The 243,793-nt window shown below is 41.6% G+C and overlaps 8 protein-coding genes across 18 annotated transcripts in view; 6 read left to right on the top strand and 2 right to left on the bottom strand.

The window, feature by feature from the left end:
* The first annotated feature begins 546 nt into the window (after nucleotides 1-546).
* Nucleotides 547-16,620, top strand: SUPV3L1 (Suv3 like RNA helicase). Its single transcript, XM_075841450.1, has 15 exons — nucleotides 547-898; nucleotides 3,006-3,083; nucleotides 4,337-4,444; nucleotides 6,789-6,903; nucleotides 7,554-7,722; nucleotides 7,946-8,057; nucleotides 8,166-8,243; nucleotides 8,400-8,491; nucleotides 9,315-9,495; nucleotides 10,204-10,297; nucleotides 11,972-12,191; nucleotides 12,831-12,911; nucleotides 13,468-13,644; nucleotides 13,847-13,995; nucleotides 16,149-16,620. Exons 1-15 carry the CDS (start codon nucleotides 640-642, stop codon nucleotides 16,552-16,554), a joined length of 2,319 nt encoding a protein of 772 aa, XP_075697565.1. The 5' UTR covers nucleotides 547-639; the 3' UTR covers nucleotides 16,555-16,620.
* Nucleotides 16,621-21,624: 5,004 nt separating this feature from the next.
* On the top strand, nucleotides 21,625-61,082 carry LOC142663862 (hexokinase HKDC1-like). The gene is made up of 18 exons (XM_075842695.1): nucleotides 21,625-21,701; nucleotides 27,026-27,188; nucleotides 28,491-28,639; nucleotides 28,822-28,938; nucleotides 32,359-32,454; nucleotides 36,508-36,607; nucleotides 37,601-37,784; nucleotides 42,588-42,743; nucleotides 42,850-43,083; nucleotides 45,202-45,506; nucleotides 46,958-47,106; nucleotides 51,587-51,706; nucleotides 54,204-54,299; nucleotides 55,384-55,483; nucleotides 56,291-56,474; nucleotides 58,442-58,597; nucleotides 59,216-59,449; nucleotides 60,778-61,082. The coding sequence occupies exons 1-18, from the start codon at nucleotides 21,639-21,641 to the stop codon at nucleotides 60,929-60,931; spliced, it is 2,760 nt and encodes a 919-aa protein (XP_075698810.1). The 5' UTR covers nucleotides 21,625-21,638; the 3' UTR covers nucleotides 60,932-61,082.
* Nucleotides 61,083-74,811: 13,729 nt separating this feature from the next.
* Nucleotides 74,812-121,179, top strand: HK1 (hexokinase 1). The gene is made up of 18 exons (XM_075841449.1): nucleotides 74,812-75,321; nucleotides 83,692-83,854; nucleotides 93,072-93,220; nucleotides 99,747-99,866; nucleotides 100,631-100,726; nucleotides 101,471-101,570; nucleotides 101,652-101,835; nucleotides 103,744-103,899; nucleotides 104,425-104,658; nucleotides 105,069-105,373; nucleotides 110,978-111,126; nucleotides 112,178-112,297; nucleotides 114,063-114,158; nucleotides 116,606-116,705; nucleotides 117,548-117,731; nucleotides 117,824-117,979; nucleotides 118,942-119,175; nucleotides 120,193-121,179. The coding sequence occupies exons 1-18, from the start codon at nucleotides 75,259-75,261 to the stop codon at nucleotides 120,335-120,337; spliced, it is 2,754 nt and encodes a 917-aa protein (XP_075697564.1). The 5' UTR covers nucleotides 74,812-75,258; the 3' UTR covers nucleotides 120,338-121,179.
* A 6,903-nt stretch (nucleotides 121,180-128,082) lies between these two features.
* RUFY2 (RUN and FYVE domain containing 2) lies at nucleotides 128,083-161,928 on the top strand. 3 transcript variants are annotated; one of them, XM_075841446.1, is made up of 14 exons: nucleotides 128,083-128,165; nucleotides 130,598-130,712; nucleotides 133,582-133,752; nucleotides 134,782-134,899; nucleotides 134,993-135,094; nucleotides 136,381-136,504; nucleotides 146,463-146,527; nucleotides 147,143-147,208; nucleotides 150,766-150,835; nucleotides 154,655-154,753; nucleotides 155,273-155,386; nucleotides 155,883-156,047; nucleotides 159,645-159,739; nucleotides 161,623-161,928. In XM_075841446.1, exons 2-14 carry the CDS (start codon nucleotides 130,637-130,639, stop codon nucleotides 161,729-161,731), a joined length of 1,374 nt encoding a protein of 457 aa, XP_075697561.1. In that variant the 5' UTR covers nucleotides 128,083-128,165; nucleotides 130,598-130,636; the 3' UTR covers nucleotides 161,732-161,928. The 3 variants fall into 3 exon arrangements, with proteins under 3 accessions (XP_075697561.1, XP_075697563.1, XP_075697562.1); XM_075841448.1 differs by lacking the exon at nucleotides 133,582-133,752; XM_075841447.1 differs by lacking the exon at nucleotides 155,883-156,047.
* A 3,202-nt stretch (nucleotides 161,929-165,130) lies between these two features.
* On the bottom strand, nucleotides 165,131-176,140 carry HNRNPH3 (heterogeneous nuclear ribonucleoprotein H3). Of its 4 annotated transcripts, XM_075841444.1 has the most exons (12): nucleotides 176,033-176,140; nucleotides 173,142-173,228; nucleotides 171,243-171,398; nucleotides 170,979-171,122; nucleotides 170,343-170,481; nucleotides 169,813-169,994; nucleotides 169,398-169,484; nucleotides 168,178-168,293; nucleotides 167,664-167,799; nucleotides 167,376-167,552; nucleotides 167,178-167,267; nucleotides 165,131-165,406 (listed from the first exon to the last, which is right to left on the bottom strand). In XM_075841444.1, exons 2-12 carry the CDS (start codon nucleotides 173,218-173,220, stop codon nucleotides 165,321-165,323), a joined length of 1,392 nt encoding a protein of 463 aa, XP_075697559.1. In that variant the 5' UTR covers nucleotides 173,221-173,228; nucleotides 176,033-176,140; the 3' UTR covers nucleotides 165,131-165,320. The 4 variants fall into 4 exon arrangements, with proteins under 4 accessions (XP_075697559.1, XP_075697558.1, XP_075697556.1 ...); XM_075841443.1 differs by lacking the exon at nucleotides 176,033-176,140 and having other exon boundaries at nucleotides 167,173-167,267; XM_075841441.1 differs by lacking the exon at nucleotides 176,033-176,140 and having other exon boundaries at nucleotides 169,404-169,484.
* Nucleotides 176,141-190,647: 14,507 nt separating this feature from the next.
* On the bottom strand, nucleotides 190,648-204,822 carry BLOC1S2 (biogenesis of lysosomal organelles complex 1 subunit 2). Of its 3 annotated transcripts, none has more exons than XM_075841439.1 (6): nucleotides 204,750-204,822; nucleotides 197,396-197,517; nucleotides 196,816-196,932; nucleotides 195,391-195,510; nucleotides 194,048-194,152; nucleotides 190,648-191,169 (listed from the first exon to the last, which is right to left on the bottom strand). In XM_075841439.1, exons 2-6 carry the CDS (start codon nucleotides 197,478-197,480, stop codon nucleotides 191,138-191,140), a joined length of 459 nt encoding a protein of 152 aa, XP_075697554.1. In that variant the 5' UTR covers nucleotides 197,481-197,517; nucleotides 204,750-204,822; the 3' UTR covers nucleotides 190,648-191,137. The 3 variants fall into 3 exon arrangements, with proteins under 3 accessions (XP_075697554.1, XP_075697555.1, XP_075697553.1); XM_075841440.1 differs by having other exon boundaries at nucleotides 197,396-197,491; nucleotides 204,750-204,804; XM_075841438.1 differs by having other exon boundaries at nucleotides 204,733-204,765.
* Nucleotides 204,823-204,929: 107 nt separating this feature from the next.
* On the top strand, nucleotides 204,930-225,516 carry SLC25A16 (solute carrier family 25 member 16). 3 transcript variants are annotated; one of them, XM_075841435.1, is made up of 10 exons: nucleotides 204,930-205,132; nucleotides 207,389-207,530; nucleotides 210,478-210,570; nucleotides 210,736-210,869; nucleotides 215,583-215,646; nucleotides 216,295-216,416; nucleotides 216,821-216,887; nucleotides 219,561-219,723; nucleotides 220,546-220,614; nucleotides 221,747-225,516. In XM_075841435.1, the coding sequence occupies exons 2-10, from the start codon at nucleotides 207,437-207,439 to the stop codon at nucleotides 221,910-221,912; spliced, it is 972 nt and encodes a 323-aa protein (XP_075697550.1). In that variant the 5' UTR covers nucleotides 204,930-205,132; nucleotides 207,389-207,436; the 3' UTR covers nucleotides 221,913-225,516. The 3 variants fall into 3 exon arrangements, with proteins under 3 accessions (XP_075697550.1, XP_075697551.1, XP_075697552.1); XM_075841436.1 differs by lacking the exon at nucleotides 204,930-205,132 and adding an exon at nucleotides 205,186-205,282; XM_075841437.1 differs by lacking the exons at nucleotides 204,930-205,132; nucleotides 207,389-207,530; nucleotides 210,478-210,570 and adding an exon at nucleotides 213,906-213,983 and having other exon boundaries at nucleotides 210,791-210,869.
* Nucleotides 225,517-228,914: 3,398 nt separating this feature from the next.
* Nucleotides 228,915-243,793, top strand: part of DNA2 (DNA replication helicase/nuclease 2) — a 42,669-nt gene continuing 27,790 nt past the window's right edge. For both annotated transcript variants that reach the window (XM_075841433.1, XM_075841434.1), the window contains exons 1-7: nucleotides 228,915-229,145; nucleotides 230,579-230,746; nucleotides 234,398-234,584; nucleotides 234,694-234,839; nucleotides 235,981-236,103; nucleotides 236,977-237,193; nucleotides 241,454-241,571. In XM_075841433.1, coding sequence (XP_075697548.1) covers nucleotides 229,045-229,145; nucleotides 230,579-230,746; nucleotides 234,398-234,584; nucleotides 234,694-234,839; nucleotides 235,981-236,103; nucleotides 236,977-237,193; nucleotides 241,454-241,571 — 1,060 coding nt within the window. In that variant the 5' untranslated portion in view covers nucleotides 228,915-229,044. The remainder of the gene's footprint in view (nucleotides 229,146-230,578; nucleotides 230,747-234,397; nucleotides 234,585-234,693; nucleotides 234,840-235,980; nucleotides 236,104-236,976; nucleotides 237,194-241,453; nucleotides 241,572-243,793) is intronic.

Raw genomic sequence — 243,793 nt, 5'->3', positions numbered from 1 at the left:
TTAAAAATCTCAGTAAGGAGAAACCAGATAAATGTGAAATCTCATAACATCAATAGTATTTAAGTGGGATCTTGATCTTCTCTTTTTGACTGACATATACAGACTTCTGTTATACCATTCCAGTGGTATATCCGAGTCCCTGACCTGTCGATGTCACTTAGATTTTGGGCCCTTTCATGTTACGTCACCAAGCCGTGCCACTACTTTCTGGGTTTCCCGTGACGTCATCAGGTTGCGCCGCTTGTTGTCATGCTCTACTTGCTGGGTTCTTTCACGTGACGTCACCAGGCCGCGCCGCTGGTTGTTATGCTGTCCTCTACTTGCTGGGTCCTTTCACGTGACGTCATTAGTCTGTGCCGCTCGTTGTCATGCTCTACTTGCTGGGTCCTTTCACGTGACGTCATCAGGCCGCGCCGCTGGTTGTCATGCTGTCCTCTACTTGCTGGGTCCTTTCACGTGACGTCATTAGTCTGTGCCGCTCGTTGTCATGCTCTACTTGCTGGGTCCTTTCACGTGACGTCATCAGGCCGCGCCGCTGGTTGTCATGCTGCTCTTGCTGGGGACTTATGAGCTGGAATGCTAGCGAGTGCAGACAGCGGCCGACGGCTTATATAGTCCTGTCTATGTGGCCTCCTCGCAATGTACATGAAGAGAGTATCGTCCTTGGCTAGATGCTGCTTCCAGGCATCCACACGGAGCTTGCAGTCTCCAGCGCACCGAGGGAATGGTGTCTTTAGTTCGGTGACCGGATGGTCGAGGACGCGGTCTCTGTACAGTTCTTTTTCTAGTGATAACAGCAAGCGCCTGGATACATCATTATTCGTCCCTGTGGAACTTAAAAATACAGATGGACCGGACTCAGACATTGGGGCTGAACTAACCCAGCCTCTTAATAAGAGTAAGTCTGGGGGCTGGGGATGTTGTGTAGTGGGCAGCATATGCCTCAACTAGACTCATTCCTGTAGCAGGGGTCAGTAACCTTAGGCAATCCAGCTGTTGTGAAACTACAACACCCAGCATGCACTCAGCCAAAGGCTTTATTATTTCCATCCAAAGACTGTCCGGGTATGCTGGGAATAGTAGTTTTTCAACAGCTGGAGTTCTGAAGGATGCTGACCCCATCTGTAGGGGATTATGGTGCTGGGTATTAGTCCCAAGTTGTACCCGGCATTGTTCACTGCCGCTCCATGAGCGGTGTCTGGTATTGCAGATCAATCAACATAATGGGGATGAGCTGCAAAACTAGACACAGCCTATGGACATGACCCTTTTATATAATCCCCTTATTGATGGATTTCATTTGTTAATAAATATGTGATCATCGTTGTTTCAATGAAACTACACACGAAAAATGTTGTTTTTGCATTGACAATGCGCCATACTGGTACCTTATACTTATACTTTGCATGTTATGTTTGAGATTTAGTAAAGTTGATTTAGTCATAAAGTAATAAATATAATGGACAGCAGGGTGACCTGATACCTATGGAAAAAAATGACAATACTCAGGACTGTAACTATAACAAGGGGGCTTCCTCTAGTCTAGATCAGGGGTGCACAACCTGCAACCCACAAAGCTGTTCTGTGTGGCTGCTATTGTTATGGGGGTATAAACTGCTAGGGTATGTTCACACGCTTAACAAAAAACGGCTGTAAAATACGGAGCTGTTTTCAAGGGAAAACAGCCTCTGATTTACAGCAGTTTTTTATGCATCAATGAAATGCCATTTTTCCCATTGAAATCAATGGGCAGATGTTTGGAGGCGTTCAGCCCCCGTGTTTTCAGCTATTTTTCGTGGCGTTTACGGCCAGAAAAACTGCAGAAAATAGACCGGTGAACATACCCTTACTGTGTTATGCCTAGCACAGGCGTGCGGGGCGGTGCATGACTGGTGTTCTCTCTTTGGTCCCCTTTGAATTCATCTGTCATTCACTGCCACTTCAGGCCTTGCACTAGGCATAATGCGTTGTGCTGTTTTACCTAGAGTGATCCTTTAAAGGCGTATTCCAGTCTGAGAGATTTGTGGCATATCCCCTGATCAGCACTCCAGAGAGAATGGGATGAGGGGGAGACGTGGCCACACATACGTTTTGCTCTCTCTATAATAGTTTATGGGAGTTGCGAAGCGACCATAAAATTGGAACTCACCTGCCGAACATTTATGGCATATACTGGCGATATGAGAGAGCAGGGGTCCCCTGTCACCCATTGTGCATTAGAATTTCACCTGCAGCAAGTCTTAAAGGGAAGGGGAAGAGCTGGCTCTGACTCCATTATAGAGTATGTAGTCAAGAAAACAGCCCAGCATGCTTCTCTTTTTTTTTAATTTTTTTTATGACGGGTGGGGGTGCCACAAAACAATTTTGTACAGGGTGCCATCTAACCTGAGGCCGGCCCTGGTCACAGACAGGTGTCTAAGCAATTTATGGATTCATCAGCTGTGCGACCAAATTTTAACAGTAAGTTATCCTTTATTCATAGTGAGGAGACCCAGGCACAGCCCATGGTCAGAAGTGGCACTGTTTCTGGAGAAAATTAACAGCAAACCATTTTTTCTAATCTAAAAACATTTCCTTTGTGACACAACGGGAAAAAAAAAAAGCTAGGAATCCCGATTTTGCTAGGACCGAAGGCGCTCACCCCACCCCCATATTTACCGATATTCTGGGGATCCTTGGAGGTCTTCACATAGGCTGCTCCTCCACTGCAGTTGCCCGGGACTCTCTGAAGGTAATAATTCCCCAGGCAGCTCATGACAACTACTTCTCGGGACCTTCAACCTTGGTGGAGGAGTCGCCAGTATGAAGACCCCCCATTAATCTTTGGAACAGCAGGGGTCAGGGAGTGGGGTGAGTGGCTTACCTCCAGGTCAATTGGGGCATTTTTAGTTTTTCCCCGGAAGTTCACTTTAGGATCTAAAAAACTGAGTGTGTCTTTTTACCCATAGATATTGAACTGCTATCTGGTATATATTCCTTTATAATAAAGTATATTTGGTTTTTAGGTGAAGTATTGAACGTTTTAAACAAGTTTTACAGAAGAAAAGAAATCCAAAAACTGGCCACAGAGAATGGGTTGGATGGTAAGAAATGACTGTATATTCGCTTAGCTTCCAGCTCAACATAGATGAGCAATGATCCTTCCTACTGGACACTACTGTATGTGAAGGAGTTATTACTAGACCGCTGTGGACAGATCCCAGGAGCCACGTAGCCAATGCTTTCCTGCTGGAAGATATCTTTTTTTTTTTTTTTTTCCTATTGATATTTATGGAGGTTCTTATTGCCTGGCTACTAAAATATCCAGATTCCTGGTATGGCCGAACAGGCTCCTAAATTCTACAGTAATTTGTCCACAACTGACATAACCTAGAACTAAATAATCAACTGCTTGGTGACGTGCTCAGTATTTCTTTAGCATGGTCATCTGATATCTAATGGTGGTCCGCTTTGTTTTATTTCTATATTTAGAGCTTTGGTCAGCCTTCTATCTTTGTTGTTAATGTATAAGACTACATTGCATCTAAAGTGTACTTAAAGGGATATCTGAAGAATTGGGGTCCCACGACCTCCTTCCTGCCCGGTGAGTGAGCCGCAACATCCAGGCGGAGGGTGAATGGAGAGTTGGCTGTTCATATCGGAGGACCCCCATCCTCCAGACAGGTCCTGTGTATATGCTATCAATGTCTGAGATCAGAATACCCCCTTAATTTGAACTGACCGTGACCTGTTACTGTCCACATTCAGAGCTGCATGCAAAATTTATCTCGACAGCTTCTTGGCTCTGATCTCGCATCTCTAGGTGAACCCCTTCCGGTTTACTTTCTGTACGGAGCATGTTCTACTTTTAGGATTTTATCTGTTGTCCCAGAATTGATTGATTTCAAGCAGAATTTAAGATGCATCACTGAATGTAAATGTAGTAAAGACATGATGTAACTTAAGATAAGCAAAGAACAAATTACCCTTTTTTTTTTTTTCCATACTTTTTTCTCAGTTAGGCCCCATGCACAGGACTATAGTTTCCATTTGTAATTACGGATGAAATTACGGACCCATTTATTTCTATTGGCCACTGACACCTTTCCGTATGTTTACGAATGTGTATTCGTGCCGTGGAAATTATCCGCATAATATAGAACATATCTGTTTCTTGTCTGCACTTCTATGGGCGCTTCTGTAATTGCGGTCGGCTATGGATGTGTATCCGTAACCATCGGATCTGTATTTGTGGACAATAAAATCTCTTACGGTCATGTGCATTAGTCCTTACTGTTTCTTGTTTCTGTCCATGATTAGCTATAATGTTGACGTGTATTATTCGGCTTGCTTACAGCTCGTCTTTTTCATCAAGCTTTTATAAGCTTCAGAAGATATGTTATGGAAAGTGACACTCTGCAAGTGGATCTACACATTGTCTTGAATGATATTTGCTGTGGCGTTGGTATGTGTACTGCAAATCATAACTTTCTTATTAACATCTGTACAAATAATCTCTGCTGCCGGTCACATTACAACATACCGGGATGTCAGAAGTTACAATGAATCCTGTTAGCTGAGAGATCTCGAAGGTAAATGTTGGCTGCTCTCTTACAGACATAAATAGGGCAATAATGATCATGTGCACTGCAAACCCATGGGAGTGCTGTCAACATTTAATTAAAGGGATCACTAAGCTAACATCCAAAAAGAGGGGATTCCCGCCCGCCCGCTTCTCCGCGCGTAGTCCGGCCTCCTGGGATGACGTAGCAGGCCATGTGACCACTTCAGATTGTGATTGGCTGCAGCGGTCACATGGGATGCAACGTCATCCCAGGAGGCTGGACTGCAGGAAGGAGAGACTTATGGGTAAGTATGATTTATTTCTTTTTTCCCAGAGTTGCGATTTTTGCGGCGTAATCGCTACGAATCCATCGCAAAACTTGGCTTTCTGTTGCAGGATTTGCATCCCCATTGAATTCAATGGGGAAAAACGCGCAACAGAAAAAAACGAAACGCAGCATAAATTGACATGCTGCGGAATTAAATTCTGCACTGCAGGTCAATTTATTAACGTTTACGCTGTGGTTTTTCCCCGCAGCGTGGGCATTAGATTTTCGAAATCTCATCCACTGTGCTGCTACTTTAAATGCTGCGGAATTTCCGCACACATTTCCGTTGTGGAAATTCTGCACGGTTTACGCTTCCATTGTAGTGTAAACGCTGCAGAATTTTCGCAACGGAAATGTGTGCGGAAATTCCGCAGCATTTACAGTAGCAGCAAAGTGGATGAGACTTGAACAATTGTCATGCATACATTGCAGAGAAAATCGACATATGCGGTGCGTTTTTTTAAAATCTGCAGTATGTCAATTTATGCTGCTTATTCTTTGCTTTTATGTTGTCGGTTTTTCCCATTTAATTCAATAGGGAGGTAAAACCCACAACAAATAACAGATGTGGCAAAATTGCAAATCAAATTTCACTGTCTAGTTAGATAGAAGATTAAATTGTGCTCCCACAATATGAGTAAATTATATTATATGGTTCACTGAAGTAACAATAAAGTAAAAAATACCTTTTTATTTAGTAACTAGTTAAAAACAGGGGTACACACCACTGTAAACATAAGCCCCACCGTGATTGTTAAAAAACGTATTAAACAGAAAACACTGAGTCATTATAATACATCTAACTCGGTGTTTTTGGATATTTTGTCTGAAACCAGCATATATCTAGGGCACATCAATAGTACACTCCCCAAATGAAGCACAGGTGTCCGAAATAATCGGGTCTCCTAGTGCTGGGTGTAACTCAATATGACTATCCCCAATGCAAACATTCCATAAACAATACAACGACCCTACGCGTTTCAGGTACTCATCCTCAGGGGTCCGTATAATGGTAACTCTGGCCTTCACACCAGCGATAGAATCCTTTGAACAGCAGGTATTCTGCTGTAAGTCACGGCAAAGATGCGCGTATCGATGTCAACGGCATATTGAGTTACACCCAGCACTAGGAGACCCGATTATTTCGGACACCTGTGCTTCATTTGGGGAGTGTACTATTGATGTGCCCTAGATATATGCTGGTTTCAGACAAAATATCCAAAAACACCGAGTTAGATGTATTATAATGACTCAGTGTTTTCTGTTTAATACGTTTTTTAACAATCACGGTGGGGCTTATGTTTACAGTGGTGTGTACCCCTGTTTTTAACTAGTTACTAAATAAAAAAATTGCAAATCAGAAAAAAAACTAAAAAAACTTAATTTGTTTTAAAATTATTACCCAAAAAAAAAGTTAACAGTTGCATTGTCATAAAGAGACGTTCCCCTGTTCTCCGTGCAGCCCGGCCTCCTGGGATGACGTTTCATCCCACATGACTGCTGCAGCGGTCACATCGGTTCTTTCATCATCCCAGGAGGCCGGGCTGCACGGAGAACAGAGGGATGTGTCGCTTGGACACCAACTGAGGGTAAGTAATAGCTTTTTATATATTTTTTTCCTTCAACCACTGCTTTCTGTAGTGGAAATTCCGTCCAAAAATCTGCACCGCGATTTAGTGCGTTTTTTTCGGGCTGAATTTTCTTACGTTTCTTGGTCTGATATGCGGCAGCATATCTGACCCGTGGGAACCCAGCCCTAAGGTGATATTTCCACTTTTCATTCATCGTTTTTCAAAAAATGCCCCTTTTAAACATCAGAGCAATGTGTCGGCCCTGACTTACCCGCTAAGTTTCCTAAAGCTGCTGTCCTGGAGGAAGAAAGTATGTTCTTTAGTAATGGCTTTCTTCTTTGTTTAGGCCACATGGATGATATTTTCCCATTCTTCATGAGGCACGCCAGACAGGTCTTCCCGATGCTGGATTGTATCGATGATCTTCGGAAAATAAGTGACTTAAGATTACCTCCTAATTGGTATGGTTGTTTCTCCTCCGTTTGGCTACCATTACTATAAATACCTAGCATGTAAATAGTGATGTGGTGTATAATGGGTCAAATGGAAAAACCAGTCATGTTAAATAAATGAAAGCTTTGTCGCTTTCATCTATCTTTTTAATACCGTAAAACTCTCGAACTTCCAGTCTGGATCGCTTTATCTTAAGGGGCTTATGTGGGCACCGAAAAGTATTAGCAGTATACTCACTGCAGTATGTGGGTACACTCGCTGATATACATGCTGGTCCCCCGTCACGCGGATCGTGAAATTTTAATAGATTTCTATAGAGTTGTCGGGGGATCGGAAGTCTAGTGGCACAGTCTTCCTTCATAACGACATGACTCTTCATCATGTGACCGGCCCCGCTGTACTCCATGTACGAGCAGGAGCAGTAGTACAGCGATTACATAGAGTGCAGCGGGCCGGTCACATGACGAAGAGTCGTGTCGTCATCAAGGAAGACTGTGCAACTAGATTTCAGGGACCGGAATGTATATTCGCGCTTGCAGTGAGTACTTTCCGGCCCCTGTAACCTATGTATGTATGAATGAATATATGATTTCAGTATGGAAATAAGATGCTCTGGTTTCCATCGGTATGAACATTTCTTTCTCTGGTTTTCCTATAGGTATCCTGAAGCAAGAGCCATTCAGCGCAAGATTATTTTTCACGCTGGACCTACTAACAGTGGCAAAACATATCATGCGATTCAGAGATACCTGAGTGCCAAGTCTGGGATATATTGTGGTCCGTTAAAGCTGCTTGCCCATGAGATCTACAGGAAGAGCAATGACGCGGTGAGGATGGCTTTATATTGTGACTGCATCGTATATTATTTTACTAGCTCTACATACGTCATCCAGTGAGAAAAATTATACTATTATTATCCAGATCCATTATGATGTATTGCTTCTAGCAAAATGCACTACATCCTTGGTTAAAGCCTTGTGACGTGGAAAACGCTGCTGATAACAGGTGGATAATATATATTTATTTTCCACTTTTCTTTTCTTGCTGTAGGGCGTTTCTTGTGATCTGATCACTGGGGAGGAGCTGATCTATGTTGATCCAGAAGGAAAGCCATCGGCACATGCAGCATGCACAGTAGAGATGTGCAATGTGAACACCCCTTGTATGTAATGCCGTGCATGCGTCATACATTCCGCACGCCACGTCATTATTTTCTAGGTGTTATGATATTAATTTTGTACCTTTTTTTTTTTTTCTTTTTTTTAAATAGATGAGGTAGCTGTAATAGATGAAATTCAGATGATCAGAGATCCTGGTAGGGGTTGGGCTTGGACAAGAGCACTCTTGGGTAACTGTATTTTTGTACTGCTTTTTTTTATTCATTTTTTTTCCACCTTTATTTACTCTTGTTTTTTTGTTTTGTTTTTACTCTGTGCCCCCCCCCCCCCATCCCCATTGCTTTATCGCCCTTACTCTTCAATTGATGTTCGAACTTCCTTTCCAGGACTTTGTGCACAAGAAGTCCATCTATGTGGGGAAGCGGCTGCTATTAATTTAGTGACGGAGCTGATGTACACAACTGGTGAAGAAGTAGAGGTAACGTTGCTTTGATCTTATGTCCATTATTTTTATTAGATTTTTTCAGAGGGGTGCTATATAGAGGTCAGCAATATAAATAGCTGCAGTTCTCATCCCTACTGGATTATTCAAGTGCTTCAGAGCAGATTTACCAAGTCAAAGGATGGGGGATTCTCACGTGGGATTAAACTTTCACCTCACTTAAGTCAATAAAAATACATTCAAGAAGGAGTTTTCTAATATAGACCTTATCTGAAAAACACTTCCAGCGCTGACCAATGTAAATATGCATGAGACAGTTTTTTTGTGGTTATTTTTGTATTTCTGTTCAAGGACTAATGCAGTTCTTAGTTGGAGGATAATTAAGCGTACAGCAGATAAGTTAGGTCTCATGCGTTCTCCGGATGGGGGTGCATGGACTTCACTACTGATGTGTAATACATAGACTTAGGCGTGCCATGTGCTGCCATATGGTGCCCCTGTGAGGAACTGTGTTCTCCCTTTTAGAAGTAATGGCTCTTGGAGAGAATACCTCTATAATTTGGCACGTGATGCTGTATTCAATAACTTTTGTTTCTATCAGAATCCACAGGGGGGGGGGAAATAACCTCTGTGTGACTTCATGTGAAATTTAAGGCTCGCAGAGGTACAGAATGGGCCAATAGATTTGTATTCTGGATACATGTGACGCAGATCCTTAATAAGGCTGTGTGCATGAGGCCTTAGGTTAAATAAGAGAGCGAGTAAAGGGAGCAAAACGGTTAATAATTTTTTAAAGGACTGCGGGAGCGGTTATTATAAATAAAAAATAAAAAAACTTTTTTTTTTTTTTGTTCTTGAGGTACGGAATTATGAAAGACTGACAGCTCTCAAGACTTTGGATCATGCACTTCAGTCATTGAATAATCTCAGGCCTGGCGACTGTATCGTTTGTTTCAATAAGAATGACATCTTTTCTGTGAGCCGGCAGATTGAGGCGCGGGGCTTAGAATGTGCTGTCATTTATGGTAGCCTACCTCCGGGTGAGTCATTCTATCCTTGGCATGAAAATGATAAACCTTCATTGTAACGTATTACAGTATTTTTAAAGGACTACTGGCATGAGATGGTGACACTCTGATAAAAGTGCAATTAGAATAGCTCCCATAGATCTGTCCTGTAAGCCGATTGCTCTAGAATGGACATGCAGGCATCACTTCTGTAGACGAGCACTGTTAGTCAGCAGATCTCTTCCAATGAGTGGTGCCAACCCATTCTAATGTTTTTAGAGCTTTTTCAGAGAACTGAGTAGGCAGCGTACAGAACCCTGAACTGTAGTTCTGGAGCTGAACAGAGAGAGCGCTCTGCACCCACTATTCTAACTACCTTCAGTATCTTATAGATGCATATATCTAAAGTGCCACTATCTCATGACCATGTTAAAGTGTAGCTAAACGTTTAACAAACTTCTGACATGTCGTAGTGACATGTCAGAAGTTTTGATTGGTGAGGGTCCGAGCACTGAGCCCCCACGAATCGCTAAAACAAAGCAGCTAATGCTCTCGTGTGACCGCTCACCCGCTTAGTTTCTGTTCGGATTTTTCCTGAAATGGATGTATCGGAGAACGGACTCAATAGAAAGTCTATGAGCCCGTACTCCGATACATCGGATTTATGGAAAAAGCCGAACAGACATGAAGTACTTTAAGCATAAACTACTCTACTCTATTAACATTTTATTTTTCTTTTAGGGACAAAAATAGCTCAAGCCAACAAATTTAATGACCCAGATGATCCGTGCAAAATCCTGGTGGCCACAGATGCTATTGGAATGGGACTGAACTTGTATGTGTACATTTTTGCTTTGTTTTTTTATCTGCACAGTCAGGAATTTGTTATAATTTACAGATAAATATTCTAAATGTATATTTATCTAACGAAAGGCTTTGTTCACATCTGCGTTGGAGGTTTCGGTTGGAGTCTCCGTTGCAGATTACGACACAAATGCTCCAAAAAAAGCATGCAGCACAATTTTGACCGACACCATTACGGAAACCCAACGAAACACATTAAATTCAATGGGGCCTGTCGGGCGCCATTGGTGTTCATCATAGGACTGATCCATCACAGCAGTGAGTTCTGTTTTTTTTTTTTGCTCCTATGACAAAACAGATAAATGGAATACCTAGCGCAGATGTGAACACCTAAGGGTATGTGCACACACACTAATTACGTCCGTAATTGACGGACGTATTTCGGCCGCAAGTCCCGGACCGAACACAGTGCAGGGAGCCGGGCTCCTAGCGTCGCACTTATGTACGATGCTAGGAGTCCCTGCCTCTCCGTGGAACTACTGTCCTGTACTGAAAACATGATTACAGTACGGGACAGTTGTCCTGCAGAGAGGCAGGGACTCCTAGCGTCGTATATAACTATGATGCTAGGAGCCCGGCTCCCTGCACTGTGTTCGGTCCGGGACTTGCGGCCGAAATACGTCCGTCAATTACGGACGTAATTAGTGTGTGTGTGCACATACCCTAAGACTTCATTCACATTCGTGTATAAGATCAGTATTTTGCATCCATTTTTTTTTTTAAAGCCAAAACCAGTGGTAAATCCTAAGCACAGAAAAAGGATTATGGAAATCTGTATTTATTTATTGTTATCCACTCTTAATTTCCTCTTTAAAGAGAATGCATAATACTGAATAAATACGCAAGTGTGAATAAGGCTTATTACGGTAAGTTGACTAGTGATATCACAGAATGGCATTGTTAGAACATTTTGAAGCCGCGGTATATACAAGGATTTGTCCCATTCATCTAATGTATTAGACATGTAAAATTGCACGGAATGTGGTTTCATTTGCTTTATTAGAGTATGCAAAGCTGCCGCATCATGAGTATTCTGAATTGTATGTAACTAGTTCTATTTTGTCTAATACGTGGGTCACTTGATAAAAATGTATCTACTACAATGGAACTATTAGCCAGGCAGTCACAATGACTTGTGATAAGATTTCAGATTAAGGTAAAGGGAGAGCTGGCATGAACCAGTGCTTTAGGGTAAAGGTTGTTTGGTGTTTTACAAGTTTATATTCTTTGTTCTGCTACTGAAAAATCATGTATACTTGTCCACCTAAAGCAATTTAACATATCAAGGTCAATTCTTTAGCTGTTTGTATCTCTGAGAATGGCCGTGACATTTGAATCATCCCTTTTAGTGAGGTGAACCTACACTTATGTATTAGGAAAAAGGTGTTAATACAATTTCCTAATGTATACAGTGAAATTCACTTCATCCAGTATCCGGTAATCCAGAAATCTCAGCACTTGTTCATGGTCTTGGGAAATTCCAGATGACGCAGCCGGGTCCTGGAATACATGTATTTTTTGTACTTGGTCTTCAGGTCACAGACTTGTATACTGAATGTCACTATAGCTCGGGGATTACTAACCGTCTTGGTCTGTGGTATAGGTATCATGACTGACTTTGGCTTTTCTCATTTTTGGTTATTAGGAGCATAAAGAGAATCGTTTTCAATTCCTTATTGAAACCAACAGTGAATGAGAAGGGGGAGAAAGAGATTGATACTATAACCACTTCCCAGGCGCTGCAAATAGCCGGCAGAGCGGGCAGGTTCAGCTCCATGTTTAAAGAAGGTGAAGTGACCACCATGGTCCAGGACGATCTACCTCTGCTGAAGGAAATTCTGGACAAACCGGTCCATGATATACAGGTGAGGGACAATACAAGCTGTAATTGGGACTCGTAGTTTCTGTCCATAGTGCTGGCACTAATCTGCCGAATATTTAGATGACCGATGCTTTAGTAAAAAGTTCTTGGTAGGCTTCGTTCACATATGCGTCGGGGTTCGCGTCAGACTTTTCCGTCAGAACAGAAACCATAGCTTTCCGTTTGCATTACCATTAATTCACTGGTAAAGCTTCCATTGCTGATTGTTTCAGTTTGTCTCCGTTCTGTAAGGCTTTAGTTTTTTCAGTGGAATGAATAGCATAATCGACTACGCTATTCCGACAAAAACACTGAAAACTTACGGAACGTAGACAAATGGAAGCCATTCGCAACAAAAGCGTTACCACTGAAATCAATGGTAATGCACATGGAAAGCTGACGGAACCGTGACATAGATGTGAACGAAGACGTATTTGGTAGCAGAATCTCTAGCTTGGTGCCATTGCGAAAGTGGTAACTTTCCAGCTTCAGGATCAGCCAGATCTCACTATTGCCTTGTTTTTATAGTGTGACCGTACATTTGGTTATTGAAATGAACCATATAATGCCATACAAATTGTGTAGCCGCTGCTTTTGTGTCGAAGATTGCTAATGTAACAAAATCCTTTTATTTTTTTATTAGGCGGCAGGATTGCATCCCACAGCAGAGCAGATTGAAATGTTTGCTTACCATTTGCCTGACGCTACTCTCGCGAACCTCATAGTAAGTATGCTGCTATGTTATATTGTGTTTTGTGTGATTTAAAAAAAAAATAAAATACTATAATTTTTTCCCATACGTTAGCGAATTCTTACCACTTTCTGGGATTGGCTGTAGTAGAGCAATCGGCATTCAACTTTCAAACGAATCCTTCTCTTGGGACGCTGCTGAACTTCAGTAGAATTATAATTGGTATTTGAAACAGCTGATCGCAGTGCTGCCAAGAGTTGGACCCGCACCAATCAGATATTGATGGCCTATCCTTTATCTCACCGATTAACCCCTTCAACAGCCTGCCTGGAGCTGGCCCTACACATTACATTGTCAGAATCTGCTGACAACGTAATGATTATGGGGGTCTTACGACTGCATTTGACCTCACATTGAAACATGCACGTGGGCATATCCGAAATAGAAGTATATCCTTTACAACAGAAGCTTTATATGTGGAAGGGGCAATACAAGTGTATTTGTGTTTATCGGCTGCGATGCAAGCAGCATTTGTGTTTTAAATACAAGTCACTTACCATATTTTTTTCTACTTCTCTCCGAATTTTAGGACATATTTGTCAGTCTCTCTCAAGTGGATGGACTTTATTTTGTGTGCAATATCGATGATTTTAAATTTGTTGCTGACATGATCCAGCATATACCCTTAAACTTAAGAGCGCGTTACGTGTTTTGCACCGCTCCCATAAACCGGAATTTGCCATTTGTTTGCACATCACTACTAAAGGTGAGGATGACTTTCTTGGATCACAAATGGTTAACCTCTTAACCATTTGTTTTTTATTCAGTATTTTATAAAGCAACTGTTCCATAAGTATGCCTATACTGTGGATCTACACATTATTACCATAGTTCTTAAACCTGTATTCACTGTTTTTCTGTTCACTCTTATTGGCGGTTCTAATAAAATTCTGTCTTGGCTTCTTTAGTTTGCCCGTCAGTTCAGCAGGAATGAGCCCCTTACCTTCCAGTGGGTTTGTAAGCATGTCAGCTGGCCTGTTACCTCTCCAAAAACCATCAAAGATCTAATGCATCTAGAAGCTGTACATGACATCCTTGACCTTTATCTGTGGTTCAGGTAAGTTTGAACTTTATCCTTACCCCTATCACAGACAGATGTTAGGAAAAATAGCCGGCTTTTCTAATACTTGCAGTGTATAAGATAGCTGTCGGTTGAAGGAGTGTTTAGCCGACCGCTAGCTCTTATGACCGCCCCATAAATCTGTACCCGTGGCTCAGATGAGTATCCATTTTTATTTCAATAGGAGAGTATCTTTTGGCATTTGATTTTTTGCCAGATCCTGCTGACATTAATAAAATGTGTATGTGCAGCTTAAGGCCACATGCACGCGTTGCGTATCTTGCTGCGAAAAATACACGCCAAAACCACAGCAACACACAGGAAATTCTCAGGTAAAAACTGCAGCTAATCGTGTGTTTTTCGGTGCGTTTTTTTAAGTTTTGGTGCGTTTTTATGCTGCGGGTTTTGAAGCGGTTTTTCACAGTACTAGGCAGATACAATAAACAAGCGGAAGCGCAAGATAAATTGACATGCTGCAGATTCTAAGATCCGCACCGCAGGTCAATTTATGTGCAAAAAAAATACTGCAGTGTTCCCTGCAGATTTCCTGGAATCTCATTGACTATGCTGGTACTGTATTACGCTGCGCTTTTGCCGCACGCTAATACGCACGGCAAAACGTATCGTGTGCATTAACCCTAAAGGCCTTTTTACATGGGCCAATGAACGGGCAAACGATTGTTGATAAGAACACTCATTCCGATCATTTCCCTGTGTAAACAGGACAACGATCCAGCAAACACTTATTCATCGGCTGATCGTATATTTTATGCAGCAATAAATATTATCGTTGTCGTCAGCACATCTCCCTGCGTAAACAGGAAGATGTGCTGCCGACCGAATGGAAACGAACGATTGTAGTGATCATTGCTCGTCCCCATACATAACCAAGCATTGCTCCTTGTGAAAGCAATATCAGGCCATGTAAACAGAGCGCAAGTCCGGTCATAGACTTAAGATAACGGCCTACTCTACTTCTCCATTAAGAAATGGACTTGCATGGCAGAGTATGAATGTTTATTTTTGTAAGGACAAGGTGATAAGAAACCGCCATTCTCATGCATCTGATGGGGACAAAGGTTCGGGAAGATTGAAATCCAACCCAATTACCTTTTTTCCTGGCGGTGAGAAAGATGTTGGGGAACCATCAGACATGAGATTATCAGATGTCTAAGTTCACAGCTATTGCTGGATAAATCCTGGTAACTAGAAAATCAGTCCTGGCGACCGGGTTGTGCTCCCTGCCCTTTACACATTAGGTAGTTTGGTTCTTACATCCTCAGGGTGCAGATACAATTGTATCCTGCTGCCTATAAGATCCCATAGGATCCCTGTGCATACCGGCGCGATGATGACGTCACTAGATCTCGACGGCCTACTTGTGGATCCTGTCTCGCCGCCTCAGGCTGCAGGACTAAGGAGGCTGTGGAGCTCCATTCTTCGCAAGAATTTGACTTGTGCGTATATAGTTTTTATTTGTTTGGGGGGCACCTGGGCACTATTTAAAATGGCGGGGCTGAGGGTGGCACCATCTACAAGGGGCACGGAGTGCTGCACTATCCACGCTGGTTTTTACACTACCAGTAGTGGTCAGCACGTATCGTCTAGCCCTTTTTTTTATTTTTTTATTAGAACGTGAATTTAAGGGCTCGGCTGGTGGATACGTGCAGACCAATTCTCGCAGCATAAAAACCAGAAGGTAAATGGGGGCATGACGAAAATAACTTGGTTTGAAAAGTATACGTTTGGAAACCCCCCCTTTTTAAAAGTCCTATCGGCGTCCCAATGCTATGTGTGCCGCGCATGACATTGTGACGTTGAATGACGTGAGGACCCGCAATGGATACAGGGCCCAGCAGAGAGTATCACACGTGTCAGATGGCAACAAAGTGAACTTTTGTACCAGGTCCCATGAGCCTTTAGCTAAGCCCTTGCTTGTGGATGATGGTTGGCTGCTGTGAAAGTAGGATTAGAACTACTGGATAAGTAGTGGGCCTGCTCTTATGATGCGGAGGAGTGGTACATCCTGCTGATGTACAGTGCAGCTGTCTAAAACGTACCTGTCTTTGTTTGCACTGCAGTGTGTTTTATACATACTATTGGGTGTAGTAAATTCTGCATATTAATTTGAACTCTTATTTCTTTATCAGTTACCGCTTCATGGATATGTTTCCGGATGCTGGGCTTGTCAGGGCTATTCAGAAAGAGCTGGATTCTATCATTCAGATAGGAGTTCATAGCATCACCAAACTCATCAGAGCCTCCGAGAGCAGGACAGCACTTCAAATCGTCGACGAAACTTCTGCGGACTCAGAAAATGTTCTGGATGACACTCAAACACCTGGACCTAGAAAAGTCCGGGGAACTAAGACACTTCCAGCTAAATCTGAACCACAGAAAGTATCTCTCACATCTAGACTGGTTCAGGACGGACTCCTTACACCGGACATGCTAAAACAGCTGGAGAAAGAATGGATGTCTCGTCAGCACAGTCGCAGTAACCAAACCAGATTACATGAACTGGACATTTTAAAAAAGACCAGAAAGAAGAAATAGCAAAATAGCATATATACACTTTTATATTTTATTATTGTAAAATAAAAAAAACACTGTATAGTAAAACATTCTTTTTTTGTGTAATATTAAAGGGGTTGTTTCACTACAGAGATCCCCTTTTATTTATCCATACCTGAAATTATTCATCTTAAATATAACTAATTTCAGAAAATGCATGGCTATAGAGATATTTGTAAATTGAATGTCCATGGGGAACTCGCACTGTTAGTTCCTGTAGTCGTTAGTTTCGTACTCCAGGTGAATTCTTTTTTTTAAAGAGGACGTGCATGCGCAGATAGCACAGCACTATCCTCTGCGTCTACAGGTCCTTCTCAATTAATTAGAATATCATCAAAAAGTTAATTTATTTCAGTAATTCAATTCAAAAAGTGAAACTCCTGTTATATAGATTCATTACACCGAGTGATCTATTTCAAGCATTGTTTTCTTTTAATTTTGATGATTATGGTAACCGTTAATGAAAACCCAAAATTTAGTCTCTCAGAAAATTAGAATATTGGGTAAAAGTTGAAGATTGTCGTCTCATGGTGTCACACTGTAATCAGCTAATCAACACAAAACACCTGCAAAGGTTTCCTAAGTCTTTAAATGGTCCAACAGTCTGGTTCAGTAGGCTACATGATCATGGGGAAGACGGCTGATTTGACAGTTATCCAGAAGATAGTCATTGAGACCCTCCACAAGGAGGGTAAGCCACAAATGGACATTGCTAAAGAAGCTGCTGTTCACAGAGTGCTGTATTCAAGGATATTAATGGAGAGTTGAGAGGAAGGAAAAGGTGCACAAGCAACAGGGATAACCGCAGCCTTGAAAGGATTGTCAAGAAAAGGCCATTCAAGAAAGTGGGGGAGATTCACAAGGAGTGGACTGCGGCTGGAGTTAGTACTTCAAGAGAGACCACACACAAACTTATCCAGGGCATGGGCTACAACTGTCACATTCCTCTAGACGTCAGAAGCGTCTTACCCGGGCTAAGGAGAAAAAGCACTGGTCTTCTGCTCAGTGGTCCAAAGTCCTGTTTTCAGATGAAAGTAAATTTTGCATTTCATTTGGAAATCGTGGTCCCAGAGTCTGGAGGAAGAGTGGAGAGGCGTCAATCCAAGTTGCTTGCAGTTCAGTGTGAAGTTTCCACAGTCAGTGATGGTTTGGGGAGCCATGTCATCTGCTGGTGTTGGTCCACTGTGTTATATCAAGTCCCAGAGTCAATGCAGCGTCTAGCAGGAAATTTTAGAGCACTTCATGCTTCATAAAGCTTGTCAGGGAGATTCTGATTTCATTTTCCAGCAGGTCTTGGCACCTGCCCATACTCCCAGATTACCAATACCTGGTGTAATAACCACAGTATCACTGCGCTTTATTGGCCAGCAAACTCACCTGACCTAAACCCCATAGAGAATCTATAGGATATTGTCAAGAGGAAGATGAGAGACACCAGACCCAACAATGCAGACGAGCTGAAGGCCACTATCAAAGCAACCTGGGCTTCCATAACACCTCAGCAGTGCCACAAGCTGATCACCTCCATGCCACGCCGCATTGATAACACCTCAGTAGTGCCACAGGCTGATCGCCTCCATGCCACGCCGCATTGATGCAGTAAGTCATGCAAAAGGAGCCCCGACCAAGTATTGAGGGCATATACTGCACATACTTTTCAGTAGGACAACATTTCGGTGTTAAATCATTTTTGAAATTGAGCTTATAAAATATTCTAATTTTCTTAGAGACTAAATTTTGAGTTTTCGTTAACTGTTCGCCGCAATCATCAACATTAAAAGAAAAAAAATGCTGGAAATAGATCGTTTTGTGTGTAATGAATCTATATAATATGAGTTTCACTGTTTGAATTGAATTACTGAAATAAATTAACTTTTTGACTTTATTCTAATTCATGGAGAAGGACCTGTATAAGCAGATCGTAGTGATCTCACTCACTGTGACACTCCCCCCTTCACCTGCACTGAGGCTCCATGCACACGACCGTGCTAGTAACTACAGGCACGAACGACCGCGGACAGCCGTCTGTATTTACAGGCCGTGCTCCCATTGTAAAGTATGGGAGCACGGTCCGTAAAATGAAAAAAAAATAGGACATGTCCTACTTTTTCGGCAAGTTTCTACGGCACGGATACCTTCCTGTAAATATAACGGGAACTAATGGGCGTGTAAGTTACGGGTGATTTTACAGTCGTGTGCATGGGGCCTGAGAGCACGGCTCTGTAACCATGTGGATCAGATTTGAACAATTCGGATCTACGTGCTGCAGCATTTTTCCATGCAGAAATCGACCTGCAGATTTTAAAATCTGAAGGATGTTCATTTCTGCTGATGATTTCCACCGCGGATTACATCCCTTTCATTGTAGAGGGACAAAATACACACTACACTCGGATTTGTGGCAGATTTTTCCACCGTGTTTGAAACCAGCAGAAAAACAAAAATACAAAAGTAACTGATGACAGAAGCCGTCCTCCTCGTATTCACCTCACTCCTCTTACCCTAGACTCGCTGCACTAACCAAGGGAAGATGAGAAGGAAAAATATCAAATCTTTCTTTCTGGCAGGGCAGAGAGCTGGAATCCTGCTCCCAAAGTCCTGAATACTTTTTCATATATTCCTATCGGTTTATTTTATGTAATAAAGAAATGTCTTGTATTATGTTTATATATTTAAAGCAATTGTGTGTGTGTGTGTGTGTATAAATATATATTTTCAGGGATCCGCTCCAACTCAAAATAGGAGTAGTGCATGATAATATATGGGCTTTATTTTTATATTTAGTGCCTAATACATATTATATATATATTTTTTTTTATTGTTAAATAATGCCGCTATACAATATATTTGTGATAAGCAGCAAAACATTCAATAACATGTTATAGAGACACACGAAGCTGGAAAAGGTTACAAAACATTGCTAAAGACCTAGGTTTACAAGCCACTGTTAGACAAATTGTCTACAAATGGAGGAGATTCACGACTGTTAGGGTATGTTCACACACTAATTACGGACATAATTCTGGCGTTTTTGCCCCGAATTACGTCTGAAAAATGCGGCTTGAAAGCGTTGACAAACATCTGCCCATTGAAAGCAATGGGCTGACGTTTGTCTGTTCACACGAGGCGTATATTTACGCGCCGCTGTCAAATGATGGCGCGTAAATCGACGCACGCGTCAAAGAAGTGACCTGTCACTTCTTGGGGCGTAATTGGAGCCGTTATTCATTGACTCCAATGAAAAGCAGCGCCAATTATGTCCGTAATGGACGCGGCGTTCAAGCGCCTGCACATGCCGTTACGGCTGAAATTACGGGTATGTTTTCTCCTGAAAACATCCCCGTAATTTCAGCCGTTACGGATGCTGTCGTGTGAATATACCCTCAGGCTGGATTCACACGAGCGCGTTCGGTCCGTAATGGACGGAACGTATTTCGGCCGCATGTCCCAGACCGAACACACTGCAGGGAGCCGGGCTCCTAGCATCATAGTTATGTACGACGCTAGGAGTCCCCGCCTCGCTGCGGGACAACTGTCCCGTACTGTAATCATGTTTTCAGTATGGGACAGTAGTTCCACGGAGAGGCAGGGACTCCTAGGTCCCCTGCAGTGTGTTTGGTCCAGGACTTGTGGCCGAAATACGTTCTGTCGTTTACGGACCGAACATGCTCGTGTGAATCCAGCCTAACTGCTCTCCCTAGGAGTGGGCGTTCTGTTAAGATCACTCCAAGAGCACAATGGGAAATCCAACTGCGATGCACTGTGTTCTGACACCTTTTTATCATAGCCGGCATTTTCAGTAATTTGGGCTTCAGTGGCTCTTCTGTGGGTCTGGACTAGACGGGTTACCCCTATAATAAGCCTTGGGCGCCAATGACCCTACTGCCGGTTATCCTCCCTTGGACCACTTTTGGTAGGTACTAACCACTGCATATTGGAAACACCCCACAAGACCTGCTATTTTGGAGATGTGTCTAGTTATTACAATTTGGCTCTTGTCAAAGTTGCTCAGATCCCAACACTTGCCAAACACATGTCCCTCTTCTCTCCCCTACTGTTAAGATTCTACCTAAAACTCTAGCGTGTTAAGGGTGAGAGTTTCTGACAAAGTGGGTGACTAGTTCTAAGACGCTATCATCCTACCTTTGCATCCAAAAGTCTCGCTTCAAAGGGAGGGATGCGCTTGTTTAATGGTGGTACTCTGCAGGCTGCAACCTCTCCTCAGCGCTAAGGTGGGCTGTCTGGGCCCCTGGGTTGCTCCCCTTGCAGGAGCGGTGCTGCGGTGGCACTGGTAGCAATGCGGTGAAGTGGCAAGTGGGCTTATACAGTTTGATCAAAATGTTAACAAAGAACCTCTTGTTCGGGTTTTTAAATTATGCCTAGTGAAAATCACGTGCGTCGCACGGACCTATGTTAGTCAATGGGGCCGTTCAGACAGTCCGTGATTTTCACGCAGCGTATGTCCGCTGTGTAAAACTCACGACATGTCCTATACTTGGCCATTTTTCACGCATTGAAGTCAATGGGTGTGTGAAAATTGCACACGCCACACGGAAGCACTTCCGTGTGTCACGCGTGATTCGCGCAACAGTAGATAAAGAAATGAAGGAAAAAATAAAAGCACTTCCTTCATTTATTTTTCTAAAGCGCAAAAGCGTGTGTCATAAGGATGGCATATGCGTGAAAATCACGCAGCCACGCACCATTCATTGATGACACACGGAACTGCAACGCGCGCAAAACCCTGCATTTTTTGCACACGCTCGTGTAAATCCGGCCTTAAAAGAAGTCTCAGAACTTACACTCCATGCACTTGTATCTTCTATATAATCCATAAAAAGGTATCTGTGCAAATGACTCATTCCCCGCAGCTTAATCAATATCTAGTCCCAGCAATAAACCCAGAAAAGTGTTAATGATTGAACCAGTATAGTGAATCACTGCAGCCTTTGTCTTCACATTTTTCTCAGCGCTCTGGTAATAGTTGCATGTGGACCTTTCTCCTATATGAACTTCATTAGAACTTTTTTTCCGCAGACTATAATTTTTTTACACTTTGGTCTAAAATGTTTGCTGTACATTTGATATCGTTTTGGTTCACAAAACTAAAAGAAGATCAGATAAAGAAGGTAAGCGGCGGCGTTCCTTTTTGTTAATGTGTAAATGTACTGATCAGTTATTAAGGTAAAACGGGGATTAGTGAATACCTGAGTTTTTAATGAGTAAAGATTACAGAATGTTTATTCAAATAGTCATGCTTTGATCTCACATATGAATTACGTATATAGTATTTTCTATAGGGTCTCTTTACGGAACATGCCCTATACAGTCCTTCATCTGACTTCATAGAACTTCACTCAGCACATCATTTCTCTGTGAGCACATACAGTACACGGTTCATTTATAATATTTGCCTATCCATCGCCAAACAATAAATGACAACTATAATAAGTCTGTGAATACCTAAGCTGGTAGAACGAGTTCCAGACATATCAATATATTTTATTGAGATTTTCCTGGTAAACGGAAGTCAGAAATTGTCACGCCAACTCAATGTGGAAGAGAATTCTGGGTAACGAATACAATTTTTTTTTTTTTAGTAGTGTATACTGTTCAATTTTTACAAATCCAAGAGATATGATTTCTGGTGTCGGTCACTAGCCGGAATGTGTGCACTCGTCACTAGTTTATTGACTCCAATAGGGACAGACTGTTGTATCTGTGGTTGAACTCCATCTGCAGCTTTGTACCTGCAGTCATTCTTCACTGAAACATTTGAACAGGAGTTACAGTTACCTGTGTTCACTCATTTCAGGTTCAGTCAATACTGTGCTACTACTTTAGTGTAACTATGGGGGTGGGGGGGGGGGGACATATATAATTTATGGAAAAGTATTTGTTTAATGTATGTTTTGATTGGTCATTTTAGAATTACTCCTTTGTCCACTGTGTCCAAAATATTCAAAGTAGAACTATAGATATATGTAAATTATGCCTATCGTTCTAACTACTTGTACAATTATAGACATATACGTTTTAAAACGATAGGATACAACATATTTAGGAATTTACATTCAGTGGTCGCTGTATTAGGGACATCTCTTTTTCTACTGGTTAGGACTCTCTTACCACTTCTTGACTTGGCTATATAGAGTAGGAATGCAGCACAGCAAAATGGTAAATGGGTGCCAGACGTCAGACTCTCGACCCCAAACCATTCAAACAATACCCAAAAACAAAAGAGACAGCAGCACTACAATAATTACATGAAAAAGTGTAGGATTTATTCACACAACGTTTCTGTCTGCATCTTGGGGCCTTTCTCAAACATTAGAAGCTAGACAGACTGGGGCCATAAAAACTTGTAAATGGTCAATAACAATACTCAGGTAGTCTGTAGGAAAACATTCCCCCACACCAGGGTTGTAATGAATGGTGTTTGGAGTTACTTTTATGTTCTTGTAAGGGTATGTTCACACGGCTTATTTTCGGCCGTTTTTCAGGCCATAAACGGCCGAAAAATTGGAAGCAGAACGCCTCCAAACGGCTGCGTAAAAAAACGGCCGTGAAAAAGAAGTGCATGTCACTTCTTCAGCCGTTTTTGGAGCCGTTTTTCTTTGACTCTATAGAAAAACAGCTACAAAAACGGCCATAAAAAACGCAGCGAAAATCGCGAGTGGCTTAAAAAAAAGTCTGATAATCAGAAGCTGTTTTCCCTTGAAAACCGCTCCGTATTTTGAGACGTTTTTGAGTTTGTGTGTGCACATACCCTAAGAAGTCTTTCGAGATCACATTTCTTGTCTACATTGTGTTGCCAAGACATGATTTGCTGATTAGATATTTGCACTACGATTATATTTTGTTCACTGAGTATATATCATTGTGATAGACCTAAGTATATTACTCCTAAATGATAGAATAAAGGCCCTTATACACTGGCCGATAAGCGACCGATGCAGCGAGCGCCGATCATCGAGACATCGGTGATCGGCGCTCATTTGCTCCAGTCACACGGATCTATGGATGGGGACTAACAGTCGTTACTCCGATCGCTCGTCCCAATATTATCATGTCTGCAGCGTGTCTCCCTGTTTACACAGGGAGATGTGCTGCCGACAACTATAATATTTCACTTTTTTAAAACGATACGACCAGCAGATTATCGAGCGTTTACACAAGGCAATTATCGGAAACCCTTGTCTGCACGATAATCGTGCAGTGTAAAACCCCCTTATTTCAGGGGTTGAAGTAAAGTTAAAGTTGTTTTTTTTTTCCCAAATACTTTTGTGGCATATACTCTGAGGGTCTGACTGTTGTGAATTTCAAGAGCGGGGTGCCTTGTCTCCTGTATATATAATTGGAAACCCACTTAGGAACACAATGCTAGAGAATCACCCAAGTACAAGATGTCTTATGTACTACCTGCACCTCATCGCCCAGTTGTCTTCCATACGCTCAGGATCACACACAGTTTTGGCTCCGTTTTTTTTAGCCAAAGTCAGAAGTGGAAGAATGGAAAGGTATAAAGAAAAGAGTCATGCATCGCCTTTCTTTTGAGTCCACTTTAGTGTTTCACTAAAAATGCTAAACCAAAAACTGCATTAAAACTTTGTGTGTGATCCTGCCCTAAAGCTTCATGTCCAAAGGGCTTCAGCTAGAGCTTAAACGCAACCTGTCCCATCGGGCATGCTATCCAAGGTACAGGTAGCATTTTATAGAGCAGAAGGTGCTAAGTAGTAGGGCTGGGCGATTATGATTTACATAAAAATCACGATTAATTGAACGTCTAGCGTCGATTGTGATTAATGAATGATTATTTAGACCACACACCTTTTTGCATGCCATTCCCCCTATTTGCATGCTACGCTATTGATTATTTACCCCCTGAGCCTGCTGTATACTACTGTATATAATATACCCCCTGACACTACCCCTAGATAGTATATTGCCCCCATATTTCTCTCCACACAGTATAATGCCCCTACAACTGCCCTCACCGCAGTATATTGCCCCATAACTGCCCTCCACACAGTATAATGCCCCCCATAACTGCCCTTCATACAGTATAATGCCCCCATAACTGCCATCCACACAGGTTAATGCCGCCATAACTGCCTTTCACACAGTATAATGCCCTACAGCTGCCCCATACACTATAATGCCCCTATAACTGCCCTCCACACAGTATAATGCCCTCTATAGCTGCCCTCCACACAGTATAATGCACCCAATAGCTGCCGCCACACAGTATAATGCCTCGTATTGCTGCCCTCCACACAGTATAATGAACCCTATAGCTTCTCCACATAGTATAAAGCCCCACACTGTATAATACCCAACAGCTGCCCCCATGCTGTATAATGCCCCACAGTTGCCCCCACGCTGTGTAATGCCACACAGCTGCCCCCACGCTGTGTAATGCCACACAGCTGCCCCCACACAGTATAATGCCCCAATAGTGCCTAATAAAATACATACTTGCCTAACCCCGTTCCAACGATGAGTGGAGGAGATCCCTCTGCTTCTCCAGTCTCTGTGGCTCGGTACAGACAGATGCAATGACATGACTACCCTGCGCCTGCCTGCGTCAAGCCGTGAGCGTCTGCGATACATAGTGAGTGGTAGAGCAGGGACCTTGCGGCTCCCTGCTCTACCATTGGATTCAACTGTATCTGAATCTTGAGAATGCAGATACAGTTGAAACTGGGAATTTTTAAAAAAAAAACTGATAGTTGCAAAATGACATCTGTTAATTGCGCTGAATTTTGATTATGTTTTTTTTCCGATTAATTGCCTAGCCCTACTAGTAGATTGATTGGTTATTCCTGCTCACTGTGAGCTAAAGAGTCTAGTTGGCGGTCTTAACCATTGATTGACAGCCTGCCCTGCATTAGTGTGCATAAAGAAATAGCTGCCAGTGAGACCGTCCACTGGACTCTTTAGCACACGGTGAGCAGGAATATGTATCAATAAATTAGAAGTTATCCTGAACCTTTTCCCCAAAAAACTATATATGAATCTGCTCAGCTCCTCCTGCTCTATAACACGCTGTCTGCAGATGGGACAGCAAGTTTCACGTAACAAGTTCAGTTTAATAATTAAAGCAAATTTCATGTCAATGTTTTTATTTTTCAATTTTAGATCATTTTTGGTTATGATTCCCCGCTGTAATTTGTTTCTGGATGTACTGGTCACTAGTGTGTATGAATTATAGGCGTACAAGCACTCAAATCAATCATCCTGATACTTTTCGCAATGATTTTTCTCAAAACAAGATAGGATCAATTTTTTTTTAACAAACAGCCAATTAGAAATTAGTCTGAATGATCTTGAGCACTTATTATCATTTGAGCTTATAAAAAAATCTGGTAGCGTAATGTACGCCTATACAGAAAAATGTGGCGAGCATAAGTACACGTTGCTGTGCCCAACTCCACATGCACACATTGTCACTCACTTCTCTAAGTCTAACTTCACACCTGCCTTGTATTCGTAACCCTCATTCATTTTTAGATCAGAATAGATCCGTTAGCGTCCTTTATGTCAGTCATCCGTTTTTTTGAAGGAGTGCAAGACTTTTTTCTCCATTCAAAAAAACTGATGTCTAACGTATGGGTTATAATTATCATTGGTGTCAATGCACAACTGATACAAATGCATTGTAATTCGTTTGCATCCATTATTTTAATACCATCCGCTGATCTAAAAACTGATTAGAGTAACGCATTACACAACCCAGGTGTAAACTTAGCCTAAGGCCTTATTCACACGAACGTGTTTAACGTTCATGATACGCGCGTGAAAATCATGCGCGTCGCACGGACCTATGTTAGTCAATGGGGCCGTTCAGACAGTCCGTGATTTTCACATAGCGTGTGTCCGCTGCGTAAAACTCACATGTCCTATACTTGGCTGTTTTTTGTGCAACACGCACCCATTGAAGTCAATGGGTACAGGAAAATCACGCACGGCACACGGAGGCACTTCCGTGTGTCGCGCATAATTCGCGCAACAGTAGATAAAGAAATAAAGGAAAAAATAAAAGCACTTCCTTCATTTCTTTTTCGAAACATCAAAACCGCGTGTCATAAGGATGGCATATGCGTGAAAATCACGTAGCCACGCACCATTCACTGATGACACACGGAACTGCAACGCGCGCAAAACGCTGCATTTTTTTGCGTGCGCAAAATGCACACGTTCGTGTGAATAAGGCCTAAGAATTTCTGTGACAAGCTATCAGGCGGGAAATTCACTTCTTTGCTCCAACTGCAAATCTATGCAAGCACATTGCAAAGCATGTAAGTAGGCCTGTCGTAAACTTTTTGAAAAGTGGGAACCTGCAGATATTGCAGCCCTGATAAGTGACCAATCCATAGGCTCTAACAAAAAAATGGAACCTACTGATTAAGTGAATTAGGTGAACGATTATTTTTTAACTGTGCACATACAGGTGGACCGATTCTTGTACCATATGCGTCTGTCAGATGAAACTTTGATGGATATTATGACACGTTTCCAAGCAGAGATGGAGAAAGGGTTAAAGAAAGATACAAATCCAACTGCCTCTGTCAAGATGTTACCAACATATGTCCGGTCAACTCCTGACGGATCTGGTAAGTGGTTCACCGTACAGAAATCATCTGTGATGGGATTGGAAGTCACGTTACATCAAAGCAATCTTAAGAAATTTGCAGCTTTATTATTTACACTGGAGTCGGTCCTGAGTATTTTATTGACGTTCTAGGTTTAAATATCTGACCATAGGCAACATCTTTATAGAGTTTGTAAGCCCCCCCCCCCCCCCGTGGGGGTCCGAGCACTGAGAACCCCGCCTATAGCCGATGTAGTGGTGTACGGGCTCAATAGAAAGTCTATGAGCCTGTACACCGCTACATCGGCTTTCCGGAGAAAGCCGAACAGAAACAAAGCGGCTAAGCGCTCACACGAGTGCTTCTGCCGCTTCGTTTTAGCGGTTGGTGGGGGTCTCACTACTCTGACCTCCACCAATCAAAACTTCTGACATGTCACTATGACATGTCAGAAGTTTGTTGAACATTTAGTTACCCTTTAGGGCTAGTTTACATAGGCAGATATGTGCCCATAAAAAGCGCAGATTGCCGATAATTACAGATCAATCAGTGCTCGTTTAAAGGCCCTGTACATGGGCCGATGTAAACTGTATGGCGACGAATGATTGTTAATACAATCATCCAGTCCCCCATATAGTTTACATAATGTCAGCAGCACATCCCCTGTTTACACGGAGGGATGTGCTGCCGACATCAATGATTTTCAAGGCAGCATAAAAGATTAAATCAGCTGACAAACACGCAGTTGCTCATTTGTCGGCTCATTGCTGCCCTGTTTACACAGGGAAATGATCGGGAACAAGCGTGTGCAAGAACGCTCGTTCGCCCGATCATTGGACCATTTCAATTGGTCTATAGAGTAAACTGTAATTAACAATATTATTTCCTTGTCTTTTTTGTTTACTTAAAATGATTGTACTCTCTTCCTTGTATTTAAATGGTGCAGACCAGTTTCAGCATGTTTTTTGAAAGCCCACTTTGACCTGAACTATTGCTGCTTGCCTGCGCTGAATGCTCTAAGGCCTTGTTCACACAGAGCAGATTTGCTGCAGATTTTGCATGCATTTTTTTAAAGCCAGAAATAGATCTAGGAGTGCAGACCTACAAGGCCTTCCTTTATATATTTTTTGTGTTTTGGCTATGCTCCTGGTTTTGGCTTAAAAAATACATGCAGCACTGTGTGAACAAGGCCTAACACGAAAAGTGAGTAGTTGTTTTACAGCCACCGTTGTGCATCCTTCAACCTCTACAAACATATTTCTTCTTTCTAACTCTTTCCCAAACTATATATTTAGCAATAATCTCTCTCTATCCCTTGCTGTACAGAGAAGGGGGACTTTCTTGCTCTCGATCTTGGGGGTTCAAAATTCAAAGTTCTTAGGGTGAAAGTATCTGAAGATGGAAAACAGAATGTGCAAATGGAAAGTCAGTTTTATCCTACTTCCAGCGAAATAATAAATGGAAGCAAAGCTGAAGTAAGTCTCTCCACATGCAATATTTAATTTTCAGAATACGATTCGTCATTTACAAAGCACAATGAATAACTGGTGAAATATATATATATTTATTTTTATTTTTTTTTATTTTTTTTTAACATAACAATTACCATTATTAATATTAAAAAAAGTGCAGTGCTGACCATTTAATTGCATTTCAGCTCTTTGATTATGTTGCCGACTGTCTGGGTGATTTCATGAAAAAGAGACAGATAACGGAGAAGCTTCCCCTTGGTTTCACCTTCTCGTTTCCTTGCAAGCAGACAAGACTTGATGAGGTAAAATATTTATTGAATTTTAAGCTGAAATTTACATTAATTGGTTAACCAATACTAATTTCTAAATAGCAGAAAAGTACAAATAGCTAAAACAGTATGACTAGTCTTCCATAGGCAGTTGAGTAGCCATCAGTACAATGTGCACAAGACAGAACAGGCGTTCCTGACTATTGCTCATTTTTTAATGTTAGATCAAATTGCAGCATTTTACGACTTTAAAGGGGTATTCCCATCTTAAGCATTTATGACATATCCACCTAATAGATGCAGGTACCACATCTGGGATCCTCATCTATCAAGAGAATGGGATCTGGCTAACCCCATTTGCCAATTGGTGGCCTCTGCAGTCTCAATTAATGGGGTTTTCCGAGACCTGATAATTTTTTAACTTATTTGCCTTCATTTTCCCAACAATAAACCTCCCTCAGACATCTTTTTTATTTTATTTTCATTTTTCAAGTCCTTTCCATCCTAAAAACGTCTGCTGTTGTCACGTAGCACTTTGTTTACATCCTTTCTTTCATTCTATGATTGCTTCCGGCTCTGATCCCAGCATGCTGTACGCTGGGATCCCAGGCCGCATCAAACCCACTGTACTGAGCATGCGTGGTTCAAAGAGACATTCTTTGAACCGCACATGCGCCCAGATGATGCCTGAACCCACTAAACCGGAATACTTGATGACGCGATGTTCAGTGAGCTGGCCGGAAGAAGTATTTGTCCTGAAGAAGAGAAGAGCACTGAACGGTCGGGACGTCATCAGAAGTCCTGAATTCCGATGGGACGGCGTCACATGAACGAAGTTGCAATCAGGAGAAATCAAGATCTTTAAAAAGGTAAGTATATTAGGAACTTTGATTAAAAGGTATTTGTTATGTGTATGTAAATAGTTTTTGGAAAGTGGAAAACCCCTTTAATGCAAATTAGCCTCTCTTGCCTCTTGATTTAAGCCTCTGGGAGTTATAGAACGAGCCAGAGAAAGCACCGTTCTCCCGATAGGTGAGGGTGCCAGAAGTGAATATTTCATAAATGCTTAAGCTAGGAAAACCAGTTTTAGGCCCCATGCACACGACGGTAGATTTCATCCGTATTACGGAACCAGTAATTTCTACTGACCACGGACACCTTCCCGTATATTTGCAGGAAGGTGTCCGGGCCATAGAAAGCCTCTGCAAAAGATAGGACATGTCCTATCTTTTGCTTTTTACGGACTGTGCTCCCATACTTTATAATGGGCGCACTGGCCGAATAGGAGGATGGTTGTCTGCCGGCACCAGAGGCTGACCATGCCCGTATTCACGGACCGTGATTACGGGCACGGCCACATGCATGAGGCCTTAAGTGGTATTCCAGTTTTAGTAAATAAATGTTACTATTTGTTAATGAAAAGTTATGACATTTTCCAATATATTTTCTCTTCATCACGTGACCGACCCCACTTTACTCTATGTACTCCTTGTACTACTGCTTGCACATAGATTACAGCGGGCTGGTCACATGAAAAAGAGTCGTATCGTCATCAAAGAAGGCTGTGCAACTAGACTTCCGGTCCCCAGCAGCGCTATAAAAATCTATGAAAATTTCAGAATCAGGCCCCATGCAAACGACCGTGCCCGTAATGATGGTCCATGATTTTGGGCACGGCTGACTGCGGATGGCTGCGGATAGTTATCCGTATTTGCGGACCGTGCTCCCATTATAAAGTATAAAATAAAAAATTAGGACATTTTGTCCTATTTTTTATGGACGCTTTCTACGGCACGGACACCTTCCCATAAATATATGGGAAGGTGTCTGTCGGCCATATAAATAAATGGGTCTGTAAGTACGGATGGAATCTACGGTCGTGTGCATGGGGCCTTAGATTGTATACAGAAATCTATATTAGCGAATATACTCACATACTGCAGTAAGTACACTGCTTATAATTTTTGGTCCCCACATTGCCCCTTTAATGGAGACATTTGTGTTAGCATGGTAAGATTGTGCAAGATAAGGCCCCCTGCAAAAGGCCGAAATCACGATGAGAGATTACGGGCACGGATGGCCGCGGACAGTCACCCGCATTTGCAAGCTGTGCTTCCATCATAAAGTATGGGATCACGGCCGGCAAAATAAAAAAATAGGACATGTCCTATCTTTTGCGGATGCCTTCTACGGCCTGGACACCTTCCCGTAAATATACGGGAAGGTGTCCGTGAGCAGTAGAAATGAATGATTCCGTATTTTGATCTGCCAATACGGATCCGTAATGGCAGATCAAAATTAGGGTCATGTGCATGGGGCCTAACCCTTTGCAAAGCTACTATGAACGAACCAAGAGGAGAAAGATTGAACTGTAGATTTATACTTTTAAATGATTCTGGGCCTCTGGTTCATTCACAAGTACTTACAGTTACCATTCCTTCACTCTTATGCAGTATCAGGAGATGTAAACAATGTTTTTGCCTGGTGTCCAAGGGAGATTTCCATGAACGTCATCGGATATAGGCTTCATTATAAAGGTCTCCTTGGTTGAACTTGATGGACATGTGTCTTTTTTCAGCCGTACTAACTATGTAACTATGTACTATGTAACTATGGTGCTTTTGCGAACTTCACACACATCTGAGGAGATTTATCAAAACTAGTAAAAAGCCAGATAGATGCGGGTCCCACCTCTCACCCGATAGATGCGGGTCCCATCCGATCTCAAGATAGGTTCAGGTCCCGGAGCTGGCATGTATGCCAATTCCTATGGATATGCCAAAAATCTATGAGATGGGAATACCCCTTTAATAAATTAGGAGCATCTTACTCCAGCTCTCTTTAGATTAAGACTGGTGTCTGAAACACCAGTCTTAATAAATTGCTTCCATTGTTTTCACCCCAAATGCTCAGTTCTCCTTCTTCTTTTAATTTAGAAGAACATAATACTTTCCTGTAACATACTTACTTTTTTCTCAGTGTAGTTTCTGAACACAGGTCAATGGGAGGCGGACAAAGTAAGAACTGCTCATTTCCGAACATGTCTCACGATAGTCTCCGTAAAAAACAAACAAGAAAAAAACAAACCCTTTCATTACTATCCAGTGGGATTTGAGATAAAACTTAAACGGTCAACTTTTAGCAAAGAATGTTCACGATACATGAGAAAAGATATTTAATGTCTAAAGAACATTGAAATAGTAAATCATGGTGTTATGTATAATTTATACTATAGGCTTTTATATCCATGGACTTAAGAATCTCTATCTTGCCAAGATTTCTTTGCACTATGGGTAGGATATAAAGAATAATGTGGGCATGCCTTAATTACACGCATACTCATTGTCCATACATTTATTTAAAGATTGTTGGTGATTTTGAGTCTTCGATGTGTGTATAATGGGGGCAGGTTTTCTAATCTAAAACTAATTTCCTCCTATATGGTTTTTGTAGGGGGTTTTGATATCATGGACAAAAGACTATAAAGTAAGGGGGGTTCACCAAACTGATGTGGTAAATACACTGAGGAAAACACTGAAGAAGAAAAAGGTATGTTCTCAATCCCCTTTGCTATGTATAGTAACCAAGATCTCAATATTCTCAAAAGGTTTTGAAAAGTGAAAGAATATTTTTTTGGAAAAATATTCGATCTGACACCCAGTTCTCTAGTCTCCTATAAAGACACATGGGTATATATATATATATATATATATATATATATATACACACACACTACCGTTCAAAAGTTTGGGGTCACCCAGACAATTTTGTGTTTTCCATGAAAACTCACACTTATATTTTGCGGGTACTATTTAATGAAGCTGCCAGTTGAGGACCTGTGAGGCGTCTATTTCTCAAACTAGAGACTCTAATGTACTTGTCTTGTTGCTCAGTTGTGCAGCGGGGCCTCCCACTTCTCTTTCTACTCTGGTTAGAGCCTGTTTGTGCTGTCCTCTGAAGGGAGTAGTACACACCGTTGTAGGAAATCTTCAGTTTCTTGGCAATTTCTCGCATGGAATAGCCTTCATTTCTAAGAACAAGAATAGACTGTCGAGTTTCACATGAAAGCTCTCTTTTTCTAGCAATTTTGAGACTTTAATCTAACCCACAAATGTAATGCTCCAGATTCTCAACTAGCTCAAAGGAAGGTCAGTTTTATAGCTCCTCTAAACAGCAAAACTGTTTACAGCGGTGTTAACATAATTGCACAAGGGTTTTCAAGTGTTTTCTAATCATCCATTAGCCTTCTAACACAGTTAGCAAACACAATGTACCATTAGAACACTGGAGTGATGGTTGCTGGAAATGGGCCTCTATACACCTATGTAGATATTGCATTAAAAAACAGATGTTTGCAGCTAGAATAGTCATTTAGCACATTAACAATGTATAGAGTGTATTTCTGATTAATTTAATGTTATCTTCATTGAAAAAAAACTGTGCTTTTCATTCAAAAATAAGGAAATTTCTAAGTGACCCTAAACTTTTGAACGGTAGTGTGTATATATATATATATATATATATATACATACATACTTACACACACTAGTCCTTCTCAATGAATTGCAATATCATCAAAAAATTTATTTATTTCAGTAATTCAATTCAAAAAGTGAAACTCATATTATATAGATTCATTACACACAGAGTGATCTATTTCCAGCGTTTTTTTCTTTTAATGTTGATGATTATGGTAACAGTTAATGAAAACCCAAAATTTTGTGTCAGAAAATTTGAATATTATAGAAGCCCAATTTCAAAAATGATTTTTAATACGGTTATATATACATACAGCACACAAGAAAATGGCGACCGCACACTGCGTACACTAAGGCCACCTAAGCCACTAAATATAAATAAATATGCATTACTGCTAAATCTACTTACAATAGGGAGGTTCTTAGCGCACATTTTGATCAAATTGTGTGAGCCCACCTGCCACGACAAGGCGACTTCTATGATGTGGGAACCTACGCTGCACATACACCCAGAAATAGGACTAAACCTACATATTCTTCGGGATTGTAGGAACCAGCATTAAACTAATTAAAATCAGAGGGCAGAATGGGAGGAGTGGAAGATCAAAAAATTAAGGCAGTCACTAACCCCATATATATGAATCACATAAACAACAAAAAAGTTTGAACAGCATATTTCAACAAAATAAAACAAAACATGCATATAGGTGCAAGAACGCCTGTGACTGCAAATGTATACAGCACGCAAGAAAATGGCGACAGCACACGCCGAACACTAATGCCACCTAAGCCAATAAATATAAATAAATATACATTACTGCTTAATATACTTACAATAGGGAAGTTCTTAGTGTACATTTTGATCAAATTGTGTGAACCCATCTGCCACGACAAGGCGAGCTCTATGAGGTGGGAACCTATGCTGCACATACACCCAGAACCTTGACTAAACTAACTCCTTGATGATATTCTAATTCATTGAGAAGGACTAGTATATGTCTATATATATATATATATATATATATATATATATATATATATATATATATATATATATATATATATATATACAGTGAAGGAAATAAGTACTTGATCCCTTGCTGATTTTGTAAGTTTGACCACTGTCAAAGTCATGAACAGTCTAGAATTTTTAGGCTAGGTTAATTTTACCAGTGAGAGATAGATTATATTTAAAAAAAAACAGAAAATCACATTGTCAAAATTATATATATTTATTTGCATTGTGCACAGAGAAATAAGTATTTGATCCCCTACCAACCATTAAGAGTTCAGCCTCCTCCAGACCAGTTACACGCTCCAAATCAACTTGGTGCCTGCATTAAAGACAGCTGTCTTACATGGTCACCTGTATAAAAGACTCCTGTCCACAGACTCAATTAATCAGTCTGACTCTAACCTCTACAACATGGGCAAGACCAAAGAGCTTTCTAAGGATGTCAGGGACAATATCATAGACCTGCACAAGGCTGGAATGGGCTACAAAACCATAAGTAAGACGCTGGGTGAGAAGGAGACAACTGTTGGTGCAATAGTAAGAAAATGGAAGACATACAAAATGACGGTCAATCGACATCGATCTGGGGCTCCTTGCAAAATCTCACCTCGTGGGGTATCCTCGATCCTGAGGAAGGTGAGAGCTCAGCCGAAAACTACACGGGGGGAACTTGTTAATGATCTCAAGGCAGCTGGGACCACAGTCACCAAGAAAATCATTGGTAACACATTATGCCGTAATGGATTAAAATACTGCAGTGCCCGCAAGGTACCCCTGCTCAAGAAGGCACATGTACAGGCCCGTCTGAAGTTTGCAAATGAACATCTGGATGATTCTGAGAGTGATTGGGAGAAGGTGCTGTGGTCAGATGAGACTAAAATTGAGCTCTTTGGCATTAACTCAACTCGCCGTGTTTGGAGGAAGAGAAATGCTGCCTATGACCCAAAGAACACAGTCTCCACTGTCAAGCATGGAGGTGGAAACATTATGTTTTGGGGGTGTTTCTCTGCTAAGGGCACATGACTACATCACCGCATCAATGGGAGAATGGATGGAGCCATGTACCGTCAAATCCTGAGTGACAACCTCCTTCCCTCCACCAGGACATTAAAAATGGCTCGTGGCTGGGTCTCCCAGCACGACAATGACCCGAAACATACAGCCAAGGCAACAAAGGAGTGGCTCAAAAAGAAGCACATTAAGGTCATGGAGTGGCCTAGCCAGTCTCCAGACCTTAATCCCATCGAAAACTTATGGAGGGAGCTGAAGATCCGAGTTGCCAAGCGACAGCCTCGAAATCTTAATGATTTACAGATGATCTGCAAAGAGGAGTGGGCCAAAATTCCATCTAACATGTGTGCAAGCATCAGCATCAACTACAAAAAATGTCTGACTGCTGTGCTTGCCAACAAGGGTTTTACCACCAAGTATTAACTCTTGTTTGCCAAAGGGATCAAATACTTATTTCTCTGTGCACAATGCAAATAAATATATATAATTTTGACAATGTGATTTTCTGTTGTTTTTTTTATATAATCTATATTCTCACTGGTAAAATTAACCTAGCCTAAAAATTCTAGACTGTTCATGTCTTTGACGGTGGGAAAACTTACAAAATCAGCAAGGGATCAAATACTTATTTCCTTCACTGTATATAGACATATACAAAAATAGAATCCAGCAGCACAGTAAATGAAAGGGGGTGTAAGCTTTAGGGAAATGACCACTGTCCCTCTAGACAGAAAGCAGTAAATAGGCAGCACTCACAAAGGCTTAAAGTGAAAAAAGAGGGTGCTTTATTGACCCCAAAAGTGCAACGTTTCAGCTCACACAACCTGAGCGTTTCTCAAGCCAAGGCTTTTTTTTTTTAAATATATAAATATATATATATATATATATATATATATATATATATATATATATAAAAAGTTGTTGTCCTTGACAACAAATTAGACAGCATATTATATAGTCTCACCTTCAATGTAAAAGTCACAGATTGTTTGGTTTCTATACACATTAGTGCTGTATATTTGTTATACATATATATTTTTAGAGAATTTTTTTGTCAAGTGTTGATTTAATTGTGGAATATACATTTCCTTTTGTTAGCGAACAAATGTGGATGTCCTGGCTTTAGTTAATGACACAGTGGGCACCATGATGACCTGCGGATATGATGACCACTTGTGTGAAGTTGGCGTTATTGTAGGTAAGAGAATTTAACCAATGTGTGAATCAAGGTTTACAAAGAATGAATTATGCAGTTACTTTATAATGTTACAGCCCTTTGTCCCGCTGTACATGACTTTGAAGTCTTTGCCTATGGATGCAGTGACGATTATCAATCACTGGTAAAAAGTGGATTTATTCAGAAGATTGGACGGTATTCCTATATCTCGACTTTAATGGTTCTTTCTTGAAAAGATTGTAAGAGCATAGATATTGGTGGCAAATCACTAGGATATGCCACCAATGTCCAATCAGTGGTGGTTCGACGATTTCTAGAATAAAGTAGCCGCAACACCAAGAAAGCGTGATGCTACATGGTCTCTTGTTTCTACTCAGCTTTCCCTGGGATGGCCGCATGGTTGGCCAATAACTACTGTATAATGGGCTAACCTCTGAAGAAAGCCGTGTAGAGTCATTAGGAGATTAAGAGAAACAGTGCTTTCTTACCGCCACCTTATTTTAGTGATTAGCACGGGTTACTGTGGCCGGACACCTGCCAAGCGGATATTGCCATCAAAGTCTATTCTATGACAACCCCTTAAATTGATGTCCAAATTTTAGGAAATAGCTTTGGTCATAAACATTTGTGAATTTAAGGGTGGATGTACATGAACATGTAAAATGTACCGATACCGACTTTGTGTGCCGCTGTAAAGCATCAGTTCACGCAACATTGCTGTTTGCATGATTGGAGAGGGCGAAATTCACTCAATTCATTGTGGCAGCTCTTCCAGCACCATCAACAGGATATAGGTGATATCTATAGCTACTGTACTGTGAACGGAGAGAGAAGAGATATTATAATGTGCTTTCTCCATTGATTGTGCCGATCAACTTATAAATTTCCCGCTGCTACTCTCCTCTATTACCTGAATTGTCCTCCCTTTTACATGCTGGAGCATCGGGTAATCAATGTATATTAGGAAATCAGTAATTGGTATATTACTAACATCTCTGTTTTCTTGCTGTGTAGGGACTGGTACAAATGCCTGCTACATGGAGAACCTGAGTAATATTGACCTGGTGGAAGGCGATGAGGGGAGGATGTGCATTAATACAGAGTGGGGAGCTTTTGGAGAGGACGGTGCCTTAGATGACATCAGAACAAATTTTGATAATGAAATAGATTTAGGATCACTGAACCCTGGCAAGCAACTGTAAGTATTTTTTACATTTAGACTTATTTACTGTAATATGGACACAAGGGAAACAATTTGATTTAAAATAAGCTGTAAAAGACATACAACATGTGCAACTTATGCAGCTACACAAAGACCCCATTGGCAAGGTGGTATGCCACCTTGAAGAAAATTACAGTGCATCCTACAGTTTACTAATCTCATTAATAAAAACTTCCCTAGGCAAAAATGGCTGCTGCCAGGTATCAATGGATAGAATTTGGCACAGTAGATAGTGATAAGATAGACTGAGGGCTCCTTTAAGCATATTCTGTAAATGTACGTCAAAGTCTTTGGATGGGGGTGTATGTGGTATATACCTCTGGAACCCCCTTCTGTCACCCCATGCCCACCCCCGGGACGTAAACGCAGGGCGCCAATAGTTGTCATGAAACCCTGGGGGCCTAATGAAGGCCCCCAGGTCTGCCATCTTGGTCAGGGCTTAAAAGCACAATACACTGCAATATACTGTATAAGGCCTCATTCACACAACAGGTTTTCCCGGCCGGGTGCCGGCCGTTCATAACTCGGCCGGCACCCGGCTGCATTAGGAATAATAGACCCCTAATGGGGCTATTCACACGACCGATTTTTTGACGGCCGGGAAAACCGGCCGTCAAAAAATAGGACATGCTCTATTTTCGCCCGGGTACCCGGCCGCCCGGCTCCCATAGAAGTCTATGGGGCCGGGTAATACACGGCCATCACCGACTTGCGCTCTGTCTCCTCCTCCTCCTCCTCACAGCGCAGAGTGCATGTGAGGAGAAGGAGTTGAGGAGGAGTTGATGCCATTCGGACGAATGGCTACGCTGTACACTGTGTGGCAGGGCCGGAGTGTACAGCAGGTGGAAGGGAGCACTGCGCTGGCTCCCTTCCCCTGCTTGTTTTAAAAGCGCCCTGGCCCGGCGACACCTTCGATGGCGCCGCTGCGGCTGCTACTACTGTAGCGATGCCACTATAGCAGAGCGGGGAGGTATCTCCCCGCTCTGCTATGTGCTAGCCCCCTTGAAGGAGCGGAATCCCCGTGTTTTCGGGGATTCCGCTCCTGGACAGAGCGCTTGATGTCTCTGTCCATATCTGGGCAGTGACATCAGGGGAAACTCCTGAAGCGGAATCCCCGAACACATGGGGATTCCCCTTCAGGAGTTGCCGCTGATGTCACTGTCCAGATCTGCCCGGCCCGGAACGGATGCATAACTTTATGCAAACCGGCCGGGCAAAATGGCCAATTTTACCGGCCGGCACTCGGGCTCGGGCGGGACCCGGTCGTGTGAATCCCGCCTTAGTCTAACGATTGTTCAGATCTCCTAGTAGGACAAAAAAAAGTTACAAATGTAAAAAAAAGCTTTCAGTAATAGACAAAAAAAATATATTGATAGTTAAAAAAAATGCTAATTTTTTCCCTTATTGTAAAAAAAATACAAAAATAAACATAATTGGTATAGCCACGTCCGGAACTATTACAATAGAACATTATTTAACCTGCAGGGTCAACGCTGTGAAAAAACCAAAAACACCAGATTAGCCGTTTTTGGGTTACCTTCCAAAAAATGGAATAAAAAGGGTAAAAAAACTGTATATATTCCAAAAAGGTACATAAATCCAGAGCGAGAACCAGGCGCATACATAAATACAGCACCAGATCCAAGCTCAGTGCGTAAATCCAGCACAAGAACCAGACTCATACATAAATACAACTACTCCCGGCCACGAGCCATTTCTCAGATGCCTTCGGCTTCTCCCTTTTCCAACACTTCTGTACCTATAACCTAAGATAAAATTCTCATGGTGACACACACTATGCACCTAAATATAATAGCGCAATACACTGCAACCCTGAAAAAAATAATAGTACCACACACGGTGACCCTTAATGTAATTGTGTCAAGCACTGTAAAGTAAAGCACCACACACACACACACACACACACGCAAACACCCCTCTAGATAGTGCCCATTGTATAAAGTACTACTCACCTTGTCCCCTGTTGAAAGTGTCATACACAATGCCCCCTGTAGATAGGCCGCCTGTAGATAGTACTGTTCACAAAGCCCCCTCTGGATAGTGCCACATATAGAGCCCCTTATAGATAGTGCCCCTCATAGAGCCCCCTGTAGATAGTGTCATTTACAATGCCCCCTGCAGATAGAGCACCCTGTAGATAGAGCCACATATAGAGCCCCCTTTAGATAGTGCCATTTACAATGCCCCCTGCAGATAGAGCCCCCTGTAGATCGTGCCAATCATAGAGCCCCCTGTAGATAGTGCCCCACATAGAGCCCCCTGTAGATAGTGCCATTCATAAAGCCCCCTGTAGATAGTGCCACATATACAGCCCCCTGTAGATAGTACCATTTACAATGCCCCTGTAGATAGAGACCCCTGTAGATGGTGTCAATCACAGAGCCCCCTGTAAATGGTGCCAATCACAGAGCCCCCTGTAGATGGTGCCAATCATAGAGCCCCCTTTAGTGCCCCACATAGAGCCCCCTGTAGATAGTACCATCCACAAAGCCCCCTGTAGATCATGCTACATATAGAGCCCCCTGTAGATAGGACCATTTACAATGCCCGCTGCAGATAGAGCCCCCTGTAGATAGTGCCCCACATAGCACCCCCTGTAGATAATTCTTCCATAGAGCCCCCTGTAGATAGTGCCATTCACAATGCCCCCTGTAGATAGTGCCATTTTCAAAGCCCCCTATAGATAGTGCCATATATAGAGCCCCCTGTAGATAGTACCATTCACAAAGTCCCCTGTAGATAGTGCCCCACATGGAGCCCCCTGTAGATAGTACCATTTTCAAAGCCCCCTATAGATAGTGCCACATATAGAGCCCCCTGTAGATAGTACCATTCACAAAGCCCCCTGTAGATAGTTCCACACATAGAGCCCCCTGTAGATAGTGCCATTTACAATGCCCCCTGCAGATAGAGCCCCCTGTAGATAGTGCCAATCCTAGAGCCCCCTGTTGACAGTGCCCCACATAGAGCCACCTGAGGACAGTACCATTCACAAAGCCCCCTGTAGATAGTGCCCCCTGTAGATCGTGCCACACATAGAGCCCCCTGTAGTTTGTGTCATTCACAATGCCCCTTGTAGATAGTATCATTCACAATGCCCCATGTAGATAGTTCCACTCATAGAGCTTCCTGTAGATGGTGCCATTCACAATGCCCCCTGTAGAAAGTACCATTCACAATGCCCCCTGTAGAAAGTACCATTCACAATGCCCCCCTGTAGAAAGTACCATTCACAATGCCCCCTGTAGATCATTCCACTCAGAGCTCCCTGTAGATAGTACCACTCACACTGCCCACTGAAAGAAATATTTTTTTACATACTCACCTGTCCTGAGCCGTCCTTCAGCGATGCAGGCCTGGTCTCTTCTGACCAGGACTACTCCATCGGAATGACGCAGGCAGAACGGTGATGTCATCGCGCCACCTACATCACAGGTAAAGCGCCGAAGGGCGAAGCAGGGAACAGACAGTTCCCTTGCCTCGCCAACGCTAGGAAGACCTTTCACATGTATCCACGGCCTAATAGACAACTGGGCATGTTTTTACTTTTTACCAACTGGGCGTTGTACAGAGGAGTGTATGACACTGACCAATCAGTGACCAATCAGCGTCATACGCTTCTCATTGTTCCAGCCCAGCTTCTTTCACTGCACAATCACACTTTAACAATGGGCTGGAACAATAAGAAGTGTATGATGCTGATTGGTCACTGATTGGTCAGCGTCATACACTCCTCTGAGAGATGCTTGCCCATCAACCACCGATGCTCCAGACGTACTCACGCTTAGGGTTTTCACTCATGACGCTCGGCCCCACTCAGCAGCTTGGAGCACAGCAGCTTGTTGTTGTCATCACCACTCTGGGCATAGCCTGTGCACTACGCCCCATTCAGTGGGAACAGACACTTTTTAAAATCTCAGCACTGCCCCCAGCGTTAGGACGCAGCGTAGTCACACTGGTTTCGTCCTCTCCACTGTTATGGCACAGTAAAATTCCAAATAAGATGGCGTCAGATGTTTATGCCGGTGCTTAGCAATTTAAAGAAACAGTAGCCAATCATCATTGCCTGAACCTGCCAAAGCAGACCACATTGTGTGAACATAGAGTATAACATAACATATTTATATATGTCGCTTCCACTTATATAAACGCTCCTTGGGAGCGAAAAACAAGTAGATACATTTTGCATGGCATTTCTTAAAGAGACAGTATAAAATAAAGTACACCATAATCAGGTACAATATGTACAATGAAAAAGAAATACTCTCGGTGACCGCTTAAGGCTGGGGGTCACTCCAGGAGTCTTACAAAGGAACACCACTATAAAGTGCGAGGCACAATTTGAATATTGGCAACAATGTTGCACATGTAACATAGACCAATATAGGTCACCTATTTAATGTTATTAAGCAGGAGGGCAATCAATTTTAAAAACATTTCTAAAAAATCTCTAATGTGGATATTTCCTCAAATGAAAATTTCAGCAGTAGATTTTAAGACCATGTTTCCACGTTCAGGATTCTGTCAGGATTTAGGCCCTAGTCTAGTGAATACAAAGCAATGAAATTGCAAAATGCAATATATTTACACTGTAATATATTGTAGCATTTAGACACATATATGTTATTTTCCTAGTGCAGCCCCGCACTGTATAATCTAAGACTCAGAGCCTCAAGTCTATAATTTGAGAATTTTAAAATTAGTTATATTTTTAAAAAATAAATTAAAAAAATTGCCATTGTCTTGTTTTTATGATAGATTTGAGAAGATGATCAGTGGTTTGTACATGGGAGAACTGGTCAGACTCATTCTGCTAAAGATGGCAAAAAAAGGCCTTCTGTTCGGTGGTAAGGTCTCTAATGCCCTCCGTACCAAGGGAAAGATAGAAACAAGTCATGTGGCTGCCATGGAAAAGTAAGGACTGCTTAATATATGCATCTACAACTTATTTAGAAACTGCATGGTAACAGTACCAGAAATTCCCTTCTAAACTTTTTTTCTTATTAACTTTCTATTGCAGGTATAATGAAGGGCTCTATAACACTAGACAAATATTACTTGACCTTGGCCTGGAACCATCAGAGGATGACTGCATCGCTGTTCAACATGTGGCCACTATAGTATCATTCCGATCGGCCAACCTGTGTGCCGCTGCTCTTGCTGCTATTCTGACACGGCTTCGGGAGAATAAGAAGTTGGATAGGATGAGGACAACAATTGGAATGGACGGCACAGTTTATAGAACACATCCCGAGTAAGTAACAAATCATATATGTGATAACTTTATAAATATATCAAGACAAATAAATACACGAGATTCATTTCTCCTGATTGTGATTGGACTAATGAAAATGCCATTATAAAATTATATTGCATCCAAAATTGTGTACATTATTCTCCAATCCATTTTATCTTTTTCAAAAAGCTCTACTAAAGAGCCGATGCCTTTTATATGATATAATAATTGATGTGTATAAAGGAACACTTTTTAGTGTTTTTAATTCCTCATTCAGACCCAAAAAACTGTGATTTCGTCCTAATTTGGCATTTGGATCATTTGTGCCGAATGAACAATATTTTATATAATATGTTGAGTGTAATAAATTTACTTTAATATGTCAGAAATACATAATGAGAACATAATACTTTATAATTACGCTAATACTAAAGTACACTAAATACTATTAAGATTTGTAACCCTTTGATTTTGATCCATTTATAATAGATCCGTCATGGATTTGTCAAAACAAGAAGCCTTGATGTCCTTATGAACAGAGTCTAAACTATTCCTAAGTGATGGCATATATCGCTAGGTTATGCCATCACTTCCTGATCGGTGGTTGTCTGTCTGACCCCACAATCCGCAGAGTGAAGGGGCCATGCACAAGTTAAGCGACGTGGCTCCTTCACAGTTTTACCTGCATGATCCATCTGCTGTGGAAAAAATACAACGCATCCTCATTTACTTGAATAGAACGGTGCTGCATTTCTCTGCACGGCAAGTTGATGGTACCTGGTGAACTTTAATCCCAGAGGTCGGATCGTAACTGATCTTACAGTGATTGCATTTGCTTACAATATGTCAACACTTCTTTAAATGGGAACTTCCCTTTTAATATTGTTTTAAAGAACGAATTAGGTACGGCCATCATTGCAGCTGCAGAGAATTGGCGCTCTAGTGTCAGCAACAGGCAACCACAGTTTGTACAGTAAAATCTTTCCAAAAGACCACCTCTTTGAGGAGACCACCCCGTTATCCATACCAGATTTTCTTTGACAGATTTTCAGTTCCACCATAGATTATGCATACCGTCCATCTTCTTTCAGAATACCACCCCCTAGAAGACCACTTTTCAATGCAGTTTTGGTAGTACGTTTCAAAGAGCTTTCACTGGTATATGGGGAAATGGTGCTACATACTAAAGAAACAGGGCACTGTCTTCTTATCAAGTATACAAGGAAAAGACTATTGGTTTCTTGGAGAAAAAAAAACGACAACAAAAATTATAGTTGAAATGTAATAACTGGTCTTGTGATATTTAAGTGACACTAAATGCATAAATTTGTTTAAAGAGGATCTGTCACTAGTTTATTAATTCCCTATCTCATAACTAATCTAATAGGCGCTATGATCCTGATAACTACAATATCATTTGATTTAAAAAAACGTTTATTATTTCTAAAGTTATGTACTTTTTTCTAAATATGCTAATTTGGCTATACTTGCCAAATGGGAGGTAACTCTTTCTTTTCACTCTAAGCGGTGTAATGTTTACTGTATGTTGCTGTCCAATCAGTATACAGTTCTCCTCTTCACAGCTCAGCAACACAGCGTGATCATATAGTATACAGCTTCCATTCCCGACTGTATTTTCAACTGGTGATACCTTCGTTTATTTCACAGCTAGAACTGCGATCCTGGTGCCATATGAAAGATTAGAATCTCATCTCTCATATGCCAGCAGAACCGCTGTTCTAGGTGGTCCACAGATATGGCTATTTGAAATGATCCCCCTTCCCTCCAGCCTCAGTCTCTCGCACTGTGTGAAGCAGCTTCATGCTGATAGGACAGCGTCAGAGGCTGTCAGGAGAATCGCTGGTGTTAACACCCACTTGTCTAGTATAGCCTAATTTGCATATTTCCAAAAAAGCTCATAACTTTTAAAATAATAAACTTTTTGGGACACAATTTTCACTAGCATTATCCGTGTGACAGCGCCTATTAGATTAGATAGGAGATATGGCATTACTAAACTAGTGACCGATCCTCTTAAAAATATATATATGGGAATTAACTGTATTGTATTCAAGTGTCAAAAGACATAATAAGGGCATACCATGAAAAATAACTCCAGAATCCTTCCTTTTTTAGGTATGCTAAACGACTACACAAGGTTGTGAGGAGATTGGTTCCTAATTGTGATGTGCGTTTCCTTCTCTCAGAAAGCGGCAGTGGTAAAGGAGCAGCTATGGTAACAGCAGTGGCTTGTCGATTGCTCTCAAATCACAAGCAGATTGATGAGGTTCTAGATTTGCTACATATTTCAGATGAGAAACTTGCAGATATTAAATTAAGGATGATGAAGGAGTTAAAAGATGGACTTAAGAAGGAAACACACGACTCTGCAACTGTAAAAATGTTACCAACTTATGTTTATGGGACACCAAATGGTACAGGTAAATTTCGTAGTTTTTTTTACCTTCACTCTTTAAAATTGGGAATCTTTACATTATGAACACATTGGAGGCGAATCATCAGTAACTATGCACCATGCGATCGCTGCACCAATCTCTCGCCACACGCAGCATGCAACAGATTTATTAGCAGGATGCACACCTTGTTGATAAGTCTATCGCAGGGGGGAAAACAATGCCACCCCAGACCTGGCATTGTTTTCAAACACTTTTCTAAACAGAAAAGTAGCACAAAAGCTTGATAAATGAGTGGCACAGAGTTTGACTTTGAAGCCCTGCCCACTTTTCCCAACAAAACTGAGACAGAGACTTCGTAAATATGGATTTCAGCCAGAAAACCATGGGGGGAATTTATTAAGACTGGCGTTTCATACTCGAGTCTTAATAGAAAAAAAATTAGCATAAAATGTGACAAATTTATTAGGAGGCGAAAGCCCCTTAAATAATGTGTCGCATCTTTTGGCCCAGCCATTCGCAACAACCGCGGCCATGCGCCATACATTCTCCTTACATTGCCTTTAAAATAAAAGAAAAAACATTTACTCACCTAACCGCTCCTCTTCTCCCATCCGGCTCCTTTATCACTCCAGCGCCGCTCATACAAGGTCCTAAGGCCGAGTAGCTTCAATATCATCAGTGCTGTGTCACATACAACATCCTGACTCTTCCCAGCGTCATTATGGTGTATGAGTAGGGCTGTAGTGATGAGGGAGGCGGAGAAGAGAGGTGAGTATAATTTTTTTTTATTTCATTTTTTTTCTATTTCAACTGTCCAATGGGGGGCATTGTATGTCTGAAAAGATATAACTAAGTAATTAAAGTTTTCTTATCCAATTTTGAGAAAAAATAAACTGTTTCAGGGACAGACGGAGAATCCCCCCTTACCACCTTCACCCGTTTCTTTTAACACAGCCATAGCGTTAAATGATAACATTCTGGACCCCGGCAGCCACCACAAGGGGGGATCACACTACATATGGATTTATATATAGGAGCTGTAGAAATCGGTAGTAGTGGCTACAGGCAGCGAGAATTTTATTCATTTAACTCTGATAGGAAGCAGGGGATTTGGATCTCCATACAAGAAAAACTGAAGCGCCTTCCTCTTAAAAAGTAATAAGGTCCAGTTTCTGGGTATAAGTTGTAGACCCCTTTAATGCTCTAGTCCCTCGGGTAGTGCACGATTGACCAAACTGCCAATCCATCAATGTCATCGCTCTTAATTTAGAAAGACCTATATAAACTTGTAAAAACCTATTGTGGTGTTACCCTTTCTGCTGCATCACTGGTGTCAAGTTAAAATTACATTTCTGCATCAATATCTTGAATGAGGCTTTCCCAAGATTATGCACCATCAGTGGTGGTTGGGGCCAGTATAAATATAATATGGGGAGGATATGTTGATCATTTTACATTTCCAATCTCTATTATAGAGCATGGAAAGTTTTTAGCTCTGGATCTTGGAGGAACAAACTTCAGGGTTTTGCTAGTCAAAATCAGGAGTGGAAGAAGACGGTATGTGAGGATGTACAACAAGATCTTTGCTATACCTCTAGAAATAATGCAAGGCACTGGAGAAGAGGTAAGAGTACACATATCTAAGAAATTGCATTGTTGTCCTTAAAATAGGTGTACATTCATATGGTTCCCTAATCCAATAATAAAATTATATCAAAGACCATACACCTTAAATAATGGTGGACCAACAGCTATTTCTCCCAACTTCCCCATAAACATGCACTATCGGCTCGGCTGAAATCCAACAGGCACGATCCTTCTTTCCCCCAACATCTGCTGTCAATAGAGAGCCGAGTGACCCTGCATCGGCCAATACCTCCTAAATCAGCGGATGCAGCTACATTTCATCTAAGAAATTATTAGAGTAGAGCCTCCAATTTTATTTCATATTATTGATTAAATTTATTGTCCTTCCATGCTCTGGTGTACACCACCTATTGATTCATAGAAATTGTAGGTATGGGGAAAGAAGGAAGAGTAGAGCACGGTGGGTCAAATGTCGCCTTCAATTATTTATATTGATACCGACTAGTATAATAGGAGAAAGATTTTGCTGTGCAATGTCCCCTTTTATTGCCACATTTTTTTATTTTTTTTATTATTATATATATAAAGTGTGTTAGTACTATTAGGCTATGTTCACACGGAGTATTTTGGGGGAGGAATATCTGCCTCAAAGCTCCAAACGGAATTTTGAGGCAGATATTCCTCCCCCAAAATACTCCGTGTGAATAGCAATTATCGCGCCGTTTTTCGCCCGCGGCCATTGAGCGCCGCGGGCAGAAAACACGCTTTCTCCTGCCTCCCATTGAAGTCAATGGGAGGTCGGAGGCGGAAGCGCCCGAAGATAGGGCATGTCGCTTCTTTTTCCCGCGAGGCAGTTTTACTGCTCGCGGGAAAAAGATGCCGACGCCTCCCATTGAAATCAATGGGAGACGTTCTCGGGCCGTTTCTGCCGAGTTTTGCGACGCGGTTTCCGCGTCAAAAAACTCGGCAAAAGACCCCGTGTGAACATAGCCTAATACTTTTACAACTTTATTATAGGTTTCTTAATTGTATTATTTTCAAATTCCATTGGTTAGGAGGCCTGTTGGTGGCTTTTCTCCTTCAATGGAAATAAGAGAGGGAGTGCTCCGAGGGTTTGTATTGTGACTGTGATATCCCCTACGTGTGCACACCGCAAATGGTTATAGCCTGTCTCAGTGAACAGCTGATTGGTCACCGAGTGCGTCTTTGTTATATATGTTCCCAGCGTTGCCGCTCCGATCTCTAGTTGAGCAGCAGCGCTAGGATAACAGCTTTCGCTGCGTTTAGACAGACAGACAGACTGCCCGTTGGTAGTCAACACTACTAACTGGTGGGGTTTATAGATTGCTGGCTGTATTACGCCTGCATTATTCGGAGTATCAGCCGTGAGTGCCGCGACGTCATCAGCACTCGATGGCTAAGTGGCGTGTAGTGATATCGCCACTACTCTCGTTCGTTCCCACTATGTCAGGAGCGAACCTCTAGATGCGGTAGGATTCGTTTTTTATTTATCATTGAACTAATCTCTCCCTCATTTATCTTTCCCTACTATCAGGGTCGGTATAGTCCCGACGTACGTTTCACTGAACTGAGTCAGCTTCTTCCGGGGAACGAACGAGAGTAGTGGCGATATCACTACACACCACTTAGCCGTCGAGTGCGGATGACGTCGCGGCACTCACGGCTGATACTCCGAATAATGCAGGCGTAATACAGCCAGCAATCTTTAAACCCCACCAGTTAGTAGTGTTGACTACCAACGGGCAGTCTGTCTGTCTAAACGCAGCGAAAGCTGTTATCCTAGCGCTGCTGCTCAACTAGAGATCGGAGCGGCAACGCTGGGAACATATATAACAAAGACGGACTCGGTGACCAATCAGCTGTTCACTGAGACAGGCTATAACCATTTGCGGTGTGCACACGTAGGGGATATCACAGTCACAATACAAACCCTCGGAGCACTCCCTCTCTTATTTCCATTGAAGGAGAAAAGCCACCAACAGGCCTCCTAACCAATGGAATTTGAAAATAATACAATTAAGAAACCTATAATAAAGTTGTAAAAGTATTATAGTACTAACACACTTTATATATATATAATAATAAAAATAATTTAAAAATGTGGCAATAAAAGGGGACATTGCACAGCAAAATCTTTCTCCTATTATACTAGTCGGTATCAATATAAATAATTGAAGGCGACATTTGACCCACCGTGCTCTACTCTTCCTTCTTTCCCCATACCTACAATTTCTACATTTCATCTAATGTATATGGGCACCTTAACTTCAAACCTGAAAGGTTAATCCAATATCCCACTATGCCCATGTCACACTATCTGAGGTCCAGGAAGCGAACATATGAGGCCCAGTGAATTGATTTCACCATCAACTTTCTGTTGATTCTCTAAAATGTGAGTCACTGATTTGCTGTAAATCTTGAATCTGTTGGGATTGATGATATCATCGCTAATGCTCATGGAACTAGTGATCAGCGGTGATCAAAATAGAAATCAATGAATATTAAAAGCTCTTCAGTTTCAGCAGAGATGCCATGGGGCCCCATGGGGTTACCATGGGGCTCCATACTAAAACTTAAAATGAGGCCACATTCAATTATCCATGCCCTTTCTATCTTCCATAGTCATCAATAATGCACCTTACCTCTATGTGGAGATAGGCCTCCTTCGTTGTTGGGTCCCATAGCAGCTGCAGTATGAAAAACATTCTGTACATAGTATCTGCAGTATATACTTCCTAGGTATATACTACCTTGGCTGTCACACCAATGAGTGAGGGGACCATACCAAACATAGCCTTTTGGACCCCTTTAAATCTGATTTTTACATGATTTTTTTAGGTTTTGAGTGGAATTAAGTTTTAATGTTAATAAAAGTTAAACATCCTCAAATATTCAATGTGACATACAGTGGATATAAAAAGTCTACACACCCCCGTTAAAATGCCAGGTTTTTGCGATGTTACAAAATCAGTCCAAGATGAATAATTTCTGAACTTTTTCCACCTTTAAGGTCACCTATAATCTGTACAATTGTATTGAAAAATAAACTGAAATCTTTTAGGGTTGAAAAATAAAGAACAAAAATAATGTGGTTGCATAAATATGCCCACCCTTAAACTAATACTTTGTTGAATTACCCTTTGACTTTATGACCAGCATTCAGTCTTTTTGAGTAGACGTCGATCAGCATGGCACATCTTGACTTGTTCCACTCTTCCTTGCAAAAGCGCTCCAAATCTGTCAGATTGCGAGGGCATCTCCTGTGTACAGCCCTCTTCAGGTCACCCCACGTATTTTCAATGGGATTCAGTTCTGGGCTCTGGCCGAGCCATTCCAAAGCTTTGATCTTCTTCTGGTGAAGCCGTTCTTTTGTTGATTTGGAGGTATGCTTTGGGTTGTTGTCGTGCTGAAAGATGAAATTCCTCTTCATCTTCAGCTTTTTAGCAGAGGCCTGCAGGTTTTATGCCAATATTGACTGATATTTGGTACATTTCATAATTCCCTTCACCTTGACTAAAGCCACAGTTCCAGCTGCAGAAAAACAGCCCCAAAGCATAATGCTGCCCACACCATGCTCCATAATGCTGCCTCCACCATGCTTCACTGTGGGTTCTTTTGGTGATGTGCAGTGTTGGCTTTGCACCAAACATACCTTTCGGAATTATGGACAAAAAGTTCAACCTTGGTCTCATCAGGCCATAACCCGTTTTCCCACATGCTTTTGGCAGACTTGATGTAGGTCTTTGCAAAACATAGCATTGCTTGGATGTTCTTCTTTGTTAGAAAAGGCTTCCGACTTGCCATCCTACCCCACAGCCCATATAAAGAATACGGGAGGTTGTTGTCACATGCACTACATAACCAGTACCTGCCAGAAAGTCCTGCAGCTTCTTTAATGTTGCTGTAGGCCTCTTGGTAGCCTCCCAGACCAATTTTCGTCTTGTCTTTTCATCAAGTTTTGAGGGACATTCAGTTCTTGGTAATGTCGCTGTTGTGCCAAATGTAATCCATTTCTTGATGACAGCCTTCACTGTGTTCCATGGTATATCTAATGCCTTGGAAATTCTTTGGTACCCTTCTCCTGACTGAAGTAAAATCCTAATAGAACAGCTGAACTTTATATGGGGTTACTCAGAATCACTTTAAATAACGGCAGCGGTGTACTGACTACTATTTAACAGGAGTTTAAATGTGATTGGCTAGTTCTGAACACAACCACATCCCCAAATATAAGAGGGTGTTCACATTTATGCAACCACATTATTGTAGTTTTGTTATTTTTATTTTTCCCCTCTAAATGATTTCAGTTTGTTTTTCAATGGAATTGTACAGATTATAGGTCACATTAAAGGTGGGAAAAGTTCTGAAATGATTCATCTTGTACAGATTATTTGACATGACAAAAACCTGGCATTTTAACAGGGGTGTGTAGATTTTTTATATCCACTGTATACCTTATAAATGTCTTATTAATAACAGATTATTTTATATTCTAGTTGTTTGACCACATTGTGGAATGTATCGCAGAATTCTTGGATTATATGGGAATTAAAGGCGCTCCATTACCCCTGGGATTTACATTTTCCTTCCCATGTAAACAAGATCGAATTGACAAGGTATGGTTATCTAGTTCTACTGTATCTTAAATGCTCTGTTAGTAAATTATGGTACTATTTTAGTAAAATCAGTCACAATGTATACACAAAAGGGGAACCACGCCTTGATATTTACAGTAAATATAGAGCTAGGGCACCAAACTGAATTTGCCCAGGGTGGAGAAAACCGTATGGTGCCAAAAGTCTGTCATTCATATGAATTTTGCAGGAGAAGCTTTTGGAGTCATACGGTTGGATTTGTTTCAGGCATCTGGTAACTTATATACAAATTCAGGATCCACCAATAATATCTAACGTTTATTGCCAGCTTTCAACCAAGTGGTCACACTGCCGAGTCTGTGACTGCCCTTTCATCTAAAAGCTCCCAAAAAATAAATAAATTACAAATACCAGCTTTCCAAGTAAGAAATAAATATGTATGAAGATAAAAAACACCAATTCTCTTTATTAGAGAAATAATTATTTCAGAAATGTTGTTGGTTAACTATGTTTTCTGGTTTATTTACCATAAAGCATAGAATATCCAATTAATAAGACATCAGGTGCCCAGTGAACATTCTCCAGGATCAGCCATACAACCCCTCTCTATTCCCCTCAGTCAGTTAGTGGAGAATGATGACACAAGGCCCACCCTACACCCCGGACAATCAAATGCTCCTTCAAGGTACCATGTGTTTAGACTCTGCAATGTGCCTATGAGGCAATGAGACACAGAAAAAGGAGCTGGTTTATAACACTTGTAATGCCATATTAAGATTGCGGTTCTTTAACAGTACTAAATATGTGTAGCCTACTAGGATGTGTTACGAATATATACAGAATTATATAGTCTCCTTTAAAAGACATCCTTAAAGGATAGTCACTGAAAAAAAATCTGATGTTCTAAAAGTTAGTGTGTCATTGTAATATGCCCATTCACATCTAATGTGCTGTAGAAGAATATGCCTCTTTTTTTTTTTTTAAATAATTGCAATATTCCAACTCCTTCCCCTTGGATGTGGTACTCGACAGGGGTGTCCGTTATCCCCTTTTTCATTTGCCCTTGCCATAGAACTCCTTGCTCTAGCTATTCGTCAGTCCTCCACTATACAGGTAATCTCTAGAGGTCCCATTACTGAAATGGTGTCTCTGTATGCTGATGACTCTAGTGTATCTGGCGGATGACGTTCCTTCCCTGGCTTCTCTTTTTAATCTGATTGGGGAGTTTGGCTCTTTGTCGAGACTACTGGTAAACTGGTCTTAGTCTGTTCCGTTTCCCCTTTCTTCTCTGTATCGCTCTCGGCAGAGGCTCCCCGCTTCCCTACAGGTCGCCACCCAATTTAAATACCTTGGGTTATAGTTTCTCTTAACTTACTATAATACTCTGCACTTAATTTAGATCCCTTGATAGCAACTACTGAGAGACCGCTAAACTCATGGCGCACTCTTTCTCTTTCCCTGTATGGCAGGATTAACCTGTTTAAAATGGTTTACCTCCCTAAATTTCTTTACTTATTTCATGCTATATTATTGGCCAAAATGTTTTTTAGATACCTAGATGGCATTTTATATTGGTAGGGTGGTACTCCTAGATTTAGCCTAATCTTTTACAAGCCCCTTGACATTTGGGTGGAATTGCAGCGCTTAATCTTTATTTCTACTACTTGGCCTCTGTTAGTATTTGTTATACATATATAAATCTTCTTGCGCAGCGGGGCTTCCACTCCAAACAGTAGCCCGGATCTGGAAGATTGCACAGGTCATACTCATGGATAGCTTTGCCTTTGGTCTAATTCATGTTTGTCCACCTGGCGTCTCTGCCGGTGAAGGATGTGGGCGGGGGCCTGGATCAAGTTTCTGGGTCAACTTTAGTTTGCAGATTCTGGTTTTGTGCATTTTTTTGTGCTAGAGGAACGTCATGCGATCCTGAGAAGGTCCTTTATCCTCTACCTTTAACTGTGTCACGCCTTTGTGGCACAATTTGGCTCCTTAGCCCCTGTGTTGTGCTTCTCTAAATTAGAGGGAGTACTTGGTTCCCCGAACCTTCCCAAACCCCTTACACAGGCATACACCCTGCTTCAGACCTCGAGGCTTAGACCTTTTGACAAGGTTGTCTCTGGATGGCATGGACAGATTCCTGACCTGGCGGGGGGAGTGGAGGAAATTGGAGCTTTCCTTTTTTGACTCTGTAGTGAGTACAGGAGATTCTTTAATATTTTATTGGTTGTCACAGGGGTTGGGGGATTGTAAGGTCAGGTGGTGCACATGTTTGAATGAAGTGTGAAGGTGATGTAGTTATTGTCGGATGGCGATGATCACACCTTTATGTACTACGTCATTTCTACATCTGATATCTCTGCAGCACATATCCTGAAACTATATCATACTTGTCTTGCCATTAATTCCCATGTTTTGGTGCTCCATTCACCGCCATTCTGTACAATGTTAACTGTTATTTTGTTGTTAAAAGCAAAAATAAAAACTTTTTAAATAATTGCAATTTAATTGTATTTGATAGGGAACATTGGTTGGATGGACAAAAGGTTTTAAAGCCACGGACTGTGAAGGACACGATGTAGTAGATATGTTGAGAGAAGCCATCAAGAGAAGGAATGTAAGTATGCCTCAAGATGCTACAGTATATGTTTTTGTGATACAAGATGATTTGAGATGCTGCATGTGCTACTTTGTGGTTAGTGAGGAAACATCATGACGGACATCTAGACCCCAATGTCGGTAAAGATGGTAAGACTCATAAGAAATAGAAGTAGAATAGAACACTAAAAATGGCAACATATAGAAATAAAATAAGTAAATAAACAGTTATCATGTTTCTGTCCTCTACTTACCCTGTGTTGCCTGTAGTTTACCTAAATAAGAAATAAAAGATTTGAAGGTTTAATACTATTTTATAGAGGGTACAAAATGAGGGTAGTCCATGAAATGGATGCGAGGGTATAGAGTGATGAAGACGGAAGGAGGTTTGGGAGTAATACCTCTTGCACCACGGTACAGGTGAACAGAAATCCTGGCATCATAGACATTTTTTGATGCTAGGAGTCCCTGCCTTCCCGCGGAACTACTGTTCCGTACTGTATCATTTTGTCCAGTACGGAACAGCAGTTCCTTGGGAAGGCAGGAACTCCTAGCATCATAAAATGTCTATGATGCCAGGAGTCCCTGACACCTGTACCGTGGTCGGGCCGGGAAATCCAGCCGACACTCGGACCGTTTTTCACGTCCCGATCTCTGTCGTGTGCAAGAGCACGAAGGGTATTGTGAAGGAGGGACAAGGTATCCCTAATAGTAAAATAGGGATCGAGATGTCTCCACACGGGATAAAGTCCCTGGTAGCAGTAAACAGTGGTAGGGATATGTATTGCTGAGTGGATAAGTTGCTATAACAAAAGAAGAAAAAAAAAACTATCATTATGTAACTCCAAAGGACTACATGAGTTGTATTGCCACAATATTGCAGGGGAGTAATGTGTAGAATTTGCAGCCAAGCAGAATCTAGATCTACAGGAAGAAAATAGGGTTGCTCAGGACTGGGTTGCCAGATAAGAGGCAAATAATATCTGCAGCATTGACACAGGAGGGCTGGAGCAGTAGTGCCTGTGGTTTCATGTGTTGGCTTCAAATTCATGTGTTATCTTGTGTACACTAACATCTGTATTCTATTTCATCCTACTTTGAAGGAGTTTGACTTAGACATTGTGGCAATTGTCAATGACACAGTGGGAACCATGATGACCTGTGGGTATGAAGATCCAGACTGTGAGATTGGGCTCATTGCAGGTAATTATTTGAATAAAATATTAGAAGAACTATTTGCAAAGTAACTACAAGTGAGAAATGTCCTGAAGTTCTACAAAGTTGTGAAATGTTATTAAGATTTCTATTAGAGAATCAAGATCAATTTGTAAAATTGGTTGAGCGTTTCCATCAGTCTTGTACCAGAGAGGCTCATTGGTCAAGTGTTCTGCTGGGTAATGGGGCAGCCTTAGCAGGCTTTAATTCTGCATGGCATGCCACCATACAATCCAAAAATTATTTTACATTTATTTTGAATAAAATTGCGCCCATGCCTGTTGCGAAGTGGTGCCCTAGGTGGTCACCTACTCCTCATCCCTGCCCTGTGTAGTGTAATCAAGCCACCAAGAGCCAAACTCGATTTAGTGGCTCCTATGCCCGTGACAAGGTGGTGCATAGAATTAAAGCCTCTCATCGCCCATCATAGAAAAGGCATCAAGTAGTCATTACTATTCACACCACCCAAACTACTCAAACGGTTACTCTGTTTTCAGATTGTACCATTTCTTCACCTTGGGCCTGTATTGTACTTCCCTTTGCCTCTGATTTTATAATGAGATACATGGAGGTTTCTATTGCATGCGTATAGGGGTGGATACAGTATTTCATGGGGGCATCATACAGTGGCACAGTTCCTACAACTTTTTGTAATGTGTAACAGTAGGAACTCAGTGTGTCATCATAAATACCTAAATATTACATAGTAAAACAAAGGTCATGGGGGGGGGTAATTTTTACAAGCGCGAACCACATGTTTTTCTATATACTCTGAGGTATGCCTTTCATCCCCAGGTACTGGGAGCAATGTGTGTTATATGGAAGAAATGAAGAACATTGAATTAGTAAATGGAGAAAATGGCAAAATGTGTATTAACACAGAATGGGGAGGATTTGGGGATAATGGCTGTCTTTCTGATATCCAGACACAATACGACATACATGTGGATGAAAACTCATTAAATTCTGGAAAACAAAGGTAAAATTGCTTTAAACTTATAGAGTAAGATTTATCAAAACTAGTACAAGTAAAACGCCCATATAAACCAATCAGATTCCATGTCTCATTTTCAGAAGCTTTTTGGGAAAATTAAAGCTGCAACATAATTACTTACCACGGGCATCTCCTGCTTTATATATTTAATCTTATACTTTAAGTATATACAGCGGTGGTCACCAACCAGTGACCTGGGAGCCACATGTGGCGCGTGGTCCCCAACTTTGTAGCTCTCTATAGGAGCCCTTAGATATGACCATATGCACTGGTTACAATGTGACATACTCTATGACAATATTGCTGATACATCCTAAACCCCTAAAGAGTGCCAGTGTTCCACATTTCACACTCAAATTTCTTAAAATATTTGCAATTTTAGAATTTCTTATTTACTCACGTATATATAATGTCTATCCTCCATTTATTGCATTTGAATGTGGCTCCCGACCACCACTCAAAGCTAGATGTGGCTTACATGGTACAACTAGTTGGAGACCTCTGATCTAAAGTTGACATACTTTAAAAAGTGAAGGTTTATATAAATGGAATATATCTGATGTTACTGTTACTAGTTGTACAACCCGACCCCCCCCCCCCCCAGTATTATTTTGCAGAAGCACCTTACACTATTTTAAGAGCCCGGCATGATATAGAATGCCAGACAGACAGCTAGACACTCCTACGCCAATCAAATGACATCTTCCTCTATTTTGTTTCAGCTCTGGCACCTGTGCCAGTTATAGTAATGTCCTGTTATTTTTTTTTAACTGCTGAGTGCTCCTTTTTTGTACCGCTACGTGCTCCCTTTGTGAGAGACCTCTGATCTTAATGTTCTGACCAGGCCTGTTCCTTCGACTCTTGTGTTCTAACTCTTTTCTGGTTCCTGCACCCTTGTGTGAACTATGTTTAGGCCCCTACCTGGTGATTTGGTGCCATGCTGCTGTCTATCTTTTGGCCAGACTACTAACTAGGACTTTAGTGGCTTTTTCTTGTAACTTGAGACCCGATAGTTGTATGGGCAACTGCTTCTGAACTTTTGCTCAGGATCTCTGTACTTGTGTAGTCAGGAAATAAAGTTGTGGAAAACCAGTTTATGCTGAAGCCCTACAGAGACAAATGTAAGTGGGAAATGGGGATAGTAAAGGTGAATAGCACGATCCACTGGGATTTTCCGTGAGTCATTACATCTATTCTGCCATTTGTTTTTACAGCAAGTTGGGAGACAACCAAAGAGTTCACCATTATAGCTTCCAAAGGGGTTGTCACCCAACATTCCTAGGGACCTGCATAGTAAGACCCAGTTCACACAGTTTTTTATACACTGATTTTGGAGGCAAAAAAACGTCAGAATCAGCACCAAAAAATGTCCGAAACCGCCTCCCACTTATTTCAGTGGGAGACTGAGGCGTGAGTCATGCTCTTTCTTGCCACGGTTCTGCCTCTGACCTCCCATTAAAATCAATGGGAGTCAAATGAAAAGCGTTTTTCGCAGCGTTTTTTGCCTGCGGCGCTCAATGGCCGCAGGCAATTTGCGGCAAAAATTTGCAGGCAGGTCAAAATCTGCCTCAAAATTCCTGAAGGAATTTTTAGGTAGATTTTTCTGCCTGCAAAAAAAGTGTGTGAATAGGGCCTAAGGCTACCTAACTATCTATTCCCAAGCACCCCTGAAACTATTAGGAAAATATCTGTTATTAAGTGTATGATCCTGAGTAGTTTAACAAATAGGGCTTGTTAGATATTTTGGGGAAATGATCTCTTATTGGTCTCTTCACATCCTGTTGCTTAAAATTATTAAAATAAAGACAAGAAAATTATTCATGTGAATGTTGTACATGTGAAATACGTGATTTGATAATTGTAAAAAATACCATGTACCAAATATTTCCAATTTACTTGTACCGTATTTTGCAAATAATTTGTCTTCCTATCTATGAATATGTTGTACACAGATATGAAAAGATGACCAGTGGAATGTACCTCGGAGAAATCGTGAGACAGATCCTGATTGACTTAACCAAACGAAACCTCTTATTCCGAGGACAGATTTCTGAACGGCTGAGGACTAAAGGAATATTTGAAACAAAATTTTTGTCCCAAATAGAAAGGTTATATGTTCTGAGATCCCTTATACTCATTTTAGCATATAAATTAAGTAAAGCTGCACCTTAAAAATACATTAGGATTATATATTAAGAGTGCATTATGTTTTTATTTCCCAAAACTCTCAAATAGTCTTATTCCCCCTAGCTGCCCTCTCAACACCAAGAATTTTCTGACAATAATTCCTCAGGGAAACAACTGTTCCCCACATCCCTACAGGGTTGGCATCAGATCGCCCTTGATTTTATAGGGAGCAATCCCAAATCATAAGAACATTATATTAAATAATTGGTAGTTATTTAATATCATAATATAATACTTTCCATCTCTGTAAATAATATTTGTATGAACATCAAACAGCTGCTGCAGATTTTCTTTATGAAAAAGATTTGGGCGTTTCACATTCATCAATTAATATATAATGGACAAGAAGCTCTTTTTTTCTTCAAAAAGTTGTTCTGCAGCAACTGGGTTGTGAATTCTAGGGAATAATGTACCCTCTCCTATAACTTACTCAGCATGTTGCGCATACTTTATAGGGTCTCAGCACTCCTCTACGCATTTATAAAGACGGTCATTTTTGTATATATTTATCACTGCTCACTACGGTTTTGTTTTCACAGTGATCGTCTAGCTCTCCTCCAGGTCCGAAAGATCCTTCAACAGCTTGGTTTAGATAGTACATGTGATGACAGTATCATTGTGAAGGGAGTTTGTGGTGCAGTGTCAACGAGAGCGGCAAAGTTATGTGGAGCCGGCTTGGCTGGAGTTGTAGACAAAATCAGAGAAAACCGTGGTTTGGACAATCTTAAAACTACAGTTGGTGTAGATGGGACCTTGTATAAGTTACATCCGCAGTACGTATTACTATATGGATCAAATAAACTACAAAGGGATAGAAATCAACATACACAATATATTGCTCCAGAATTGCTCTGGACAGTTTTTCTACAGTTCTCTACTTTACCTATTCTGCAAAATACTGTAACTTACATGGTTCAGTGGTTAGTACTAGTTAGCACTGAATGGTTCCTTTGCAAACTACAGATATAATTGGACACAAATGTACTTACATATATCAAGTAACACGCACATAGATACCATATCTGCTAAGCAGAGCTAAACATGCCTGTTACTGGGTAATTCAGGGCCAATAGCCGTCAGCTAACCGACTGTTCATAAAACAGCTATTATACCATTTAGGGTGGTGGTGGCGCATTCTGGCACAATATATCAACAAAAAGTATACAGACCTGGTAAGGATGTACCACAACCTCAGGCTGCCCGATTGGATGATATTGTCACAAAGATCAAGGCTCCAGATAGTGTTAATGGTGGCAAATATGTTGTTTATTCGTGTTAAGATACCAACATCTAACCTAAGAAAATACTGATATTTTACTTTTTAATGTTCACACGGAGTATTTTGGGAGAGGAATATCTGCCTCAAAATTCCGTTTGGAACTTTGAGGCAGATTTTCCTCTCCCTGCACGCCGATTTTCGCGGCGATTTTCGCGCCGTTTTTCGCCCGCGGCCATTGAGCGCCGCGGGCATAAAACAGCGCGAAATACGCTTTCTCTGCCTCCCATTGAAGTCAATGGGAGGTCAGAGGCGGAAGCGCCCGAAGATAGGGCATGTCGCTTCTTTTTCCCGCGAGGCAGTTTTACTGCTCGCGGGAAAAAGACGCCGACGCCTCCCATTGAAATCAATGGGAGGCGTTCTCGGGCCGTTTTTGCCGAGTTTTGCGACGCGGTTTCCGCGTCAAAAAACTCTGCAAAATACTCCGTGTGAACATAGCCTTAGTTGGTTTCACACAGAGCAGTTTTTGATCCAGTTTGTTGTTTTTTTTAACCAAAACACAGGAATAGGTCCAAAAGGTAAAAAAAAAACTATAAATGAAAGCCTTACACTTCTCTCTTTTGGATCCATTCCAGTGTTTGGCTCAAAAAAACTGCATCAAAAACTGCATGTGGGACTCTAGCCTTTAACTGCCAAGTCCAAGATGTGCCCTGCTAACTACATAAGTTTAGCAAGTTTGGTGTAAATAACTTTTTTAAATAGTACACACAATAATATACATGAATTCTGCCTACCAAGGATACCTATGCTTCCCTTATCACCAACAGATTCACAAGCTCACAATTGACAGCTTTCAGATACGTTCATTCTTTCTTGTTTTCTTAGTTTCTCTAGAATCTTGCAAGAAACTGTGAAGAAGTTGTCACCACAATGTGATGTGACATTTATCCTCTCTGAAGACGGCAGTGGGAAGGGAGCTGCGCTGATCACTGCTGTGGCCAAACGATTTCACAGTCCAGAGGAAGAGAACAAGAGTTAAAAACTTCCTGCCAAGAGAGTTTTTCACAGAATTTCTGCAAAACATCCAATACCCAACAATTACCATAGGACATTGTACAAGACGAAAAAAAGTTTTAAATTAGTTTTCTGTGTATTCATAACAGCCATCTTTTACTATTAAATGAAATTTTTGAAGAGCAGTGCCTAAAATAAACTGCACTCAGATATTTAAAGATGTCAGACTTAATGGATGGATTAAATTCATAAGTTTTTGTGTGAATTATTTAATTTTTACAAGTGTTTCCATTTCCTTTTAAAATGTTATATAAAATTCTCAGTGTCCACCTGTGAAATAGATTTTTCATTTTTTTTCTTTACTTAAAAAAAGAAAACAACTGCTATATTTTTGGTCTATTACCTTTGAATTTAACCCGTAAGTGACCACCAACATGCCTTTTCACGGTGGTCACCAACGGGCCTTAGGCTAGGCCGTGGCCTTTTTCCGCGGCCTAGTCTAAATCCGGAAGCAGGTGCTTAACTCTCTTATTACAGCTGGGCTCCTGCTTTAATAATCGCAATCAAAGTTTAGATCGCGGCTGTTTAACCCAAATGCGATTGCGGGCCGCTGATGGATTACCATGGCAGCCGGGGACCTAACAAGCGCTCTCAGGCCTGCCATGGCTATTAGCCAGTGGCAGAGGCATGGCCTAATAGATTGCCTGTCAGTTTTACACTGACAGGCAATAATGATTTGGTATACGAAGTATACCACAGCATTATATAAGCGATCAAAAGATCGTATGTGAATTAGTAAAGAAGGTGTGCAGTAAAACAAATCAAACCATTTTTTTCCATAAAAGGTGGTTGTTTTGTAAAAGTGTAAAAAATAAATAAAAATACACGTTTGGTATTGCTGCGATCACAATGACCTGAGCAATAAAGTTAATGTTATTTAAACCGCAATACCATAAAAAAAAACATGCAAAACACAACCATTTCCATTGCTCCCCCAAAAAATAATAATCAAAGTTAATCAATAAGTCCCATGTACCCGAAAATGGTACCAGTGAAAACTACATCTCGTCCAGGAAAAAAAAAAGCCCCCATATTGCATGGTTACATTGACGGAAAAATACAAAAGCTATAGCTCTCGGAAAGCGGCGATGCAAAAACAAATAAATGTAGTTCAAAAGTATTTTTTATTGTGCAAAAGTAGTAAAATATAAAAAAACTATACATATGTGGTATCGCCGTAATCGTACCGACCCAACGGTGAACGGCGTAAAATTAAAATGCATAGAACACTGGCAGAATTGCTGTTTTTTTTCTATCCCCACCAAGAAAAAGTTAATAAAAAGTTAAATCAAAAAATTATATGTACCCCAAAATGGCTCCATCGAATGATATCACTCATTCCGCAAAAAAATAAGTCCTCCTACAGCTATGTCAAAGTTATAGCTCTTTGAATGCGACGATGGAAAAATGAAAAAAATTGCTTGGTCATTAAGACCTAAAATAGGCTGGTCAGTGAAGGGTTAAAAGAAAATTATTTCTGTTGAGAAATGGCATGCCTAGTTCATCACTATGAATTTTAAAAATAAAAGTAAAACTACCTCAAAGCCACAGCGGTCACTTACATTATGTAATTTGACAACCAGACTCCGCTATGATTTGATAATAATTATCACATTTTTGTAGGTATAATTGTAAGTAAAGAAGCTCTTACCAATGCTAGTTAAGCAAGCTCTTATAATGTTATTTCCATTATCTCCACACTGGAGTTTCACTTTTTCATCTCCTGTGTCACCATTAGATTGATCCCTTTACCATGAGAAATCTAATCGTAAAATAGGTGATCTGTATTTTCAATATGTACAACAGTGCGTAGTTCAGTATATTGACACTGGAGTTCCCGCGATCTGATCTGCTTCTGAGGTGGACCTTCTCTGCGCTTTACAAGGTATATATGTGTATGTGGCCCTGTTATTAATCCTGTGGCTAAGACTCGCACACGTGACTAAATAGAAGTTAGTCGGAAGAGGTGTATACTGCAGAGCAGTGATCTCCAAACCTGTGCCTCTCCAGCTGTTGCAAAACTACAACTCCCAGCATCCCCTATGAAAGCATGCTGAGAGTTGTAATTTTCGAACACTTGGAAACCACTGCTGTAGGGGAAGGACCACACAGCAAGAGCTCTTAATCCAGACGCCAACTACCCCACCCATTCCTGGATCGGCTAAACACAGTCACCAACTGTTAGGGATCTGCCAGGTACTACGTCTAGGTATACTCCTGGGATTAATCAATCCACACCTGAGGCCAGACCTGTTAGACTGACACCGTCTCCCACCAACCAGGGTGGCAGGCTCAGGAGTGGGAGAGCCTATCGCGGCCTGGTCAATCGGAGTTAGCTCCGCCCCCTGTCCTTTATTACCTGCCGTGTTCTCTTCCTCAGTGCTTGTAATTCTTCTGGATTCCTGGCCCCACTGCTGCTTGCTCCAGCCTGCTTCTGCCGTGCTTCTGCCTTGCTGCAGTTCCGCTTAACCTGCTTCGCTTTGCCCCTGGCTTGCTTCTTTCTCCGTGCTCACGTTGGTATACTCCACTTCATCCTGGTCCTGACTATTCATTCACCGCTCCGTTTCCTCGCGGCGTTCCGTGGGCTACTGCCCCTTCCCTTGCGTGTTCCCTGTTTGTTCTCCCGTGCACTTAGACAGCGTAGGGACCGCCGCCCAGTTGTACTCCGTCGCCTAGGGCGGGTCGTTGCAAGTAGGCAGGGACAGGGCGGTGGGTAGATTAGGGCTCACTTTCCCTTCACCTCCTTCCTGCCATTACATAATTACAAGCCCCCATCCCGAAACTAATGGCCAAACGGAAAGGACTAACCAATCCCTGGAACAATATTTAAGGTGTTTCATCTCTGACTGTCAATTCGATTGGGTCTCATTCCTTCCCCTTGCTGAATTTTCCCTGAATAACCGGGTCAGTAACTCGTCAGGGGTCTCCCCGTTTTTCTGTAATTTCGGGTTTAACCCAAGGTTCTCCTCCGTTTCCCCTGGTTGTTCCAATAATCCTGAGGTAGAGGATGTTCATCGGGAACTGTGCACAGTCTGGGCCCAGGTTCAGAAGAACCTAGAGGCGTCCCAGAGCACACAAAAGATTCAGGCTGATAGTAGACGTTCTGCTAACCCCCGGTTTGTCGTCGGGGATTTGGTCTGGTTGTCGTCCAGGAACTTGCGCCTTAAGGTCCCGTCCAGGAAGTTTGCTCCCCGATTTATTGGACCTTATAAGATCATTGAAGTCCTCAACCCTGTATCCTTCCGTCTGGAGCTGCGCCCATCCTTTCGCATACATGACGTCTTCCATGCCTCCCTCCTCAAACGCTGCTCCCCGTCCTGGTCCCCCTCGAGGAAACCTCCTGTTCCCGTTCTCACCCCTGAGGGGGTGGAATTCGAGGTGGCCAAGATTATGGACAGTAGGATGGTCCAGGGCTCCCTCCAGTACCTGGTCCATTGGAGAGGATACGGGCCGGAGGAGAGGACTTGGGTACCTGCCCGTGATGTTCACGCTGGGGTATTGATCAGGAGGTTCCACCTTCTCTTCCCTACTAAACCGGGTCCTCTTAGTAAGGGTCCGGTGGCCCCTCATAAAAGGGGGAGTACTGTTAGGGATCTGCCAGGTACTACGTCTAGGTATACTCCTGGGATTAATCAATCCACACCTGAGGCCAGACCTGTTAGACTGACACCGTCTCCCACCAACCAGGGTGGCAGGCTCAGGAGTGGGAGAGCCTATCGCGGCCTGGTCAGTCGGAGTTAGCTCCGCCCCCTGTCCTTTATTACCTGCCGTGTTCTCTTCCTCAGTGCTTGTAATTCTTCTGGATTCCTGGCCCCACTGCTGCTTGCTCCAGCCTGCTTCTGCCGTGCTTCTGCCTTGCTGCAGTTCCGCTTAACCTGCTTCGCTTTGCCCCTGGCTTGCTTCTTTCTCCGTGCTCACGTTGGTATACTCCACTTCATCCTGGTCCTGACTATTCATTCACCGCTCCGTTTCCTCGCGGCGTTCCGTGGGCTACTGCCCCTTCCCTTGCGTGTTCCCTGTTTGTTCTCCCGTGCACTTAGACAGCGTAGGGACCGCCGCCCAGTTGTACCCCGTCGCCTAGGGCGGGTCATTGCAAGTAGGCAGGGACAGGGCGGTGGGTAGATTAGGGCTCACTTTCCCTTCACCTCCTTCCTGCCATTACACCAACCCCTATTTCCTCCCCAGAGGTAACCTGGATCAGAAAATCCCTTCAACGCTGTCCAGCATACCCTGGCTCTAAGATGGTTACATTACTGCTGAGAGGGTCATCTCCTGGCTAAATTTTGCACCATGCATGACTAGGGTAATGAATATGGGTTAGGACACTTTAAAATATGCCCCAATACCCACAAGAGAAATACCAATACGGATATGCAGCTCTAGGTTAGAATATGTTGGACACTGTAGCCTTTTTATTAACAAAAACACCATTATAAAATACAGTTATAAATACATTTATCAAACTTTAGCACTTATCATGGTTTATGTCATATACATGGAGATCTATCAAATTTACCGGTACCTGAGAGCATCCCCAGTCGAACCTCAGCGACTGACAAATGTCAGTGTACTGCAACCACCCGTTCTTTTTTTAACCTGTTCCGTGTGTCCTCCCCTGCGAGAATTGAATGCAGTGACTATCATTTCAATCTTTTTTAGATGACAATTAGAAGGAACATGTGCGTTGGATGCAGCAGAACAGAATAATTTATCAGTATTAATTCAGAGAACTCTATTAATGGGATAAGCAAACAGAAAACTAAATGCAGTGATAATAACACAGACTCTTCCTCGCTGCAGCAATAACAAAAACATTTATTGATTCCGCTGTATTGTCTCTGCGTTACTTACCTCCATTAAGAAGGTAATCATAGACCGGATACAATAAGGCATACTACATGCTGCAACCATACATTTCATCTGATAAACATCATTTCAGATCTTCTGACATGTCTGTTGTAGTAAAAGATGAGCTCTTAGAACTCTGCATTGTGCCATTCCTGTTATTCCTCCGGGAAATGTATAAATAAATTGACAACTGGGCGTTCCCATTCCACTTTGTTCCAAACTGTGTAGGGACACATCCTATTGACGAGAGTTATGGTAACACCCAGTTGTCAATTTAGGTTTTATTCACATCAGCGTTGTGGCTTCCATTTATAACGAAAGTCATAACGCTGTGAACCGTCGCACAATGGACACCGGCGACGCCTGATAGGACGCCATTGACTTCAATTGTATATACAGTATTGTCGCTGTACACATATACATAAGTAGGTTCGATAAGCAGCCAGATGAAAATGATCCAGTCTATAAAGGCAATAAGACCAAAAGTGGTGTAGCTAATGGGGTGGCCGAGGCAGCAGTGACAACCAGTCCCATACTCCTGGACTGCCAGAGAGTGCCGATGATATATATTACCAGCGCCATATATAGGTTGTGTGGGGGCAATATGACTAAGTCGCTTTCTAGTACACACTTTAGGCACAAATCTTCGTTTTCTTCAGTGAAGGTCAGGCTTAAAAAGATAACAGGTTAGGTTAATATAACCACAAAACAGATTTGCCATTGAGTGCCAGTGTTGTCATTGAGGAGGAAAGTAATGTGCAGGACTTGGCAGTGCTGATCATGGATGTGACCCAGCTGGCACAGATTAATAATAAACTCCATCATCCTTAATGTAATAGCATATATAGTATATACAATAGATACTGTATATCCAATCATGCATACCCCTATGTGTGTTTGGCCACCAGAAATTTTTAATTATTTAATCGCAAACTAATACATAGGTCGAAAAACAAAAAACACAAATCGAGTTCCTCAGCACTGGGCATGAATCTTGTTGTTATAAAATGTATTCACAGCGAGGATGAAATTTGGATAATTTGCAAGGTCATTTATTTTATACAAAAAGCAAAATGCCATTGCAAGCAGAGGGCTGAACAGTGGAATTGTTAAAGAATGAACTCTGCTTATTCAATAAGGTCACTTCAAGGCAGCTCACGGGGTCACAACAAAATATTAGTTCCAGTAGACTACAGAAGCAAGAAAGTAAGGAGTCCCTGATCTGGATGTGAGCAGCTCTGACCACTAAAGGGTACCACATGACAGAAGAGGTAAGTGCCCCACCGTGCGTTATTAATAATCGTTAATATGAGACCCTCAGTGAATACCATAGTAGAAACCGTGATTAGACAGGTTTCTCCTATGGAGTTAACCCCCCACCAGTGGTGTCTGCAGGGATTAACTCCCTCAATAGAAATTACATCCTTTTTTGGTCAAGGAGGGGAGACTCACTGGAAGAGTTGGGGAAGATACCTGACGGCTGTACAATCCTTTGGCTAATGACTATTAAACGCTGATTTCTCACAAAATATTAATGACAGAGGCTATTAAAATATAATTGCTACCTTTTCCAAAGGTTTTGTTTTCTGTAGGATTCCATACAAATCCGACAGAAAAAAAATCGTGGCTATAGCGGCTATGTTCTATTGGATTTCATAAGTATGGAGGTATTTTCCACTAGAAAGAATGCTTGAGAATATATCCGTATATACCGTGGCTGTCAGAGCATGAACGGCAGTGCACGGAGGCCATGTAGCTCCATACCAAGGAGCTTTACAGCCTCCATGCACTGCCATACAATCTCTGTGCATGAGCCAAGAAGATCTATCCAATACTAATTAAAGGGGTTGTCCGGTTTCAGCAAATTAATGTTATTTTCTGTATAATTTAAAGTCCTACAACTTTCCAATATACTTTCTGAATTAATTTCTCATGATTTTCAAGATCTGTGCTTATTGTTATTCGGTAGGGAACATTCATCGTTTACTTCAGGTGGACACATTTCTGTCCATGGTCATGTGATGGACACACAGGTGCTGGGATCGTTACAAGACACAGCTCTAATACACATACTGTAACGAGCCGTGCACCTGTGTGTCCATCACTTGACCATGGACAGAAATGTGTCCACCTGAAGTAAACGATGAATGTTCCCTACCGAATAACAATAAGCACAGATCTTGAAAATCATGAGAAATTAATTCAGAAAGTATATTGGAAAGTTGTAGAACTTTCAATTATACAGAAAATAACATTAATTTGCTGAAACCGGACAACCCCTTTAAACCTACAACCCTCACATTTACATAATTACATATGATAAATACAGATCAAATGGAAGCACAAATCTCCAAACGTAAAACCACACCAAAATAATGCTGGATATTTGTACAGCATTGATAAGGAATCGTTACAGCATATTAGGTTCCATTGAACCATATAAAAAGAAAAAAGTAAAAAAAACTGGGCTTAATTTATCAAAACTCTCTAACAGAAAAACTATCCTGCCCATCGCAACCAATGACATTTCAGCTTTAATTTTTCTAAAGCAGTTTAATAAATGAAAGGTGTGCTCTGATTGGTTGCAATGGGCAACAAGGCCATTTTCTCTGTCAAACAGTTTTAATGCATGAGAGTCATGAAAACAATACCATCCTCTCTGAGTCAGGAACATCCAAATGGTAGGAGCCCAATGCACATTTCAGATCTCGCTAATATATCAGTAAGGCTAAGTTCACACTAGCGTTAGTATACGTTTACCTCCTTCCGTCAGAGGGGATCGAAAGATTAAACAGGACACAACGGTCTTGTTAGAATTATCATTGATTTCAATAGTAATTAGTTTCAGTTGCTTTCCGTTTGTCTCCATTCGCTAGGCTTCTGTTTTTTTCACAGAAACAAAAGTTCTACAGACTGCACTCTTGCTTCCGTGAAACAAAAAACGGAAACCTAGTGAACGGAGACAAATGGACAGCAACTAAAACAAAAGAATTACCATTTAAATCAATGATAAATCTAACGGAACCGTTGGTTTCCATTTAATCTGTGGATCCTCTCTTCATCTGACGGAAGAAAGGTAAATGTATACTAACGGTAGTGTGAAAGAAGCCTAAGGCTGAGTTCACACTGAGTTTCTTGCCGTGTTTTTTGCCGCGTTTTTCACTCGCGGCCATTGAGCGCCACGGGCAATAACGCTGTGAAATACGCTTTCTCTGCCTCCCATTGATGTCAATAGGAGGTCAGAGGCGTAAATGCCCGAAGACAGGGCATATCGCTTCTTTGTCCCTCGAGCGTTTTTTACTGCTCGCGGGAAAAAACCGCCTCCGCCTCCCATTGAAATCAATGGGAGGCATTTTCAGACATTTTTTGGCGCATTTTCCGACGCGGTTTCCGCGTCAAAAAAACTCAGTGTGAACAGAGCCTAACAGTAAACTTTTCAACATCTTTTAAATCTGGTAGTCATTCACATTAGACGAGAAGTACCAGAAAAATATATGAAAGGTCCAAAAGTGTACATGGAAAATGTGAATAGACGTATACTAAAAAGGACACTCTTGGCGTATACGGTGAAAGTGTCCAGTGTGAACATTGCCCTTGCTCTAGTAGTGTCACACAACTTCAAAGGGAGCCCAACAATGTGCATATAAATCTGATCTCAGCCTGAGTCTGACTGTATGTAGTTAAAGTGGTTCATACAGTTACTGTAACATCTTCTATAATTTAAAACTTTTATGTGATCACACTATATCATTTTTTTAAATTAATTTTGACAAGTGTCACTAAATCGATATCCAATTCATGCATAATGTAGTAACCAACAATTACTAGTAGAGATAGCTCTGTGACATTGGCAGTTATAAATGGAGTAATTGTAATATTTTCAGTTGTCATAAATGGCCTACAAAATTATATGTTAGGGTGCGTTCACATATATCAATTGTATCAGCATCAGTTTTTTTGTCTCTCAAGTGATTACAACTGATGCAAAAATGTATCCGTTGCCATCAGGCTTTTGCACAATTTTTACTACAAAACCATCAGTTGTCGTTAGTTGTCATCGGTTTTTACCATCCGTTTTTAACATCAGTTTTTACCACAATGGTCCACCAAAAAGGTCGTCTAGGGTCTGAAAATGTGCGATTTTTATCAGAGTGGTGCACAGCTTTTGATAGATTGGATACATGATAGATTAGATACTTGTTGTGTACCATGTCAAGGCTCTCCTTCCCTGCTCCGTCCTCAGTGCTACACTGAAGACTGACATGCACATTGTAATGTCACGTGTGTCATATTCAGTGCAGCGCCAAGGCCGGCGCCAAGAGAGAGAGCCCAGAAGGCATCTGCTGTCCATTAAGTTCAGATCTTCAATGCAACCTTGTGAGCCTGCAAAGACGCCAAACACTTGTCCTAACTTCAGTGAGTAGCTGGTTATTGGCGCCTTTACAGCTACCCAATACCACCCCTCATCTCCTACCCACACCACACAGGGATTGCGGTTTCTATTCACACAACAGGGTTCGGGTGTCGGCCATTAAAAACAGCTGTCTAGGTCCGTTTTTGACAGCCGTTTTGCATCTGTTTTGTATCCGTTCCGTGTCCGTGTTTTCCATTTTTGACACATTTTTAAAAACAGATGAATTTCATGTGTAGATAATGAAACAGTGGCATCTGTAGATAATGCCGCAGTGCCCTCTGTATATAATGCCACAGTACCCTGTAAATAATGTCACACAGCCCCCCTGTAGATAGCGCCACACAGCGCCCAATGTAGATGGCACCACACAGCACCCCCTGTAGATTGTGCCACACAGCACCCCCTGTAGATAGCGCCACCCCCACTGTATATAGCGCTACCTCCTTCCCCTGTATAGTGCCAAACCCCCCGCAGATAATGCCGCAGTGCCCTCTGTAGATTTGTCACATAGCCCCCTTGTAGATAGCGCCACATAGCGCCCACTGTAGATGGCACCACTCAGTGCCCCCTGTAGATAGCGCCACCCACAATGTTTATAGCACCCCCCTTCCCCTGTAGATAGCGCCATGTAGCTCCCTCTAGAAAATAAATCTCCGACCACAGCATTGCCGATGCTGCGGCCGGAGATTCCCTCCAGGAGGTGCCACTGATGCCACTGTCCATATATGGACAGTGACATCAGAGGTTACTCCCTGAACTGAATCCCTGGCCACAGCATTGCCACCGCTGTGGCTGGGGATTCCCTCAAGGAGGACTCCCTGACGCCACTATACAGTGACGTCAGTGGCTACTCCTTGAGCGGAATCCCGTTGCCGACTCTGGCTGGGGATTCCACTCCAGGAGTCCCTGACGTCAATGTCCATATATGGACAGTGACCTCAGGGGTTTTCTTCTAGGAGCGGAATCCCCGACCAGATCATCGTCAATGGGGATTCCGCTCAATCACTAGCCACTGACATCACTGTCCATATATGGACAGTGACTTAAAGGGCTTGCCCGAGCATATCGCTTAAAGTACCGCTGTGCCCGGGGAATCATCGGCGAATGGAGGAGAACCTGATGGTTCCCTGCTTCAGTATTAGCTCAGCTGTTGACAGCGGGACATACCCCCGGCCGCCCGGGACAACGGGACACTGCCCGGAAGTTGGGAGGTAGTCAGGGGCTCCACTTGGAGCAGAATCCCCGGCAATGCTTTGACCGGTGATTCCGTTCCCAGCTCACATACACCTTCCCCCTGGTGCTGCCGGAAGGTGGATGCAACAGCACCCGGTGTTCATACAGCTACAATGCACTAAGATAGGATACGGCGCCGGACATTCCTAGGAGCCGGACCTAGAAACGCTGCAGGTAACGCTGGAGGTCCCGCGCCGCAACACAACTGATGACCCCTGTGCCAGAACAGATCCCATAGAAAGCTATGTGATCCGTTCTAGCATTTTTTCAACACGCCGGAGGTAAACTGAAGTGGACGCCGGACATATGTGAACAGCCCCGAAGTGATTTTGCAATATTGTACTTTCTACACAGTACAATATTTGCGGCACTACGGGGCGCTCAATATCCCTTAAAGTACATTCAATTCAATAAACACATTCATCAGTAACTGGTACAATGCAGAACTTACATTTTTAAAGGGTAACTAAAGTTTCAAAAAGCTTTTGACATGTCATAGTGACAGGTCAGAAGTTTTGATTGTTGGGGGACCGAGCATTGAGACCCTCACTGATCGCTAAAAGGAAGAGGCAGAAGCGCTCTGCTCAGTGCTGTGCTGCTACGTTTCTGATCGAAGACGTTTCTTTTGAGCTTATACACCACTTGTTCGACTTTCCGAGAAAAGGCGATCAGAAACCGAGTAGTAGAGCACTCACTCTAGCGCTCCTGCCGCTTCGTTTTAGCAATCGGTGGGGGTCTCAGTGCTCGGAACCTCACCGATCGAAACTTCTGGCACGTCACTATGACATGTCAAAAGTTTTTTGAAAGTTTAGTTAACATTTACATATTTATAATGGAGAATGAAGAAAAGGAAAGACATTCCTCCCAAAATGGGCTTCTAACATGAATGCAGAGCCCCATCAAGAAAGATGACAGGCTACTTTCTTTGCTTTGTTACTGAAAGAATAGTTCCAGAAATTTGGACACCGAATACAGAGGGTCCCTGTGCAAGAGCAATATATGGCCTCCCTTATTTCAAACTACTAATATTATGCAATTTTCACCCCCCCCACCCCAAAAAAAGTTAATCAATAAATTGTATCTACCCCAAAAGAATGCCATTGAAAAATACAACTCATGTGGACTCCATCATGTATGTCCCCACTCAGCTGACTACACCAGACCTGAAGATCTCTGGCAACATTGACAGCTGCAATGGATAACTAACATAGAGCAAGAGAAAGAGTCAGCCTTACGGTCCATCACATGTTTTAGAAACTGTGGGGCCCCCAGCGATCATACATTTATCACTTATCCTGTTCTTAGTGGGAAAACCTCAAACCCCTTAACGACATGGCATTTACGCATGCCCTTACATACATGTGGACATAGCATCACGAGGACACCATGGGGAGGAACAGTCACGAGTGGAATTGTGATGAAGGATACGTGGGTATTTCACCTGAGTCTTTAAAAAACTAAAAAACCTCGCCCTTAAGCGTTTTCTATACTAAAACTAGGATTCAAGTATGAGCTCTAATGCACGCGGGGCTGTAATACTCAATATGCCCCCCCCCCCTTTAGGAGCATGACAGGTTTTTTCATATTAATAGAGAAATAACCTCTGTATGTCTCTTTGTGAAATCACAGCATCTGGAGGCACAGTAGGGCCTCATAGAGGTCTCCAGGGTGTTATTAATGCTCCATACAACTTGGAGGTTGTACAAAGCCATGATAAGTTGGCGTGAATGAGCCCTTGTTGGCAGGATATGCGGTTAATCTAATGTGTTTGTTGGCAGCTCGTCTGTCACCCAACATCATCTGTCGGGGGAAACAATTGGGAATGTTGGATTTTAACATTTCTGATCCTTTGTTCCTCTGGGACAATCACTGTCAGAGGTTTCCAGTAGTCCCGTCTTCTCCCTTTCCTCATGGCCTATGGTGGAACTCATTGTTTGTCTGACAGTTATCCAATGTGTATAAACTGCTTTACTCCACTTGCAATCTGGAGAACTGAATGTGTCACCCTCATTCAGGTAAAATACCTTCTGTCCAGGGCCAGAAAGGGAGCAGGATAGCGGTTGTTCCCCAGGGCTCTCAGTAGGTATATGCAATTTTTTTCTCCCCTACTGGAGTTCTCATGATAGTGATAGGATTGACTGCTAAGACTGTGTTCACATGGCAAATGTTCATGCTGAAAATATTTCAAGAGAAAACAGCCTTTGAAATCCAAGCGTTTTTCAAAGCGTTTTTGATTTTTACGAGCGTTTTTGAAACATATTTTTAGGCGTAATTTCAAAAGATTTTTGAAGTGTCAATGGGTAAAATTAGCTTAGAAAATGCTTTAAAAAAGTGACATGTTGCTTCTCTTTTGCAAATCGTATTTTTTTTTAAATTCAGTATCTTGAATATACTCCTCGATCAAGCTACACAGCATATTTCCTATTAAAATAGGAAGCTGTTTGAAGGTGTACTTCAAGTATATTGTGTAGCGTAATATGACCAAAATACACCTGAAAATATACTGCGTGAACATGGCATTAGGTGCCCACACTGTCGGCCAACAACTTGTACTCCCCACTGCGCCATTAACATGCATGCGCTTCTCGGTTGAGCGTGCATGTTTAATTCAATGGGGAGTGGGGTCTGCCTTATCTCCCGCAAGAAAACAGAAGGATCATGCATGTTATAATCCCCCGACAAGTATTTCTAATCAATTAGAAACGTCTCACATTCTCACAAATAGTATATTTTTCCACAATTCTATCAGTTACATAAAATATTAATATTTATTATCATTTTCTCCATGACTTTTTATAGATTGATACTGTACTACGGAGCTTTACATTGTAATACATATAAGCAATGTTTAGTTTATTGTGTCTATTCTTCTGCCATCAACCGCACCTAGTGCATGATGAATAAAATGTTAGTAGCCTTTCAAATATTTGGGGGAAGGGTCGCTCTGTCATCACAAGCTGCGAAACGTCTCCATGACTTCCTAATAGATAAGGAATGCCGTCCCCTCTCCCCCTGTGATCCCTATACTGAATACAGTTCATACCGTCCTGAACTCTGTATATAATACCATAGCCTTTCAATGTCATCAGGGTCACATGACATAAAGTACTTATGTATACTATAAAGCTCATATAGTACTGGTAGCTTTATAAGGGCTGTATGTAGTAGCAGGAAGTGATGGGGAGTAGGCGGTGGGCATCACAGTGGCAGTACGTGATGAACGTGCCATAATTACATATTTAGTAGATGAGTGGACCTCCCCTCCTCACAAGAGGTTGCATCCTCCTCCTCCTCCTCTCACCCTTTCCTACTATGCAAGATCTTGTTCCTCCGTCCCTAGTGCCTTGCACACCCTTCCCCCTACACATGATTGTGTGCACATCCTAAACACCATCACATAGGTGCCTTGCACACATCCAGGAGAGAAAACAGTTTGGCAAGATTTTGGATTTATAAGACTATCATTTCCAGAGCGCACAGTTTAGGGGAAACAGTTCTTAGGCCCCCATCTCTACACAGTCAGCCCCCTATTGAGGATCATCAAGCTGCACTCTCTTCAATGCAGCAAGTCCACATGTTTCAGCCAATCCCAGGGCAGGAAGTGGGTTGGATCTAACATGTCACTGTAGGAGAGAAAAGGAAAAAACCCACATCTACATCTGTGATCTTGTAGGGCAGTGAGAAGGAGAGAGCTCTGCTGCTGTCTGTGAATTTCTATACAACACACTGCGACTACAAGTTTGGGACATTTCGCAGCACAACAGGGGCCCAAGACTCAACTGAAGCCAGTCTGCAGGATGATAGCTGCCCAGCTCCTGGCCTATTACTTCACAGAGCTCAAAGATGATCAGGTCAAAAAGGTGAGACCTCCCCCACTATAGCCCCATCCCATGTAACAACTACCATTTATATATCGCCACCCGTGCATATTTATCAATTAATTAGCATGTACGTAATTATGACTATACTGTTCAATAGAATACAGGTACAGGATGTATGGGGAGAAGAACATGGTGTAGGCTGCGGTGTCCTTGAAAGCAGGATGTGAATGACATTTCAGGTCTGTTCAGCTCTGATCAGGCCTTTCTGTAGATCCTGAGCACCATGGCAATGACTGATGTATTGTACTGAGAAAATGGCTTATAGTAACGCCACCTGCAACAACACCTTGTGTAACTGTGCGACGTGACTGTGATGACTGGTCGACAACCTTTTCAACTGTATTAGAAAAGCATGATGTTACCTTCAATGTAATGATATCGGACACTGGATTAATTGTATCATTACATATTACTTTTCATTCGTAGTCTTGTAACTTGAGTTACTAATCTAATTCTATCTATCCATCCCATATCTATCTATATCTTTCTATCGATATCTGTATCTTTCTATTTATATCTGTATCCAAAATAGAAAATAGAAAAGGAGAGCAGCACTTACAGGCTCATAGCCTTACTTATAATTCATAGGGTGCAAGCCCTTGGACCCCGACCTCCGGTTCCGTATATATAGATATATCTGTATCCATCTAATTTTATCTATCTATCTATCTATCTATCTATCTATCTATCGTCATAGGCTCATAAGGCAATATTCTATAGCGCAGTACAATGCTTATCATCATTTCGATGATATTAATAATGGATATGATGCTTGTATGAGCTGCTGATGGTAACAAGTCAGTCTAATGGCAGCTGGTGATTCCCTCAGTTGACTGTGTTCCTGCTAATCCTCACCCTGACTATACACAGAAGGCTGGATTTATCTATGAGGACACACCTTAGTGTGGATGTCTTTATTACATGGCGCGTCACCTCTCTTCCTTCAGCATCACTCGCTACTATTAAACCAACCCATACCCCTATACGCTATGGTGTCCCCAGCACCTAGGAAATGACGTGGATCAGGCAAGTGACCTCTGCTGCCTTGTACATGTCCTAGGAGTATCCTGAGGGGAGGTCAAACCACAAGGATCGTTTAACAGAAGTCTGATATTACTGGAATATTTGCATTAATGGCTTCTGTTCCAGTTTTACACATTATCTAGTTCTAGTGTGGGCCGCCTGATCGCGTGCGTGTGAATTACAGCCAATAAAATGTCAGTTTACTGTGTGGTTAATGTCTCTGCCTGTTCCTAAAACGATTCTGGATGAATATTGTAGATGGAGGTTATGTAATGCGTTTTATTACCAGGCCGCTTATACTGCGATGTAGACCTCCTGTTGCATGAAACCTTTATGTATGCTTTTGGATGGATGCACATCACCGGGATAGGTATGGAATTTAAAGTGGCTGAGTGCATCTTATACAAGGTCACCAGCAGAACGGATATGTCAATTTATATATACTCACTAATCAGGGAAGACGCAGACAGCTGAGGGACCTTGTACAAGATTAGTATATGGGCCCCGTAGCAGTCATCATTCAATCATTCATTCATTCATTCACATGCACTCTAACAGACAGAAGACGGCTGCTTTAAGGTAATAGTGGGCCCTCTTATCTACCCGGCCCCTGTGCAGCTGCACAGGTTGCACCAATGGTATGTACGCCCCTGCTCACTAAAGGACTGTGTCCTCTAAAAAGGAAACACCAGAATAAGAAATCCAATATATTAGATGATATAGCATAAACATTATTTTTGGAAAAGATTTAATGACATAGGGCCACCGACTTTCAGTAATTAAAAAGAGGGCACAGAAATGATATGTGATGTAGGGTGTTATTAGTGTTCATCCATATAGGTTTCAAATCCTAATAGATATTTGTAGAAATACAAAAATCTGTGCAGCATGACCACTAATATATATATATATATATATATATATATATATATATATATATATATATATTTAAAAAAAATCACTCAAAAAAGTCCTTCATACTATGGACACCTTTTTCCAGCCATTTCAAGGTTATATCACTATTTGCAACTGATCGGTGATAATCATATGATAAATAAGGTCTTTATAGCATCCTCATGTGTTACAACCCTACTTTCCTAGAGTCCTTGACAGAGGTGTAAACTGTGTAACAGGGTCCCAACAATTAAGGACCATTTATAGTTCTGATATCCTCTTATGTGGCAGAAGAGTCTCTTGGCCCCTACGGAACCCGGGCCTAGATATCACTGCAACCTTGGCACCCCCTCTGGTCATGCCCTCGGTCCCCATTGGAAAATGTGCCTTATTATATACTAATAGCCATATTGGCGCAGAAGATTAGTCAAACGGCTGTAATTTGGGATCAGTGTTGTATGGTTCCGCAATATGGCACCATAGACTGCTCCGGGCCCTTACTGTACGTCCACGCGCCTCTGATTTTATACAGAGGAGCAGGGTTCTTTCTCATACTGAATGATGAAAAAGCAATCATGGCATGCCCTATGATTGCCCATGGGCCTGTAATAATGGCTAAATAGAAAAATTTGGGACTGGAATTTACCAGTTTTTTTAATTTTTTTAGGAATGCTCTTGTGTACTCTTTGAGCTCACTTATTGTTGTGCTCTTATGTTAATATGACATTAGCATCGAAATGATCTCAAGAGTCCCTGTCAAATTAGAGCTTTCTTCCATATTTACATTACAAAAAAAAGAATTCCATGAATTAGAAATGCTATGTATATATATATGTATATATTTATTTATACTAATTATATAAATATATAGATATTTGTTTGTGTCAGTAAAAGAAGGCATGATCCTTGTAATCGCTAGGAAGGACTGTACTTCTGTATGACTGGCAGTCCATGAGCAATATATCACATATTTTTTCAATTCTAAGCTGGTCATAGACTGGAGGATTTGTGCCTGATCCTACTAGTGTTCCCATATTTTTCACTATTGTTTAAGGGAGACGTACATTAAAAGATATCTGCAATGATGAGAGGGATTTTTCACGTTCATTGCTGTACATGTATTTTCTAGTCCTATAACTGAACAGATTGTTTTGGTTCCATAGAGGTAACAATTATTTAACAATCCTCTTTTACATTGTGATTGTTAACACATTGCTATCTGGATGATCGGCTTCATAGAACACTACAGCTCGCTGGAGCGCTTCCTGAACTGTGCTGTAACCATGGCAATACCCAGAAGGTGTGACATATACAACGTATGCGGGAGCGTACATATAATGCCTCATTGTATGTCAGCAGACCAACACTGCTGTGCTCTTACAGGGGCAATGAAAAAAAGAAACATTTTATAAATACAATGATTTCTTGAAAAGAACAAAAGCAAAGGATGAAACGTGACAGAAAATCACTTGTACGGTCTATTGTAATACTGGCTGAATGTTTCGAATGCTCTATTTTATCATGGAGCCTTCGAGTAATAGTCTTATGTAAATAAAGGGGGTCTTCCCCCATAAGCATTGATGATCTACTAAATATACCTTAAATGTCTAAACAAAGGGGGTGTGAAAGATGTGATTGCCACCAATGCCCACGACAGAGCGGTCTGTGATACTCCGCAAAGCACGAGGCAAATCTCAGCAAAACTCAACCCATTCTAAGGGCTTATTCAGACGAATGTATAATACGTCCGTGCAACGCGCGTGATTTTCACGAGCCTCGCACGGACCTATGTTAGTCAATGGGGCCGTTCAGACTGTCCATGATTTTCAAGTAGAGTTATTTGTAAAAGTAGACTTCAGAAATAGACCTAATTTTATTTAACACAGTCATTGATACTTCTTCACGTAATCACATTGAAGTATACTCAGGAAAATGTATTCAACTGTATAAAATATGTATTTAAAGAAGATAAATGATAGAGGTGTTGTGGCTGTAACCCATTATAAATAGATATGTAGCATAAGATATCATCAGAGTTTACAGATTTCTCATTATTCTTGTTCAGAAAATATATTATCAGACATTGCACACTATAGATTACATAGCAAAAAAAGTCTATGCAAAAACTGCTTACCAGTTTGACAACATTCTTTTCTGTAGTTCACAGGAATTTTTACATGGAGGTTTCAAAATCATGAGTTTCATATTACAGGCCTACCCCAGTGGTTTTTTTCTGAATTTCTTCAGCCACTTTATCTATGGCAATATCTAAATTAGTACCAATTAGGCTTTATTGAGAAATTTACAATTAAATGTTAGTCTGATGAAATTTTACAGTCATAATGTTATTACACCATAGAAAGCCATTAAATACTTTGTAATAAAATTCAGAGGACAGCATTGTTTTCAGTATGTCCATGATGAGATGTATGTAGAGTTGGATAAAAACCGTGTCCATGGATATATGTAAATATACAGCGCTGTCCTGGTAGCCATGGTCCCCATTATCTGCTCTCACGGCCACATTAGTATGAATATGTCCATAAAAAACGAACAAAAATAAATAAATACTATAGTGTTGTATGGAAGTTGATGAAGATATGAAATGGCACCATGGCGTGTGCATAATGGACTTCCGACATGCAGTACAAATCCTACAAGGGAACACGAGGATACAATTTTTGCAAAAGTTATCAGTCATTAGCAACCCATTTCGCCTATGCATGACTATACTAAATTCAGCCAGCTAATGCGCTCTAGTTTTAGACTTCTTTGGGGAACCACTTGAAGAAGTAGTGATGTCTAGTAAATTCGCAAGAAAATTACAGAAAGAGTTTTCATATGCAAATCCCACGTTTTATGCCAAGAACCCAGTCAAGGAGGGGACAATTCCCTAAATTTTCCTTTGGAAATGTTTCTCCTCTTCCCTCTGCTACAATTTGATGACCAACTGTGGGACGGTTGTCACAAATGCATTTGAGGATTGAAACTATCGTGTATATGTGGATTAAAGACTAGTTGTTTCAATTCAAGGATTTATTTATTGGCTTGTATGGACACAGGAAAGATAGTGGAATAAAATAAAATGCAGCATAGGTGATCAATATCAGATCGATGGGGTTCCAACTCCCGACACCCCCACCAATCAGCTGATTGATTAAAGCGAATACGGATATGTAAAGCACTGTGCCTGGTAAAGATTATAGCAGCTGCGGCGATGAACGTCGTGGCCTCTTCAGTCAGCTGATTGGCAGGGGTTCCCGGAGTCGGGCCCCAATGATCTGATATTGACGGCCTATCATAAGGATAGGCCATCAATATAAAATGGCAGAACTCCTTAACTGGAAGATTTGCACCATTTTTGCACACAGGAAGGATTTGTTCACATCTGCATTACGTGGTCTCGCCGTCAGGGGCTCTGTTATTTTTGATGGCAAGTATTACATAGTCTGCGGTAGGGTCTGCCAGGATTTGTTGGGATCTGTTCCAAAACGGACATGGCATGTCATGGCTCTGGTATGAACGGAAGCCATGATGTTAATGTGAACAGAGCTAAAGGGCTCCTGCACGTGCAATGCCCTGTACAGGGAGCTTACATGGCAGTAAATTCTTCGTAGCAATTCTTCTAGGATAAAATACCACCGTACGGAATTCTCCAGAAAAAAAACTCTGTTTACATCTGTATGAAATCGGAGGTAAACGGAGGCACAGTAGAAGCCAAATGCACCACTACGGAAGCCCTAAACAGAGTTGCAATACGGCAGTTTGCATGAGCTCGAATCCTCAGTTTATTAATATTACTCTACCGCAATTTATTAATTCATTCATTTAAAGAAGATTTCCACCCAAAAGGTACATTTTGCCCATGTATTAGTAAATCAAAAATTAGAGCACTTACAACATTTCAGGTATTCAGTTGAGGCAGCCATTTTTGTAAACTTGACATCAAGAAGTAGTTATATTAGCTGTAACTTTTGATTTAGCTTCTCAGAAACTAGTGGTAACATTGTTACATGCTGAGAAGCTAATTCAAAAGCAATAACCAATATGGCTGCCACGTTTGCAAAACAATGTCCACCACAATCAAACATTATAGCTAAACTGAATTACAAAGAAATGCCCTTTTTTTTTAAAAAAAATTGGGTGGAAATCCTCTATACGTTTTTGTTTTTGGGACCGAATGAACCATCTAAAATGACTGCAATTGGCCATGTTATATGTTGACAGTGAACACAGATTTAGCTGATCAAACTGTAGGTAAGTTAAGCTTGGTCAGGTAATTGATGGCAGGTATGAATACAAAACACTTTCTCAAAAACTTGAATCTACACTTTAGCCGCATTATAAATGTAAACACTATATAAACCAGGGGTTTCTGTTATAATATTAAATGCTGGTTCTCCTTGATCAGACCTGTTCAGTCTTGAATACTATTACAGGCATGTTACTATTCTAAAAATTCCAATGTTATCTTTAAAATATCTTAGTCGTAACCAAGTCGTTAAAATTGTGTTCAAGTACTACTATTGGGTTAACACTGCATTCAATTATTAAGGCTACACACACACGTTGCGTAATTTGGAGTAGAAAATCTGCATAAAAAACACAGGTAAAAATGCAGTAAAAATCCGCACCTAACCATATCCGTAACCATAGTATGTTTTTTTTAAGCGTTTTTAGGTGTATTTATTACATTTTGTGATGCGGATATAGGTTTTATTTTTTTTCTGCAGATTTTGGTGCTTTTTTTTTTAGAAACTTGTCAGATACAATTCGCAGGCGGAAACGTAAGATAAATTGACATGCTGTGGATATTAAAATATGCACCTAAGGTCAATTTACTTGTGGAAAAATTCTACAACGTGTAGATGAGATTACTTGAAATCTCATTTACTTTGCTGGTATTGTATTACGCTGCCGGAAAATACACACGGTAAATCTGCACATAATACGCATCGTGTGCATTTGGCCTAAAAGTAACAGTAACAGCAAACAACTTACAATTTCTTTTTTGTAGAAAAAACGTACAATTATAACTATTCACTTTATTTTTATTTTCTAGTTTTAATAAACAAAATAAGTCATTTTTAAATAAACAAAACTGATACAATGTGTTATGCCAAGTGCAGGGCCTGCGGGGCTGGTGCATGACACAGGGATTCAAGGGACACAAAAGAAAGAATCCCTGTGTCTCATCACCACCCCCTCAGGCCCTGCACTAGGTGTACCAGTTTTGTCAAGAGTGTTCCTTTAACCCCTTAATGACCAGGCCTGAATAGGCCTTAATGACCAGATACATTTTTCAGTTTTTACCTCTGCATTTCAGCAGCCATAACTTTTTTATTTTTTCATTGACGTGCCCGGATGAGGCCTTTTTTTTGCGAAAGAAATTGTATTCTTTTTTTTGATAGTTTGAAGGTAGAAAAAAATTGTTTTTACGGCGTGAATAGAATAAAAAGCGATTCTCTGCATCGTTTTTCTTGTTTATTTTTTATCCCGTTCACGTTTCACGCTAAATAAACCATTAGAATAATTCTTCAGGTTATTACGGTCGTCTAGATACCTATTATGTGCAGGTTTTTGTTTTGTTTTTAGTGTAGGGGCAATAAAATATATTTTTTGCAAAATAATGACTACTTTTTTTTTAATAAGATTAATGGATAACTTTATTTATAGCTTTATTTTTTACTTGTAATGTATTAGCATACTCCTGTATGCTAATAAATCATACTGTGTCACTATGACACAGGCTGCTGTTAGGGCAGCACATAGTGTGCCCGAACAGCAGTCCTACTGAACACACAACCCTGGGGTCCTTTGTAGGTCCTCAGGGCTGATAGCAGAGGGATTCCCCGGTATTTGATCACGTCACCGGGTTTCCGTTGACGAGATCAAAGCGGGGAGTTCCCTTTGATCTTGCCGCGGTCACGGACTGCGGCGATCAAAGGGTTAAACAGTCGGGGTCCGAATGTTTTCCGACCCCAGCTGTATTCAGCAGACTGCTCTAAGATCAGGAGCTATAAGTTACAGCTCCTGCTTAGAGGATGAGCGCTCACAGGAGCGCTCATCAGCCTCTTCTACAGCCACTCTAAAAGATGTCGCTGTAGACTAAGCACAAAAGACGATGAGCGGTCGTTAAGGAGTTAATGCCAATCGGTTATTTATGAGATGTGTCATGCTCCACCTATTAAATGGGGGGTTTCACTTTCAAATACAAATTTGTATATGTTGTGGATAAAATAGATGGACAGGCCCCTTTCAGCACTGCTCAATATCATAAAGGTGAACTCCTAGATAGATTTTACAATACAGTATGTAATGTAATGCCCTTTATATACAATATTTAAATGTTTTCCAACCTCCAGTTTTACCAATAATGATATGCTCAGGCTGATTCTCAACCTTGCTGACTTTATTACTGTTTTCTTACAGATTGATAAGTACCTGTACTCAATGCGGCTTTCAGATGAAACATTATTGGACATTATGTCCAGGTTCAAAAAAGAAATGGAAAATGGTCTCTCAAAGGACACAAATCCAACATCAATTATCAAAATGCTTCCAACATTTGTGAGATCGATTCCTGATGGAACAGGTGAGATGAATGATATTGTTATGCTCTCCTAGGGCTGCACCAAAGGCCGCTCTCCCACACTTTAGCTCAGGTTTTGTCCAGATTATATGACTAAGCAGATTTATGGGAGATTATTTTTTTCTTTATTTGATCACTTAGGTATTGTCACATTGAGATTATTCAAAAAGGAAAATCTTTTGTCCTTAATGCTGATAAGGATACAATGTACAAATGATATGTTAGAAAATTCAACACTAAAACCATTTTTTATTATGTAATACCACTAGAAATACAGTAAAAATGACTTTAGTGTCGCTTCGATTTATGGATACTTTGCAGGAATATCAGGAATTGCAAAAACCGCAATTGCTTAATATTTTTTAGTTAAAGTGTAGCTAAACGTTTGACAAACTTCTGACATGTCCTAGTGACATGTCAGAAGTTTGGATTGGTGGGGGTCCGAGCACGGAGACCCCCACCAATCGCTAGAACGAAGCAGCTAAAGTGCTTGTGTGAGCGCTCAGCTGCTTTGTGTCTGTTTCGGCTTTTTCCGGAAATAAATGTATCATGTACGGACACAATAGAAAGTCTATGAGCCAGTACTCCGATACATCGGCTTTCCGGAAAAAGCCGAACAGAAAAGAAGCAGCTGAGCGCTCACACGAACTCTTCAGCTGCTTCGTTCTAGCGATTGGGGGGGGGGGTCTCAGTGTTCGGACCCCCACCAGTCCAAACTTCTGATATGTCACTATGACATGTCAGAAGTTTGTCAAACGTTTAGCTACGGTTTAATGGAGTCATCTTCTGTACCCTTCCTGAAGTTTTTCTAGATTTTTTCCACTGTCAACCAGATCATATTGGCTAATCACAATGTATTCTATGTACAGTTAACTCAGGGAATGCTGTCGACCACTTCTGAATTTGTCATTTGGGCTGCACAGCTTAGCGCCGGTTCACATCAGCGTTGCCCTTACGTTGAGGGGTTCCATCTGAGGTTTCCGTCGGCTTAACCTCTCAACAGAAAGGCAACGCTGATGTCAACACAGTCGTAAGTATTGTCTTGCCGATCAGAAGCTCTCGGGGATTCAGCCTCTGTTTAGGATAGGGATACACAGCGACATTATATGCGACTCACATGCATCTATCTTTCTATTATTTCCTATAAGGCTGAATGCACACTTTGCGTATTATGTGTGGATTTCCCGTCCGGATTTTCATGCTGCAAAGTCGCAGTGTAATACAGTACCAGCAAAGTAAATGAGATTTCTTGAAATCTAATCTACACGGTGCAGATTTTTTTCTGCTCGTATATTGACCTGCGGTGTATATTTTAAAATCTGCAGCATGTCAATTTTTTCTGCGTTTCCGCTTGCGAATTGTATCGGACTAGTTTTAAAGAAAAACGCTACACAATCCGCAGCATAAAACCGCACCTATATCTGCATCAAAATGTAAAAACCGCACCTAAAAATTGCATAAAAAAACGCACCATTATGTGCTCTTTTAGCTGCAGAATTACCTGCGGTTTTGGTGTGGATTTTCCTGGACTGTACGCAATGTGTGCATGTAGCCTTAGGGAAAAAGTTGTATGTGACTCACATAAAAATATTTTTAACTATCTGGCTCTTTACAAGAGAGACCAGAGATACCTGTTCTAAAACTAGCCATACACCAGTGAGAATGCCATGTGACTAGGACAGATTTTCATCTTTCAGAAGGTTTGAATAGAGTGAGGAATTGATACACAACGTAAATTAAACCGTTGCATCCAGAAGTGTAACTTTAAGCTTCTTGGCCCCCATGCAAAATCTCTAACTAGGCTCTAAACCCATTATATGCCATTAACAATACTCAAGTCTTCTTGTAAAGCAGAATCGGCAGGGGCGTAACCAGGGTGTGGCAGGTCCCATGCCGGGCTTCCGGGATCCTCCCCCCAGAACAGACACCACCCCCCATCCCCAGATCAGACACCACCCCTCACCCCCAGATCAGACATATAAAAAAAAAAAACTTTACGCACTGCTACTTCGTTTTCTCTTGTCACCAGGTCTCATCTGTGCCGCGGCGCATACGAAGTTGTGATGCCGGACAGTGTCAGGATATTGTATGCGACGCAGCACACAATGTTCATCGTCCAGAGTTGTGTGCTGCGTCGCATATGGCCTCCTGACACTGGCCAATGTCAGAAACTTCTTCGCGGCGTGGCACAGACCACCTGATGTGACAGCAGGAGGGGAACCTAGGTGGGCCCCCTGCGTGCCAGGTCACGGTCACACACCCTGCAACAGCAATCGTTCTGCTACAGGGCTGCGAGGCCTTTGGGTCGCCTCAGGCACCAGGTTCGATGGCTACCTCTGTACCACTTATAGCTATAACTTTTTATTCGGCAAGCATGAAGCTTTTTTTTTTGCTGAAACTCAGGTAACGGATTCACACTTGCATATGGTTTTGTGTGTAAAGAGATACAGTTTTGTATGTACTTACTGTAGTATAGAGTGAATAACTGCTTTCTGTTACTTACCATTATGGATTTAAATAGCCGCGTTCTCTGACCTTAACCAGCTTGGAATGACCCACTTTCTCCTTTAACTCCTAAGTAGCTAGAACAAGGGCCTTTAAAACAGCAGCTAATCTCCTTTACAAGGTGCCTGTGTTATTAGTGTATATGTTGCCTGACTACAGCTTTATAGGGCTTTGCATAGCAGATCATTCATGTTTCCATCATAGAAGGTCATTCATGTCTCTGAATTTTTAAAGATCAGATAAAAAAAAATGTTGGTAAAAAAAAAATGTTCACCTTTTAAAAATCTTTTGTAAACGGTTGTTTGACAGTTATTTTATTTATCAATGCAACTGGCATCCATGTACCTAGTATCCTGGACTGCACGCCCCATATTCCCTCCTGTTTACACATTACAATGTGGGCCAGAAAATTTTAAACCACTTCATACAATCTGTGAAAAATGTGCATGTTAAATGAACGCAGAGTTCCCATAGGTTTACTACAGAAGACAATGGGACAGATTTACTAAGGGTGGCTTTACACAACAAGATTTCATGGGCGGTAACAAGCACCAATCGTCGATAGATCATGCCGATCAGCGCTCGTTTAGCTCCATTTACATGGAGCAATGGTCGGACTGTATGGGGACGAATGATCGTTAACACGATAATTTATCCCCATACATTTGCATCTTGTCTGGATCATATCCCCTGTTTACATGGGGCGATGTGCTGCCATCAAGCAACCATCAAGATGCGATTAGCTGATGGACATTCGTCAGCCGACGGCTGCCGTGTTTACATACCTTTGGACGAGCACTCGTTCGCCCAATCATTGGCCCATGGAAAAGTGTCTTAATGCTGTCTAATATTTACACAGCGTGAACTAGAACCAGGCAGCCAGAAGATGTGCCAAATTTATCAAAGGGCACATGCTGTATGATAAATTTGGCGAATCTTGTTAGACATGTTAGACACTTTTCCTTTCCCTATACACCTCTTGGTTGGCTTAGTTTACATCGTTTTTTTTGCACCAAAATTTTGGCACACATCTGTGCATTTTAAGCCACGCCACCTTTCCACCAAGTCATGCCCCCTTTTGAAAAGCGTCTATTGAGATGCAAACATCAGTTTTTTTTATGGCATAAGTCAATAATAATTTGTCTAAATTGATTTGCACAAAAATAAAATAAAAGGTGCAACAGACCAGAATTCTGACGCAACAAAAATATTATATCTTCCCCAATATGTGTAACCTTCCTATCCTCGGCACGATTCCAGTCCTCTGGGTTCATCTCATCACTCTGGTAGCAATGCAATATCATGTGAGATCACAAGATGATGCCCAGCAAATTATTTTATTCAAGCCTTTACTTTCGTTACAATAAAAGAGCTGCTGTTTTAGACACACATCTGTTAGCCCCCAGGTTGATTTTCACAGTGAGCTGCTCCACTGTAGCGTGTCATTCGGCCTTCATGCACCTTTGTATCAGACGTTCACCTCTCACATCAATGGCACGTGGTGCTCCGCAGTTTCCACGTCGGTTATTCACAATGGTGCCATTTGTCCACTCACGATACACTGTCACCACAGCAGCACGCCAACCGTTCACAAACTGCGCTGTTTGAGAAATACTAACACCCTTGACCCGAAAGCCAATAATCATCCCTTTTTGCAACTCTGATAATCGCCTCTTTTACTCATGGCAACAACGAGTGATGTGTGTTCAGACAGCCTATCGCACACCTTATATACCCACCAAGCCAGCCCCCTACACATCACTTCCTTCAAGGGCTATGCGCTGCTTACGTCGAAAGTAGGAGGGGGTCATAATAATGTGACTCGTCTGTGTAGTTTATATGAGCAATCATATCACTACTGTCCTTTCCAAACCTGCACAAGGAAAATGGTTGCTGGAAACTGATGGGTTACCATTCACAATCCCTCCACTTTTTCTTTCAAAATGCCACTTCTTTTCACTTTCCCCCAATTATGGTGCCCCAACATGCCCAATCTTTGCTCCACCCAACGGTAGACGTCGGGGACAATCGGTCTGCCTCTATACACATCAGATTGTTAATCTAATGCATATGGCCAACTTTAGATATGAGAGCAGGATGAGACCTGATTTATCTCAGCAGGTGCCCATGTACATTAGGATTAAAAGGGTTTTGAAGACCACTGGGATCTTCACCTTTGAGCAGATACCTTTTAGCGTAGAAGTCCATAGGAAGGTCATAAACAAACAGACAGACATCTTACTATTACAGGTGGTCAGTAAAACATTCAAATGTCTTCAGTCTCCAATATTTAACTCTTACAATGTCTCATGAACTTAGCTGGTGAGTCTTGAGCAGTGAGCATTATCTTTTCCATTATAAAAAAGGAATGTAATATTTGTGGCAAGAACTACTGCATAGGACAAGCGTTTGATCGGTGAGGGTCCAACCACCTCCACTGATCCCGTGAATAGGTTTACCTGGTCCCTGTTGTTGGAAGTGAAGTGGCTGCGGCAGTAGCTACTTGATCATTCTCCAAGCTTGATCACTCTCTATGGAAGATACAGAAACACCTGACATTGCCACTCGCAACACGTGCCAAGAACTAAATGCTAGCACTTTAAATGTCTCCGTGAAGATGGACTTTGAATGGAGAGTGATGATGCATGTACAGCCGCTTGTTCCCAATTCTTAGGATCAGTTAAAATCCAACCAAGGGATTCCAACTGTTCAGACTTTTATGATATATACAGTTGATATGCCATAAAAGTGTGTTGTGTTAAATTCGCTTTACTTCCCAAAAACTTGTTTTTAACCGTTTTCTTTTTATATATCTATATACTGTAAAAGTTTTGGGAATAATGGGACAACATTCCTGCCATTCCAGTTCTTATAATGCCTAATAATCCCATAACTAATAGCCGTCCGTTTCTATTGCAAAAAAACAGACCGTACTCTTGGAGTTATGTCGTAAGACAAAGCTATGTAGACGTTTTAACCTGTTCGGGTGGTTTTCTAATTTGAGCAGTTTGATGATATTTACTCTGTGACATTTTGAAGACGGCATTACTGGCCAGTGTTGTATGTGTCTCTGGTTTCTTGTATTCCTATATTTAGTCTGGAGGCAATGACAGCTGAGCAGCAGGCTGGTTAAAAATACAGGGCGCTAACAAAATGAGAAGGACAGCATGGTTCAGATTGAAGGTCTGTCTGTGGCACCTGATCTTCTTCTCTCCTTTGTTATAGGTTACATTTGTATTTTTGCACTTTTAAGTGATTTATGGGTGCAAGTCTTGGCATAAATTATACATCTTTGTTACAACTATACATTATGCATTGATCACAATGAATATTTTTTGGCAGCCATATTGGGCTCCTCTTACACCATGTTTATGGCTATAGTTGAGGCATACATTTTCACAGCAAAAGAAAAAATGGTATCCGGACGTAAACTCAAAAGGACAGTCTTTTAGCATATGTTTTGCCCATAGGATCATGGTACGTAACATCCTGGCTGCATCACTCTCTCTGCCTTTACAAATCTTGTTCACCATATAATTCTCTTGCTGTTGGGCACCCAGTTGTCTCTTTTCACAAGCACCCTGTTAGCTTTAACCTATGACCTTGGTGATGTTTGTATTTGTATGCCAGTGCATTTTTTTTTTACTTGCAAATCCCCACCAATGGTCCTCTCATTTGCATAGCTTTCTGTGCAGTGATTGACCTTGTATAGATCAGCCTTCGAGACCTTGGGCAAGTTGTATCTTGAAGCTCCTGAGTGTTGATGGAAGACCTTTACCAGCCCCTAACCATCTCTTTCAATGTATAGGAGTTATTTTTCCGTCTAGTATCACTGCACTATAGTGTAATAATATAATATGCCATCACAGCTCTGAACTACCCGTTTAATATTGTGAGACCGAGGGCCCCCACAGACATCAAGGCCCGGGTGCAGGTGTAACCTCTGCACCCCTATAGCTAGGCGGCACCACAGCAGGGTAAGGTATATTCTTGTCATGTGGACCTGGGGATTCTCCTAGTCTTTTACCGGTCATAAACATACACAGTGCAACTATTTCACCCAAAGTAACAATCATTTATAATTGCACCATTTATATCCAGTTTTGGAGTGATAATGAATATATTGTCACACATTGCGGCTGTGTCACCATCTGACTAATGATATATGTCTCACCATACCTGAGCTTTCCCTTGGTCTACGGTCAGGTTTCATTCCAGGTGGGTCTTCTAAATGTTAAAAGTTCCAGATACAGTAGTAATGTACATAGCCCTAGCTTCACTCTGATGAACTACCACCGGTATACGGTTTCCTCTCCCTAAACTGTATATGTGGTGTCTGGATAAGATTCTTGAAACAACGTGGGAGAAGCTATGGCACCTGACCATTGACACCACCCTCATCATCTTCAGTAATTCAGCCATACGTTGATTATGGAGTATAAATATCAGAAAACTAGCGCTTGTTCTAAAATGCAATGTGCTTCTTACTATCTTGCCATTGCCATTACAGGATAATTACAGCATGTGTATGTGAGATAGCGACGGCTGCCATCGAGATTTTGGGAATAAATTATTTAATAGGCATTCCCTGGTATCTGCAAATGATCAGATTCCAGAGCTCAGTCAGAACAAGATGATCACAACCGTTTTGATCTTTTTTTTTTCTCAGATAGATTGGAAAATCTATTGAAAAACTGAATCTAATTATGTTATCACTTTTCCAGTCTTTTTCAGATCATTTGTAAAGCAAAGAAACATTCCACAAAATAAAAAAAAGACATTTGAAAACACAAAGCGTGCGTGAACCTAGCCTAATGATAAATGCTGGTAAAAACCTTCAGATTTCAACAGGATTGAACGACTATCTAATATGCATGGGGCAGAATTATGGCCCTTTTACACTGGCCAATTATCGGGAAAACGAGCGTTCACTGAACGCTCCTTCCCAATAATTGCCCACTGTAAACAGGGGCAGCGATCAGCCGATCAACGAGAAATTGCCTGTTTATCGGTTGATTGCATAGTTTTAAATGCCAAAACTTTTATCTTTGTTGACAGCATATCTCCCCGTGTAATCAGGGAGATGTGCGCCGACATGATAGAAAATGTATGGGGACGAGCGATAGGATTAACAATCCCACGTCCCTATACCAGCTCGTGTGAAAGGAGCAAATGAGCGCTGTTCAACGAGCGGTCTCGCACCTTAACTGGCATTGGGGTGAAAGAGGATTACGGCAATGTTTTCCAAATGCTGGATCCACTGTTCCCCATCAGATATGTCACTGACAGAGGTGTCTGGGGGTAACTTATTCCTTTTCCCTATTGAAATAAACATACATTCTTTGTCAATCTAAGAGTGCATATTTATGGGGATGCCAGGGGAAGATTGCAGGATGACATTAGGCCAGATCCACCCACTAAACAGCCCCAAAAGTTCTGATCGGAGAGGGACAGAAAATAGTATGCCCCATTTTTTAGTTATTATACGAGTCGGCCACTGAGCAACACCAAGAGGGATTAGATGCCCCAGTTGTCTATTCCACTTCTTGCAACATTAGCCATTACAACAGATATTCAGTCGTTGTCCATAAAGCTATTTGGATGTCGCTAGTCTGAAATAGTGATGACTGATATTACATTTATAACCATTCAAAGACAAAAAATGCTATGAAAGAGCACAAGCACACCATAAACTCACCAGAAAGTTACTACGTTGAGTGTCGATTTCCATTACAGTAAAGACAGAATGATTATAAATTACACGTATCTAATCCTTCAGTGGGGATATAAGGTAACAACCACCCATAGACTGAGACAAAGGAGCCTCAATTAGGTAATGCTCTCAGTCCAACAGAACTGTAGGTCCCTTTCATGTGATTTCCATAGACCTGCCAAGACCTCCACCACTTGAAGGCATTAATGTGGTTTTGGATAGTTCTTTCATGGATATCTTGGATAACAGACAGAACTGCTAAAAGGATTATTACTAGGGACTAAACCCATGGAGGAACTTATGCATCCCCCAGCATAGAAAGAAATACAAGTATCCCAGAAAAGATTCCGCCACCTTCTTCCCTACCTTGCTTCATGGGTTAAGAACTCCCTTCATTCCTTTGCTTGCTCTTGAAGTTAAAATAGACTCCAGTTATGGTGTCTGTCATCAAAGTCAATACAAATTACGGTATAATTGGAACCGAGTCAATTGTCAGCAGTGGGCAAGGCAGGTGGGCACTCATTTATAGAGCCCTATGATTTCGAGTTACACCCGTGTGCTAGCTACAGTATGTAGATAGGAAGTGGCATGACCATAAAAGAATATGCTCTCTGATGGAAAAAAGCCTACATACATTTTCATGGTACTTGTATAGGTATTAATAGCTGATGTTTTATGCTTTGTACTGTTTATGATCCCTATTGTTCTAGCAGGATGAGTTTACTGTTTGCATTGCTTAATTTTATTGCACTTAACATCAGATAACTTTCACCACATTAACTGCGCACTAACCATTTTTTATGTACATGTTGAATTATCCAGCGTTTAGTTAAAGTGCAGCTCTGGATTCACTCAAGCTTGACAATGGGACATCTGTTATAGTGTTTACTTTGTGATACATGTGCTGTAAAATGTCTGTAATTATAGGAAGCAGCGCTCCTATCGGAGAATGTGTAGCCATGATCAGCTAAAGATATTCACAATTTTTGTCTTGTTAAACAGAAAAGGGAGATTTCATTGCACTGGATCTTGGTGGATCATATTTCCGTATTCTGCGTGTGAAGGTGTCACATGAAAAGAAGCAGACGGTTCAGATGGAAAGTGAAATCTATGATACGCCGGAGGACATTGTTCATGGCACCGGAACACGGGTATGAGTTTTGTAGAGTTTTGAATGTATGAGGAAAGTTTCTTTCCCAAAGTAAGAAAAAAAAAAAATACCCGCAAATCTAAGACTTGGTCTTATGACAACCATTAAAGGGGTTTTCCCATCAAAGACATTTACGATATATCCACAGGATATCCCCAGAAAATGCATGATTGAACAGCAGCGCACGTCTCCTTAATATATTCTATTATTGGTCAAACATCCAGTAAAAAATGGCAACGTTTCAACCCGTGACAAGTGGAGGGTCTTTCTCAAGCCTCTGAGGATTACATTACGTCAGACTGGGTTTGTCTGATTTTACAGCGTGACGCGGTTCCTGATATCGGGATTTGTGCTGCTTCAAATACTTTATTTTTTGGATTATATCCACAGGATATGTCATAAATGTCAGATAGGTGGAGTTCCCAGAGGTGGGACCCGCATCTATCTCTAGAACGGAGCCCCCTAAACCCTGTTCTAGCTTTTTGTGCTCATGCTGCCTCCCAGCCTCTTACTGATTACATGGTCGGGAGTTACATAAACAGCGTATCTCGCTGAGCTACACTGTTTCCGTAACTCCCATAGTGGTGAATGGCAGTTACGGAAGCAATGTAGCATTAGAGTTACGCGGTTTCCGTAACTACTGTTCAGTTCTATGGGAGTTATGAAAACAGCGTAGTTCAGCGAGATACGCTGTTTATGTAACTCCCGACCATGTAATCACACATGGTTTTTGTCTGGTGTTTTAAGCTGTATTAAAAAAAAAAATACACGTAAAAACACAAACATATTTTAAATGTTATGAATATTTTATGGCGTTGTTACATGCGTTCTTGATGGATTTTTTTATTTAGTGTTATTTTGTACTTTTTTTACTGCCGTTTTTTAAAGTTCTATAGAGAAGCCTATGGAGAAAAACATCCAAAAATATTCCCTACCCAGAGGCCCCCTAAACCCCGTTCTACCACTCTCTGTTCCGGCTGAAGTGTGTGATTCCTGACCATGAACAAGAAAACGCCGTTCCGTAACTCCCATAGTAGTTAATGGCAAATTCAATATTAAAAATAATAATAATAGTAATTATTAACATATTTAAATCCCTTGTGTTTGTATGACAAATAACTCACTTAAAAGGAATGTGTCATTTCTTGTTTAGACAATAGATGAATCTCAGCTCTGGGTAGGGTTACTCTCTGTCCTAGTATACCTAAATTTATTTTAAAAATAATAAATTTGAGGGCTATATCCTGATGCTACTTAAGGTCCTCTTACACGGCCCGACATATTTTATACTGTCCCATTTTAGCTGTAACAACGAGAACTGATCAACGAGACAGCTCGTTGATCGGCGCTCGTTTGCTCCTGTCGCAAGGAGCTATGTATGGCGACTAGAGCTCGTTAATATGATCGCTCATCCTCATACATTTCTATAATGTCGGCAGCACGTCTCCCTGTTTCCACAGGGAGATGTGGTGCCAACAACTATAATATTTTCAGCTGGAAAAATATACAATCGGCTGACTGTTGCCCTGTATACAGGGCAGTGATCGGGAACCAGCATTCTGTGAATGCTCGTTTGCCTGATAATTGGCCCGTGTAAAAGGGCATTTAGATATATTTGCTTACTTTTTCCTTTTATCAGCTTGCCTGGGGAATGAGGACGTCACATAGAAGTAATGCATTTAATTGAAAGAGCAAGCAGCCAGAGACAAAGAATGAGCCATTTTATTTCCATCCTGTTAGTGTTGCACATGGTTGTTGTTGTTGTTGGTTTAGTGAACATTTAGGTTCCACCATTGTCTTGTCATAATTACTTTTCTTGGTAGTGTTTGCAGAACTACTAGCTTGAAAATAGTTCAAATGTAGATATTACGTCTGTTGAATCTGCAACTAATATACTTGGATATATCAAATATACTTGGAATGGCTTAAAGGGGTTTTACTATCAGGGACATGTATGACATATCCAGAAGATATGTCATAAATGTCAGATAGATGCAGGTCCCACCTATCTCTAGAATGGGGTCCCCTAAACCCTGTTCTACCGCTCTCTGTTCCGGCTGAAGTGAGTAATTCCCGACCATGACGAAAACAGTGTAACGGAAGCAGCGTAGCTAAGCAAGCTACGCTGTTTTCTTCTTCATGGTTGGGAATCACACGCATCAGCAGAACTAGAGCGTGATAGAACAGAGATAGGTGACGGTCCCAGAGGTGGGTCCTATCTGACATTTATGACATATCCTGTGGATATGTCATAAATGTACATAATGGGAAAACCCCTTTAAGTGTCCTGATATATACAGTGAAGGAAATAAGTATTTGATCCCTTGCTGATTTTGTAAGTTTGCCCACTGTCAAAGACATGAACAGTCTAGAATTTTTAGGCTAGGTTAATTGTACCAGTGAGAGATAGATTATATTTTTAAAAAAAAAACAGAAAATCACATTGTCAAAATTATATATATTTATTTGCATTGTGCACAGAGAAATAAGTATTTGATCCCTTTGGCAAACAAGACTTAATACTTGGTGGCAAAACCCTTGTTGGCAAGCACAGCAGTCAGACGGTTTTTGTAGTTGATGATGAGGTTTGCACACATGTTAGATGGAATTTTGGACCACTCCTCTTTGCAGATCATCTGTAAATCATTAAGATTTCAAGGCTGTCGCTTGGCAACTCGGATCTTCAGCTCCCTCCATAAGTTTTCGATGGGATTAAGGTCTGGAGACTGGCTAGGCCACTCCATGACCTTAATGTGTTTCTTTTTGAGCCACTCCTTTGTTGCCTTGGCTGTATGTTTCGGGTCATTGTCGTGCTGGAAGACCCAGCCGCGAGCCATTTTTAATGTCCTGGTGGAGGGAAGGAGGTTGTCACTCAGGATTTGACGGTACATGGCTCCATCCATTCTCCCATTGATGCGGTGAAGTAGTCCTGTGCCCTTAGCAGAGAAACACCCCCAAAACATAATGTTTCCACCTCCATGCTTGACAGTGGGGACGGTGTTCTTTGGGTCATAGGCAGCATTTCTGTTCCTCCAAACACGGCAAGTTGAGTTAATGCCAAAGAGCTCAATTTTAGTCTCATCTGACCACAGCACCTTCTCCCAATCACTCTCAGAATCATCCAGATGTTCATTTGCAAACTTCAGACGGGCCTGTACATGTGCCTTCTTGAGCAGGGGGACCTTGCGGGCACTGCAGGATTTTAATCCATTACGGCGTAATGTGTTACCAATGGTTTTCTTGGTGACTGTGGTCCCAGCTGCCTTGAGATCATTAACAAGTTCCCCCCGTGTAGTTTTCGGCTGAGCTCTCACCTTCCTCAGGATCAAGGATACCCCACGAGGTGAGATTTTGCATGGAGCCCCAGATCGATGTCGATTGACAGTCATTTTGTTTGTCTTCCATTTTCTTACTATTGCACCAACAGTTGTCTCCTTCTCACCCAGCGTCTTACTTATGGTTTTGTAGCCCATTCCAGCCTCGTGCAGGTCCATGATCTTGTCCGTGACATCCTTAGAAAGCTCTTTGGTCTTGCCCATGTTGTAGAGGTTAGAGTCAGACTGATTAATTGAGTCTGTGGACAGGAGTCTTTTATACAGGTGACCATGTAAGACAGCTGTCTTTAATGCAGGCACCAAGTTGATTTGGAGCGTGTAACTGCTCTGGAGGAGGCTGAACTCTTAATGGTTGGTAGGGGATCAAATACTTATTTCTCTGTGCACAATGCAAATAAATATATATAATTTTGAAAATGTGATTTTTCTTTTTTTTTAATATATAATCTATCTCTCACTGGTAAAATTAACCTAGCCTAAAAATTCTAGACTGTTCATGTCTTTGACAGTGGCCAAACTTACAAAATCAGCAAGGGATCAAATACTTATTTCCTTCACTGTAGTGTTAATATCTTGATCATTCAATTTAGCTGTGAATCGGTTAGCAGACAAAGGTCTCCTGTTTTTGACAGCCTGTAGCAAGACTTAACAAGTAACCACAGGGCCCTGTAGCAGAATGTAAAATGGGGGGCCACTCTATTATAATCACCATCATCAGCAAATGAGTTTACAAAATTTAAAGCTTCTGATTATGTTGGTCTCTACTGTGCCTATTATGTCCTTCTCTCTATTACTTGGCTTTTCAGGGCTCCGCATTCAATAATCCATTGCCAATCGCCTTCCTCCCCAATTCTACTTCAGATTGAATTTCTCTATCCCCCTGCATAACTGCATCTAACCTTTGAGGCTACTTTAACAGTGGGGATGGGTTTCTTTAGCTTTTAGGCCCCATAGCAGCTACTATGCATACTAGCACTAGCCTACGGCCTGAAGTCTATCAGTGATCTCCAGACTACTTGCTGCAGTCAGTCAATAGACAATGCATTAGATGCTGTTGATGGTCTTGCAGGCAACCTGAAAAAAAATTAACTTCCTTGTAGCCCTGAATATGCATACTCTTCAAATCGACAATATGTATAATATTGTCCTGGACTTGATGGAAGAGTCCTGCTATTACCTGGTTTAGACTGTCAGATCCAAGACAATCCAATCAATAATTAGTTTCTTGTCATAGCGATTAAAAAAGAATCTAATTCCACTGTATGCTTAATTTATTTTTTTTTTTAAATTGACACCTCCCTCCTTGCATCTCGTACTCCAGCTCAGCCCCCATTTACTTAAATGGGACTAAACTGCAACTGCACCCTGTTTTCTCATTCTGCACAATTATTGTCTTGTGGCTTTTGCGGTATTTGCTATGGTTTATGGTTTTTGACTGTAAGGGCTTTACTTTACATGTAAAAATTTTTAGTCTTTATTGTACTTCCCCAACTTTCTCATTTTACTGTTTTCATGAATGTTGAGACATCACGTAACAGATGTTATGGGATGCTTGGTGTAAAGGGAGCTTAGATCTAAAAAACAATGTGTTATTACGTCTGGTCAGGATGATCAATATGGAGATGTTGGGGTTCCTTAAGAATATTTAAGAAACAAAACCTTAGAAAAGAAATGACCAATACAATTAACCTTTGTGTTTATTTGTTACTATAATAAATCTTTCTGCATCTGCTACATTCATCCTGGACAATAGCTGAACTGGAATGTTCTTAAGATGGACATACATGGGGAATGTGGCCCAAGCCAAGGAGCATTTCAGTAGTACATTAAGAAAGGCCAAACAAGAAAATACATTTCACTTGATCCATATGATTTTCACCATAAATATTGCTTGTATGAAGAGAAATATTGACCACCTGCGTTGACCCATGTGAATTTTTCTTAGGCAATAGGGAAATGAAATGAAGAATACATTGTAGAATTGTTTTACTAATTACTAAGAAACAATAGCATGCACTTAGTGGGGGTAGATTTACTCAGGAGGGTGTTTTATTCCCCACTCTAAGAAGGAATGAGCATGGAGTAAGATGCAATTTATTTATTAAAAGGTGCATGCCTCTTAATAAGTTTGTCGCATCTTCGGCTGTTCCAGAAAAGAAAATCTAGTTCAATTGTTGTTGTTAATTATTGTCTTTCCATCTTATATAACTGGTGCCGCCAACATTTAGTGGCCTCATTTAGCTCTATAAACGGTCTGGTAATCACTCCTGTCTTCCGTATCCTTGGGTTAAAAGGGTTTTCTGGAATAGTATAAAGCATCTTCTTTTTTTTTTTTTTTTTCAGAAACCGATCCACATCTTTCCATGGGCTGTGTCTGGAATTGCAATATTCCAATTCATCCTCATTCAAGTGAATAGGGCTGAACTGCAATACCAGACATAGCCTATAGACAGACGCGATACTGACTCCCTTTTCTAATACCGAACAACCTATTTAAAGGCCATAGGAACCAAGACATTTAGCTTTTCCAACCCTCTTCCCCATCTTTGTAAGTGTCATCTCAGCTGCACATGAAATCCCACATATCAACTATGTGAGTTCCCCAGCACACTAATATTATAGAAATTGTTATAGAACTTCCTGGTGGATCCAAATGTGTCTGAGACTACCTGTTTGGACACGTTACTACATTTTTATTTGAGCATTTTATGGCAGTGTGATTTTGACGCAGCGTGGCACTGTTATTGGGCCAATTATTTTTGGGGGGGGGCGGAGGGCATCACAACTTAACCTCATGAATCACTCTTGAATTAGGGTGTCCTTTAAATGTCTTAAGATGACCATAGACATGGCCAACTACAATTTAGTGGTCAGGGAAATTATTATAGGTTATATTGGTCCAAAACGTTCTTTTTTCTACCTTTCTTTGTACCAATATATCTTTGCTTGTAGGGTGTTCGCAGATGAATATTACGCTATTAAACCTTATTGTACTATTGTTTGATCATCAGCAAATGATGTTTGTATTGAATTGGACGTCGGGCAAATGACCAAACACCAAAGCATCTGAACATCAATATCACAGCGTCAGTATAATTGATCATTAGAACGCATTATTAGCTAATAATTTGGAAATAGGCATCTCATCTTTTATACACTAGAATAATTTCTTTTACAATTCCTTCCCATTAGCTTTTTGATCATGTTGCGGAATGCCTTGGAGATTTCATGGAAAAGAAGCAGATCAAAGACAAGAAATTACCTGTTGGATTCACCTTCTCCTTCCCATGCGCCCAGTCAAAATTAGATGAGGTAACATAATCCAAATATGACTAGTGAGTAATTCTTACACGATGTCTGGAAAGGGTGTAGCCTGAAGATCCGGGGCATCAATTTAAATTCAGACCAGGGCTCCCGTTCAATTGTCACATGCCATTTAAACCACTTTTGTACTCTTACATAGCAAAAAGGCCTTTGGGTTCATTCCGGCACCGGAATCCAGGCTCAATAGATACCCCCCTGACAGGCGGCCATTGCTAAATTGCTTGTCTAGTTTAAAGGCCCCTTTACACTGGCTGATAAGCGGCCGGTGCAGCGACCGCTGATTAACGAGACATCGTTGATCAGCGCTCGTTTGCTCCTGTCACACGGAGCTATGGATGCGGACGAGCGGTCGTTACTCCGATCGCTCGTCCTCATACATTATCATCATGTCGGCAGCACGTGTCTCTGTTTACACAGAGAGATGTGCTGCCGACAACGATAATATTTCACTTTTGTAAAACGATACGACCAGCAGATGATCGAGCGTTTGCTCATTCATCTGTGGATCGCTCCCCTGTTTACACAGGGCAATTATCGGCAACGAGCGTTCTATAAACACTCGTCTGCCCGATAATCGTCTAGTGTAAAATCCCCTTAGCTGAATCATAATGATTATCTTTCTATAGTAGCTGACAAGATTTTTTTGTTGGGATCAGCACAGAAATTGCAAGATGTTTAGTTTTTTTTCAGCAATTAGGTAGGAATATATTTTTTTTCCTATTTGTTTATTTCACTATTTTTTTTCCCCACAGGGTGTTTTGCTCACATGGACTAAGCGATTCAAGGCAAGTGGAGTTGAGGGGATGGATGTGGTTAAATTACTGAACAAGGCCATCAAGAAACGAGGGGTGAGTTTTGATTTTGAGCAGAATTCTATTTACTGTGACAAATATATTTAAATGGAGAACTATCCACCTTGCCTTGTATCCATCAGTATAACCTATGCGTCGTTTTCTGGAGTTCTCATTTTCTAGGTACAGATGGTCCCAGCTGAGGAACATTCTGTACAATTATTACCATACATGAATCTGTGGTAAAAAGTTATGCTGATCTTGTATGCAATAATTGTATGAATTGAAGCCAGATGCCAATTTGAGCGATTTAAGGCCCTTTTACACCGGACGATAAACGGTTGGTGAAGCGAGCGCCGATCAACGAGACATCGTTGATCGGCGCTCGTTTGCTCCAGTCACACGGAGCTATGGATGGGGACGAGCTGTCGTTACTCCGATCGCTCGTCCTCATACATTATCATCATGTCGGCAGCGCGTCTCCCTGTTTACAATAATCAATAAACGATAATCTTTTACTTTTTTAAAACAATACGATCAGCAGATGATTGAGCGTTTGCTCGTTGATTTGCTAATCGTTCCCCTGTTTACACAGGGCAATTATCGTCAACGAGCGTTATATGAACGCTCGTCTGCCTGATAATCGTCCAGTGTAAAACCCCCTTTAGTCTGTGAATGAAGGATGCATTCATTATACATGGCTTATCCCCAATTAAAGGATTTTACAATTGTCGAATATAATTTTAGTGTGCTTATTAAGTTTTATTAGAAATATATGATGTACTTGTTCTTGTTCTATAGGACTATGATGCAGACATTATGGCTGTTGTGAATGACACTGTTGGAACTATGATGACTTGTGGGTTTGATGATCAGCGCTGTGAAGTTGGCATAATCATAGGTAACATGAGACAATTATGTGTGTATAGGATTCTAATTACGGATAATATGGCAATTGACTTACTGTGATTTGTCTTCTAAGGTACTGGAACTAATGCCTGCTACATGGAGGAGTTGAGGCATATTGATTTAGTAGAAGGAGATGAGGGGAGAATGTGCATTAATACTGAATGGGGAGCTTTTGGGGATGATGGATCTCTGGAAGACATTAGGACCGAATTTGATCGAGAGATTGACAGAGGTTCCCTGAATCCAGGAAAACAGCTGTAAGTAACTTCAAAAGATGAAGAACAGTTCACACTAAAACCCCAAATTTACTTTTAGATTTGCATGCCAGTAGAATGAGCTACATTTACTTTGATGGTGTACTTAAAAACTACTATATAAACAGTATCCTAAGTGGTCTGAGAAAGGTTAAGGCTAATTTCAGTCAATCGACTCAGTATTGTACGAACTCTCAACAATTTTCAGCATGGCAGACAATACATCTAAGTGACCTACTCGGTTAGTGTTGATCCTAGACCTGGAGGCTCATAAGTGCCATATACTACAGTCAATGTTTAACTAAAATTTATAATTTCCCCAATCTGGGATCATGAAGAAATAATATTTTAGCTGTCCTAACATACAAGTGCTTACTGCTTCCATGTTTAAACTTTTTGGTAGGAAATATTTTTTAAGCTAGTGTCACAACATCAGCAAAACCATGTCTATAAGATTGCCTGTCTACACTACATTATATGGGTCACACAGAGCAGATATCTAACTAAACCTGCTCTTTATTACATAATAGGGGACAATATGACATTCAGTTTAAGGGTATATTCACAAGCAGTGACCAAAAACGTCTGAAAATACGGAGCTGTTTTCGCCTGAAAACAGCTCCGGATTTTCAGACGTTTTTGTAGCAACTCGCATTTTTCGCGGCGTATTTTAACGGCCGTTATTGGAGCTGTTTTTCAATAGAGTCAATGAAAAACGGCTCCAAAAACGTCCCAAGAAGTGACATGCACTTCTTTTTCGCGGGCGTCTTTTTATGCGCCGTAAAATTACACCTCGTGGGAACAGAACACTGTAAAACCCATTGCAAGCAATGGGCAGATGTTTGGAGGCGTAATGGAGCCATTTTTTCAGGCATAATTTGAGGCGGAAAAATGCCCGAATTACGCCTGAAAACACTGCGTGTGAACATACCCTAAAGCTCATATGTATGGCCAGCTTTATGCTGCCATTTACCGCACTGTTAGCATGTACAAAGTGGTGAAAAATGGCGGAATGGAAATATTGCATTTGAGAGACAGCAAAGGAAAAGCAATGCACAGATTATTAAATAATCCTTAGATCAACACTGTATGTAATATGTGTGACTTTTTTTAGCGACTTGTGTGTTAAAGGGGTATTCCATCACAAAGATCGTTATTAAATAAATTCCTAATTTAAAAATATTCTTAGCTATCCACTGCAGTCCACCCCAGGTCCTCTTCTTTGTATTTTCTCTGTGTCCATTATTTACGGCCACCGCCGCAGTCTGGCAGCGTTGGCCACACTTGTGAAGATGCTCCTGCGGTCCTCGGGAGAGAGCATTTGTAAAGCATGCCCACTAGCTCTCGGCCTGGCCACCTCTGCACTTCTCTATTGAAGTGAATAGGACGGCACCCAGGCATGCGCCCTATTGGACTGTCCAAAGAGCTTGTGACAATGAGGGACAATTCAAAAGAGGAGGGCAAGGACAGAGATCGGGGAGACAGGGCTTACCATTGAAGGGTTAGGGAAGTGGCTAGGGTCTGTTGTTCACAAATCTGCTAGAAATGTCCTATATAGCGGCGTTGTCAACCCACATGTAGAAGCGAGCTTGTCACAAAATGTGAGGGCATTGGACCACCCACAAGCTGAAGAAGCCAGGGAACGAGAAGCAGGGGGATTGAGTGACAGGAACATATAACATGGGGGTAAGAAAGTTGAAGACATACAATAGCTACTAAAAACGTTAACTAACAGTATTGTAAAGAAACAAAAATGAAAGTGCGAGATCGGAGTAACGTGTACAACAGATAATGATGGTCAGTGGTAAATACTGATAACTTATGGGGAAAACATTGATCGTCATATTGTTCTCTCTCTAGTGAACACCTTTTCGAAATGTCAATTCAAACCGTTTTCTATTTTCCCTGCAGGTTTGAAAAGATGGTCAGTGGAATGTACATGGGGGAACTTGTGAGACTTATCTTGGTAAAAATGGCTAAAGAAGGACTCATTTTCGAAGGAAGAATCACTCCAGAGCTGTTAACTAGAGGAAAATTTGACACCAAACATGTATCTGCCATAGAGAAGTAAGTTAAATATATATAGTGTAGGAAACTTGCCAAGACGCAAAGAAAGCAAAATTTTGATGAGATATTGCTGAAGTGTAGAATGTGTGGAAATGTGTCCTGCTGGCTCTTATTATTTGTCCTTATTTAAAGTCAATTTCCAGCCACACAGTTCCATTAGAAGACAGGACCTTCCAAGTTTTCTCCCCATCATACCCCTGAGTATCAGGATATGCAAAAAGTAGGGTTACAGGATGCAAAGTGATGACTGACACCCACCCTGGGCAGCCCTTCTCAGGACTTCTAAGAACTGTATCTTACATGCAAAGGGCCAGGCCAACTGACCCTTCTCTTCACCCCCTATCCCTCAGACTTCTGAAAGGTTAGCCCAAGAGAAAGGGACATGGGAAAGAATTTGAATGCCCAATCTCCAGACAAAACTGTTTTTTTTTTAAATACCTCACTAGAACAATAAATTTCATAAGGAGTCCTGTGTATTACCTGTTCGTATTTCATAAATTCAATAAGTTTATATTTCCTTTTCAGGAGCAAAGAAGGATTAAGCAAAGCCAAAGACATATTGACTAGATTGGGGGTGGAACCATCTCATGAAGATTGTATAGCTGTGCAACATGTCTGCACAATTGTTTCCTTCCGATCTGCTAATCTGATAGCTGCTACACTGGGTGGGATCCTAACCCGTCTTCGCGACAATAAAGGTGTTCCCAGACTGCGTACCACAGTAGGCATTGATGGATCTTTGTACAAGATGCATCCACAGTAAGTAGTTAATGGGTGATGTAGCAGATAGAGGAATTTGATCTTTCTTCCCGCAACAGATTCCTCCTCTTGACATCCTACTTTAAATTTTGGGGTGCACAAAAGGGGGGGTGTAAATACAGCTGTTTACTTTAGAATCATATACCGCAGGCATACATGCAATTATTATGGTATTATTGGAATATTCCTTTAATGCATTACATTATCTTTTTACCTCACGTATAATATTTGTTAGCTTTAATATAATAGTTTGATGTGTCTTTTCATATATGCTATGAATTTATATGTATGGCATTAGCAACTTTCTCAATAAAAAAAAATATTACAGTGTCATTTAGGTCTGAAACGTATCCTGTACTCATCAGGTCTGCTAAGGATAAATGAAAGTTCCTTCTGTGTGTTTTCTGCAGATATTCCAGGCGCTTACATAAAACAGTCAGGCGATTGGTCCCGGACTCAGATGTTCGATTTCTGTTGTCCGAGAGCGGCAGTGGTAAGGGAGCGGCTATGGTGACAGCAGTGGCTTACAGGTTGGCTGAACATAGGAGACAGATCGATGAGACACTTGAGGAGTTCAGCCTCAGCCATGAACAGTTGTTGGAGGTGAAGAAAAGGATGCGGATCGAGATGGAGAATGGACTGAAGAAGAAGACTCATGAGGTTGCAAAAGTTAAAATGTTGCCAACATTTGTTCGCAGTACACCAGATGGCACTGGTAATGATCTATATTTAAATATAACATAATAAGGAGGGAGCGTAATACTTGAAGGCTATGTACATCTTTGAAATAGACATTTTTATTTTAAAAAAAACAACAAAAACTATCAGTGTGTTTTGTGCAACTTTCTAAACACTTTTTATTAAAAATTATTTTTGCTTTTTTAAATACGACTGTATAGAGAGCAGCTGTATCGTGTGCTGAGACCTGAATCCATCAGGTCAGCGGGACTGACAGGTTCAGTGTCAGCGTCACGCAGGATCCACCTGTTATCGGTCACATCTAAGTTATGAACTTAGATGTGATTGGTAACAGCTCGATCCTGCATGTCAGAGACACAGGACACCCTAACACTGAACCCCTCAGTGCCGCTGACCTGACAGATACAGGATTCAGTGCTAGATACAGCTGCTCTGTATACAGAATACAGAGCAGCTGTATCTCAAAAAGTAAAAATAATTTTTAATAAAAAGTATTTAGAAAGTTGCACAAAACACACAGATATATATATATATACGTACTCTATTTCAAAGGTGTACATAGCCTTTAATCTGCTTTGTGTACATACTTGTAGAATATACATGCATCACTACCCGCTAATGTTGGATAGTGTTCAAGGTACTAAACCTCAAGTTCCCTATTTATAAAGACAGGAAACTCATCTAGAATTGGCAGAAAAGTATGTACTAATATATACATACATATATATATATATACACACACACACACACACACACACACTGAATCCTATGAAAAACATATACCAGTCCATGGGTAAGGTATGCTACTGTATGGCATAGGCTTTTCAATAGCTTTTTATGACGTATCCGTTAATCAGGTACCATAATAGTCTATTATTGATCATGTCGAACAGTGGCATTCATCACCCATAGGCTATTATAGGTGTCTGTTTAACGGATACCACAATAGCCTATGGGCGACAGATGCCACTGTTAGGCCTCCATCACAGCCTACGCTTAACTGATACGTCGGGAGCTTTTCCCTTATACGTCAATGACAGCCACTCTGTGTAAAAAAATAACCAAGATGCTGCAGCAGGCAGACACAGGGAAAGTGGCTGAACATGCGCCTTACTGCTCCATTCCTATGGGGCTCCCAGAATCGGCAAAATAAGCCCATTCTCGTGATCGGTGGGGGTCACCAGCAGCCGGACCCCCACTGATCAGACATTTATCAACTATCCTGTGGATAGGTCATAAATAATGATTATAGGAAAACCCCTTTAAAGGCTATGTACACCTTCAAAAGAGATTTTTTTTAATTTATTTTTTCTAAAAAGGTCAATCAGTGTGTTTTGTGCAACTTTATAATTCGTTTTTTATGAAAAAAGGTTTTACTTTTTGAGATACAGCTGCTCTGTATTCTGTATAAAGAGCAGCTGTATTGTGCGCCAAGACCTGCATCTGTCAGGTCTGCGGGACTCACGGGCTCAGTGTCAGCGGGTCTTGTGTGTGTTTGACATGCAGGGTCCACCCATAATCAATCACATCTAAGTTATGAACTTAGATATAATGGATAAGAGGTGGATCCTGACCCGCTGACACTCAACCCATGAGTCCTGCGGACCTGACTGGTACAGCATACAGCTGCTCTGTTTACGGAATACAGAGCAGCTGTATCTCAAAAGTCAAAATAATTTTTAATAAAAACAAATGATAAAGTTGCACAAAACGCACTGATTGACAATTGCTTTCAAAAGGTTTACATAGCAAGTTGGACTCCGACACATCAGCTATTGATGGCCTATCCGGAGGATAGGCCATCAATTTTTATTGGGTGGAAAACCCATTTAAGCTTGAATTACATGAGCCTGTACAAGTCCTCCTTAAAGGGGTTATCCCACCACAACAACTTATCACCTATCCACAGAATAGGCTATATATACATAACTCCCAGCTTCGAAGTATCACAAAGAGGGACAACAAATGCGGCATGCGTAGCAATTTTTTCCTTTTAAGCTACGCCTCTAATCACGCCCATACACACCCGGTTCAGCCCACACAGTATTATGCACACATCGTGCCTCCCACACAGTATAATGCCCTCTATCTTCCACTATACAGTATAATGCCCGCATAGCTGCCGCCATACAGTATAATGCCCACACAGATTCTCCAAATCAGTATAATACCCACACAGATGCCCCCATGCATGATGCCTAAACAAATTCCCCCATAGATCATAATGCCCAATAGCTGCTCCCATACAGCATAATGCACCTATAGCTGCCTCTATACAGCATAATGCCCCCATACAGTATAATGCCCCTATAGCTTCCACATACAGTATAATGCCATCTTAGCTGCCACCATACAGAATAATGTCCCCACAGCTGCCCCATATAGTACAATGCCCCTATAGCTTCCCCCATACAGTATAATGCCATCTCTGCTGCCACCATACAGTATAAATCCCCATAGCTGCCCCTATACAGTATAATGCCCCCTTAGCTGATCCTAGTGCCAGTGCCCACGTAGATAATGCCACAATGCCCATGTAGTGCCCATGTAGATAGCGCCAGTGTCCCCTGTAGATAGTGCCCCTATATAGTGCCACTGTGCCCATGTGTATAGTGCCACACCCCCCTTGAAGATAGCACCACCATCCCTGTAGATAGCGCTAACCCCCCTCCCCCTGTAGATAGTGCCATTGGTACTCCCTTTAGGAGCGGAATCCACAGCCAGGAGCATAGGCCGGGCATTCCGCTCCTAGAGGGAACCCCTGATGTCATTGTCCATATATGGACAGTGACATCAGGGACTACTCCTGGAGCGTCGGCATCGGAGATTCCGCTCCAGAGGAGCCACTGATGTCACTGTCCATATATGGACAGTGCTTAGGTATGTGGAAAAAAAAGGTGAACCTCGAAATAGCGCTGCTAACATCCAAAAGCAGAAAGTCCAATTGTATGAAAAAGAACTAAGTTTAATGAACAGACTACGCGTTTCTATGCCGAACCGGCGTCTTCATCAGGTAAAATGCCTGGGCTATTCGAGGTTCACCTTTTTTTCCACATACCTAAGCTCTGATCCAGCGGTTTCCCTGCCCAGGTGACCGGTTACTGAACCCAGCTGCAGCTTCATCCCATACATTCTGTCTTCACCATTGTTGTGCTTGTTGCAGCACAACACAAGCAGGTGAGCAGTCATTACATGCTTATTGATCTACCTGTACAATTTGTGACCTGCACCATGTGGCACCGTGTTTTTTAATTTTCTTTCAACATATATGGACAGTGACTTCAAGGGCTTCCCCGGGCACAACGCTTAAAGTAGCACTGTGCCCAGGGAGTCCTTGGCGAGCAGAGGAGCTTACGTCTGCTCCTCCGCTCTGAACTAATGCTGAAGCAGGGAGCTGACTGTTCCTTTCTTCAGCATTGGATTCAACTGTATCTGTGTCCTGACAGCGGGGCATGCCCCCGGCCGCCCGGGACAACACCCGGAATCCAGGACGGTTGAGAGGTACAGTATGTATGTACGTATGTATACACACACACATACATACATACATACAGTATGTATATATATATGTTTCACTGCAGCGGCTCCCACCTACCGATCAAAAGAACGGGTGTCCCGAGTCTCCTGAATGAACAGAGCGGCGATCGCGCATGTGATAAGTTGTTGTGGTGGGTTAACCCCTTTAAAAGGTTGTCCTCTTTGGACAATGCCTACTTGTTAGAACGATAAGCTGATCTCGGGGGGTTCTTGGGACCCCAAGCTGTCATCTGTAAACTTTAAAAGAGCCTGGCAACAAGTGTTTAATTCCTTTGTAGGGGAAATAAAGCATTACACAGTTCCCATTGAAATAAATTGCCTCTCCATGTGACACATAGAGATCCTGGCTCCTCAAGAGTAAAGGCCCTGTTACACGGCCAATGCACGAGCAAACGAGTGTTCATATGAACGCTCATTCCTGATCATTGCCCTGCTCTTATATGCAGCATTAAAAATAATCATTGTCGGTAGCTCATCTCCCTGTGTAATCAGGGAGATGAGCTGCCAACATGATGAAAATGTATGGGGACGAGCGAGTAACAATTGCTCGTCCCTATACATAAGCAATCATTGCTCCGTGTGAAAGGAGCAAACAAGCTCCCTTGTCAGGCCCTGTAATAGGACCCTTAGACAATCCACTCCCCCCTCTGGCTAATACATGAAGGTCCTGAAGGCAGGACCTCCCTCTATTAACCCTAATATACTTTTTTCAAAAATAGACAAGATTGAGAATACCATTGAAGGCTATTTGCTGGTTTAGGGTGGAATCACACGCGGCAGATTTTGTTGCAGAAATTTTCTGCGACTAAATGGAACTTCCAGACATCCATATATCTGCTGCAGAACCAACTCACGGGACAGGGATGTAATATTACCACTTTACAAAGCATTAGTGAGGCCTCATCTAGAATATGCAGTCCAGTTCTGGGCTCCAGTTCATAGAAAGGATGCCCTGGAGTTGGAAAAAATACAAAGAAGAGCAACAAAGCTAATTAGGGGCATGGAGAATCTAAGTTATGAGGAAAGATTAAAAGAACTAAACCTATTTAGCCTTGAAAAAAGACGACTAAGGGGGGACATGATTAACTTATATAAATATATTAATGGCACATACAAAAAATATGGTGAAATCCTGTTCCATGTAAAACACCCTCAAAAAACAAGGGGGCACTCCCTCCGTCTGGAGAAAAAAAGGTTCATCCTGCAGAGGCGACAAGCCTTCTTTACTGTGAGAACTGTGAATCTATGGAATAGTCACCGCAGGAGCTGGTCGCAGCAGGGACAGTAGATGGCTTTAAAAAAGGCTTAGATAATTTCCTAGAACAAAAAAATATTAGCTTCTATGTGTAGAAATTTTTCCTTCCCTTTTCCCGTCCCTTGGTTGAACTTGATGGACATGTGTCTTTTTTCAGCCGTACTAACTATGTAACTATGTAACCTAAGGCCCTGTTCACACGGTTATTTTTTCAAGCAGAAAAATCAGCCTCATAATTCCTGAAAGAATTTTGATGCAGATTTTCGACCTGCCTGCAAATTATTGCCACGATTTTGGCAGCGTTTTTCACCCGCGGCCATTGAGTGCTGTGGGCAAAAAACGCAGTGAAAAAAGTTTTTTCTGCCTCCCATTGATTTCAATGGGAGGTCAGAGGCAGAATCGCAGCTAGTGCATGCCACTTTTTTTTTTACCACGAATGGCTAATAACCGCTGTGGAAAAAAAAACGGCTCCACCTCCCATTGAAATCAATGGGAGGTGGTTTCGGACGTTTTTTGCCGCCGATTACTACGTGGTTTCCACGTCAAAATCAGCATAAAAAAAAACTCAGTTTGAACTGGGCCTTATTCAGATGAATGGAACAGAGTTTCAGTTGCAGCAATTTCTGCAACAAAACCTGCCGCATATGACTGCACCCTTATTGGTTAAGGGATCAGTATACGATCTCCTCCACAGTTTGCTTCCATTTATTTATTGATTTTTCCATGGTGGGGAAGTTAATTATTTACAGAGCAAGTAGGGTGTTTATTTTTGATAAATATTTTTTGTGTATATTTAAATAAGACAGAGTTTAATGTTAACTTTCCTAGAAAATGGTGATTTTCTGGCTTTGGACCTTGGAGGAACAAACTTTAGAGTTTTACTTGTCAAGATTCGCAGTGGCAAAAGGAGAACCGTGGAAATGCATAATAAAATCTATGCCATTCCTACAGATGTCATGCAAGGAACTGGGGATGAAGTAAGTCAAATGCATAATAAATATATTTTTTGTTTAGGTCCAGTAGAGAAAAGCTAAGGACTAACTATGACAATGTAAATGATTGCCCTGAGATACTAAGTGGTTTTGTACCACAGGCGTTTTTTGATGCTTTTTTGCTACAAATTTTGCCACTTTTTTTTACCTCTTTCTTCAACAAGGAAAAACTGCAGTCGGTCAAACGTGTCAAAAGATGCTCCGGCCGTTCGCAGTATTTTTTTCCATCTCCCATTGATTTCAATGGGGTTTTTGAGGCGGAAAACGCTTCACGATAGGGCTTGTTGCTTCTTATACCCGTGTGAACAGGGCCTAAAGGCGTGCAACTCTACCAATCTACAATCAGTAGTACATCGATTACATAGAGTACAGCGGAGCCGATCACATGGCAACGAGTCATGTCGTTATGAAGGAAGACTGTACCACCAGAATTCCGGGCCCCCGCCAGCGCTGTAAAAATATATTAAAATCTCATAATCAGCGTGACGGGGGACCGGAATATATATTAGCGAGTGTACTGACATACTGCAGTGAGTACACTGATAATACTTTTCTGTCCCCACATAACCCCTTTAACAGTGATAGATGCATATTGTTCTGGAGCTACACCTTTGACTAGAAAATATCAATTACCGAATACACATCCACAATATTCAGTTTCCGCAATGTAGGCATACTAATCACCAACATCTCTGCTGCAACTGCTGATGTGCCCGATTGCACGCTTTATAATAATATTCTCTAAGATATCAAAAATAAAAAAAACTGTAGTCAGATTATAATTAGCTACGACAATGTATACTTTTACACGAGTTACTGTCACATTGAAAATGAATCGCCGGACCAAATAGAAATAAGTAATTTTACTGAGGACGAAAGATCAGGGAGACACTGTTTGTCACTCCTGCATTTTGATCTATGATGCTTGGTCAAAAAACTGGTTCTCTTAAAAAAAATTGTGTTCTGTCAAATTATGTCTCTGATGATCCATTTTCATGTTTATTTAGTAACAAATATTGTCATTGTCTTTTCTCAGCTATTTGATCACATTGTTCACTGCATCTCCGATTTCCTGGACTACATGGGAATTAAAGGGGCACGACTTCCTCTGGGTTTCACCTTCTCATTCCCCTGCAAGCAAACAAGTTTGGATGCAGTGAGTCATGTACACGATGATGGGGGTTTTGGGCATTGTCAGAAAAGCAAACAAACAAATATATTAAGTTCACATGATCAGTAATATTTTGTTTTTGAGCGTTCACTCGAGATAAAGGTCAGACAAAATAAATCATTTTGGTCCTACAATGTTCGGGAACATAGGAATTTAAAAATGATACATATCTGTCACTTATCTACTACCGTGTTTCCCCGAAAGTAAGACAGTGTCTTACTTTCTTTTTATCCCCAAAAGCCCCACTATGTCTTACTTTCGGGGTATGTCTTATATTGGAAAAAAATTGTCGAATTTTTTGCACTTTACTTTATTATTTATTATTTTTTTATTACTATGGTCTGTCCCTCAAAGGTCAAAAAAGACCTTTGGGGAACTTTATATATATTTTTTTCTTTCTTTTACACCATCTTTTCCCCTGTAACTGGAGCTGCACAGCAGCCCCAGTTACAGGGGAAATCAGCCCTCTCATAGTGACGATTGTCACTAATAGGGCTGTGCTGGGTCTTGTTAGACCCAGCAGCAGTCTGTCACTAACGGGACCCGGCGATCATGTGACCTGTCACATGATCACCGGGAGGAATAGAGACAGCGCCGCTGCTGCTGTCTCTATTCCTATACACAGCGTTCATTGAACGCTGTGTAAAAACACATCGGAGAAGACAGAAGCAGCTAAAGCTGCTCCTATCCTCTCCTCAGGGTCCCCGGCAGTCACTGACAGCCGGAGACCCGACATTCAGCTGCCCGATCGAGCGGGCAGCAAGTTAAAACCCGAGCCGTAGAAAGTCTATGGCTCGGGTTTTAAGGAGGAGGCGGCATTGACAAGTGCTGGGGACGGCGCGGTGACGTATGGAGAGGGGGGCGGCACGGAAGTGGGCAGGAGGCGGCAATACCCCCATGTTTCCCCGAAAGTAAGACATATGTCTTACTTTCGGGGTACGGCTTATATTAGCCGACCCCCCTGAAACCCCCGATACGTCTTACAATCGGGGGTGTCTTACTATCGGGGAAACACGGTAGAACTAAGCTAATCTCTGTATTGATTCACCCCCAAAAAATGTCCCAATAATTCAATTTCAGCAAAATTATTTAGGAGCAGGTCACATGTTGCGGCATGTACCTCCATTTAGGGGTCAAAAATTCGGACTGTTCTGTAGAAATCTGAGCACTAGGTTGGTAAGCTTAAAGTATATTTATTTAATCAAAGAGTATGAAATACATAAAATTAAAAAGGGAAACGTCACCTTTAGAGAATATGTAAAGAAAATATATAAATAGCAATTTTATAATAAGCTGATTTAGTTATGGGAAACATAATATCATATCGAGGTGCGGTGACTTCATATTTAATATGGCTACCCCGCTGACAAGCCAGCTAACTGTCAAATGGTGGCTTGTAGTCTGCTGACTGGCCTTGAGGGCAACCCATAGCAGTGCAAGTTACAGCCAAAGTGCATAGTTTCTAATAAGAATATGACACTGGGGAATTTCTGTTCATCGCTAAGTAGCTCCAAGGTAAGATTTTTATAAAGGCTTCAATGATGACTACTAAGATAGATGTCGTCTCTGCAGTCCCGGTCTATGTTTATTGGGATGTACTTTCTGCCGACAATCTATTATTACATGGACGATGTTTGAAAGAAGCAAAGCTTTTAGTAAGACACGAACAGGTTTTAAGCACTGGTCAAAGTTTTGGCAGATTAGGCCTCGGACACCGATTTGTGATATAACAATTCTTGTACATATACAGGGTATCCTGCTTACCTGGACCAAAGGCTTTAAAGCAACGGACTGTGAGGGTGAAGATGTGGTTAACCTGCTAAGGGAAGGAATCAAGAGAAGAGAGGTAGGTAACCACTGTTTCACACCCTGCTGCATATAAGTAATTATGGCTTTATTCAATATATAAAATGTCACCTAAGGTCTTAACATGGTTTAGGTCGTGATTTATTCTTAATCCTGTAGCAGCTAGAAAAAACTATTTGAAGATAAATATGTGTGTATGTATATATATTTTTTTAGCTTTTCGGGGGAATTAGGTCATGAGATGGCCCTGTCTTGGCTAAGATGGTTGGCACACGAAGGAAGTTCACTACAATACAACGGGTCTCGTACAACTAGCCTTAGCCAGTTTTATTATCGTCTCCTGCAGAAAAGACAAAACACATCAATAGTTCCGAAAAATAAATGTTAGACCGTCTGGCCACTAACTAAACATATAGCGTCCCCAGCTATCAGGCTCTTGACCTCTTGCCCAGCACCTCAAAACACACTTTTGTTCTTTACCAGAATGTCTTGCACGATCGTGTGCATGGGGTCTTAATCTGCAGGTCCCCTGATCACAGGAGTAGGAAAGCACTTTTCTGTAACCATACCTACTGCATCCTGGTCAGATGGTACACGGTTAATCACAGAACAAACATGATCAACATCAATACCTTCTGTAATACCCCTTTACCCAGTCTCAGCAGAACAAACAGGACATGCAAACAAGGACAATTGTCTGGCTGTATCACACTCCATTGGCTGAGTAGTCAGGGGAGAATCGCAGCCCCGGTCCCCAACTGGAGACATTTGTCTGGACTTCAATGCCCATTTGGAACTTATTCCAGCTGTCTGCACCCCTTCAGAGCCACCTCCCTTAACCCCCTTCTCGCCGCAGCCATTTTTCAGATTTTCACTTGTGTTTTTTCCTCCCCACCTTCCAAAAGCCATAGCACACACTCTCATTCGCTCTTCAGCTCTCGGCAGACAAGGACGACAAGACTGTCTGATATCGCGAGAGAAATCACACAGCACAATCCGCTCTGATACTGTCTGTAGCTAATTGGACAGTGTCAGAGCGCTAAGTATTATGCCCCTATGCCATTTACAATAACAGAAGGGCCCCATTGACAGTTTAGGTGGTTGTTGACATATCGGGCGCCAAATATAACGGCACCGATATCTAAATAACGGAGGAGGCTAGAAACATAGCTTAAAGTGACACAAGGTTTGTGCAGCCCTGCCCATTACATGGTGCACTCACTGCATATGTATGGGCTGGTGAAACATTCTCTTTAACCCACGGCTACACCTAGACTTTTTGTAGTGCTATATAATTGATTTTAACTTGAACTACAGTCTAAATGAGTACATTGAGTTGCATTTAATCTTGGACTGCAGCAGTCACTCCAAAATTAAACTCAATTATGTAGTACTACAAAATGTCCAGGTGTAGCCCTGGGAATATATCAACAAAAAAGCACATATTATTCAAATTTTTTATTCGAAACATTTTTATACCGGTTGTGGTTGGTGTTTTTTTTTTTTTTCTTAAACATCCAACAAATCTTGAAATATATCAGTTCCCACACTGGCCACTAGAGCAGACAATAGGCTGATGCTTCCTGTTTTCTTTAGCTCACTTGCCAGCTATGCTGTGTAGCATTGGACAGAGCAGACATCTCATCTAAGAAGGTGGAAGGTTTATTGATAGCTCTACTGGTCTGCTGGAGGCCTAGAATAGTAACACTATACACCCAGATAAGGCTTTGTATGCATAGCTGCCAACAGTCCCAAATTTGCCAGGACTGTCACGAATTTACAGAGACAGTCCTGGCAAATTACTGTCCCGAATTTACAGAGACAGTCCTGGCAAATTACTGTCCCGGGCACGTGTCCCGGCAACTGCCACATTCATCACATCTGCATCCTCAGGACACAGATACAATTGAATACTATGGCAGAGCAGGAAACTATCTGCTTCCTGCTCTGCCATTCACTCCTCCTGGAGCGGAATACCCGGCCAGAGCGTCGGCAACACTCTGGCCGGGGAATCCGGTGCTCCAGGACGAGCCCCTGACTTCACTGTTCATATATGGACAGTGACTTCTTCAGGGGTTTCCTCTATAAACGGAATCCCCGGCTAGAGCATCAGCATTGCCTGACGACATCCTCCTGGAGAGCCGCGTTTCCGACGCTCTGGCCGGGGATTCCGCTACCGGAGGAGTCCCTGGCGTCACTGTCCATATACGGACAGTGACGTCAGGGGCTCCTCCAGAAGAGGAATCCCCGACCAGAGCTTATGGCTGGAGGTTCCCCTCCTAGATGGAGTCACAATGGGTCTATCTACAGGGGTGGGAGAGCCGATCAACGAGCTGTCTTGTTGACCAGCGCTCGTTGTTACGGCCAAAATGGGCCGGTGTAAAAGGACCCTTAGTTAGACATTAAAGAGACATAAAAGATAAAAGAAAATGTCTATATCTGAAAAACCACCAAAACCAGTTCTGAAGTCATTGTCTTTTAAAACAGGAATTTGACCTTGATGTAGTTGCCATTGTAAACGACACTGTTGGGACAATGATGACTTGTGCATATGAAGATCCAAACTGTGAAATTGGTCTTATTGTGGGTAAGTATTCATTCTCGGCACACATCACCTACTGAACCACCAGAATTGTTATGCTGCACACTCAAATACAGCCTACCAGCTGCAGAGAATGGAGAAAACATGAGTAAATGGAGGCGGAATTCTAAAGTAAAATTGTAAAAAAATAAATCACATAATATTAGCAGTTGCGATTATAGAAAATGTATGAATTGCATTTCACAACTATATTTGGTCCAGATGTCAGTATCCTGATAAACTGTACGTGCTCATACATGTTGCACCCATCCCTAAGGGTACGTTCACACGCTTAACAAAATACGGCTGAAAATATGGAGCCGTTTTCAAGGGAGAACAGCTCCTGATTTTCAGCCGTTTTTTACGGCCGTTTTTGGAGCTGTTTTTCTATTGAGTCAATGAAAAACGGCTCCAGAAGTGACGTGCACTTCTTTTTACAAGGCGTCTTTTTACGCGCCGTTTTTTGAAAAATGAGGCCCGTCGGAACAGAACGCCATATTTCCCATTGAAATCAATGGGCAGATGTTTGTAGGCGTTCTGCTTCCGATTTTTCTGCCATTTTTTGGGGTGTTTACGGCCCGAAAAAGGCTGAAATTAGCCCGTGTGAACATACACTCAGTGTTGACTTGCAAGAAAACGTTACCATGATGTGTTATGTAATGATTATTACCAATATTAGATGATATTAATTTATGTTATCAGATATTGTAATATGCATTACCAAAATTTTCCACTGGCTTCCTGCCATGAGCATAGTTTACACATCATTGTCTATACATTTATATCTAGGTGTACCCTACATAACACAAAACCCAGCAATACAATGAACGTGTCTTCTTATGTGTTAGGTACCGGCAGCAATGCATGCTACATGGAAGAGACAAAGAACATAGAAATGGTGGAGGGAGATGAGGGGAGAATGTGTGTCAACATGGAATGGGGAGCGTTCGGTGACAACGGATGTCTGGATGATATCCGAACACCGTATGACAAAGCTGTTGATGAACTGTCCCTAAATTCAGGAAAACAAAGGTATATAGTTCAGATAGCAGACAAAACATGTCAAATGTTATGTTTATCTGGATCCGATATATTGTCTTTTGTACTTGTTATTTTGTTTCTAGATATGAGAAAATGATCAGTGGAATGTACTTAGGAGAAATTGTAAGAAACATTTTAATTGACTTTACAAAGCGAGGATTTCTCTTCCGTGGCCAGATTTCGGAGGCATTGAAAACAAGGGGTATCTATGAAACCAAATTCCTTTCCCAGATTGAGAGGTAGGTAATAATTATAATGGGATATTTCAAGCATTGTCTTCTCATACAATTTAAAGCGTTGCACCTTTTGCGGCTGTGCAAATAACTCAGATGTGAGGGGTCACCAACCTCTCTTTTGTGCCATTGATAAACTCCTATTTCGACGCCAGTTGGATTTACAGTGAAACGTTAGCAAATGATATAACTAAGGCTGCATGCACCCTGGCGTACGGGAAATCTGTTCTTCTGTCTGTCATTACTTAAAGGGGTTTTCTCCACCAGGGACATTTATCAATACATTGTTATTGAAATGTCAACAGAATCTGATGCATTGGGTATAGGGGGGGTGGGGGGGGGGGCTGGCGTACCGTTTGTATTGTGCGCTGGTATTCATAAATCTTCCCCACAACATCTATTGGTTTTTCATCGTTTGCCTAAAAGATTGTCACCAATTAATGGCTGACAATTGGGAAAAAGTGTTGAAGTAGGCTACACTATATTCAGACACTCTGTTTTGATTGTTCTGTTTTCCTTTTGTCTTAATACCTCTGTTAAACTTGAGAAATGATTGGCCTGCGTGCCTATCAATCACTTATGCTTGTTTGAATTTCTATATTTCAATAATAAAAAAATTTAAGAGGAAAAAAGTAGAAGTTGTTCAACACCATTCCATTTTTTTCCAAACCGCGTACATCGCTATAAAGCAACAAAAGAAGTAATACTCACCTTACCAATCCCCTGCTGCTCCCGTGCCAACGCTTCCCTGGTCCTCTGCCTGGTCCTCCGCCGATCTCTGTTCTTCCGGCTTCATCGATGACGCGTCGACATCATGTGATTGCTGCAGCCAATCACTGGCTGTAGCGGTAATATGTCAGCATCACTGAGGTCAGAGACAGGCGGGGGACCAAGAAAGCGTTGACACGGGACTGGCAGGGGATTTGTAAGGTGAGTATTAATTTATTTTTGTTTCTCTTTTCTTACAGTGATAGGTTAGCATTGCTGCAAGTGCGATCGATCCTTCAGCAACTGGGTCTGAACAGCACGTGTGATGACAGTATAATCGTCAAAGAAGTCTGTGGTGCTGTATCAAGAAGAGCAGCACAGTTGTGTGGGGCTGGAATGGCAGCTGTTGTGGATAAGATACGGGAAAACAGGGGCCTAGACCATTTGGAGATCACAGTTGGCGTTGATGGAACTTTGTATAAATTACATCCACAGTAAGTAAAGAGATTTTGACAAAAAACTGTAGATTTACAATCTGTATGCAATTACAGGTACACCTCAGATGTTTCTAACCAATGTGCTTTTTCGATTTGTCTATTAAATGTCTCATAGAAATTAACAATTATACAAAAAGTTGAAAAGGAAGAGGAAAGAACAGGGTAATGGGAACAAAGTTATATGTAGGGTGAGAGTTTGGGTATGCAAGATACGCTCTGTAGGGGTCCTATACGGTGGCAGGCACAACATATGTGCACCCTATGCAACTGCACAGGGGCCCTGCAGCCAAGGGAACCAACTGCTACCAGAAGAAAAGAACAGTGGTTCATTATTTTAGATGACATGGTAGAGAGGATACGCTTCTTCCTATCTAGGTCTTACAATTACTGTTGGATTGGTACAGTGGGAGATGATTTTCTGGAGAGCCATGAATGAGGTGGTCTATGGTTAGCACCAATTTAGCAGTTGGAAATCATGGAGTCAATAGACTGGTTATGTACAGGGGCCCTCTGTTTGCTGCATTGTAACATCACAAGTTTGTTTTGGGCAGGTAAGCTGTGGTGATATCACAATGTCAGGTAAAATAATTTGATACAATGAGCTTCAGCCAGGTAAGCTGCTGTGACATCACAATGAGCTTCAGCCAGGTAAGCTGGTGTGACATCACAATAAGCTTCAGCCAGGTAAGCTGGTGTGACATCACAATAAGCTTCAGCCAGGTAAGCTGCTGTGACATCACAATGAGCTTCAGCCAGGTAAGCTGCTGTGACATCACAATGAGCTTCAGCCAGGTAAGCTGCTGTGACATCACAATGAGTTTCAGTCTGGTAAGATACTGTGATATCATTATAGTGTTTCAGTCCGGTAAGATACTGTGACATCACAATGAATTTCAGTCTGGTAAGATACTGTGATATCATTATAGTGTTTTAGTCAGGCAGGTTGCTGTGATATCACAAGTGGATTTCAGCAGAAAATTTACTAGATAATAAAACATTTTTATTTTTTTGCAGCTTCTCTAGAATAATGCACCAGACAGTAGCGGATCTTGCTCCAAAGTGTAACGTATCCTTCCTCCTCTCGGAAGATGGTAGCGGGAAGGGAGCAGCATTGATCACCGCTGTTGGATGTAGGCTCCGTGAAGCTGAACACAATTAAATATTGGATCATCTTACTTGTGTTTTCCTGCCTTTCCAGCACTTTCATTTCAAGCAGTAACTGTTACAAGGCTGGGACCCTCCAGCCCTACTGTCCATAGGAATTTAACCATGGGGAAATAGGAGACCATCATAGGAAGAGTATTATCTCTAGCATTGGCTGTTACTGGACCTATGTTTAGGCCGTTTATGTCTGTTTATAATTTATTCTGTTATTTTATACTTTATTTATCAGGTGGTTGAGATATCCATACATTTGCCCTATTCATTTCCATTATCTTTACAGTTAAATCCCTATAACTGGATCCCACCAGCGATACATGAAAGCAGCTCGAAGCCATTACTTTATTCCATTCTGTACTACATATTACCACTGGTGGCATTATACGCATAGATGTAGTTCTGGGCACAAAAGGCAGTACCAGTTTCAGCAGTCTGAGAGTTAATAGAATATACCCAACAGCACAGGACCCACCTGGCGCCTCTAGTGCCAGTGACAATTCTCATTGCTTGTATGAATAGTGTTGTGTTACTAGTATGTATCAATTCCACATGTAGGTTTTGTTTAAAATGTCAGGCAAAATTCAACCAATACCTGTTCATGGGGAGCCACTTTTGTAGCTACTAAGCTTAATGGCCCCCAAGATCTGAGAGGTTGTACACTTTTCTATGAATATTTTGTTGCACTGTGATTGGATGTGTTGAGATAGGTGTGAATTTCTGTTTTTAACGTCTGTGTTATAAAACAATGCCTGACAGATTACGTTTAGGTCAGAGAATCATATTATGCCACATAAGAATCACTAATGTTATTTATCCACTTAATAAACTTTTCCAATGTGAGTCTTGTGGTCAAGAGTATTGACTGTCTCAAGCATGGTAACTCAATTATACCAAAGCAGGGTCTCTACTCTGAAAACGGACCAAAAAGTCTGAAATCCCAAATAAAACGTATGGAAGTGATTACTTTGTGATTTTCTAGAGACAAGAATTGCTTTTAAGAGGCTCTGTCACCAGATTATAAATGCCTATTATAATCTGATTGGCGCTGTAATGTAGATGCAGTGGTTTTTATTTTGAAAAACGATCAATCTTGAGCAAGTTATGAGCAATTTTAGATTTATGCTAATTACTTTCTTAATAGACAACTGGGCGTTTTTTAACCTTTTACCAACTGGGCGTTTTAAAGAGAAGTGTATGACGCTGACCAATCAGCATCATGGAATCAGCTATCTTGAGGGTATGTTCACACAATGTGTTTTCAGACGTAATTCGGGCCGCTTATGCCTCTAATTACGCCTGAAAAAACGGCACCATTACGCCTCCAAACATCTGCCCATTGCTTGCAATGGGATTTACGCTGTTCTGTTCCCACGAGGCTTAATTTTACGCGTTGTTGTCAAAATACGGCGCGTAAAATTACGCCGCGTAAAAAGAAGTGCAGGTAATTTCTTGGGACGTTTTTGGAGCCGTTTTTCATTGACTCCATTGAAAAACAGCTCCAAAGACATCCGTAAAATACGCAGCGAAAAACGCGAGTTGCTATAAAAACTTCTGAAATTCAGAATATTTTCAGACGTTTTTGAGTTTGTGTGTGAACATACCCCTGACAGTTTGCACTATGCGTTTGGTAGAGAGCATTCCCCTGGCATCTCCCGAACCCAGATTTGCCCATTAGACTTCCAAGTGAGTGATTCATTACCCCCCAAAAAGGAAAACAATGAGATCAGCTTATCAGGGATTCACAGATTCAGCCGCAGTAGATGGAGCAGAAGAGGCCGGATAGCATGAAATGATGGTGAAGAAAGGGAACGTTCCGGCACGCAGTCTTCCAGTAAAAGCAGTATACCTGTATTGTTCACAAACTGACACAGGCAGCGGGACTGACGGACACTGGGCTTAGTGATAGTCTTATTATTCAAAGGAATACAGCGTGCTGCAAATTGATCCCCAAAAAAATATTCCACTGCTCGAGTCCAATGGTGGGAGCTTTCATACTTCTACGGCCGGTCACGAAAGTTTTGCATGCGACTTTTTGCTATTGAATCTCAATCGAAGCTTCTTATCAACACCTCTTGTTTTGCTGTTGCTTCCAGAGGTAGTTTAGAAGTGTTGCAACCCAAGACAGATGATGTTTCCACACACACTACACGTTTCCACACTTGACATCCCATTGTGTGCGCTTGTATGGCTGGGTTTATGTTGCTCATAAAAATAGCACTTAAAAAAAGGAGATCTTGCGGAGAGGATGACATCCTGTAGTAACAGCGGCATATCTTCAGTGTGACCCTTTCTACTGCTATTGCTTGTCTGCTGCATGGCTGTGTGCTTGATTGTATCCATCTGTTAGCAATGGGTATGGTCCAGATCAGTGTTTCTCAATGTTTCTAAGGCTATGTTCACACATACAAAAAGTGTCTGGAAATTATGAGGCTGTTTTCAAGGGAAAACAGCCTCTGATTTCTAGACGTTTTTTTAACCTGAAAATGAAGCTTTTTTACATTTAAGGGTATGTTCACACGGCCTATTTTCAACAGTTTTTCGGGCCGTAAACGCCCCGAAAAACGGCTGAAAATACGGGAGCTCAACGCCTCATAACATCTGCCCATTGATTTCAATGGGTAAAACGGCGTTCCGTTCCCACGGGGCATTTTTTACGCGGCCGTTTTTAAAAATTGCCGCGTAAAAATACGTCTCGTAAAAAGAAGTGCATGTCACTTCTTGAGCCGTTTTTGGAGCCGTTTTTAATTGACTCAATAGAAAACAGCTCCAAAAACTGCCGTAAAAAAAAACGCCACAAAAAACGCAAGCGGCTTAAAAAACGGCTGAAAACCAGAGGCTGCTTTGCCTTGATTTACAGATGTTTTTTGTTAAGCGTGTGAACATAGCCGTAGGGTATGTTCACACGCACGCTTTTCACACATAATTCGGGCGTTTTACGCAGCGAATTACGCCTGAAAAACGGCTCCATTACGCCTACAAACATCTGCCCATTGCTTTTAATGGGTTTTACGATGTTCTGTTCTCACGAGGTGAAATTTTACACGTCGCTGTCAAAAGACGGCGCGTAAAAAGACGCCCGTGAAAAAGAAGTGCATGTCACTTCTTGGGACGTTTTTGGAGCTGCTTTTCATTGACTCCATTGAAAAACAGCTCCAAAAACATCCGTAAAATATGCCGCGAAAAACACGAGTTGCTACAAAAACGTCTGAAAATCAGGAGCTGTTTTCGCTTGAAAACAGCTCCGTAATTTCAGACGCATTTTTCTAAGCTGTGTGAACAACTCCCTAAAGCTTATTTTGATCCTTTTTTGAGCCTTTTTTTTTTTTAGGCGTTTTTTATAGTGTCAATAGAAATTCAGCTCAAAAAATGCCTCAAGAAATGACATGCTCCTTCTTCTTACAAGGTTCCTTTTTACAAGGCATTTTTAGAATTCAGCAGCGTATAAATACACCATGTGAGCAGCACAGTGTATTTCCCATTGAAATTAGTGGGAAACTGTTTGCAGACTTTTTTCAAGTGTATTTTGGAGCGTAAAATGGGGCGTTTACGCTCCAAAATCAGCCTAATAGGCGGTGTGAACATACCCTCAGGGTGTATTCACATGTGCAGGTTTTGATCATGTTTTGTTCAGGTTTTTTTAATGCAGTTTTTAGAGCAAAAACCAGGAGCTGGTTTAAAATAAGAGGAGAAATAATATCTGTTTTTTATACTTTCTCTTCATGATCCACACCTGTTTTTTGTCTTCAAAGATTGCACAAAAAAAAAAACCTGTTAAAAAAAACCTGCATGTGTGTATACACCCTAAACCATCTACCCCATACTCAAATAAATTACACCCAAGGCTATGATCATACAATGGGCTGCACATCAACCCCTTCACAACATCCGACGTACTATTATGTAATGGTATCCAGGTCGCTCGCATAAACTGATGTACTAGTACGTCACAGTGAAGGCGCAGGCACAAGAGCTATGGCTGCACCTTCACTTGCGGGTCCTGACTGTACTATACAGCCAACACCCTACTCTAACTGCTGAGATCGGAGTTAACCACTTAGATGCCGTGATCAATGCTGACTGTGGGAACTTAGTGGTTAAACAGAGGGAGGGACAGCCAAGGGCCTATCAATGGCCACCCCGGGTCTGCCATCTTTGTACACCTATTAGGCCCCGTCAGAGACAGGGCATTATAGGCTGCCTGTCAGGTTTTTCACAGACCGGCTTAATACACTGCAATATATAAGTATTGAAGTGTATTATGTAAGGGATTGCATGGTCAAGTTCCCTTGTGGTACTAAAAATAAAGGTACACAAATGTTCAACAAAGATTTTTTTTTAAAAAATCAGAAGAAAAAATGCTTTTCTATTAAAAAAAATGTATAAAAATCTATACATAATTGGTATCACAGCATCTGGACCGACATTGTACAATAAAATGAACAAACCTAAAAATCCACCTCCAAAAAAATAAAATAAAAAGTTATGAAAAAGTCATATGTACCCCAAAATGGTACTAATGAAAACAACAAGTTTTCCACAAAAAAAACAAGCCCTCAAATAGCTCAGTTAATGGAAAAATAAAAATGCTATGGGTCTTTGAATGAACGACATATAAACAAATTTTGTAAAAAAAAAAAGTGTTTTTATTCTGTAAAAGTAGAAACACATAAAAAAAACATATAAATTTGCCATTGCCGTAATTGTACTGACCCACAGAATAAAGTTGCCATGTCATTTATACCACACGGTGAGCGCTGTAAAATATAAAAAACAATTAAGCAATTGCAAAATTTAGTTTTTCTTCCATTTGTCCCCCACAAAACGAATAAACTGTTTTCAATACATTATACATACCCCAAAAAGGTCCATTAAAGGGTATACTTTAAAAAAACATGTCAGAAGTTTTGCTCGATGGGGGTCTGAGCAATGGGAACCCCACTGATCGCCAAAACGAAGCGGCAGAAGCGCTCATGTGAGCCCTGAGCTGCTTCATTTCTGATCGGCTTTTCTCAGAAAGCCGAGCAGTTGGTGTACGAGTCCATAGACTTTCTAGTGAGCTCATAGACCAATTGCTCGAGAAAAGCCAATCAGAGTGCTTCTGCCACTTCATTTTAGCGATCGTGGGAGTCTCCGTGCACAAACTCCCACCGATCAAAACTTCTGACATGTCAAAAGTGTTTGGAAAATGTAGTTACCCTTTAAAAATTACAACTGCTGTTTTTGGAATATTGAAGTTCTCATCAAGGTGATTTACTGTGTGAGGAGAGCCTTATTGGCCCATACTACTTGGCCCCTTGGCAGATTGCACTGACTCGCTTTTGTTTGTGAGACATTTGTGAAAATTTAATAAATAAAGTTGCCTCATCCCACAATAAACAAGCTTTAAAACGGCTACGTCGATGGAAAAATAAAAAGTTATGGCTCTCGAAATGCGTGGATATAAAAAACAATAAAAATTGACATGTAGGAAAGGCCAAAACTGGCTGCGGCGGGAAGAGGTTAAAACACAACATGAGACCTGTTTGAGTACCCCCTGGAGACATGGTGTGCACCCTTATAACTTATTTATATGGTGATTAATAGGGATTATTGGCTAAACCTACATCTATACGCTGCTCACATTGATCAGAATTGAATTAGAATTTAATAGCAAAGCAAAATCTACATAAAATATCTACTTTACTATCAATAACTGGGAAATATTAAATGAGAGATATGCAGATGACTGTACTGATCCACTTATAACTTTAAAGTTCGTTTGCTCATCATTTCATGTTACTATAGCAACAAGCGCGCGTTCCGATCTTCACACCTACGCGTTTCTTTCTTATCGGGTAGCACTATAGAATCTGTGTCTCCAGGTTTTCTCACTGATTAATTTTGTGCTTCCTGTGCTTTAAATACATTTCCTATTTATAGCAGCAACTATTTATTTTATTTTATTATTTAGGTTTAATAGAAAAAAAAGAAATTTACATAAGAACTTAGGGTCTAGTAGGACATAGAGAAAAGTACTGCTATTTTTCCTAATCCACATTGATTGGCAGAACATCACCATAACTTCTTATATTATCGATCTATAGGAATAGTTATAGGGCTGAATGCTAAAATCAATCCATGATGAGCAGGGTCAGATTTTCCAGTGGGTACAGGAGGCCCTCTGCCATGACACAGAGTAGTTGGCAGGATCAATCAGCCCCTTGTCTTGCACCAATTTCCAATTCTAGAGAGAGAGAGAATGGCATTAACCTTCATTACTTTCCTTGCTCGTTTGTATGGCAGAATTTATTTTCACTATGTACGCCCACTATATGGGCACTGCCATGTGACCACAATGTAAGTAGTGTATAGCAGCATTAATTGTAAAACACTATGTGACATTATATGTGTATTACATGGACACAATATGCTGCCATTATTTGGGCTGTATATGACAGGGCTTTTATTTATACCAGTATTATCTGGGCACTGGATGGCATCATTGTTAGTGCAGTGTAATAGTTGGGCATGATCATTTCACAAGAATCTTTTTCTCCTAATTCCCCTATTGCTATGGATTTAGCGGTTGAGAGGCCCTAGGTTGTATATATTCTACGCCTATAGATATGAATCTATTACTAATGATGACTATGTGAGATAGCTGAGACTACTTTACCTTCTGATATTTTATATGGAAAGTAAGCATGGCACTGCTAGCCCAGAGACACTGGCAAGGGTTGATTCTCCAGGGCCCAAATTAAAAAGTTATGCCAGGGCAAACCCTATAATTGGCGATGATGTCACATGCTGGAATAATGGATGGCTCTAGAAGGTATATACATTACAAAGTTGAAGTATTCACTTGTATAAGGAGAGATCTCAGTTTAGTGGGCAGTTAGAATGATCTTTTCACTGCTTATTATTAGTACCTATGTTGCAGAAAAGCCCAATGGCCCCTCAAGCACAAAGGTCCAGTCCCAATTGTACTCTCTGCAACACCTATAGCTTCTCTATTGCCAAAAGGAGTTCTAATAGGCAGTCATATGAACATGCGGTGCCTATTGTATGGATATAAACTGCTCAGTGACAAATGTCAATAGTCAGCTATATAGAAATGGTATCAAAGTGGTCAACATAATCTCTACTCTATTCCCCCTAGGGGTTGTACAGAGTTAGAAAAACATTGCTGCTTTCTTTCAGAAACAGTGCCGCACCTGTCTGCAGGTTGTGTCTGGTATTGCAGTTCCATTGAAGTGAAAGGGGTAGATGCAATACCACACACAACCTGTGGCACTGTTTTTGGAAGAAAGCAGCCATGATTTTGTCATCCTGTACAACCCCTTTAAGGGGGATCTGCATCTGTAAAGGGTAAACATATCTGGGGCCCCATATCAGCGGCCCCCATTAAAAAATTCACTGATCATGTTACAATACAAACTAGGTTAGTAAATTGGTGCATTACACATGACCCCATTAGTATTTTACCTGCTATCATCTAACGTCAAATCCAAAGCAAGACCAATGTCATAATAGAAGATGAATAATACACACACCAGAAAATGAACTAATCGTTATCATATGAGCCATCAGCTTTGAAGATTGCTTATATTTCAGTACACTGGACAGCAGCTTTATCTCTTGCTCCGTCAGCGCAGCCAGGGTTCACTACAACTGCGCGTCAACCGGTCTAGTGCGCAAGTGTGCTATTCTCGAAGCTGCGCAGAAGTAACCACGTAGATGCGAGGGTAGAGAGGGATAATCTGCGCATGCGCATATGGTACAGCCGCTGGGCGGACTCCCAGTCTTCAGAGGGAAGGTGGCGGACGTCTTGCATCTTGCGGAGTCAGGTGAGGAGCATCTTTACATCGCTCCGGGGATTATGGGGCGTAGCAGGGCCGGTCATAAAGGGCCTTGGAAGTCGTTTTACTTTTTAGCCATGTTGGTTAATCCCTCAGAGTTCCTATAATCTACATAGGCGCTGGGTTGGGATTATGTTGTGTTATTACATGGTCGTCTGAAGACTGGAGCACCAATATTGTAGAAGGGCGTTTCATGGAAGACTTCAGAAGATCTAGTGATCATGACCACGATATAAATCTGTCCCTGGTGCAGGAATAAAGCAAAATGTATTTATCATATCTGCCGTTTCAAGCGATAGGGTAAACGAATCAATGGCATCAACCCTCAGAATAATAAAACGGGATTATTTCATGTAACTCTTACTTTTGTTACTATTATATAATAATTTCTAAAAATATTGAACTAGTAATCAGGTATTACGCAAACTAAGAGTTTTCATTACTTTCCCTGAGAATGTATGATTTTGCTTGTTTTTTCCTCTATAGGGGGAGCTATTTTCTGTAGTTCAGTCATTATTTAGTGACATGTGACTACATATTGGCCTCATGTATTATTGTCCTTGTCATGGGCAGCGGTCATCATGTTGTGTATTTACACGTTAGTCTGCATCTTGAAATAAAGTGATTAAAATGTAGCAATGGATAGGCACTGCTTAAATGGAGATGTAAGGCTGTGTTCACACAGAGTTTTTTGCAGGAGGAAAATTCCTCCTGCAAAAACTGCTCCAGATGGTTTTTGCACAGTGGTTTGACAAAAACTCGTCAAAACACTCGTCGATGCGTTTTTTTCCCTCTTTCTGACTAATTGAAATGGGGTTTTGGAGGCGGAAACCGCCTCAAGATGGGTCATGACGCTTCTTTTTACCACGACGCGTTTTTTTTACTCGCGCTAAAAAAACTCTTCCAACTCCCATTGAAATCAATGGGAGGCATTTTCGGGCGGTTTTTGAGGAGTTTTGCGGCGCGGTTTCCGGTATTTTTGCCCCATTACTGTTCACGGCTTGTATCCTCATATGCTCGGCCTCACAGACACGGCCTCTATCCTACTCCTATTTTAAGATGTAGGTTCACCTATCGGATTGTTCATGGATTTGTGTCTTTTTTAAACTTTACCAACGATGTTACTTTTATAGAAGGGTTGAAGTTTTTCACTGGGTTCCAAACTGTTGTAAAACAGCTTATCTGGTGACAGATCTGAAGGGCAACTGTGTTAAATATGAGCTAACTACATAAGTAGCACAATTCTCCTTGGTGTCCTGTTTGCTACAATGTATCAGGGTAGATAAAAATGTACCAGTCCAGGATGATTAGATCAGAGGATTACTTAGAACGTGTACCGTTGTGTCCACCTCTGAGCTGGGTGTAATCAATAAGGGTTTAATTCACTGACAGCAAAGAGAGATCTTGAAAATGGTGATGAATTGAAACACAAGTAGTTGCTTTCTTTATGCCGTGATGTTTACCATTGCAGTATTTGTTTTAAAATTGCTAAAACAAACAAACAAACAGCTAAAACAAAAAATGAAGCAATTTTGCAAAAAGTCAGGATTAAAATATCCTGCAATTGTGTGTATACAGCTCCTATGCAGATCTATGTGTCTCTAAGGTCACAGATTATAAACAAACTCTGTGTGTACTCAAATGCTGTAATCCAGAGGTGTAACCAGAAGATCCTGAGCTCCAATGAAAAATATATAACAGGGCCCCTCTCCACATACTATATGCCATTTATAATACTGTTGTCTTCTGATGTGGCAATGGGGCCTTTGGGCCCCTACGGGCACCAGGGCCTGTGTTTGACTGCTACCTCATTTGACTTCTGAAAAGAAAAAAAATAAATAATAGCAAGAGCATATGTTATAAAATAATAAAAAACAACAACAATACTCCTCCAATCTCCCACGGTCTAGCGCAGATGTTCGGGTGGTCCCAGCGGCTGGCAAGTGATCGCTGCAGTCAATCAGTGGCATTATCGGTCACATGCTGTAATACTGGCATCACCGCTCAGCGATGGGAGCCATGATGCCAGTAGTACTGCACATCACCGCGTCGGCCACTGATTAGTTGCAGTGGTCACGTGCTAGCCGCTTGTAAACAAAGACCACCGGAGCGTTTGCGCTGGTCCAGTAAGGGATTTGAGGGGTGAGTATTGTTTTGTTATAAAATGCTGGTAATTTTTTGTTGGATAACCCCTTTAAAGGTGGCTCACGAGGTGGAGCTTCACAGTGATCTGCCTTTCGTTTCAATTCTGGTAAATAGTTACATATGCCAAGTATAATCATTACTAAAGTTTCAAAATGATTTATTTTATCTGAAAGTTTCTTAATCATCATCACAAAGGCTCCATAATGCAATCAATACTTTTATTATTATTCAGGGCGGCAGGAATGTTTGCAATGAATTCATATTGTTTTGCACAGGTCATCGTAAAAGAAACAGAGTGACTTCTCTATCCCATCATGACCCAGTTTGGAGTACCAAGGAACCCTGTAAACTGGGTCTCCCACATCACAGCAGCTGTGGTATCCCAGCCAGGTATGTTATTTTCATTTTAATGAGTTCAAGAAAAAGGAAATCCCACTTATCGTCGCTGTTCCTCCCTAGTGATGATACTTGGCAAGTTCCGCCGGTGGATAAACACAACCTGTTTTTTTCTGCCGGATGAAGAGACCGGTCCAGTCTCGAAACGCGTAGCCTTCTATATTTTAGCCTTTAAAAAAAACACCATAAACAAACAATAAATCCACTTTGGGGTTTACCTGAGTGTATATGGGTCACCGCCAGTGACCATCCTACTTGCCAAGTATTCATCACTAGGGAGGAACAGCGCCCATAAGTGGGATTTCCTTTTCTTGAACTCTACATATCCTGTCTAACGGAACCCTACGGGTCACCGGTTGAATCCCGGGCTGCGGACCTCCAGATATAATCTACATTCACGGACGTTGTGCTCCCAGCACAACGCTATCAGGTGAGCACCATTCTACTTCCCTGACATCACACTTTCAAAACTTTGGGATGATGCACCATGTGCGCCGTGTATTTTTTTATATCTTTTTTCCTATAATTTTCATTTTAATGATATTGCACATTTCCTAACACATTAGATGAGATTCTCTCTATGCAGTGCCACACGGGGTCCCTGCCGTGGTGTGCCGGAAATGTGGCATTTATATTGTCTGCAATGTTAAAGCTGAAGGAGATTTTGTACTCGTATTATTAAAGGGGTTGTTTCATAACTACAACCCCTGTCCATATGCCCTATTATTTGGATGTCATCTAGTGGGTCCTCCAATTGGGACCATCCTCTATGAGCCAGAGGGGGAAGCCGACAAGTAAGAGCATCTCCGACTCTGGCACACATGACCCGTCCATGTATTACATGGTTGGCCATTCATTTCATAGCCGCTGATTGCCGGGAGTTCCAGGAGCCAAACCCGCAACAATAAACTAATTGCCAGGGTGGCTATCTTTATAGAAGAGATTGTCTTCCAAAATGAAGTGCCCATATACATTGTCAGCCAGGTTTTTCCAGACACTGAATGACAGATAAATCAGCATACACCCTCTCCTCTCTCTCTTACTGCTCTAACTTTGTGAGTACCACATGAGTTCTGTAGGTCCTCTTGTCCTGGTATTTTGTGCATGAACCAGGATGCTCAGGATGATCAAGCGTTCCCCTGTGCAATGCTGCATCTGTAATGTATATGTATATGGGGCTCCTAGAATAGGTTTTTAATGTATAGGTTTTTTTTGTTTAGCTGTGTATTATACATTTCTGAAACCTGGTTTATTTCCTAGTAGAAATATCTAATTTAATTTGTCTAGAAATATCTAATTTAATTTGTCTAGATGTGCACACGGCTTTATAGGGACGTTAGATTGCAGAACTCTTAAAAGACTTCAGTCTCTACCTCTTGTATTTTATATTATCTTTATATTTGTATAGGGACTGCATTCAGAACACTCCATTTTGATGTCACAACAAGCAGTGACTGTATCCACCTAAACCGATCAGGGAAAGTCATCGCTAAGTTCTAGACTTGAGGAGATTTCCGAGATACTTGTATATAGCGATAAGTGATATCAGTACCTTCATTTCGATGTACACAATCTCAGATTACCAAATTGCACTACGTGAATTTCCCGATATATGTACATAAGTCCGATCTTCAGCCAGTGAAGGACAGCTTTTGGAAAAAAAAATCCCCCTTTCCAGCTAAAGATTGCTCCTGCTTAAAGAGCAACTCCGCCTATGTAGTATATTATAGGGCTTGCTATTGCTAAAATAGGAGCTTGTGTGGTAATGATATCAAAAGTATAAGCTGGGGTCCTTTTACACCGGCCAACTTTGGCCGTAAAAACGAGCGCCGATCAACGAGACAGCTTGATGATGGGGGCGTGCTTTCTCCTTTCACAAGGAGCTCTGATCAGTAATATATGGGGACAAGCGCTCGTTACTACCAACATTCAACCCCATACATTATTATCATGTCGACAGCACAACTACCTGATTACACAAGATGTGCTGCTGACAACGATAATATTTTGTGCTGCATAAACGATACGATAGGCCGATGACCGAATGTTTGCTCATTTATTGGCTGATCGTTGCCCTGTTTACACAGAGCAATGATCGGGAACGAGCAATCATATAAACGCTTGTTTGCCTGATCATTGGCCCGTGTAAAAGGGCCTTAACTAAAGCCATTATACAAATTGAATTGTTTCTTTCATGACGTTCCTGATGACAATAAAGTAGATTTATTAAGACTGGTGTATCATACATCAGTCTTAATATACAGATCGCTGGATTAAGATGCACCTAATTTATTAAGAGCGCCAGAAAATCAAATCTACACCAGCTAGCTTTTGGCGTAAATTATAGTAAATTTGTCAGGCCACAGGTGGCCCTGCCACCTTATGCTAGGCTCTCGCAAATTGAGACTTTTGTGCCGTTTGCGACATTTCTACGCCAGAAAAAATAAATTCCTGCCTTAACTTTTCCTGCAATACACAGAACATTTTTTATATTCAATTTCACTCTGAAGAATGGTGGTGAGGCCACATGGATGGTTGTTATCTCCCATCTCCTCGTAACCTGATGTACTACTCAATAAGAGGATGTGTTCCAGCAATGAAAAAGAAATATCACAATATTGAATACTGGCAATATTCCTATATTTAAAAAAATAATAAATTGTAATGCATACCAGTAGCCTACATAAAGCTACTGGTATAGTTACCATTCTCTGTGTCTCGGACGACCACATTACAGATCAAAAAGCATGGACCTTTTACTATATTTGATATTGATTTTTAGCTATGTTTGGGATGTATGCATAATTTATACTTAGTAATATAATGGCTTTTAAATACTAATCATTATCCTGTGTACGAGCAGCAAGAGACCCGGCTGTTGTCGAGCGGACGAATTTGCTGAATATGGCTAAGCTCAGTATAAAAGGACTCATTGAATCAGCTCTGAGTTATGGCCGTACCCTGGATTCAGATTACCCTCCTCTTCAGCAATTCTTTGTTGTAATGGAACATTGCCTCAAACATGGGCTTAAAGGTACAGTACATAACTAGAACCAGCAGCATTGTCCTGCCACTGTAAGCAGTAGGATATTCATTTAACTCAAATGTACCATGCTGCACTACTGAGAAATTCGGATTCACCATCCATCAGTGTTCACATATATACAAATTACAAACATATTTGTCGATATTCATAGATGGAAATTTTAGTCCACACTAGGTCTCTATAATAACATCATTTTAGAAGTTGTCATCAGAACCTGGTAGTAGTGCAGCATTTATGAGGGTTTGGCTCTATGGCATCAATTGATCATATCGAAGCATAGAAGTAAGATATAAAAGAAATGTATGTGTTATGATGGGGTAGGGAGACAGGTGAGCCCTAATCTACCCGCCACTCAGTCCCTGCCTACTTGCAACGGCCCGTCCTAGGCGACCGCGTACAACTGGGCGACGGTCCCTACGCTCAATAAGTGCACAACAGACAAGGGTACACAGAAGCTAAGGGAAATGGGGCAGTTGACCACGGCAACACCGTGAGCAACAAGAGTAGTGAACGAGCCGAGTCAAACCAGGAGTGTACGAGGTACCAATCGCACAGCAGGAGCGTAGTGAGTAAAGCCAGGGTCAAAATGAAGCAAGGTCAATAATAATAGCAGGAGCAGCAGAGCCAGGAAACAGGAAAGAATCACAGGCAAAGGAGGAGCAGGAAATGCAGGTATAAATAGACAGAGGGCGGGAGCTAGCTCCGTCTGGCCAGGCTGTGATAGGCTCTCCCACTCCTCAGCCTCCCAGCCTGACTGGTAGAAGATCATGTCACTCTCTCAGACTTAGGAGCAGGTGCAGACTGATTACCCACGGGCGTCGACACAGAAGCTGTGTCTGGCAGATCCTTTACAGTATGATTACATTACATTAATCTGGTTCCCAATAATCCATTAATCCTGATAATCTGATTTGCAAAAAGAATAGTCACAAACAAGCAGTGTGTACAGGGCATCAGAAATATCAGGGGTGACTGTATATGGCTGAATATCACTTTTTGACATGTTCTTCTTTACAGTGAGAAAATCCTTTCTGAGTTTTAACAGAACAATATGGGGTCCTTTGGAGATGGTGGAGAAAATCTGTCCTGAAGCAGAAGAAGTTGCAGCCAGCGTGAGAGATTTACCAGGGCTCAGGTGTGCTTTTAATGTTTCTTGGCAGCCTGTTACTATTATAATCTTTATGTGCCTGGTATACAGTATTAGCTGTGTTTTTTATTTCTATCTTAGAACCCCCCTTGGTCGAGCCAGAGCTTGGCTGCGGTTATCAATGATGCAAAAGAAGCTGGCAGACTACCTGCGTTACCTGATCATGCGCAGGGATATTTTAAGGTCGGTAACTCCAGTAACTCCGTTACAGTTTCTGATATTTAGACATAAGAACTAGGCACAATTCTGAAAAAAAAATTGATTGAAATAGGATTTTAGGGTGTATAAAAAGATAGAAACCGGTGATCCAAATGTAATATTACCCCTATGTAAATCCCTTGTAAGGCCACATCTTGAATATGGAATTCAGTTTTGGGCTCCACTATGTAAAGAGGATATAGGAGAACTGGAGAGGGTTCAATGGCGGGCAACTAGATTATTAAATGGGATGGGAGGTGTCGCTTACAATGAAAGGCTAGAAAAATCGGGCCTGTTCAGTCTTAGAGGGGATCTTATTAATATGTATAAGTATATGTGGGGTCAATACAGAGAACTAGCACATGATCTGTTCTGTCCAAGGACTACAAAGGAACAGGGGACATTGATTGCGTGTGGAAGAAAGACGTTTCAGACATCAATATAGGAAAGGGTTCTTTACAGTTACAGTAGTCAAACTATGGAATGCCCTACCCCAAGAGGTAGTGATGGCAGATACAATGTCAGCATTTAAAAAAAGGCTCAATGATTATTTATTGACGAATGGCATTGAGGGTTATAATTAATCAAGCAATGAATGACGGGTAATTTATTGGGAAAGGTTGGACTTGATGGACCTGTGTTTTTTTTCAACCTATGTAACTAGGAGTTATAATTTATAATGGGTAAGGCTCTATTCATATCAGCGTTCTAAAATTTCCATCAGGGGTTCTGACACTTTTACCTGCAAGAATAGTGCAGCATGCAGCATTATTCTTGCCACCAAAACAACAGTACCTCGACACACCCCATTGTAAGTTATTGGATTCTGTTGGGCGCCATACATATCCTTCAGTGCAGCGTTATAGCCTTTTGTTATTAACAGAAACCATAGTGTGGAGCCTTAGAACAGCATTAAACGTTCACAGTTCAATGAAAATTGGGAAGCTCGTGTCATATGTAGCTTTATAACGGTTTTATACCTTTGTGCATAGGCTTATTATATGCATTACTACAGATGTAGTGGAGATGAAGCTGTTGTTTTCATATTAAGATAACTGTAAGTTAAAATAGGACTGGGGATTCCCGTTATCTAGATTACTGATCAGACATTTATGGCATATCCAATGGATATGTCATAATTGATTATAGAGCGATAACTCCTTTAAGAAACCTAAAGCTAAATTTTCACATTTATTTACAAAATTGCAGGTACAAAAATATGCCATTCTGAACTTTGTGATGTATGAATATATAAATATCTTTATATTTAGTGAATTTTATGAAAATCATGCAGTAATGATGGAGGAAGAAGGAACTGTTATTGTGGGACTTCTGGTTGGATTGAATGTAATTGATGCCAATCTCTGTGTCAAAGGGGAAGACCTGGATTCTCAAGTAGGTTACATAAATGTATAGATGGATGTCCCTCAATTTCGTACCTAATTAATTCTTAAAGAGGCTCTGTCACCAGATTTTGCAACCCCTATCTGCTATTGCAGCAGATAGGCGCTGCAATGTAGATTACAGTAACGTTTTTATTTTTAAAAAACGAGCATTTTTGGCCAAGTTATGACCATTTTTGTAGTTATGCAAATGAGGCTTGCAAAAGTCCAAGTGGGTGTGTTTAAAAGTAAAAGTCCAAGTGGGCGTGTATTATGTGCGTACATCGGGGCGTTTTTAATACTTTCACTAGCTGGGCGCTCTGAAGAGAAGTAACATCCTCTTCTCTTCAGAACGCCCAGCTTCTGACAGTGCAGATCTGTGACGTCACTCACAGGTCCTGCATCGTGACGGCCACATCGGCACCAGAGGCTACAGTTGATTCTGCAGCAGCATCAGCGTTTGCAGGTAAGTCGATCTTACCTGCAAACGCTGATGCTGCTGCAGAATCAACTGTAGCCTCTGGTGCCGATGTGGCCGTCACGATGCAGGACCTGTGAGTGACGTCACAGATCTGCACTGTCAGAAGCTGGGCGTTCTGAAGAGAAGAGGATGTTACTTCTCTTCAGAGCGCCCAGCTAGTGAAAGTATTAAAAACGCCCCGATGTACGCACATAATACACGCCCACTTGGACTTTTACTTTTAAACACACCCACTTGGACTTTTGCAAGCCTCATTTGCATAACTACAAAAATGGTCATAACTTGGCCAAAAATGCTCGTTTTTTAAAAATAAAAACGTTACTGTAATCTACATTGCAGCGCCTATCTGCTGCAATAGCAGATAGGGGTTGCAAAATCTGGTGACAGAGCCTCTTTAATTATAGTAAAATCATATTTTTCTGATTGTGTGATAAAAATAATATTTTCCTTATCGTTCTTGGCAGCACCCGAGGGTCTTCTTCTGGCCCCATTCCCTAGGACAGAACATGAACAGCATTTAAATAATTTAGCAGATAATTAGTTAATTAACCCCTTCACGACTGCCATATGGCTATATACATTCTAACTGCCGATGCCCCGTGCAGTTAGCATGTGTATAGATGTCGGCAGCCTGGAAGGGGTTTAATGAGTGCAGTGCTGCTTCAGTGTGAGCAGCGCTGCACTCTCATGTACGCCGGGGCTTTGAGAGTCCCGGAATACACCCCCTAACTGTAGATAGTGCCACCCACAACCCCCGCAAAACCCTCTGTAGATTGCGCCACCTAAGCTCCCTCCAGCATCGGAATCCCCGGCCAGCGCTCTGGAGGGGAGCTCCCTCCCTAGACGGAACCCCCACCGTCTTTCCATCCCCGATGTAGATAGTGCCACCCCCTTGCAGATAGCAAGCCCCCCCCCTGCTGTAGATAGCATCCCACCCCCACTGTAAATAGCGCCACCTGAACTAATGAGTCTAGGAGCGGAATCCCCGGTGTCAGATCGCACTGGCCTGGGATTCCGCTCCTAGACAGAGCCACTAACGTCACTGTCCAAATGGACAGTGACGTCAGGGGCTCAGTCTAGAAGCTGAAACCCCGGCAATATTTACAGTGGGGGTTGCGATGCTATCTACAGCGGGGTGTTGCTATCTAGCCAGGGATTCTGCTACTGGAGAAGCCCCTGGTGTCACTATCCATATATGGACAGTGAGGTCAGTGGCTACTCCTGGAGCGGAATCCCCGCTCTGGCAGGGGATTCCGCTTTTAGAGTTAACCCCTGACGTCACTATATGGACAGAAACATCAGGGGCTTCCTGTAGGAGCAAAATCTTCGCCAAAGGGATTCCGCCCCTACAGGGAGCTACAGTGGTGCGATTTACAGGGGATATTGCTAAATACAGGGCGGATGTTGCTATCTACAGGGGGGGGGGTGACGCTATTTACAGGGGGTATTCGCTATTTAGAGGGGGTGTGGTGCTATATACAGGGGGTATGGCACTATCTACATGATACAAAGCCACACCTGCTTTTTCTTAATTTTTTTGTGATTTGTCTGCTCATAATAAAAATTAAAAACATGGAATTAATTAAACTGATCTAGAAAATTAAAGCCTCATAAGTCTTGTAAAAAAAACAAGTAAAAATAGTTGTGATATTCAAAGCGGTTCCAAAGATATTATCGTTTAAAGAAGTGTATATCAAAAATGGAAAATTTGACCTGGACACAGGGGCATCAATGACCCTTGGTCATGAAAGGGTTAGTTAACCAAAAGCAAAAGACTATAAATACACTCTAACCTAAACACTAGATGTGTTGTTTTCCTTTCCGGTAGCCTGTCAAGTTTCGGAAAAAGGAAGAGAAAATCAAGACACAGACTTTGTAGTGAATGCATCCAGCCTCTTCCTGATGCCGCCTCCAATATTTGTGTGTGCCCGTGGGCCATCTGGGTAAAGACCTGCCATTTCAAATAAAAAACTTTTTTACGCTCCCGTTTGTGCCAAAAAAGTTATTTGGCAAACAAATAAAGAAGATCCTTGAGAGCAATAATAAGAAGAAAGGCCGCACCTTTGTTCTGCTGTGTCTATCATTCAACAGGGAGACTTCCTTCCAAACTCAATCTAAATGACTCTTACCTCCATGTTCCCATCTCTTTCAGCTGTCGCAGGTTTCTCAGGATTGCAGTTCAACATCAAGGCTTTATCGGACATCTGCAACTTGTAGCCCTTCCATTCGGCTTAGGCTTCAGGAGATATATATTATTCCCCACCTGGACGATTGGTTCCTAAAGGCACCAACGCCCTTCCAGCTCCAGTGTCCTCTTCGGATCACAAAGTGTCTGTCCGACCATGGGTTTCTTATAAACTGGAAAAAGCCAGTTCTGCAGCCCTCCATTTTCACCAATTTCCTGGGAATGATTATTCACACAGGCCTAATAAGTGTCTCTGTTTTTACCCACGGAGAAGATTCTCAAACTTCAGGAGGCGAAAAAAGCATCTCATCCTTCATCCCAGAGTCCCCATCTGAATAGTTATGAGGGCTTTGGGATACCTGACTGCATCCATAGACGCAGTACCATTAACCAAAGCAAGTTTAAGGCCTCTTCAGTCGCAAATCCTCAGAGTTTGGGGTAGAAAAATGATGTCCCTGGACAGGACATGGTTTGTCTCCAGTCAAACAAAGAGACATTTTAAGTATTGGCTCTCTCCTCACAACCTCGCCAGAGGGAAAACATTTCACCTTCTACCTCAAGTGTGTTTTACCACAGATGCCTCTCAGAAAGGATGGGGTACACTCCTGGAAGGAAGATGGTCACAGGGCAGTTGGTCTCAGTCCCCTGTCATAGAGGTTAAGGCAGTCAGATTGGCTATTTTCTCCTTCTCTCACCTGCTCCAACCCAAATCTGTCAAGATTCAGTCGGACAATGTGCCTACTGTTTATTATCTAAGCAAACAAGGGGATACCAAGAGTATTGCTCTTCAGTCCAAATGCGAGAAGATCATGTGCTGGACAGAGAAACATCTCCAGGATATATCAGCCGTCCACATACGAGGGAAATAGAACATTCAGGCGGACCGCCTCAGCCCTCAATTCTGGGGAATCGGAGCTTAACTCTCATATTTTTCAGCCCACAGATCTACCGCATGGCCTGGAAAACCAAAACCAAACTTCCCCCATTTTTATTCCATTTGCAGGCTAGGTCGCCCAGAAGCCCTGAATGCCTTTTCTCTGAAATGGGGTCGCCTGCTTATTTACATCTTTACTCCAGTTCCTCTGATTCTTCGAGTTGTCAGGAAGCAGAAGGTGCAAGCCACCTTGATAGCACCTTTTTGACCCTAAAGGGATTCGTTGCCAAAATTGTTAAATCTTTTGAAGGTAACTTTTGGCGTCTTCCATAGATTCCAGACCTCCTGTTTCAGAACATCCTTTATCATCAGCACATCTTCAAATGACATCTGATGGCATGGAGACTGACAGGATCATCCTGTCTAGTGAGGACATTTCTGAAGAAGTCATCAGTAGACTTCTTTCAGCAAGAATACCATCAACTCTAAAGATGTATAAGAAAATCTGGAGAATCTTCTCAAAATGGTGTACTTCTCACCACACTTCACCTACTTCCATTTCAGTTCCGCTGCTTCCGTTTCTTCAAGATGTTTTCCAGTCGGGTCTCAAGGTCAACACCATCAAAGTCCAGATGTCTGCAAGCAACGCCTGAAGTAGAAGCAGCGGAAGTTCCACTTTAGTTTCCACTTTACACCATCTGCAGATCTTGGTCCTCTGGAGACACCTTGTTAAGTATTAGGGTATGTGCACACACACTAATTACGTCCGTAATTGACGGACGTATTTCGGCCGCAAGTCCCGGACCGAACACAGTGCAAGGAACCGGGCTCCTAGCATCATACTTATGTACGATGCTAGAAGTCCCTGCCTCGCTGCAGGACAACTGTCCCGTACTGTAAACATGATTACACTACGGGACAGTTGTCCTGCAGCGAGGCAGGGACTCCTAGCATCGTACATAAGTATGATGCTAGGAGCCCGGCTCCTTGCACTGTGTTCGGTCCGGGACTTGCGGCCGAAATACGTCCGTCAATTACGGACGTAATTAGTGTGTGTGCACATACCCTAACAGGCTAGACTGTTTGTTGGTGGAACATTCAGCCTTTGGCACTGGAGTGCTAAGTCTTGCAGCTGCTGATAACCCACCCTCGCTAGATACTTAAACCCCTCAGGTGCTGCCAAGGACAATTAGGAAACCTTAAATCTGCTTACCTGAAATTTTTGTTTCCTTTGGTCCGAAGGCAGCACCTTTTTCCCTCCAAATAAATATATTTTTGCTTTCAGAATGGCTGGTTTAGTCCACATCTAGTGTTAAGGTTAGATTCTTCTGCTATTGGTTTAATTGTATGCTTAAAGAGTCTCTGTCACCACATTATAAGTGCTCTATCTTGTACATGATGTGATCGGCTACAGCAGTGTTTTTTATTTTGAAAAACAATCATTTTTGACTGAGTTATGACCTATAGTTTCTCAATGGACAACTAGGCGTGTTTTACTATATGACCAAGTGGGCGTTGTGGAGAGAAGTGTATGATGCTGACCAATCAGTGACCATTCAGCGTCATACACTTCTCTCCATTCATTTACACTACAGATAGCGATATAGCTATATCGCCATGTGCAGCCACATAAACACACTATAACGCTACTCATGTATCATGACAATGAATATACATTACCTCCAGCCAGGACGTGATGTCTATTCAGAATCCTGACCACTTCTGTAGCGTCTCTGTGATTTACAGCACAGCGAGATCTCGCTGTGAATGACAGCTTATAGCGTAATCTCGCGAGACTACGCCTGCTATGCTGTAACCCACAGAGACGCTACAGAAGTGGTCAGGATTCTGAATACACATCACGTCCTGGCTGGAGATAATGTATATTCATTGTCAGGACACATGAGTAGCGTTCTAGTGTGTTTATGTGGCTGCACATAGTGATGTAATAAGATCATTATATGCTGTGTAAATGAATGGAAAGGAGTGTATGACGCTGATTGGTCAGTGTCAAACACTCCTCTGTACAACACCCACTTGGTCATATAGTAAAACACGCCCAGTTGACCATTGAGAAACTCATTGGCATAAAGCTAAAATAGGTCATAACTCCGTCAAAAATGATCGTTTTTCTAAATAAAAAACACTGCTGTAATCTACATTACAGCGCCGATCACATCATGTACAATATAAGCCACTTACACTACCATTCAAAAGTTTAGGGTCACTTAGAAATTTCCTTATTTTTGAAAGAAAAGCACAGTTTTTTTCAATGAAGATAACATTAAATTAATCAGAAATACACTCTATACATTGTTAATGTGCTAAATGACTATTCTAGCTGCAAACGTCTGGTTTTTAATGCAATATCTACATAGGTGTATAGAGGCCCATTTCCAGCAACCATCACTCCAGTGTTCTAATGGTACACTGTGTTTGCTAACTGTGTTAGAAGGCTAATGGATGATTAGAAAACACTTGAAAACCCTTGTGCAATTATGTTAGCACCGCTGTAAACAGTTTTGCTGTTTAGAGGAGCTACAAAACTGACCTTCCTTTGAGCTAGTTGAGAATTTGGAGCATTACATTTGTGGGTTCGATTAAACTCTCAAAATGGCTAGAAAAAGAGAGCTTTCATGTGAAACTCGACAGTCTATTCTTGTTCTTAGAAATTAAGGCTATTCCATGCGAGAAATTGCCAAGAAACTGAAGATTTCCTACAACGGTGTGTACTACTCCCTTCAGAGGACAGCACAAACAGGCTCTAACCCAGGGGTCTCAAGCCCGCGGGCCGCATGCGGCCCCTGGGGCTGTCATCTGCGGCCCGCGGGACACAGCCGCTAGTATCGGCTCTGCTCCGAGACTCTGGAATTCCCTGACATCGCTGTCCACATATGAACAGCGATGTCTGGGGCTTCCCCAGAGCCGGAGTCCCGAGCAGAGCGCTGGTGTCGGCTCTGCTCCGGGACTCTGTGGAATTCCCTGACATCGCTGCCCATATATGGACAGTGTGTCAGGGTCTTGCCCAGAGCGGAGCAGAGCGCTGGTGTCGGCTCTGCTCCTGGACTCTGTGGAATTCCCTGACATCGCTGTCCACATATGAACAGCGATGTCTGGGGCTTCCCCAGAGCCGGAGTCCCAGTGATGTCAGGAGCACAGCTGGAGTCCCAGGAAGAGCCTACTAGCGCTCTGCCTGGGACTCCAGCTCTGGGCAAGCCCCTGAGATCACTGGGGCAGCCTCTACAGAGGGCACTGGGGCAGCCTCTACAGAGGGCACTGGGGCAGCCTCTACAGAGGGCACTTTTGCAGCCTCTACAGAGGGCACTGTGGCAGCCTCTACAGAGGGCACTGTGGTAGCCTCTACAGAGGGCACTGTGGTAGCCTCTACAGAGGGCACTGTGGTAGCCTCTACAGAGGGCACTGTGGCAGCCTCTACAGAGGGCACTGTGGCAGCCTCTACAGAGGGCACTGTGGCGTTATCTACAAGTGGGTGTGTGACAGTATCTGAAGAGGACACTGGCATTATCTAGGGGTGTGTTTCATTATCTACAGAGGGCACTGTGGCCTTATCTACAGAGGGCACTGTGGCCTTATCTACAGAGGGCACTGTGGCCTTATCTACAGAGGGCACTGTGGCCTTATCTAGGGGTGTGTTGCATTATCCACAGAGGGCATTGTGGCCTTATCTACAGAGGGCACTGTGGCCTTATCTAGGGGTGTGTTGCATTATCTACAGAGGGCACTGCGGCAGCATCCACAGAGGGCACTGCGGCACTATCTAAAAAGGGGCTGCCCAATCTTGACATGTGTGCTAACTGAGCCGCCGGACTGCATTTGGCGACACTTAAACTGGAAAGCTGGATTGTTGAAATAAGCACGTGGAGAAATATCTCAAATTTTAAACCTAGCGCTATTATTATAGTAATGTAGTATTATTATTCTAGTAATATAGTGTTATAGTAGTTCAAATAACTAATTGATTAACAATAATTTTGTATTGTATCAAATTTGAAAGTAATGCGGCCCGTCAACTTCCCATTTTTTCTATATGCGGCCCACTTACCCGGCCGAGTTTGAGACCCCTGCTCTAACCAGAGTAGAAAGAGAAGTGGGAGGCCCCGCTGCACAACTGAGCAATAAGACAAGTACATTAGAGTCTCTAGTTTGAGAAATAGACGCCTCACAGGTCCTCAACTGGCAGCTTCATTAAATAGTACCCGCAAAACGCCAGTGTCAACGTCTACAGTGAAGAGGCGACTCCGGGATGCTGGCCTTCAGGGCAGAGTGGCAAAGAAAAAGCCATATCTGAGACTGGCTAATAAAAGGAAAATATTAATATGGGCAAAAGCACACAGACATTGGACAGCGGAAGATTGGAAAAAAGTGTTATGGACAGACGGATCGAAGTTTGAGGTGTTTGGATCACACAGAAGAACATTTGTGAGACGCAGAACAACTGAAAAGATGCTGGAAGAGTGCCTGACGCCATCTGTCAAGCATGGTGGAGGTAATGTGATGGTCTGGGGTTGCTTTGGTGCTGGTAAAGTGGGAGATTTGTAAAAGGGATTTTGAATAAGGAAGGCTATCACTCCATTTTGCAATGCCATGCCATACCCTGTGGACAGCGCTTGATTGGAGCCAATTTTATCCTACAACAAGACAATGACCCAAAGCACACCTCCAAATTATGCAAGAATTATTTAGGGAAGAAGCAGGCAGCTGGTATTCTATCTGTAATGGAGTGGCCAGCGCAGTCACCAGATCTCAACCCCATAGAGCTGTTGTGGGAGCAGCTTGACCGTATGGTACGCAAGAAGTGCCCATCAAGCCAATCCAACTTGTGGGAGGGCCTTCTGGAAGCATGGGGTGAAATTTCTCCCGATTACCTCAGCAGATTAACAGCTAGAATGCCAAAGGTCTGCAATGCTGTAATTGCTGCAAATGGAGCATTCTTTGACGAAAGCAAAGTTTGAAGGAGAAAATTATTATTTCAAATAAAAATCATTATTTCTAACCTTGTCAATGTCTTGACTATATTTTCTAGTCATTCTGCAACTCATTTGATAAATATAAGTGTGAGTTTTCATGGAAAACACAAAATTGTCTGGGTAACCCCAAACTTTTGAACGGTAGTGTATAATGTGGTGACAGAGCCTCTTTAACCATTTGTATGCTGTTCATGTTCTGCCCTAGGGAATGGCATCAGAAGAAGTACCTTGGGTGCTGCCTTTGGACTCAAGGAAATGAGAATTTTAAGCAAATTTGAGGTATTTCTTTAGACGCTGCCAATTAAAAGTCCACTCCACTCTTTTGGAGGGACAGCTTCTACTTTTACAAAAAGAAAGGCTGCCTGCAAGCAGCCAAGCCCAATTTCCCAACTACCAATGTTAGTAAAATAATAAATAATCTTTATTAGGCTACGTATAGCTTCTACTTTTGACCCAAATCCCTCTGTCCTTCTTTGCTACTTAAATGTCCGTTTTATTTAACTGACAGATTTGCATAAATACATTTTGTATATTCCTCCACAATCATCTGTCTCGGCTTTAACTGCATAGTACGTCGGCCCGTGTTTTAGGACCTTTACGCAATTTGATCTCCTGACGTACCTATGACATATGAGGAGATGACAAGATGAAGATCGCTGCTGTGATAGATTCTGTTTAGTTGATAAGTACACTATATGTTTGTTATCATTTAGAGATAGTGTTTTTATATGCATATTTTACCAGACTATAGCAATATGAAAGATACTCTTAAAAAGGACCTGTCACTAGGTCCTATAAAGTGATTTAGTAGTCTCACCTAATAGCTGCTGTGTCTAAGGGTCCAGCAGTGTTTGTCCTATACTTGGGGGTCCCCTCGTTGCTGCGCTATGGACCCCTCTTTATTTAGCGACTAATATGGAAATGAGCCGCTGGCTAGCCAAATGGGTTTAGAATATGTGTTTTTCGCTGGGTCTTTCGCCCGCGGCCATTGAGCGCTGCGGGCAAAAAACTGAGTGAAAAACGCTTTCTATGCCTTCCATTGATTTCAATGGATGGTCAGAGACAGAACTGCGGGAAGAAAGAGCATGTTGCTTTTTTTTCTCGTGAGCGTTTTTTCCCTGCGCCTCCTATTGAAATCAATGGAAGGCAAATGCGGACATTTTTTTGACGCGGTTTTCGATGCGGTTTCTGCGTCAAAAACAGCACCAAAAAACTTTGTGTGAACTTGGCCCTAGTCTCCACCCACTAGCTCAGAGACAACTGAGAATTAAAGAGAAAGCCTGCAGAGGGGAAAACTGCAAAAAATGCGGAGCACAAGTCATATGGCTAGAAATAGTGTTATTCCTCATGTACACATATGACTGCTTATTATGAAAATTCACCTGAAAGGTTATGTATACATGTTTAATACATTATATTTTATTTGTATATATACTTTTGTAGGTTGGAGTGATTGATTTCTCCATATATCTAAAATCAGAAGAAGATGAGCATAACAGAGAGGGAAGGTAATAAAAGTACTAATATATTTTTTTTGCCTGTGTTAGGGCTCATCCACACGTAACGGAATTGCTGCATATTTTCCGTCCGGAATTGCGGATGCAAAATACGCAGCAGAATACAGTAGCAGCAAAGTGGGTGAGAGTTAACAAATCTCATCCACACGCTGCATAAAATTTCCGAGCAGAAATTCACCTGCGATGCGTATTTTTTGGACCGCAGCATGTCCATTCCTGCTGCGGAAAGTGTCCAGAATTGCTGCGTTTTTCAGAGGAGACGTCTCCATCTCGAAACATTTTGAAAAACACCGCAAAATACGCACCATTTTCTGCCGTAAAAACCGCAGGAAATGGTGCGTTTTTGCAGCACCGGAATGTCTGCGTTGTGTGTGGACAAGCCCTTATACACTGGTTCTCCTAGTTACAGCAGCTGCCCACGGGAGCACACAGCATCAGGAACTCTGGGGGAACCACTTTCTGAACCCCCTTAACCGTAATATTTATCCAATGTAGATATGATCTGTGGTTTTGACATTCTGTCAAATTTCTTAATAATATTTGTAATTATTGTACAAGTATACTTTATTAATCCAATGTTTAATAACTAATCTCTCTTAATTTAAGGAACGTGCACATTTCTGCAATACTGGACCAGAAGAACTATGTTGAAGAACTTAACAGACAACTGAAGTAAGTGCACAACATACATCGTTCAGTCCTGACATTAAAACCACTGACAGGTGAAGTGAATAACATTGATTTTCTCGTTATAATGGCGCCTGTCAAGAGGTGAGATATATTAGGCAGCAAGTGAGCAGTCCGTTCTTAGGCCTTATTAACACGAACGTGTATTACGTCCGTGATACGCGCGTGAAAATCACACGTGTCGCACGGACCTATGTTAGTGAATGGGGACGTTCAGACAGTCCGTGATTTTCATGCTGCGTGTGTCCGCTGCGTAAAACTCACGACATGTCCTATACTTGGGCGTTTTTCGCGCATCACACACCCATTGAAGTCTATGGGTGCGTGAAAACCACGCACGGACATGGAAGCACTTCCGTGTGACTCGCATGATTCGCGCAACAGTAGATAAATAAATGAAGGAAAAAATAAAAGCACTTCCTTCATTTTTTTTTCTAAACTTCAAAACCGCATGTCATAAGCATGGCATATGCGTGAAAATCACGCAGCACATACTGATAACACAAGCAACTGCAACGCGCAAAAAATGCAGCGTTTTTTGCGCGCGCAAAACGCACACGTTCGTGTGAATAAGGCCTTAAATTGTGATGGCTAGGTCAGAGCATCTCCAAAATGACAGGTCTTGTGGGGTGTTTGGCTTAAAAAAGTGAACCAAAAACTTCATCAATACGGTGTGTGTGATACTGGCCTTAAAAGGCCGGGTTCACATGTAGCGTAAACGGATTTCATTGCGGAAAATCTGCAGCGTAATACAGTAGCAACAAAGTGGATAAGATTTGAACAAATCTCATCCACATGCTGCGTAAAAGACCCGGCAAAAAACTGTTGATAAATTGGCCGCGGTGCGGTTATTTAATTCGCAGCATATGAATTTATGCTGCGAAATCGCTGCTTTTCCCCAATGAATTCCATGGGGAGTAAAACTCGCAACAAATAGCAAAAAAAAATAAATCTCATACTTTCCCAGATCTCTCTGCCCCTGCGTCCAGCCTGACCTCCAGGCTGCAGCGGTCACATGGTTAGGGCTGATTCAGACGAACGTGTTTTGCGTCCGTGCCGGTCGCGTGGTTTTCACGCGGCTCGCGCGGACCTAGAGAGGTCTATGGGGCAGTGCAGACAGTCCGTGAGTTTTGCGCAGAGTTAGTCCGCTGCGTAAAACTCGCGATATGTTCTATGTGTCGGCGGTTTTTGCGCATCACGCACCCATTGAAGACAATGGGTGCATGAAAATCACGCATGCCACACGGAAGCACTTCCGTGGGACAAGCGTTATTCGCACAATAACAGTAAAAGAATGAATGTAAACAGAAAAGCACCACGTGCTTATCTGTTTACAAACATCCAAACGGAGTGTCATAAAGATGGCGGCTGCGCAAAAAGCACGCAGCCGCGCATCCATATGAACAGGGCACACGGAGCTGTAAAGTGCCTTTTGAGCACGCAAAACGCCGCGGTTTTTGCGTGCGCAAAAACGTCACGTTCGTCTGAATCAGCCCTTACAGCGTACATACAGAGTATGAGACTGTGCTTAAATCCTCATGAAATCCGTGACCTATGAACAAAGCCTTAGGCTGAGTTCCCACAGTGCAGATTTGCTGAAGATTTTGCATGTGTTTTTTCAGCCAAAACCAGAAACAGAACCTAAGCAGAAGAAATATATAAAGAAAGGCCTTATAGGTCTGCTCTCCTGGATCCAATTCTGGTTTTGGCTTACAAAATTAAGTCAAAATCTGCAGCAAATCTGCACTGTGGGAACCCAGCCTTAGGCCTCATGCACACGACCGTAGCCCGACCGTAGCCGTGTGCACGCCCGTGATTTTCGTGTCGGCCGGCTGCGGACTGTCAGCGGACTGTCAGCCGCAAGCCGCCCGCACATGCACATGGCCGGGCCATTGTTTTCAATGAGCCCGGACCGCAACTCCGGACCATAATAGGACATGTCCGTACTTTCTGCGGTCCGGGTTCCCGGGCCGTGCACGGACCGCAAAAACTACGGTCGTGTGCACGGCCCCATAGAAAAGAATGGGTCCGCAATTCTCCCGTGGATTTGCGGGGGAATTGCGGACGCAAAAACACGGTCGTGTGCATGAGGCCTTAGAGTATGTTCACACAGAGTTTTTTGCAGGCAGATTTTGACCTGCCTGCACTTTCTTTGCCGCAGTTTTCACGGCGTTCTGTGCTGTGTTTTTCGGCCGCGGCCGAAGCGGCCAACGCTTTCTCTGTCTCTTATTGATTTCGGAACCGCGGGAAAAAAGAGCATGTCGCTCCTTTTTCCTGCGAGTCTTTTTTTCCTATCGCGGGAAAAAAACGCCTCTGCCTCACATTTAAATTAATGCGAGTCGATTTGTAAAGTTTTTTGGCGCAGTTTCTGCATCAAAAACAGTACTAAAAAACTTTGTGTGAACTAGGACTTAGGGCTTATTCACACGAACGTATAATACTTCCGTGCTACGCGTGTGATTTTCCCGCGCGTCGCACGGACCTATGTTACTGAATGAGGCCGTTCAGACTGTCAGTGAATTTCACGCAGCGTGTGTCCACTGCGTGAAACGCACAACATACTTGGTCGTTTTTCGCGCTGCACGCACCCATTGATGTCAATGGGTACGTTCAAATCGCGCTCGGCACACGGAAGCACTTCCGGGTGCTGCGCGTGATTCGCGCAATAGCAGTACAAACAATGAATGAAAACAGAAAAGCACCACGTGCTTTTCTGTTTGTAAACATAAAACCAGTGTCATCATGATGCCGGCTGCGCAAAAATCGCTCAGACGCGCACCATATGCTGATGACACACGGACCTTTTGCGCGCGCAAAACTGACACTCGTGTGAATCCGGCCTTACTGTCATTCCTTCACTCTTGATTCCTTCACACGTCAGTTCACACGTTGCGTAAATAGTGCGAATTTTCCGCATCGGAATTCGTTGTGGAAAATCCACAACAAATACTGTAGCAGCAGAGTGGATGAGATAAAACAAGTTTCATCCACATGTTGCGTAAATACTGAGCGGAAAAAACGCTTAGAAATTGACCTGTGGTGTGGAATTTTATTCCACAACATGTCAATTGTATTTGCGTAAATGCTGCCTATTTGTTGGGAGTTTTCCCTATTGAATTCAATGAGGAGTTGTTGCGTTTTTTTGTGGCAGGTTTGCATAGATTCCACCGCAAAAAAACGTAACTCAGAAAAATACAATTTTTTTTTACCCAGGAGTCTGTTTCTTTCTCCAGCACGGCCTTCCGGTTATGACGTTTCATCCCATATGACCGCTGCAGCCAATAACAGGCTGTAGCGGCGTTCACATGGGATGAAAGGTCATCCCGGAGGCCGGCTAAGTACTGGCGTTTGGTGCCGTTTTTTGGCCGGAATTCCCTGCGGCGCACAGGGCGTATATGCTGCGTGCTATTACGTATCGTATCCGCCCCGTGTGAATTCTGCCTAAATCTTCTGTTTAATGCTTGATTTTCTTATTGATTTTTTGTGTGCCCTAATAATATATCAATGTAACATGAGCTTTGTTGCCTCTTGATTGTTTGTAGTGGTACTGTGAGCAGTCTTCATACAAGAATTGACACAATGGAGAAGTCAAATTCAAAACTTATTGAAGAGGTAACCTAGTTAAAATAGAAACTGAAATATTTATTTTAAAAAAAAAGTTACTGTCACAAACCGTATTGGGCAGTTTGCAGCTTCCATAAGAATATAACATAAAAAACATTGTATTCTCCATCAGATGCCGTCTTACAGAGCTATTCTTACCTCGTGCTATTCTATTCAGGGTATGTTCACACGCACTGTTTTCAGAAGTTATTCGGGCGTTTTACACCTCGAATTACGCCTGAAAAAACGTCTCCATTCCGCCTACAAACATCTGCCCATTGTTTTCAATGGGTTTTACGGTGTTCTGTTCCCATGAGGTGTAATTTTACGCGTCGCTGTCAAAAGACGGCGCGTAAAAAGACGCACGCGTCAAAGAAGTGCATATCACTTCTTGGGACGTTTTTGGAGCCGTTTTTCATTGACTCCATTGAAAAACAGCTCCAATAACATCCGTAAAATACGCCGCGAAAAAAACGCGAGTAGTTACAAAACGTCTGAAAATCAGGAGCTGTTTTCAGGCGAAAACAGCTCCGTAATTTCAGACGTATTTTGCTACTGCGTGTGAACATACCCTTATAAGCATTGCTTCTAGTGGAGAATAACTCCATAAGGCCAGGATCACACATGCAGTTTTGACGCAGTTTTTGCCTTTGTTTTTGGAGCCAAACACAGAAGTGGGCACAAAAGAAAGGAGATGCATCAGTCTTTTCTTTATTCCTTTTCGTCCTTTTGGATCCACTTCTGGCTATGAATAAAAAACTGCATCAGAAACTGCGTGTGTGATCCCGGCCTAATACAGCATCGTATGGAGCATCGTATGGACACCTAGCGCCTCTATAGAGCCTCAGGGACACTGTATACACTGCACGCAGCTCCGCTATGTGCATGAGACCTAACGCTACGCTTTATTTGACACTAGTCGAAATAAGAATTTTTCCACATTTTAGTTTAATGAACTGATTTTTTTTCGTTACCAGTACAAGTGTTTTAAGACATTAGATCATGGACCCAGAAATGTTTTTGCATGTTAAGATTTTCCAATGATTAAAATTTAGTAATAATGACTAGGCCATACACAGAAATCATTAAACGGGTTTTCCGAGTCCCCCCCCCCAAAATAAAATACAATAAATATAAATTTCTCCAACTGTAACCAACTTGATGTCCATAATGCTATAAAAGAATAAAAAGTAAATTCTTAGGGTATGTTCACATACACTAATTACGGACGTAATTCGGGCATTTTTGCCCCGAATTACGTCCGAAAAATGCGGCTTGAAAGCGCTGACAAACATCTGCCCATTGAAAGCAATGGGCTGACGTTTGTCTGTTCACACGAGGCGTATATTTATGCGCCGCTGTCAAAAGACGGCGCGTAAATAGACGCCCGCGTCAAAGAAGTGACCTGTCACTTCTTGGGGCGTAATTGGAGGCGTTATTCATTGACTCCAATGAAAAGCAGCGCCAATTACGTCCGTAATGGACGCGGCGTTCAAGCGCCTGCACATGCCGTAATGGCTGAAATTACGGGGATGTTTTCTCCTGAAAACATCCCCGTAATTTCAGCCGTTACGGACGCTGTCGTGTGAACATACCCTTACTGTGATTCACATTCCCGTTGAGCGCCGTGTTGACATAGCTCTGGGGGCGTGTCCCTGTTGTAGCGATTCCTCTTCTCGCTCCGGCTTGTCACTGCCTTTCTTCTTGTGACGTTGAGAGCACAGCAGGGACCGTGCATTCGCGTTGCCCTACTGTGAAAGTACATGCCGCCTCACCAGTGACGTGCGTATACTGGGCTAAAACTATTGGCTTGGAGCCCATGTGATCAGTATACGGCTTGTACAGTGAGGGAAGCGTGACACCAGGGGTCAAGAGCAGAATAACGCAGCACTTTTGAAATTGTAAGTTAATCAAAGAGTTGATGTGGAGCAGAGCCGGAGTATAGTGACCACGTAACAGACAAACTCGCAAAACCCCTTTAAGCCTCATAGCAAAACATAAAATGGTCTGTACACCTCACTGAGAGCTCCTCCAAATGTGCTTTGCCTTTATTAAAGCGGACCTCCACTTTCAGTTGAAAACGATTATAGGGCAGGAGTGTGCACTATAAGGGTATGACATTTTACGCCTCGAATTACACCTGAAAAAACGTCCCTAATACGCCTACAAACATTTGCCTATTGCTTTCAATGGGAATCACGATGTTTTGTTCCCACGAGCCTTTATTTTACGCGTCGCTGTCAAAATACGGCGCGTAAAATGACGGCTCGTCAAAAGAAGTGCAGGTCACTTCTTGGGACGTTTTTGGAGGCGTTGTTCATTGACTCCATTGAAAAACAGCTCCAAAAAGTGCCGTAAAAAAACCCCCCCGAAAAACGCGAGTTGTTAAAAAAACGTCTGAAAATCAGGAGCTGTTTCCGCCTGAAAACAGCTCCGTATTTTCAGACGTTTTTGGTCACTGCGTGTGAACATACCCTAATCCTTTTTCCAAACCACTTGTATTAGCTATGTTGCTCCTAGAAGCAGTGCGGACTGTGTAAAGTGTGTGCTGCCGGCTGCTCATAACTCTACAGTAGGAGACAGAGCGTCCTGCGCATCTCCATGGCTCCCGTTTCCAGGACGGCCGTTAGTGCTATGGAATCAGCAGTCCGTGCTGCTGAGAGAAGCAGAATTGGTAATAAAAGTGATTTAGAAAAGCGATTATAGTTCACACCCCAGCACTATAACCGTTTTTCACTGAGTGTGGAGGTATGCTTTAACGTTAACATCCACCATTTAATTTTTAGCTCCTAAATTGTGTACTGATTAATTACATAATATATTCGTATGAGGGAGACCTGTTTTCCTGATTTAAACAATTAGGGCTTGTCCACACGTAGCGGAATTGCTGCATATTTTCCGTCCGGAATTGCGGACAGAAAATACGCAGCAGAATACAGCAGCAGCAAAGTGGGTGAGAGTTAACAAATCTCATCCACACGCTGTGTAAACCTTCCGTTCAGAAATTGACCTGCGGTGCATATATTTCATACTGAGGCATGTCAATTCCTGCTGAGGAAAGTGGACAGAATTGCTGCGTTTTTGGGAGATGTTACCATCTCCCAGCATTGAGAAAACACCGGAAAATCCGCACCAGTTTTTGCAGTAAAAATTGCAGGAAATGGTGCCGTTTTTCCGCAGCAGGAATCCTGCTAGTTTCTGTGGAATTGCTGTAGAAATTTTGTGCAGCAATTCCGTTGTGTGGTCAAGCCCTTATATTATTTTGGCTACATTCAGCCACCACCAGGGAGTAGTAACTACATACGGATTTGTAAGGCTAATATTGAACACATTGGTGGCAGAGGTGAGCGAGCGGCTGCAGATAACCACTATGACAGTGTCAAGGCAAGCAATGTAAGCAGTCTAGTACCTGGCCTCCCCCCACTATGCACCCCATAGCAGTTGTACGCTCTACTGCTGGTATATACACCACTGAAAAAGGAGCATCTGCAGATCGATATATTCCACCATGCCAATACATTTTATGACTGATGGACCAGATTTAATTTGTCACTGCAGACGCAAAGATTATCAGTATGAACACATTATATTGGATGTATTATTCTATCTGAGGGTCTGTGACAGCTGTCAAAGGGGTCTACACATTTGATGACTAGAACTCCAGCAATACCCTGGCTAGATATTGTCTCCAAGTGGCCATCAGAGGGACTGCAGTGGAAGGGAGGAGAACTTTCTTATATTGTCATAGGGATCAGCATATGAATATGAACAATCCCGTCTGTGCTGATTTTGTTCTCTCGCATCTAAACAGTTTTTTTTGTCTTACAGTTGGCTATAGCTCAGAATAATATTATCAAACTTCAGGAAGAAAATCATCATTTAAGGAATGAAAACGCCATGATCTTCATGAGAGCGCAACATCTTGAGGTAAAGAGGGGTCTCTAAGACAAGTTACTGCAATCCATAACTGGGAAAAAAGCTATGGGGGAAGCTTGCTAGCAGCCTAAGGGTATGTGCACACACAAAATAAAAAACGTCTGAAAAGGGAAAACAGCTCCTCATTTTTAGGGTTTTTTTTATTCAAAGTCGCGTTTTTCACGGCCGTTTTGGGAGCTGTTTTCAATAGAGTTTATGAAAGACGGCTCAAAAAACGGCTGAAGAATTGGCATGCACTCCTTTTTCGCGGCCGTTTTTTTACGCGGCCGTTTTGAAAAACAGCCATGTAAAAAACACCCCGTCAGTACAGAATGCTGTTTTCCCATTGAAATCAATGGGCAGATGTTTGGAGGCGTTCTGCTTCCGATTTTTCACGGCTCGAAAAACAGACGAAAATAGCCCGTGTGAACATACCCTTACTTCATGCACAAAGACATTCATACATTTGCCATATCTGGACCACAACATGTACAACTGTATCGTCATATAATTACTTGGTTTTGCACACAGGCAGCCAAAGCAAGCATTGAAGCTGAGCAGATGTACAGACGACATTCAAGACATGGACTGAGTGAAATCTTTACTGACATATGTACTCACCATGACCAATCACAGCTGGCACAGGTACGCTCAGGCAATTATACAGTGAAACGCTAACAACACATATGTAGGGGTTTTCCCACCATAAGATATGCCATCAATGTCTGATCAGTGGGGTCCGACTGCTGGGACCCTACCAATACCTAGAACAATGGGACTATGTTTCCTTTAGTGGTTAACAGAAATCCTTATAAATTAGGGAACCATAGAAAACTCAGCTGTGAAAAGTATTAGGTCTGTATGGGTTTTCAGATTCTAAATGTAAACATTCCCTGACAGCAAGCAGATATCTTAGTGATTATAAAGTAGCATACCCTTTCATTATACAATGATTAAGCTTTATTTATTTATTTATAAGACTGGACAACCCCTTAAAAATAAAGGTAAATAGTAAAAAGAAACCTATTACATTGCCCTCTCCTGGCCATCTCTGGTAATGCGGTAGAGATTTTGCATTTCACAATGTGTCATGCATCAAAACATGAGGGTCATGTAGTCCCTGTGTTTATCCCTATCGCAGGAATCTGACACTGATCTTGTGCCAGTAAGTGTGCAACGTGAAATTGAATTTGCAGTAAGCCTCTTGGAAAAAGATATTCATGACAAGCAAGATACTCTCACTGGTTTTAAAGAGCAGCTGAAAGAAGTGAAAGCAATTAATTATGAGATTTATCAGAAAAAGCAGGTATGTCATCGCAAAATCTCTACATGGTTTCAGTCCTGTTGTTCACGCCATCTTTGAAGGCTAGAGGGGTTTTCCAGGAACATACGAGTTGTATTATATCGCACTAAAGACAAAAAAAAACTACTTTTATATATACTTCTTTTAAAAACAGCGCCACTCTTGTCTATGGGTCATGTCTAGTATTGCAGCTCGGCCTCATTTAAGTGTACTAGTCCAGACACACTGCCAGGCGGTGAAACCCCAGCTGAAATGAGTTTTCTGTATTCATCAAAAAAAGCTTACTCATGTTATAATGAAAAGTTGTGCAGTTTTATAATCTACTTTGCGTATAAACTTCTCACATTTTTCAAGATCTGTGCTTGCTTCAGTAAATGGGAACAGTCATTGTTTGCTTCCAGAGGATGATAAGATGTCCCGCTATTGTGCTGCCCACATAAGAGAGAGCGCTGTAGCTTTAATGAGCCATGCACCTGTAAGTTCATCCCAGTAACACAGTAAACAACTGTCATGACTGCAAGCAGAGATCTTGAAAACACAAAGTAGATTAGAATATTGCATCGTTTTTTCATTATGTAATGAATAAACTTTATTTACTGAGAACAGAAAATCTCTTTGAAGGGATTATTCCACGATGGACATATATCACCTATCTGCTGGATAGGTGACTAATGTCTGATTGCTGGGGGCACTGCTGATGGGACCCCCACCGATCACTAGATTGGAGAGTCCGAATACTCTGTTCTTCCTTACTGCACAACCGTAATGATGAGAAGTTGAAGTGGTGGTCATGCATTCGTCCTTTCGCTCCATTTAATATCTCTGGGGCCGACGGAAACAGCAGAGTACAACTATCTTTATAATGAGGTAGAGTAACATTATTTGCCCATAGCTACATGATGCCTCCTGTTGGTGGAGGACCCTGGCATGTATACCACTTTGTTTGCATGATTTGGCCGCTGTGGTAAGTTACCACATGAGTTTTAAGTGTGAGCCTAGTGTACAGGATTTTATAAAATCTAGTTCATGCAACGCGCCATTTTTAAAACTACAGTACGCCCTATTAGTTGCATTTTTCCCATTGACTTGAATGGGGAAAACAGTTTGGCCACAATGCACAGTGCAATGTGAATATACCCTGGCTGGATTCACAAACAGCTTTTTCTCGCATTTTCTGTGAAGTATTTCACATCATTTTTTATTTTTTTTTTGCTCAAAACTTAGCGACCAGATATTACTTTAAAGTCTATAGTAAAATATGAGAGAGCCTGCATAGAAAGCATTTTGGTTTGTGGCATTTTCGTAGCGTTTTTTGGGGGTCAGTGGCATTTTTTTCAAAGTACAGCATGCTCTAGGTATAGCATTTTTTTTCCATGGACTTCTCTATCGAAAATCCAAAACGCCTGTACAAAATGACACTAAATTAAAAAACGTCATTAATGGCGTGCTTTTTACGTGTATTTTAATAAAAAATTGAAGAAAAATTTGTGTATGAAGAAAGTCTAAGGGTATGTTCACACGGCCGAAAAATCGGAAGCAGAACGCCTCCAAACATCTGCCCATTTATTTCAATGGGAAAACGGCGTTCTGTTCCGATGGAGCGTTTTTCTCAGTGTTTTTATACACGTAAAAAAACGGCCGCGAAAAAGAAGTGCAGGACACTTCTTGGGACGTTTTTGGAGCCGTTTTCCATAGACTAGTGAAAAAAGCTCCAAAAACGGCCGTGAAAAACGCAGCAAAAATCGCGAGTGGAACAAAAAACGTCTGGAAATCAGGAGCGGTTTTCTCTTGAAAACATCTTCGTATTTTGAGACGTTTTTGACTCTGCGTGTGAACATACCCTAAAGGCTTATTCAGACAAACGTGATATACGTCCGTGCAACGCGCGTGATTTTCACGCGCCTCACACGGACCTATGTTAGTCTACGGGGCCGTGCAGACTGTCCGTGAGTTTCATGCAGCGTAAAACTCACGACATGTCCTATATTTGTGCGTTGTTCGCGCATCACGCACCCATTGAAGTCAATAGGTGCGTGAGAATCACGCGCAGCACACGGAAGCACTTCCGTGGGACGCTCGTGATTCGCGCAACAGCAGTAAAAAGTATGAATGAAAACAGAAAAGCACCACGTGCTTTTCTGTTTACAAACATACAGAGTGTCATAATGATGGCGGCTGCACGAAAATCACGCAGCCGCGCATCATATGGTGATGACACACGGAGCTTTTATGTGCCTTTTGCACGTGCAAAACGCACACGCTCATGTAAATCCAGCCTTAGGCTGGGTTCACACGACCTATTTTCAGGCGTAAACGAGGCGTATTATGCCTCGTTTTACGTCTGAAAATAGGGCTCCAATACGTCGGCAAAAATCTGCCCATTCATTTGAATGGGTTTGCCGACGTACTGTGCAGACGACCTGTCATTTACGCGTCGTCGTTTGACAGCTGTCAAATGACGACGCGTAAATTGACTGCCTCGGCAAAGAAGTGCAGGACACTTCTTTGCCACGTAATTTGAGCCGTTCTTCATTGAACTCAATGAAGAGCAGCTCAAGATTTACGAGCGTCACAGACGCCTCGTATATTACGAGGAGGAGCTTTTACGGCTGAAACGACGCAGCTGTTTTCTTCTGAAAACAGGCTGTCATTTCAGCCGTAAAAGCCAGCTAGCGTGTGAACATACCCTCAGAGTTTTTACACTCACACCACACAGGGATGGACTTGGAACAGTCCTATATCCTACAGACAAAGAGAGTGGTCAGATGCTGAGTGTCCCCCAGTGTGTAGTGTATGTGACTATGTGTTGTACTAGCAGCGGAGGATTTTTGAATTTCTCAAGTAGCACGGGGGAGAATGGAGGTAAAGAAAGTGATCTCGCTAATCCTCCGCATGCCTGCATTTCTACAATTTGGACACCTCTTTATATTTCCTGTGGCCTTTCAGGAGATTCATAGGTCGTCTATCAGCTGTTTAGGGTTCGAGAATCTCAGTTTTAGGTTTCGTCCACACGCTTCGGAATTGCCGCTTTTGTTCAGTCTGGAATTTCAGGCGGAAAAAATGCAGAATACAGTAGCAGCAAAGTGATGATTTAACAAAGGTCATCCACACGCTGCGTAAAAATTCAGAGCAGGAATTGACGTGCGGTGCGTATTTTTCGGACTGCAGCAGGTCAATTCCTGCGGCAGAATGTGGACCGAATTGCTGCGTTTTTCACCATCTCACAGCATTGAGAGAAATGCAGCAATTTACACACCATTTTCTGCAGTAAAAAAATACAGAAAATGGTGCGTTTTTGCCGCAGCGGAATATCGGCATTTTTAAACGGAATTGCTGCAGAATTCCATTGTGTGTGGACAAGCCCTTATGCTTGTTTTGAAAAAGAAGGGTCCAATGGATGTCCACAGATTATGGCTCTTAAAAGTGACCTGGTCATTGGATCTCAGCATTCGGACGGTCACAAGCCGGGGACATCCCCTCTATAATGTACACAAGTGCCATGAAAAGCCATTTGTTTTTTACTACTTCTCTTGCTTTTATGTAAACATCTATGCGATTTAATGTTACTTTTATGACCTCTTTCATGGAAACCTTGTACAGAATTCAGAAGAGGATGGCAAAGAAAGGGATGTAAAAGACAGACTAGATGGGAATTCCCGTCACATTGCAGCAGCAATGAAACCACAAGAACCAAGGTAAGTAACGTGAACGAACACACAGCAATAAATGAACATAGTGACTGGTACAAAATTCTAAAGTGATAGGAAACCATGGTAAAGGGCAGACAATTAAAGAGTAACTATAGTTTCATCTTCCCCCATAAATTAATAGTACAAGCAAAGATAAGAAACTCTGTAATATATATTGTTAGAGAAAAATGCTTTTTTGCCTCGTTCTGTCATGTTGTTAAACTTTTTGGGGCAGATTTACTAAGCTGTCCAAGGTTAAGAGTATGTTCACACACAAAATCAAAAACAGCTGAAAATGACAGAGCTGTTTTCAAGAGAAAACAGCCTCTGATTTTCAGCCATTTTTGAAGCTGAAAAAAATTAGGCGTTTTTGGAGCTGTTTTTCTATTGACCCGATGAAAAACACATCCAAAAACAGTTCAAAAAGTGACATGCTCCTTTTTACACGCCGTTTTTTTAAAACAGCGACGGAAAAAACGCCCCGCCTAAATATAACACCATTTTTTCCCATTGATTTCAGTGGGCAGATGTTTAGGCGTTCAACTACCATTTATTCAGGCGTATTTTGAGGCATTTACACCCCGAGACGATGTGTGTGTGAACATACTCTTAGGCCGGGTCCACACGTAATGGATATGCTGTGGGTTACAGTACCAGTCATGTGGATGAGAGTTGAACAAATCTCATTCACATTCTGTTCAACATTTTCCCGAACGGAAATCGGAGCATGCACATTGTTCTGGATGTAAACTGCGGATTTCAGCCATTTCAACGTAGAAGGGGTGACGTCAACAGAACATCTGCAGCGTTTCCGTTCCGTGTGATTCAAGCCACAGCATAAACAAAGACCAGGCAGTCTAAGGATGCAACAAGTTTATCACAGTGGTGCATGATAAGTTTGGTGCACATTGCTAGACACTTTTCTTTCTCATAGCAACTCTGTTAGCTTCGCTTTCGTTTGGTGCATTTTAAGCCACACCCCCTTATGTAGACAATTTTTTAATGTCTGGTGAGGTGCAAACATATATTCTTAAAATAGTATTAAGTTAAAAGCGTCAATAGTTGGAGCATTTTTTTTACGCATTCTAGACGCAGACAGTAGCAAATCTGCCCCTTTTTTAGTTTGTATGTACAAATTGCACAGACCTGTGGAGTATCTATAATGGGTTACGCCTCATGCACACAACAGTGTGCCATCCGAGTCCCGCCAGTGATCCGAGGAAAGATCGGACATGTTCTATCTTTCCTCGGATCAGAGACTCGGACCATTTTTCACGTACCCGATTCACCCACTAAAGTGAATGGGTCTGTGAAGACTATCGGATGCCGTCAAAAATGGCCCGAGTGGCACAACGGTCGTGTACACGAGGCATTCGGGCTTGTCCACAGCCAACGGAATGGTTGCAGAAAATTTCTGCAGCAATTCCATTGAAAGTCAAAGGCTTGCTGCTGCGACAAAAACACACCATTTCCTGCGTTTTTTACTGCAGAAAATGGTGCGTAAATTGCTGCATTTTTTAAATTGTTAGATGGAGACGTCTCCTCTGAAAACCGCAGCAATTCTGGACACTTTCCGCAGCAGGAATTGACATGCTACAGTCCCAAAAACATGCACCACAGGTCAATTTCGGCTTGGAAATTTTTTGCAGCATGTGGATGAGATTTGTTAAATCTCATCCACCATGCTGCTGCTGTATTGTTTTTTCCGTCCAGAATTCCAGCCGCAAAAAAAACGTGCCAATTCTGCAGCGTGTGGACGTGCCCTTATACAAATAGCACTGATGACTATGCTAGTATACATTTGCATTGCAGTAATTGGTATTTTCTGTTTTCTCCCTTTTTGTTTTTTGACCTAATATTTGTCACATACAATATTTATTCCCAAATAGTGATAAAGAGATTGTTGCCAAGCCTAGAAACATTGAAATCTCCTACATGAAGGACTCCGGAGTAGAATCTGCTCCACAATATAAGCTGATTAAAGATATATCATTTTAGCAGTGTACAAAATGACATCAATAACAAGTGATACAGAAATCAAAATTTTATTGATGTATAAAAATAAATGAATATAAGTGGAATTAGTTTTACCTGTTTGTAATAAATTACCTGTTCCACATGTTAGAGCTTTGTATATGTACACCCAGAAATTATGTATTAACTCTCACATAATAGTAAAGAGTATTTTCATACGGCTTCAGTTTGTCTTTATTTTCTTGTATGTCTTTAGCTCACACTTAGATATTTTGTGGTTGCAGAATATAGGAAGCGGATGAGTGTTGCGGATGCAAAGATAACATGTTTTTCACCAAGTTGTGATAATTTGAACATACAAATGTAACATAACACGATTCTTAGGGCCCCATGCACACGACCATAGAATTCAGCTGTAGTTAGTCATTCATTTCTATTGCCCACGGACACCTTCCCATATATTTGCAGCAAGACGTCTGGGCCGGAGAAAGGCTCCGCAAAAGATAGGACATGTCCCGTTTTACTTTATAGACCGTGCTCCCATACTTTATATTGGAGCACAGCCCCCAAATACAGGTCCCTGTCCGCACATGTAATCATGGACAGGGACTAGTCATGTGCAGTGTCTAAGTAAGTATATTTAGGTCTCAAACGTAGCCGTTTCTTCTGTTTGTGGAGAAGCTGGCGCACAGCCATTAGGGGTGGTCACTTATCTTTTCCAGACTCAGGAATGTTTGAAATTTCTTCCCACCTAGATAGGAACAGTGATATTTCAAAGAGGAAATGTTTAGGAACCACAGCAACTCACGTTGCAGACCTTGTAAAGTTATCGAGCATGGTCGCCTAGTGCTGCGGTGCATAGTCAAGTAAGTCACCAACGCACTAAGTGCAGCTCCAAACCACCTCTGACATTAGCAAACGAAATGTGTGTGGAGGGATGAATCGCCCTTCTCTATCTGGCAGTCTGGGTTTGGCGAAGACCAGGAGAACGTTACCTGCCTGACTATTGTGGCAACTGTAACGTTTGGTGGAGGAATAATGTTTATGGGGTTGTTTTTCCAGGGTTTGCCTAGGGCCCTTAGTTCCAGTGAAGGGAAAACTTAATGCTTCAACATAAAGACATTTTGGACAACTCCTTATTAATGTCTATGGATTCAGAATGGGATGTTGTAAAAGATCACACACAGATTGTAGGCGTCCCAATACATTTGTTCACATAATGCAGCATGAAAAGGTTGATGAAAGCAGAAGACAGATTTTCAGCCTATACCTTGTGTACATTGAAGCAGTTAACCATGAACAAACCATCAAACTAATGGATTCTGGAGCTTTTGAGAATGGGGCTCAGGTACCCCATTTTCAGAGTAGAGGCAAGCATACACTATAAAGTAGACACAGCTTGGGAACAGGTTTTCTTGCTTTCCCATGCTAGAACTAAAATTGGTTTAAGCCCGACTATAAGGCTCAGAGCTATTGAAGAGCCTCAGGCACATGGAGCCTGTATGGCAGCTAACAGGCACAGGTAAGTCAAGTGTTGGGTCGTATTGTGCTGCAAGCAGTCCATAAATTCCTGGAAACAAAAAAAATATAGAGGTTGGAGGAGCTTGTGGAAATTGTAGCCATGATTTTATAGTTCACAGCAGATGCTGCTAATGTGTTCGTCAGTATTCTGAGCTACAGCCATATATTCTGTATTTTTAGGATTGGATTTGTTTTTCCAATTTGTCCATAAAAGTTGTCTGGTTTTTTTTTCATCGTATCCATAAAACAAAGTCTGGTTGGCAACCGATGTCTCTAGCAGAATACCCATTCGGCATGCTTTGGAACATGCTACAACAGTTGACTTTTTCCTGCCCTCATTCCCTATGAATCCATGAGGTAGAAATAACTTGTTTACAACACAGGCACAGAGGCACAAAATAGAGGCCCATAGCAGTCTTCGGGTATATTCACACGGCCTATTTTCGGGCCGTAAACGCCTGAAAAATTGGAAGCAGAACACTTCCAAACATCTGCCCATTGATTGCAATGGGAAAAATGGCTGTTACAACAGGTCGTTTTGTCGCACGGCCGTGAAAAAGTGCAGCTCACTTATTGGGCCGTTTTTCATGGACTGTTGGAAACGGCTGTAAAAAACCACGAGTTGCTCAAAAAACATCTGAAAATCAGGACCGGTTTTCCCTTTGAAAATACGGAGCGGTTTGACTGACTCAGCGTATGAACATAGCCTTAGGGCTGTTTGGCGCATTAAGCCGCTTCCAGAAAGCGATATTGCAGCTGCGTCCTAGGTTTCACTTTGTTGATCTAAGTTCAGTTCTGTAAAAATGCTTTCTAGATGTTGTAGCCATGTTGAGCACCCATCTCATTTAAAGTGTGGGAGGAAACCCTTGTTGCTTTTAACTTCCAGACCCGTCCTGTCTGATGCTGCATGTCCAAACTGAACATTTCTTGCTTTAAAAGCAGCTCCTAGTTCTGGATGTCATTACAAAGTTTTAATATCTTCAATAGGAAAACTGAATAGCTGCACAGCCATTTATTAGGTGTGTAGTGGATTGTCATTGCCACGATCTCTTGGAAGTATTTACTGCTTCATGGGCAGAGTCTTCTAAAACTGCCGTTCCACTACAAGTTGCTCATACATTTCATTGCATTTTTTTTGCTATGGTTCTTTAAGATGTCGCATATCTGCAAAAATTTTAATACACCAATAAAACTGGCAGCTTAAAGTTCTACAACTTTCTAATAAACTGCAGAATTGAAACAAAGATCTCCGCTTGCAGTCAGTGACTGGGAAGGTTCTTTTTTACAATCAAACTGAAAACTATTCTAATTGAGTCGAGCACAGCTCTGATACACTTGCCCTACAGCACATGTTTTCAGCTACTAAAAGGTGGTTCATGCCGTTTGTATTCAGCATTGACAATTGAATTTGGGGGGGGGGGGGGGGGGGGGGGAGACGAGACATAGGTCACCCTGCAGTCAAGTTTGTGATAGTTTTGGAAAACCGGACAAGGGTGAAGATCAGTTAAATTGGATGAGTAAGGCCGGATTCACATGATGTACAACAGACCGTATGTCAGCAGTATTTCAAAAAACAAACTTCAGGGAGCCGGGCTCCTAGTGTCAGTAATCTATGACGCTAGGCGTCCCTGCCTTGCTGCGGGAAAACTGCCCTGTACTGTAATCACTTATTCAGCACGGGACAGTTTTCCCGCAGTGAGGCAGGGGCTCATAGCATCATAGATAACTAGTGTGTTTGGTCCGGGAAATACTGCCGACATATGGCAGACAAAAACATGCTTGTGTGAACATGGCCTTATAGTTGCTATATTACTAGTGGACCCACTACATCAGTGTGGGTGCTATTATTCCAAGTGATTCTGAATGTGTTGGAGTCATCTTAAGCATATACTGGACATCCCGTGATTATAAAAAAAATTTATTCAAAGTCAATGTTTGCATTCAAACAAATTAAATCCTACAGTAACAATGTCCACTGTACTCAGCTCACTAAAAATGTTAAGATCAACGTCCTTGTACAAATTTTGTACAAGAGCTAAACACAAAAACGTAACTAACAAACGGCTTCAACAAGTTAATTGCAACAAAGCAATTAATATAATCCACGCCATCCAGCTGTATTCATGCTCTCATGCTGTCCAAAGTAGCCCCCCCCACTGTTTCCAGAATTGCCCCTTCCTATGGAGGAAAAAGAAAAAAAAAAAAAGTTCAAATTAAGCAAAATACAGTTTACTGAACACTTTACAGTTACTACAATACTGGAAACCTAAAAGCTCGATGAAAATTGAACACATTACCTAACCTAGCACCAAACCATAAGGCCTTGCTCATACAGTGCAGTTTCACTTGCATTTTTAAGCCAAAACCAGAATTTGATCCAGGACACACCAATGCCTTAATTTATATATTTTCTGTTTATGTCCGGTTCCTGGTTTTAGCTTGAAAAAGAATGGTAGCATCTGTAATGTGTGAACAAGGCTTGAAATGGGATTTCCACCTAGAGTCTTCAAGCATGTTTATAGAACTGGGATGGTTTCTCATTAAAAAAAAAAAAAGTGGAAGTGGAAATGCTCTAAAGCAGGCCCTAATTTTTGGTACACAAAATACATCGACCACACTGACAGATGCTCCACAAGACAAAAGCCACAGCATGGACCAAGGTCTGGGTAAGGACTTCAGCACCAAAATCACAGCAACTCAAAGTTCAGGGATAGCCTTGGTGCATGTTACAACTGCTGTCTTGTTAGCTGATTAGCATTCTGTCTAATTTCAGGATCAACAGGTATAATCGCTGACAAGGGAAGGCGTAGATTTTGGGGGAAATAGTGGGTGTTATTTGCTAGTCACAATTTAAGGGCACTGTTGGCACTAGTATTTTCAGGGGGACAGTTTAACACTATTTCTGCAGTCTAGTATTTGGGGGCAAGGGGTAGCTGGATTCTGTTAGGGCACCGGGATAGAGTTGTTGTTTTTTTAAAAGTGGAGAGGATAACTGAAAAATGAGGAACCTAGGGGTCAGTTAACACAGTTTTGACACGTTTGACGCGGAAACTACGCCAAAAGACGGCCGAAAATGACTACCATTGATTTCAATGGGAGGCGGAGGCGTTTTGATCCCGCGAGCGGAAAAACAGTCTCGCGGGTAAAGTAACATGCTTTATCTTCGCGCATTTACGTCTGACCTCCCATTGACATCAATGGGAGGCAGAGAACGTATTTAGTTGCGTTTTCGCCCGCAGGCGAAAAACGCAGCAAACAGCGTGCAGGCAGATAAAAATCTGCATCAAAATTCCAAATTGAATTTTGAGGCAGAATTTTCTGCTTGCAAAGAACACCGTGTGAGCATACCCCAAGATGCCTGGGCAGAAAAGTGAGACAAGTGGTTTCTGCAAGCAGCATACATGGCTATGGAGAATGAGGACAGAACTACTCCAAATCAAAGATTATGTCAACTGTGAGTTAGTGGGTGTAATTGTGTATTTTGCATGCAACTCATCAGTGCTGCACTATCCAGTATGTCTTGTAGCACAGTATATAATTTAAATACTGTTAAAACTATAACCAACCAGCTTTGAAAAACCATTCCTCGATGGTCTGGTAAGAACTCTGTACCACATAGATTTTAAGATGCTCCCAAGGTACATTAGATCTCCATCTCACTAAGGTTGTCTACCCCTGTTCTGTACCCACCGTTAAGTCTAAGGATGGAGCCCATTTTTTAGATTAAGGCACCCTACTGCAATTGACATTATATGACTTGTGTACTCATCATAATACAATACGCTATGAAGCAATTGGTACTGGGGTCTAAAATGTTCTCTCTCCAAGGGACGAAGATAATTTTCTCTTAAGATAGCAGTTTCCAGTTTGAGTTGTGTAAACATAATATAGTTTAGTGCTCTAAAAAGAATAAACATAAAGCCATTAACAATGGCAGTTCATACATTACCATATCCACCAAGACCATCAGGATTTGCATAACACCCACTGTAGTTTCCGGTCATGCCCATTCGCCCTACAGCACCATATCCTGCTCCATCTGAGGAAACAAAATAAAATAGAAAATCACCATACATCAGCCAATACAGGCACACGACAACAAGCTTCACACTGAGGCATAACAAAAGTGGTTAATTCCATGACTTACCTAGTCCATCTCTGCCATAACATCCCATCCCCGTTCCCATGCCTGTGCCCATTCCTGCACCCATTCCTGCGCCCATGCCAGCACCCATTCCAGCTCCCATTCCAGCTCCCATGCCAGCACCCATTCCAGCGCCACCACCAGCAGTTGAGTTTAGAAACAACTCAATATATCGGTGCTCTGTAATGAAAGAAAAATATATCAGCTGTAACAGCAAAATTGATCAGGTGCTTATGTAGTAAGCCAATACAAGTAATTAAGGCGAGAGGAAAATAAAATAAGTCTACATACGCATATTGTTTTTGTCTTTAGACATGGCTGCAACTGCGTCTTCATGACTTGCAAACTCAACATCGGCTTCTCCAGTGGCCCTTCCATCTGCTCCAATGTCAATATGCACTCTCAATGGTGTTAGTGGGGAAAAGAACTACAAAAAAATAAAAGGAATCATAAAAAATACTTTACAAAAGGGACATTTAGAAAAAAGAACACAAGACTAACAAATTCCTTTTAAAATTAAAATTTGTAATATACCGGCCATTAAAAATGTCCTCCGCTATGGAAGCAATGTCTAGTGTATACACAACCCAGACAGACTTGAGGAAATTAATGGTAAGCATCTTTCTTTTCCTCCTTTGACAAGCTTCTAGTCAAAAGGGGAAATGGTCATTCATAGACTGTTTGACAATAAATAAAAAAAATTCTACACAAACAGGCCTTTACAATTAATAAGCCGCATGTTCTGCTACATTTTTAATAGGCCAAGCCACAATAGAAAAGAGCTCTAGACGCCCTTCTTACTTACATTGGCAATATCACCTTCAGAGGCACGGAAAGGTAAGCCACGCATATGAACAAAGTGCCCACTGTGAAAACCTGTGCCTGCATCACCAGCTCCACCAGGGAAACCTTGAGGAATACCTAACAAAGGCAAAAGGGTTGTCATTTCATTCATTGAGGGAAAAACAAAACAAAAAAAAAATATATTTCCTCAAAGTAATAGTTCAAAACAGACTTCAGCCCACAAAGTTCTCCCTGAAAGCCACATCTCAATACAGCAACAAACATACCCAAACCATTAGCAATATTACTTTACTGCTCATGCCAGGCTTCGAGATCCTGTTTTGCAGCATGCACAGAATGCCACTATTAGGGCTGTGATCTCTAGGATAAAGAGAATGACGAAAACAGACAGCATCTTTCCTCATAAAAAACAATTGTTAAGGCCCTCTTAGGCTGCGTTTAAATCAGCGTTGGCCCTTCCGTCTCAGGTTTCAATCTCGTTAACACCAACAGAGGGGCAAACAAACCTTAGCTTCCGTTTCCCTCACCATTGCTCTCAATGGTGATGGAAACGTTGCTAAAGGTTTCTGTTGGTCACCGTTGCGACAGTGTTCCATTGTTTTGACGGAATCAATAGCGACAAAGGTGACAAACAGAAAACATTAGCAACGTTTCCACCACCATTGAGATCAATGGTGAGGGAAACGGAAGCCAAGGTTTGTTTGCCTTTCCATCGAGGGGTTTAACCTGACGGAACCCCCTCAACAGAAAGGCAGCGCTGATGTGAACATGCCCTAACATGGGGCAATGATCTGGGAAACGCACGCCCGTACAGGTTGAGTAAACGGGGCAGCAATCAGACGAGATCGGATCTTATATGCAGCCATAAATAAGACCGGTCACTTGTCGGTGGTAGATCGAGTAAACAGAATGCGATGCCAAGATGAAAATGTATGGGGATGAACAATCGTATCGTACATCCCCATGCATTCCAAATCTGTAAAAGGATCATTACTCCTATCATTAAGAGAGTATTAATGTTAATCCACACTCCTTTATATAGTTTATGGACCGGAAATATGCCATATGTCTTGACTTCTACACAAAACAGTCTGAAACTAGCCTTACAAACACAAACACTCAAGTTCCCAGTTGCTTCTTTGAAAACCATTGCAGACCATTCATAAATATATCAAACACAACCCCTTCAAAAAACACAAGCATGCTGCTAAGCAGGCATACCTCTACCTTCTCTGAGCCGATCATCAAAACCATCTGCCCCGTAGCCATAGTTGTTGTATCCACTGTACTCATCAAATCCACCATAACCTAGAATAGACAATGCAATGCAATGTGATTCTGCTATTCAGATTGAAATGAAAATAGTATTAAAAATAAGACAATGAAATTAAAACACTTTACGGCGTTGCATCTGCTAAAGCCTAATACGTTTGGGGGAACTGCAGGACAAACTACATAAAAACTGTCAAAATAAAATAATTTTTCATAAAGGGTTGTCTGAGGGTTTGAAAAAGAAAACAGCAAATTTTCTAAAAACAATTAGTATCATTGTTATATCAGAACATTTGAAGTTGTTTTTTTTACCATACCCTTGGACAACCCCTATGTAAATTCATACATTTATGATCTTACTTACCGCCCCCATAACCTCCACCACCACGCATGCGGTCATACATGTTACCACGGCCAGCTCCATAATAAGCACCACGACCTCCCATTGGTCTGTCATATGGGCCAGGTCGCTGCCCCATCATCCTTCTGGGCGGATCGTACGAAGATCTGATTTCGCTTCTACTGCTTTTAAATATTTCAATGTATCTGTGACAGAGGTGTTTTAAAAAAAATAAAAAAAGTGTGAGTACGGATTAAATAAGGCGGCCTACTTTAAATAAAATCTATAGTGGCTCCACTGGATGTATAAGCAGTATTATAGACATCTGTACAACCAAGTTTTAAAAGCTCAGAAAACGGAAAGAGGATTCTCAAAGAAAGCATTTGAAGAGAAAATTAGTAGATACCATTTTGAATTTGTTTTATTGACTGCAAATATAAATACGATACAAAGTATAAAAACAAAACCCCCTCCCACCACCATGGAGCCCAAAAATAATAAAGAAAACATGAAACAAAACAGAATTATAACCATCCCGTTCTGTCCATCCCCACCTGTGCCCTATTCTTTCCTTGTGTTTCCCCAGAGCATTTTCTGCTATCTCCTTTGAAGCAAACTGCACGAAGGCCTCCCCTGTGCTTCTCCCCTGGTAGTCCATCGTCAATGTTATCCCATTTGGCACGATTCTCAACCCTTTAACCCAAGGACAAATACCCCATTAAGGGGAACAGTGTTAAAGGCTGCAACAAACCCATCTTAACAATACTAACAACTTTAATATCCCCAATAACCTAACATCAGCTCAATTATTTATGCTTTGCTCCCGCCACCCCGCAATGTTAGCATCTACAACAAGAGACTTCGGGCACATTTACATGACATAGTTCATGGTCAATGTTTTCTTCAGTATTTTATTTTCTTTAGACTTGACAAAACCAATCCCAGCAGATAAAGATCAAATCCTGTTTTTCAGTTAGAAAAACTATATGGAAGAAAAGATTGGCATGTAATATGCTAGTGTAAATGAGCCATTTAAACCGTTTACCATATTGATAACACTAGACTTCTTACTTAGAACGACAGTACAATGGATTGTGAATAACGAAGAGCTGTGTTGATTTAGGTCCCAATTAACGTTCAGTTTCAAGGCTTAACTAGAACAAATCTAAGGATTATGAAACTACAGGTACCTGAGAAAAACTGAACAATTTCTTCCTTGCTGCAGCCAAATGGAAGACCACGAAGTCTGACTGTTCCATCTGTGGCAGACTCAGCGTCACTGGAACTGTTGTGTTTTAAAACCCATTCCATTTCTGTATTGTTGGACTTGAAAACTGCAAAGCCAAATACAGGGTTAAACAAGCCGCCCCATTAAAAACATGACCTGATTATATGTTGAGATAAGGCTCAATGAAGGTTTGCTCTACGAAGCAGTAGAATGGGAGTGTCCTTACCTTCAATATACCTGTGGCCCATGTATTTGCGGTCTTTCTCCAATGACTTTTTAAGATCTTCTTCAGTTTCCAGTACAATGAAAGCTTCGCCACTAGGACGGCCTTCCTTAGACATTGTGAAGTGAATGCCACCCACTCCATCAGCAATCCCACAGTCTACAAATTTAAGTTTACAGTTTTTAATCATAGGGTTATAAAACTTAAGCAAAAACAATGATACTGCTAGAGTAGTACACAACATTGTTAGGGTTCAGGTCCATTAGAGAACATCAAAACTAATGTAAGGCAAAAGTAGAGTAATTGGCCATTGAAAAATTAAAGGTGAACTCTGATTGGTTTCTCAGTGTCTCTCTGGAGGACCTGTCCTGCATTACACAGACAATCCACTCATCTGAAATAGCATGGTGTAATGCTTAAAGAGGCTCTGTCACCAGATTCTCAAATCCCTATCTCCTATTGCATGTGATCGGCGCTGCAATGTAGATAACAGTAACGTGTTGTTTTTTTAAAATAACGTTAATTTTTGGCCATGTTATGAGCCATTTTATATATATGCAAATGAGCTTTGAAATGGACAATTGGGCGTTTTTTTTCCCCGTTATGTCCAACTGGGCGTGTATTGTTTTTAACTGGGCGTGTTTACGTGTATGACGCTGACCAATCAATGACCAGTCAGCATCATACACTCTCCATTCATTTACACAGCAGCAATGTGCAGTCACATACACAGAGATTAACGTTAATCAAGTGTCCTGATAATGAATACACATGATCATCCAGCCTGGACGTCATGTGTATTCAGAATTCTGACACTTCTGACTCTTTTCTGTGAGACTCCGGCAAGGGAAGCGAAATCTCTCGAGATTACGGAGGTAAACGAGATTTCGTTTCCGTTGCTGGAAATCTCAAAGAAAAGAGTCAGAAGTGTCAGGATTCTGAGTACACATGACGTCCAGGCTGTATTTCATGTGTATTCATTATCAGGACACTTGATTAACGTTAATCTCTGTGTATGTGGCTGCACATCGCTGCTGTGTAAATCAATGGAGATAAGTGTATGACGCTGACTGGTCAGCGTCATACACGTAAACACGCCCAGTTGGACAGAACGGAAAAAAAAACGCCCAATTGTCCATTTCAAAGCTCATTTGCATATATATATATATATATATATATATATATATATATATATATATATATATATATATATATATATATAAAATAGCTCATAACTTGGCCAAAAATGAACGTTTTTTAAAAAAAAATAAACTTTACTGTTCTCTACATTGCAGCGCCGATCACATGCAATAGGAGATAGGGATTTCAGAATCTGGTGACAGAGCCTCTTTAATTTTCCATGTGGTGGTGCTGTAGTGAAATTGAACACTTACTGGCAGGTATCCCACAGGTAAAAGCTTATTGCTGGGGGTTCCAGCAGAGGGACACTTTGTAATCTGCCCAATGCAGAGGACTCCTAAGGTGCTTTTACACAGCCTGACGCTGGCTGGAAAAGTGCGCCAATCTATGATACAGATCAGTTGGCGCTTGTTAGCTCCATTCACAAGGATCAACAATAGTTAAATGTATGGGGGATGAACGGTCATTAATATAGCCCATCCCCGTGCATGATGTTGGCAGCATATATTCTGTTTACACAGGGAGATGTGCTGCCAACTACAGACAATCAATCTGGCTGCATAAAAGACCTGATCAGCCGATTAATAAGTTCTCATTTATTGACTGATCGATGCCCACATGCAAATAGTTGGAAATGAGCGTTCGTATGAACCCTCGATTTGCCCAGTCATTGGCCTGTGTAAGAGGGCCTTAACAAGTCAAGTAGGGATTGTCCAAAGAGAAACCATTCAAAAAAACAAATACCCCCAATATATGTATTACCTGAGAAAAACTCCAAAACCTCTTCACGTGTGCAGGACCATGGCAATCCACGGACTCTCACAATGCATTCGTCTGACATGTTTACAGCTGTGAAAATATAATATGACAGGTTAAGACAGTTAAAAATTGCCGCGTACAGGCCACCATAAACATTGATAAATATCTCATTGTTTCACATGGTATTAACAGGAATGCTAAACCTACTTTGTTCTATTTTCACCTTAACTATGGAGAATCACTCCCTTCAGAATAGATAACTGGCTTCTAAAGTCTATAGTATAGTACGAGTCGCGCCTGCATTTTATCAAACCAGTAGGCGGCAATATAGTCATACATGTAAGGGGGCTTCCAATTGGATACATATGTTCTCATGTCGGCTGAGCAACAACCCAAACATATTTTGGTATTACCTGGAAAGTGTCTTTCGGAACATAAAACACTCCAAACAGCTTCCCATTGATGTCAATGGGAAATACGATGTTTAGTTCATACAAGGCATTTTTAAACTGCTGAATTAAAAACGCCTAGTTAAAAAAAGCAGTAACGTGTTACGTCATGAAGCATTTTACAGACAGATTATTCCCATAGACTCCTCCAAAAACGCTTTGAAAATCGGCTCCAAAAACTCCTGGATTCAACGGTTATTTCCTCTTAAAATCAGCCTCGTATTTATCTGCCTCAACAGGTCGTGTGAACCCCCCCTGAAGTGCAATTCTTGTCAAATATCAATATATAGTACTACTATTCTGTAAGCAACTAAATATAATATTTATAGGATATGTCAGCTTTTGGCAACTGCTTTCTTCCCCCAGACAATGAGCTGATCAAAGTGCCCCGCTGCTGGCACCCCCAGTGATCAGCAGTAATCAATGGGGGAATCAAACAGCAAGCGTTACACATTCCACTGCAGCAACACCAAAAGGGATAGAAGTCATTACAGTTCCAATTTAAATCAATGTAATGCACAGATGCTGGGTCCCCAACACACTTTGTAGCCACTCTCCACTCTAATAATAGAAGGTGGTCCTCCATCCTATTAACGGATTAGCCTGATAGGGTAGTAGACAATATACGGATTAGGTCTGGCGAATGAGAGCCTATGGGAACATTACAGTATACAGATGTGTACTTCTGACATAGGCCAATAACTTGGTGTGAACAGAGCCCTAAGCAATAGAGGAAGCACTTCAACTTGCTAACCCAAACACCTACAACCGGAAATATGAAATAACCCCTTACTGACATTTGAATAACTGTACATCATAGTCAGTGGGGGAGGCATAGTATGGAGTGGGCTCACGTGCTGAGCCAGCCCTATACACTGCAGGGGTCACCTGTGTATTACAGCCGACACCAATATATAACAGTTGGGTTAACTCAGATCCTGACGGTTTAACTGCCAAGATCAACAGACCGCAGCATCTAAGCCCTCTATCAGTCCATCGTGTGTGTGTCCCCCCCCCCCCAGGTCTGCCATCTTTGTACTCCTATTAGGGGAGCCCGAGGGGCAGTAAAATACAGAAGTACCGCAGTGTTTGTGCCAGTGAGCAATCAATCCCAAGAAAAAAAAAAAAAAAAAAAGGGATTAGAAATGTTTATAAATTTAAAGTAGAAAAAAAAACCACCTCCCCCATATCTGAGGTATTATGTGGAAATGAATTATTATATATATATATATATATATATATATATTTATTTATTACACACATACATTACGTGTACACACACACACACAAATTGGTATCACCACTATCATAACAGACCAAACTTTTCTAACATAAGCCACAGGAAGGCCATATAAAAAGAAATTTTTACCGTAGCTCCATGAAAAAAAAAAAATAAAGTGAACAAAGTTGTAGTATATACCCCAAAATGGTATAAAAAGAAGCTACAGCTCACCCGGCAAAACACAAGCAGCTTCATCAATGGAATACAAAATAAATGGCTATCAATATACAGCCACACGTTATTTTTTTTATGAAAAAACAAAAAACGATATATATTGATTCGTAGACTTAAGTCAACACGTTTCTGCACGCTGAATACAGTAAAAATGAAACCCAAAAACAATGCAAGCAGCTTTTCTATTCCACCCTACAAAGTTTGCCTTCAGTTTCAGTAAATTCAAAACTACAACTCTTTCTACAAAGAAAAAAACATACATACGCGCACACACATTAAAATGAGAAGCGGCTGCGGCGGGAAAGGGTTAACGACTTCCTGATCCCAGCATTGCTGGCGGTTACATGCCGCTACAAGTCTATGGAGCCGCAGCCATGCAGTGTAAACCGACAGACAATGCACATCCGACTATGAATCAGTTTACAGGATCGCCTCAGCCCCCGCACGCAGCGAGCTCCATCCACACATGTATACAAGTTCCAGTCAGATTGTTACACATAGAGGCCATGATCAAATTTCCAGCATTACACGGCCGACCACCATTAGTAGTGTATACAGGGATCTCCGAGATCTTACTATGGGCACAATTCACAGTATGGAGACGCATGGGGCGCTCGGGAGAGCGTGTCACCGGAAGCAGCACGATGCCGCTCACACACCCACATGTAGCGCCACCTTCTCTACTATCTGTCCGTTACTACAGCCGCGTTTACTCCCCAACAACCTACACGGGCTCCGCGCGCTACTCACAATACGTTACACGTTGCTATTGTACTACTAGAAAACACAAAATGGCGGCTGCGGCCTTCCCGGCACTGCGCGTACACACCACCCAGATGTAGGGCGCAACGGTTTACAAATCCGCGTGCAGGAAGCCTGTGTAACAGACATCCCCGAAGAAACAAACCCCCTTTAACCGGGACACGAGGGAGCCGGCGACGCTGACTTATCTCACCTAAGCCTCTACCGCGCGTGCTGGAGCCACTTACCTCGCGTGTGTGAGTTCTGTGGTAGAGACTGGCCGAGCGCCGGGCGTTCCTTTCATACACACACCACTCGTGGGGCGAGACGCTCTGCGTGCTGACGTCACTACCGCTTCTCTTCGAGAGCGGGAAGGCACGGCCGGAAGTGACGTAACATCACAAGGCTATATGTTGTCCCACAAACTAAAGGATTCCTCCCCGGTGTCCCATGGAGCCATTATAATGAAGTCTATTGTATTTTACTACACACACAAATAAATGCTTTTATACCAAGTCTCGTATGGAAACACAGCAGTGTAAAATGTACCATATAACGTTCTGAAATAATACATAAAACACGCAAATTTCTTTTACATTTACCTTATTCACTGCCCTCATGCCAGTCACAGCGTCCATGCACCTATTTTGGTGATAAACTAACATAATTTCTTTACCACTAAAATAACACAATACCATATCTTCCATTTTGTTCTAATAAACCGATTCGGGACCAGACACCGTGTATAATTTTGTCGCCTTTTTTTGGGCATTCTTAGGCTGGATTCACACGAGCATGTTCTGTCCGTAATGGACGGAACACACTGCAGGGAGCCGGGCTCCTAGCATCATAGTTATGTACGACGCTAGGAGTCCCCGCCTCGCTGCCGGACAACTGTCCCGTACTGTAATCATGTTTTCATGATGCCTGGCTCCCTGCAGTATGCTCAGTCCGGGATTAGCGGCCGAAATATGTTCCATCCATTGCGGACGTAATGTGCTCGTGTGAATCCAGCCTGACTACACAGCAGCCCCAGCTACAGGGCAATCAGCTCTGTCAGGCGAAATTCACACGAGCGTGTGCGTTTTGCTCTCACAAAAAATGCAGCGTTTTTGGCACGTTGCAGTTCCGTGTGTGATCAGTATTTGGTGCGTGGCTGCGTGATTTTCACTCATATGCCATCCATATGACACGCAGTTTAGATGCTTAGAAACTGCAATGAATGTGGTGCTTTTTTCCCCCCTTCATTTATTTAACAACTGTAGTGCGAATTGCGACTTCAATTTGTGCGTGATGCGCGAAAAACACTCAAGGATAGGACATGTCGTGAGTTTTACACAGCGGACACGCTGCATGAAAATCACGGAATGTCTGAACGGCCCCATTGACTTACATAGGTCCGTGTAACGCGCGTGATTTTCACACGCATATTACGGACGTTAAATACGCTCGTGTAAATAAGTCCTTAGGCTGAGTTCACACGGGTTGGATACGCTGCGTAAAAGCATGCATCATGTCCATCCTGTGCGCCACAGGAAATTCAGGGCGAAAAACCGCACCAAACTGTGGTGCAGTTTTTCACCCGCAATGTCCGCTGCGGTGTGATTGGCTGCAGCGCCGGTCATATGGGAGGCCGTGCTGAAGGGAGGAACACAGACCTCTGGGTAAGTAGCAGACTTTTTTTTTTACAGAGTTGCGTTTTTTGTGGTAGGATCGCTGTGAACCCCCCTGCAAAAAATTTTAACATCTGCTATTTGTTGCGGGTTTTACCTCCCCATTGAATTTAATTGTGAATACCCGCAACAAATAAGCAGCATTTACGCAAATACAATTGACATGCTGTGGAATAAAACTGCACCGCAGATCAATTTCTGAGTGTTTTTTCCGCTTAGTATTTACGCAGCGTGTGGATGAGATTTGTTCACATCTCATCTACTTTGCTGATACTGTATTATGCTGTGGATTTTCCACAACTAATTCGGTTGTGGAAAATCTGCAGTATTTATGCTACGTGTGAACTCGGACCCGAGTCAAGGCAGAACAGCCAAAATAATAAAACATTTTATTCACCCATGTAATGTTTCAAGCATGCCTTAGAAAGTCTCAGTAGAACTGAAATGTTTCATGGGTGAATAAAGTTCCTTATTAGTATATAGAAAGGGAGGAAACCTCCAGCTCACCGGTTCTGCGTCTCCGGATATCTCGCTCGGATCCCCGCGACGGCCCGCGGTGTGTGATGCAGAAAGAAAGGAAAGGTGATCCAGCGCTGATAGGAGTTTAAAAAGGAAGGATAGTTCCCACTTTTATTAGCAAAATCATTAAAAATTGAAGAAGAGACGCAGTCTCAAGGCAGTAGTAGTGAGGGTATATACCCAAGCCTACGCGTTTCGAACGCAATCGGCGTTCTTAATCATGGCAAAAGATACCCAAGCCTACGCGTTCGTTCTTAATCATGGCAAAAGAAGTACTTCTTTTGACATGATTAAGAACGCCAATTGCGTTCGAAACGCGTAGGCTTGGGTATATACCCTCACTACTACTGCCTTGAGACTGCGTCTCTTCTTAAATTTTTAATGATTTTGCTAATAATAGTGGGAACTATCCTTCCTTTTTAAACTCCTATCAGCGCTGGATCACCTTTCCTTTCTTTCTGCAAAGTTCCTTATTATTTTGGATGTGATGCCTTGATTCCTGTGGTGTTAGGCCTTATTCACACAAGCGTATTTCACTTCTGTGTTACGCGCGTTAAAACATTGGCCGTCACACGGACCTATGCAATTCAATGGGTCAATTCAGACATTCAGTGTTTTTCACGCATAGCATGTCCTATTCTTGTGCGTTTGTTGCACATCACGCACCCCTTGAAGTCAATGGGTGCGTGAAAATCACGGACAGCACAAGACGCACATCCGTGTGCTGTCCGTGATTCACGCAACAGTTCCTAAAGAACGGATGAGGAAAAGCAAAATACCTTCCGTTTTTTTTGCTGACGTAAAAACGCGTGACATACGGATGACATACATGCAGAAAAAACGCAGACGATCACCATACACGGATGTCACACGGAAGTGAAACGCGTGCAAAACGTTGCGTTTTTTATGCGTGCAAAACAGACATGCTCGTGTGAATAAGGCCTTATCGCGAGGGACTTTTGAATCGCGTCCTGTGAGGTCTGCACCCTTCCATACATTACATTTTGATCCAGTGCTGTTGATCACTAGTCTCTAGTTTTTGTCTCTCTTTTTGACCTGGGATCTAGAACTACATGACTAAATTTACTATATTGCTCCAGAAACTATCTGTCTGGTTCCTAACTATAATACTTCATCATTTGGATAAAAAAAAAATTGTGCTAATACTTAAATTAAAAACTATTCAAGCATGGAGATATGCATGACAAAATGTATCTTTCCCACAATAAACCACTAGGCCTCCAGCACATGGGACATATCCTAAAGAGTAACTAAACATTTGACAAACTTCTAACATGTGATAGTGACATGTCAGAAGTTTGTCAAATGTTTAGATACACTTTAAATCCAAATTTACCAACCACATCCTGCGCAAAATAATCTGTAAGGATATCAGGGCATGTTGCGGATTTTCATTCTCATTTTGCAGCAAAGTTCACAGCTGATTTAACCCTTTTCAATATAGAAGGGATGAAATCTCTTGTGCAGATTTTGCAGCAGAAAAATCTGCCATGTGGGTGGGTAACTGAAGTGTCCCTCTCTGACTATTCAAAAAGTTGGGAGGAATGCGTCCAGACAATAGAGCGTAGTTGCAGCTGACATTAATAAGCTAATTTCACTTTTGTTTTTTTTATTGTGGCTTCTGTGGCATGCCGGACGCTATCTCTGGCAGCCCCATAGAAAGTGAATGGAGCGGTTGCTGAGCACGCGCAGTACCGATCCATTCATTTGGGACGCACAGGGACGGCCAGGTAAACCTGTTCTCGGAATCAATAGTGGTCCCAGCGGTCAGACCGCCACCGATCATATATTTATCACCTATACTGTGGATATAATACTGCCTGAAAGAACGATTAGGAAAAACAATTATACATTTTATTAGATATATTTTGTTAAAAATGGGCGAGTAGCCAAAAGCAACTCTGGTAACAGGCATAAGCAATTGGCACCAAGATGAATGTGAGAGTGTTGGTGACAGGTAGCAAAAGCTCTATTCAAAAGTATCTAGCAACCCCTCTCATACATACATAGAGTAGTGATGTAAATTGCCAGTAAATAAACACCTGACTAAATAAGCAGCGTCCCTACGCATTTCTGCACTCTATTATTTTATTTTAAGAGTGTGTCCTCAGGGGTACACAAGCAAACAGGCGGTCCTCTGATATATTTTAGGACTTAAGCCCAGTTTGCAGTTTACGTATTTTACAATGAATGCCGGACAGCACTGAAAAGTGCTGTATCGTGTTTTCCGGTGTGCGAACGACACTGATATCTGTCCGCTCGCGCGCCGGGAGAACGCTGAGAATAAATGGACTAAGTCCCGCCCATACAATCGGTGACATCGGAGGACCGCAGCCAATCATCATTCAGCTCATCATACATGACGTCCATGACTAGGAACGACCCCACTGTCAGTGAGCCGCCAACAGAGTTTGTGGGACGTTCTAGCGTCCCTGGTTACCAAGGAAACCCAGTCGGCTTGTTTACAAAGTTCACTGGAGATATCCACAAGAGCGATCAATTACACATAGGGTAAGTTATAACTAAGATAAACGATTATTATGGCCCACACTGTACAAAGAGCATTATAGTGGATCATATATGTGGGAACAAACTACCAATAGGATTGAAGACTTCACAATAGGGAAGAACTCAGAGCGGAAGGGAGCAACATTGGGAGTATAAGCATTAGATGTATACCTAAGGAATGGAAAAAAAAACATCGAAGGACATTGACTGCGTTGGTAAACCCAGTGGTACTGGACAAACGTCCGCACAAGTAACATTTGTTGGAGAGGACAACCAACAAGAGAGCCTTACCTATGGGTCCCACGGGATGAGGCTATAGATTCTCCAAACCCCTGTTATTCAAAGAAAGCATGTAAACGAAATATGTTCGTTTAGACCCATTGGTTTTGTGGTCTCCATCCTAAAGATCCACTGGGCCTCCTTTTGGAGAATGCGTCTATCCCAATTTCCACCTCTATCTGGTAGGCGAACCTTTTCTATTCCTTGGAACTTAATCAATCTATAATCTCCCTGGTGAACATCCCATATATGCAGAGAGATAGGGGTATCTGCTTTCCTAAGGATGTCACATATGTGATCTCTGATACGTCTCCTAAACGCCCTGATGTATGTATTGGATGTTACAAATACACGTTAGGAGATAGACCACACCTTTGGTTTTCCATTTGATAAAAGACCTAGTTTCATAGGTCCTTCCGGTATAATTACTTTTGAAGGTTTTGCTCGTCAGAATAGAGTCACACGCCTTACATGTCCCACACCGATGGGTACCATTAATGGGCGAAGTCAACCACGTTGTCATTTGCAGTGGAGTGAGATGACTGTGTATCAGTCGACCTCTGATGTTACGACCTCGTCTAAATGTAATTGAAGGGTTTTCTCCTACTGTGGATAGGTGATGAATATCGATTATGGTGCAACCCCTTTAACCCTACCAATTCCAGTCTTGTCCCCTGAACACTACTGTCATCAGTCTGTGCATGCTTTTGTGACATCCAGACTGTGAAAACTTTAAAGGGAAGCTGCTATAGGGACCGGTGACATGCATGAGGTCTCTACTCCAACATGGTCTTGGGCAATCTTGGATTGCATCGTGCTGATCGCCTGACATGCGCAGTTCTGGACTTTGACTATCTTCCGATGTTTAACATGCAAAATGCTAACGGGGAACGCCTAGACTACACTATACATTTTATATCTTTATACACTAATTATTAATTGATTGTTAACACTATTTATATGTGATGTATGACACTTTGTAATTTTCTTCACACAGGCTCTAGTATGAGTCAAAACATTGCGTTAACACATATGGTGAATAAACAGAGGAACACTTTTGCGATGAAGTTTATGTGCTGTTGCTTTTTCTAGGATATATGATCACGTAAGAGGGGGACACACAAGATCGGTGGTAGGGTACAGGAAGGGAAATATTAACTAACGTATACGTAAAGTATATTGTGATGTTTGTTATTTTACACCCAAAGTAACAGATATTTAAATCCCATGACAAGAAAATGAAATGTCTATTTCAACAATATCAGTTATGGAATACTGGACTCGAACATGTTTTCTTCTAGAAAAAAAAACAAAAATGTTGCTATGGATTGTCTAAATTTGTAGGACACACAAGTCAGTATACATAACACTTATAGGTGCACATGATGCACCATCACAAATTCATTTGCAAATGATTTGTCTTCCTCCAGGGTCAAGCTTTTGAATGCCAGTCCTGACACCTTCAAATATGATAATTCCTGCCTGTGTTATGGTAATGTCATCTCCTGCTTGTACTAAAATACCCATTGTGTGCTAGTTTACATGATTTGCATAACTCCAAAGTATTCCTCCTTGTAATAGATACTCCCTGTTTTGGGTTAATCTCCTTTAACCCGTTTCCTACCAACCTGCCTTTCTTTTGGGGTTATGTATGAATATTATTCTCTCTAACACCCAAATGTATTTGGATAGAATTCCAGTTTTTATCACCAACCAATGATGTAAGAGAACATCATACACTTTGAATGGAGCGGCAGCACGCAGCTCCATTAAAACTCCTCAACGCGGTCGTGATTGGTGGGGGTCCCAGCAGTGGGGCCCCCAGTAATTCTACATTTATCACCTATCCTGGCTGTGAGTGTCATTTGTGGTAAAAACCCTTTAAAAGGACCACACTTTTTTTTAAAAGGACTAATTGTAGAAGTTTTTATTGGCCATTTTTCCAGTACATACAGGGTAGAATTTAATTTTTATTTTTTTATAATGGCAGAATGCATAAAAAAAAATCAATTTCCGACAATGTTGTTGTATCTGCTTTTCATGGCGTTTACAATTCACATTAATAGATGGCATAACTTTATTGTGTGTCATTACAAGTATGGGTATACAAAATATGTGCATGTTTTTTACTGTTTAGTAAATTTTAAATGATTTATTTTGCAACGTTAATTAGGAGACACTTACTTTTATACAATTTTAACTAAGTAACGTCATATTTCTATATGATGTAACAGTATTTCCCCTGTGCCTGTCAGTTTTATACTGACAGGCAATAATACACTGCAATATAGAAGTATTGCAGTGCATTATAAAAGCAATCAAATGATTACATAGTAAAGTCCACTAGTGGGACTAAAAAAATATTTAAAAAAAAAAAGTTTAATAAAGTTTATAATAAATAAATGTCCCAAGTAAAAAAATGAAAAACCCACTTTTTCCCCTTACAAATTGTTTTATTATGAAAAAACAATAAAAAAGTTACACATATTTGGTATCGCTGGGGTAACGAACCCAACTATAAAGCTATTACGTCCTTTAACCTGCACGATGAACGCCGTAAAAAATAAAATAAAAAAAAATGCCAGAATTGCGGTTTTCTGTTCATCCTGCCTTAAAAAAAAATGTGATAAAAAGTGATTAAAAAAAAGTTGCAGGTACTCAAATGTTATCAATAAAAACACAAGTTGTCCCGCAAAAAAAAAAAAAAGCCCTCATACAGCTGCATCGGTGAAAAAAAAAAAAAAAAAGGAGGTATGGCTCTTCAAATATAGAGACACAAAAACAAATAATTTTGAAAAAAAAAAAGTGGTTTTACTGTGTAAAAGTAGTAAAACATAAAATAACTATATAAATTTGGTATCATCACAATCATAATGGCCCACTGAATAAAGTTATTATGTTATTTATACCACACGGTAAATGGCGTAAATTTAGGACGCAAAAAAGTGTGACGAATTTTCTATCCCCCCCCCCAAAAAAAAAAGTTAATCCGTAAATTATAGGTACCCTATAAAGCTATACAAAAATACAACTTGTCCAGCAAAAAACAAGTCCTTATACAGCTATGTCGAGGCAAAAAATAAAAAAGTTATAGCTCTTTGAATGTGACGATGGAAAAACTTAAAAAATGGCTTGGTCATTAAGGCCTAAAATAGGCTGGTCACTAAGGGGTTAAACAGCCATGATCAGAGCTTTCCCTAATCCCGGCAGTCAGTGCATGTGTGTGGATGTCAATCTCAGCCACACTCCCACTGGTCAGAATACTTGCAATTTGTTTTTCCCATCCGAAAATGTTGATGTCGCACAATTAAGGCTTCGTTCACATCTGCGCTAGGGCTCCGTACCGACGGAACCCTTGCACAACGAAAACAGACGGAAACTATTGCCAACAGATCCGTCACCGTTGAAATTAATGGTAATGCAAACGGAAACCTATGGTTTCCGTTTGTATCCGTCAGGGCTCCGTACCGATGGAAAGCTCAGACGTTACGTCGGAAAGGAGCCCTAGCGCAGATGTGAACAAAGCCTTAACAGTGGCTGTTGTGTGACCACAAGTCACTGTGGACCCAAAGCTCAGTCACCCCTTTAGTCATGAGTGGAGCGAAGATCCACAAATTTTGTACATTTTTATGGTTCAGAAAAAACATTGGGGTACTTTTACTAAGAGTGTAACCTTCAATCATTCGTCCCTACATATTTCCTTCATGTCGGCAGCACATCTAGCTAAATGCACCAAATGTATTATACAGCATGCATCACTGTGATAAATTTGGTGCATATTCTGAGTGCCTAGTCTAAAGGCGCAATGATCGGGAAAGAGCGTTTATATGAACGCGTTTATCATTGGCCCGTGTAAATTTACATTTATTTAAATTTCCAAATTTATCAGTGATGCATGCTGGATAATAAATTTGGTGCATTTAGATAGACATTTGCTCTTCCTGAGGGTATGTTCACACGCTTAGCAAAAAACGTCCGAAAATACGGAGCGGTTTTCAAGGGATAACAGCTTCTGATTTTCAGCTGTTTTTTTTTAGCAACTGACTTCTTCACTGCGTTTTTACGGCCGTTTTTGGAGCGGTTTTTCTATAGAGACAATGAAAAAAGGTTTCAAAATCAGTTCACGAAGTGACATGCACTTCTTTTTTGCGGACGTTTTTTAAAAACAGACATGTAAAAAGACGGCCCTGAACAGAACGCCGTTTTGCCCATTGAAATCAATGGGCAGATGTTTGGAGGCGTTCTGCTTCCGCAGACACATTAGTAGATCTGCCCCCTCATACTGCCCTTTTTTTTGTTAATCCCCAAAAAATAAAAAGATAATTGATGCAAGCTGATATATAAAAAAAAATCACCATTGTGGCCCTATATACAATCAGAAAAGTGTTTTCTCACAGAGGTTGCATTGCATGAATTGTTCCAGAGATATAAAAATCTTAAAGATCATTTGATCAGAGCCAAATTTCAGGAGACTGGGCATACCTGGTTAAATGATACATTACCACAGGGCAATTGAAAGTGTATGAATTGTTCACATATGAGAACAAATATCTAAAATTTGGTGCGATTCAAGATTTCATGACATGCAGGTCTGACTACGCAGTTTATTCTCTTTTTTTGTCCGCATGGATTCTTTTACATAGAGAAGAATATATGTCCCCTTTTTAAAAAAAAAAGTATCCGTGAATACATTTATTTAAAATGGGCGAGGGATGCCCCAAGGTAATACAGCATTTCAGGGAGGCCCTTGGAGGGGACCCAAGATCACGGAGTTTTGGCGGCATTGAACGTGTGACTTGGATGTCAGGAGCGATAGATAGATATACATACCTGTTACAGCGAGAAGCACGTTGGATTATTAGAACAGAGGCAGTAGGGCCAGGGCTAAATGATCGGAATGATCCCAGTCCTTTTTTATAGTGTGCAGCATTGTTGTAGAATGTAATATTGACATTTTTTGTACTGCATTTGATTGTTTTTAAAATATATTTGTAACATGTAACTCGTGTTTTTTAATTGATTATTATTCATTATAAATAACCTGTGTTGTGGGCGGTACAGACAGGATGAAGCGCACGCATAGCGGGTTTTGTTTCCTCACAAGGAAAAAGGAATAAAGGACTGTTTTAACTGATAAGTGCCGCAAATTTCCCTACATCACCTATATATTTTCTCCATCTTTTCCCATGTTAACCATTTATTGATTCTACACGTTCAAATACAGAAACGATACAAAGTACAAAAGTATCCAATACTTAACGATGCCCCTATCCCATGATCGCAAGATTAGAAAAACATGGATGCCTTCTTCCAAAAATAGCTCCACACCTGTCCACAGGTTGTGTGGTATTACTGCTCAGCCTTATTCAGTTCAATGGAGTTGAGTTGCAAAACCGGGCACAAGATATGGACAGGTGTGGCTCTGTTTTTAGAACCCTTTAATATTCCACAAAAAAAAAAAAGGGGGGATGGCGCTTTAAAATATACAGTATTAATACTTTACCCAAGCCTACACTCGCTGAAATTGTATTTCTCAAATACAAAGACCCTCCCTGTTCACCCGTGCAGTCCAGTCCAATAGAGTTGGACAATTACATATATATATATATATTTAAATATGAAACAATTTGTACTTATATTACCGGTAAAGGGCTGGCACATGAATGTTTCTGTTGTGTGCCGAATAGATTGATCAATATTTAATTTGACTATGATTTTCCTCATTTTTTTGCTGCCAGAACGTAAGTTTACTTAACAATGCAGTGAAACTTGAGACATGCTGGCGGATTTGCATGTAGGAATTTCTAAGTATAACAAAACTGCTATTGTATCGTTCACATAGTGGCAAATTGAAATACAAACATTACTTGCCTTGCTGTAGTGCAGGTCGATCACCTTGTCGGGAGAAACTCTTCTTTGTTGTAGGTTCCTTCTTTGCCATTATCTGACACTTGAGAGCACCGGGCTATTCTTATAAAGTCAACCAAAGGCTCCATGACAAATATATATTCCAATTTTTTTTTAATGGAGTCTCTCCAAGTAGTATATGACACTGTCAGCTAGAAGTGGCAAATCACCAGAAATGTAGAAAGTGGTCACATATAACCAATAATATGCGGAGTAACCACTGGAAAAAACGTAGTTTTATCAAAACCAGTCATGCGAAATTTGATCTTTACCTAAACTGTACTATGCCTGCAGCACTGAAACACAATTTCAAAGGTCATTTTTTGAAATTGAAATACAGGTTTTACTGGAGTCTTTAACTTGTAAAAGTTTATTGGTATTAGAACTATGCTTGCACTTCATATTAATGGATCATTTGCACCTCATTCTAGGAGACATTATCTTATTCATCACACTTCGGCCTCTTGCACACAACTGTTGTGTCACTCTGGCCGTTTTTGATGGCATCCGAGTGGCACCCGATAGTCTTCACAGACCCATTCACTTTTTTTTTTTTTTAAATCTCTTTTTATTTTATTAAAGAGGCTCTGTCACCAGATTATCAGTGCCATATCTCCTACATTATCTGATCGGCGCTGTAATGTAGATAACAGCAGTGGTTTTTTATTTTGAAAAATGATCATTTTTGAGCAGGTTATGAGCAATTTTAGATTTATGCTAATTAGTTTCTTAATGACCAACTTGGCGTGTTTTTACTTTTGACCAAGTGGGTGTTGTACAGAGGACTGTATGAGGCTGACCAATCAGCGACCAATCAGCATCATACACTTCTCATTGTTCCAGCCCATTGTTACAGTGTGATTGTGCAGTGAGAGAAGCTGGGCTGGAACAATGAGAAGTGTATGACGCTGATTGGTCACTGATTGGTCAGCGTCATACACTTCTCTGTACAACGCCCACTTGGTCAAAAGTAAAAACAAGCCCAGTTGGTCATTAAGAAACTCATTAGCATAAATCTAAAATTGCTCATAACTTGCTCAAAAATGATCGTTTTTCAAAATAAAAACCACTGCTGTTATCTACATTACAGCGCCGATCACATTATGTAGGAGATAGGACACTTATAATGTGGTGACAGTCTCTAAGTCACAAAATACTGAGATTTGGTAAAAGACAATGAAGAGACAAAAGACAAGACATGAGAATGAACATTTCAAAATCAGTACAGTATCTCTGCATTATAGTTTGCCAAAAGGAAAATTATAATATTCAACATCTTAATACAATCTCTCGCCAAATAGTAAAGAAATTTCAAAAACGTTCGCATACATGTAAATGGAAATAGTGAACTAAAAAAAAACAAAACAAAAAAACTATATACAAATGTCCCTATCTTTGTGAGGTATACGCAGAGGTTCACATGAATAATGCATATCTACTTGGTAAGGAAGGGACGGACCCATTCACTTTGACGGGTGAATCAGGTCTGTGAAAAATGGTTTGAGTCTCCGATCCGAGGAAAGATAGAACATGTCCTATCTTTCCTCGGATCACTGACGGCGCACACGGTCATGTGCATGAGCCGTTAAGGTAGCGCTACATCTTAGAAACAAATTATTATTGAATTGCATCAGCGATTCCAACATAGATTAGAGTTTGATATATATTTTTTACAGCCAAGGAAAATGCACTTCCCTAGAAACATCAGTAGGAAACAACCTAAGAAGTTAGGGCCAGCAGGAATTTTTTAGGGGCATTAGCCACTTGGTTCCTGGCATTTGTCCAGCCCTGACTAAAGTGGACTATACACTAGAGATTTTAGACGTATAAAAAGGCAGATTTAAAGCTTTTTCTGATGACCGTCGGCGCCTTTACGTGACACATATGAACATGACAGATGGCGATTGAAGGCAGATATTTGTGGAAAAGTGAATCTAATGTGTTGGATTTTTTTTCCGTTGTCACGTGCAGTTGCTGAAATTCGTTCCTTCTAAACGACAGATCTGCATCCCATCACTAGACGCCAGGCCAGCGCACAGATCAAAACAGAGATCAATTGGCGATTTGTCGCTTTAACTTATGGCGTTGTCCTCCAAAATGACTAATTACTAATGTGAGCTTAGCCCATTTTTTGCATTAAGGACCACAAGAATTTTTGCCATTTTTGCCTCCTTGTATTCCGTCAGCCATAACTTTTTTTATTATTATGACTTCACAGATATTTGAGCCTTTGTTTTCACAGGATAAGATGGAGATTTCATTTCGGGGTACATATAAGTTGGCGTTTAATACAGTATATATGATTTTTTTTTCAGTCTTTTTTTTTTTTTAATGGTGTTCACTGTTTACTTTAAAATATACCATAACTTTATTGCGCAGGCTTTTACATGTATGGGGATACCAAATATGTATATATTTATTATTTTAGATTTAAAAATGTCTATTAAAAAATGTTTTTGCTTATTTTCTTTTTTTGTGATACTTTATTTAAAAAATATTTTTGCAGTTCGATTAAGACATTTTATACATTTATGTTTACCTACAATTACATTGCTGCCTGTCCATATACAATGTACAGCAAGCCTCTAGCAGGCATCAGCACTAACCAGACCTGGGGTCCTTTATTAGTCAGTGAGAGATTGCCGGCTGTGACAAATGGAATGCCGGGGCGGTGATCGTTGAACAGCATCATCATTACTATCGATCACTTTGCTGAACTGGTTAAACAGCTGGGCTCATCTTCAGTACATGACCCTCTATCACATAGATGGGAATGTGGTAATATAGCGCTTCCCCACAATATACATGTACAGTGCTTTGCAAAACTATTCAACCCCCCCCCCCTTTTCCATTTTTAATGTTTTGTTGCAATACAGCCTGGAATTAAAATAGTTTTTTGTTTTTTTTTTGGAGAGGTGTCTATACCATTTCATTTACACATGCCTACTACTATGAAGGTGCAAAATATTTTTTACTGTGACAGAAACAATAATTAAATAACACAAACATCTTTAATGAGAACTTTAATGTGCATAAGTATTCATCCCCTGCAAGTCAATACTTTGTGGAGCCACCATTTTTCTGCAATTACACACGCAAGTTTCTTGGGGTATAGCTCTATTAGGTCATTGGGATTTTTGACCATTCTTCCAGGTCAAACTGCTTTAACTCCTATACATTAGATGGGTTACGTTGGTGCACAGCCGTTTTCAAGTCATGCCACAGATTCTCTATTACATTGAGGTCTGGGCTTTGACTCCATTCCAAGTCATATACCTCTCCAGTGCAGCTTCAGCAGTATGTTTAGGGTTATTGTCCTGCTGGAAGGTGAATCTCCAGTCTAAAAATGTCTTGGAGACCAATACAGGTTTTCCGTAACATTCGCCCTGTATTTACCCTGTATCCATCTTTCCTTCAATCCTGACCAGTTTTACATTCCCTGCTAATGTAAAGCATTCCCCCAGCATGACGCTGCCATCACCATGCTGCACTGTGGGAAAGGTGTTCTTGGGGTCACGTGAAGTGTTAGGTTTGAGCCTCACAACGTTAACCATGATGGCCAGCACAGCTCGGCTGTTTCAGGCATCTCCATAAACTTTGATGCCTGTGCATGCCCAACCTCCGCTCCATTTAAACACCTCCTAGCCACCATTTTGTGGCTGGGGGGGACCCCCGTCCTGCTGATCGGTTGGGGTCCCAGCAGTCGTACCACCACCAATTTAGCATCTATCACGTATCCAGTGGATAGGTGAAAAATGCTGTTGGCTGGAATACCCCTTAATTGTGCTCCATGAGAGGTACAAAGTTTGGGATATTTTTTAATATAACCCAACCCTGATCTATTATTCTCCACAACTTTGTCTCTCCTGTTTGGACAGCTCCTTGGTCTTCATGTTGCTTGCTTTGTGGTGTTGCAGACTCCGGCGCCTTTCAGAACAGGTGTATTTTTACTGACATCATGTAACACTTTTATTACACACAGGGGGACATTGGACTATTTTGTCAGAACAATTAAAATAAAATTTCAAATCCATTTTAATTCCAGGTTGTAATGTAACATAAATGGACAGGTTTCGTTTTTTTTTTTTTCTTTCTATGGCCAGAATAGTTCTACACTATTGTATTCAGTTAAAATCGGACACCTGATCTTCCATTATTTGACCATTTAGGTCAATAGGGAGAAATGCAATATCCCATGTTTTGCATGTGATTATTTTTGGTAGAACCGTCCCTGGCAGTTTGCCATTACTGTAATTGATGAATATGTCTGTACGCGATATGTTGCACCATTTTCTGCCTTTTAAGCCATAAAAGAATATCATTCAGTTATTTTGTTAATAAGCTTATATTTAATAGGTGCCTAGTAAAGAGCTTTGTTGAGTCGGACATAAGAATACTCCTTTGGCTTTAGGACTTTTGCAATAGAGTTGTTTTGTGGTAAAGTGTCTATCGCTTCTCCAATTTTTTGAACTTTGCTTCTGTAAGAGAAAGAAACAAACACCAAATAAGAAAATCTTCATGAATAAAATAGGATAATACAATAGTCCTGTGTCCAGAAATGGGCAGCGATTACAGGCAAGGATATTATTTTTTTATCATATATCCAATTTCTCTCCTGCTCACTTCTGCTAATAAATGTAAATCTCAAATTTACACCAAACTCAAGGTTAATAGATTTAAGAAGTATTCTATAACTTACTAGTCCTTCTCTATTAATTAAAATATGAACAAGTTATATGATACGGATATGTTATTATACAATAGGAGATGACAAGTTTGTATTTGTATTTATCTGAAAAACTTTAAAAAATCATTGAAACAAAAAATATGAACAAGTTGATTTTTTTCCCAGTAATTCAATACGTGAAACTCATATTATGTAGATTCATTACACACAGAGTGATTTCCAGCATTTTTTTCTTTTATTGTTGATGATTATGGCTAACAGTTAAGGACAACCCAAAATTTTGTCTCTCAGAAAATTACAATATTGGGTAAAAGTTGTCACACTCTAATCAGATAATCAACACAAAACACCTGCAAAGGTTTCCTAAGCCTTTAAATAGTTCAGTGTGGTTCAGTAGGCGACACAATCATGGGGAAGACTGCTGACTTGACAGTCGTCCAGAAGACAGTCATTGAGACCCTCCACAAGGAGGGTAAGCAACAAAAGGACATAGCTAAAGAAGCTGCTGTTCACAGAGTGCTGTAGCCAAGCATATTAATTGAAAGTTGAGAGGAAGGAAAAGGTGCACAAGCAACAGGGATAACCGCAGCCTTGAAAGGATTGTCAAGAAAAGGCCATTCAAGAATCTGGGGGAAATTCACAAGGAGTGGACTGCGGCTGGAGTCAGTGCTTCAAGAGCTGCGCGCGCGTGCGTACGCACGCGCGCACGCAGTGCCACAGGCTGATCGCCTCCATGCCACGCTGCATTGATAACACCTCAGCAGTGCCACAGGCTGATCGCCTCCATGCCACGCTGCATTGATGCAGTAATTCATGCAGAATCGGAGCCCCGACCAAGTATTGAGGGCATATACTGCACATACTTTTCAGTAGGCCAACATTTCAGTATTAAAAAGTATTTTTGAAATTTGGCTTATATAATATTCTATTATTCTGAGAGACTAAATTTTGGGTTTTCATTAACTGTTAGCCACAATAATAAATGTCAAAATAAAAAATGCTGGAAATAGATCTCTCCGTGTGTAAGGAATCTATATAATAGGAGTTTCACTTTTTGAATTGTATTACTGAAATAAATTAACTTTTTGATGATATTCTAATTCATTGAGAAGGACTAGTACTTACCCAGAGTCTTTTCCCTCTTTACAAAGTCAGATAAAGCACTATAAAAAGAGTACCCATCCACATCTTGGAGATTGTTGCAAAGGCATAGCCCTTTATACAAAGTTGGTAAATTGTACCATACAAGGATGTTCTCTATCCTTCTAATACATCTTGGTGACATAACATCTTAACTCAGATGCAACATTGAGTCATTGGAGTACTTGAAGCAGACCAGACGTTTAATGGCATTGCTTTTAGACGCAAAAGTGTCTCAAATATCTCCACTACACATCTTCCTGTAACAGCTTTCATGAAGGGATTATCCAAGTAAAGCAATTCAAAGTAAGCAAATACTGCAAAGAATGTCACTGCATTGTAGATACAGGTCTGCTCCAAAGTATACCTCCAGTGATCCACTTCATAACCTTTTAGAATATGCACCATAGTGTGTAAATTCAAGTTTCTATTGTAGAATTAAAAAATAAGTACTCAATAGTAGTTTTATTCACTTGCAGGCTGCACACTCCATTCATTTCAGTATAGGGCAGAGTTGGAGGATACTCAGATTACTGCAGCTTTTTATACTGTCCTTGCTGAGAGAGATAAAATAACATGAACAACTTAAGGCATGTTCACATCACCGTTCCTTTACGCTGAGGGGTTACTTTTCACTGGATGTACAGAGAATGTGTCACACACCTCCTATTTTTGGGCTACAAGCCAGAGGAGGTATCTTCGAATTGCCTACCATTGTGCAGTTGCCACAGCTCTGTCGGCAGCGGCTTCCACGCTTCAAGAATACGGTGCCGGTCTTTCCCCTAGAAGAAAGCTCCTCTGCAGGGTCACTGTGAACTGCGCATGCCACAGAGCATGCGCAGCTAAACAGCTAGGACACCTCCAGCGTACGAGATATGGTCGGCTCCCGTGCCTATTTTCCTATGCCCTGTGTGTGCCGTATAGCACCTGTGTATGTGTCTTGCTGAGACACATACACAGATGCTAATAAATATGGCTGCTCCCACAGGAAAACAAAATTATTAATAAAGTAACATTAGGGCACATAAAATAATTTGTTACAATTTGCCCATATATTAATAGATCAAATAAAAAAAAAGCCATTTCGTAACACCTTTCCTTTAAAGACCATGTAAACCTTTGAGGGGCATATATATATATATATATTTAACAAACAGGTCAGTCAGTGTGTTTGGTGAAACTTTATAAATACTTTTTTATTAAAAATTCTTTTGACTTTTTGAGATACAGTTGCTCTGTATGCTCTATACAGTGCAGCTGTATCTTTCGCTATAACCTGAATCGGTCAGTCCCGCGGGAATGACGGGTCCAGTCTCAGCGGGTCCTGCGTCTCTGACACTCAGGATCCACCTGTAATCTATCACATCGAAGTTAAGCACTAAAACATCTTTTGATTTGAATAGTCATCCCTGTATGTTTTACGTCCTAAAAACTAAATGAACAGACAAACTTGCCCATATGTTCTGAAATGTTTGTATGATGATAACATGTTGAATACCCTGTATACTAGTCCAGAAATTGGACCTTACCTAATCGTTTTGAATACGCATCCAGTTTGTATGCCGCATTTTCCAAAGATGCCACTTGTTCTTCTATCTGATTTATTTGTTCAAGGTATGGCTGGAGACTTGCATCTACAGGACAAAATCAATTAGAGGGTTTATGCGGAGACCAAAAATTATTAGCAGTGTATTCCTATATACATTTCCGTCCCCCGTCGTGCTGATTCTGAGATTTTCATAGATTTTTATAGTGCTGCCAGGGGACCGGACGTCTTGTTGCACAGTCATCTTTGATGACAATATGACTCTTCGTCACATGACTGTCCCCGCTGTACTCCATGTAATCGCTGTGCTACTGCTTGTACATAGAGTACAGCGGGGTCGGTCACATGAAAAAGAGTCGTATCATCATCAAAGACGACTGTGCAACTAGACTTACGGTCCCCCGCCAGCGCTGTAAAAAAAATCTACGAAAATCTCTGAATCAGGGCGACGGGAATGTATATTAGCGAGTGTACCCACATACTGCAGTGACTACACAGCTAATAATTTTTGGTCCCAGCATAAACCCTTTAAATACTAAACTGATATCTGTTAATCATAAAACACATTTCTAATTTTGTTCTGCCAATTTTCAGATTAAAAAGGAATGCTTTTACTAAATATTAAATGTTAGAACTATCTGTCCATACATATATGTGACCTTTCAATCAAAAGGGTGCTGGGCATTAAGACAGCATCTCATATAGCTTCAGGATCAATACGATCAGGCTGACAATTGGAAATCTGACGAAGGATAGCCTTCAATATCACACAAAGAGATTTACATCTTGTTTGCAATAATTTATTCCCCTCAAAGAAAGGTGAAGGACTGGACTCCAGAATATACTGCAGTGACCATCAGCTATAGAAAGAATTTAAAGGGGTTGTCCACTACTGAACTGATGACCTATCCATCAGATAGGATATCATTGGTGCGTTTCCAACACCCGGACCCCGCACCGCTAGGCCGCTCCGACTGCCTTCGGGCACCGGATGTTATGGCCCATTATGCGATTACGGAGTCGGAAGCAGTTGGAATAGGAGCAGAGCTGCAGTACACCGCTATTCAGTGGCTGGAGCCAGCTGTTTCAGGCATGTATGTCCGGTACGCGGAGGCAGCCGGAGCGCCTTAACGGTGGTGGGTCTGGGTGTTGGACCCCCACAGATTATGTACTTATGACCTATCCGGTGGATAGTTCATCAGTTGTCCAGTAGTGGACAACCCCTTTAAGGCAAGGCAGAACTCATGTGAACCTTGAAACATCTAGTCAGATATGGCGTCAGGGAAATAAAAAGGTGCGTATGTTAACGTTTAACATTGTACTTACACTTTTTGTTCAAGTCCTTGAGATTTCGACTAATGTTTCCAGAAATATCTTTCATCTCCATATATTTCAAACATGTGAGCTTATTCATATTTTCCAGAAGTTTGTAGTCTTCACTTGTGGCTGAAATAGCAGTTAAGAAAGAATTGGAAATTAGTAGCAGAAGCCAACAAAATCATAGCACTAGTTATGACTGGGACCATACAGCTTCTGCTGCTTCTCCTTCCTTCAGTAAACAAGATTTGGTCTGTGCAGTCAATAGTGTCCTGATTGCCGAACTAATGGAAAGCTACATTTATCCTTGACTTACACAGGAGTTTCAATTATATTTATCAGGCCTTTCAGGGATATATATCTGTGCTATATAGAACAAATCCATATAAAAAAAAAACAAAAAAAAAAAAACACCTTAAAGCAAATGTCTTCCCTTGAGCACCATTTTATTTCTTTTTAATTTAAATAGGTAAAAAATTCTGTCCTAATTAGTTAATATATCTTTATAGTGGCAGGAGCACGGTTTTTCTGATACAGAGCTAAAAAACAACTTTGTAGTTGAAAACTAAACATACAAAATGCACAGAAAATATTCCAACAATTACTCTACTGATCGCCTATGCTTTGATCCTATTTTTATCTTATATTGCAGTTAATACTGAGAAATATATAAAGAATTCTTATATATGTGTTCCAGCTGATCAGCCGTTTCCCTATCCTCCTGTGTCTGGCTGTAAGACAACTGGCTGCAGCAGGAGCCTACCCACTCTGCCCTGTCTGCATTAGATGGTTTAACCCTGCTCTCTTTGCTAATCCCTGCCTCCTTAGCCGATCACCAGCAGAAAATGGAATAGATCAGCAAGAAATGAACCCCTGTATTTTCTTCAGGATTTCTATAAGACTGTTTGTTTCAGAAACATGCATAATATTCTGCAGACTGACAAACACCGTGGGTAAGTTTATCTCCTATTTACTTTTTTCAATAATTTCTAGGTTCAGTTTGAAGAAGACCAGTCGGCTCCCCTGAGATGCATAGAGGAATCTTGAGGACTTTGCTAGGGAGAACAGGGAGGTGTCAGGGAAACAATGTGGCTGGCAACACTTATGGAGGCAATCTAGTTGGATACACTATTATGAGGGCACTTCAGCAATGGCTGAGACAGTGGCAATACTCCAAGCTTTATCTGTATAGGTAAAATGTATGGTCAAGATGGTAAAAAGACAGAGGTAGTGATACATGGTGGCCATTCAAATAAATGAATGACATACAACACATGGCCAGGTCCATCAGAACAAAAAAACACTTTTGGTGAGCAGCTCTTCGCTCTGGCTAATGGGGGACTATATAGGGCATATAGACAGGGGTTGTTTTAGGAGACAACCCCTTTAAGGCTTTAATAAGGGACATACCCATAATTTTAAAATGACACTTACCTATCAGCTCACCCGTGAGGTAACATGACATTTTACTAAACATATCCCTGCAAAGCTCATTGATATCTGCTTCCGGTGGCTCCACCGCCTCTTCTGCTGTTTCCACTGTAGAATCATCTAAAGTGAGCAAAGAAAACATATTTATAAGGCTTAATATGCTAAACTACATCATTCATGCTAACGAGATTTAAAATAAATCCGTGATTATATTTCTTAACTTGAACATTTTTTTAATTGAAATTTTGCATTACAAATGAGATGAGGTCTCCTCCTCTCTGTACCTTTGCTCAAAATTAGCATACTAGGCACCAAGCAGAGCAGCGGGATAATGGCAGAGCCAAAAAAATAAAAATTACAACGCTGGAATGGAGAGGAAGCCAGGATTAACGGGAGGTATGAGGTTTAAACGCCAACAAAAACCCATGACAGGTTCTCTTTAAGCTCTGTTCACACGAGTGACACCGCTCCCATTCATAATGAAAGCTATGGTGCTGTGATAAGTCCGTTGTTTGACAGATCAAATAGACTGTTTAAGGTAGTTTAAAGTTTAATGTGAAAAAAATAACTCCATGCTTCAGACCTTGTGACGTTGGAGGTGGAGATGCAGTAGTTGCCACTGACTGCTCATCTGAAGATAATTTCTCTGCTCCCCCGGATTCTGCCATACCAAGAAACGCTGTGTAGTAGACGAAAAACAATATTCTATGAAAAAAGTAAATATCAGTTACAGGAGAAAGACACTACTAACAATGCTTAGCATACAATATAAAGGCTCATTCCCGTGTTTCATACTCATATTTTCTTTAGCTTGCAAATTAACCATTTCTAGTCACAGAGGCTACTCTCTTATTTACATCGTACCGTACCTTATCAGGTGACTTTTCAGAACAAGCGGTCATATGTGTGTACATGAGGCACAACACTATTTATGCCCATTACTTGTACTCTGCAATTTTATTTTAGCAGTTTTCCCTCTGTAGGCTCTACCTCTATGGAGGAGATTATATAGCAGTAATAAGCAGCATAGATGAGAATCCAGCACTGGGGTGAGATAGAACACTTCTTAAAAGCTGCAACAGCGTCTATGTATGTCTCTCTCATGCCCAATCCTTCTAGAAATCCCCTGATATAGGCCCCCATACACATTAGATTGTTGACCAATCCTGCTGAAATTGGCGGGATTGGCCACGTTTTGTCTAATGTTTATGGGCACCTTAAGAAGAAAATACAAGCATAGAGAGCAAATAGTGTATCTGATTCTTACAACCAACCATATAAATGTGCATGAATTTCCCACAAACTGTAATAATTAGTTACATACAAGACAAATATTACAGAAAGTATGACAAGTATGTGTGAACATTTTCTTTAAGTGTACTTATTTGGCGCAAAATAAATAAATGAACTGTCACATCTTACAACATAATAGTGCAGCATTCCACTCAAGAAAAAAAAACAAAACAACAACTTCTACAATGTGGGACACATCAGGGTTGTCAACTGACAGGATTTTTGTCTAGAAAATGTCACATGCGCTTTGAGAATGAGATGAATGCACTCTGCATCTCTGGCATTAAAAGCATCTCAGCAACCAATCAGAATTCAGTTTTTATTTTGTAAACTGCGCTGGGAAGATGAGATATGAGCTATGATTGGTTGCTCAGGGCAACAACCTGGCATTTTTCTTTTATCGGAGACGGTTTGATCCACGTGGCCATAGGGCCCATGCACACGGCCATATTACACTTCTGTGTTGTACGGATACCAAATATGTTGTCTATAGAATGCTCTGGGCCTATATTGTATCTCTGGTTTTATACTGCGGCACACAGAGCATTTTTTTTATTTGTTATTCCTACACACAGGCCTGTAATCCAGACCGAAATGACTTCTAGGTGATCTCTGTAACTGAAAGGGGCACTACAGTATTTCTAAATCTTGGCTGTATAGCTAAAATAAACTTGGGGTCTCCTTTGCCCACTTCAGCACTGCATAGGATACATTCAGCGTGAACCTGGTTGATTACTTCAGCAAAGTGCGAGATGTCTTATTGACACGCACACGGCAGATTGTTGTTGTTGCGCCAGAATTCTGGCCTAAGTTGCACCTTATTTTTTTTCCTTCGTGAAAATCAATTTACACAGATGTATTATTGATTTGCACCAAAAAGAACAGATGTTTGCTGCTTACTAGGAACCTTTCACAGTATAGAAAAGGGGGCGTGACAGTGGAAAAGGGGCAGGGCTTAGAACGTGTCTAACAAGAAGCGCCAAATTTATCATGCAACGTGCACCACTAATAAATGTGGCGCATCTTCTGAATGCCTGGTCTAACTTTACACGGTCTAAATACTAGGTAGCATTAATACATTTGCCCCAGTTTCCTGTTTCCAGACCCCTTGTAATAACAAAAAAGATTTTTGTTTTTGTTGTTGTTCAGTTTAGAAACCCATCTTTTCATATACTTTATTAGGGATTTCTGAGTTAATAGAGAGGGGTCCTCTAATCAAAATCCTCATCTCTTGTCCATTGTGGAAAGTGGTTACAAAGAGCATCTCTTGGTTTAGAGAACTCGTCCTGTAGATCACTGTGTAATACTTAATTTCCCCTTTTGAGGCAGATTTCGACTTGCCTGCACTTTCTCTGGTGCGTTTTTTTTGCTGAGTTTTTCAGCCGCGGCCATTGAGCGCTGCGGGCAAAACACGCAGCGAAAAACGCTTTCTCTGCCTCCCATTGTTTTCAATGGGAGGTCAGAGACAGAACCACGGGAAGAAAGAGCACGTCACTATTTGTGCCCCACAAGCGTTTTTTTTCCACGCGCAGGAAAAAAAAAAAAATCTGCCTCCCATTAAAATCAATGGGAGGCGATTTCAGACGGTTTTTGGCGTGGTTTCCAAAAAATTCTGTGTATACTAGCCCTTAATTCGCCACACTGTAGGGAAATTGAACTCTTAAACCTCATTCACACATTGCAGATTTGGTTAGTACTTTGCATCAGTATTTTGAAACCAAAATCAGGAGTGGATGTAGGAATGAGAAAAAGTATAAATAGTTCAGCTGTGTTATGGATCCAGTCCTAGTTTGGTCTTCAAAATACTGATGCAATATACTGACCAAATCTGCAATGCGTGAATGAGGCCTGACTGACAGGTTTACCCAGATTATAGCTGATAACTGGGGATCCCAGCTGGAGGACACTTAGTAATCTTCTTATTGTCAAGGGACCCTTCTAATAAGCAGCTCACAAAATGGTGACCGCACACTGCGAACACCAATGTCACCTAAACAGCTAAATATGCATTACTGCTAAATCTACTTACAATACTGAGGTGGTCAGTGCACAGTTTTGATCAAAAAGTGTTCGCCCACCTGCCATGACAAGGCGTCCTCCATAGGTGGGGACCTACTCTGCACATACACCCAGAACTAGGACTAAGCCTACATATATACCTGGGGATGGTAGGATCCAGCATTAAACTAATTAAAATCACCCAGGGCAGAATGGGAGGAGTGCACGACCAACAAGTGGAGGCAGTCACTAACCCCACATATATGGACCACATAAACACAACAAAAGTTTGAACAGCACATTCCAACAAAACGAAACAAAATGTGTATACAGGTGCAAGAACACCGGTGACTGCAAATATACAGCACACAAGGATATTGCGACAGCACACTGCGAACACTAATGCCACCTAAACCACTAAATATAAATAAATATGCATTACTGCTAAATCTACTTACCATACGGAGGTTCTTAGTGCACATTTTTGATCAAAAAGTGTCTGCCCACCTGCCACGACAAGGCGACCGCCATAGGTGGGGACCTACTCTGCACATACAGTGCCAGTTCTGGGTGTATGTGCAGAGTAGGTCTCCACCTATGAAGGACGCCTTGTTGTGGAAGGTGGGCAGACACTTTTTGATCAAAAACATGCACCAAGAACCTCCCTATTGTAATGCAGATTTTGTGTTGTTTGTGTGATCCTTCTAATAAGTAGGTATTCCCCTGCTGCTCTATCTTATGGTGGTCTCCAGTTCTCTCATGCCCCCAGAACTGAGAACAGGCAGGGTAGAGGGGTAGGTATACTTCTTTCCCCACACTGCACCTTCCAGGTCATTCCCCCGGTCCCCTCACTCACATTTCCCTCTTTTGAAGTCCACACCCTCAGACTCTTTCACCCTTTTGCCCTCCGAGTGGCAGTTGTCTACCGCCCACCGGGCTCACCCCGCCAATTCCTGGATCATTTTGCTCCCTGGCTTCCACAGTTTCTATCCTCTGAAACACCCACTCTCATCATGGGTGACTTCAACATCCCCATTGATAACCCAATCTCCTCATCTGCCTCCCAGTTTCTATCTTTAACCTCGTCCCTAGGTTTGTCACAACTTACTAACTCTCCTACACATGAAGACGGGCATTCGCTTGACCTGGTCTTCTTCCGGCTCTGCTCAGTTTCTGACTTTATTAACTCTCCTCTCCCGCTTTCTGACCACAATCTTCTCTGCTTTACTATCAAATATTCTCTGCCTCCTCAGGTCATCCCTACGTATCAGACATACAGAAATCTACATGCCATTAACACTCAGCAACTCATAGACAGTCTACAGTCCTCATTGTCCCCTATCTCTTCCCTCTCCTGTCCCAATCTGGCTGCCAAACTTTATAATAACAATCTCAAAAATGCATTGGATGAAGCAGCCCCCACTACACTCCGAACCACCCGACAAAGACGACGACAACCCTGGCACACGCCTCAATCCCGCTTTATTCAGCGGTGCTTGAGATGTGCCGAACGACTGTGGAGAAAATCGCATTTGGATGCAGATTTCCTCCATTACAAATTTATGCTCAAAACTTACAACTCTGCCCTTCACCGCGCCAAACAAGTCTACTTCACTTCTCTCATCTCCACACTATCTAATAATCCAAAACGCCTCTTTGATACTTTTCACTCCCTCCTTAGTCCTAAAGTGCAGACGCCGATCACAGATCTCTGTGCTGAAGACCTGGCCAATTATTTTAAAGTTAAAATTGACAACATCCGGCATGATATTATCTCCCAGTCCCCTAGTAACATCGATCCCCTTCCCCCCCGCACTCCCTCTTCTTCACTCTCAGCATTTGACCCAATAACTGAAGAAGAAGTCTCGAGGCTCCTCTCTTCTTCTCGTCCTACTACCTGCCCTAGTGATCCTGTCCCCTCACACCTCCTCCAGTCCCTCTCCCCAGCTGTCACTAGTCACCTCACTAAAATATTTAACCTCTCTCTTTCATCTGGTATCTTTCCCTCCGCTTTTAAACATGCCATTATAAACCCATTATTGAAAAAACCAACACTTGACCCATCCAGCGCTGCCAACTACCGACCAGTCTCTAATCTGCCCTTCATCTCCAAACTCCTGGAACGCTTGGTCTACTCTCGCCTTATCGGCTATCTCTCTGCTAACTCCATTCTTGACCCCTTACAATCTGGTTTCCGCACTCTACACTCCACAGAAACTGCCCTTACTAAAGTCTCAAATGATCTCTTGGCGGCTAAATCGGACGGTAAATCCTCCCTCCTGATTCTTTTGGATCTCTCTGCAGCCTTTGACACTGTAGACCACAAACTCCTACTTAACATGCTCCACTCTATTGGCCTCAAGAACGCGGCTCTCTCTTGGTTTTCCTCCTATCTCTCTGACCGCTCATTCAGTGTGTCATTTGCTGGTTCCACCTCTTCTCCTCTTCCCCTTGATATCGGGGTTCCTCAGGGATCAGTCCTAGGTCCGCTCCTCTTTTCTCTCTACACAGCTCCTATTGGACAAACCATCAGCAGATTTGGCTTCCAGTACCATCTCTACGCTGATGACACCCAATTATATACCTCTTCCCGTGACATCACCCCTGCTCTAATACAGAACACCAGTGATTGTCTGTCCGCTGTCTCTAACATCATGTCCTCTCTCTATCTGAAACTGAATCTTTCTAAAACTGAGCTCCTTGTGTTCCCACCATCTACTAACCTCCCTAAACCTGATGTCTCCATCTCTGTGTGTGGCACTACCATCACTCCTAAGCAGCACGCCCGCTGTCTCTGGGTTATTTTTGACTCAGATCTTTCCTTTACTCCTCACATACAATCACTTTCACGCTCCTGTCATTTTCACCTCAAAAACATCTCCAGAATCCGCTCTTTTCTTACGGAGGAAACTGCCAAAACTCTCATTGTTGCTCTGATTCACTCTCGTCTTGACTACTGTAACTCATTACTAGTCGGTCTTCCCCTCACTAAACTCTCCCCTCTCCAATCTATCCTCAATGCAGCAGCCAGGCTCATCTTTATGACCAACCGCTACACCAACGCCTCTAATCTGTGCCAGTCACTGCACTGGTTGCCCATCCCCTTCCGAATAAAATTCAAACTTATTACTCTCACCCACAAAGCTCTCCACAGTGCTGCACCTCCTTACATCTCCTCCCTCATCTCTGTCTACCACCCTACTTGGGCTCTACGTTCTGCCAACGACCTTAGATTAAAATCCTCCATAATCCGAACCTCCCACTACCGTCTCCAGGATTTCTCTCGTGCTGCACCAGTCCTCTGGAATGCGCTACCCCAGACAATCAGATTAATTCCCAATATCCACAGTTTTAAACGTGCCCTGAAAACACATCTATTTAGACAGGCCTATAACATTCCCTAATCTGTCTCCTTTCCATGGCCCTCCATTTAGATTAGTCATCAGAATAAGATTCCCTCACACTCCTTCTCTTCATGTCCGTCATACACGGGTACTGGCTGGTGACCGGCTCATGCAGCTTTATGTTACCACCGCATGTGTATAAAAATGGCCGGACCATTGTACAGAACAAACACTATTACACTTTGTGTCTCCCTTATGTCCTCATAGATTGTAAGCTCTTGCGAGCAGGGTCCTCACTCCCCAGGTTTGAATTGTAAATGAACTTTGTCACTATGTAATGTCTGATATTGTTTGTTTCATGTTCCCTCTAAATTGTAAAGTGCTGCGTAATATGTTGGCGCTATATAAATAAAGATTATTATTATTATTATTATTATTATTATTACTGCCAGAGGAATGGATCTTAATGCTTTAGGCCAGGATCACACGCACGGTTGTGATGCAGATTTTGGGTAACACCGGAGTGGACACAAAAGATGATGAATGTCTTTTTTATACCTTTCCCGCCTTTTGGATCCACTACCGGCTATGGCTCAAAACACTAAGCCGAAAACGGTGTGTGAGATCCTGGCCTTACAGTGGGTTTCCAAATACTATTTCCACACGATAGGTGATAAATGTACCATTACTGGGACCCCCACCAATTAGGTCCCAACCCCCATTCCTCCTCATTGCACAATCGCAGTGAAGGGGATTTTGAATGGAGCGCGGCCGTGCACGTCCACTGCAGTTCTATTCAATGTCTATGAGACCCATGTACACCCAGTACAGCGCTTGGCTGTTTCCATCGGCCCCACAGACGTAGAATTTTGCATCAGTGGACACGCGCGACCGCCGCTCCATTCAAAATCCTCCTCACTGCGATCATACAGTGCTGTTGAATGGGGTCGCGACCCGCACTCTAGTGATTGTGGGGGACCCAGTGGTGGAACTCCCAGCAATCACCTATCCTATCGATCAGGAATAAATGTTCTTGCCAATGTCATGTGCTGAAGTGATAGACTAGTCTCCACAGGCGTTGAGAATATGGCAGTATTAGATATCATGTATGCCCTGACTGATCATTACATATATATACCGCATGCAACTCTAATGCAAAAGTATACTGCACACAAGTAAAAATGGCCACCGCTCTAAAGATAAACTCCTCCACCCTATATGCTAATACGGCAATTCTGCTCTATAGTACGGCTACTACACTGTCTACACACATCAACACTCACACCTGCTCATTACTCTCACCTAGCCGCGCTACTTCCGTATTTACTACTCGTCACGTGCTCAGACACGCCTCCTTCACCTTATACGCAAAGCATTACGTTCGGAAGTAAGGGAGAATACGTTAGCACTCCAGTGTGTCCGTGCTACGGCGCCATTTTGGCTATGCCCTATTTCAATCTACACAATAATATTTAGTCTCTAAGAAAATGTCTACCATTGTTTTTACTGAAATCTACGACTTTGTCCAATGCGAATGCGCAGACGTTCTGAGTGAAGTGTAAAGCATTGGTCTGTCATCGAAGGTAATGAAGCGCAGCATGTTTGTAGCTTCAGCGGATCTTGCCCAATATAGGACCCTTGCTGTGCCCGATATGTGATGTCATTTCCTGAGTCTTAACTTGCTGGTAAGACATGTGCACTATTTATGGGCACCGTGTGGCAGGGCTCTGTTACGGTCTAATGTACTTTCTGCTTCATGGATATTTTTGGCTGCCTGCTAGGGTGCATTGCTTTCTGACAAGGCACTAGTTATATTTACCACACAGAGCTGGCTGGTATGTATCAGTACAGTATTTAGTGTTGTAAAGTGCCACTTTCCTGGCTGTCTGGTATATTCCTCATAATATTGCATGTCACATAATTGCGCCATGTGAAGGGATTGACAAGTGTTGCCTGTCCATTGGGAGCTCCAACGTAGAAATGGCGTACGTATGTTACTCGTGACTCAACATGTATTTCTAAGGACATAAAAATAATGAAAAAAACTGTTACAGAAATGGTGGCATTTGTGGTCACATATGGCGCACGTTACACATGCAGAATCTCCTGGTGTGCGGCACATTGATACAAATGTTGTTGTAGATTGTATCCGCTGTCTTGTATCATGTTGTGACCTGACCTTATTGTCTTATGACCTTGCCTCAGTAACCTTGTTATGTATAGGACACTACCACTTCTGTTCTCATATAAGCTTTGCCTCGTTCTCTCTATTTTGGTTTGTCAGCAGAATGTTTAACGGTAGGTCGTAAAACATGTTCCTTTTATATGGACAACAAGCAAAGCAAAGTAGGGCCCCCTGTTTATTACTAGACAGTTTTTCTCATAATTTCAGCAAACATAATACTGCAATATATTGACCAAATAATATTTTTCCTACAAATAAGACCCCCTTAGGCAATGTTCACATCTGCGCTGGAGGATGCGCCACGGCGCAAAGAAGCTTCAGATGCCGAGCAGCGTCCGGACGTTGTATGCGATCCAGCACACAACGTCTTTATGCTGCCTGGCATCAGGATCTTTTATGCGCCACAGCACAGACCTCCTGGGCCGAGACCTGATGTGGCAGCCTGGGTGGATCCAGGGTGGGCCTCCTTCCCCTCTAACCAGGTTACGGTCACACCCCTTGCAATCGCTACACCACTGGTTGTGCCAGCAGGGTGGAAACTGCTCTTTACAGCGGCTTGCCTCTCTGGATAACAGACAGGGGTACTGATGGGTGATCCGCCCCAATAAGGCACATGAAAAGGGTTTTGTGTGGAAGAACTGACATGCCCAGCACTCTCACCATAACCACATACAAACTTTCACCTTGATGAATCCTAATATTGACTATGAGCCAATCCTTTTTACAAACATTAGTGCCATGAATTTCATATGGAGACTAATGCTTTTTGCGGCTGAATGGATGTAGTTCCTTATATCTATAATCCAAAATCTAGTGGAAAGGCTTGCCAAAATAATGGCAGGTAATGCAGCGAAGGGCGCTACTAAGTCTTCATGCATACGATAGAGAGTAAGGACAGTGGCACACATACAGCTTTGTGCTGCAGGGACTCCGCGTGCCACCGTGCAGTGCACTATCAGCTGCTGTAAATTCAGTTATTCTGTCATAAAAGCAATGCTTCTAGGGGAGAATATGTGTAATACAGGGTATGCCTAGATTGGTCTTCGGTCAGATTTGTATGGCATTCATGAAAAAAAAAAACGCCATATGAAATTGGAGGCATACAGAGGAGGTACAACAAAGGCCCCATGCCGTAGCTTTTTAATAAAATATTCAACTTTTTCATTTTTTTTTTCTTTTGTATATGGAAATTAATTTGAATTAGGTTGGACGGTTTCCTAGTAAGGCTCCTTTCACACTACTGTTCTAGTACCTTTAGGACTCCTCCTGTCAGAAGGAGAGGTGAACGAGTGCCCAAACGGAAAGCATCGTTTTCACTTCTTTCAAATAAACGGAAATCTGGCCAACAGAAAGCATCTAAAACAAAAAGAATTACCATTGAAATCCATGGTAATTCTAACGGAAGCAATGATTTCCGGTTGGAGTCTCGTTCATCTCTTCCGACATGCCAGGTGCAGTTGTTTCTCTGTTGTGTGGGGGTGTGTGTATGTGTATGTATATATATATATATATATATATATATATTTTACTCTTTATGGCCGTGTTAATGCTATTCTGCAATATGTCGGGCATGTTGAACATGCAATGATACTTTATTTTATGTGTTGGTGTAAGAAGTGCATTTTTTTTTTTCCATAATTTTGTAAACATTTTTTGCATTGAATAACGTTCAGGATAAAAATTTATTAAAAATAGATATGTTTCCAATACTTTTCTAATGAATATATTACTATTTAATTCTAATTTTGTTTTCCAGTATTCTTCTATATATTTTCTATAAAGGAAACATGCATTATTGATCAAGATGACTACTGAAGCAGCTATTACTCCGTCTAAAAGCCGACTTCAAAACCCGGTGCACCGAGAATTCTACTGGATCAGGTCTTTTGTGGCAGGAGGTAGAACTTTAGAGTATACTAACCATAAATAACTGTATATTTATATGAGCCTAAATATAATCTTATTGAACCACACTGATTGTAGCATAAAATACCCGCATGATATTGGAAAAAGCACTGTGAGATTATACAACACGTATTTATTCCCATACAGCTTGACATTAAACAATTCTTTCTGAGGAATATCTAGTACACACACAGATTTTATTACATGGTTTTCATATGAAGCTCTTAGAAAAAATGGTGCTGTGCTCCATCACATCGAAAACACAGAAAAGGCCATACTTACTAAGTGGGTGAGTGAAAACCCGTTCCCAGCGGAACACAGACAGGTCAAATATGCTGCAGAAGGAGAGCGCATTAAATAGTGATAGCCACTCCCACTAGCCTTGAGGGGAGTGGGGAACTAAGTGCTCACAAGTGTGCGATAAATTAGTCCGTCTAAGGCCTCATGCACACGACCGTATTTTTGTCCACCCGTAAATACTGGCGTAAATACGGGTCCTTGGTCACACGTATTCGACCCGTATTGCACCAGTATTTACGGACCGTGCCCATAAATACGGGTCCGGTGTCACCCGTATTCCACCCATATTTACGGGCACGTTTCCGCTACAAAATTACACTGCAGTAATTGGCAGCCCCTTTTCTCTATCTGTGCAGGATAAAGAGAAGGGGAAGCCCTTTCCGTAATAAAAGTAAAAGAAATTCATACTTACCCGGCCGTTATCTTGGTGACGCGTCCCTCTCTTCACATCCAGCCCGACCTCCCTGGATGACGCGGCAGTCCATGTGACCGCTGCAGCCAGTGATTGGACTGTGATTGGCTGCAGCGGTGACATGGGCTGTAACGTCATCCCAGGAGGCCGGACTGGTAGAAGAAACAGAGAGTTCTGGGTAAGTATGAACGTCTTCTTTTTTTTTTTTTTTTTTTTTTACAGCTTTATCTATATTGTGATCGGAATTCACTGTCCCTGGTGCTGAAAGAGTTACTGCCGATCGTTTAACTCTTTCAGCACCCTGGACAGTGACTATACGCTGACGTCGCCTAGGAATGCTCCCATAATTACGGGTGCACACACGTAGTCACCCGTACTTACGGGAGCCCCATAGACTTCTATGGGCCTGCCCGTGCTGTAATTATGGCCTGAAATAGGACATGTTCTATCTTTTTCAACGGCACGGGCACCTTCCCGTAAGCATACGGGGAGGTACCCGTGGCCAATAGGAGTCTATGGACCCGTAATTACGGGCTGTAATTACGGGCGTTTTTACGTTTGTGTGCATGGGGCCTAAGTGTAGTACAAGGGTGTGAATGTATGGTATAAAAGAACTGTGTGGGGTAATGTAATAAAAAGTAAAAATGTGATGAATGGGGGTCAGTGCTGTGAATAGTACATGGGGTGTCAGTACTATGTGTAATACATGGAGGGATAATGTGCCAGTCGTCAGGCATAGCATATCTTGCCGTATCACAGCCTATTTGTAACGCCCATGCTGTCCGCTAAGGCGGGCTGCTCTGCATGCCAAACCAAACACTAGCACATCATGCATAGTAAAAATATCCATGAAACATAGGGTATTAGTTGTTATTTTGGCCCCCTTTACGTTGGGTTGTGAGCTTTGCGTATTTTGGGCAAAATAACAACTAATACCCTATGTTTCATGGATATTTTTACTATGCATGATGTGCTAGTGTTTGGTTTGGCATGCAGAGCAGCCCGCCTTAGCTGACAGCATGGGCGTTACAAATAGGCTGTAATATGGCAAGATATGCTATGCCTGACGACCAGCACATTATCCCTCCATGTATTACACATAGTACGGACACCCCATGTACTATTCACAGCACTGACCCCCATTCATCACATTTATACTTTTTATTAGAATATCACACACAGTTCTGATACTTCTATACATACACTTATTTTTTACCATACATTCACTCCCTAGCACTACACTAACACTGACACCCATTTATCACACACTTGTGAGCACTTAGTTCACCACTCCCCTCAAGACTAGTGTTAGTGGCGATCACCATTTAATGCGCTCTCCTTCTGCAGCATTTTTTGACCTGTCTGCGTCCTGCTGGGAGCGGGTTTTCACCCACCCACTTAGTAAGTATGGCCTTTTCTGTGTTTTTGAAGTTTATCTATGTCCCATTTTTTCTGCTGGTGCTCTATCAGATGTCCTATTACAAAGGTATTAGAAACATTGACAAAATAGAGAAAATATTGGTCAGCTCACCATGCACCTGATGTTTCATGGACACCATGCTTGAAATCCAATTTGGTGTTCTGGACAAAAGACTCTGCATCAATTACAGGCAGATTAATGGAGAAAAATAAAGCGGGCAACGTCCAGCACTCGTTCCAGTGTGATCACATTGGATTGATTGTTGGACGTTGTCCTCTTTATTTTTCCCTATTAGAAACATTTCTCATGGAGGCACCGTGTGGGGAACAAGCACTCCGTGTGCTTCCGTATGGGGTTCATGTACACCTCATTGCTTTGTTCGTAAGCCCTTAGTCTGATTGGTTTGTGTAATTCCTGTAGTCCTTAACAATTTATTATGTACAAGCTGCCATTTGATAACACAAACCTCTACACTTGAAATATAACTGCATCCTGTTCTGTCAGTCAGGTAGCCAGATATTATGAGTGCCAGCTCTTGTTCAGTTCCCCTTTAGAATAGGGCACATGGTTATGAAGGACGTTTCATGCAAGACTGTTAAATAGTATATTGCCGCATCTCACGTCTGCTGTGATTACACGTCCATGGAAGAATCATCATTACCTTCCTATAAGACCCTTTTATAAATGACATTTTGTTTTTTTTATGCACTTGGAATGGGAAATCTTATAGCAAATAAACTTTAGTTTATATGTTTTAGCTTTGAATAAAATAATGGTAATGTATACCATGTGATCATTTTTGACATAGGTGTTGCAAGTTGCTGTGCGAAAACAACCATTGCACCCCTCGACCGGATCAAGATTTTGTTGCAAGCACAAAATGTCCACTACAGACACTTGGGTAAGAAAAACTTCATAATGGATTCAATGGCACTCACTCTTTTTTTTATTTTTTTTATTGGTGGTTTTTATATTTTATAGTTATATCACAAAGATAATGGAATTAATTGCTGGTTTCCCATAGGGACAACTTTCAATTTATTTCATACATTTTACTTATTTGTAGGCGTTCTAGCCACAGTATTCGCTGTAAAACAGAATGAAGGTTTCTTGGGATTGTACAAAGGAAATGGAGCCATGATGATCAGGATCTTTCCCTATGGCGCTATACAATTTATGGCATTTGACAAGTATAAAAAGGTATTTTCTCACTGTTGTATTTAACTTTTCTGCAAATAAATGTTAAAAATGTCATTATTATTAACCTAAAGGAAAATGTGATTTAAAGCCGTTGGGCAAGATTTCTTAACCCGTTAGTGACCGCCAATACGCCTTTTAACGGCGGCCACTAACGGGCTTTATTCTGATGCATATGCCTTTTTACGTCGCTGCATCAGGATAAAGTAAACAGAGCAGGGAGTGTCAAATCTCCCTGCTCTCAGCTGCCAGAGGCAGCTGAGGGCTGGAGGCGTCCCTGCTCTGCCGGGTGAGATCGATATAAGTATCGATCTCACCCGTTTAACCCCTTAGATGCAGTGCACAATAGCGTGCACCGCATCTGAGTGGTTTTGGAGAGAGGGAGGGAGCTCCCTCTCATCCCACCGACACCCGGCGATACGATCGCCAAGTGTCTGTGTCTCCAATGGCAGCCGGGGGCCTAATAAAGGCCCCCAGGTCTGCCTGGAGCGAATGCCTGCTAGATCATGCCGGAGGCATGACCTAGCAGATGCCAGTCCGTTTTAAACGGACAGGCAGTAATACACTGCAATACAAAAGTATTGCAGTGTATTATAATAGCGATCGGAGAATCGCATATTAAAGTCCCCTAGTGGGACTAGTAAAAAAAAAAGTTTAATAAAGTTAATTTAAAAAAAATGTGAAAAAAATGTAAAACCCACCTTTTCTCCTAACAAAATGCTTTACTATTAAAAAACCAAAATAAAGTAAAAAAGTTACGCATATTTGGTATCGCCGCGTCCGTAAAGACCCCGACTATAAATCTATTACATTATTTAACCCGCACGGTGAACGCCGTAAAAAATGTAATAAAAAACTATGGAAAAATTGCTTTTCTGTGAATCCTGACTTAAAAAAAATTTGATAAAAAGTGATCAAAAATTCGCATCTACTTTCAAATTGTACCAATAAAAACTACAAGTCTTCGCGCAAAAAAAAAGCCCTCATACAACTGCATCGGCGGAACAATAAAAAAAACGTTACGGCTCTTCAAATATGGAGACACAAAAACAAATAATTTTGAAAAAAAAGCGTTTTTACTGTGTAAGTAGTAAAACATACAAAAACTATACAAATTTGGTATCGTTGTAATCGTAACAACCCGCTGAATAAAGTTATTGTGTTATTTATATCACACGGTAAACGGCGTAGAATTAAGACGCGAAAAAGAGTGGCGAAATTTCAGGTTTTTTTCTATTCCCCCCCCCCCCAAAAAAAAGTTCATAAAAGTTAATCAATAAATAATATGTACCTCAAAATGGTGCTATTAAAAAATACAACTTGTCCTGCAAAAAACAAGACCTTATACAGCTATGTCGACGCAAAAATATAAAGGTTATAGCTCTTGGAATGCGACGATGGAAAAACGTAAAAAATGGCTTGGTCATTAAGGTTTAAAATAGGCCGGTCATTAAGCAGTTTTATTACTATAATTGCTTAGCACCTTTTTGGTTCGTCCCTCGGGTTGGCAGCTGAAAACTATAGGCATCCAAGTGGTTATCTTGATCTCCTGCCGACATCCGCACCAAGGAAATGCTTTGTGAGACTTTACAAATTGACCGTGTCAATGCAGCACAGCTTTTTTAGTGTTAAGGGGGGGCCACGGCAAATGTTGCCCCTATCCATTATATTGTGCATAACTCACATGAGCTATGTAGGTTCAAATGTCTTATTATCCATGTCAGTGAGGAAACCGGGCATGTCCGCTCTCCTGACATGTAGGTTTTTAGTAAATACTGTATTCTCCTTGAAATAACACTGCTAGGGAGCCTTTTCTTAGAACTGTGTTGTGCCATTCCTCTGCAACTCCTCCTGTAATTGTATGAATAAATTGACAACTGGGCGCTACCTTTCCCGTTGTCAATAAGATTTGTGACTACACAGTCTGACACTTTCAGCACTGATTGGACAGGCCTCTTTAAAACGGGAATGGAAACGCCCAGCTGTGAATTTAATTATGCGTTTATTTACAGGAGGACTAGCACAGTACAGTTTTCTAAGGAAACCCTCTCTACAAAGACCCCTTTAAAGTCCTCTATAAAAATGATGCAACCCCTGCGTACCAATCATACATGCACCTACGTTAATGCCTTTATAAAATCAATACGGTTTATGTTGGCTAGGCGTATGTGGGTAATGCTGACTTTACACATTAGGAGCCTCACACACCAGCGTGTTTGGTCCGTGATATACGCTCCGTACGTCGGCCCCCCTGTAATCATGTTTTCAGTACAGGACAGTTGTCCCGCAGCGAGGCAGGGACACCTAGCGTCATAGATAACTATGATGCTAGGAGCCCAGCTCCCTGCAGTGTGCTCAGTCCGGGAAATGCAGCCGACGTACGGAGCGCATATCACTGGCCGAACACGCTCGTGTGAATTAGGCCTAAATGTGCAGGTGCTTTGTCTGCAGTGAGGTCTTATGGCGTCGCTGCAGAAGAGGCTAATGAGCGCTTCAGTTCCCGGTAACCCGATCAGAGACTGGAGAACCTCTCTGCAGTCAGCGCTGGGGACCTAAAAGGACCCATGGCCGTCTATTCCGTAAGCCTGCAGTTGGGGCACGCTAACTATAATGTTTTACTATATAGGAGCATGCTAATGCATTAGAAGTAGAAATATAGGGTTGTAAAATAGTAATCCCTTCAGAAGATTAAAAAAAAATTCATTAACAAAAAAAGCATTAAATCTACACAATAGGTATCCACATGCCCGTAATAACCGGAGGTCAAAAACTTGTCAAATAACTGTGTGTGAACTGAATTTTTCTTTTCTAAAGAATATGCCATGGTCCTTTTATAATGTGGACTTAGATATTTGTGCATTCATTACCTTTTCATAAATTAACCCAAAATATCAACACAATAGTTAAAAAGAAAAACAAACAAAGTTTGGTTTTCTGAAAACGCTTTATTGAGGCGAATGTTGGAATGCTATAATCATTTTATCTTGTGAAAAAAAGACAAAACATGTTACTGACTAAAGGTTGCACGTTTATTGACAGATCGTGTTCTGCGCAGTGTTGAACTTTGTAGCTATAAAATCTGCCACTTGATGACGATACCACGGTAACAACATTAATGTGAGAGTGCCAGATATATCTATACATGCAGCTGTTGTTGAGTGACGGGCTTAAAGTGAATCTCAACCTTTTATCACCATGTTGTTTTTAGGTGCTGATTTCATAACCGCTTTATAGCAGTCAGAGCTTTGTTTTTCTAATTCAGAGCTCCAACTCAAATTTTGTCTGCTTGCTGCCACCACTAGGGGGAGCTTATAAGCTTACTACCTATTACTTTGTACTTGTATAAAGAATATGCAGTAAGCTCCGCAAAGTGGTGGCTGCAAACAAAGCATTTTATCTATAAGTTTATGTAGAGGATCTGGAGCTCTGTATCTGAAAAATGGAGCTCAGATCACTCTAAAGATATATTAAGAAATTAATTGGCACAAAATGTTAAACCTATTTAGATAAAAAAAAAAATGCATTTGAAGAGGACCTGTCACTATGTCATATATGTTGAATTGGTTTACTGACCTGAACAGCGCAGTCTCCCTGATTCCAGCGCTGTTTTGTTTGTTTTTTTGTCCCTGGACGACATCGTTCCAAAGATATGACCCACTGTTGTGTTGGCTCCCTCTACGCTAATTTGCTGTAGTTAGCCAACAGCTGCCTCGCACTGATTGGTCAGCATCAGAGGCAGGGAAACTAGCTCCACCCTGTTGGCTAACTACTGGTGATGTCTCTGGAACCAGGAATAAGGGAGAGAGCGCTAGGTCAGTAAATCCGTTAAACTTATATGACCTAGTGACAGGTACCCTTTAAAGGTGGACGTTCATTTTATGCTGATCATTCCAAGTAAGATCTCATACTGACCCGTCAACATCACTCCATTCCCTGTTCTCCAGCTCCCCATACACAGCAATACAATCTGTTTTGTTTTACTTATTTTTGCATTGAGGCAAAAACTATCCCACCATGCGTAGTCTACTTCTCTACAAATCATTGTGTTATGGGTTTGGAGAAGAATGGATATATGTTGCACACTAAAGGCCCTATTACAATGGCCGGTGCAGCGAGCGCCGATCAACGAGACATCGTTGATCGGCACTCACTTTCTCCTGTCACAAGGATCTATGGATGGAGACAAGCAGTTGTTACTCCGATCGCTCGTCCCCATACATTATCATGTCGGCAGCGCGTCTCCCTGTTTACACTGACTGCGATAATATTTTGCTTTTTTAAAACTATACGATCAGCAGATGCTGGTTCATCTGCTGATCGCTGCCCTGTTTACACGCCAGTTATCGGCAGCGAGTGTTATATGAACGCTCGTCTGCCCGATAATTGCCCAGTGTAAAACCCCCTTTAGATCAGCTATCTGTTCATTACACAGTTCTCAAAAAACACATTGGTGTTCAAGAGTGGATACAGTGGACATTACTATAATTTCAATGTGTAAGCATGGTTGAGTGTGTTTTAAAAATGGTCTCGAAGGTTGCTTTGTACACTCCTACATGTGAGGATATATCCTGAATTGGCTGAATCCCGAGTAGACAACCCACTGTTCACTTCCTTCATCAAAATTTTTCCTTACCGCTGTTACCACCATTTGGTAAACGACCATTGTGTTTGGTTCCTGTATGCTAAAGTAACGCACGTGTTTTATTTAAATTCTAGTTACTGCGTGTAAAAATTGGGAAATCAGAACATGTAAACAGATTAATGGCTGGATCTATGGCAGGTACAGTATTCGTACATTATATATTAAGACAGTATAGAAATCTGCAATTTTGGTTTGTAAATCTAACTAGGCACCTAGAACACACATTATAAAATGTGACACTGTCTACAGGGGAGGCTGTATAGCACTGTCTACAGGTGGCACTATCTCTATAAGGGGGTCTGCGTGTGGCACCTAGGGGCGGGCCCCAGTTCAAAGTTTGCTATGGGGCCCAGTCTTTCCTAGTTACACCCCTGATGGTAAGGTTAAACTGTATTTGAGTAACACCAAACGGGTGCTGTGATTGTGCAGTAGTCCGTCATACGCGGATACTGGCTGGTGACCGGCTCATGCAGCTTTATGTTACCACCGCATGTGTATAAAAATGGCCGGACCATTGTACAGAACAAACACTATTACACTTTGTGTCTCCCTTATTTCCTCATAGATTGTAAGCTCTTGCGAGCAGGGTCCTCCCTCCCCAGGTTTGAATTGTAAATGAACTTTGTCACTATGTAATGTCTGATATTGTTTGTTTCATGTTCCCTCTAAATTGTAAAGTGCTGCGTAATATGTTGGCGCTATATAAATAAAGATTATTATTATTATTATAGTAGTGCTCTAGTATGTTGTGTTACATTGTGTAAATCATTCTTGTTTAATTTTCAGGTATCACCGCTGTCATTTTTACCTATCCACTTGATATGGTCAGGGCACGTCTAGCATTTCAAGTGAAAGGAGAGCTTGGATACAATGGCATTATACACACATTCAAAACTATTTACACAAAGGTATTTCAGTTCCATAATGTCCATGTGTATAATTATTATTATTTTATTATATTCTATAAAATTTAATACCCGTGTAAATGATGGTTTATGTCGTCTACATTTTTCCCTTTCTTTTCAAAACCTATATGATTTCTCTCTCATTCACATTATACAATTTCCAGGCATAGCAACGAGAACCGAGCTGCTTGCATTGATGTCAATGTAGCCAGCTCTTCCTCACAATCACGTATATAGAATAAACCTTCATCCCGTGCTCTCAGACTTGATAGCTGCTCACAGTGACCTCATTTTAATATGACGGTGTGAGCAGAAGTTGTACCCACACAGTTTAGCGTTCATTGTTATTTGTTTAGCGCACACTCTGACGGTAATGCTTGTTTTACCATACTTTTTACGTATTGCAGGAAGGAGGGTTTGGTGGTTATTACAGAGGACTTATACCTACCATTGTGGGAATGGCTCCTTATGCAGGTACGTTAACCTGGAAACTACAAATTATATACACCAGTTATTATTAGGAACTTACTAGAACTTTCTTTTATTGCTCATACATTTCAGTATTTCGTATATACTGTGAACTCTTTCTGGGCTACAATCTTATTACTGTTAGATAACACATGGTATGTTTCTGGTTTGGAAAGAAGGGTGCAAAAGCTAATAGGGGGAATTTATTAGACTGGCGTTTTTCATACGCCAAATTTAATGTAAAGAACGCTGGAGTAAAATGCGCCTAATTTATTAAGAAGCGCACACCTCTCAATCAATTAGGTGCATCTCTGGCTGTCCGTGCGCCAGAAAGGGAAATCTACGACAGCTACGATCTGTGTCTGGCATAAATTGTAGTGAATTTGTTGGGCCACAGGTGGCCACGCCCGTTCGTGCAAAGCCCCACCCACTTTTTTTATACGTGGCAAAGGCAGCGTTGTTTTAACGCGCGTAACACGGACGTGAAATACTCTCGTGCGAATAAGGCCTTCGTGAAACAAGCCATAATTAGTACAATTTGCTCCAATCCAACCAATGTTTCGATATTTTTTACCATTAGGTGGTCATTAAAGGGGCGTTGTAAGATATCTACATTGAGTGGAATTATTTTCCTTGTTCCGATTGTTGCGAATATTGTTTATGTGCATTGCTGCATGTGTAGCGTGCGAGCGGAAGATTCGAGAGTGGATGGGAAAGGTGTAGGCCCACAAAATGACGGCTGGCTGGGCTCTCAGTGTCGGTCACGGTTGTTAACAGGCCTTCCCACTCTCTGAGGGCCCGCTCACATCTAGTGGTGAGGGGGTTTGTACGGGTTAATGAAAACGTCAGTCTTTAAATCCCCCGGGACACTCCCGTCCTGATGGTGTTTTGGGGTGTCCTTGATGTTAGACATACAAGGAAGACCGGAGGCTGCGGTGGCATTAAACAGACTCCGCTTGCAGCAGACTTTACTTACTTGCAAAATGGAGATACAAGGTCCTGTGATAATGTCAATCTGCAACACCGCAAAGTGCAAGTATGGCGTTTTCCACGCTATGGTAGTCTACTCTGCTACTACCCGTGGCTGAGCCCAGGAATATATGATGTATAGGGCTTTTCTAATCAGTACCTCTTTATCCTGTCAGACTCTGCCAACTGGATCCAGACACTACTCTGAGGGGGGAGGGCCCACTATATATAAACTAAACTCCTCCCACCTTCTGGAAACTTCCAGGAACATGCCATCTTGCATAACATCATAAAATACATTTACAACATATTGTCTCGCAAGTAGTGTTTTGAGGGACACACTACATATGTTCATTTTCAGGTACATAGCTGATTTTTTTTAATTTTTTTTATTTATTATTTATTTAAAAAAAAAAAAAAAAGTTTTTATTAAAGAGTTTTCAAAACATATCATTTCTTTACAACAAGGAGGGAGAGGGGGAGGGAGATAAATCGGGAAATCAAGTTATACAATTCTACAGGTGTGACAAATATAAATAGTTCCAGTGCCTTTTGCAGAACATAATATATTGGGGTCATCTGTAAATTAGTTTTTGTTTAAGTCACAACATTATAATACTAATAAATACAGTATAAGGCTCTGTTACAATCAGTAATATAAGCTCAATAATGGATATTAACAAATCAAAGGGAGGGAAAGGGGGGTGGGATATCAGAATTAGGATGTGCGAGTCATGAGGTGTTGAGCAAAGTTTGCTCAGAAAGAAAAAAGAAATGAAACGAATATATATGGATGTTCTGTACACAGCCAATGTTGGCACGTTATTGGTGGGGCTCCTGCGATTGTTTATTCAAGATGTGGTATATTGAAAGCATGTGCAGAGTTTTTTTTATTTGTGGCGACAGTGTGTCAATAAAGGATTCCCATAAGGTAAAGCATTTCATAGCTGATTTTAAAGGGGTTGCCCAGCTTAGAAAACCCACTTCCATACATACCTCTTAGGAAATTCTGAGTTACTAGGGGGGGGGGGGGTCCCTGTTCATAATTCTCATCTCTTGGCCAGAGTAAAGAGCTGTTACAAAGAGCGTCTTTTGCTCTGGAGGACCTGTCTTGTCCTGCATTACACAGACAACCTATTAATTTGAATGTCAACTGTGTAATGCTTAATTTACCCTGTGGTGGCGCTACAGGGGAATTAAACGCTTACTGCCTGGTTTCCCCACAGATTATAGCTGATTGCTGAGGGTCCCAGCAGGAGGCCACTGTGATCTGCTTATTGTCAACGGAAGACGCCCATGACTGTAAAGTGCTGGGTGACATTTTCACAATGTGCCAGGTGTTTACTTTCATAAAACATATGGATATCGGGATATAATGTTTTTTTTTCAAAATTTCTATTTTATAATTCGGGTTTTATTTGTGTATGAAAATTGTCGCGTCAGTGAAAGGGTTCAGATCACTCCATAATTGTAGCGTAGTAACTGAAAAATGTTGAATGGAACACACTTCTGTTCCTGTATTACATCCCGTAGATTCGTTTTTTAGTTTTTTTGTTTAATATATGGGCACCTATAGTTTGAGTCCTAAAAAACAAGATCATCGAATGTGACCACTTAAGTTTGGGCTTAGATTGGGCTCTTCTCCTGTGTGTGAAGATTCTGGCTAGGTAGCATCATATGTATAATGTGTACATTTCTTTTATATCACAGGATTTTCATTTTTCACCTTTGAAACATTGAAGACCACTGGACTCCGACACTTCCCAGAAGTACTAGGAAAGCCATCTTCCGACAATCCAGACGTTTGGGTTTTGAAAACTCCTGCTAGCTTGTTATGTGGCGGAATAGCAGGAGCAATTGCCCAGACTATTTCGTAAGTTGTTTCTGTTTTACTTGAAAGCGACATTCAAGCGGTAAGATGCCGCAAGACAGAGATACAAGGATAATATCAAGGATAATTAAGTTCCCTGAGGATGAAATGTTAAATTCAGTTTCAAAAGGACCTAAACTTACACTTTCCATTTTGTCTTTCAATGTGTTCTCTTCTCGAAACAAGTTCAGTTAGGTATTTTACTATTTCATGCATTTTCTTGTGGATTATGCATTACTTTCTATTGAAGGTTAAGATTTTGTATAGAGCGCAACTTTATTTCTACATATTGTAAGGTATTCAGTACAATGCAGCTCACCGCAGAAAGTTGTAATCTGGACTGCAACAGATGGATAATGCTGACATAGCCAATAGAATAAGCAACACTCTAGACATAAAAGTGCACATCAGTTGGCTGATTTAGCGAATACCGAATGATGTGCCACCAATATCTGCTCATCTCAGATTTTTCAGTGCGAGCCAACTGGAGACGAAGTGGCATGAAGCCTTCCCAGTGCCACTGCCACTTTGTTCTAGCAGCCAGTGGAGGTCTCAGCAGTCAGACCAATTATGTCTATGATGAGACAACCCATTGCCGGGATGCACTAATATAAAGGAACTGTGGATGGCTCTGCTGACTTTTCTCCAGGACCAGCAATGTCGCTCTCCTGGCTCTGGCGGAATATGACTGGCCATTGGCTCTATCCGCGAGCTACATGTGGGGGAGGCTGACCAGCGCTGCACTAGATATATGAAGGTTTTACTGCAATGCACTCTAGGTAAAGTTATAACCTTAACGTTTTTATTCCCTTTGATCCCCTGCAGTTATCCATTGGACGTTACAAGGCGTCGAATGCAATTGGCAGCTATTCTACCGGACTCTGATAAGTGCCGGTGAGTACTGACATGACTTACAGTGCAACTGGAACAGGTATAAACTTACACCAGTAATTATTGAGAATCTATAGAAACTCCTAAATGTGCACATGTAGTGAGTATTTTCTTGGAGTGGAACAGAACCTCCGTGCCGGCTTCACTCTAGTATTTATCATTGGGTGGCAATACTGATAGCAATGGGGCTTTAAAAGCCTTATTGGGAACAATATGAGGTAATTACCTGGCATACACATTATAATCATGACCTTACTTCTGTCGCCTTCTTCTTCTAAGATTGAATTTTTACTGCCGTTGCAACGGCAGGCCTTTCACTCTTAGTAATACCGAAGAAAAAACGTCTACACCTTATTGTATAATGTCTGTCAAAATGGAGGGACTGCGGCTTATGGAGGCATGGGCTGGGTTACATACTCTATCAATACACCAAGCTATAAGGATGCAGCTGCTTACACTGAACCTGGAAAGTAAACAATCCGCTTCCATCCGCCGCATAGTCCATCTATTAGAGTTGCACTAGCTGGCAGTTTTTCACAATCCGTGAAATGGTGGATCGCCATTTTTTAATTACCACTAGAATTTTAGCTACAGATGCCATTTGAGTCAGCAGCTGCTGCTTGTTACTCTTGTACTGAGCCTTCGGAGTGGGATTGCTGAGCGGCTGTAATAAACATCTGAGGTATTCTGAGGTCGCCTAGCTGCCCTGTGATGATCGCTCGGTACAAGAGAAAAAGTATATAAGACGGAGCGCCCTCTTATTCCTCTACAGCGGAACAAGTGCCAGGCCTGCCAGCTCATAGGAACGCCGGCCAAGCAGGTAGACCGGAAGCTACACAGTGCAGTACATGAAAATGTCAGCCAGCCCACAGTGTAGTGTAAGCAATTCAGTGTAAACGCTGCAGTCGGCCAGTACACAGTCTTGTGTGAATGCTTTCTGTATTTCATTTGGCAACCATTTGTAATAATTTGGCTCCTAAATTTCTATACTTAGAAACCGGTGGCCAGATCCAAATTTAAAAATAAAATAAAAAAATCTCTGCATATATAACATGTTATACCTTGTGCTCCATCTCCCTTCAGTAAAACACACTTGTTTCAATGTTTTATTTTATATTCCCTCTTTTCTCTCCAGGACCATGTTGCAGACCCTTAAATATGTCTACAAAGAGCACGGCCTAAGGAGGGGACTATACCGAGGCTTATCTCTCAACTACATCCGCTGTATCCCATCTCAAGCCGTGGCCTTCACCACCTATGAGTTTATGCGACAGGTCCTGCATTTAAACAAGATTGCTTGATCTTCTAGTACAACTTAGTGGTTTGTACAGTGTAAATAGCGCCATGTAATAAATCCAGCAAGTTTCCCCAGCTGCTGCATTGGTTTAGCCATTTCATAGGATACTGGAGATTTTACCTTTAAACACAATCGTACAGTAAATAAGATGACTTTTGGTTTTGTATAATACCGCCTTTTTAGAGTGGTTTTATAAAGATGTCTAATTATATTTATGGTTCATCTTAAAGTAAAAATAATAATGAGGTAATATTAGAATAGAAAAATCCAGCTGGCTGAATAGTTTTATAGAATATATAATATATATATATTCGCCAATCACAATGAATTAGTTCACAGAGATGTTGTTTTTAAAAGAATGCAGTTTGCACTTTGATTTACACTTTTTTTATTTTTATTTATTTTTTACAATTGTCAGATAAATAAGGAACAATGATGCTATAATCTTCCGTGTGGAAAAAAGTATGCTGTGTTTTTTTTACGAGATTGAGAGATTTATGTCATGTCTGTCGTCCGTTTCACTCCCAGCTAAACCAATGAGAAAAGAATTCCACAAAGGTGTTTATGTCCGTAATTTCAGTGGCCATACATAGAAAAACATTTGTTTGCCTGAATTTCTTAGTCCGCCAGCACACAATATACATAGTCTCTGTACCCTTTCCTCACTTGGCATCCCCTCACTTTGTATTCTCGCTATTGCGTAACTGAGCACAATTGTTTCGGCAGTATTTTCAGAGAACAAATAACCAGTTGGGCAGAGGTCTGTAGTACTACATGATCTTCAGGTCAAAGGGTAAGAGTCTTTTTTAAGAGCAACATGTCACTCAAATAGCTGGTTGCTTCAGACCTTTTTTTTTTCCCTTTTCAGGAATAGAGCGCTGCACTGTTAGGGCTTGTTCAGATGTAGCATAAGCAAAACTCAGTTTTTACTTATTTTTTAAGGAAAAAGAAGGAATGAATTCCAAACTTTCCCAATAATGCATTTAGTTCTTCCAGCTTAGTCTTAAAGCGGTTGTCCAGACATTTTTTTTATTGATGGCCTATCCTTAGGATAGGTCATTAATATCAGATCGGTGGGGGTCCGACTCACAGCACTCTGGCCGACCAGCGAACAAAAGGGGCCACAGCATTCATCGCTGTGGTCCCTAGTGTTTACCAGGCACAGCGCAGTACACATTGGTGGCAGCTGTGCCTGGGATTGCAGCTCAGTCCCATTCACTTGACTGGTACCGCAACTGCAATCCCAGGTTCAGCCGCTCTGGATTTGTACGGCGCTGTGCCTGTAAAATGTGAAAAGGCTGCAGTGACGAACGCCACAGCCCCCCAAGTTAGCTGATCGGCAAGGCTGCTGGGAGTCGGACCCCCACCGATCTGATATTAATGACCTATCCTAAGGATAGGCCATGAATAAAAAGTGTCTGGACAACGTGTTTAAGGAAAACTGCTCTTTAAAGCACACTTCATTTCAAGTCAATACCAGTGGCATAGCCGTATGTATGACCGTGACCAGGCCTGGAGTGGGAAGGGGGCCCGCCCTGGAACGCCTCAGGCTGCCACATCAGGTGGTCTATGCTGCGCCGCAGCATTAGGACTTACATGCAACGCTGCTTACAATGGTAAAAAAAATACAACGTCCTGACGCTGCCAGGCATGTCTGATCGAGGGGGGTGGGTGGCACTCTCTGGTTACGCCCTTGGTCTATAAAATTAGAATTTAAATCTGATCTGTTCTATAAACTGTAATTGTCTTGCTATTAAAACATGCCAGAATTGTAGTTCTACTTGGTAGTTCTACATGCTGTGCCTCATATATAAAAACAAATGCAGACAAAAAGTTGATGTGAGGCGCAGAAGAACCAATCAGATCACTGTGCTTGAAAGATGTAAACGACTTTTTACACATGGTTTATACATTTCCTTAATGGGCCTCATTAATAGAAACTAGTAGAAAAATAAAGTGGAAGAGTCAACCACAGACCACCCATTAATTTGAATGAGAACTGTGCAATGCTTAATTTCCCCTGTGGTGGCGCTACAGGGGAATGAAATGCTTACTGCCAGGTTTCCCCACAGATTACAGTTTACTGCTGAGGGTCCTAGCAGGGGGAAACCATTGCCATCTGTTTGCTCTGGGCCACACTTTGTCCGCACTGGGTTTCCTAATTGTGCCCTTAGTGTGCAGTAATCTTCATCGTTGTAGCGATGTTCTTGAATTTTCAGTGATTTATTTGGGTCATCCTGGTATCGGCAGATGCTGGGCATTGTCCTCTGACTTTGGCATTGTCTGGGATCTCCTCCCCTTGCCAGATTAATGTTTGTGCTTCCAAAAATCAAAGTATTACTTTGGAAAGTTAACCTACCAGATTTTTGGTAATTATGGTTACAGAACTATTGTAATATTTCTGTTTTATTGCGGTGACCATTTATTTTTTTATTTTCTTCAAAGCAGACATATTAGAAGTCACCTTTGAATTCGCTTCTCAGCAACTGATATTATTGACTGAACATGCTGACAAAATTTCAATTTCTGAGAAGCTAAATCAAAAGTGACCATGGCTTTGCTTCCTGTTGTCACTCCATCAAAAATAGCTGCCGCAGGGGGACAGGAAGATCTTTAAGTAGATACAACATAAGAACAAAACTTTTGGTTGCTGCTCTAATTTTTTTTTTTTAAACTAATATCTGGATAATTTTAAGTATTGGTTGGAAATCTTTCCCGCTGTGTAGCATAAGCTTAAAAGAACAGGCGGAGATAAAAAAAAATCACTGTCTTCTTTATCATAAAGAAAGCAATTTGTCACGTTATGATGACCTGGTGCTTAATCTAAAAAGATCACATGACCATAAGGTTTTATGGTAATCCGAGTTCCGTTCAGTTGAATCGTGGGAGGTCTATGTATTGCTGCAGGATTACAGATACTAATATGCGGCCGCACTATTGACGTATGAAACTGCCCGAAGGCCAGGATCACACACGCACAGTTGACATGCTGCGGAATTATATTCCGCACCACAGGTCAATTTATCAACGTTTACGCTGTGGTTATTTTCCGCAGAGTGGGCATGAGATTTTCTAAATCTGATTCACTTTGCTGCTACTGTGAATGCTGCGGAATTTCCGCACACAAATCCGTTGTGGAAATTCCGCAGCGTTGACACTATGTGGGAACCCGGGCTTTTGGTCAGTATTTTGCATCGGTATTTCAAAGCCAGAACAGGAGTAGAACATACACCGAGAAAAAGTAAAGGTTTCACTGCAGGTTTTGGTTTACAAATACCCAAAGCAAAATACTGCTGTGAAAGTGACTCTAGACCCAACTGTTGATCCGGGAATGTCCTCTCTATCCTTCTCCTGGGATGTAATGCCCCTTGTATTTTTATAGCAGTAGGAATACTAATCTTGTAAGCTACTTATTGGAAACTGCAGAAGGTGATTGTTAAATCTTCCATTATATATAACTTTTCACAAGTGAACAATGTTTTGTAATTGACTTTGCTTCTAATATTGAGTTTGTGGTTATATTTTGACTATGTGACTGATTTTTAATAAAATGTTAGTGATATTGCACTGTTTTGTCCCTTCTAATATTAAACTCTTGTTTCTGGTTATCTGTCAATTTCTTGTGCAATTATTATACTCCTGACCTATAATAACCTGCCTGCCAGAAAAAAAAGGGTTAATTGTCTTTTCCTGAAGAGTGGAAAGGATTAAGAAGAGATCTGTCCGCTTATGTACTACAGGCCTTGACTACAGCACAGTCTTTATGCAATTGCTGCAGCTGCTCCCGACAAGGTTTGTCACAACCAGAATTTGGAGTATTGCGATTTTCGATACCAAAACGATACTTTTGCCAATAATAAAAAAACGCCCACAAAAATAAATTCCTTCTATTTTCTGATGTGAGACACGTGGTGTTATGAATTTTGAATCTCCATGTGCCTCGCATTAAGCGCGGATTCACACGAACGTGAATTGCGTCCGTGCAGGCCACGTGGTTTTCACGCGGCACGCATGGACCAATAGAAGTCTATGGGCCAGTACAGACAGTCCGTGCTTTTTGCGCAGCGTTTGTCTGCTGCGTAAAATGCGCGACACGTTCAATATCTCGCCGTATTTCGCACCCATTGAATTCAATGGGTACGTGAAAACCATGCAGGTCGCACGGAAGCACTTCCGTGCGAACTGCCTGTTTCGCGCAACAGCTGTCAAAAGGATGAATGTAAACAGAAAAGCACCACGTGCTTTTCTGTTTACAAACATCCAAATGGAGTGTCATAAAGATGGCGGCTGCGCGAAAAGCACGCAGCCGCGCATCCATATGAACAGGGCACACGAAGCTGTCAGGTGCCTTTTGCGCACGCAAAATGCTGCGGTTTTTGCGTGCGCAAAAACGTCACGTTCGTCTGAATCAGTCCTAATACTGATGATATACATAAGTGTCAATGAAGCACATCGCCGTTAATACAGTGCCGTATAGCTATAGAGGTCCCAATTGCGGCCGCCTGCACCACGTCTACCACAAGGTAGGCTTAGATACATGGCCCATGTGTGATCCTGTCTACATATCACAAGGTAGGCTTAGATACAGGGCCCAACAGACAGTATCACACATGGGCCCTGTATCTAAGCCTATCATGTGGTAGGCTTAGATACAGGGTCCAACAGACCATATCACACAGTATTCATGTGGTAGACTAAGGGCGGATTTACACAAGCGTGTGCGTTTTGCGCACGCAAAAACCGTGGCGTTTTGCATGCGCAAAAGGCGCTTGACAGCTCCGTGTGTCATGTTCATATGGTGCGCGGCTGCGTGCTTTTCGCGCAGCCGCCATCATTACGACACTCCGTTTGGATGTTTGTAAACAGAAAAGCATGTGGTGCTTTTCTGTTTTCATTCATTCTTTTACTGCTGTTGCGCGAATAACGCGCGTCCCACGGAACTGCTTCCGTGTGATTTTCACGCACCCATTGACTTCAATGGGTGCGTGATATGTGAAAAATGCCGAAATATAGAATGTGTTGTGGGTTTTACGCAGCGGACTCACGCTGAGCAAAACTCACGGACAGTCTGCACTGCCCCATAGACTTGATTAGGTCTGTGCGACCTGCGTGAAAACCACACGGGTTGCACGGACGTGTATCACATTCGTGTAAATCTGCCCTTAGATGCAGGGCCCAGCAGACAGTATCACATATTGTGTGATACTGTGCTGGGCTCTGTATCCAGGCCCATATTTTCCACTAGGCACTAGTTCTCTGCCCAGGAACTCCAGCACTGCTCCTGACGTCACTGTCCATATATGGACAGTGGTGTCGGGAGTTCCCCAAGGTATATGTTTAACGCATACAGTTGCATCTGTTACCTAGGCCTAATTCACATCTGCGTTGAAGGCTCCTTTAGGGGCCTCCGTCGCAGATTCTGCTGGAAACAATATTGCACCCCAATAGAACCCATTAAATTCAATGGGTTTGGTCGGGCACCAGTTGTATCCCCCATTTTTTTTATAACCAGTCACAAACAACATAGCAACAGCAGACTAGCATTATCAGGGTGGGAATGGCCACGGTTTCTGATCTTTACCAGCCACCCCAGTACCTGACCATCACTAAAAGATGGTTGGGTACTGGATCGTACCCGGCTCTTCCCGGTTCCCCTGGTAGTGGTGGGTACCATTGTAATAATGGGGGTTAGTGCTAGCTTTTTCACTGGCTAACATTAAGCCCCGCCTTATTAATGGATGCTGACAATCAGCCAGCGGTCATTATTAAGGCGGTAGTAATAAAAGTTTAAAAAAATACAAGAACATGGAAAAAATATTTTTGTGAAATAAAAAAAAAAAAACACACAATCCTCGTTAACAATTTCATTGAGATTAAAAGAAAAAACGCCGTCATTGAAGTAGTCCTCACTTTCAAAGGAGACCATCAACCGAGCCTGTAAAAAGACAAACACACAAAAAAAAAAAAATTTGTAACATAAAAAAAAGCAAAGCAATTATTATCTTAGGCTCTGTTGTCTTTTGAATCCCGTGTTGCCTGCCTCAATCTTGGAATAAAGAGAAACCTTTTGTGCTGTCTTCTTTTCTACATGTTGTCAATTATCTTACCTTTCCTGGGTCCAGCGCTGGAGCCGCAATGTCAGCGAGCTGGGCCCTATATCTAATCCTATGTGTGAAAAAGCCTGCTGAGCCACCTTATCTAATCCTATCCATAGCTATAGGATCTGTGGGGTCATATGTATTGGGGCTATTGCCCCTGAGTTTTTAAGACCTTCGCTATGCCCTGGCTCCTAGTGCTGCATCCTTGAGTCACTTAGGAGACCCAGCAATGCAGCTCAAAGCCGCGGGCCGTTGGCCATGAAGAGAATTTGGGGGCCCAAGAACTTTTAGCTACACCCCTAGTGCCGTATGAAGTACAATATGGCTCCGTAGTATGGGCCTGCAGGGACTACGTGCCCCTCTATATCTTCTGTGGATGAGGTCTAAGGATTCATGCGTTTGGTGTTGTGCAGAGCCTATACGGCAGTACAGAGAAGCCGCACAGCTCCTTATTACGGGGTGGCGCAGCCGTTGTGCATTGATTGACAGGCTCTGCCGGACCCTTGAGAAAATCTCCTTACATACAAAGTCTGGCGGAGCACGCCATTATAATTTTTTTTCTTCTCAGATTCATACAGAATTTAACAGAAATTGACCTCTAAAAGTAAATCATTCAGAAGCGAACAAACCGTAGGGGTAATTGCACAGTGTAAACAGGTGTTTAGTCTGAGTGAATAAGTAAAATCAATAAGAAACCAACAAACACAGCGTTAATTGTGCAGTACATCCTATATCCGTTTATTTGGCTCTCCTCGCAAAAGAGATCAGCACGCAGGCCTGCCAGTATAGGTACTCGCTGACCACAAGGCGCCGCTGTACTCTGCATCTCTACCATCAACCCCGGCGTCTTCTTTCCCGCGCCGAGCCCTGCTTTCGCTTTGCAGTTTTGTACCCTGCGGGCCGCCGTCCTGCCAGCGCGGGATGATTGAATGGGCGGTCGCTGGGTGACAGGACGTGCAATGTGCAGGGACGGTGAAGGGTAATAGATAGTCTACACGTTAGGCTTATCCCTGTGTACACTGCGACAGTGCCCGAACCATGGATACTCCCAGCGATGAGTGTCCTCCCACCGATGATGATCTACTAGAAATGATGATGGAGAGAAGTTTTACAGACGTAGATGAGAAGCCCAAGGACAGGTAGCGGCACTGCGTCCTCCATGTTGTAGCATTGTGTAAACCCCGGCTGTTTTATTATAGGCGTCTCTCTGCCACTTGTCCGTAGTGCTCCGCATAGATGCTGGTTGTATGAATGGAGAGCATTATATGGTAATAAAGTAAGGTCACCTGTGGGGGCGGCTCGTGCATTACTGATGGGTATGTTGGTGGCATAAAGCCTCTCTCATAAAGTGTCTTGTTCACACGGCGCTCAAAAAAATGACGTTCAAACGCTAGCGTTTTTGCAAAGCGCTTTTTAAAGTACAGCGCTAGATACAGCCGTTCCATATACAGGATACAAAGCAGCTGTATTGCAAAAAGTAAAAATTGTTTTTAATAAAGTATTTAGACAGTTGCACCAATCACACTGATGGACGTTTTTATTTATAGGTGTATATAGCCTTTAAAGGGGTTTTCCCATCAGAGACATTTATGACATATCCACAGGATATGTCATAAATGTCAGATAGGTGGGGGTCCCACCCCTGGGACCCGCACATATCTCTAGAGTGGGGCCCCCTAAACCCCGTTCTACTGCTCTGTTGTGGCTGAAGCGCGTGATTTCCAACCATGAATTATGGAAACAGCTTAGCTCGCTGAGCTACGCTGTTTCCATAATTCCCATAGTAGTGAATGGTAGCTAGGGAAGCAATGTAGCATGCGAGGCACGCTGTTTCCGTAACTACTATTCAGTTCGGAACTACCATTCAGATCACACCGGCACCCTGCAACGTGTGCTGGTGTTAAAAAATAGCTAAAACTTCAATAGGTAAAAAACTTAAAATCGCTTGGTCATTAGGGCCTAAAATAGGCTGGTCACTAAGGGGTTGAGTTCTCCAAAATAGTAAAAAAAAAACAATCCCTCACCGCTCAATCAACGAAAAAAAAAAAAAGTTATGGCGGCTCAAAACAAACTTCATTTTTAACAATCTGTTTTTTTTTCTTGTAAAACGAAATAACTTCATTATATATTATTACATTTTCATTATATATTATTACATATATGGTATCGCCGTAATCGTATCGACCCGCAGAGTGAAGTTAACATGTTGTCTTTACCGCACGGTGAACGCCGTATAAATAAAACCCAAGATACAATGAAGGAATCACTATATTTTTTTCCCCATTCCAGCCCACAAATACTTTTTTTTTACGGTTTCCCAGTACATTAAACGGTGCCCTGAAAAACGGCCCTCCTACGGCTATATCGACGGAAGAATAATCTCCTGATTTGGTACGTCTGCTATATACTCCACCAGGGTCTGTGCCGTCCTCCCTGTGACCGCAGTATTGGTGTAGGGTCCGGCTTCACAGACTTGATAACAGGCCATATTCTCATAGAGTTGGAATTGGCACTTAGCACTTTGTGTTGGATCTTTCTATCTGGTTACTGTTAATTCTTTGTCCTTTTTCAGGCCTCCTAAGAAAATAATCCCGAGGACTAAACTGTTCCGGGGTCTGTACAATAGATACTGTGTACTGGATGTAAAGGAGGTGTATGCACCCGGAGAGGAGAAGCACCTCACTATTACTGCTCGCCAGGATGGAGAAGATCAAGAACTTTGCATTCTTAAGGATGACTGGTAAAAAAAATACACTTAATCCATGATATAAAAAATTATTCTATTCCGCACTATTTGATGGCATTTTGTTGTCTGTCATTCACTCTTTCCAGACCTAGTTATGTCATGAAATGTTGTTTTTTAGAGTGGGTTATCTGATTTTAGAAGTCTGTTTCAGTGAACGAAAAGTTCTAGCACTCATAAAAACAACTGCATATTGTGCTGCCTGTCTAGGTTTACATTGCAGTGATATCAGTATTTTGGCACGTGACTGCTGCAGCCAGTGATTGACCTCAGCAGCCATGTGTTAGGCTTCGTTCACATCTGCGCTAGGGCTCCGTTCCGTCTGAGCTTTCTGTTGGAAAGGAGACCTGACTGACACAAATGGAAAGCAAAGGTTTCCATCGCTATTGATTTCAATGGTGACGGATCCGGTGCCAATGGTTTCTGTCTTGTCTTAGTTGTGCAAAGGTTCCGTCGTTTTGACGGATTGACTAGGGCAGTCGATTATGGTATTGATTCTGACAAAACGACGGAACCCTTGCACAACGGAGACAATCGGAAACCAATGGCACCGGATCCGTCACCATTGAAATCAATGGTGGTGGAAACGGTTGGTTTTCATTTGTGTCTGTCAGGGCTTCTTTCCGTCGGAACGGAGCCCTATCGCAGATGTGAACGAAGCCTTATGGGTATGCCACATTATAAATACCGTAAACCAAAAACAAAACAAAAGGAGCATATAGACTAGAATATATATATATTGTATCAAAAAGATGTTTATTAATTTAAGCAAACAACAAAGATAAAAATACAAATATATAATGTATTACAAAGATAAAAAAATGATATCAAACACCAAATATACATTTCCATGGAGTGAGATCTATTATTTTGCTACATTAGGTAAAAGCAGCATGGCAAGGGATATACGTGGCAGATATACGTCTATAAATAAAGGTCCGTACTGTATTGAATCATCACCTTGAAAAACCTCTGACATGAAATATGCATGAATATAGTACTGAAACCTTGCCAGGAGAAGAAAGGATTAAACTCTTACCTGAAATAAAGTGCAGTAACTGGCGTGTATGCCGCCTCGACACGCGTTTCTAATTCGTTCTCCTCAGGAGGCTCCGTCTATATTCTCCTTTTGTTCGATTTTGGTTTACATCATGTCTATTTGGGAGCCATAGGCTGTTCCCTTCTCATTTGAGACGGACTATTTATAGGAATAAAAAAACATCATAAATACTGACGGTCTGCAGATCACAAAACCATTGGCAAGGAATTAAAGAAGTGTGTATGAATTAATAATATTTATTATGATGTTTGCTTCTTAATCTTTACAGTGTTCTCATCTAGTGTGCAGTTAACACTTCCATAAAACGTTAAATGAAATGTTTTTTCAGGGTGTATACAATTGACTCATTTAAAACCTGCACAGTGTGTTTACCTTTAAAGAGTCTCTGTCACCACATTATAAGTGCCCTGTCTCCTATATAAGGAGATGGGCGCTATAATGTAGGTGACAGTAATGCTTTTTATTTTAAAAAACGATCTATTTTCACCACTTTATTAGCGATTTTAGATTTATGCTAATGAGTTGCTTAATGCCCAAGTGGGCGTGTTTTACTTTAGACCAAGTGGGTGTTGTACAGAGGAGTGTATGACGCGGACCAATCAGTGACCAATCAGCGTCCTACACTTCTCTCCATTCATTTAGGCAGGGCATAGGGATCCTGCTAGATCCTTATGTGCTGTCTTATACTAACACATTAACAATGCTGAAGTGTTTAGGCCCCATGCACACCACCGTAAAAACTCCCGTAATTACGGCCCGTTTCGTTTCCCTTGAAAACAGCTCCGTATTTTACAGCCGTTTTTAGTTTAGCGTGTACATACCCTAACACTTACAATGTGTAGAGTCTTCTGCTGTCTTAAGGTTAGGGAAACAATGGATGCAGACAAAGACTCAGACTAAGGCCTTATTCACACCAACGTGTTAAACGTCTGTGTGACGTTCGTTGAAACAACGGCCGTCACACGGATCTATATAATTCAATCTGGCCGTTCACACTTCCGATATTCAATGGACCGTTTGAAGGGTCTGTGAGAAAATAGGAAATTTTTTCACGCTTCACGCATCCATCAATATACTCTAGTCTATGGGGGATGCGTGATATCGCCTACCGCAGCGCAGAGGACGGATGCACCTCGGACGTGAAAAACTTGCGTCCGGGAGGCGATATCACGCATCAATAAACTAGAGTCTATGGAGGGATGCGTGAAGTGCGGAAAAATAGGACATGTCCTATTTTCTCATTGAAACAACGGCTGTGTGAACAGCTACATTGAATTATATTGGTTCGTGTGACGGCCGTGTGCGGACGTTTAATACAATCGTGTGAATAAGGGTCCTAATACATGGCTCGTTTGCTTCTTTCACAAGGAGCTATGTATGGGGACTAGAGCTCGTTACTACAATCACTCGTCCCATACATTTCTATCATGTCGGCAGCACGTCTCCCTGTTTACACAGGGAGATGTGCTGCCGACAACTATAATATTTTTGGCTGCATACATGATCAGCAGATGAACGGGCATGTGAATTTTTTTTTTTTTTAATGGCAAGTCAAATTTTATATCCTCAATCCTGGGCTCGTGTTTCTAGAGCCACCCAACAACTTATTAGGCAAATGTGATGTTGGTGATTGGACAGTGAGGTGACAGGGTGAGGAGCACCATGAATATTAAATTGTCTATCGTCCGTTAGTTCACATCAAATTGGCTCCTGAGTTTGGAGAGACAGATGTCCATTTGTCATTTTCTGAAACTTTTACAAGCTAGGCCTAATGTGTCAAAAGTCACTCTGACCCTCCAACTGATAACCCCCAGCTTTGGTTTTGCTATACTTCTCTGTTTCTCTTGGAACATGTAGTTTTACAAGGGGCTATTCGGTGCCAGGGTCCTCAACCGAGCACAGGAGTACCACCCTGTACCGATTGCGTCTAATATTCGTGTCTGACCGGACGGTCATTGTTCCTACTGCACCACCGTGGATCACTTGGGGAGCCACCTCACCGCTTACTCCAAGAGTAAGGGAGGAGCCCTCTGCTCTTTGTTGCGCCACAAACTTAGTGAACGTCGCTGCTACGCCACTGCGGGTCCTAGTGGCGGTTAAACACTACCTTTCGCGGTATCACCGGTAATACGCTCGAGCGGTTGCAACCCGATTTTCTCTGCCAACAGGGAAATGGTGCCACAGCGTTAGTTCATAGTCCATGATTCGATTTACGGGCTAACTTCCCTTTAAGGCATTAAACAAAATTCTTGGCCACTTCAAATGGCTTATTCTCCTTACAAAATTAAGCCTGTTGTCGCCAGTTACATAAATCCATAGACCACTTTTATAAGAATCGCGATTTGGATTTCAACGTGCCTGATCGTTTTGTACTATAAGGAGATAATCCACTGCCAGTGGTGTCTGGTAGCGGTTTCTCATTATACCCACTGAAATAAACATGCATGCTTGGCCGAGTGTACACGTTTGAGGTCGGAAGAGTCGCCTCGTTTTGCCAACAGCTATCCCCACCAACACTAAAGCTCTGCCACTGACTTTTATCAACCGCATCGCCATCTTTTGAATGTTAAACTTCTTTGTCTATACAGGGTTGAATTTCAAGTAAAACCAGGAGATATTGTTCATCTGGAGGGTAATTTGTCGCTGCCGAATACATGGACTATAGACAGGGATTCTGGATATATTATTTTATTCCCTGACCTTCTCATATCCGGTACCAGCATAGCAAATGGTATTCGATGCTTACGGAGATCGGTGTTGAGTGAGAAATTCAAGGTTTGTTTCTTGTAGTGTGGATATGTATGACAAATTTTACTTACCAAATTTTTTAACCACTTCAGCAGTACCAGTTTGTTTTTACGTGATCTATACTGATTGCTTATAGGTTTGTGATAAAGGTACAAGGCAAATGTTGATCGGTACAATGTTACATGACGTTTTTCAAAAAGCTACAACGTGTGGGTTTGGTTCTGATGTTTTGCAAAATCTTGCTCTCCAGACTGTTCATGGACCAAAGTATCTGAAAGAAATGTAAGTAGCTAATCAATTTCTAGTATTATAAGTGAATGACCCAATAATAACAACATATTAATAAACACGCGGAAGGGAACACAGCGCAAGCCGTCCTGACACTGTCTGTAGCTGATTGGACAGTGTCAGAGCAAAGAGATCACGCCCCCTTGCCATCTAGATAGATAGAAACGCCCCATTGACCGTTCAAGGGGGTATTTACATATCGGGCGCCAAATATAACAGCACCGATATGTAAATAACGCAGAAAGATAGGAAAAAAATTTCAAGTAAGACAGTGTCTCTGAAGCCCTGCCTGTAACATAGTCGCACTCCGCTGCACATGTATGGGCAGGTGAAAGGTTCTCTTTAAACATTTCCTCAATTTATTATGCAAATTAGATGCAAAGAGAACCTATAATACACGGGCAGCTGATTTTGCATGTACAGTTTGTGGGCCACCAACACAAAGCCAACCAGACACTTTATCCCCCTCGTGCTCTTGTGTAGCCACTTTAAGTCACTGTATTGCATGTCCAAATTTTATGTGAGCACTTAATGTGTTTATGCCTAGTGACGCTACTTAGAGAACATATAGATATGCCATTAGTGATTATCTGACAGATGGGACCCACACCATTAACCCCTTAATGACCAATCATTTAAAAAAACAAAAATCACCGTCGCATTGTCAGTCATAACTTTTATTTTTCCGTCTACATAACCGTATGAGGGCTTATTTCTTGCAGGACGAGTCGTATTTTTTGGGGTGCATGTAGGATATTGATTTCCTTCTTTTTTTTTTTTTTTTTTTTTTTGGGGGGGGAAGGAATTGGAAAAACAAACCAGCTATTCCAGCACTATGCGGTATAAATATAATATTACCATTATTCTTTGGGATGGTGCGATTGCTGCGGTTTTGCACAATAAAATCCCTTTAAAGAAAATTATTTGTTTTTTCATCACCGCATTCCATGAGCCGGAACCTTTTATATTTTTCTGTCGGTGTGGCCATATTAAATCTACCAATAAAATGTTACTGATTTTATTTTTTTAAATTCAATCATAGTGACACTTTAAACTTTGAAAAAAGTTCTGGTTTATTTTATTTAAAAGCTTCTTTTTTGTATTTCATTTATATATGCTTTTTTTTCCTCGCTAGGTACCAATTAAATTTAAAGCAAGCTGATGTTTTACATGAAATTGAGGAATATCTTCCATCGTTTCAAAAATGGACAAATGACTATATGGCACCTGCAGCACAAACTAACTGGACACTTGGCCTGTAAGCCAACATGAAATATTTTGACAAGCAATTGTTAGGCTCCGTTTACACTAGCAACATGGCTTCCATTTATCCCAGAAGCCATGAAGCTGTTTATGATTAAGATATTAACATATATGGGTTTGTTCAAGGATGTATTTAAAACATACTCCTGTCTTTTGAACATCGCTTTACCATTTATATATGGATTAAATTCATATATATTTAAAAAAAAAGTTAAACTTTATAAATTCAGTGCATTACTTATCTTGTACTGGCCTTAAGATACAGCTTGTATTATAGTCCAAAATTCTGCTAGTTGCTTCTGCAAACCGTTAATGGACGTACCTGTAATGCATCATCATTTTGTGTAAACTCTACATCTCTCTAGAATGGAAATCACCAGCCAGCTCTGGGCAGACATTGAACCAACAAAGAATGCTGGGAGATTTCAGCTCTGAGGCCTGCAATTTTAATGCACCTTTAGCCTTTAATTCCAGATCAATTAAGTTTCTAACTTTTTACTTAGATGAATTCTTTATGTAAACTGTAAAATTATGTTAAAGGGGTAGTCAACCTGGCTTATCACAGGGGGTGCTCACTGGTGAAGCCATCAGCAAACCCCTGTTATCCCCAGGGGAAACTGCCAGAGCCTGTACATTTCCCCTGCAGTCATAGATATTTATGTTGATGTTCCAATAGTCTAGCAACCAATGGACCATCATGATGTTAGCCTAATAGGGTTTCTGGATCATGGGATTTTTAATTGGATTATTGGACTATTTGCTGGGACCACTTTGTAGATGCGTAGATGTCTGGTTAAACAATTACACTAAATATATATATCTATAATAATGTTGGTGTTTTGTATTCTGCTTGTTTTACTTTTACCAGGTCATCTGCTAGAAACATTACGGATAGAAGAGCTGTTCAGGTGACAGAGTTTCTGGACATTGAGGAAAATGTTTGGTCACCTAGATTTGGCCTAAAGGGAAAAATTGATGTAACGGCCAAAGTGAAAATACATCAGAAATGTAAAGGCGTTGTTAAAACCATGCCACTAGAACTTAAAACTGGTAAAGAATCAAACTCCATAGAACACAGGAGTCAGGTGAGGAGTGCATGAAATGATGGATCTGCCAGCACTGATCTGTGTATGATTATGTCAATATCTAGAGTTTTAGCAAAAAAAATATATCTAAAGTGGTTTTCAATTTTCCTGCAAATGACACTGAGATACCTCTTTTACGTTAGAGCAGCTATAAATATTCTAGTAAGTATAATTGTATCCACTAAACAGCCCCCCAAAGTGCCAAATTGGGACATAAAGGGAACCTGTTACGTTGAAAACGCAGTCCAATCAGCATGCAGCATGTTATAGAGCAGGGGGAGCTGAGCAGATTGATATACAGTTTTGCAGGAACAGATTCAGTATAACTTGTATTTTATTCATTTAAACTTCTGCTCATTCTGGGCTTAGGAGTCCAGTGGGCGGTTCAACTCTGATTGACATCTATGTATTCACACTTATGCAGGGAAGGCTGTCAATCACGGTGTACGACCGCCCACTGGACACCTAAGCCCAGAGTGAGTAGAGGATTTAATAAAATAAAAAAATACAAGTTATACTGAATCTTTTGCTACAAAAATATACGTCAGCCTGCTCAACTCTTCCTGCTCTATAACATGCCGCACGCGGATTGGACTGCATTCAGACTACATCACATGATTCTTTTCAGAGCTCCTGACTGGCTAAGAGAGATCATGTGATACACCATGTGACTTTACAAAACCAGGAAGTGTTTGTCTAATCTAACAAAATGTCAATGCTGTTTAACCTCTTAGCGACCAGCCCATTTTAGGCCTTAGTAAACAAGCAAATATATATATATTTTTTTCCATCGTTGCATTCGAAGAGCTACAACTTTTTTTTTTTTTTCTGTTGACATCGTTTTTTGCGGTACAAGTTTTTTTTTTTTTAATGACACCATTTTGGGGAGCATATAATTTATTGATGAACTTTTTTGTGGGTAATGGGAATAAAAACAAATTTCGCCATTCTTTTTTGGGGCTTACGCTGTTTTCCGTGTGATATAAATAACATAACTTTATTCAGCGGGTCGTTACGATTACGGCGATCCCACATTTTATTTTATTTTTGTTCCCCCTAGGTTTTACTAATTTACACAATAAAAACATTTAAAAAAAAATTCGAATTTGTTTTTGTCACCATATTCTAAGAGCCATAACTCCTCCCCCCCCCCCCCCACCCACCAATGTGGCTGTATGAGGGCTTATTTTTTGCATGGTGACTTGTAGTTTTTATTGCTACCATTTCGGGGTATGAGCATTTTTTGACGGGCAGGATGAACAGAAAACAGCAATTCTGGCATTTGTTTTTTTTTTTTATTGACATTTTTACGGCGTTTGCTGTGTGGGCTAAATAATGTAGTAATTTTATAGTTCGGATCGTTTTGGACATGGCGATACCAATTATGTGTAGCTTTTTATTTAGTTTTTTCGATTTATTCATACTAAATCATTTTGTAGGGAGAATAGTGGATGTTTTTTTACTGAAATTTGTTACATAATTATTATTTTTTTGTCCTACTTTGGGTCTTTACAATATTTTGATCACTTTTATAATACAATGCAAACTCCTGTATAGTAGTGTATTATGCCAGTGTATTCGCTAAAGGCAGACATGGAGACCTCTGTTAGGCCCTGTGCACACGACCGTAAAAAACCTCAGTTTTTGCGGACCGCAATTGCGGTCCGCAAAATTGGAGCAATTCACTTTCATTGAACACTGACACCTTTCCGTAGCACTACGGAAGGGTGTCCGTGCCGTGGAAATGTTCCGGGAATTATGGAACATGTCCGTTCTTTTGCATTTTGCGGGCCGTGCTCCCATACTTTGTATGGGAGCACGGCCCGAAAATGCGGCTGTCAATCGGCGGCCGGCCGTGCCCGCAATCGGGCCGTGATTGCGGGCACGGTCGTGTGCATGGGGCCTTAGGCCTTGGCTGCCATGAAACCATCGGTACTCCGCGATCGAGTCGCGGGTGTGCCGATGTATTGAGAGAGGTAGACCCCCCCTCTATAACCGCTTAGATGCCGCAGTTGCTATTGACCGTGGAATCCAAGGAGTTAAACGGGCAGGATCAATGCTAATTTTCTTTAGATAACCTGACGCCCGTCAGAGCACTGTAAAAAAGCGGCGAGGTGGCAGAAGTACCCTTATTGACCGCCGTGAAAACACGTATTGGCGGTCATTAAGGGGATAACTATCAGTAGACTGCATGGACTTGATAGGATAGTATTCAGCTGTGAGAAATATTAGATCTGTATGAATTTCCAGACTGTTTGCTGTAAGTGAATGGGAATATTCTTGTTAACCCCTCGGCGACATACGACGTACTATTACTGAAATTTCACCAAGGGGAAGTATGGAGCGCGTTCAATACTCGGCGGGTAACAACTGTGTTACACGGCCGACACCTCACTCCAGCGGGTGGAATCAAACGGGCGGAATCAAAGTGAACTTTAACACCTTAAATGCCGCGGTCAATTGGAAGGCGTACAAAGATTTTGAATATGCCAAAGAATTGAAACAAAGTATCTGATGTGCTCTTCAGAAACGCACCGCAGGTCAATTTCTGGATGTTTATAACTGAAACAACTAAGGCTTCGTTCACATCTGCGCTAGGGTCTCGTTTCGACGTTCCATCTGAGCTTTAAGTCGGAACGGGACCGTGACTGTCACGAACGGAAACCAAAGGTTTCCGTTTCCATCACCATTGATTTAATTGGTGAATGATCCGGTGCCAATGGTTTCCGTTTTGTCTCAGTTGTGCAAGGGTTCCATCGTTTTGACGGAATCAATAGCGTAGTCGACTACGCTATTGATTCTGTCAAAACGACAGAACCCTTGCACAACTGAGACTAGCGGAAACCATTGGCACCGGATCCGTCACCATTGAAATCAATGGTGATGGATACAGGAACCTTTGGTTTCCGTATATGCCAGTCAGGGTCCCGTTCCGATGGAAAGTCGGAACCGGACCCTAGCGCAGATGTGAACGAAGCCTTTACCAGTCTTTGGCCAGGGCCCTCCTCTGGAGATGCAGTCGACATCTTTATGCCCCCTTTAGTTTCAACTAACATGGGGCATAGAGTTGTCGGCTCAGCAGCGGAGAGGGCTGTGTGTGCCGGCAGGACAGTTGCCATGGCAGCGATGATTAGGGTCACATAATAACCGTGACGCAGAGCACATGTAGGAAGCAGCTGGGTGTGTACTGACATCCATGTAGATGTGGCCCGGGGAGAGGTAGTGTATATTGACTGTGGTTCGATGTTGAGGAAAATAGTATTGTGTCAGAGGTGCAGGGCCGGAGGCGTTGGCTCCTCGGCAGTGGGAGTTTGTGTCGTTGGGGGGTGCCATGGCTGTGAAGATGCAATGGGCACAAGGATCTACGTAGGGCTGGTTGGTTTTGACCTGAATCAAAATCACGAATAAATAAACATGTGACCTTAAATTTATATTTATCTCCTGAGCCTGCTGTATACTACTGTATATAATATACCCCCTGACACTGCCGCCACACAGTATATTGCCCCCATAGTGCTTCCCACACTGAATAAAGCCCCGATGGCTGCCCTCCACACAGTATAATGCCCCTATGGCTGCCCTCCACACAGTATAATGCCTCCATAGCTACCCCCCACAGTATAAAGTCCCCCATAGCTGCTCCCACGGAGCATAATGCCCCACAGCTCTCCCCACGCTGTATAATACCTCAGTAGCTGCCCCCACACAGCCCCAATAAAATATATATTCACCTTACCCTTATCTGCTCCTACGGTATGTGTGGCTCGGTACAGACAGGCACGATGACATCACTGCCTCGCGCCTGCCTGCCCAGAGCCGTGAGCGTCTGGCGATGCATAGTGAATGATAGATTACATAGTTACATAGGTTACATAGTCTGTACAGTTGAAAAAAGACACATATCCATCAAGTTCAACCAAGGGATGGGGAAGGGCAACGGCTCCCTGCTCTACCATTGGGTACAACTGTATCTGCGTCCTGAGGATGCAGATACAGTTGAAACCGGGGGGGGGATTCTAAAAACTGAAATGCGCAATATGACGTCTGTTAATTACGCTGAGTTTTGGTTGCATTTTTTTTCCCGGTTAATTGCCCATCCCATGATCTATGTACAGAAAAAGCAGACATTCATAAAAGAAGCAGGCTTGGCACTATCATATGTGAGATCAATGATACTCGCCGTTATGTTTGCTGAAATGCACATTCATTTTCATGTGAACGTCTCAGGCTGACGTTATTTGTTTTTCTTTTGTCGCTCAGGTTATTTTGTATACTATGTTAAGCCAGGAAAGGAGAGAAGATCCCGAAGCAGGTTTGCTTTTATATCTGAAGACTGGAACTATGTACACTGTGCCTGCAAATCGTCTGGACAAAAGAGGTCGGTTATATGCTTAATCTTAGATGTGTTTTGTCCATTAAATGCTAGTCTGGCACAGAAAGGGTTATAAGGGTGTTTTTACACAGGCTAATGATCAGGCAACCGAGCGTTCATATGATTGCTCGTTCTTGATCATTGCCATGTACAAACGCTTGTTCATCGGATAATTATATAGTATATGCTGCAATAATATTATAGTTGTCGTCTAAACATCTCCCTTTTGTAAACAGAAATCTATGGGGGACCAGCGATCGAAGTAACAATCGCTCGTCCCCATACGTTACTTGATCATTGATCCTTGTGAAATGAGCAAACGTGTGTCGATGAATGAGCTGCCTCATTGATCGACACTCGTTTTCACGGCCCATATCTAACCTTAAAGGGGGGGGGGGACACATTTTTTTTCTCAAACACTTATTCAATTCATAATAAATCACTTTGTAATATACTTTCTACTTTGTTTCTCTAACATACCGTCTCTCAGCACTGCGGTCATGTGATCAGTTCTTTCTGTAGTTTTCCTGAAAGGGGTGACGCACCGACACCACTACACGTGACATTGAAGTTCTTCCTCATTCACTTGGTGTCGAAACATCAAACTCCTATGTGACCCGAAAGAGGCTGTATGGTATTAGAAAACCCAGCCCCCTGCATCAATTTCTCATTGTGCCTGTGCAGGGTGTAAGTGACGTCGGGAATCCCCCACTGTAGATAGTCCCATCCACGACACCCACATGTAGATTGTACCACACTCCATCCCTATATATTGTCAGTCATGCCACCCACTCTTTAGATATCGTTATGCTTGAAGTGAGCATCGTCAGCGCTGCTTGAGGAGACACAACAGCGGCGTAAATACACGGCGGTCGAGTCATCCGTCACAAGGATGGTGGGCATCGGCACTAATAAACATAACAAATATCACCAACAAGTTTTACCTCTGACGTCTATTTCTTCTGTGGAGGTAGAGGAATGAAAAAAATGTGGCACCTTCAGGATAGAAAGGGCAGATGAATAAAGGAGGAAGGGCAGATGAATAAAGGAGGAAGGGCAGAGGGATTTTTTGGGGGTGGAGATAACTTTGAGAAGAGTAATGAAAAGCATCATGGGACATGTAGGATAAGTATTAAAAAAAAAAACTTCAGGTCCCGCCTAGAACCAGGAAGTAACACATAGTGTAATCTGAGATAACGATATCATGGTAGGAACTTTTCGATTCTTTTTTTGGGTTGAAAAACAATATAAATACAGTGTAGAGGTTAGCGGTGTTTGGTGCATTTTTTTAAAAATTTTATTGACGTCGGATAACCCCTTTAAGGGGCTGCCACATACTCCCACAGAAGCAAAAGGGTTACCTTGAATGTTCCATCCTATTGTATCCTAGTTTCCTCTGACTATATCCTTTGGCTGGAGGTCTGGTAGGCCCCATAGATAGTGTGTTGAGGACCAAAAAAAAAAAGTTGAGTTTCATTGTTTTGGATGAAAGAAATAGTAAACCCTTGAAATGCTGTAGTACTTATAAATAAGTAGCTGGAAAGGTGTGCACACTATGGTGTACTTCTAGTTTGGTAGTATACAGGCCATATACTAATAAATTGCATTATATTACTGGAACTAATTCTATCCTACGATGAACTATCATTAGCTAGAGCAGGGAAGCCATGGGGTAGGTATATTCCCGGCAGCATCCATGCAGCCATAAGACTTATTTGCATCTGTAGGAAATAGTTTATGATAGTCTGTAGAAAGCTCGACTGTTTCCACCAGCATCAGATTGCTCTGACTTGTAGGAGTTGCCTTATTATCCTGTGTAATTCCATTCCAGATACATTTAAATCCATATGTAAAATATTTAGAACACCCTTTATTGTATGAATTCTGCCTTTGCAACATTTTCTTATTTTAAAAGTTTGTATTAAATGCTCCAGTTATTAAATGGGTATTCCCAGCTTCAACTCTTAAGGCATATCCCAAGGGAACCCGATAGGCGAGGGTGCCAGAGATGGGATTACCTCTTTTAAAAATATGATGTGTGTGTCTTCCCTAGATAGCACTTAAAGACCCATCTATGGGTTGAAACGTTGCAAGTGTTTTTATGCTTGGTGAATAAATCAAATACACTTCTTTGGATTATCTTGAGTGCTGCAGTTCCTTTCTTCGATTTGCATATTGATTGTCTCCCTTGGACCTGGGATTCTTTGCTGCATGTTTGGGGAGTTGTC

Source organism: Rhinoderma darwinii, chromosome 11 (genome assembly GCF_050947455.1).
Source record: "Rhinoderma darwinii isolate aRhiDar2 chromosome 11, aRhiDar2.hap1, whole genome shotgun sequence".
In the NCBI taxonomy this organism is placed as follows: domain Eukaryota; kingdom Metazoa; phylum Chordata; class Amphibia; order Anura; family Rhinodermatidae; genus Rhinoderma; species Rhinoderma darwinii.
This window is presented reverse-complemented; position numbering and strand designations above follow the sequence as displayed.

Bases quoted from the DNA above. Each gene is read 5' to 3' on its own strand.
- RUFY2 (XM_075841446.1), top strand. From the start codon at position 130,637: ATGACCCAGTTTGGAGTACCAAGGAACCCTGTAAACTGGGTCTCCCAC. The intron at 135,095-136,380 runs GTCGGTAACTCC...CTTTATATTTAG, and splicing joins ATGCGCAGGGATATTTTAAG to TGAATTTTATGAAAATCATG. The intron at 156,048-159,644 runs GTATGTCATCGC...AACCTTGTACAG, and splicing joins AGATTTATCAGAAAAAGCAG to AATTCAGAAGAGGATGGCAA.
- BLOC1S2 (XM_075841438.1), bottom strand. The intron at 195,511-196,815 runs GTAAGTGTCATT...CTGCTATTTCAG, and splicing joins CCTCACGGGTGAGCTGATAG to CCACAAGTGAAGACTACAAA. The intron at 191,170-194,047 runs GTAAGGTCCAAT...TTTCTCTTACAG, and splicing joins TGCGTATTCAAAACGATTAG to AAGCAAAGTTCAAAAAATTG.
- SUPV3L1 (XM_075841450.1), top strand. From the start codon at position 640: ATGTACATGAAGAGAGTATCGTCCTTGGCTAGATGCTGCTTCCAGGCA. The intron at 10,298-11,971 runs GTATGTGTACAT...TTTGGTTATTAG, and splicing joins ATTGGAATGGGACTGAACTT to GAGCATAAAGAGAATCGTTT. The intron at 13,996-16,148 runs GTAAGTTTGAAC...TTTCTTTATCAG, and splicing joins GACCTTTATCTGTGGTTCAG to TTACCGCTTCATGGATATGT.
- HNRNPH3 (XM_075841444.1), bottom strand. From the start codon at position 173,220: ATGTCAGACGAATGCATTGTGAGAGTCCGTGGATTGCCATGGTCCTGC. The intron at 171,123-171,242 runs GTAAGGACACTC...TTGGCTTTGCAG, and splicing joins GGGCCACAGGTATATTGAAG to TTTTCAAGTCCAACAATACA. The intron at 167,553-167,663 runs GTATGTAGACTT...CTTTCATTACAG, and splicing joins TAAAGACAAAAACAATATGC to AGCACCGATATATTGAGTTG.
- LOC142663862 (XM_075842695.1), top strand. From the start codon at position 21,639: ATGTTTGCTGTACATTTGATATCGTTTTGGTTCACAAAACTAAAAGAA. The intron at 51,707-54,203 runs GTATGGTTATCT...TGTATTTGATAG, and splicing joins AACAAGATCGAATTGACAAG to GGAACATTGGTTGGATGGAC. The intron at 55,484-56,290 runs GTAATTATTTGA...TTTCATCCCCAG, and splicing joins TGAGATTGGGCTCATTGCAG to GTACTGGGAGCAATGTGTGT.
- HK1 (XM_075841449.1), top strand. From the start codon at position 75,259: ATGATAGCTGCCCAGCTCCTGGCCTATTACTTCACAGAGCTCAAAGAT. The intron at 75,322-83,691 runs GTGAGACCTCCC...GTTTTCTTACAG, and splicing joins AAGATGATCAGGTCAAAAAG to ATTGATAAGTACCTGTACTC. The intron at 103,900-104,424 runs GTAAGTTAAATA...TTTCCTTTTCAG, and splicing joins CATGTATCTGCCATAGAGAA to GAGCAAAGAAGGATTAAGCA.
- SLC25A16 (XM_075841435.1), top strand. From the start codon at position 207,437: ATGACTACTGAAGCAGCTATTACTCCGTCTAAAAGCCGACTTCAAAAC. The intron at 215,647-216,294 runs GTACAGTATTCG...TTTAATTTTCAG, and splicing joins AATGGCTGGATCTATGGCAG to GTATCACCGCTGTCATTTTT. The intron at 220,615-221,746 runs GTGAGTACTGAC...TTTTCTCTCCAG, and splicing joins CCGGACTCTGATAAGTGCCG to GACCATGTTGCAGACCCTTA.